Source organism: Hyaena hyaena, unplaced genomic scaffold (assembly GCF_003009895.1).
Source record: "Hyaena hyaena isolate Hyena2069 unplaced genomic scaffold, ASM300989v1 scaffold_325, whole genome shotgun sequence".
NCBI classification, from domain to species: Eukaryota; Metazoa; Chordata; class Mammalia; order Carnivora; family Hyaenidae; genus Hyaena; species Hyaena hyaena.
Genome location: NW_024080957.1, coordinates 19,633 through 251,415, shown reverse-complemented (window position 1 = coordinate 251,415; position 231,783 = coordinate 19,633). Strand labels below are relative to the sequence as shown.

Here is a 231,783-nt window from a genome sequence, read left to right as displayed (position 1 = left end):
ATCAGATTTCCTTAACTGCATTGTAATTTTGGTTTGTAAACTCATCCTTAGCACAAATTATATACTTCAGGGTCCTGTACGTCTCCTAGGTTGTGGAGATATTTTCCTGTGGCTGGGCCCACTTATATTAGTTTATTGGCCTTTTTTTTTTTTTTTAGTTTCTGCATAATAAAAGCAGTATGAATAATTGGAATCATCTTGGAATCACCTCAACAAATTATGTGGTCTGGGATGCTGTTTTTTATTCTAGTCAATTATCACTATGAGCTACAGAGATTCCATACTGTTATGGATTTCTCTCTATGGTACTTAAAGATTTTCATTTCTTTCTATAGCATTCACTAATGAAGTAAAAAAAAAATCTAGAAGTTCTGTGTGTTTAGAATTAGAGCAGATAAAGGATATGGGTGACAAGTTTCTTTTAAGTCATTTTTTTGAGGGGGGCGCTGCTGGGTGGCTCAGTCGGCTGAGCATCTGACTCTTGATTTCAGCTTAGGTCATGATCTCATAGTTGGTGCATTCAAACCTCACATTGGAGAGGCTTGAGATTCTGCCCCTCTCTCCCCCTCCCCCTCTCAAAAATAAATAACATTTAAAAAATAAATTAGTTTTGGGGATAATATTATCTCACACTTCTTGTACAAAATTTAAATCATAAAGGAAAAGTCATTTTGAGGATGTTATTTCAGGAGCACCTGTGTGGCTCAGTTGGTTGAGCATGTGACTCTTGATTTTGGCTCAAGTCATGATCCCAAGGTCATAGGACTGAGCCCTGCGTTGGGCTCTGCACTGACTGTGGATCCTGCTTAAGATTCTCTGTCTCCCCCTAAGCATCTCTCCCCGTTTTGCACACACTCTCTCTAAGATAATAATAATAATGGAGCACCTGGGTGGCTCAGTAGGTTAAGCATCCAACTTTGGCTCAGGTCATGATCTCACAGCTTGTGAGTTCAAGCCCTGTGTCAGGTTCTGTGCTCACAGCTCAGAGCCTGGAGCCTGCTTCGGATTCTGTGTTTCCCTCTCTCTCTACCTCTCCCCCACTCATGCTTTGTCTTTCTCTGTCTCTTAAAAATAAACATTAAAAAAAAATTTAATAATAAAAAGAATGTTATTTCACTTGAGTAGTGAGGAGAAAAGGCAGATTACAGTGTTTTATGAAATAAATGTATAATGGAAGCTGTAAATATAGGCAACTCTACCCTCCTTTTCATATGAAAGTAGTTTAAGTAGTAGTCTCACTAAACTTTTTTTAGGCTAAAAGTTCACCAAAATACATTTTTAAGTAGATAAATAGGAGCTAGTAAAGAACAATCTTAAATGAAGAGGATAAGGAGGAGAAATATATCTTTTTCAGAAACCTGAGAAGAAAGGAGATATTGAGATGGAGAAGATTAAGATGAGGAAAATTTCACTGGAGCATCTTAATCCTTATGTAGGAATAAAACCCATTGGATGGGAATAAGGGATTGAAGGAAGGGTTAATGCTCGATGAAAGTGGAAATACTTGGGAATTACTATTTTAAGAAATGAACTTGGCAGTCAGCAAGAGGTGATCAATAGTGAGGACCTAGTCAACAGTGTTCTACTCTTGCTCTCCAGTTTTCCTGGTCTCAGCTAACAGAGATCTCTTGCTTTCCCGTACTTCTCTCATCAAGGGAAAGCCTAAAATAGATATTATGTAGTGATGAGAATTTAATTGACTATTATGTGTCAAGCTCCATAACAGAGATTCTAAAAAAGAGAAATGAGACCACTGAGTCTGATTTATAAGAGATAAATGAATCACTGATGTCAAGGAATCTAAGGCAAGTACATAACATAACTACACTATAGCATGGTAAGTGTTAGAATAGAGATATGAACAAGGGGTTTTGGAGCACAAGAGAGGGAGTATTTAACTGTTTAGAGGGAAAGGGATCCCAGAGAAAAATGATTTATATACATAATATAATAGGGGTTCAAAGAGTGCTCCTTGAATTACTGAGTGATTGAATTAATAGATAGATGTTGCAATTGGAACAATTAAGGTGAGCTTTCCACAATTCAAAGTAGTAAAAGCCTTTTTGATCATTCTGACAAGGTTTACTTCTGACACTTTCTGAAAAGCATACAGCTTCATAGTTCATTCAGAACTTAAATGTGGCTATTAAAGTCATATTTGTTGGTTCTTTCATTTGGATACATGTTCATAAAGTTTTTATTTCTTTTGGTGCATATCTTGTTTTTAAACAATAGAAGAGTTGCTAAGAATTCTGTAAACTTAAAACATTTGCAAAATGAAACCTCAATGAACTTCATTACTACCAGCGCTCTAAAGAACACTGGTAATCAAGAAATCTCGGTTCTAGCACTTCTAGTTCTGCCACCCACGTATGATTTAGGGCAGGTGTCTCCATCTCCTTAGACTTCAGTTTTTTCATATGTAAAATGAAGATATTTGACAAATGATTTCTGAAAGTTTATGATATTCTAATTGAATTAAGTCTTTTAAAACTTAATGCAAGTTTTCATAAAGGAAAAGATTATATTACAATCATATGACAGTCACTCCTCAACTGAAAATATTTAGCATTTTCTTTAATGTATCAGTTTTTCAGAAAACATTTAGGTTTAATTTAAACTCAATTTAGTTTTTGTTTTATTTCTGGGAAGCAAAAACTGTTTCCTCAACACGTAGTAATGACCTTCATATTCCCCAGTTTTTGTACACAGGAAGACGGAATCATGCTGTCTGGTGTAGGAATCTAGTTGTTTTCTAAAATTAATTTCACTAAGCTACACTAGTTTCAATGTACTATGCTCATATTATAGGTTTTATTTTTTTCTTTTTAAATAGGGCCTATTTCCTCCCTCTTTTTCTTAACAAAACAAAACCCAAATATATAATACATTGGCTCTTAGAAACTAAAATTTATTCCACTCAGTTGGTTTAAAGCTCTCTTTCAAACTTGTTAATTTTACCTCCTAGTACCTTATATGTAAAAAGCATTCAATACTTGTTTTTCATTTGTTCGAAAATAAGTCACATTCTACAGATTATAGCCCTAAAACCTTGCCTTCCCTTGGATGCTTCAAAGCTTAAAAAGAAAAGAAAACATAATGCCAGCAATTCTGTGACTGCCAGCTCTGTTTCCAAGGAAACAGAGAGTAGATCATCAAAAACAAAATAAGGATTTTCAACCTGATTACCCTTCTTTCACCACTTCATTCTCCATTGCTGCAAAACGAAAGACAACATAACCTCAGCCCTGCAATCCAGATTTTTAATTCCATTTGTGCTGTCTCTCACTATTAAAATCAATCAAAAAATTTAATATTTGGGGTTATATTGGTTTTCTTTTAGGGAGAATTTAAAAAATTCACTCACAAGAATAAAGAAAATCTTTTGAATATAAAGTACTATGTACATTTGCTGAATAATCTAGTATATTTTAATCTTAAAACTGTCAAATGTTTAAATTATTGAATCTCAGATTTAACATTTCTTATGAATAATGTAAGAGAGTAGTGGGAATTTATAAGAAAAGGATAAACACTTCTAGAACTAAATATTTTAGGGGAGCCTGGGTGGCTCAGTCGGTTAAGCATCCAACTTTAGCTCACGTCATGATCTCACAGTTCATGAGTTTGAGCCCCACGTCGAGCTCTGTGCTGACAGCTCAGAGCCTGGAATCTGCTTCAGATTCTGTGTCTCCCTCTGTCTGTGCCCCTCCCCTGCTCATGTTCTGTCTCTCTCAAAAATAAACATTGAAAATTTTTAAAAAACATTTTAGCATGAAATGTTTTATTTAAGAAATAGAGAGGGAACAGCGTAAAAGAAAATAGGAATCAAGGGGAAAATAATTGGATTTCTATTCAATAGAGCAAAATTCCATTTTTAAAATTGTTGTTTTTTCCCACAGATTATTGTCTAAAATAAATAAGATCATGATCCTGATAATAACTACAGGTAACAAAAGCTTGCTTTAGCATTATTATATTATCTAGTGATGCTATGTCTTTTATAAAAGCAGTATTTATCTCAAATCAACACAGTGTATACCATAAACTTAAAAATGTTATCAATTATATTTCAATAAAGCTGGGGGAAAAACACCAGTATTCCTATATTTTAAAAATGTAGTTAAAGCCAGAGGAGTCTCTACAGGGTGAAGTGCACAATAGAAATTCGCTTTAATGGAAGTGCAGTTTAAGAAGCTTTAGATGGCATATTAATACGTTCGGTTAATGAATACTGAAATTCAGATAACTCTAATGGGAAAGAATGATTAATGTAATCATTATTTGGGATCTTCCTTATATCAGTTTTCTGCTTGTATGTCTATTTTTCTCCAAAGGATTCTAGCTTCTCAAAGGCACAAACCATAAGAGGGTCTCGGTCATTTTTAGTTCCGGGGCTCAGTACGGGATGTTGTAATTAGAGGTATTTGATAAGTGTTTTTAAGTACATATTTATTTATTTATTTAGTACAGGCATACATGTTTTATTATGCTTCACTTTATCTCACTTCACATACACTGTGTTCTTTGCAAATTCAAAATTTATGGCAACCGTGCATCGTGCATGGCTATCAGCACCATTTTTCCAAACATTTGCTCACTTCATGTCTCTGTGCCACATTTTGGTAATTCTTGCAATATTTCAAACTTTTTCATTATTATTATATTTGTTATAGTGATCTGTGATTAGTGATCTTTGATGTTACTATTGTAATTGTTTTGGGGCACCACAAATGACACCCATATAATATAGTGAACCTAATCGATAAATGTGCCTGTTCTGACTGCTTAACCGACCAGTCATTCCGGTCCACTTCCCCTCAGGCATTCCTATTCACTGAGACAAACAATATTGAAATTAGGCCCGTTAATAACCCTTACAATGGCCTCTAAGTGTGCAAGTGAAAGGAAAAGTCATATGTCTTTTGTCTTTCACTTTAAGTCAAAAGCTAGAAATGATTAAGCTTAGGAAAAAGAAGGCATGTCTAAAGCTGAGGTAGGCTAAAAGCTAAGCCTCTTGTGCTGGTTAGCCAGATTGTGAACCCAAAGGAAAAGTTCTTGAAGGAAATTAAAAGTACTACTCCAGTGAACACACAAATGATAAGAAAGCAAAATAGACTTACTGATGATACGGACAAAGTTTTATTGGTCTGGCCAGAAGATCAAACCAGCTACAACATTCCTTTAAGCCAAAGGCTAATCTAGAACAAGGCCCTAACTCTCTTCAATTCTATGAAGTCTGAGAGAGGTGAGGAAACTGAACAAGAAGTTTGAAGCTAGCGGAGTTTACTTCACGAGGTTTTAGGGAAAAAGTTATCTCTAATACTAAAAAATGCAAGGTGAAGCAGCAAGAGCTGATGTAGAAACTGTGCAAATTATCCAGAAGATCTAGCTAAGATAATTGATCAAGGTGGCTACACTAAACAACAGATCTTCAATGTAGACCAAATAGCATTCTATAGGAAGACGACGACATCTGGGACTTTCAAAGCTACTTAGTAGAAGTCAATGCTTGGCTTTAATCCTCGAAGGACAGGCTAACTCTCTTATTGAGAGGCTAATGCAATTGGTGACTTTAAGTTAAAGCAATGCTCACTGAACATTTTGAAAATCTGAGGGTCTATAAGAATTACATCAGATATACTCTGCCTGTGCTCCATAAATGGAACAAAAAGGCCTGGATGACAGCACATCTGTTTACACATGGCCTACTGAATATTTTAAGCCCACTGCTGAAATCTACTGCTCAGAAAAAAAGATTCCTTTCAAAATATTACTGCTCACTGATAATGCACTTGGTCTCCCAAGAGCTCTGGTAGAGATGTACAGTAAGATTAATGTTTTCATGCCTGCTAACACATCCATTCTGCAGCCCACGGGTCAAGGAAATATGTTTCATATGGCTATAGTGGCCATAGATAGTGATTTCTCTGATGGATCTGGGCAAAGTAAATTGAAAATCTCCTGGAAAGGATGCACCATTCTAGATGTCATTAAGAATATTCATGATTCATGGGAGCAAGTCAAAATATCAGCATTCATAGGAATTTGGAAGAAGTTGATTCCATCCCTTATGGACGACGTTTAGGAGTTCAAGACTTCAGCAGAGGAAGTTACTGCTGATGTGGTCGAAAGAGCAAGAGAACTAGAATTAGAACTGGAGACTGAAGATGTGACTGAGTTGCTGCAATCTCATGATAAAACTTGAGAGGTGGGTAAAATGCTATCAATTAGTGTCACATGCTGTAGAGAAATTGTTCATGAAATGAAGAGTCCATTGATGTGATAAAGTTCATTTTTGTCTTATTTTAAGGAACTGCCACAGCCACCCAACCTTCAGCAACTACCACCCTGATCAGTCAGTAGCCATCAACATCAGGGCAAGACCTTACACCAGCAAAAACATTATGACTCAATGAAAGCTCAGATGATGTGAAGCATATTTAAGCAATATTTTAAAATTAGGTTATGGACATATTTTAGATGTAATCCTATTGCACACTTAATATGCCACAGTATGGTGTAAAAACATAACTTTTATATTCAAGGGAAGCCAAAAAATTCATGTGACTTGCTTAACTGCAATATTTGCCTTATTGTGGTGGTCTAGAACTGAACTCTCAATAGGTGTCTGAGGTATGTTTGTAATACCCTATACTGTAATTAAAGGTTTTAACTATCTTTTGGGCCTTTTTACTATGAAATGCAAAATTTGTGATATTTAAGCATATTTTCACTGTAAACACTAATAGCCAAGGTAGACTTTTTATTGTAAAATAGCTCTTAATATTTGAAAAAGTTTTTGAAAAATTGTGAGGATAAAATACTGATTCAGAAAATTATGTATCACAAAAGACTATCTGTTAAAAAGGAATACAATAATATGTGAGACAAATATGTACTTGTCTTGAGAATGGTAAGACATGTAGGAAAAGATAGTGAGTTTTGGCTAAAGAACATGTTAATATAGTTAAGCAAAGGATGAAGTTTATTAAGATCTATGAAAATATTATCAAAGGATCTGGAAATATGTCCTTATTTACATATTGGGAAGATTGAACTAAATGAGGAGTTAGCAAGCTTTCTGTAAAGGACCAGATAATAAATATTTCAGCATTGTGGAGCATAAGGTCTCTGTTACAACTACTCAACCCTGCTGTTGTAATATGAAAGGCACTGTACTCAATAGGTAAACAAGTGTGGTTATGTTCCAATAAAACATTATTTATGAAAATAGACAGCAAGCCACATTTGATCTGTTATCCATTGTTTGCTTACCCCTGGACTAGGAGATCCCTTATTCAATATTCCACATTCAAAGTCTGTATCAGTGAATGCTAACATTAGCCAACATAGATTTTCTGATTTTCCAAACTCATTAGACATCAGTCAAGAAGTGTGATCAATGGTGAGATAGCAGAAAACTTGGGCTTTTAGTGTAATACAAACTTAAACTAAAGGTGTGTCAATTTAACTAGAATTCTGTCACTGTACCTACATATGAAATATTGTGACATTGTCTGATGTAGTATTATGACTAATTTTATTAATAAATCCATTTTAAATAACTAATATATTTTATTAAGCATAGTCAAACATACAGAGATACAGGAAATATCTCTAAGAACTTTAAGGCAAAATAAATTTTGTTAATTTTTGTTTGTTTGTGGGAATTTTGTTAATTTTTAAGAATCTTTAGTTTCTTCTTGGGGCACCTAGGTGGCTCAGTCGGTTTAGCATCTGACGTCAGCTCAGGTCATGATCTTGCGGTTCGTGGGTTCAAGCTCCGCATCAGGCTCTGTGCTGACAGCTAGCTCAGAGCCTGGAGCTTGTTTCGGATTATGTGTCTCCCTCTCTCTGTGACCCTCTTCTGCTCATGCTCTCTCTCTCTCTCAGAAATAAATAAAACATTAAAAAAAATTAAAAAAGAATCTCTAGTTTCCTCTTAAAGGACTACGGACCAAAGTAATAGTTACTCATATGTTAGGACATTTCTAGAATGGTACCAGAAAGCCAAGTCTGTTAGGACATTTCTAGAATGGTACCAGAAAGCCAAGTTTGCACAATATTCTACTATTCTATTCTATTCTAATAAAGCAAATAGTTGCTTTATTATCATATGAATGTCTCATCTATAATTATCAATGTATATCTTCCCTAATCCTGATGCTAGTCCACTAAAGAAAAACAAATTAGATTTAAACTTTTTTAATGCTAAAAACAGGGTTAGCAGAAGGTTTTTACCCTATTTGAGGGACAAATGTCTATTTGAGACACAATCTCAGTAAAAGGGGGATGATGGTAGAAGCAAACTGACATATCTAAAAAGAATTGTAGACATCTTGTTTCCATTGATTAATTAACTTTTTAGTGTTGAATTACTTATGATTTGGTAAAAAGCAGAGTTTCCAAGGAGTCCCAACTCCAAAATGAACTTTTCTCAATTAATACCGTAATATAAGAAGATCAGTTTCAGTTTTACCTCTGACTCACTATTTTTATAATTTGTGAAATTATTTAATATCTTTGAGTATCTGTTTCCTTAAGTTCAAAATAGGAAGAATAATTCCACCCTGGGGATTGCTGAGAAGATTACAGATATCTGTAGAAGTTGCCTGGTATGTAAGAGGCACTCAAAAAAAAAAAAAAAAAGCTACTATTACTATGAGCTTGACTATTTAGAAAAACTAGTAATTGCTCCCAGTAAAGTTAAAGAGGATTTTCTGGTACTAGAAGGAAAAGAAAAAGGAAAGACTAACAGTTTATTGAACAAAGAGACCATCATCTTTCTATCTGTCAAAGAGGATAACATGATTTATGACATAAAACTGACATTCCGAAAAACTGACTTAGTAAAAGAAGGTGGGAAGTTCTTAAAAGGAGACATTAGTGCACTTACAGTCAGTAGAATGATGGTGGAATTTTTTTGTTTTGTTTTTGTTTTTAGGGGATAGGAATCCCTCCAAGGAAAGCACATTTCAGTGAAGGCAGAGTTTCCGCAGACAGTTGATTTTGAACCTCTGTCACACCTATGTTCTGATGCAGCTGTTCAGCATGTTCAGTGGCTCTTCCTAAAGCCATGTGACCCATTTTTCCCTCTGCTACTACAGGGCCTACTGCAAACATACACCCACTGTCCAGTGTCTCCAGGCCTCTCTTCTGGACAATTACCTGCTGCCAAAGCCCTGCTTCAAAGCCCCTAAGAAATGAAACACATGGGAAGGTTTCAGGCTCATTTACTGGATGTTGTAGAGGCCGACGCCAACATGGGTACATTGAAAAGTCCCTGGCTCTGTCTCAAAACCCTCAATCCAATTAGTCACATTATAAAGGCTGGAGAAACTCTTCACTGAGAGTATCTGCATGACAATACTCACTGGGTTCTTTGAGAGAAACAGATCCCGCAGAGTCTGTCGCGAGGGGTTAGCCTGATTTTCAACATGTTATTTCTTTTCCAGTGTCTTGTTGGTGGGTCACATGCCGTGGGAATATGCTGGTGCCCAGGTCTGTTCAGTCTAATCCAATAGCTCCCACTCCAGTTCCCCTGACTTACTCTGATGCCTAGCGGAATGGAGGATGATGGATGCTCCTTCTTTCTCATAACTGGCGCTGAGATGGGTCTCTTCAAACTGTCAGTGAAAAGAATCCCAAATATAGTCACTAGATTGAGGTCAGAAACTGAGGAGATGGCAAGTTGCCAAAATTTAGTCAACAAAAGCAGAGTGAGGAATATAAAAGTGGGAACTAAGACAACAACCAGAGACTCTAAGTCTGAACAGAAGAAAATGAGAACAAAAGTCCAAGTAACAAAATGAAAATGATGGTGGGTGCTGGCAGAGAGACAAGAACAAGGACACTGAAATATACTTGTAGTTAAGTCAGCTATAGAGCGTTCCACTGTGTTAGATGCCAGCATGTCTCAGAGGCCCTACATATGCTCCTACAGGCCCACCCGTTACTCTTCCTCCTCCATATATACCTCCCTGTCCTAAATATGGGAAGCACTTATGAGTTAATAGTGGTGATACGTTTAAGTGGGTGATGGTCCTCAGATATGTGTACACCGATGTTCACAGCGGCATTATTCACCACAGCTAAAAGGCAGAAACAACCCAAGTATTGAACATTATTTGGACTTAAAAAGAAATTCTGACACATGCTACAGCATAGGTGAAACCTGAGGACATTAAGTGAAATAACCCAGTCACAGAAAGATAAATGTTGTATGATTCCATTTATATGAGGTACCTAGAGTAGTCAAATTCATAGAGACAGAAAGTAGAATGGTGGGTGCCGGGGGCTGAAGGGAGGGAAGGGTAGGGGGTTATTTTTTAGTGAGTACTGAGTTTCAATTTTCCAAGATAAAGAGTTCTGGAGATGGATGGTCACAATGGTTACACAACAATATGAAGGTACCGAGTACCACTGAACTGTACACCAAAAAAAAAAAAAAAAAAGGTTAAAATGGTAAATTTTATGTTACATATTTTACCACAGTTGTTTTTTAAGGAGGTGATTGTAGGGGTGCCTGGGTGGCTCAGTCGGTTGAGTATCCGACTTCAGCTCAAGTCATGATATCATGGCTCATGGGTTGAAGCCCCACCTCAGGCTCTGTGCTGACAGCTCGGAGCTGGAGCCTGCTTTGGACTCTGTGTCTCCCCATCTCTGCCTCTCCCCAGCTCTCTCTCTCTCCCAAATAAATAAACATTAAAAAAAAAAAAAAAAGAGGTGATTGCCTTGGAGGATTGTTCTTTTTCATAGCACAGGTCCTGTCCTCAAAACATTTTCAGTTTAGTGAGAAATCCAGTGATTCTTCTCAGGAAAGAAATATCACAAAGATATTTTTAGGGAATTGCTTACAAATAGAAGTGTCTTCCTTTTGGCACCACCAAGAAGCCAGTACTCTTGTGCCAAAATCATAGTTTCCTGAAGAGTAATTAGCAGTCCATCCTGCTAAGAGAGGAAAAGGAGGTAGGTTAGGGCAGTGTGTCATGCAGAGCACAGTATGCTCAGGAAAAATCTGGAAAGAAAAATAGACAAAAGGAGGAAATGGAGATAACAAGTGAAAAGTAGAAAGCAACTCAAAACCAGAGGAAAAAGAAGAAAATGTAGCAACAGCTCTCTGCAAAAGTCTGCGAACCCCCAGCAGTGAGCATAGCAATTAGGACTATGAGACTTTAAGGCACAATAATATGCCAGCTAAACAACTCAGTGAAGACACAGTGGAACAAAACAGGAGTAGAGAAAAAAACTGAGCATGGATCTCAGTCACCTTTGACTTAGGAGTTTATGTAATTCTCTGTAGGAGAAAGGAAGCCTAACCAACATGTATTCATTCTTTCTAGAACAGTGCTCCTTCAGCTTGGGTATGCATCAGAATCCTCTGAAAAGGTTGTGAGAGATTATGTACTCATACCAGAGATTCTTCCTCAGTAGATCTCCACTGGGGACTGAACATTTGCATTTCTAACAAGTTCACAGCTGATGCCAGATGCTATTGGTTTGGGGACCACACTATGAGAAACAGAGCTCTAAAATTAAAGAGGTATAAGATATTAGTAATTGGCTGCATTTTTTTTAATTGCTTAAAAAGGAAGGTCTAAATCAAGTACTGTAGTAAGGGACTGTATTGAAAATATTTAAACCCAGGTAGACCTGTCTACCATTCGGTCTCTCAGTGAAGTGGTTAATAGTATGAACTCTTGACTTAGACAGACTTGACTGTGTCACTTTATAGTAGTATGCCTTCTGGTAAGCTACTTGACCTTTCCATACCCTATTTTCTTCATCTGTAAAACTAGGATAATATAGTACCAACCCAGTGGGGTTGTGGGAAGATTAAATGATTGATGCATGGGTGGCTCAGTCAGTTAACGTCCGACTTCGGCTCAGGTCATAATCTCACGGTTCATGGGTTCGAGCCCCGCGTAGGGCTTTGTACTGATAGCTAGCTCAGAGCCTGGAGCCTGCTTCAGATTCTTTGTCTCCCTCTCTCTCTGCCTCTCCCCCACTCACACTGTCTCTCTTTCTCTCTCAGAAATAAATAAAAACATAAGAAAATTTAAATAATTGATGTGTGTACAAAGACAGCACAGTACCATCATATACAGTAAATGTAGCAGCACCCAACATTCATCTCTGCTACTTTTGTACCAGTCCCATACCTTTCCACCAATGTTAACAATCTTTTGAAACCTGAATCATAGGAACAAAGCCAAGATAATAATCTTCTGAACTGATTCTCCCAATTTACCATGGAAACCACTTTATCCTGTGGCAGGTAATTACAGGCAAAAGCATAAAAATATATACCGCCTTTATAGAAACGTTTAATCCTGGAATATTCTTTTCAGTGGTTGCTAGAGAAGGAGATAGTTCCAGAGGTTTCTTGGGAAAATTAATTAGTTTGCAACTGTAATATTATTCAGCATCTTATATTCATAGGCCTGTGCAAAAAATGTTGCAAAGAAAGCAAAGGGTTTATGTCCTTTAATTTGTGATATAAATCTGGAGGTAGCTGATAGGATGAAATGCAATTTTTTGTTAACTATAAACTCAATAAAAATTATTAATTTGGGAAGAGAATTTTAATTTCAGTAAAGCAAATAAATGGCCAATTTCAGTTCTCTTCTGTTAGAGGATATACTTAGGATAGTTGAGAAATGACTGGATTAATTATTTCTCTTAAATCTATCACAAAGGATCATTCGGGGTCTGGCCTCCAGACTAGTTTATATGTTATAACCTTTTAGAGGAACACAAGCTTTGCTCCCTGTATCTGCCCCTTAATCTAAGAAGATAAGCTCTTATATGGCTCCATCGTATATTAGGACATAGTTCTCATAAGTCCACTCTCCAGAGACATACAAGTGTCTCTGAAGACTGGAATTTACGTTGTTGTTGTTTATAGGGGAGAGTGAGAATGCTGTCTCCCACAACCACAAATTATATAGCTGAGTTTTCCACATTTGGGGAAATCATGGGGGTCAGCATATCTGGAGTGCAATGGATAAGCGTCTCCCTGGGAAAGCCACCTTTATGATTATTGTATCTTCCCTGCCAGGTAAGTATGGAATTTACTGTTTTTTAAATGGATCTTTTTATTGTGTCTTTTGGATAGGTTCATGGAGCAGGCACCTTTAGCTGCTACCTTTAATCCTTTCCTTTTCTTCTTGTGAATTGTCCTTTCTCTTGCACATAGCCGTATGTGTCAGGGAGGCCAGTCCAGTTTCAGCTCTGTGAAGCATGGGGCGGGGGTGGTATTTATCCTAGATTGGCATATGACAAGAGCTGATGACAAAATTCTGGCTATGATGAAGTGAGGGGGAAGTCTGCTGGCGACATACAGGAAACCCTCACTTTTAAAAGGGCACACAAGAGGGGTGCCTTGGTGGCTCAGTTGGTTAAGCCTCCAATTCTTAGTTTTGGCTCAGGTCATGATCTTATGGCTTTGTGGTTTGGCCCTGCATGGGGCTCTGCTCCAACAGTGCTGAGCCTGCTTGGGATTCTCTCTCTCTCTCTTTCTCTCTCTCTCTCCCTTCCCATCTCTGTCTCTCCCAAAATAAACTTAAAAAAAAGGCACACAAGAATGAGGTGAGCTCATTTATGTCTGCATCTTGTTTATGTTTGCCTCTGATTTGGGATAAGGGGCAGCCATCTTGTAACTAGGAAGGGAGCTATCCTAAAAGATGGCGGGATAGAAGGTGGAAGGTAAAAAACCTGAGAGCTTGGTGATATCACTGAGCTTCTGAATTCAGTAACCCAAGAGGTACCCTTCCTCTAGAATAGTAAATAAGATAGTGAAAGATGTTAAATAAGTTAGTAAAATTTCCGTATTGTTTTACATATCTTAAATTAGATTTTCTGTTACTTGCCAACAACATTATTCTAGCAGTCATTTATATGAAACCAGTCCTTGACCTGGTGACGTACTCAGAGACTAGTGTTCTCAGACCCAGCAGGTAGGCATCTTGGCTCCGGTCAGTGCCACCACTGAAGTAAAGTCTGTTGAAATGCACCATAAAGCTTTGAGTGAAACTCTTCCTGGGGACAACAGTGGACTTCAATATCAAGAATGTGCCTGTCAAAAACGTTTGTTGTAGCAGTGTGGCTGACAGCAAAAATGACCAACCAAAGGAAGCAGCTGGTTTCATGGCTCAAGTGATTATCCTGGCCAGGGCAAATCAGTGTGAGATGTGCACCTGTTGTGGACGATCACACAGTTCACGTTGCTTGCAAGTTTGCCGAGCTGAAGGAGAAAATTAATTGTCATTCTGGGAACCAGCTGGAAGATAGCCCCCAAATGCTTGAAATCTGGTAGTTCTGCCGTCATTAATATGACTCCTGGCAAGCCATGTGAGTTAAAAGCTTTTCTGATAATTCTCCTCTGGGTCATTTTGCTGCTTGTGACATGAGACAGAGGGTTGCTGTGGGTATCATCAAAAAACTGGACAAGAAGGCTCCTGAAGCTGGCAAGGTCACCACCTCTACCCAGAAGGCTAAACGAGTAGTATTTGCCTCTCCAGTCTTAATCAGTGGTGGAAGAATGGTCTTAGGACTGTCTGTCTCAATTGGGCATTTAAATTTACTGGTAAAAGACTGGTTTGATGATGCAATGCACTGTAAAACCTTCAGAAGGAAAGGAGAATGTTTTGTGGGCCATTTGTTTTTGTGTATGTGTGGCAATTTAAAAGCTATCAGTATTTTGTAATGGAAACATCTTTATTTTTATTATTTTTAGCAATCTTTACACCCAATGTGGGGCTCACACACACAACCCCGAGATCAAGAGTCACACGGTCTTCTGACTGAGCCAGCCGGGCACCCCTTTAAAGGAAACAACCTGACTAAAAATCTTTTACAGAATTGTTTGATTCATCAAAACAGAGTTTTATAAGAAAAAATTCTGTAATTCAGCCTGATCTATTTGAACCCTGATTAAAGGACTATGAATGAACATCAAGAATCTTCTAGTGATGAATAACCTAATTGTGGTAATGGTATCATGGGTGTTTACATATGCTACAACTTGCCAAATTATACACTTGATTTTTTAAAGAAAGTTTGTTTGTTTATTTATTTTGAGAGAAAGAAAGCACACACACGTGAGTGGGGGAAGGGCAGAGAGATAGGGAGAAAGAGAATACCAGTGCAGAATCTGATGTGGGGCTTGAACCCATGGTCAGATCTGTGCCACTCAAGCACCTCTCAAATTATGCACTTTTTTTTAAATATTTTTATTTATTTCTAGGAGAGAGAGAGAGAGAGAGACAGCGTGAGCACGGGAGGGTCAGAGAGAGAGGGAGACACAGACTCCGAAATAGGCTCCAGGCTCTGAGCTGGCAGTCAGCACAGAGCCTGACGCGGGGCTCGAACCCACGAACCGCGAGATCATGACCTAAGCGAAAGTCGGCCGCTTAACCGACTAAGCCACCCAGGCGCCCCTCAAATTATGCACTTTAAATACGCACAGCATATTGTCTAGCAACGATATCTCAAAGACAAATTTCTCTGACTACAATGCAATTAAGTTAGAAACTAATAATAAGAAAGGAAAAATCAATTAAAATACTTCTAAAAATTCATGCCTCTAAGAAAAAATCATAATAGAATCATGAAATTCTTTAGAATTGAACAATGAAAACAGTGTAGAACAAACTTTGAGATGCAGCTAAAGTGTTACCAAGTTGTAAATTTATTGTTTTAAGTGCTTACAAAAAAACCCGAGGACCTGATATTATAATCTAAGTTAGACAGGGACGCCTGGGTGGCTCAGTCAGTTAAATATCCAACTTTGGCTCAGGTCATGATTTCGCAGTTCGTGAGTTCGAGCCCTGCCTAGAGCTCTGTGCTCACAGCTCCGAGCTAAGAGCTGCCTTGGGAATCTGTGATTTCCTCTCTCTCTGCCCTCCCCTGCTCATGCTCTGTCGCTGTCTCTCAAAAAATAAACGTTATAATCTAAGTTAGACAAAACAGAATGAAGAAGAAGAAAGTGAAAACAAGAATTGAATGAAATTGAAAAAAATATATTTATATAAAAGGAACGATCAGGAAGCAAGAGTTGTTTCCTTAAAACGACTAATTAAACAAACCTCTGACAAGTTTAATCAAGGAGAAAAAGAAGAGAAATAAAAGAACTGAAAAATGAAAAAAGATGCTGTAGGTATTAAAAACATAATAGGGTATTATGATCCACTCTTCGCCAAGATGGAGTAACAGAAACCAGATTTGTTTCCTAAAACAAGCAAAAAACCCCACACAAAATACATGAAAAAAATCAGAGAACAAAAAGGAGTGGTCTCTAAGAGACAGAAAACAGTAGAGAGAACAAAGATGACAAACGACAGAAATCAGAGTCCCGTGAGAATCCCAACTTACTATTTTTAGTGTTTCCAGGCTGGGGTACAGGGTGGGGGGAGTCATGGTGGAGTCTGGCGGATTCCCTAAGGTGCTGAGGAGTTGATTCTTAAAGAATACGGAGCTGAAAGTGCAGAGAGATCAAAGAAGCTAGGGTTTGCAGGACACTGTCTGAGTCGAGATAGAGCTTCACAGAGAGCGAACCTAGAACATCAGCACTTGTGTGTGAGGAAACCACCTGAGGCCAGAGAAAGGAACATCTGAAGGCATTTAAAGGAAAGAATGCCTGGAACTCACAAAGGAGCAGTGTCTGCTACTACCAGCTAGCTTGGAAATAGTCTCGTAAATCACAGGCACTGGGTGGAGTACTCTGTAAGGATTACAAAAGAACAGGAGAAAACTTTTGGGGGACAATGGATAACATTCACCATCTTGATTGTGGTGATGGTCTCCAGGATATTGGCAAATGTTAAAACTTATCAAATTGAAAAAAAAACTTATCAAATCATATACTTTTATATGTGCCGTTTATTGTCTATTAACTATATCACAAAAAGGCTGTTAAAAAATAGACTCTAGAACACAAAAGTACAGTACATATAATAGTGCATAAGACATCCTCAATAAACACCAGTTTTTTTCATATAAATAACTTTATACAATAGACTTGAAAACTTCTTTTTTTAATTTCTTTTTTTTTTAATGTTCTATTTATTTCTAGGAGAGAGAGAGAGAGACAGCGTGCGCAGGGGAGGGTCAGAGAGAGAGGGAGTCACAGACTCCGAAACAGGCTCCAGGCTCTGAGCTGGCAGTTAGCACAGAGCCCGACGCGGGGCTCGAACTCACGAACCGTGAGATCATGACCTAAGCGAAAGTCGGACGCTTAACCGACTAAGCCACCCAAGCGCGCCAACAATAGACTTGAAAACTTACATGAAGTAGATGAATTCCTAGAGAAATGTAAATTACAAAATTGACTCAAGAAAAAAGGAGGAAGACTGAATTCCCTATATCGTTTAAAGAAATTAAAACAATTTAAGAAGTGTTTCAAAAAGAAAAGCACTGTGCCCGCCAAATTTTTATAGGCATATTTAAGCAAATATTCAAGTGGAATAAATAAAAAACAGAATATAACAAGCTACGAGTAGAGCCACATGTTCAATACTCACTATATATATAAAACACGTTAAACTCAACAGTTCAGAGAAAAAAATCCAACCCTTGGGAAAGAGTATCATAATTACCTCAACAATTGATAGATAAAGCAGAAAAAAGTCAAGAAGGGTAATGCTAACTTAGGATAATTTCAATCCTTAGACATCTATTTCCAGGGAATAGAAATAAAACTCCTTAGTTTATCTTATGATGTTAAAATACCTTGGTATGAAATCCAGCACACACAAAAAAATTCCAGATCAATCTCGTCCATGAACATAGATGCAAAAATCTTGAACAATAACCACAAACCTATCAATGTATAAAAAGATAAGTTATTAGGGTTTTTTTCAGAAATAAAATATTGATTTAACATCATGTTATATGTATAATAATATATTGTTCAGAGATCCATACATATGCTATAATTAATGCCAAAATGTTGAACATATTCCCTGTAGGATCAGGAACAAGGACATCCAGTACCACAACTTTTATTATATTCTCTATTTTATGACAAAGATATTTACTATCATGACTATTCAATATTGAACCAGAGATCTTAGCCAGTGTGGTAAGATGAAAAAAAAAAAAAAAAGACACTTGCAACAATACGGTTGAAGCTACGGAGTATTATGCAAAGCAAAATAAGTCAGTCAGAGAAAGACAGATTTCACTCACATGTGGAATTTAAGAAATAAAACAAATCAACATGGGGGAGGAGGAAGAGAGGAAAACCAAGAGACAGCCTCTTAACCACAGAGAACAAACAGGTGGTTACTAGAGAGGAGGTGTGGGGGGGAAGATTGGCTAAATAGGTGACGGGGATTAAGGAGGGCACTTGTGATAAGTACCAGGTGTTGTGTATATAAGTGTTGATTCACTAAATTCTAAACCTGAAACTCGTATTACACTGTATGTTAACTAACTGGATTTTAATAAAAAACTTGGTATGTCTGGGTTGTTCAATAAGTTAAGGGTCCGACCCTTAGTTTCTGCTCAGGTCATGATCTCGAGGTTTATGGGAGTGAGTCTGCATCAGGCTCTGCGCTGAAGTGCAGAGCCTTCCCTCTCTCCACCCCCTATCTGCTCCTCCCCCATTTGTACATGCATGCTCTCTCAAAATAAATAAAGACTTAGAGGAAAAAATATACACACACACCTGAAAAATAAGCAAATAGAAAAAAAAAACAGAAAGAAATGGCATAAGAGTCAAAAAGGAGCAAATAAAACTCTCATTTGTAGATAATAAAATATCTTATATGGAAAAACAGAAGATTTCTAGATAAACAATTGGACTTAATAAGTTTTATGGTTTAAAAATCAATAAATGAGTATGAATTACAATTCTAAATAACAGAAACAAATTAGAAAAAAAATTTTTAAGTACCATTTACAATAGCAACAAGACAAAATACCTAAATACCTAGGAGTAATCTTGACAACAGATGTGCAAGTCCTTTATGGAAAAATTAAGAAATTTTATTGAAAGACCTTAAATAACATCTAAAGATAATGAAATGATATATCTGATGCTCATGGATTAAGAAAAAACCTCAATATAAGAAGTGAGAATAGAATGCAAATATATCTAAAAATACTCAATTTTTTAGTAACTTGGGAAATGTAAGATAAAATCACAATGAAATACCATTTAACGTCTACCATATTGACAAACATGTGGCTTAGGTCTGTGAGCAACGTTGAACTTGAGAATTAGGCTGACATACCCACTCAGGCATGGGCCACCACTGGTGGCCTATGTGGGAATTAGTTATGCCCCGTGGCTTGGAGATATGGGTGCTTCCTGTGGCCAGCTGGCCCCTAACAGGAAGAAAGGAGGAAGTTGGGGCTCTGATTGCCCAGTTTCTGCTCCTAAAATCATGTTCAGCTATGTCATTTTTCCTTCCTAGGGTAGAGTAAGAGGATAGAGAGGAGTTAGGAGGATTGTGTTAATTGACCTCCCTTCAACTAGAAGGAAACTTCAGGAGAGGGAATAAACATTCCTACTAAAGATAGCTATTTTTTAGTTAAGGCAAACAGGTTACTCTCACAATAGTATAGTTATTTTTACAGGGATGGGTAGTCAGCATATAGAGTAATTTTACAGCAATGGTAGATTACTTAAGTTTATCAGTACCATAACCAAGTACCATTAAGTTCAATAGAACAAAGACACCAGAATTTAAAGAAACAGTATATGTTCACTTGCACTTATAGAAATGTTCTAATATATGTTCTAATGTTCTAAATATATTATTTGGTAGTTACTTGTAACAATTTTTAAATTAAAAAATTTACTGGGGGGATAATTATCACAATACATATGGTATAAAATTCAGAAGATATAAAGTATGTAAGGTGAAGTCTTTCCCTTGCCCTGGCAATTATTTTTAAGAGTTGTTTTTCTAATTATATCATCAGAAGTGTGTTTTATTTCACTTGCTCTTCCTCTTGATTTGATGAACACAAAGTCATCAATTTACTTTTGTTGCATAATTAGCAACAAATTTTTGAGCATAATTTGCTTTCAAGCTTTTGGAATTCAGACCACATAGTAAATTTCTGTTTCCAGTTTCTTTAAGGACGCTCACTAGCTTTAAATTAGTGACATGTCACTAATAGACATGAAATAATGTACCTAAATGTACATTTATTAATTAATTGTACATTTATAAATTAATTAAATGTACATGAAATAATGTACACCTAATGCATTTAATCACATAGTTTCTATACTCAACTACATTCCAAGTTCTAACTGAGACTATCAGAAATATATCTAATATCTGCCATTTTACCTTACTTCAGAATCCCAGCAGAAACCATCCCTCTTCTCCTCCAATATCTATACTGGAACTTTCAAACTAATTCTCAGGGAAGAGGGAGGCAAAACATGTGTCTATGGTGGTGGCCAGGGTAGTAATGGAACTTCTGGGAGAGTAACAACACATACTATGGGAATCCACTGCCAGTTGGGGATTGGGTAATTGGACCACAATGTCACTGAGAGAACCCCAAGCACTGGAAGACACAGCACTCATTACACAAGCTGTAATTTGGCTCTGGAGTATACAGTCACAAGTAGCAATGACTGTTGTACATATGAGTTTCTTTAACTTGTAGAGGCCATAAAAGATATTGACAATCTGTTAATCATATATGAATGGTTCCTTTCCTGGTTCTTAATTCTAACAGACACAACTTGAAAAGGAAGTATTTTTATAGTCATTTTTTTTTACTTTACTTCAAAGAAGAATGAACATTTCTTTTAGAGTATGTTTCAAAACCAACTCACTATCATGATATTAAGACAACTGTTTTGGCTAGGAAATCCAGAGTAGAGATATTTATAATTTATAGTCTCTTACTCCAGAAATTGAGATAGCAACTGTCAAGTAATTAAGTCAAACATTTTCTTTTCTCACCCACTCAATGTATTGGCCAGTACATTAGGGCAGGGGGTATGCTTAGAGAGCAGTCAGATAGTCTGGTGGGATGAAACAGACATGAAAATGAGCAAGACTCCCAGAATACTACAAAGAAGGAAGTAGCAAATTCTATCTGGAGCTAAGAGTGGAGGTTGGAAAGAGGAGAGCACTCAAGAGACTTCAGTGAATGTGACACTTGAAAAGAAACAATCCTCTAAGTCCTACAAAGAATATGTCATGCACAGAGGTTGGCCAGGGATCTACAATTAGGTGGGGCTGAACAGGCATAAGGGACGTGGGAGGGGATGTGGCTCCAGACCATCTAGGATATACAAGGTAATGCTTTCCATTTTATCCTGTCCATCACAGTCCTCTGGAAATCTTAAAACAAAACAAAACAAACAAAACAACTATTAGATATTCTTATTCCTATTACTAGCTAGTTTTTTAAAAGCTTTATAAATATTGCTAATAAATCAAACAGGTTATATAAGATTAAAAGTCAAAAGTTGCTCTCTCCACTTTCATACCTTAACTTAGCTCTGCTCACTGTGGAATATTTTTTTCATTGGTAGAATATATTTTAAGATCTTAGCAACACCAAAATACATAGGTGTCAACAATTTTTAAAAATTTATTGGAGATTTGGAAAATCAGAGATGTGTCTTACCTATCTTTAGGAATCTGGTAATTTTTTTCTGTATACATATAATACAAATAGGTCACTTATCAATTATGGAAGGTGGCATCTATTTTATGGAATCTTATTTTATGGAATTTTTTCAATCCTATAGAAAAATAGAGATAATAATACAGTGAACTTCTATAGTCTAATCATCCAGATATAATGACTAGTAATATTTTCCTTTCTTAATTCTACATTCTATACCTCCTTTTTTTGCTGGAGTTTTGTTTTTTTTTTCTGGAGTTTTAAACACTGATTTCAATTTATATCTTCAGTTTACATCTTTCACAGATGAATAAAAAGTACTAATAAGTACTTCAATTTATAACTTTCACAGATAAATATTTTAAATATGTTTACAATACCCTATCATATCAAACAAAATTAACACTTTAATATCATATAGTATGTATTCTGTATGTATTATTCTTTTTTAAAGATTTATATTTATTTTTGAGAGAGTGTGAGTGGGGAAACAGAAGAGGAGAGGGGCAGAGAATCCAAAGTCAGCTCTGCGCTTACAACAGCAAGCCAAGTTCAGGGCTGGAACTCACGAGGTCATGACTTGAGAGGAAGTTCAATGCTCAACTGACTGAGCCCCCAGGCACCCCCTGTGTTCATTATTCTTACCATTGACTCAAAAATGTCTTTTATCTTAATTTGTTTGGATTAGGATTCAAATAAGATACACATATTGCATTGATTTGAGACACAACTTGTATCATTTATTAGTTTTCTATTTTCACTTGCATCTATTTCTGTATTTGCTTCTATTTCCATAGTCTTTTTGTCTAATCATATACCAATATAACATTGTTTTGATTAAGCAGATTTACAATGTTTTAATATTTGCTAGTACTTTTTCCACCCTCAATTCTTTTCTTGAGGCTTTTCTTTTTACTTGTACTTTCAGATAAACTTTGTAATCAACTCGTCTAGAGTCAGAAAAAGATCTGATGGTAATTTCATTAAATTTATAAGTTAACCTAGGGAAAATTTACATGTTTATGATGTAAGTCTTCCTGTCCATAAATATAATGTATCTTTATATTTTTTCAAATCTATTTTTGTGTCATCAGGGGTGTGTCATCATTGTTCTTTAATAAATATATTTTTTAATTTTTTTAACATTTATTTTTGAGAATGAGAGAGAGAGAGAGCGAGCACGTGGGGAAGGGGCAGAGAGAAAATGAGACAACAGAACCTGAACTAGGCTCCAGACTCCAAACTGTCAATGCAGAGTCCGATATGGGGCTTGAACTCATGAACCAGGAGATCATGACCTGAGCTGAAATTGGATGCTCAACTGACTGAGCCACCAAGGCACCTCTCATCATTTTTCTTATATAGATTTTACCTATTTCTTATTAAATCTATGCCTCAGTATTACATATTTGCTCTCTGAAATAGCATGGTTCTTCCATTATTTCTTCTATCTGCTTACTGTTTGTTTACATGAAGCTATTGACTTACTTACATTAATTTTACATACTACTTCTTTACTATAATTCTCTTACAATTTCTATTAATTTTTCCATTCATTTTTTATGTCTAGCAGATATATAATCAAGTTATCTGTAAAGAGAGGTAGATTATTTTGTCTTTCTAATTCTTGTATGATTAAATGCTTTCTCTTGTCTAATTGTATTGGCTAATACCTCTGTCTCCACCGATAAGTAGTAATGGATATGGTGGTCATCTATGTCTTCTTTCTACTTTCAGTAATGTTTTCCCATTAAGTAAGAATCTGGTTTATGGTCTGAAGTATCCCTCAACTCCTATTTTAATAAACAATATGAATGAATATTAAATTTTATTAAATGCCTTTTTTGGCATTTAGGAAGGCAATGAGCTGATTTTTCTCCCTAGCTTTATTAATATGATGAGTCATAGTTAACTGATGACCTATTATGGAAAAACTCTTATATCCTTGGAAATATACTTCGTAAACATACATTATTTTTAAATATGTTGTTGGTTCTCTGTGTGAACATTTAAGATTTTTTTTATCTTTCATAAGTGGGATTGGTTTTCTTTCTTTTCCTGTGCTCTTGACTGGATTAAATAGCATTGGGATGATCTTGCCTTATATGGTTTGATAGAATTCAAACCATTTTTTTTTTTTTGGTATGAGATTCTTCAGCTCTACTCAGGTTCCACAGAGTGTAAGACACAGAAAAAAAAAATGTTTAAGCCCTTTTCTTGTCCAACTATGCCAGTGATACTCACCCATGGGTTTTGCATTTTGGAGCCACCATAGGATATGGGGATACTAAATCTTCCAAGAAAGGAGTATAATATTAATACCAAACCTGACAAAGTTCATACAAAAAGAAAATTATAGACCGATCTCATTTATTCTGTGAATATACTAAAAAACCACTGCATTATACACTTTGAATAGATACATTTTATTATGTGAATTATATCTCAGTAAAGTTTATTTTTTTTTAAGGAAAAGAATTACTATAGCCTGATTCCTAGATATTTCACTTAGGGAATTGAGTGGTTAGTGGTGCCAGTAACTAATACTAGGAGTAGAGAAAGATGAATAGACTTGGAAGGAAAGCTATTGAATTCAGCTTCAGACAGGCTGTAAATTGTAACTGAAGCTATGGAAGGGGATTAAAATCGAGACAAACCCATAAAATTGTAGAATCAAGGACATATTCACTCTCTCACATATAATCCTGAAATACTACATAGAAATAAATTGAGTTTCCAAGTTGTTTAAAACTAGCTGAAATTCTCCTTTACTTTCCATTTTATTGTTAAAAAGATACATGATTAGTTTATCACAATCCATATTTGATGGAATGTTAATTTAACTCAATATAATGGTCATTACCAGACACTAAGAGAATAACAAAGTTTAACTATTTTTAACCTTTACCTGGAAATTAATATTAAGAGTTACCTTCTGACATCAGGGAGAGAAAAAAACGTCTCCTCTATGACTGGCTTCCCTCTGAAGGCTTATGAAGGTTTGACTTGTTTGTAGAAGAATGGTAGTGATTGAATAAGGTGTACATTAATTAAGATGAATGAGTTTAAAATTAAATCAGTTTAAAATTTCAACCTCACAATGAGTTTGGCAAACAATGGAATATAACTTGTTTCATGGGGATGGAGGTTTTGTTGTTTTTTTTGGCTAAGGCTTTAAATTGACTTCTCACAAGGAGGCTACAAACATTTCTCTAGCAAATTGGCATCCTGGGGAGAGCCAGGTACTCTGAACATTTCTAATTAGAAGTTAAAGGTTATATAAGCCCAGCTGCCAAATTGACTGCCTAACCTTAACGGCCAAACAGATTTACCTTTCTTTCCTTCCTTCTCCTTATCTTGAGACGTGGTCTAGAAAAAGAACTCAAAATGCAAACACGAAGTTCTGTGATAAACCAGGTCTGACAACGAGAAGGGAGCTTGTTATGGTTTAACAGATGCTGTAGCTCATCCAAGACTTTATATCTAAGCACTCATAATCGAATAGTCCCACATGTGGCTTCGGTGTAAAATAATCCAAGGAGAGGGCAAAAACATGCAGTACGCTCTACTGTGTCCACAGAACTTTCGTCTGTTAAGCTTATTTACATTTCTGAAAGTAGGATAATTTCAATCTGGAGTTATAGACCCTATTGCCTATATAAAATCTAATCAGGACCACTGCCATGGATACTGAACAATTTTAGAAATGATGTTATTCCTGGAAAAAAAAAAAGCCTAGAATCATCTATTTAATAAGAGTATTTCTGGGGCATCTGGATGGCTCAGTTGGTTAAGGGTCTGACTTTGGCTCAGGTTGTGATCATACGGTTCGTAGGTTCGAGCTCTGTGTCAGGCTCTGTGCTGACAGCTCAGAGCCTGGAGCCTGCATCAGATTCTGTGTCTCACTCGCTCCTGCCCCTCCCCCACTCATGTTCTGTCTCTCTGTCTCTCTCTCTCAAAAATAAGTAAACATTTAAAAAAACCAGTTATTTCAGCATTTGTGGTTCAGAAAATATTCCTAATCAATTTTCACCTATCTTTACCAGCCTGTCGATCATACTATAGCTATTCATAAATCACAAAGGATCCAAATTCTATCGTTTTTAAACAGGAGCTATTTTTTCCCCAAAATGATCCTGGTTATTTCTAGGAGTCCCCAAACAAGTTCCTTCCCCATATTTACAAACCAATCTTTCAGCTTTTATCACTATATGGCACCATTCATTCATTCATTCATTCATTTGGTTAATCTGTACTGAGTGCTTTCTGTGTGAGGGGACATTGCAGAGTCTTACAGACATGTTTGTCATGGCCTTCTTGGGGATTCCAAAGTATTTTTCCTGGAAAGTTCCAATTATCATTTGTCAACATTCATTGTTGGGAAGCAGCTGGTTAAAATTTTTATCACTGTCTCTGCTGAGGAAGTCCACTGTGAAACACTTAAACAAGGACATACCAAGAATGCTGTCTCTCAGTGTTCCCAAAGCCTTCAATCTTATGTGCCAGAACAATGCTGGATTCCATGAGGAGATGGAGAAAATGGCCCTTCTCAATTCTGTGCTATTCTTTGACATCTGGGCTCTAAATCAGGGCTGCTTCTTGAAAAAAAAAAATTTCCATAGTTCTTGGGGCTCAAACCCAGTTCTAGAGGCTGTATGTCATGTTTTCATCTTCATGGTTCATCATCCCTCTTGCCCACCCCAAACCTAGTTATTGAGCTGAGGCACCCCGGCATGCCAATGACAGCAAATACTTCCTAGGTGTTGGTGGTTGTGCTTATATTAGGAGTGTTTGGATCCCAGCTGAAATGGCTTGCTACATTATGTAGCATAATTCAAATGCTTGGCCAGCAATCTAGCAATCACTTAAAAATTTTGCCCAGAGCGACAGCAAAAAAAGAACATGGCAGTTTAGTGAACTTTGTCCATTCTTCAGCATGCCCAAAGTGCAGCAAAATATGGCCAAATGTTGGTATGGATTGCTTTAATTATTTGGAGGTAGATATGAATTGTACGGATCTACTAGTCTAAAAGTGGGTGTCCAGACCTAGACATGTTACTAGGTTGAGAGTGGCAACAAATTCTTGTGGGAATGGATAAGAGTTTGATATTGTTATCACTAGAAGATCCAAAGTAAAGTGGGAAATGTGGTCAGGGAAAGGATTCAGCCCTGAAATATCGAGAAATAATGCTGTCAGGGAGAATGCATGCATGGCAATCTATAGGAACAAAAAAAGCAAAATAAACAAAACCAACCAACCAACCAACCAACCAACCAACCAAAAAACAGACGCCAATCAGAACTGTTACTGATGGGTTTGCTCTGGGAAACAAAGTATAAATTCGAATAAAATTCAATCAATACCAAGTCTGATGTGTTTTGTGGGTAAGTACCCACTGTTATCTTGCATGTGTTAAGATTGGTCTTATTCAAAAGTTTCTAAACTACTCTAAAGAATAATCCAACATGGGGCTATGATGTAGCATGTATAACACCTTATACCAGATGTTATTTGTTACTGGAGTGTGGGTCAGGTAGCTCAGATTTTGAAATTTCTAGTATTTTTTGGTGGTGTTTCCTCCACCATTTAATTATATCAAAAGGAAATATTGATAATTATTAAAGTTTTCTATGACTCAAGAACAGGAAAATTTTCAGCCTAGTACTTGAAAAAGCAACAAGTAATTATTGTTTTTACTTTGGGGCATCTGGTGGCTCAGTCAGTTGAGTGTCCAATTTTGGTCAGGTTGTGATCTCATGGTTTGTGGATTTGAGCCCCATATCAGGCTCTCTGCTCTCTTTCAAAAAGGAATAAATATTTTAAAAGCTTAATTATTGTGTTTACTTAAAAGTAACACATATTTTTAGAAATAATTTTTTAAAAATAGAAATATGCAAAAAAAAAAAGGTACCTTCCTTTCCTACCCCAATTTCCACTTACCAGAAGTAGGCATTGATAAATTTGCACTATATCCTTCTTATCTTTCCCCATGCACATATATCATTTTTCTAGTCTATGGAATCATACTACATAAGCTGTTCTACAGTTTGCCTTTCATCACTAAATAATTGAAATTGGATATCTTTGCATGTCAGTAAGTAAAGGGCTATATCCATGTTTAAAAGATAAAAATATATCATATTCCACCATACTGATATAACATTATTTATTTATCCAATCCCCACTGATGGACATTTGGATTATTTCCAATCTTTGATTATTCCAAATAGTGCTATAGTTAACATCCTTATACATTCTATGTACTTACACAAGCTTTTTAGGAGATAAATTCCTGGAAATGGAATTGCTTGGTCAGATGGTATATGCATTTAAATGTTTGATAAATATCTCCCCAATTACCTCTAAAATGTTTACATCAATTTACACTCCCACCAATGAAGACTCAGAGTGCCTGTTTCACTGCCTGCTCTCCAAATTGTATTCAGGCATTGCCTGGTGAAACTAGATAATGTGTCTCTTGCTTCAAAAAGCCGTGGTGATAAAGCCTTTCCTTGTGCTCTTATTTTCTTTTATTTTCTCTTTACTTTTCATAACTGAGGTTTAGTCCTAAGACAGGAGAAAAAGAATATGCCTGTTTGGTTTTCAGAATGCTCCCCAAAGCTCCAGGCATTCTCCAAGTTATGAACACCTATCTTATAAGCACCCACCAACATCTTACAGATAAACCACTCATCAAAAGGTAAACACCCTGAGGCGGGAAGATGCTCCCTTTCAGATCCTAGAGATGGAAAAATATATTTCCCATGTCTCCTTATGAACTTCTCATTCACCCAGGCAGGCATGTTTCTATGCATTAGTTGTTATTTGTATGCATGCATTCACCCAATATTTACTCTAAGTCTGCTCAGTTCTGGGTACCATGCTAATCACTGTAGCTATGGGAATGAAATAATCTGCCTTCGAGAAGACCTGCAGTCCCGCCTAATCACAAGACAGAAAAGGAAACTATCAGCTGTAATTGAGTGGGAAAGTGCTGCTTTCAGGTTAGTGCAGGGCGCGGCAGGAGTGATGAGTGGGGGTGGGGAGTACACAACGGAAGGTGAGGATTGCAGAGAAGACCAGGAATATGGTTCTGGGAGGGCCCAGGTAACTATCACATCTAACCCAGTTAGGGAGGAAGTGAGGAAAATGCTGGGCACTGGGCACCCTGATGGGTAATCTTTGACTAGCAGTTTCATTCACAGCAGAAAGTTACCTTTTGTAAACACAGTCTTGCTTTACTCTTAGTTTTTTTCGTGAATACTCTTGAGTGAAAAAAAAATCTCAACCTTGTCTTTGCTGAACAGAGGGAAGCTGGAAAAGATAAGAAGACTATGATCTCATCTATCAAAACTGGCAAGAGAGGCAGTGCCTCTGTCCCTGTGGGTTGGCAGCTGAACTGTTTCACCTTGTTGACCTATATGAACCCTGTGGAGACGGGATAGATAGAGGAAGGAAGGAGGGTGAGAGTCAGAGTCAGCTCTGGAATGAACAGTAATCCTGTTTTGAAGTATTTATCCTAATTAGGTATGACATTTATTGTAGGTCAGAGGTGTGGACAAAGACATTTATTGATAATTTACAAGAACCAAATTTGGAAACAACATAAATGTCCAGACATAGGAGATAATTAAATCATACATGATGGTAAGTCTGTGAAATGGACTAATACAGAGCCATTACTGTATTAAATCATAATGTATCATCTTCCATTAAAATCTTATTTCCAAAAACTGGTCAGGTGGGAAAATATTTATAATACTGTACATTAAGTCAAAAAAGGAATATACAAAATAGACATACAGCATAAATTCACCTTCGTAGTGACAATGAATTTTATATATTTGTGTATGTTTTTCTCTTTGTGGGCACACACACACATACATGCAGTGGCATTTACATACACATACACACAGATATGTGTTTATCTTTCTTGTCAGTCAGGGTAAGCTAATTTATGCTTCATTATAAACGTGAAAATCTCCAGAGCCTACAACAACAAAGTTTATTTCTCTCTCATGCTGCCTGTCCATCCCAGGTCACCAAAGAACCCTTAAGGATGACAGAGGCTCCATCTTGAGATAAGCTTCTATGACTGCAGAAGCATGAGTGAACTTTTAAACCTTCTGCCCAGAAGTGACTCATGTCATTTCTATTCCTGTTTCATTGGCTGAAGGAATATGGCCTCACTGGACTTTAACCAGACAGGGAAGGGCACCAAGTATTTTTGAATAATATGATAGCATGCCTCATCCATATACCTAAGCATTAAGAGGAAGGAGTAGGGATGGGAAAGAAATTCACCTAAAGAAATGGTTATCACGGTGTGATGAGAATATAATTTAAAATAGTTTCATATGCTTTTCAGCATATCCTAATTTTATAAACAAACATATATTACTTCTACTTTTTGTTTCTTTATTTACCTACATAATACATTGCTATATTTTGTAAATAACTGAAACATTATGGAACTGTAGAGTCAGTGAAATTCCACTATCATATCACGTCACTCTAATCCCCAGTCCTTCCAGAAGTAATTATTCCCAGAAGTAAACACTATTTACAGTTTGGTGTATATCCTCCAGACTATCTTTGTTTTTTTTTTTCTTAAATAGTTTATTGTCAAATTTCTTTCCATATAACAGCCAGTGCTCATCCCCACAAGTGCCCTCCTCCATGCCCATCACCACCCTCCCCCTCTCCCCCACCCCCATCAGGCCTCAGTTTGTTCTCAGCATTCAAGAGTCTCTCATGGTTTGCCTCCCTCCCTCTCCCCAACTATTTTTCTCCTTCTCCTTCCCCATGGTCTTCCATTAAGTTCCTCCTATTCCACTTATACTTGCAAACATATGGTACCTGTCCTTCTCTGCCTGACTTATTTTGCTCAGCATAACACCCTTAGGTTTCATCCATGTTGCTACACATGGCCAGATTTCATTCTTTCTCATTGCCATGTAGTATTCCATTGTATAGATAAACCACATCTTCTTGATCCATTGTCAGTTGATGGACACTTAGGCTCTTTTCATGTTTAAGCTATTGTTGAGAGTGCTGCTATGAACATCAGGGTACATGGGCCTCTATGCATCAGCATCCCTGATTCCCTTGGGTAAATTCCTTGCAGTGCTATTGCTGGGTCATAGGAGAGTTCTACTGTTAATTTTTTGAGGAACCACCACACTGTTTTCCAGAGAGGCTGCACCAGTTTACATTCCCACCAACAGTGTAGGAGGGTGCCCATTTCTCCACATCCTCGCCAGCATCTATAAGTCTCCTGGTTTGTTCATTTTAGCCATCTGATCGGCGTGAGGTGGTAACTCAGTGTGGTTTTGATTTGTATTTCCCTGATGAGGAGGGATGCTGAGCATCGTTTCATGTGTGTGTTGGCCATCTGGATGTCCTCTTTGGAGAAGTGTCTGTTCATATCTTCTGCCCATTTCTTCACTGGGTTGTTTGGTTTTTGGGTGTGGAGTTTGGTGAGTTCCTTATAGATTTTGGATATTAGCCCTTTATCTGATATGTCATTTGCAACTATCTTTTCCCATTCTGTCCGTTGCCTATTAGTTTTATGGATTGTTTCCTTTGCTGTGCAGAAGCTTTTTATCTTGATTAGGTCCCAGTCGTTCATTTTTACTCTTGATTCCCTTACGTTTGGGGATGTATCAAGTAAGAAATTGCTGCGGTGGAGGTCAAGGAGGTTGTTTCTGCTTTCTCCTCTAGGGTTTTGATGGTTTCCTGTCTCACATTCAGGTCCTTTATCCACTTTGAGTTTATTTTTGTGTATGGTGTGAGAAAATGATCTAGTTTCATTCTTTTGCATGTTGCTGTCCAGTTCTCCCAACACCATCTGTTAAAGAAGCTGTCTTTTTTCCATTGGATACTCTTTCCTGCTTTGTCAAAAATTAGTTGGCCATACATCTCTGAGTCCAATTCTGGGCTCTCTATTCTATTCCATTGGTCTATGTGTCTGTTTTTGTGCCAATACCATACTGTCTTGATGATGACAGCTTTGTAGTAGAGGCTAAAGTCTGGGATAGTGATGCCTCCCATTTTGGTTTTCTTCTTCAGTATTACTTTGGCTATTCGGGGTCTTTTGTGGTTCCATACAAATTTTAGGATTGTTCTAGTTTTGAGAAGAATGCTGGTGCACTTTTGATTGAGATTGCATTGAATGCATAGATTGCTTTGGGTAGTAATGACATTTTAACAATATTTATTCTTCCAACCCATGAGCATGGAATGTTTTTCCATTTCTTTGTGTCTTCTTCAATTTCCTTCATATGTTTTCTATAGTTGTCATCATACAGATCTCTTATATCTTTAGTTACGTTTATTCCTAGGTATTTTATGGTTTTTAGTGCAATTGTGAATGGGATCAGTTTTTGATTTCTCTTTCTGTTGCTTCATTGTTGGTGTATAAAAATGCAACTGATTTCTGTACATTGATTTCGTATCCTGCAACTTTGCTGAATTCATGGATTAGTTCCAGTAGGCTTCCGGTGGAGTATGTTGAGTTTTCTATGTAGGGTATCATGTCGTCTGCAAAAAGTGAAAGTTTGACTTCTTCTTTGCCACTTCTGATGCCTTTGATTTCCTTTTGTTATCTGATGGCTGATGCTAGGACTTCCAGCACTGTGTTAAACAACAGTGGTGAGAGTGGACATCCCTGTCGTGTTTCTGATCTCAGGGGAAAAGCTCTCCGTTTTTCCCCATTGAGGATGGTGTTAGCTGAGGGCTTCTCACAGATATCTTATATGATGTTTAAGTAAGTTCCTTCTATTCCGACTTTCTCGAGGGTCTTTATTAAGAAGCGATGCTGTATTTTGTCAAATGCTTTTTCTGCATCTATCGACAGGATCATATAGTTTTTATCTTTTCTTTTGTTAATGTGATATCACATTGATTGATTTGTGAATATTGAACCAGCCCTGTAACCCAGGAATGAATCCCACTTGATCATTGGATAATTCTTTTTATGTGCTGTTGAATTCGATTTGCAAGTATCTTGTTGAGGACTTTTGCATCCCTATTCATCAAGGATACTGGCCTGTAGTTCTCCTTTTTTGCTAGGTCTCTGTCTGGCTTGGGAATCAAAGTGATGCTGGCTTTGTAGAATGAGTCCGGAAATTTTCCTTCGATTTCTATGACTTGGAATAGGTTGAGAAGAATGGGTATTAACTCTGATTTAAATATCTGGTAGAATTCCCCAGGGAAGCTATCTGGCCCAGGGCTCTTATTTGTTGGGAGATTTTTTACAACCGATTCAATTTCTTCACTAGTTATGGGTCTGTTCAGATTTTCTATCTTTTCCTGTGTGAATTTTGGTAGTGCGTGTGTGTTAAGGAATTTGTCCATTTCTTCTTAGTTGTCCAGTTTGTTGGCACATAATTTTTCATAGTATTCCCTGACAATTGCTTGTATTTCTGAGGGATTGGTTGCATAAGTCCATTTTCATTCATGATTTTGTCTATTTGGATGCTCTCTCTTTTCTTTTTGAAAAGCCCTGACTAGAGGTTTGTCAATTTTGTTTATTTTTTCAAAAAACCGACTCTTGGTTTCATTCATCTGTTCAACTGTTTTTTTTTGGATTCTATGTTGTTTATTTGTGCCCTGATTTTTATTATTTTTCTTCTTCTGGGTTTGGGGTGCTCTTGTTGCTCTCCCTCTAGTTCCTTTAGGTGCGCTGTTAGATTTTGTACTTGCGCTTTTTCTAATATCTTGTAGTAGGCCTGGAGTACAATGTACTTTCCTCTTAGGACTGCCTTTGCCGCATCCCATAAAGTTTGGGTTGTTGTATTTTCATTTTCTTTGTTTCCATATATTTTTAAATTTCTTCTCTATTTGCCTGATTGGTCCATTCGTTCTTTAGTAGGGTGTTCTTTAACTTCCATGTTTTTGGAAGTTTTCCAGACATTTTCTTGTGGTTGATTTCAAGTTTCATAGCATTGTGATCTGAAAGTGTGCATGGTATGATCTCAATTCTTTTATATTTATTGAGGGCTGCTCTATGTACCAGTATGTGATCTATCTTGGAGAATGTGCCATGTGCACTTGAGAAGAAAGTGATTTCCATGGCCTCAGGATGTAGGGTTCTAAATATATCTGACAATCCATCTGGTCCAATGTGTCATTCTGGTACATTGTTTCTTTAGTAATTTTCTATCTAGTTGATCTATCCATTGCTGTAAGTGGAGTATTAAAGTCCCCTGCTATTAGCACAATCTTATCCATAAGATTGTTTCTGTTTGTGATTGTTTCATGTATTTAGGTGCTTCCATGTTCAGTGCGTAGACATTTATAATTGTTAGCTCTTCCTGATGGATCGACCCTGTAATTATTATATAATGCCTTCTTCATCCTTTGTTACTGCCTTTACTTTAAAGTCCACTTTGTCTGATATAAGTGTAGCTCCTCCAGATTTCTTTTGACTTCCACTAGCATGATATGTATTTCTCCATCCCCTTACTTTAAATCTGAAAGTGTCCTCAGGTCTAAAATGAGTTTCTTGTAGACAACATATAGATGGATTTTGTTTTTTTATCCTGTTTTGTTTATTCTGCTATCCTGTCTTTTGATTGGGACATTTAGTCCGTTTACATTCAGTGTTACTATTGAAAAATATGGGTTTAGAGTCATTGTGTTCTTTGTGGGATTCATGCTTGTGGTGGTGTCACTGGTACCTCGTATTCCTTGCAACATTTCCCTCATACAGCCCCCCTCAGGATTTCTTGTAGGGCTGGTTTAGTGGTGATGAATTCTTTCCATTTCTGTTTATTTGGGAAGACTTTTATCTCTCCTTCTGTTTTGAATGACAGGCTTGCTGGATAGAGGTTTCTTGGCTGCCTATTTTTTTCTGTTCATCGCATTGAAGATTTTCTGCCATTCCTTTCTGGCCTGCCAAGTTTCAGTAGATAGGTCTGTCACCACTCTGATAGGTTTCCCTTTGTATGTGAGGGCCCTTTTCTCCCTAGCTGCTTTCAGAATTCTCTTTTGTGCTTATATTTTTCCAGCTTCACTATGATATGTCATGCAGAAGATCAATTCAAGTTACATCTGAGGGGAGTTCTCTGTGCCTCTTGTATTTTATTTTTTTTTTTCTTTTCCAGTTTGGGGAATTTTTTTGCTTTAATTTGTTTTAGGACTCCTTCAGCACCTTTCCCTCTCTCTTCCTCTTCTGGAATTCCTATGATATGGATATTGTTCTATTTGATTGTATCACTCAGCTCTCAAACTCTCCTTTCATGTTCCTGGATCAGTTTATCTCTCTTTTTCTCAGCCCCCTCTTTTTCTATAATTTTGTCTTCTAATTCACCTATCTCCTCTCTGATTCTTCAATCTGTGCATTGGATGGATTTGATTTTATTATACATGTATAGCATTTTTATTATATACCTCATTTATAGCATTTTTTAATTCATCACAACTATTTTTAAGCTCCATAGTCTTTGTAGCAATAGTTTCTCTGATGTCTTCCATGCCTTTTTCAAGCCAAGCAATTAATTTTATGACTATTGCTCTCAATTCTTGTTCAGTTATGTTGATTATATCTGTTTTGAGCAGTTCTTTAGCTGTCATTTCTTCCTGGAATTTCTTTAGAGGAGAGTTCTTCCGTTTCATCAATTTGGCTAGCTTTCTGTCTCTTGTTAGTTTTAAAAGCTTCTTATGCACTCTGAACCTGCAAGTACTGCTGTATTAAAGAAGGCTCTTTGACTGTCCAGGGCCTGTCCATTCAGGAAGTGTTCTTTGAATGGTGTCTCTTGGTCTCTCTTGTTGAGACTCTGGTTATTTTATTTCCCTACTCATAGTTGTATTTGGGACTCTCCACCATGTGTGCTTTGGCCTATTTCTTGAGGTAGTGCTGGAAAAGAAGACAGACAAACACACAAGGAACAAAGGCATGCAAATGCACAGATAAATCCAACAAACAAGGAACCCGAAAGGAGAAAAGAAAAAGAAAAAGAAAAGATGGAGAAAAAGGAAGAGAAACAAATAATAAAAAGAAGAAAGAAGAAAAGGAAACAAAGAAGAAAAAAACCCAAAAAACAACGGACAGTCTAAAAACATAAAACCAAAATTCCCAGCTACAAATAAAGAGCAGGGTGTATGCAGTGCTGATGGAAGAGCATATACAAGAGAGAAATGACAGGGTAGAGAGAAAGCAAAATTGGACAATGACCAGGCATAGAGTCCAAGAGGCTTAATTCAGAGAGAGAAAGAGGAGAATAGGGTAAGAGGCGAGGAGAAAGAAACGAAGATAATGTTACTCAGAGAAACTATATAGTCTGATTACTCCAGAGAGAGAGAGAGATAGAAAGGTAGCGGTGGAGGTGTAGAATATACATCTAAAAAATGGATTAAATGTGACTGTTTAAGCAAACCAATGACCAGATTGCCCAGTCTAGCAGAGAGGAGGGATACGAATGAGACAAGGGAAAATATATCTGAATAGAAAGAATTGATCTAGAATTAATCACGGCAGTGCATCCATATTGGTCTTGCACTGGATCTGGTTAAAAAAAAAAAAAAAGGCAATTCTCTACCAGGGATGGGCATGGTTTCGTGTAGGCAGGTCTTAGTCTCCACTGCCTCCAGAGGGCTGCTCCCTGAGGTATTTCTTTGGTGGTTGTGGGGAGAAGGGTACCCGAGTCCCTTCTTGAACCAAGCATTGCAAATCATTCTTTTGGGTCCGATCTCCCTGTGCCACGGGTGTAGCCAAGGTGGGCCATGTTCTATGTCCCAAGGCATGCCTTCTTTCCAGATCTTAGTCCACGCACTTTATTGATACTGCCCAAAATATAAACCTGCTGGCAGAGTCCTTCAGAGCAGTTTCAGGCTTTGCTGCTTCCCCTCTGGATTGAGCTGGAGAGCAGAGGAGCAGTTTCTCCTGGCACCGCCTGGGACCACGTCACCCAGCTCAATGTCAGCACCACAGCTGGAAACCGGATCGCTCTCTGAGGTTTTTCTCTTCTCCAGGAACAGTTCTCTGAGCAGTTTCAGCCGCTCTTTCTTTTCCCCTCGACTCTATGCGGCTCCCTGCAAAGGGGGCTCCTTCCTTTTCCCAATGACTCCGGTCCTGGCTCATTTTTATCTTCCCCAGTTCTCACTCACGCACCTATAAGGTTGTTTTCTCAGCTGACTCTGTCTCCTTTTCCTCCCAAACTCCTGCGGTTCCGTAAGGGTTCCTATGGCTTCAGGCCTTCTCTGTTTGAGAGATGGGGGCGAGTGAATGTACGGAGCTCCTTCCTTCTCCGCCATCTTGCCCCAGACTGTCTTTGTATATGCGTTCACAAACATAAATATACATGATTTGATTTTATGAGAGAAAAAAATTAAAACAGCATGTAAATTGATCAATATGCATATTATTTTAATAAATTACTTTCTTATACGAAATGCAATAATTCAACTATACCAGTTCTGGGTCCTTAATAGCTCCATCCCAACTCATGAATTCATCTATAGGCAATCCATGCTCTGCTCTTCTCTGTATTTCTGACCTTCTGGTAGTTTTTTCAGTTGTCTCTGTCCTCTACTGCTGACTTCACTTTGGAACTTCTGTGCATTCCACATTACTTCCTAATGTGGAATTCCTTACTTCCTAACCCTGTCTAGGCAAAGTTCTCATTGTGCCTATTTTCTTGAGACCCTACTGCTGCTCGCCAGCACTGCCTGCTCACAGCACCAGGGTCCAGCGTCACCAGCCCAGCTGCTCCCCTACTGGGAGAAGTATGTGGGGAGATGTGCGACTTAACTGCTAAGATCATGAACCTCAGCTAGCTATGCTCAAGACAATGTGGAGTAATGACTCTCATGGTGGGGTATTAGAGTTTGGTGGTTATCAAAACCACCATCCTGATTTTAATTTGGAAAATAATAAGCAAACCTGTTGTTTTTACATTAGAAACTTTATTTTTTTTTAAACTTTTTAAATGTTTTATTTATTTCTAGGAGAGAGAGAGACACAGCGTGAGCAGGGGAGGGTCAGAGAGAGAGGGAGTCACAGACCGAAACAGGCTCCAGGCTCTGAGCTGGCAGTCAGCACAGAGCCCGATGCGGGGCTCGAACCCACGAACTGGGAGATCATGACCTAAGTGAAAGTCGGCCGCTTAACCGACTAAGCCACCCAGGCGCCCCTACATTAGAAACTTTAAAAGTAAAGCTTGCAAAGGGCGCCTGGGTGACTCAGTTGGCTCAGAGGGGCGTCCAACTTCAGCTCAGGTCATGATCTCATGGTTTGTGAGTTTGAGTCCCGCGTCAAGCTCTGTACTGACACCTCAGAGCTTGGAGACTGTTTCACATTCTGTGTCTCCTTCTCTCTCTGCCCCTCCCTCACTCATTCTCTGTCACTCTCTGTCTCAAAAATAAGTAAAACATTTAAAAAATTATAAAAAAAGTAAAGCTTGCGGATGAGAGTACTATAGTAATGTCAAAAATAAGGAGCAATAGTCAATAATAGTCAATAACAGGGAAAATTTGGTGTATGGTATATAGTAATGCTTTGTAACTCTTGCAATTTTTCTGTAAATTTAAAACTATTCTAAAACTTAAAGTTTTTTAAGACCAAAAACTAAAGCTTACAAAATCTTATTGACTGGTGGAGAGATTCAGAAGTCACAGAGAATCTCAGCCAGGTATAGTCTCTGACATTCTGTAGGAAAACCAGTGTATAACCTCAATGCAAATATTACTTAGACTAAAAATTCAGAAATAATCAGAAAAGTAATCTGCACTGGAATACACCCCCAAAGATGAAAATCCAGTTGTGAACTAGCAAAGGAGTGGAATTTAGATTTAGAAGATATGTTTTATAATTTATTATTTATATCCACTTACTTTAAAAGAAGTATAAAAATACTTATAATGAAACCTCGTATCAGCAGAAGAGTTAAAATAAAAATATCAGAGAAAGGCAGAACAGAATTTTTCAAAGTGTGTTTTATAGAATGGGAATAGATGTCATGTGAAAAATAAAGTCTGTGTTGAAATTAGCTTGAGACATGTTTTACCAAAATGAAACAATAGTTCTTCTCTTCAAAACTTTGCAGAGCCCTTGATGCTAATGAACCTGGTGAATGAACAAGGGGAGTAAGGTATATGCGAGTCTCCTGATTAGAGCATGCTTTCTGTGATAATGAAAATGTTCTATAATCTGCTACCCACATTTGACTGTTGAGTACTTAAAAGGTAGCTAATACAGCTGAGGAGCTACATTTTTTATTTTATTTAATGTAAATTTAAATAAATGCAAGTGGCTACTGGCTACCATGTTGGATAAAGCAGAGAGTTAGAACATCTCAAAGGTCAACCGTCCAAATAATGCACTCTGCGTTGGTGGTATAGTGGTGAGCATAGCTGCCTTCCAAATAATGCACTCTGGGAAGCATATATAAAAAGCAACCGTTTTCAAACTTCTTTTGGTCTCAGGATCTCTTGACACTCTTTTTTTTTTTAAGATTTTATTTTTAAGTAATCTCTACACTCAACGTGGGGCTCAAATTTACAACCCGAGATCAAGAATCGCATGTTCCTCTGACTGAGCCAGCCAGGTGGTGCAGGGTCTTTAGGCGCTCTTAAAATCAATGAGGAGCCCATGGAGGTTTTGTTCATGGGAATGAACACTGAAAGATTTAAAATATATATATTCAGTCATTCACTGAAAAATACCATCAGTTGTTTTCCTTGAAGTGACATTCATCTTCAAGAAAATCACTGCCAAATACCCAAGTCTGAGTAATCACAGTCCTCTCATCATCTGTGTATTTGAGTAAAAATGGTATTCCATGCAAACCCTGCTGATGCAGCTAGCAGATCAATGCAACAGTGCTCCAACTGTACTTGAGCATGCAGCACAAGTGTTCTCTGACTATTTTCATACCTTTAAGGACTGAGGTTCAATAAAATTGATAACTTTTACTTTATCTTTTTTTTTCTTTACTGCAAGTGTGTGTACAGCGACAGCCAGTATAGTTCCAGCACATTGACACTGGTGCCAAGGCAATGGCAACTTTACCTGCTTTAAAAGTTGCTTTGCACCATTAGTGAAACAGGCAGATAATCTTAGAATTATTATTAAAAAGTGTTTTACTCATGAAATATTCCAAAGGGTCACTGGGATGCCGAGGGTCTGCAAACCATGTTTTGAGAAAAGCTGGTATAGGAAAAGAATAAGGTGGGGGAAGGATGGGTGGGAGATGATATAATCCAGGAACCTGAGCCTTTCGTTGACATTGATGATGATACGGAAATGTTGTAGTTCAAAGACAACAGTCAAGAAAGTATTCTTGAGATACCTTGGGTGCAAAAGTGGTTTTATTAAAGCATGGGGACAGGACCCACAGGCAGAAAGAATTGCACTGGGGTTGTGATGGGTGACTGATTATATACTTTAAGTTGGGAGGGGGGGTAGGCCTAGTGTAAGTCTCTATGGAATTTGGAAGCAAGATTTCCAGGACCTTGAGGGGCTACTTGTTGTTAGGAAAAGGTCATTTATTACTGTCCAGTAAACTTTAGTCATGAGACCCTTCAGATGTATATCAGGGGGCCATATGCTTGGAAGTTGGAGGATGATTGTTAACATGTATCTTTTGAAGTTAGAGATAAAGAAAGTTTCTAAACTAATTTTTATATGTTAAAAGAGACTTACAGGAGTTTGGAGGTCAGGATCATGTTAAGCTAAGATTGCTTTTTGCCCTCAGCAAAGTATTAACATGGAGGCAGTTGAGTTCCTAGAGTTCCTCTGCCTGTCTCAAGAACTTGTCAGTGGGATGTAAGTTGTAAGGAAGTTTAATTGAATTTTGTCTTTTGTCTTTGTTTTCCAAATCAATGAGAAAACTGGTGAGAGTCCAAACTTTATTATGCATACTTAGGTTAGAGAGACATGGAGATGTCCAAACAGAATCCATCTTTGGAAGCAGGTAGTTGCAGCAAATGAAAGGAGGTACCAATCATTATATCCCCACAACTGGGATTGTTGTTAGATATTCATTAAGGACGACTAAATAGTATAAATTAGTCAACATAGGGTTCCTAGAGCTAATTCTTCACAGATGACATAAACTGGATAATGAAACAAGTTAGAACACTATTTCCTTAGTACTAGTCTGCAAAGCAGGGTACTTTACTTTTGTACAGCCCAGGGCTCACTTCAAAATATGACCAAATTCTTTTTACATTCATTCCCAAGTTTCCACTTCTTGACTTCTCCTCTGCCTTATAACTCAGAACAGGATTTATTTTTCCTTGCCACATTAGTAGACTTCGCTTCCATCAGGCGTTTCTCTTTGTCTCCATACCACACATGGTTTCTCCCTTCCCTTTCAATGAGAACTTTGGGGCTTACATTTTGAATTATTTATCCTACTTTTCCATCCACTCTGTCCCCTCTCACTTTTGTCCAACAGGCAGTAGACCATAATATGTGATGGGAATAGGAGACAGAGGTAATTTAATCAGAGGCTGAGTTTGCATGCTTTTGACTCTTCCCTCTTTGCACAGCAATGCTGTCTTGTTACTTAATTATTCACAGCATTGTTACTTTCAATTAAAAAAAAGCTCTTCTTGGAGAGTTACTGATGAATTTAACAATAAAAGAAATAATTTGTGTTCTTACGACATTTTTTCCTGAAAGACTTCCAAAGAGCTCTGGAAATACTACCTAGTTCTAATTCCCACAGCAAGCACCCTAGTCTTCTATTTTTAGGTGGAAGGGGAGTTTCCAATACCTTGCTCCCAGTAAGAAGATAGAGTGAAACTTCCAAGCACTTAGGGCGAAGAAAACCTCTCCCATCCTCTACTTCAGTGCTTGCAGCCTCGCAGAGTAAAACTCTTTGCATTGGGTGGCTGTACAAAGCACATTCTGATTCCTAATTGCTCCTTCAGGGCTCCTGTTTTGCAGCTGACCCATGTTCTTGGATCTTGAAGGGTTAACAGCCTGGGTTGCTGTTTAAAAAAAGACAAAGACAAGACAAAGAAAATGTGCAATTATGTTAATTTTTTCAAAGTGGGGAATGGAGAGTGTTCAAGAATAAAAAATATTTGCTGAAACGTGATACCAGTGCCTGATTTAAATTGTTAAAAATCAGATCTTTCAAAACTATCCAAGTAATGGGGCGCTTAGGTGGCTCAGCTGGCTAAGTGTCCGACTTCAGCTCAGGTCATGATCTCACGGTTCGTGGGTTTGAGCTCCGCGTTGGGCTCTGTGCTGACAGCTAGCTCAGAGCCTGGAGCCTGCTTCACGTTCTGTATCTCCCTCTCTCTCTGACCATCCCCTGTTCACGCTGTCTCTCTGTCTCTCTCAGAAATAAATTGAAAAAACAACATTTAAAGAAAACCAGCCAAATAATTATAAGCAATAGACAACCTAGGACCCAACATTATACAATAGCAATAAAAGCTGATCCCACAACAGAATTATCTGTTAAAAAATTTAATAGTTAAAAAGTGCTGCGATTAAGAATCTGGAAAATAATTCTCACAGTTTTATGTTGCTTCCTATATCAAGTCAATGGTAACTTAAAAGACTTATCTCAAGAGGAAAAGTAACTATGGAAGAATAGGAAAGACCAAGTACAGAAATGGAGTTCATTGACTGAGAACATTTAATTTTCTTCAAGGTTCCTACTGATTGTTCCAGGAACTGGTTCCACAAAAGGCCATTGACTGTGTCATCAACACACTATGAAGGCCCACAAATGAGTTGTGTCTTCACAATGTCAGCTTTATCCAACCATAAAGCAAAGGTGATCACAATTATAAAGCAGGTTCAGGATTCCAAACCCAATGACGTTTCACCATGTGATTAAACGTGGCTTCTTACACAGCACCCAGAGTGAACATAAGGCAAACCACATAACAAACAAGATAACAGAAGTGTGTAGGAAGTTAATGAACCAAAAGCAAAATCACTTTGTGGGTTTGCAGCTGAGATAAGACCTCAGTCTGGTCCCGGTCAGCTCTCGACACCTACTGCTTATTACGTTCCAGCAGTGGAGGATCTCAGTTCTGTCTGGGGATCAATCAGGCAGAGCCTTTGGTCATGTCTGAAGAGTTTGACAGTTTGCTGCAAAGATCCTCCCCTTTTTAAAGGGATTTCATTGGTCTTGGATCCCTGGAGACCTCCCCTGCTTCTGCTTGTTATCAGTTCTGGGGTGTCAGCTGATGCTGGTCCTGGTGGTATCTCCTAGTCTTTAACTACTTGTGGCATTGCTTGACACAGGCTCCTGCTTGACACGAAAGACTCCGTTTTGCTCTCTACAGGCTGGAAAAGTGGGAAACCAGGGAGATTGTGTCTTACTTCAGAGACAACTTTTACTGCATCATTATTTTTTCTTGCAAGTGTGTCAGTGTAGAATACAGTGACTACCGGTACAGCACCAGGATATAAACGTGATTTATGGTAGGGCACCAGCAGTTTTAGCTACTATAAAGCTTGCCTTGGGTGCTCTGGACTGGACTGTTTAGTGGGGGAGAAAGAGAATGAAGCAGGGTGATGCACAGTGTGTTCCAGTGTCTTTAAAAAGCTGCACCTGCCCCATTCAAAGACACGTCCTGATGACTATCCCCTTCTCAAATATCTCCTTCATCTGGCACCTTGAGCTGGAACATCGTCCTTGGATCTCTCCTGGCCACTGATCTCACAGCTTGTGTTACTCTTAAGCCTTTGTCTTGCCTTTCTCTTGGCATCACATTAATAACTATTCTCTTGACCATTGCCACGCTTTCCTCACTTTGATTTGGTCTTCCTTCCAGAGCACCGGTGCCTCTGCTTATGTTTCAGCCTGTGGGCATTCCTCTCAGCTGTTGGCCTGGCCTCGAAGACCTCTAGTGTTTGAGCATAAGCAAAGTGACTCCATCTGGAAGTGTTCTTTAATGCTAATTTGGAACACTGGGACATTTTGTTGGAAGGGCCCAAATACAACATACTCATGCACATTCATTCATTCACTTCTTAAATCATTCAGGCACTGTCTTAGGTACTGGAGAAATAGACATAAAGTAGAAAAGGGAGCAACAGATATATGTGTGATCTAAATAAATCCCAGGGCTCAATGTGGCTTATCTCTGTGTGAGAGGCACAATTTAGTTTCCAAGAAGTAATTATACATCTATTCTGATATTTATTTATGTTTCTCAAAGAATATTAAAGGAGTCCCAATCAACTCCCCATATTTAGAGATTTTGATTACCTAGAGTCTCTCATATGCTAATCCCCCCAAACCCTTTCCATGCCTGCTTTTAAATCACCCAGGAAAGATCCAAAATTGGGCCAACCCAAACTGTTCTTTGGCATGTGGCAGAGAGGAGATGGGGAGTGAGGAGCATCAACACAAGAATATTTCCTCTTCATTAAACATATAATCAAATCATTACAACAGTAAGCGATATGATCAACCATTGCTATTGGCATATGCACAGTGCCTCGGAAACATAGGGGAGGAAACAATTACTTCTGACTTTTGTTTTTTAGGTAAAACTTTTGGAAACATTTGAGAAGTGACATTTGACATAGGTTTGGAAAGGTGAGTCCAACAGGCATAAAAGGGGAAGTGTATTCTAGGTAGGAGGAATAACACACATGAAGGCAGCAAAATATGTGAGGGGGGGACTTCAGTCCTTTCCAAAATGTCTATAGCGTGGAGTGGATGAGTGGTACAAGTGACAGAAAATGAAGATGAAGAGATGGGCAGGTGACTTTTAAAAAGTATAGGTTTTGGCAGCAATTTTGAAAAAAAAGATTGAAGAAGGCAAGACTGCAGGCAAGGAGATTGTTAGGATGTTATTTCAGTAATCTAAGAGTCCTCTGATGAGAGTCTGAAACAGGAGTGGATAAGGAAATGAGGTAATTGATTCAAAAGACATTTAAGAGGGACAGAAGTATTTTAAAAAATTAAAATTTGTTTTAAAGGCACAGAAGGAATAGAACTTTCTAACCCAGTGGATAATTATAGCAAAGGAGAGGGAAGGGTCTAGGATGTCTGTCTGGTTTTCAGCCTGGGGACACAGGATGAATTTTGATGCTATTGAATATAATAGGTACGATAGGCTGTTCACGGGTGAGAGGAAATGTGTTTGAGCATCCATGAAACAACTAGCTGGTGGAGATGGCTGCATATGTAGTGCTTGAAAGACTTCTGAGCTATGGAGCACATTGACCAACTGACATCTCTCTAACACCATCCTGTCATGATGAGTGACAGCCTTAATTCTGAAAGTTTACAATCCGTCTTGTATCAACACTTCTATATTACCTCTACATTTTTTCCAGTAATTCTTCATGATCCTAAATTTGTCATGCCGAAGTTAAATCCCATTTGTTTTCTTGCTCAGAAGAGGAAGAGTACATCTTAATCTCTTCTATCTGGAAGAAATCCTTTTGGTGGAACGACTAATGGTGCAGGCAGCCTCCAATCATGTTTACTTCCCAGCATATGCAAATGTCTTGTTCTCTGCTTCAGATGCTGCAGGCAGTTGGGGGTTACTCTGTTGGCCAACAGGTCTTGTCTAAGAAAAAAAATTGTTAGACCTGGAAGGATATGAGAAATTACTGACTCAAATTTCCATATTTTACAGTTCAAGGCACCTTAAGCTATTTAGGTTTAGTTTCTTTTACTCTTACAACAAAGATGTGTTTCTCAATTCGTAATGTATCTGCCGTGTTTACTGGAGCAAGTTTTCTTCATTCCTTTCTAACTATGGAGCTTGGAGCTAGTTCTAATGAACACTATTAACCTTCCAGAAAATAGAATGACTAAAATTTGCCTCCCAGTTCTTCTTATGCATTCAAGCCTCTTTTCTTTATAAAACCTTTATTGCAAAAACAATAAACCTAAATGTAAACATAAATTCAGAGTAGAAGTTGCCCACAATTCTGGCACATAATTAAATCGATGTTTAAGTTTGTCTATATTACATTTCAGTTATTATTCATACACATGTTAAAATTTTATCTATTTTTGATATAAAACAATTTTATATTTTCACTTAACATTATGCCATACACATTTTGTACATGCCATGCATGTTTAACCACAATTTCACCACTACCTTATACCCTCTTCCTCTAACATTATAGGGTAAGTCCTGCCATATCTTTGTCCGTGATCATGCAGCAGATAGACACCAATAAACATATATATGGATTTTTTGGTTGATGCTGGGATTGTAGCTATAAACATTTCACTGAAACTTTCTTGTTTTAAGCCACATTAAAAACTGCTTAGCCACATTATTATTTTTAATAGCTTCATATCATTCCATAGTAGGGATATAACAGAACGACATTCAATTTGTCTCCGGTTTTTAATTTTCCCACTAATAATAAATGCAGCAAACAGGGGTACCTGGCTGGCTCAGTTGGTGGAGCATGGGACTATTGATCTCTGGGTTGTTAAGTTTGAGCTCCACACTGGGTGTAGTGATTACTTAAAAATAAAACTTTTAAAAAATGCAGTAAACATTTTGGCATGTTAAAGCTGCTTTTCTGATGGACTAATATTCAACTTGTAGTTACCAGAAAAGTATACTGGCCAGCAGTATTGGCCTGAGACCGGTGCTCCATACTAGAAGGCAATGCTCCCGGTCCTTCTCCAGTTGTGTTCCTCCCTGTATGGCAAGGAGTCTGTGGCTGAAAGATGTGCCCGACTGTAATCTGTGACCTTCTATCAGACTATTTTGATATCTAAGATGCTGCAATTCCCTACTCCAAAGCATGGCTCATTTTCCGACATCCATCCTCTTGAGGGTAACTTATGCCCCCATTGCAAACACCCATAAGCCTGAGGGGAACCAGGGGGCTGAAGGTATAAACGGAGCTTGGTCGTGCCAGCAAGGTATCCATACGTGTATGTAAGATTCCTCTTGGTGAAGGATCAGGCTGTAGGTAGGAAGAAAATGGGGTGAATCACGAGCCACAGGTTGAAGGTAGGAGGCTACCTCCCCTGTGCTGCAATGGTCTGACTTAGAACTCCAAAGAAGGCAACATTTTTACCAGTTCTTCTAGGCTGCAGTTCTAGGTTTGCATGAAGGCATATTTGTCAAAGTATGGTGATAGAACATATTTTATTTAGTGATTTTTTAACTTGATTTCCCCCCACTTTTAAGTATCTAAATATCTGGTATAAAAGCTTTAATTTATACTGTGGCTCAAGACCTGACAATGTTAGAGGCAGGCCTATTAGTTGGTGTCTATTTTGATTACTGTCTGTTCTGATTGGTAGACATCTGTACCATATTGGCAATTAAATATTTTAAATATCGTCCTTGCTTACCTGTAATTCTATTTCCGCAGCATAGATTCCACAGGGTAGGACTGCTTGGTGAAAGGGTATGTGTAATTCTAATTTTAAGGAATATTATCATATGCCATGTTTTATCATTCACATTTAATGTCTTTAAGATTAGGATGCATCTTATAATCAAAGAGAAGAAAGTATTGTATCATTGTTCAATTGGCAGGGTTTTTTTCCTTTGACAAAATAATGGTACATCTTTGCTATAGACTGAATGTTTGTGTCCGTCCAAAATTATTAAGTTGAAATCTAATTTCCAACGTGATGGTATTAGGAAGTGGGGCCTTTGGGAGGTTATTAGGTCATGAGGGTGGAACCCTTGTAAAAGAGAGGTGGTGCCCTTGTAAAAGAGACCCCAGAGAGCTCTCCTACCCCTCCCATCATGTGAGGGTACAGAAATAGGGAGCAGGCTCTTACCAGACACCTAATCTACAGCACCTTGTCTTGGAATTCCTAGTTCCCAAGCTGAGAAATGAATGTTGCTCAGGCCACCCAGTCTATGAGATTTTTGTTATAGCAGCCTAAATCGACTAGACAATCTTATAGTTGCTATCTTAGATTTGATGAAATACAGTATTGTTCTACTGTAGCAGTTCCCATACCCACTATCACTGGAGGAGAGTTCCTGTTTTTTTTTGGCCTGCACCATGTGGTATCACTCTTTAAAAAATTTTTTTTGTCAATATTAAGAATAAAAAATAATATACCGCTTCCTTTAACTTGGATTTCCCTAATTACTAGTGATGTTGAGATTTTTAAAAATATACTTATTAGATACTTGACTGATCTTTTTGTAAACTATTAATATAGTTTTCCTATTTTTAAATTGTGTTCTCTGTGTTTTATTATCAATTTTTAGATATTATATTATAGACACTAAACTTTTATCTGTCATTTTATTATAAACAGAAACTATATAGGTGAGAAATGAGGTATAAGCAAATGCTTGGTGAGTCACCCCAAGATTTCCTACAGTGTGGGAGCCTTGATGTTCATACCAGTCATTCTTTGACATCTTCCCTCCTGGCTTCCCATGGAAAATCAGGACTCCTCCATGCATTGTGGTGGATATGATCTGGGAAGCCCCAGTGACCAATGAAACCAGAGGCCTTGGTTCCCCACCCCTCTTTGCCCCTGCTGAGGTTAGATGGGGAGAAACAAAATCCAACAGTATATAAAATGGATTATACACCATTACTAAGCGGGATTTATCCCATGTATACAAGCTGATTCAACATAAAAAATTAATGTAATACTCATATTAATAAAGGACAAAACCATGTGATCAGTTATCTCAAAAGATGCAGTGAAGCATTTGGCAAAATCCAAACTCCTTTCATAATTTAAAAAGCTAAACAAACTAGAAATAGAAGAAAACATCCACAAACTGTTAAGGGGCATCTGTGAAAAACCCGCAACCAACATCATATGTGATAATGAAAGATAGGATTCTTTCCCCTTAAGATCAAGAACAAAATAATGATGTCCATTCTCACCACTTCTATTCAACATTATACCCGAGCTTCTTGCCAGGCAATTAGGCAAGAAAGAGTAATAAAAAGTGTCCAGATTGAAAATGAGGAAGTGGAACTATCTCCATTTTCAGACGACATGATGTTATCTACAGAAAATCCCAAGGAAGCCACTAAAAAACTATTAGAAATAATAAACAAGTTTAGCAAGTTTGCAAGAGACAAGATAAATTGTTTATAAATCAATTGTATTTCTATACATTCACAATGAAAAATCTGAAAACGAAATTAAGAAAACAATTCCCTTAACAGTTGCGTCAAAAGGAATAAAATACTTCAGAATAAATTTAACAAAAGTAGTGTAAAACTTGCATGATGAAAGCTACCAAACACTGTCAAAAGAAAGACCTAAATAAATGGAAAGACATTCCATGTTCATGGGCCAGAAAACTTAGTATAGTAAATTGGGCAGTACTCCTCAAATTGACTTACAGATTCTAAATGTTAAGAGCTATACCTATAAAACCCTTCAAAGAAAACATAAGAGTAAATTTTTAAAAAAATTTTAATGTTTTTTAAAAATTTATTTCTGAGAGAGAGAGAGAGAGAGACAGACAGACAGCGTGAGCAGGGGAGGGTCAGAGAGAGAGGGAGACACAGAATCCAAAATAGGCTCCAGGCTCTGAGCTAGCTGTCAGCACAGAGCCCAACACGGGGCTCAAACCCATGAACCGTGAGATCATGACCTTAGCCCAAGTCAGATGCTCAACTGACTGAGCCACCCAGGCGTCCCAAGAGTAAATCTTTATAACTTTGAATTAGGCAGTGGTTTTCTACATATGACACTAAATATACAACTTTTGTGCCTCAAAGGACACAATCAAGAAAGTAAAAGAAACAAACAAAAAACACCTAATCAATAAAATGGGAGGAAATATGTGCAAATCCTATACCTGACAAGGGACTTGTATCTAAGATATATAAAGAATTTTTACAACTCAACAGTATAAAAATAAATAACCCAACTTTAAAACGAGCAAAGGATTGAGGGGCGCCTGGGTGGCTCAGCCAGTTAAGCATCTGACTCTTGAGTTTGGCTCGGGTCATGATATCACAATTCATGAGATTAAGCCCTGCATTGGGCTCTGTGCTGATAGTGAAGAGTCTGCTTAGGATTCTCTCTCTCCTTCTCTCTCTGCCCATCCCACACTGAGGCATGTGAGCTCTCTCTCTCTCTCTCTCTCTCAAAATAAATAAATAAACATTAAAAGAGAACATTAAAAAATAAAATGGGCAAAGGACTGAATAAACATTTCTCCACGGAGCACACGAAACAATGCTCTACCTCATTAGCCATGAATCAGAAATGCAAACCAAAACCACAATAAGATATCACTTCACACCACTTGGGTGGCTATAATAAAAATAAATGGGAAGTAAGATAAGGGTGTGGAGAAATTGAAACTCATATATTGCTGATGGAATGTTTGGCAGTTCCTCAAAAAATAAATCTAGAGTTACCCCAGAAATCTCAGCAATTCCACTTGTAGGTATATACATAAGAAAACTGAAACACAAGTTCATACAAAAATCTGCACACAAGTGTTCACACATAGCACCATTATTCATAATAGCTCAAAAGTAGGAACAACTCAAATGTCATCAACTGATGAATGGATAAACAAAATGTGGCATATCATACAATCAAGTATTATTTGGCTATAAAATGGAATGAAGTAATGACACATGAAAAAACATGGAAAAACCTTGAAAACTTTATGCTGAGAAGCCTGTCACAAAGAACACACTCTGTATTTCTTCATTTATATGGAATGTCCAAAGTAGACAAGTTCATAATGATAGGAAGTAGGTAAGTGGTTGCCAGGGAAGGTGAGAAGGAGGGGAATAGAGAATGACTATTAATGTATATGGGGTTTCTTGTTTGGATGATACCAATTTACCAGAATTAGATAGTGGTGCTGGTTACAGAATTTCTTAAAATCACTAAAAATGACTGAATTTTATGGTATATCAATTATATTTCAATAAAGCTGTTATTGAAAAAAAATGTGGCTGCTGGTTTTGGACCACAGACCATAGTTTATCAACTCCCTGTTGCATACCAATATTTACTGTCACAGAAAGAAGACCATAGAGTATTTTTTAAAAGGCTACGGAAAAGAAAAGAAAAACTGACCTCAAGCAGTTTATTTTCCTTCCAATATATATAGCATGGTAATTAAGATTATGAACTCTAGAGTCACCTGACTAGGTTTGAATCCCAGATCTGCCACTAGTTATCGTGTATTTTGGGGGGGTAATAATAACATTTACCTTCGAGGTAGGGTGAAATGGGTTGATGCATGTAAGCACTCCCAGCAGTGCCTGGCACAGAATAAGCATTCAGTGGATATAGGCTATTTTTATTATTCAGCCATATTGGAAAAGTAGCTCGACTAATGCGGTAAGATGATTTTTATTCAGTGTTCTGGTCACAACCAGCAGCTTACTAAGAATGGCCTCTGTTCCCCATCCAGGTCACTATCAGATCATGAGGTTGGATGCAGGAAAAATGAGGATGGATCATTAATATACACTAGAAAATACGTTCTCATCTCCAGGAAATATTGTTAGCACCCTGAAAGGCTTTTCTTTTTCTATATCTAAAATATATTGTGGGACATTAATTAGTTTCTTCAATCTAATTTCTAGTGTCAGCTGTGACATCACAAAGCAAACTCCCAGATGGTACCAACTGAACCCTTTATCAGCTTTGTTAGCACTGATGCCAAAATGAAACTGGCCCAGCAGCTTAATCAAAATTTACATGCTAATGGGTGGACCCTTGTGAAGAAGTTAAGCAGAAAATCAATCATTAGGTAACATTCCTCTAGTAAAGTTGTCATAGATTTTAAGTAATAATGAAATAGCAAGGAGTAAACTCAAGACCGAAAAAGAATGTAAAACAGAAACACGGCATGTACTTAGAAACGGAGAAATCATTTCTTAAAAAAAAAAGAAAATTATAAACAGAAATTAGTTTTCTTTCCTATTAGTTAAAAGTTGAGATTTTCAGGAAAAGTTAATATTTTAAGGCAAATTTAGTTTTCACTTAAAGAGCAAGACAGAATTCCAATGATTTTAGTCCTTTCTCTTCTGTAGAGAGCCTACTGCTAAGTATTCAGTTTGCCATTGTTATTACTAAGACGTTTGTCTGATCCACACACTCCTTTTGTTCATTCTGCAGCTCTTAACCATCTGTCGTGTTTTCTGGAGAGTATTATAAACACATTTAGGTTAAACCATATGGTCATGAAACCTGTCTTCGTATTATAATCAAGGTGTGGTTGGTTCTTTTTCTTGTGTTTGTTTGTTTGTTTGTTTTGAACAGAAATGCACTTGACCATTCTTTAAAAGCATCATCCTAATCCTGGAACCAAACTTCAGTCTGATAATAAATCAACTCTGAGTCTACATCTACTCAAAGCAAATGGCCTGAATAAGAGATGTTTTGAAATGGCCAAATTTCGTCATAAATTTTGCCCAAACACTATGTGAAATGGCTTTTGGGCCTTCATTATATTGGCCACTTCAGTTTTTACTTCCATACCTCTAATGCTTTTTCCTTCAGTCATCCTAAATCACTCACCACTTGGTCATCAGCAAAACTGTACCACCTCTGAAAGACCTACCTCAAGCATCCCATGTTTAATTCATCAACTCTGATACTACAACTCAGCAATTCTTCCATCTTGCCAACACCTTCAGTTCAGTGACTCTACTACTTTTTCACTCTCCATAACCTCCCTCATGTCTTTACTTCCTTCCTTACCCAGTTTAGAATTCATGATCCATATAATCATGTCTATTGAAAGCACCATAGTTCCATAGCTCCCCTTGACCCACCTGGCAAAGCTCTATCCCTGTTTAAATCCTGCTATGTACTTATTCTATAACTGTACCCAAACATCTGATGAAAAACCCATCAGGACGACTGATATCATTTAAACTAATGGTCATAAATCTCAAATATACTAAGCCCTCATCAGCAATCCTCCTTTGCTGCTCTAAAATGTTCCTTCCAAAATTACTTTCCATCACTTCTCAGACCTTCTTCCTGCTCTCTTCCAGACACTCCCTCAGCATCAGTATGATAAAGCATGTCCTATCTTAAAAAACAATCCTCTCTCTGGACTCCATAGCTTCCTTCAACTATTGCCTTGTTTCTCTTTTTCCCTTAAGTTTCTTTGCTTTCTTTCTCTCTTCATCCTATCCTCGGGATTGTTGCCCTCACCACTGTGATGCATCTGCTCTTACAAAGCTCACTAATAAATTTTATGTTGCCAAATCCAACGTCACTCTGTCATGTTTTGTTTGACCTCCCAGAAGTGACTGAGACCATAGATACAACTGACACTCCTTTCTCCATGACATTCTTTTCTAGGTTTTAGAGATACCTTGTTCTCTTGCATTTCCTCTTTCCTCACTGGCCACTCCTTTTTGATGTTCTCTGCTAGGTCCCCTCCTCTTTCTGAACTCTAAATGTTGGTGTGCCCATGGTTCAGTGCCCTTCTCACTCCCTATGACTCCCAAAGCAATCTCCCATGGTCATCTATAATTTCATATGACCCAAGCCCCAGCCTCTCTGCCAAACTCCAGACTGTTTACTTGACATCAAACCATTAGCAAGTTCAGCCAACTATACTTTCAAAGATCCTCCAAATTTGCCACATTCTCTCCATTTCCTTTGTTGCCACACCAATCCAAGCCACCATATTTACTTGTCTATCCTATTGCAGTGGCCACTGAACTGATCAGTAGGATTCCTCTCTTGCTTCCTTACAGCAGTCAGAATAATCCTTTAAAAACAAAATAGAACCACAGCCATTTTTCTCCTTACATTTCATTAGTGGATTTTTATCACATTCAGAATAAACTAGAAACTTGGCACAAAAACAGACACATAGACCAATGGAATAGAATAGAGAACCCAGAATTGGACCCACCGATGTATAGCCAACTAATCTTTGACAAAGCAGGAAAGAGTATCCAATGGAAAAACGACAGCTTCTTTAACAGATGGTGTTGGGAGAACTGGAGAGCAACATGCAAAAGAATGAAACTAGGTCATTTTCTCACACCATACACAAAAATAAACTCAAAATGGATAAAGGACCTGAATGTGAGACAGGAAACCATCAAAACCCCAGAGGAGAAAGCAGGAAACAACCTCCTTGACCTCCACCGCAGCAACTTCTTACTTGATACATCCCCAAACGTAAGGGAATCAAGAGTAAAATGAACGATTGGGACCTAATCAAGACAAAAAGCTTCTGCACGGCAAAGGAAACAATCCAGAAAACTAATAGGCAACGGACAGAATGGGAAAAGATAGTTGCAAATGACATATCAGATAAAGGGCTAGTATCCAAAATCTATAAGGAACTCACCAAACTCCACACTCGGAAAACAAACAATCCAGTGAAGAAATGGGCAGAAGACAGGGACAGACACTCCTCTAAAGAGAACATCCAGATGGCCAAGAGACACATGAAATGATGCTCAGCATCCCTCCTCATCAGGGAAATACAAATCAAAACCACACCGAGATACCACCTCACGCCGATCAGATGGCTAAAATGAACAAACCAGGAGACTTATAGATGCTGGCGAGGATGTGGAGAAATGGGCACCCTCCTACACTGTTGTTGGGAATGTAAAGTGATACAGTCCCTCTGGAAAAAAGTGTGGAGGTTCCTCAAAAAATTAACAATACAACTGCCCTTATGACCCAGCAATAGCACTGCTAGGAATTTACCCAGGGATACAGGAGTGCTGATGCATAGGGGCACAGGTACCCCAGTGTTCATAGCAGCACTCTCAACAATAGCCAAATCATAGAAACAGCCTAAATGTCCATCAGCTGATGAGTGGATCAAGAAGATGTGGTTTATCTATACAATGGAATACTATATGGCAATGAAAAAGAATGAAATCTAGCCATTTGTAGCAAGGTGGATAGAACTCAAGGGTTCTATGTTATGTGAAAGAAGTCAGGCAGAGGACAGATACCATATGTTTTCACTCATATGTGGAACAGGAGAAACTTAACAGAGGACCATGGGGAAAGGGAAGAGGAAAAAAATAGTTAAGGAGAGGGAGGGAGGCAAACCATAAGAGATTCTTCAATACTGAGAACAAACTGAGGGTTGATGGGGGTAGGGAGGGGGAAAGGGGTATGGGCATGGAGGAGGGCACTTGTTGGGATGAGCACTGGGTGTTATATGGAAACCAACTTGACAATAAACTATAAAAGAAAAAAAAACAAAAAAATTAAAAAAAAAACCAGAATAAAATAGAAACTACTTCTTCTGGCTCATAAAATTTAATAAGATCTGGCCCCAGATTGCTGTTGATCTCATGTCCTTCCCTACAAATCTGTAGCCCTACTGGCCCTGTTTCTGTTTCTGGAACATGCCATACTCACTCTTGCCTTTGGGTGTTGGTAGCGACTGTTCCCTTTCCTCTGATCTTTATATGGTTGGCAATTTCTTGTCATTAAGATCTGAGCTTAGAGGTTTGTAAATCTTAGGAAACCCAACTATAATAAATATGAGTTATTCAAGTTCTCAAACTTGCTGGGTATTTTCAACTGAATATAAACATGGGTAAGTTTTTTGTACTCCAAATACTGCTTCACTTTACTATTTTTTTTCTTGAAAATTATAAAATTCTTCTAGACTTTAAGTTTGCTTAATTAAATCGTCACTTATCATTGTGGTGGTAGCCACAAAGATTGAAAAAAAAAAAGTCTCCTAGAAATTGTGTCTACCAAAGCCTAGACTAGAACCACGTGAGACAATAGTGCTTTGCTGCCAGATCTTGCCATGTAACTGTGCACCAAGTGCCCTCGCTTTGTGAACAGGATCCCCCCACCTTGATGTAGATACAATCATACCCCGGTGAAGACAAGGAATATGCATCTGCATGCATGTATTCATGTGTTTAATAACAAAAGAATTAACTGTCTCAATTCTGCACAGTACTTTTCTCTACTCACTTCCATGTGTTCTTTTCTGGAAAAACACACAATCAGGGACCCTGTTCTCAACATTGCTTCTGAATTTTTTTCTTTTTTAAAATTTATTTTATTATTTTATTTATTTTTGAGAGAGAGAGTGAGTATGAGCAGGAGAGGGGCATAGAGAGAGAGAAAGAGCCAGAATTTGAAGCAGGCTCCAGGTTCTGAACTGCTAGCACAGAGCCCGATGCAGGGCTTGAACCCATGAACTGTGAGATCACGACCAGAGCTGAAGTTGGATGCTTAACCAACTGAGCTACCCAGGCACCCCTGAAATTCTTTTCCTTAAGCTTGTAAGTGCTTTTTAACAGGGATACATATTAAAGCCTGTTTATGCAATTGTGAAAATAGATTTGAAAATATGACTGGCTTCACAGATAATAAAATTGATGAAGAAATGATTCAGCAACAAGTGGTGTGGAGGCAGATGAGCTGTGAGGTGGGGGAATACTGGCACTGAGGACAGGGAAGTCACCCACTGGTCTTGGTGGGACATTTGGTCTCCCTGGCCTACTAAATGTTAATACAGTAAAGGCTGGTAGCAAACCGTCCCACCCACAGTTACTGTGCCAGTCACAAATGCTCACATTTCCAGTCACCCCCTGAAGTGCTTGAACATTAATGAATGGCACGGTCATTATCTTTGCTGCTTTATATTTTATAGCAAATGTATTTTCCATAAGAAATTTGCTAGAGACTATTCATACAGCACTTTCACCCACAATATTTTTTATGTTATGTTAATAGCCTTTTAGCTGAATGCCTTTGTGCCTTGCAAGCTAATTCTGGAACACATTAAATGTGTTAAGTGAGGGTAGATGTACAGGGATCTAAACCTGCTGAATGGAATTAGAAGGGTCCTTTGACAAGCACTTTGGAGACAAAGTGCTGCAGCAGTGTTCAACAATACAGCTACTGCTGCAGAGGCCATCGGCCCTTTCTGCTTCCTTATGAGAGGACAGGTGAAATTAGGGGATCCCTATGTTTTCCTTGAATTTAGGAGATCAAGTGAACAATTTCCCCAGCAAGCCTGGGAAGAAGTTATCCTAGGAGGATGCTCTGTTGCAGAAGGACATTGTGATAGATCCAGTGAGATAAATAGTTTCCCAAAGAGTTCCCAGTGATTCCTGCCTCCCTGTAGTCAGACCCTTTGGTAATAACCCTTCCCTTGAATATGGAACAAACCTAGTGACTTGCTTCTTGTGAATAAAATATTATGGGAAAAATGATGGAATTTCACTTCAGTATTCAGTGCAAAAGCTGTCACTTCTGGGGCACGTGGGTGGCTCAGTCAGTTAAGCGTCTGACTGGGGTCATGATCTCACAGTTTGTGAATCTGAGCGCCAACCGTGCAGAACCTGCTTGGGATTCTCTCTCTCTGTCCCTTCCCAGCTTGTTCTCTCTCTCTCTCTAAAAAAACAAAAAAAAACAAAAAACAACCCACAAACTTAAAAAAGAAAGACATCACTTCTGTCTTGCACTTTCTCTTTCTGGCTTTTCTCAGCTTGCTAGCTCTCGTAAGGCAAGGTGCCATGTTGGGAACTGGCCCTTTTTGGAATGGCTCATTTGGCACGGAATTGAAGGCAGCAAACAGCCATCAAGAAACGAAAGCCTTCAGTCCAACAACCCATGAGGAATCTACCAACAACCATATGAGTGAGTTAGAAATGGATCTCTCCTGCTTTCGCCTCAGTCTCGAGCTCTAGCTGGCAGCCAAGCGTAGGTGCTCCGGGATATTCTGTACCAGCGGCCACCATCGCCGTCGCTTGGGTTCCTCTGGACTCGTCTGCGCCACTCGCCCGCCACACTCCACCGGCATAAGCCGCCATCATGGTGAAGCTCGCAAAGGCTGGTAAAAATCAAAGTGACCCCAAGAAAATGGCTCCGCCCCCCAAGGAGGTAGAAGAAGACAGTGAAGGTGAAGAAACGTCAGAAGATGAAGATGATGATAGCAGTGGAGAAGAGGTTATCATTCCTCAGAAAAAAGGCAAGAAGGCTGCAGCAACTCCAGCAAAGAAGGTGATGGTTTCCCCAACAAAAAAGGTGGCAGTTGCCACACCAGCCAAGAAAGCAGTCGTCACCCCTGGCAAAAAGGCAGCANAATAAGGTATTATAGCTATGACTGAATTTGGGAACCATTGTTTCAAAGTCTTCATTTGTTTTTGTTTTTTTTTTCCTTTGTAGGTGAATCAAAAACTCTGGTTTTAAGCAACCTCTCCTACAATGCAACAGAAGAAACTCTTCAAGAAGTATTTGAGAAGGCAACTTTTATTAAAGTGCCCCAGAACCAAAATGGCAAATCTAAAGGGTAAGATAATTAGTATGTTTAGGATATTAATTATGGGCTTTAAGAATGCCTTGTGTATATCTAAAAAAAAAAAAGTCAAATTAGGTTTTCCTGGCTGTTACTGGAGGCTGAATCCTTTTCGCTCACAAATTGGGCATAAAGAGCATCATTTAAGTATCTCCTTGAGGTAAAAGTATCTCCTTGGTGGCATTAGATGGCAGCATAGCAACCATGTGCTTGGTAACTGACTCTAAATATTGTTTGTTTTCAGATATGCGTTTATAGAATTTGCTTCATTTGAAGATGCTAAAGAAGCTTTAAATTCCTGTAATAAAAGGGAAATTGAAGGCAGAGCAATCAGGCTGGAGTTGCAGGGACCCAGGGGATCACCTAACGCAAGAAGCCGTAAGTTACGTTTAACAAGGTGTTGAGGGTCGGCACTCCTGAGTGCTATGCCACATTACTTCTTTGGTCCAGTTTAGAGATGAAAGTTTGTTTTCCTGTTGCTGCTGAGTGAAGGATCCTGGATATGATGATTGATTATCTGAGAACATAACTGATGAAATCTCAAGAAAATTCCTCTAGATAGTCAAGTTCTGATCCAGCGAGGTCTCCTAGCAGCACATTTGTCCCTGGTTACTGCCCTGTGTGATGATTGTAACAGCTGCCTGCTTGTTTAGGGATTGCGGTCTTATTTGCGTTGCAAAGCAGGAGACGGGCTCTCTGTTGCTCTGGTCACCAGTGTAAACTAAGATGATTGATCTATGCCTTTTCCTTTAATGGGCACTAGTTTGCTACATTACTTTTATGTGCCTTTCTTCCGGAGATATTTAAGTGAAAGGCTAACATCTGCTAGGCCAAGCATTCTCCAAAAGTAGTCTCATACTGGATGTTGGTAAAAGCTACCATCGGTGGTTGTTATTATGGCTTTAGGTAAAATGTGCAATCTTTCTTCCATAGAGCCGTCCAAGACTTTGTTTGTCAAAGGTCTGTCTGAGGATACCACAGAAGAGACATTAAAGGAGTCGTTTGATGGCTCTGTTCGGGCAAGGATAGTCACTGACCGGGAGACTGGGTCCTCCAAAGGGTAAGATGAAAGGAAATGCTCGTCCATGCAGCGGAGACCTCCTTTCTAGTGTATCTTCTCATTGAGCTCCTTTCTGTCGATTGGTGGCAGTTTATGGATTCGCACGAGAAGAAGAGACAATTCACAGTTAGCATTATTTTATCTTCTGTTTTCACAGAGGTATATTCTGCTGATGTGTGAGACATTGCTGAGGGTCGATAAAATGAGTTTCAGCCTTCCATAGGGAGCTCCTCCGTCCCTTGGGTCTTTCCTCAGCGAAGCACATCTGCTTCTGTGGAGTCCCTGTCTGACGTGTGAGGTTTATCTTGCCGCTTGGAGTATGTGTTCTGTAATGGGGAATTTCATTTCGCCTCTTCCAGGTTCGGTTTTGTAGACTTCAACAGTGAGGAAGATGCCAAAGCCGCCAAGGAGGCCATGGAGGATGGTGAAATTGACGGAAACAAAGTTACTTTGGACTGGGCCAAGCCGAAGGGTGAAGGTGGCTTTGGAGGTCGCGGTGGAGGCAGAGGTGGCTTTGGAGGCCGAGGTGGCGGCAGAGGAGGCCGAGGGGGATTTGGTGGCAGAGGCCGAGGAGGCTTTGGAGGGCGAGGAGGCTTCCGAGGCGGCAGAGGAGGAGGGGGAGACCACAAGCCACAAGGAAAGAAGACGAAGTTTGAATAGTTTCTTCCATCCCTCTGTCTTTTCCCTCTTCTGTTTGAAAGAAAAGGACTCTGGGGTTTTTACTCTGTTACCTGATCAATGACAGAGCCTTCTGAGGACATTCCAAGACAGTATACAGTCCTGTGGTCTACTTGGAAGTTCGTATAGATAACATTTCGAAGGAGATACCCTGTTGGTTTTGACTGGATATTCATATAAACTTTTTAAAGAGATGAGTGATAGAGCTAATCCTTATCTGTAAGTTTTGAATTTATATTGTTTCTTCCCATGTACAAAACCATTTTTTTCCTACAAAAAAAAAAAAAAAAAAAGAAATGGATCCCTCCCTAGCTAACACCAAGATTACAACCTGTGAGGAGCCCTGCGGCAGAAGACCCAACTAAAGCGTACCTGGACTCCTGACTCTCAGAAACTGTGAGAGAATACACATTTGTTGTTTTAAGTACTATGAAGTACCCACCTGTGGTATGACTCATGCTTCACAGTCTTCCAGAATGAAAAGTACTCACATCTGTATATCTGAATAAGGAGACATTGCAAAGTACAATAGCTCCCTACACATCTCTAGCAGGAAAAAAAAACCCCCAACAATCACAAAGCATTACTGCTAGGATGGCAGAAAAGAAAGAACATCTACAGGCGCAGGTTGTGTATTCAGATCATCAATTCTACAAATTTGAGCAAATTATATAACTTCTCTGAGATTCGGTTTCTTCACGATGGGATTGGGGTAGCAGTAAGAACTGCTAGCAATCTGGGACACTGTGCTTTGAGGAGGAACTCGGGTGGGCCCTACCCCGAAGTCTCTTTCTCTTCAGATGGAAATGGCATCACTAGGAATTTGTTCCTTAATGCTTCTAGGGACTGTCCCTGAAATTGTTACCTAAGGAGAGGTAACGTGAGAAAGAGAGGAAATTCTATAGATACCTCTAAGAATAGTGCAGCAAGGTGGGGCCTTGGATTGCTGTGAAGCAGTTGAAGGGTAATGGTGGCAGCCACAGAGATAAGTGTGGTTGATTTCACGATTTTGAAGACCTAGTAGACTTCCTCCTTTCTAGTATATGTGACCTACACAATCAATCACATTTCCCCTCTCACCATGAGTGCAAGGAAGCTACAGCAATCTCACATTCAGTCAGAGCCACTGTATTCAATTTTATGGTTCCCATATTTGTATTCTTTTTCTGTCCTGATTCATCTACTTCCAGTTTATACATGTCCTTTGTTGCAGGCCCAGATCCTTTACAAAAAAGATTGGAGGCACAAATGAATATAAAAAACACAAAAATACATATTTGACCTTTCCTCCTCTAAGTGTGTTGATATGAACAAACACGGCAAATCTGGACATACTCTTCTATCTTGATTGTTAATTTTCTCTTCTTTTTTTACATTTTTTTTTTTTATATTTGGGAGACAGAGCACAAGTGGGGAAGGGCCAGAGAGATAGGGAGCAGAATCTGAAGAAGGCCCTAGGCTCTGAGCTGTCAGCACAAAGCCAGATTCGGGGTTTGAACTCGTAAACCATGAGATCATGATCTGAGCCTAAGACAGACGCCTAACCAACTGAGCCACTCAGGTGTCCCTTGATTGTTAACTTTCAAAATTTAAGGTTAATTTGGCTTTGGTGGCCACAGTGATTTAAATTAGCAGAATAATTGGTGCAATTAGCATAAGTTGGAAGAATTAAAGACAAACACAGATTGCAACAATATTTGTACCGTTTTTATTTGTAAAAATAACCATCTGAATGCATTTCCATAGTATATTACAGTTAAGTACTTCATTACATTATTAGCATTCAGTAGTTGAAAAAGTATTAAACTGTGCTTGAAAAGATTCAGATTGGTTCAAAGTCATTCACTGAACTAAAAGTCATTTTCCTCATTTTTACAGTCATGACATTTACCAGAGTCCTTCAACTCCAATTTACATAAGAAAACATTACAGACAAAATCCCACTGAAATCATCAAACAGTATTTTATGCGATTACAAATATGTTATGCAAAATATAACACTGGCACCAGATTTGTATCATCGTGCTTTGCAAAGATATATTGCACATGCTAAAGCATAAAATATATAGACAAAACTACCGAACAAAAGATATTTGCATTGAATTTTTAGATCACTGCATAAGAAACGCATAAAATTACATTTTTACACACACTCAGATTGTCACTATCTTCAAACGCTTTTCCCCTAGAACACTGACCTATGGTTTACAGTTTTGTAAGAAGAAAGCATTTTAGCACTGCAAAATTCAACGTGGTTCCTATAGAAAACTTCGGCATTTTCATTTCAAAGCAGGTAAAGGGGAAATAGGAAAAAAGACACTTTATACATTCAAAGAAAGGCTGAAATGGAAACTCACTGGTATCATATTGCTCTGATAACACTCAAACGAAAAAAATACAAAACATTTCACAGACCATTTTCAGAATATACAAATATAAAAAGGCACTCTAACTTCATATTACGAGACAAAAAAGGGGTGAGTTCTTCAACCAACGCAACAGATAAGCAAACCAAGTTGCTCAACAGTACAGAGAATAACGAGTGCAGCAAATCCATTTGATGTTCTTGTTCTAATTCAATAATAAAATAAAAACTCAAGCAGCTGTTTACTGCCTAAAGTACCAAAACATACTATGGTGCCCTTTTCGTAGTGATAAATAGAAATCCCCTGAGCTTTTTACTGTAGAATCAGAGCAGATTTTAGGCAATTCGGGATAGTAATGTATTTACCAAGGACAGGCAGACACGGCGAATAGGTAAGTGCAATGAAACATGATCCCTGTGGCTGTGGTTAAAATACAGTCCAAAAGTAACACATTTAGGTAAAAGCACTAACAGCCAAGACTCAGTTAAAAGCACAATGGTTTTTTTTTCTTAGAAAGCTATGCTGCAAATCTAGTTTTCTTTCTATGAGATGTACTTAAAACACACAGAACTCATAGTTTTAAAAGTCATTTCCTAAAGAAAAAAAATTGGTCTTGGGGAATGGAGAAATAGAGTGCGAGGGAGATCTGATTCAATGAACAATTCAGAGCGTGCATGATTTCATTTGGTTCCTTTGTCCTCCTTTCTATCAGTGAGAGAGGGGAAGAGCCAAAATGCAGCTACATGGAGAGGAATGGCCGGGGCCGGCACTGCTTTGCTGGAACCCTCCTTGTCTCTAGGCTACTCTGCAGGAAAAATGTGAACGCTGCTTCACCATTAAAAGCAGGTATTTCCTTTCCTGCTTTAAACGCCAATGGAGCAAGATTTCCATTCACTTCTAGAAAAGACACCACAGTATATCCTGCCTTTTTTAGCATTGGATCTCCCTTACTTTCAGTGTTTTGGTAAAGATAAGGTCATTATTGCTCATTAGCAATTTACCTACTTTTAAAAAATTCATCTTTCCTAAACAAACAAAAAGGACAGAGGAAGGAGGGAACACAACACCAAGAATTTGAAAAACAGTGAGGGTGGGGTTGAAAATTTTCAGCTGAATTAATACCAATTCTAGAAGTCCTTTGAACAAGTTCTCATTTGTGAAGAACCCAACGTGAGTTTTTAATTGAATCCAGGATATTAAAAGAGTAAGAGTAAAGCCTTTTACAGTTAGATGAAAAATATAATACAGTATGTATATTTGATCCAGATATGACAGAACACTGTTTTAAAAATACCTCACATACACTATAAAAGAGAAATTCCCAGGCTGAAATGGAACTGATGATAAAATGTCAGAGTCCCGTCCTAATGCAACACATTTCTCTTCTGTTTCTTCCTTGGAAAATAGCTCTTGAGCTGGTGATTTGAATGTCTTCTCTTGGTACATAGACTCACACACTGCTATCATTGGCCATTCCGCTTTTGGGACCACGTGAGATTTTCAGCGTGTTCACAATAGCTTGTGCATCTTTCTTTGGGCCACCTTTGTGCATTTGATCCACCACCCACCTCAGTTTTCATCTCGCAGAAGAGCTTTAAGGACGGCAGTGTCTCCTAGGCTCTTGAGGCTGGTACAGATTGGGGCTGAGCACTGGATGTCACACCCCACTCCAACCGAAGTGTAAGAACCTGAGGGTCGGCTGGAAACCTTAGCAGGCGAAATGCTGGGCTTGGCCCCACCACTGCTGGCTAGCCCAGGGAGGGTCCAGAGGGTTTTTCTGCTTTTTGTTATTCTAAGTCACACACATAGCAATTAAAACAGAGAACAATGGATGTTCCTCGACATTTGTTTCATTTCAAATAAATACAAATACATTTACATCAAAAGTATATGAACCTTTTCTCTAGTTTGGCAAAAAAAAAAAAAAAAAAATAAGCCTTGGTCAACGCATCCTCAGTTACAAATGTTAAGCCACCAACTAGAAATCTGTGTCATAAGAAATATAAAATACGACAAAGACTGTTACACAAAAAGATTACATTTGAACTCCATAGAAAAGCTACTTCAGTTCTCATTTCCCCTTTGAAGGAAAACAATTAAATTCTTCCACTTTAGACTGAAGCATTTTGGTCCTCCCGTATAGCTGGTTGATGAATTACAGACATATATATACACATATATATATATATATATATACATATATGTGTGCGTGTGTGTGTGCATAATGTTTAAAGAGTCTCATTCTTCTTTTTGTACGGCTATTCCAGGTGCAGAACGGGGTCCATTTGACCTAGAAGCTTTGGCAGAGGGAGCAGACACAGTATTCACTATGTTGATTTGATCATCAAGTAACTACCAATTGGCTTTAATTTCCAAATCACCCATTTCTACCTTCTGCTTTCACCTTCTTTGTTTCCTTTTGCAGTCACACGTCCACTCACTTGGCATGACCTTGACTGAGAAGCTCATTTAACATTTTACTATTGATAAACAACTTCGATGGTTCTGATGTTTTTTAAAAAGTTAGCATTCTGACTTAAGGATGAGTTAACAAATAAATAAGGGGTAGTTTTGTATTAAATTTGCATATGTCTCAAAGTTTTGGTGCAATACAACTTTTCACCTGAACTTTTATTAGATAGATAGATTGGATTCAATCAGTCGGGTGAAAACTAGTCACGGACTTGTTACAGGGAGTATTCGGTGCCATATTTGTGTTAAATGAAAAAAGCAACTTCAATTTTCAGTGAGTTTTTCCATTCATCTGGCAACTTTAACAAAATTCTTGGAAAGAAGTCCTGGATATTTAAGTGCATATTATAGAGAGGATATATGAATAATCGGACTCCCTTAAGATTGTTACAGGCATCATTTCTGAAGATGAACACCTTTACCTTTGGCTTCTAGTAAGGAAGTAAACATCAAAGTGAGAAGAGATTTGAGGCAATTCCTACCCACACCTTCCCTCCTCTTTTGGGGGACATGAATGTCTCACTGATATATTTCTTAGAACTCACTGCTGGGTGAGTATATGAAAAAAAATTCTTTATAGAGAACCGCTCCCTCTCAATTGCATTATGCCAAAAGAAAAAGAATTATATGCATTTTGTACTTCTTATTTAAAATGAGAGGTAGACTTTCACAGAAATATTTTAGATCTAAGGAAAACATAAAAGCAAATAAAAGTTGGGGCACATCTGTGTGAGTGCTTTGTCCTACAGTCTAGCTGCCCTCTCTGGCTTTGATTAATTCCTTCTCTACAGGCTTCTGGAAGCCCAGGCCCACAATAATACTTGAACACAATATATAAACCTGGAAGTCAAGTTTCTTTCCCTTCTTCCAATATGGGTGATGAGGGAAAAGCTTCTATAGTCCAAAGTCAAAACGTTTCTGAATCAGAATCATTTTCATTGTACCCGTCCTCTGAGCCTACGTTGTTACTGCACAGGCTAACCATGCTACCCAGATTGGAGAGGGTCGTCCTGCTCAAATTGTCTTTTTTAAAACAAACGAAGTTGACAGCCGTCATTGTACTGGAAGGAGAAAAAGGCATCATGGTAGCCAAAATGAGGGCCAGGCAGTCAGCCACGTCTTTGTTAGGAGCGCAAGCCAGGGCCGGGGTATGACCTGGGCGTAAATGCAGACAAGGCAGTGGTTAGTCCAGGAAATCCAAAGGTGCTGTGAGCATTCCACAGTACATCTCAAACGACCTCACACGCGGAGATGTATGTTGAGTTAGAAATCATGCCAGGCAAAAAGAGGAATTACTTCCCACGAGTCATGCTAGGGGTGAGGCTAGAGGGAACTGGAAGGGGGAGACATTTCATGAAGGATTTTGGGGTTTGTTTTTGTTTTTTCAGTTTACATGACAGCAAGCACTATGTTATCCAAAGTTAGGCAGAATTCTAGTCTTCATCTAGTGAACAGAAACACAAGGGGGCAGGGATGGGACACAATTCCACACACAAATAAAACAGCAACAGGACAGCCACAAAGGTGTTTCCACTTGAGAGCACATGCCACCATGCGCCTCAGGCCTGGGCCGGGGCACTCTCATTCTGAGAACAATGACTTTCCATTGTAGGTAATCGTGTGTCAGGTTAGGAGAGAAACTGAAAATCAGATGTCCGTAAAAGTGACTACTGCAGTTTGGTTGCTTTGTATATATTTATATAAAGTCTATACCAATTAACTAGTTCCAGGAAAATGGAATCATTTGAGCGGATCAGACACAGGAAAGCACTGGTCATTTGTGATTTGAAATTTACTATTGATCAGGGGAAATCTGATAGAATTTTAAAAAACAGCAACACCACCAACCAAAGTCCCAAATCCCAATTGTGGAAAAATGGCCGTCAAGCCATGTCATTTTCTACCATTTAGACTTGATGGGTCCTATCCAGAAGAGAAAACTACCTCAACACGTGCAGCAAGTGCATGGGGAAGTAGACCAATTCTTTGATTCAATTACTACCCCTGCCCACCCTTCATTCTACTGACTTGGAAGGGCTAGCCTCTCTCTGTTGGTGAAGTTCCTATCACCTCTCCCTCATTCATTCAGAGGAACTGGCTCAACAAAACGCAACCTTTTTTTGTTTTATCAACACTTGACCTAATTTCTGCCCCTCTTCTCCCTCCCCCAACAGGTTATTCCTCTCTCTAGTATGAAAACAAATAAGAATAGACAGGTATGATTTATGATTGTAGTGCTGTCCAAAACTGCCCCAAATTGTTCCCAGGCCTTTGCGATACAGCTGAGCTCTGAGAAAAGCCTCGGTTCCACTGACCCAGGGCTCTCATTCCCAAGGTTACCATTGGCAGGACAAGCCTCAGATGCAGCAGGCTTATCCTGGAGAATGGCAAAACCAATTTATTTTGGTCTCTTTGGGTCACTTTGGAGAAAAACTGCATGCCGACCCTAAGATACATAATAAGAGGGTGAGGGAAAGGGGGTGGGACAGCCAAGGAGATGGAGTTATAGAAAACTTTCTGTGCCTCCTAGATGAGTCAGGTTGGGGACAGAGAGGGGTACATGCTAGGATAAATGGGGCTGCAAAACAAAAACTAATAAGAATTAGCTAGTGACGTCATATGGCTAATGCTTACTTCTGAGAAATAGGCATGGGCTGCTAGTTCCAATACCTGTAATAAGCAGTTAATTGAGTTACATTCATTATAATACTTTATAAATAAAGATGCCACAATTAATGCCACATTAAAAATTACATCATTCATAAATATCCAGAAGTTCGTCTTTTGCTCCCCCTGGCTAATAGGCATTGTGCTTAAAATGGCAGCTTAACACAAATCTGGTATTCATTAGGTTTCCAAATTTCTTAGGAAGCAGAATAGAAAGCTTCTGCTAAGAGTTAATTCATTTAGAAAAGGAATGTTACATAGATCAGGAGAAGCTTTCAAGCCAAGAAATGAATTAAAACACTATACCCCAAATATCCATACTGAGGATACGGGTTTTGATCTGTTCCTTAAAAAGAAAAAAAAAAGTCTGATCTCAGAATGAACTGAAATACAAAGACCTGGGTTTTCCTTTGAGCCCCTGAGCATGCACTAATGATATGTGTAGTCTCTAACTCTTTAGCGTATGCAGTTAGAAGTTTTAATGCCTATTTGAAAGCTTTTCAGTGTGTCTAAAATGGTTTAACCACCACGCTGAGGAGTCAGAGACCAGCTGCTGGTATGACATGCAAAATGGAAGGCACTGGTGGGCTACAGGTAGACGATGTGTTTTACAGACAGACAGGACAAATTATCCTTGTTTGATTTCTCACACACAGAAACTTCTAAGAGGTAGAGAATTCTTACTGCCTTTTTAATGAACTCCTATCTTTCTCATTTTCCTCTGGCTTCACAGCGTAGGGGAGGTACCTGTGGTGATTGCTTACTTTTTCCACTTACCGTTTTCATCTACAGCAAGTACACAGGCCCCTTTGGCCAACAACTCCTCAACTACCACCTTCAAGCCATTTCGTGCAGCAACGTGGAGGGGTCTGAAAAAAGACAGCACCTAACATCACCCATGATGCATATTTGTACGAGAATGTGTCATTTGGGGTAGCTGCATTGTGAAAAGGAAAAAAATACTTAAGAAGCTATAAATAGTACATGAATATTTTTACTTTTTTAAATAAAAGTATTCGCTGACTAATTCTATTCCAGTTACTAATGATCCAATTGTTCTTCCATGTTGTCCAGATTTCTCTGCAGATATTACAAATATTCTGCATCTTAAACAACCCTAATGACAGTAGATAGAAAGTCAGAAAAAGAACGCAAGCTCTGGCATGTTAGAAGGTTTTTACCCCTTGCCTTCTACTCTAGCATTTGAATGACTGTTTCACACTGTCCATCAACATGATTGGTATTAATATCATCCATATATATTAATCTCGAATCTCTTCGTTATTAGTAGATGCATTAAACAATATTTTGTTGAATTGGGAATACCTTAATGAATAATGTCAAACCCAGTATATTCATCTCTGCTATATACTTCTTAAGAAACTTAATGGAAAAAAATTTCTCATACTCTTTTTTCCCTAAAATGCAGAAGTAATTTCCTAAAATGGGAAATGAATCAGCCTTCAAGCCTTTCACACTGAGGAGTACACTGAATTATATTAAAATATAATTAAACCGAATTGCTTAGAAACTCTTCAAATGTATGCTGGGAACCTGATTTATAAAACTGTCATTTTCCAGTAAGAATACATAATGTTAGTGCATTTTATTATAAAATTCTCTGAAGGCTTCTCAAAATAAAGATTCTAACTAAAAATGTCTGGCTTGATCAGCAGTTGTAGGTATGTGACTGTCAGCTTCCTGAAGGAGAAGCCAGGTCTATATCTTTCGCCACCGTGTTCCCCAGTGCTAGACTGGCACATAGCACACTCTTAGTATCCATTGAATAAACGACTACGTAGTGATGATGAATAAATGACAATGTCCAAATCCAACTGTAGTAGTCACACTTACGTCTGCAGTGCGTTATTTTTTGCATTAATAAGGCTCTCGTCCTGTATCTTGTCAAGTATTAACAAGGCACATTTTTCATGACCCTAATAAGGAAAAAAAGAAAATAAGAAACACAAGACAGAAACACAGAAAACTTCCTGCAAAGTTACTTGATTTTGCTTTAAATTTAAAATGAATGTCCTCTGCCTAAAAGCATTTTATTAAGGCTATGTTCTGAGTAATTCCTTTTTTTTTCTAAAAAGCAAATGGTTAAAGGACCCTAGATTCTCACAGATTCTGGAAAAGGTCTATTAGGACTTGATTAATCGAAGTCTGATCTAAATATTAATACTTCTAACGTAACTGAAGAATTAATGTTTAGAGAGCTGAAGGAGACGCTAGTTCAGCAAGGTCAGCTGGTAAACATGAGGAACATTCTTTAAGTCTGTCAATGTTGCTTTAAAAAAAAAAAAAAAGTCAAGTCCCATCTCCTTCCTCAAGCCCTCAGTGACCATGTCAGTGATCCATCTACTCCTGAAATTTCCATCACATCTATTATCAGTATCACTTATCATTATGTGACACCTTATGTTGGGAAGGGTCTCTTTCAGGGAAGCTCATCCTTTTCCTTCTCAACCAGGGGAAGATATCTTTATACCTTGTAAGAGATGGTTGATAATTTTTAAAAATCAGTTGATAAGTCAGAGACCCTTTCATCCTTTCAAGGCCTATGCCTTGTTAAGAGGTCATAGTTTCCTAAACCCTTGCTATTCTAAGTGTGTCCCAAAGACCAGTAACATCAGCTTAACGTGGGAGTTAGAAATGTTGCATCTCAGGCCTCACTTCAGACCTGCATTTTTTTAAAACACCTATGTATTTTTGACAGAGAGACAGAGAGAGAGAATGAGCTGGGGTGGGGCAGAGACAGAGAGGGGGAGAGAGAGAATCCCAAGAAGGCTCTGCACTGTCAGCGCAGAGCCCAATGCGGAGCTTGTCTCCCAAAACGTGACCTGCATTTTAACAAGATCCTCTAGTGATTCATTTGCACAATAAAGTTTGAAGATCACTGTACTTCTATTCATGAAAACGCTACACACTGAAATAAACTTCGTGAAACTATGGTTTTTTATGGTTGCCATGGGCTTTCCAGAGCATGAAGTGAGAAAATGCAATCACTGAAATGAAAAACCAAGTCTTCTGGTACCAATGGGTATAGACAACACCTTTAAAACTGTCACTATATTGAAATAAACCACCATCACTGGTGTCAGTTGGCATCACACTATAAAGCCTTATAAGAGAGCCCCTGAAATGCAATTTCAGAAGTGTCTCTGGAGTTTTCATTCTGATGTACTGCTGGGATAGTGTAAATGGCTGTGATCTTTTTAGAGGCCCATCTGGGCTTAAAAATGTTCATAGCCTTAGGCTTAATAAGTTCACATTTGGAATACATCTTAAAGGAATGAGTAAGAATTCTTTTAAAAAATTTCTCTCGGGGCACCTGGGTGGCTCAGTCAGTTAAACGTCCAGCTTCGGTCCAGGTCATGATCTCACTGTTCCGTGGGTTTGAGCCCCAACTCGGGCTCTGTGCTGACTGCCAGCTCAGAGCCTGGAGCCTGTTTCTGATTCTCTGTCTCCCTCTCTCTCTGACCCTCCCCTGCTCACGCTCTCTCTCTCTCTCTCTCTCTCAGAAATAAATAAAACATTAAAAAAAATTTTCTCTCAATGACATCTATAGTAGCGCATTTTAGAAAACAAGCAAATGTCTAACAGTTGGGGATGGGTTGAATAAAGGATGGCACATTCCTAAGGTAGAATACCACGCATCTTCTAAATCACTACAAAAATTTCATATCTAAAAGAAAGATATTCGTTAAGAGATGATTCAGTAACAAAAGCAGGTTTTAAAATAGTATGATCTCCCTTTTGTAACATTGTATATTTATTTATATATCGTTTATCTTTTACAGAAGCAGGAATCTTGAGCTACATGTGAACATAATACTATTAATAAAAACAAAAAACTCGAACACATTCCTTGCTCTGAACTATGCAACAGAAAAAAGGGCAAAGGGGAGAAATGCACACGAATGCACTAACTTGCCTCATAGGAGAGTATTAGGCTGTGTTATTACAATGCTTTCAAATGGAACAAAATGAAAATAAGTGGACCTTGTTATACTTCAGAAGCCATGTAACCATGGTCCCAGCCTATGTTTAAAAGCAAAATGACATAGTACTAGAACCACAGAGACAGACACAGTCCAGCATGAAGACAGGCAACGTAAGAATGCAAGGTCAACATTCCATGAAAGTCATATCCTCATCAATCCCTATGTGGGTCTGCTCTTAGCGTCTTCCCCTTCCATTCTGCTTACAGTTGACAACACCCTGGGGACATGTACATCTTAACTAAAAGACATGATACACACTTCTGAGATAGCTAGTATTCCAGTGGTATTATTATTATTATTACAACGCTAAGTAACACTGTTTCAAATTCATTTACATACTTTGCTACTAGCCAAATGTAAGGATGTGTTCAAGTCTTTATCCTTTACAGTCAGATCAGCCTGGGCAATGTTCACCAAGATATCTATGGAAAAAGCCAAGAGAGAATTACTCAGACTACATGCCAATTATAATCACACATTCAAATTAGTATGGTCACATAATCATATTTAATGCTTTTAAAGAAAAAAATGGAAAAATTTATTGCCATACTTGGTCTCTCCAAACCCAAGGTCTATAGGCAGTAAGTTTAACTGTCTGTACATAGTTTTGTTATTTCCAAGTAAAATAAACCCGTTGCTATATTTTGTCTCTAAATGATGAGATTTTTTCACTGCAGAGATGGGTTCACTTTGAAAAGGTCCACCAAGAATCAAATAACAGAGGACTGAAGACGATTAGCAAGCAGGGTCAAATGGCTTAAATAAAATGTTCGCCTTTTTTACACGCATATACCAAGAGAATAACTGATTTCTTGGTTTCATGCGACTCCGGTTCTGGTTGGGCATGGATGTGAAGCGCGCCAGTCCGCACATACCCACAGCGCCCGCCTGCCCGTTCTCAGCAGCCATCATCAGTGCTGTTTTCCCTGAATGGTCAGCTGCGTTCACCTCGGCGCTGTGTCTCAGAAGCAGCTGCAAGCACTCCACGTGATCCGCAAATGCCGCCGCATGAAGTGGTGTCCTAGTGATTTAAAACACACATGATGTAGTTCCTTTTAATTTTTTTTTTTTTACCTTTTATTCATTTTTGAGAGAGAGAGAGAGAGAGAGAGCGCGGATGAGCAGGGGAGGGGCAGAGAGAGAGGGAGACACAGAATGGGAAGCAGGCTCCAGGCTCCAATCTGTCAGCACAGAGCCCGATGAGGGGCTCTAACTCACAAATCGTGAGATCATGACCTGAGCCAAAGTCAGATGCTTAACTAACTGAGCCACTCAGGCGCCCCAATTTTAGTTTCCTTTAACCTTAACACACTCTATTTCTGTATATGCCGGAGAAACATGTGCACAGTGTCACCTTAGGGATTTAAAACTTCTCAGTTTACAGAGATAACATTCAGGGCCTCTCCAAAGTCCATTCAGGGTGGACACTGAACAGTCACCTATGTGAATGGCACCCCCTAGATTTAGAGTGACCCCTAGATTTTAGTGGTGACCTCGATAATAAAATTAGCATCTTCATCGACCCTTTGATGTTGAGGTCCAGTCACTTTGTTCTTATCTTTGATAAAGATACTTTCAAAATTAGGCCTTAAATTTGAAGATAATTGGCTATATAAATAATAAAAAAGCCCATATTATCTAATGTGGATAGTTGATTTCTCTAGGAGCACAATTTGGCATCATTTGTAAAAATTAAAAACCATTGACCTTCTGGCCAAGTAAGTCTATGTTTAAAATGGTATCTCTTAGATGTACTTGGTCATGTGAATACACACATATACGAGACTGCTCACTGTACCACTCTGCAAAACAGAAAAATATTGGGAACAACTTAAATGTTCTTCAGTAAAAGACAGGTTGATTAAGTGACTATATCCACTCAATGAAGTAATATGTGGCTTTAAAAAGAATATGGTAGGGATACCTGGGTGGCTCAGTCGGTTGAGCGACCGACTTCAGCTCAGGTCATGATTTCACATTTTGTGGGTTCGAACTCCACATCGGGCTCTGTGCTGGCAGCTCAGAGCCTAGAGCTTGCTTCATATTCTGTGTCTTCCTCTTTCTCTGCCCCTCCCCCTGCTTGCAGACTGCTTTTCTCTCTCTCTCTCTCAAAAATAAATAAACATTAAAAAATTTTTAAAAAATAAAAAAGAATATGGTAAATCCATATGTTCTGGTATGAAAAGATCTCCAAGATACCCTAAAAGCAGAGCACTGCAATAGAATTCTCCCATTTGCATAAAAAGAACATAAATATATATATACATATTTACATATGTTTGTAGTTATATATAGAAAATACTTGGGAGAATGTAAAAATTTGAAAAGAACAGTTTAAGGTGATGGAAGAAGCTGGGGCTTCCGGGCTAAGAGAGGAATTTCTTCAATTATATACTCTTTATTATATTTAATTTTTAAAAATGATGCTTTTATATTATTTTTTGTGGTTTTTATGGTTTGTTCTTTTTTCTTTTTTTCCTTTTTTTTTTTTTTTTTTTAGAAAAAGTGTGTGCGTGGGGACAAGGGGTAGAGGGAAAGAGAGAGAGAGACAGGGAGGAGAATCCCAAGTAGGCTCCACACTCAGCACTGAGTCTGATGCGGGGCTCAATCCCATGATCCTGGGATCATGACCTGAGCCAAAATCAAGAGTCATATGCTCAACCAGGAACCCCTATATTACTTTTTAAATTAAAAAAAAAAAATGTTTGGGTACTTTGCAACCACAAAGCAGAGACTACTATCGATCAAGACAAGAGGCATGCCATCTCAGGACCACTTACCTGCCTTTGTCATCTCTGCAGTTGACAATACTGGAATCTATGGCTCCAAGTAGCAATGATGCACAATTCTCATGATCATTTATTCTAAAATGAAAATAAATTTTACATTTTAAAATATCGCTCTTTAAAAAATTACATATTTCCTCCTACTCCATCTTCCTATGCACTATTTAACTACCTGACAGATTTAAAAAAAATCTGATGTAAATATCTGTGGTTTATGGTCTGTTCAAATGATTGCAGAAGTCAATTGAGGTCACACAAATAAACTTTAATACTTCATGAAGCAGGCAGTGTTCATTCTCAAGAGTTTGGAGAACTGCTTACTTCAGGAAGCGTTAAATAAGATTTATGCCACCTAAATTGTCTTCTTTAATCATTTTAACAGGTGATGAGGGTGGGATTTGAAGCTGACTATTAACAGCCTGCAAGAGGAAAGACAGGCAAGGCACCTGCCTAACGCTGAGTTCACTGTCCTCTGGTTACCAAGGGCTGAGGGTGAGTCACTCTTGGATTTGAGGTCTGCTCCCTCATCTGCAACTGTCCAAGTCAAACATACTTTATCCAAAACCTTTTAAGGTACAAGAGTTTATTAAAGTTCCCAGAGAAGTTCTACGATTCAGGAAATGCTCAGGGACGGGTAGATGACAGCAACTGTGGGACTAACAGGGACCATGAAGTAAGTCTACAGCATAAACCACTGGTAGACTTGGGGAAATAAATTAAGAGTCTGCACAAATACAGACTGTTTTGACCAATGGCACATCAAAATCTAAGTAGACACAAGTCGGACTATTAAAAGCCCTCAGGGCATCCACCACCGTATATAACGGTTGTGAAGAGTAATAGATCTTTTGTTAATGCGAGTCTCAGAAGCCAAAGCCACAAAATTGATGGGCACAGATTGAGCACTTAAAAGCTGTTAGAGTGCTCACCACATAAACCTAAGACTCTTGTGATAAGTTGGTCATGGAACAGGTTAGATTCATACTAGGTCACCCAACAGCTTCAAGAAAATTTCCATGCAACAAGCGACACCGTAAAACACCACACAAACTCCAAACTCAAGGGCACATCTCTCTTAGGTATGAATTTGGTTCCAAGAGACTCTAGGCTTAGCTAAAGAAAGAGATCCTCAAGTGTCAAAGAACTGAGCACTCTGCCTTCCAGCACAGTTGCTTTTTTTATGTCTAAGAAGTGCGGTCCCAGATGCAATAGGTACCTACAAAAATGGCAAACTCTTACTGAGACAACTCAAGATTGAACGGCCTTCATGGGGAATGTTCCAATTAGAGAAGATTGTTCCTTCCAGAAGTGCACTTGAAAGCAAGGGTTCCCAAACCAACAAAGAGAATGGGATACCTATTTTAAGTGGTTTGCAGAAGCTTCCAAAAGATTTCAAGATTCCAAGATAGCTTAATTGCAAAAAGTTAATGAAAAATTAGACACAAGAGCTACCTAAAACAAAGACTGTAAGACTGATATGACTGCTACTACTGCCCTCTATCCTCCTTTACCTGAGTACTCACAGTCTACTAATTCTCTTCTGAATTGCCTTTCTACTGTGAAGATCATAAACAAGTCTTTTCAGAGTTAATGGTCCTATAGCTCCTACTGCTCTAAGGCCAGAAACTTAAATTAACACCTGGGTGTCCCTCAGTGCACCATCATCAAAACACTGGCTCAGAAATTGGTGTCTCATTTGAAACCCACGAGGACACTGGAGAAAAGGCTTACCTATAATATTTTGTGCAAATCCTCTGCCACCAACTCAAATGGCCCCATATATACCCTCAAAGGAGGGTCCCTATACGAGCCCCTTGCAGTGTGGATGGGATGCCAAGGAATTCTCCGATAAACGGTTACCAGTTATTCCTTTTAACGGCCAAGGGGAAATAAAGTTAAAATTAATGGAAAAATCTTGCCAAATTCTGGTAGCCACATACCAAAGCAATATTCTCTACTTTAAGCTCTGCTCACTCTGGAGCCTACAGATGGGATCCTGGGAAAATTGGCAGGAGCAGGCAAAGGGTGAGAATTCTTACCAGATTCAGCTTTCCTGGTCTCTGTGGTGCCTGTTCAAGAGGGGAAGGTGTAATACGTGTTGTCCCTTCCTTTCCAAATTCACTCTTATGAATTTGGTTTTGAGGCAGCTATTGGTTACTGATCCTTTTCTTTCCCAGGGACTGCTGGTGCCTTCTTGTGTGTCCTAAATCCTTCTTTCCTTTGGCAATCTTTAGGAGGTGGCTGTGGATCTTGGGAAAGTGGATTCTTTTGCACCATCTTTGGGGGCACCTCTTGCATTCATGGATTGTTCAGTATTGCCAGGGATATTTACTGTTTGTCCAGGCTGAAACTCGACAAGATATTGGAAAGGCTTTTCTTTCTTTTTATTGTTTTTAAAGTTGCTTTATGGTCAGAAGTTGGCCACATAGGAAGTTGGTATTCAGAGCCTGATAGTAACTTTCCTTAGGCCTTCTCACTAAGTAAAATTAAACTATGTACCTGGGGTTGTGAGTGGAAGATCAGGGGCATTCCAAAGGCAAACGACTCTAAATTTAGAACAAAGGAATCCTGTGATGTCTACATTAGTTGAAGGAAGATCTCCTCCTTGATATAAAAAAGCAAATTAAAGATAATGTAGTTGGATGAGTAGGTCAGCCCTCTTTTTGGAGGAATGAAAATCAACTTCTCTTGCCTTACAAATTCAGCTTTTAAAGAACAGAAAAAGCTCACCTATCCTTTTTACCAATCCCCAATCATCCCTTATTCATCTCAAAAGGCTTGTAGGTATTGTAAAATCCTAGATTTAGGAAACAGAAGTCCTTCTTAGAGGATCTCGCATTCTTTCTCTGTGCCTTTGAGATGTAAATGTTCTAAAGGTCTTCTCTAGGAACTTGTATCTAGGCCATCTCTTTGAAATGCACATTTCAGGGAGATAATTCTTGTCAGAAAGAAGAAGAAAAAAAGAAAGGCCGTTTGGAAACTAGGAACTAAAAAATAGTAAGTGTTGATGAACACTGGGTGATGTACAGACTTGCTGAATCTCTATATTGTACACCTGAAATTAATATAACACTGTATATTAATTATACTGTAATTAAAAATAACACTGTATATTAATTATACTGTAATCATGGCTCAGGTCATGATCTCATGGTTGGTGAGTCTGAGCCCTGCATTGGTCTCTGCACTGACAGTACAGAGCCTACTTGGGATTCTCTCTTCTTCTTTCTCTGCACCTAGGCTACTTGTGTTCACTCTCTCTCAAATAAATAATCTTACAAATTTTTTTAAAGTCTTAAATTTTCTCCTCAAATATTAGTAAAAAGTTTAAGCCATCTGAGCAGATAATCTTAATTTATTTCATTTGCCAGAAACACAATTTAGATCTGTGTGTTTGTCTTGTTTTGTTTAAAAAAAGGTGTTTTTTTAAATGTTTATTTATTTTTGAGAGAGACTGACAGAGCTTGAGCCAGTGAGGGGCAGAGAGAGAGGAGGACAGAATCAGAAGCAGGCTCCAGGTCATGATCTCGCGGTTCGTGGGTTCGAGCCCCGCGTCAGGCTCTGTGCTGACTGCCAGCTCAGAGCCTGGAGCCTGTTTCAGAGTCTGTATCTCCCTCTCTCTCTGACCCTCCCCTGCTCACGCTGTCTCTCTCTCTCTCTCCTAGAAATAAATAAAACATTAAAAAAAAAATTTAAAAAAAAAAAAAAAAAAAGAAGCAGGCTCCAGGCTCCAAGCTGTCAGCTCGAACTCACGAACCATGAAATCATGACCTGAGCTGAAGTCAGATGCTTAACCAATTGAGCCACCCATGTGCCTCTGTTTTTTTGTTTTTTTAATAAACTAGTGAGTTTTGAATTATCATACCTGCTTAAAGGTTAAAATTTAAAAACAAAAGCTATAAGATTTCTGTTTGTGTCCATCTATATGTATGTCTATGTATGTATGTATGTTAGGCTTTTTTTCTACCTCCTGATGGTATTGCCAAAATTAATTTGTAAAGGGCTCTATTTAATAGGCTTAAAGAATATTATTAAGCACTTATAGAAGTCAAGTATACTCTCTGAAACATAGAAACAAAACCAAATGTTTTTCAGGTTCACATGATCTAGGTTATCTTTGGTAGGCAAAGAATAATTTTAGGATGGTTGGTTTAACTAAAACAGGCATGTCTTCAGAATTATCAGCATTTATCATGTAGACATAAAACTCTTATTCTACTTACATGTACTAAAAATCACATAAGCTCCTGTCATCACTGTTACAGAATTTGTCAGCAAGAAGGGAAACCTGAGATGATGGTTAGCTGTTTACTATCTCATGAAATTTTCATGAGTGATCTAAACAATTGTTAAGAACAAATAAATTAAATAGATGTAAGTAAGAAAAAAATAGATATAAGATAAAAGTTTATAAATAAACTTTTCAACAATAATTATGCTTTATGATGTGTATACTTAAGAATAGTTTCCAAAATGTTTTTGGTAATCTGAAACTTTAAAGTTACACTGAGATAAATTAAATGATGGATAGTCATTGACTACATAGATCATTTCCAATTAACATAAAATTACGAAACATTAATTACTAAACATAGAATTATCTACTTTTGGTTTCCTTTGACAGAGGAACTAGAGATATTTGGCTCCATGTGTAAACATGTTTTGTACTACATTGAAAAACATACTATGAGGAAGAGATATACTTCTTGAAATTATGAAATTTATTTATAAATTTGCCAATCCACTGAATGCTAATGTAGCAGACAACCCATTATTGCTTGCTTCTTAGTTTTCACTAGGAGTTAGGGCTCTAGAGGTTAAGAAGTTTAATCAATTAAAATTATTGAGAAATAATAAGGGTGAAAGAAAACACTGTGTAAGAAAAGTAGGTAATAAAAGTAAATGCATTTTTTTGGATAAGGAAAGGTATGAAAGACATGCGGTTTTGTGTTTCTTCAAGTTTTTTTGGTAAGAAAAAAGAGAAAGTAACTTTTTCCTAAAGTAAAATGAATATTTTTTTCTGATAAAAGAAAGGAAAAATTAGTATAAAATCTGAATGGATATAAAAAGTTATAAAAGGTCTACAGAAAAGGAATCTTGGAAAAGGAATTCTATGGGTCAAGCTGGCTAGATTGGAATGGATTTAAATTAAAAAAATGAGTTTTTCTATTTAAAAAAAATTTTCTAATGTTTATTTTTGAGACAGAGAGAAACAGAACATGAGCAGGGGAGGGGCAGAAAGAGAGGAAGACACAGATTCCGAAGCAGACTCCAGGCTCCGAGCTGTCCACACAGAACCCTACCCGGGGCTTGAACCCACAGACTGAGAGATGATGACCTGCACCAAAGTTGGACGCTTAACCGACTGAACCACCCAGGTGCCACCAAAAAATGAGTTTTAATATCAAAAGTACACTACTGCAAGATTAGAATTTGGTTTTCTGTCTGTTAAATAAGAGAACAAAAGTTTTTTTTTGTTTTTTTAGATTTCTGGTCTGCTCTTAATAAGAAATTGTAAGCGAAGTTTTTGTTTTTTGTTTTTTTAATATAACCTTTTAAGTAGTTCTTGTGGAGAGTAAAGATTTTGTTTGTTACAAGAGTAGTTTAATGTGCTTTATGCTATCTTTATCAGGTCTTTATTTTATTTTACAATTTGTTTTTAAGTTTATTTATTTGAGAGAGAGTGTGTATACAGGCATGCACAGAAGCCCAGGAGAAGGGCAGAGAGAGAGGGTGAGAGAGAATCCTAAGCAGGGTCCGTGCTGTCAGCACAGAGCCTGATGTGGGGCTTGAACTCATGAACCATGAGATCATGACCTTAGCTGAAATCAAGAGTCAGACACTTAATTGACTGAACCACTCGGGTGCCCCCAGTGGGTCTTTAATTACTTAAGAAAAAGAACTACAGAGTTTGTTTGTTTGTTGTTTAGCCATGAAACTTGAAACTTGCTGTATTTGTCTTTTAAAGTCTTTAACTATTATTTTGGTTAGTTTTGGATAACTAAGTATTGTTGCACAGTGACCTATGATCCTATTTGACCAAGTGCTTTAAAATTTTTTGATATTTTTGGTAAACTTCCCCCATATCAAATTCTTCTTCTATTTTTTTTTTTTTTTAATGTTTATTGTGCTGTCAGAGCACAGCCTGATGTGGGGTGTGAACTCATGAACTGTGAGTTTATGACCTGAGCCAAAGTCAGACACTTAACCGACTGAGCCATCCAGGCACACCTGGATATAAATAAAATAAATATCCACCTCCAAATAAAATTATAAATGAAATCTTTTTGACTTTGAACAAAGTTTGGGATTTTTCAGAGGTACCTGAAACATCTCAAAAGATTCTTTCTCTTTCCTTATAAAAAGATAAATATTAAGCTAATCAGGTTCATTTGGTATGTTAAATTATATAAGAAGCATTGTCAAATAAGAAATGATGTTCTTAGGTTATACTGTATAGGTGTATGTTATCATCAGTGTTCCAGAAATTGTATAAAATTCCCAAGATTCTGATACGTCTGGTATAATGTTACCTGTCATAATTCCATTTATCATCTTAAATGTTATGCTTAACAACAATAAAAAAAAAAAACCAATTTCCCTGTCAATTCCTTATAATTACTTATCAAGTAATTACCTGTCAAGACAGAAGATCTGTCTTTCACGATAGGCATATTTAAGTCTTTTGTCATTTCCAGACAGTTATTGGTTTACTTTGATGCTTTTGCAGAAGTGAGATTCCTGGAAAGGACCCTAGGAGGTACCCTTGACCACTGACACTGCTGCCAAATTACATGATGTTGAACCTGGGTGCATATTTCATGACTGTAGAAGGCTCATCTGATACCTGGTCCTGGCTCAATGCCAGAGACCTCAAAATCAAATTGACTGTGCAGATTAGTAGCTGACATTGAAGTACACTGTTTCCTCCTAAGATGTTGGATAAAGAACCTTTCTCTCCATTCTTCTTTCTCCCTCTGACCATTCTTTTCCTAATTATTATACCATGAAGGTCTTTATGATTCTTTTGTCTACCTTTCACCTTGCGCCGGCCTAGAAAGAGAATGCTATCACTCACATATGTCAGGCCACTGCAAAGGAGGGTAATCAAACTCTCAATTTACTGTTGGGTTTGCTCTAATACTGGTGACCCTGTGGTTCTGTCCATCACAAACTTTCTCCTGATTTCTAATGCCTAGATTTCTCTAGAACAAGCTTGCTGGATAAACACTTCTGGGGGAACTGGAAACACAGTTACACAAGATACATTAACAGGCCAACGGGCTTAAAGAAGTATCCCCTCTTTAGGATCATCTCTTGATTTATTTGATTCTAGTTGGTTTGGTTCATGGGGACCCTGGTTCAGAAATGTCCTGCAAACCTTAGGAATACTTTTACTATTAATAATTATCTCCCTGGTTTATTGCTTCCTGGTATGTTATTCTCTCAAGGTTTTTAGATGACTGTGTGCAGCCATAAGCCAGCCAACAAATGGTCTCCCTCCAACTTGATTGTAAACCTGACATCATCTCCTCCTGTGAAATATATACTGACACCCAAGGAGACAACAGTAACTGAGAATAGCTTGCAACATCACCTTTGCTCACACCTCTTGGTTGGCCAGAGGTTGATCAAAGGGATGAGGAAGAGCTGCCAAATTGATCCCACATTAACCCTTCCTTGGTAGGCCAGGCATCACTGATCCTGGGAAACAACATCACCAAAAAAGAAACTTTTAGGTTCCATGTTCTTAAAAATGTTCCATCTCCCCAGAGGTAAGACCATCTAGTTAACCAATTAATAATCATCGAGTTATATGGGTGATTGCCCCATTCCTATGATACCTCAAATAAGGCCAGATTTGTAACCCTAGCTAAGCAGGTGGTTTTTTTTTTTTTTAAATATTTATTTTTGAGAGAGAGAGAGAGTGTGAACAAGAGAGGAGCAGAGAGTCAGAGGGACAGAGGATCTAAGGTAGGCTCTGTGTTGACAGCAGTGAGCCCTATGTGGGGCTCGAACCCACAAACCGTGAGATCATGACTTGAGCCAAAGTTGGATGCTCAACTGACTGAGTCACTCAGGTGCCCCGCTAATCAGGTATTTTTATTCCTTCTCTTCCTTGTTCCCTATTTATTATTCTGTAAAAGCTTCCTGCTTTCTGCCCCATTTTGCAATTCTCTGAACTCTTCCAAGTGCAGAGTGTCTGCTTTATGAAGTGCAAAATAAAGACAGCTTGTATCACCTCAAATGTCTTCTTTAATCATTTTAACCATTCAAATGGCACACATTCTGTACTCCCAGCACTTCTTCAGAACCCCTACATCCAGGAAGGAGTTTACTGAGTACCTCTTATAAAAGACACTATGTTAGGTTTGTTGGGGATACCAAAGTGACAAAGAAATACTTCCTTCAGATTTGAAATCACTCCTACTCTTTATTCCTTGCTCTTTCTTTATGGAGCCACTTTATGCCTCCAATATCTTTCAATCAAATGACCCAGCTGCATGTGAAGCCCACAGACAATGCACACAAGGCACTCTCAAGTCTCGGGTCCAGAGGCTGGCCATCATTGCCCAGGTGAACATGGACCCCTGGGTGAACATGTTCCTCCAGCCTGACTGTGGAAGTTGGACTTACGGTCACTGTATTCTCTAAACATTCATACTATGAGACGGCAGAAACAATTACATTTATCAAAAAAGGACTTACAACATATGACAAATGGAGAATTACAATATATAAAAAGTCTTCCTGTTATAAAATGTCTTTCCAGTTATCCATAGGCACACTGTTTCTAATCCCAACTTAGTTTTAGAGTTTGGTACACAAATGTGAGGTGCGTCTGAAGAGCTCTTCACCTGGTGTGTAACATGCTTGTTAACATCACCTGTTACTCTTCATGTCATTTCTGTCAGGTGATATGCAAGCCACCTGGGAACCTGGGCTCTTTACAAAAAGCTCCTGGGAAATCATTAACACTAGGGACCACACTTGGCTATCAGACCTATTTGCCATTAGCAGCAAAATGGAATATATTGGTCTTATCTCTGGTCTGAAAGCCTATCCCTTCCCTAAAAGGCAATTTCTCTGCATTTAGTTAAAAGGATTAAAGCAACACCATTAGCTTCCAGCAGTTCTACTTACATTGCACAGTGCAGTGGAGTAAAGGGATTACCGATAAATTTTCGAAAACATTTCTGCTCCAAAAGTACCTCTATACAGTTTTCATTACCTGCAAGGAACCAAAAGAATTTAGGGAGTTTCTAAGAAAGAAATTTTGTTCAACGCAACCTAATTTTTTCATTAAGTATTGAATTTGGCTTATGAATTCTCCTGAATTGGCTACATGTTCATTCTCCATGGAATAAAATTCACAAAATGCCAAAATGTTATTAACTATGCTCACAGGTGTTCTGAGACTTAATGAAACAGTGACTGCCATATGTTCTGGTGGAGAGAAACAGGTAAAGAAGAGACCTCATTTGCAAGTGGAATAGATTCTATGTCATCCTCGGCTCTTGATGGAAAGATGCCAGACATAGATATATATGCCTCAGTTTGCCTATATTTACAACAGGAAATTCTCCTTTCACCCATAGGAATAGGTTCACTACAATTATGCAGCCCAAATCAGGAAAGAAGATATGATTGATAGAATTTAGTATCTGAGATAATACAGGTGAAAAAGCTTTGACTATAAAATACTATATACGCATTTAAAATGGCACCAAGATTGGTTCCCAGCTAATAGTATGCACCCAATAAGTATTTTTTTTATAATAAGTAGAGGAATGAATGTAAGGAATGATTGTCAGCAAAATGACAAGTAGTTTCTAAATCAACTGACTTTGAGTTGAGTAAGGCCCTAGTTTTGTTGGCTTGTTACCTGACTTAGGCAACTCACTTGGAATCTGTGAGCCTCAGTTTCCTATATATAAAATATCAGACTAGTAATGCCTGTTCTCGCTACGTCACAGGATGATGGCTTTTTCAGTTGATAAAGGACCTATATGTGGTTTGCGAGGTGATGTACAATTGCTGGAGCAAGAAGGCAACATTATTTGGCTGTGGAATATAGATTGTTGTCCTGAAACTCTTTTTGGTTAAATTTAGTGCTAAATTCAAGTTCTTTTATGATCTACCTCCGAATTATGTAGATTTGTCTAATTTTATGTGTGAAAATACAAGTCAGACCTTTCTTGCACCTGTAGAGAGAAAAGGTGAAACGGTTTTTACGATGAAGAAGCAGATGAATGAATATAAAATCCCCTAACTCTATTCAGGTTATACTGTTTAGCTTTCCAACCATATCCAACCCTCACTCGAATGGTCCCAGACACGGTTGCAGTGCTGGGAAGAGGGGCTGCCCTCTATCAGTCTGACTCCCCACAAAGGACCTAGCTTAGGGCATCATCAACACCTACCATTCCTTGGAGACCATGCGAATCCCAAATTGAGATCTGTGTGGAGAGGACTGAGGACTGTCCAACTTTCAATATTCTAAGTGCTCAGTGGAGGGGATTCTGGGAAAATGGGAGCTTGAACCTTAGATTTGGAAGGCTGCACTGGCAAGGTGATTGCTCAGGAGAGGGCTGCCCCCCCTCCCCTGCTTGCACCTGGAGAGGCCCAAGAGCAGAGGCACCTGCCATCCCCGCCCCGTCCCACTCCAGGGGAGAGGCTGCGGTCTATAATCAGCACTCTTATGTCCTCCCCCTTCCTGTAGGCTTTCCAGTGCCAGAGAGATCTCACAGCTTGACTCAGACGGGGGATAGGGAGCTCTCATCCATTAGGAAGGAAGAAAAAATAATCACAATCCACCAATGGCAGGGAAGGAGTAAAACCAAGTCAAACAAGCAGCAAAATCTGGCTCTCACTGAAGTTAGAACCACTGAAAAAAGGAGAACTCTAATGAGACCATGATGAAAAGGTCTTAACACTGATATATCAGAGCACTCAAAAACATTTCTGGACCTAATAATCATAGTTTCTGAGTGGAAATTTCAATAGAAGAATTAAAAATGGAAAAATAGAATTATAGAAGCTGAGTAAGAAATATATAGGAAAATATCCACATATACTTAGGGGTGTAAGACCTGCTTAAGCAAGGCTGGAGACCTAGATGCAATAAAAGAAAAAGTTTGATAAGTTCAACCATTCAAAATTCAAAATACCTGCATGGAAAAAGATGTCATAAACAAGGAACAGACACAAATGGTAGACGGAGAGAAGTCATATGCACACATAACAAATGGAGAATTCGTATTTCTAACACAGGGTGCTTCTACAAACATTATGAGAAATGACAACTCAGTAGAGAAAGAGCAACAGATGAAAAAGGTAATGTCCAGAAGAGGAAAAGGAAATGCAATTACATAAATAAATACACTATCAGAGAAACACAAACTGAAATAATGAGATATCTGTTTCTTGCCCTTCAAACTGACAAAAATTAAAAAAAAAAAAAAGATGATACTGTCCTGAGCCGGCAAAAGCTTAAGAAAACAGTAAGTTTTCTATACACGTGTTCATGGAGTAATAAATCTTTATACTCTTTGTGCAAAGTATTATGGTATAATTTACTAAAATTAAAAGACATACATGCCCTCTTATCAACAATTTCACTTTTGGGAACATCTGATAGAACTCAAGTTACCATAATATGAACACACACACTGCAGCATTGTTTGTAATAGGAAAAAACCTGAAGGTGATCTGAATGTTCATCAATGAGGATCTGGTACCAATAAATAATAGATTCTGGTATATACACTCACACATGCCTGTATCTATCCAGCTATGTGCTATAAAATACACAACAATTAAAAAGATCAACTGTATATTGATACACATTGACTTGTAAGAGGATCTGCAATGGAAAGTTATGTAAATAGTAACCAAAAAAGTTATATAATGTTTGCGCCATGATTTTAGTTTTTAAAAATAGATGCATATACATTTGTATTCATTTACTATTATCAAGGGAAAATTATGAAATATACACCAAATTACATCAGAAAGTAAGTTCAGAAATGGAGACAATTTTACTTTAGGCACTTCAGTATTTTTGATATGTTACAATTAGTACGCATTTTCTTTTTTACTCGAATAAATGAAATGCAAATGTTAAAATCTCCCAAATAAGAAGTGCTACTAAATAAATAGGGGATAGAAGACAAAAAAAGAAATGTCCAAAAAATAAATCATGCATCTACTAGTAGTCAACTGTGACAGGTTATTATATATTTTTTTGTTTGGTTTTAGCTTTCTTGTTTTAATTCCTTGTAGGATTTTTGGTTATCTCATGTAAACCAGAATCCCTGATTAAAACTAGTTATTTCAGTTCATCAGAAGTTCTGAATAGAAAATACATGTTGGTGGTTAACAAAAAGGAGGAAAGTGGGGGTGCCTAGGTGTCTCATTCAGTTAAACATCTGATTTTGGCTCAGATCGTGATCTCATAGTTCATGAGTTCAAGCCCCGTGTCAGGCTCTGGGCTGACAGCTCAGAGCCTGGAGGCTGCTTCAGGTTCTGTGTCTCCCTCTCTCTCTGCCTCTCCCCCACTTGTGCTCTGTCTCTCTCAAAAGTAAAAAATAAACATTAAGCAATTTTTTTAATTAAAAAAAAAGGAGGAAAGTGAACTTTTACTGCATTAGGGCATCACGTAGCCACAAAGGGAAAAAAGGTTATCTTAGATACAGAAAGATCAGAAACCATGGTTTATAATGTTACGCTATGTTCTCACCTCCACTGAGACCACAGTGGTCCCAGGCAGGAAATCTACTGGAATCAGTCAAACAAAAATCAACTCACCATTGTAACAAGCCCAGTGCAGTGGCGTGTATCCTTGGTTATCTTTGAAAGAACAGTCCTCCTCGGAAAGTGCCATCTGGAGCAGCTCACTCAGCCACGTGGCATGGCCACGAGCAGCTGCATAGTGCAGGGGTGTCCTCCCTCTGGAATCTTTACAGAGAATCGACACTTCTTGTTCCAGCAGCATTTGCACACATTCCTCATGGCCTGTCATAATCTGATGCATTGCAATCAAAAACACAAAACACGTCTCAGAAGGGCAGAGATGCAGGGAGCAAAGCAGTGCTTGGTGAGGCAAGGCTCCGAGCAAGGGGACGTACACTTGGGCCTTCGGGCAAGCAGGCTCTGCCCTACTGCGGAGGAGGGAGACAGTGCAAGCCCAGCTAGACTCCTCACAGAAAAGTCTGTGGACACCAGTGTTTTAGAAACACCTCTGGCTCTCCAAACATAACCTGTTAGGGTATCATGCTATAGTGGGAAATATCAGCTTCAGATTCAGAGGGGTGCGAGTTAAATCTTGGCTCCCACTTATGAAACTTGGACAAATTAATCTGCCTTTCTGTGCCTCACTTTTCTGTGCCTCACCTGTAAGCAGGAACGGTAATCATGCCTCCGAGGTTGTTGTGAGGCCTCATGAGCTACATAAAGGCTCCCAGCCTGTTACGAGGCCCCCAGGAAGTATTAAAAAGATAAGCACTACGATTATGATATTAACCACTTCGAGTTCTTCTTCTTTCCATTTATCAGAATGTTCAGCACCGTTCCCAAATAGCAATTTTATAGTTTATTTTTGTGTCATTTAGTTTCTGTGACATGCTTTAAAAAAATTTCAGCAGATGTGTATGAAGAATTGTCTAAGGATACATATTTCAGCAGGACACATATTTCAGGTGGCACACTGTCACAGGATACATATTTTAGGTGCTGAATGGGCCAACATTTTTAATAAAGAACAATTAGACATAGCATGACTACTGAAAACTAGGTCATCACTAGAATAAATTATACCTCCTGCACAAAATGGCTCAGTCAGTTAAGTGTCCGACTCTTGATTTCAGCTCAGGTCATCGTCTCATGGGCCCTGTGTCACTCAGCATGTAGCCTACGTAAGATTCTCTCTCTCCCACCCTCTGTCCCTCTCCCTAAATAAAACCATTTAAACAAAGAAAAAGAAAAATATTTAGTGACATGGAAAAAAGTCCTTGATCTACGTAGAGAAAAAAAAAGCAGTTTCCAAATAATATCCTCAGTATTCTCTCTTTTTAAAATTCAAAACCACTTCACATTACAGCAAAAAAGACTGGGGATATATTTACCAAAAAGTGGTTATCTCCAGGAGGTAGAATTGCTGGTGATTGTGATTTTCTTCTTTAAGCTTTGCTTTTTTTTTTGCAAATTTTGTATGATGTGCATATAATCACAAAGTAGAACCAATTCTATCAACAGCAGGTGTTCATGTATCTATTATCACAATCTAACATGAAATCTGAAGAGCAGGATCTAAGAATACCTGCCACTATTTTACCTTTGCAAAAGATATTGTAATTTCTTTTCTTTTTGTTTTATAATCTCTACGCTCGATGTGGGGTTCCAATTCATGACCCTGAGATCAAGAGTTCCATCCTCTACTGACCGAGCCAGCCAAGTGCCCCTGTAATTTCGTTTTGACTGACTGAGGTTTATTAGTTATCTTAGAAAATAATCTTTTTACTAAAAATTCATATGGGGGAACAAAGAGGAAACAAGCTCACCACAAAATTGCTTTACTAAAGCCGAGGGAGATGTACATACCCCTCTGTGTAAAGCTGTGCAGCCCATGATGTCAACAGCATCCACATTTGCTTCCTTTTCAAGTAACAATGAAACAGCATCAATGTGTCCATACGCTACTGCAAGCATCAGTGGGGTTCTAGGGAGAGAAATAAATTAGGCTTTTAAAAAGAAGATGGGGGGGGAACCCCAAACTACATCACTTATAGAAGGAAGACCTCTCTCTTCCTTCTCTCTTTCTCCCTCTCCCCATAACCCGCTCTCAATCTCCATCTCTCTCTCTCTCCTTAACAATTGCTTAATATTTTCCGAGTGTCCCTAGTTTGCCGTATGCTCCATGGAACAAGCTATATGCTCCTCCTCTGGTCTCTATAAACCATGTGGAATGGTGTCAGCGGAATGATCAGTACAGGATTCCTTCGCATCATTTTCAACACTGTGTAGCCTTCACCAAATACTGAGTAGGGAGTGTGCGTACGGGGGAAACCATCTTGCTTCTAGCATTGCAGCTCTACTTTCACAGATTCCTATGTTGGACTTCTGCTCAAGATCAAAGTTTCATTGCCTTGAAGAAAAGTCTGACAAGTCTAGAGGAAAAAACAAAGTGCTGGGGTCCAGGAAGTGAGGTTCTAATTCGAACTCTGACACGGATTCATTTATCTGGGGTGAGCCACCAGTGCTTTGTTTTTTGCTCTGCATTTCCTATTTGTAAGAGAAGATAAGGTGGGGAAATAGGCTAACAGATGGAAAATACTTTGGAAAAATAAACTCAGAAAGGATAAAAATATGAAGAATTTTTTAATGATAGATATAACCCCTTGAGGTCTGTCCTATTGTCATTATTAATATAAAAAGTGAGAACGCAGCAGCTTCAGAGGAGTGTAAAAATGGATACAAAGAAGAAATAAATTAAAGAAAGGGCAGGACACCTGGCCACAAAAGTTAGCCCTTTTTCATGAAGATACACATCTCCCGGCCCCATACTTTTCTTGGATACATACTTTAGCACAAAGACCTTTCATTATTCTAGGACTCTCAACTATTAATTTCACCCACATATATAACCCAAACAAGAAGTCAGCAGTCAGCCCTCCTAGCTCTTTAAAGAATTAACCAATGACCTGTTGTGACTGAACTGTCAACCCCAGGCCAAGTTTAAGAACACTTACTGTCCTTTGGCGTCCTTCACGTCAATCGCTTCTGGGTTGTCTGCAATTTCTAGTAAGAGCCGCAAACACAGTGTGTGACCATTAATTACTGAAAAAGAAAATAATGGACATTCTTTTAACAGACCAGCACTACATGTATCCTTCCAAAGTGAAATTTGTCAAGACTTCAAATCAGTGGTTTTCAATTGCTGCTGACAGATGCCCCAGGTTTCCAGCTCATGCTAGCTGTTGGGCACATCCCGCTCCAATGTTTGTGTTACTAATCAATTCATCTTCCCTTTCTTTCCATTAGGGCACTTTGGTCCTCACCTAACTTTTCCCTGCATTGAGAGTGTACGCCTTATAAATGACAACTTTTCTTACCTCCTTGTATGGGAGAGACAACCTCTCTCCAATTTTCAGCCAGCTATCCTTTGCGTTCCTCTAAGAGAGCCACCCAATTCTATATAATCCTGTGTCCAACCTGCTTCTAGCCCTTTTGAAAAATAAGGAAGAAGGGAGAAGAGGGAGAACAGGGGAGAAGAATAGGATGAGAGGGGAGGAGGGAAAAGGGGAGCAGAGGAAGGGAGGAAGGGAGATGCAAACAGGTCCTGCCTCTTTTTCTCCCAGACTTCACATTTAGAGGTAGAAAAGAACAACCATTCTAATTGATTAGTAGTCACTTAAAACCTCAAACCAGAAAGGTGTACCCAGCCCTGGGGTCACTGCTCCTTGATTGACTAGAGGCTCCCAGGAGACTCAAGGATGTGCTCCCTGTGGCTGGAGGACAGCTCTGTCCCCGAGTTCCTTAAACTACAGCCCTAGGTTTATCCGCCTTCCAGGGTCTCCTTCACAGGCTCCCATGGCTGCCACCTGCCTGTCCCCTCGGCCCCTCTGTTCCAACTCTGGCTGATCTGCGGCTCCAGCGCCTGCCTTGCCCCTCCCTCTTCTCACCGCTGCCGACCAAATGTGGGCTGCCCATGGGGCCTTGACCTGCTGGGGGGAAATAACAAGATGGCTACTTTGGGGAGTGGTGGTGCCCCGGGGGTTGGGAAGCAAGCCTCCTGGGATGATAATCTGCTGGGCGAAGGTACTTTCCTCCAGTTTGTTGAATGGAATCCATGGCCTTACAAAAGATGTGGCTTTCCACTGAGGGAGTAGGATGAGAACAAATATGTTTAAAATTCTGAATGTGACCTCCTCTCCCCTCTGAACAATGAGAACACCATAAAACACATTGCCTTTACCGCGTTATGGCTGTGGAGAGAGAAGGGAATAGATGCAGCTTCGTTAGGTTGATAAAGGTTCTTCTAAGAGCTGCATTTTATAGTTCTTTTCATTGCATGCCAGTTGTGAGAGAATGCTAATTTAACAACGACATATTTTTCAGAGACAATGCATATTAGAATTAGCTTACGTTCATTGACACAACTCAAATTAACTACAGGAATAATGCCCACATTTTGCAGACCTCTGCATTCAGCTCATTCAGCAATATTCCATTTATGTATCTCAGGAGGAAATTTTGTGGACCGGAATACAGGCGAAATACTGCCATTGCTGTTGTTTTGGTTTTTTTGTTTTAAAAATTATATTAAATCTATTACTACTGGTAAAATACGCAAGAATTTAATATATAGCTTAGAAGGAAATGATCAGCAGAGAAATGATGACTACAGACAATGGGTTCTTGAAGGTGCAGGTACAGAATATTTTGATTGATTCCTCTTTCTATATCAATTTGCTATTCATTAAATACTCATAATCATAATAGTTTCAAAGATGTCTGATTTTTGGCTACACAGTAAAAGGCAATAAAATCGTCTAAGTTCACATCACTCACCCAGTATCCTGGAGAACAAACCAACTTCTACAGTGGTGCTTTTTTCTGGCAGGTGTAGGGTGGCATAGAAGGAGCCTTTTGAACTTAGCTAATAGCCCTCAGGTAATTATAATTCCCCTCTATTGTAAAAGTGTCGCCAAACTGGAAATCTCATTGGCTTCCCACACACTACATTTTCCCCAGTTGCCTTCGAGGAAAAAGATGCTAATATCTCCTTCAGCTGTGCCTGCCAACCCCAGCTTTGTCTCAGACTAGCTCAGTCTCTCCCTGGCTGTGAGTGACAGCCATTTTTCATACTGCTCAAAGGCCACAACTGTCAATGCAACGATCTGTGCCAAAACTCTAATATCCATCCTGGCTCCTGCCCCTCACAGTACTCCCAGGATTTGAAACAAAAACCAATTGGCCTCTCAAATGAGTTGGAAAAGATTCTGGAAGCACAAGCTAAAGCTTCTGCACAGCAGACATTTTGTGGAGAACAGAGTCAAATGACAGCCTGCATCTTTTTAGTGAATGACATGGGGGAAATCCAAAAGGAGTGAGTCATCTCGACCACAAGGGGGCTCCATTGGACCACAAGCTATATCACAGTGGCAAATGAGTGACAACGATTATCCTTCACTGTTTACCTGGTAACAAGGACAATTTTCCACAATCAAAATAGACCTTTTGTAATTGTCAGGAAGTACTGTAACATGGTAACTAAAGCAGGATGCTTGCTGTAATAATAGACAACTAATCTCTAAAAAGGAGAACTAAATTTGAATTTTGTAATAATACCAAGAATGCCTAGAATACCAAACTTTGCAATACTTTACAATATTACCAAGAATACCAAAAAGACTAAATGTGATGGGAAATTAGAATTTATAATTCATAACCATACTATCCATTACTAACGTCATGGCTAAAGATTTTTTCAGGAACAATCATTTCCAGAGAATTAAGTAACACCATGATTTTTCAATGTCCATGTTGCTTTTCTTCGGTGGTTTGGAAATTCAGGGATATACATAGAAATAGTGCCACAAGATCTAACATTTTTCCAAATAACAAGAATTAGAAAGTCTTTTGAAAAGCTGTCTCTACTCTTGATTTCTCAATCCACCCATTATTTCATGGTCTGAGTACGATAGTTATTTCTCTTTATAAGACAGTATCAGGGTACCTGGGTGGCTCAGTTTGTTAAGCATCTGATTCTTGATTTCAGCTCAGGTCATGATCTCATGGTTTGTGAAGTTAAGCCCTGTGTCAGTCTCTGTGTTCACACTGTAGAGCCTGCTTGGGATTCTCTCTCCTCCTCTCTCTGTTCCTCCACTGCTTGTTCTTGTGCGCGTGCATGTGGATGCATGTGCATTCTTTCTCTCTCCCTCTCTCTCTCAAAATAAATTAACAAACTTAAAAAATGACAATATCTACTAACCTGATCAAAGGCTGGTATCATTGAATTCCTGACCCCAAGGTCAGGAATTTGTCTTAGCTGAGCTAGAGATTCTTCCACATTACCTTCCTGTGTATATATCCAGAAATGTCTTGACAGAGTTTTATTTTATGTATATTGGAGAAAAAACTCAGAAAAGGCAAATTACTTACTTTTTTTGTATATATGCATATACATTTTAAGAGTCTCTTTTTTTATACCTGATGCATCAAGAATCAGAGCAAAAGCTAAGAAGCATCATTTAGACAGGCAGAATGATGTCTAAATTTTATGAAAAAGCCCTGAAATATTCATTTTGCACTTTAGAATGCTGTGTGATTTTGTCTATGTGACTCATTTGAAGATCACATTACACCTTGCCTCCTTTTTAGAAATTTTTGTGATAGCCATTGGCCAAAGTTCTGAACTCTCTTCTGAGAGTTCCAGAAAGAGTGCAGAGAGTGTTTAGGGCAGTATTTTTTAATATCATACTTTGTATGATACTATAATGCTGGATGTATGTCATCATGCATTTGTCCATACTCATAGAACATATAATGAGGGGACCCTATTGTTAACTATGGACTTGGATGATTATGATGGGTCAATGTAGGTAATCAATTGTAATAAGTGTACCACTCTGGTGAGGGATACTGATAATGGGGAAGGCTATGTGGGGAGAGACAGGAAGTACACAGAAAATCTCTGTATCTTCCTCTCAATTTTGCTGGGCACCTAAAACTGTTCTCTGAAAAAAGGGCATAAAACACTAGTCATCCTAGCCATAAAACACTAGTCATCTCCGAGTGGATAGTAGGTCAAAAGCATTTTGGAAGACTGTAGGCATATTTGATGTAGAAAGAAAACGGATACTTTACAAGTTAGGATGAAAGAAGATGCTGCCATCCTCTACTTGAATTCTTAAGTGGGCCATGAAACTAGGGAAACCAGACTCTTGACAAGACTCACCTGAGGCATGAAGTGGGGTTCTTTTGGTTACACTGTCTTTCACAAAGATGGATGCGCCCTGATTGATAAGTGCTTCCACACATTCTGTGTGTCCCTTAAAGGCAGCCAGGTCCAGCGCGGTGCGGCCTTTCTCATCCCTGATGTCCAGGTCCACCAGTGACTGCAGAAGGACTTCCAGGGCTTGGTGGTGCCCGTTGTAGGCCTGCAGAGAAGAAACCAATGACTCAAATCTTCACTCACCTCAAATCCCACAACGACCCACACGAGGGGCTAAGCCTCCCAGGTCACTGTTGGAGACCCCTCCAAAGAGCACAACGGAAAGATGCTTGGGATAATTATTGAAACAGGTACACCAGAGAGTCAGACTGAAAGATGATAATGCAAAACCCTCACTGGTACATATGAATTTCTTCATGTTCTTTCTTGTTTGTCAGATAATTTGCTCCAAAGGTACTAAATGTATTAATATAGTCTTATATTTATAGCTATCAATCTAATAATCTAATACAGACAAACAGCTGAATGAATTAGTATAATCTTCTATCAGTTGAGTCTTAAACATACTGACACAATCAGAATATTTTTTCAGGATATTTTTCTATTAAACCTGGAGGAAAAAGAAATCACGGACAACAGACTTGGTAATTCAACAGAAGCATACTGACCTGTTACAGTTCAAACTTTTAATTTCTTTTTTTTCTTTAATGTTTATTTTTGAGAAGGAGAGACAGAGTGCAAGAGGGGGAGGGGCAGAGAGAAGGAGACACAGAATCTGAGCAGGCTCCAGGCTCTAAGCTGTCAGCAGAGCTGGACACGGGGCTCAAACTCGTGAGCTGTGATAATCATGACCTGATCCAAAGTCGGACGCTTACTCAACTGAGTCACCCAGGCACCCCACCAACATTTTAATTTCTAAGTATGGGACCCTGGGCAAGTTTCTGAATTTCACTTAGAGTTTGCTTTTTCATCTATAAAATGAGAGCAATAAAAGCTGCCTCCTATGGAAAATGAAAGAGATAAAATCACACAGGCTTCCCTTCATATCTTGTACACAGTCGATGCTCCCTCCTTTCTCCTTTACTTCTCCCATTGATTATAATGAAAACCTAGACACAATTATGGAAATATATTTCACATACCAGCACCAAGTTCAGACCTATTATGAGGTCCTATGCCATGTTAGGTTAAGAAGCTTCACATTATTAAACCACAAAATTAAAAGACTGGGAGATAATTTTCATTAAGTCTAAAAGGTATAAAATTGTGTATGCACATACAAGGCAGAGGACATTGGAAATAAAAGAGAGAAGAGAGATAAGGATAGGAGGGAGGAAGATGGGGGACAAAGAAGTGAAGGAGATACAGGAACAATTTGCCTCCAAGGTCTTCAGCAGCCAGAGTCCCCTCTTATGTCAGCTGCACTTTATGTTTTCCCACTGCAGCAATGACCCAAGGCACAATGTATTTGAAAAAAGGCTTAGCTCAGACAAAAGATCAATATCTCTAATACACAAAAAGCTCTTACAAACCATTTTAAAACTTAGCAAGGTGTACAAAGGCCATGAAGAGACAGCTCCCAGAAAAAGAAACATGAAAAGCCAGTGAACATATGGAGAAAATATGTAAATTTTTTATGTTATTATCTTTTGACTACCAGCCTGACAATGATTAAGTTTGGTCATGTCCAGAGGCATCTGGGTGGCTTAGTCGGTTAAGCATCAGTCTCTTGATTGTGGCTCAGATTATGATCTCACCACCTGTGAGATCAAGCCCTATGCTAGGCTCTGTGCTGACAGTGTGGTGGCTTGGAATTCACTCTCTCCCTCTCTCTCTGCCCTTCCTTTGCTCTCTCTCTCTCCCAAAATAAATAAACTTAAAAAAAAGTTTGGTCATGTCCAGCATTCATTAAGACATGGTGAAAAAAGCAATCTATGCTCTGTTGCTGTACATATATATTTATAGACACACACACACACACACACACACACACACACACATCTATACACCAATCAAGGGGAAAACTTTATCCTGGCAATTTTACAGTCCAAAGTTTTGTTGAAATAGCTATCATGCCCTTTTCAGCTTGTTTTTCTGTACAAAAGATATATTTTTGCTTTCTTCATTCCTGATGAGATTTTTCTGTGATAACTTTACATTCATACATTGCCAGTTGTCGACCAGTGTTTCCCATTGTTATGCCTCCAGCAAAAAATAAACACGGTAACCAAGAGTCTGACATTTGTGGAGATTTGACAAAATCTATCAAACAATTTTTGAAAAACTGTAAGCTGCAGACAGTACATATAATATGACCTCACTTATATAAAAGGCTAATATATCCAGATATACACATATCTGTATCTATGTATACTTCTATATTTATAGAAAATCTTAGAAAAATACAAAAGAAACTGTTAATGCTGGCTACCTCTAGAAATGGGAAGTAATGAGCATATGGACTGATTTCATCTTACCTTTTTAAGGTAAGTCACTTGAATTGTGTTCCTAAGTATATATTCATAACAACACCACCAAAAACTCAATTTAAAAGGATAGAATTTAAGAGTACTTATAGGAATTGTCTTACTACTTTCTTTTTACATTATTTTTGTGAATGATTATGGCTATTATATGTTATGTATTAAACATATATATTACCTGTAATATGCAGTATAATAATTTATATGCTGATGAATCTCAAACTTATATCCCATTTCTAACTTCTTTTACTTCTAAACTTGTTTTTTAAGTTCACGTATGCATTTTTGAGAAAGAGAGAGAGAGCATGAGCAGGTCAAAGGTAAAGAGAGAGGAATAAAGAGAGAATCCCAAACAGGCTTTGCACTATAGGCACAGAGCCCCATGCGGGGCTTGAACTTATGAACCATGAGATCATGACCTATGCCTAAATCAAGATCAGAGACCGAATGAGCCAAACAGGCACCTCTTACTTCTAAACTTGTATATTCAACTGCCTATTGTTTTTTCCACTTGAATATATGCATCTCAAGCTTAACACACTGCAAACTAAATTCTTACTATCCATCCCCACGCTCGCTCCATCTGCAGCCTCCTCCATCTCAGCAAATGGCAACTCTCTGCTTCTAATTGCTCAGGTCCAAAACTTTGTAGCCATCTTTATCTTCCCTCTTAAGACCAGGGTTGTAGCCCTATACAAGGGCCCTGGGACACTGGCCCAAGTGTGTGTTGAAAAATCCTCTCCCTCCCTATCCCAGCTTTGCCATGCCCGGGAATGGGGATGTGTCTGCTGAGAAGAAGGGACACCTTTTGCTCAACACAGAGGTGTCATCAGGTTCTCAGGCACCTGGCAGGAAAACACCTACCCCCAACCCCCACACCCCTGTTCTAATTCACACAGAGGTGTCATGTGGCAACCCTAAATGCACGATTGTTTCTAAAGATCTATCCAGAATCTACCCAGTTCTCACTATAGGGCCATCCTCTTTGGCCAGGATTATGACAAATACTTTTTTGCCATCTTTGCCCCACTGCAATCTATTACTGACCCGGTCTCCAGATGAACTCTCTTAAAACCCAAGTTGGACATATTACTCCTTGATAAAAACTAGTCAATGGCTTCTTCCTTCCTTGATAATAAAATCCAAAACCTTCCATGACCATTCAGGCCCTTAGCATTAGTCCACCTTCTTCTTCTTTTTAAAAAATCTTTATTTATTTTTGAGAGAGAGAGAGAAGGAGAGAGAACAAGCATACTCATGTACAGGTATGGGAGGGCAAAAGAGGGAGACACAGAATCTGAAGCATATTCCAGGCTCTGAGCTGTCAGCACAGAGTCCAACGTGGGGCTCGAACCTAATCATGGTATCATGAGCTGAAGTTGAAATCTGACACTTAACCCACTGAGCTACCCAGGCACCCCAGGATTAGGCCTCCTTCTACCCTGATCTTCAGCATGCCCCCTCACTCACTCTGTTCAACCACACTAACCCCTCCCTCTCCCCCATGTTTAAATACAGCATTTCCTCCTCTGGGCTACCGCATTTGTACTCTTAAAAAAAATTTTTATGTGTTTATTATTTTTTAAGTATACTTATTTGAGAGAGAGACAGCATGTCCATAAGTGGGGGAGGAGCAGATAGAGGGAGAGAGAGGATCCCATGCAGGCTCTGCACTGACAGCAGCAGGGCCTGAGGCAGGGCTTGAACCCACAAAACATGAGATCACACCTTGAGTCAAAACCAAGAGTCAGACGCTCAACCCACTGAGACACCCAGATGCCCTTGTGCTTTTTTTTTTTTTAAGTTTATTTTTTTTTCTAGGAATCTCTGTACACAATGTGGGGCTCAAACTCATGACCTGGAGATCAAGAATTGCATGCTCCTCTGACTGAGCCAGCCAGGCACCCCGTATCTGTACTTTCTATTTCCTCTGTCTGGAAAGCTCCTCCCCCAAGGGTCACATGGTTCTCTTGGTAGTTCTGCTTCACATATCACCTTATCTGGACACTTTCCAGAGCCAAAACACAGCCCTCCACCCTCCACCTCAGCATACTATCAGAGGCTCTCCACCCCACTTATCCTGCTTTATTTATCTTTATAGCGCTTATTACCACTTGATATCTGATACTTATCCATTGATTTGTTTATTATCTGTGATTGAAGGCACTTTGTGTGTATTGCTCACTGCTGTATCCTAAATCATGCCTAGTGCATAGTACACACTCAACAATTATTTGATGAATAAATGAATTAATTTAATAGATGCCAATTTCATGTATTAGTATTAGTGGTAGGAATATATTTTTAGAATAGCAGCTATTTGCCTATGCAAACATTCTTTTTGCTGATGAAAAAACAGAACAGGCAATGTAAATTAATTTGTTCAAGATCACTTAGCTATTAAGTGACAAAGTTAGAATTTGAAACCCAAAGCCTATGACCACTCAAATCTATGCCTCTACCTGTAACGACACAAAGAGGTAAAGAACAAATATTAGATCAGAAATGCAGACCCCTTCTGTAGAAGGCTTAACACAGAGGTGAAGTGACTTGCACGGAACTCTGAGGCAAGAAGGTACACACTGGGGCTAACTTCTAGACTATTGTTCTTTTACTACACATACTGCCTTTCTTGAGACAGGGGAATAATCTCCTGTAGGTCCATGTTTGTGATCTGTGCTTGCTGTGCAAACCATAACTGCATAGGATTGTAAGCCTTTTAGTCTAATCTAAATTATGAAGCAATAGCTAACTTCTACTGAGCCCCTGCTGTGTGTCAGGCAGGGTTGGACAGGTAGCACCTCATTTAATTGTCAAAACAACTCCTGATTTGGATACTACTGTTACCCCCATTTTACTGACCGGGACAGTAAACAGAAAATAACAACCCAGTCTTTCCATGGCCACTCAGCTTTATGTGGTGGAGCTGAGATTCAAAGACAGACCAGTAAGACCCCAGAACCTGAGCTGTGGGCTTTTCATGAGCTCCTATGGAAAGGTTGCAACAAGGCCAAAAGGTGTATGTTTCTTTACTTCCTTATTACAGGAAGTTTGAAACTTGTACAAAGAGGGGATAGCATTATGAATTCCTATATACCCACAACCCTGTTTCAACTCAGCCATTATCAACTCAGGCCATATTTTAAGCCAACTTGGGAAGACCTCTCCTATAAAAAGCTGTGGTACTAGCAGCATCTACATCAGGGTGTACATCAGTCTATCTCACTTTACTGTAGGCTCAACTGTGACTTATTTGAAAATTAATTTTGCATAACACTTCTCACTTCAATCTGTAATGGTAGCAACTGATTCAGCTTTTGTGGAAATCCTGACTTCACACCAAAGGGAAATGAATCCCTGTAGATAGATAACAGCAGGGCCTAGATTTCATTTGCAAATGCTGTTTCCTTCAGTGCCAACTATTATTATGACAAAGACAATTATGCCAATTATTATTATGACAAAGACAAAATTAAGACAAATTATTATTATTAATTTCCATCAACATGACTTAGCCTAGGAAATAGAATTGGCAACTTATAAATTGCATGCATATCTACAAAACATGATGGCTAACGTATCTAGATTTAATAAATAGAAGACGCAGGGGAAAGAGAAAAGTAGGTAGGAAGGAAGCCGGTGTGAAGGGACTGGTGCTGTTCAGTACCGTAGAGTCACACTGCAAGGCACCTGAGCTAGGTGCTAAACTTATCCCCACACTTTCTTCTTTAATTCTTACGACAAAAAATAAATCCATCAGCCTTTGTTAAATTTAGAGGCTCGATATTTCAAAAAGAAAATACAGTGGCCCTGCTGGTAATTAGGAAAGCTTCCGAATCCCAAGCCATACTCTCCTATATCAGGTGTTTCAAATTCTCTTAAAGACAGGATGGTTGAAAGGCCAGGTTTACCTATAAAATTCCCTTCATTGTCCCCCCCCAGTCTAGCTAGCAGTTTTTGAATTTTAGCATGCAAAAACATGACCCCACAGAATTGAAGACATAAAACTATGTATACTAAACTTCAGGGACAATTTAAGAGGAATAATAAACTGACTTTGGTTGTACAAGAACTTTCACTTACTTCCACACTCTAGAGCTTAACCCTAGAAAAAAACTACCATGTAGCATGGGGTTCTATTTTATGGTTAAATGTATGATTCTGTCTTTGGGCAGGTACATAGTTCTTGGAGTACACACACACAAAAGTATATAATAGAGCTTGAAATCTTTGAAGGAGGCTCAAGTAGGCAGGAAAGGAGACCTTTCTCATGTCAGCAGTACAGGATGAAAATTGTCCTATTTCTATTTCCATCTTAATCCAGGTATTTAGAAGGTAGTTTCACCAACCATTTCTGAAATAACTAAATGAGGAAGGAATCACATAAAAGAACAAATAGTTGGTTCAAAAAGCATGTAATGTTTTGATTTCCAATAGACAACGCAGTTAAAGCCTTCACTAGAGGTAGCAATCAAACATTTTAAATTTGCTTTATGAAATGTCTTTATTTAAAAAAAAATTAGGTAACTTTAAATATGTCCTAAACATGATTAATTTCTTTGAACTTTTTAGACAGGAACTGAGGGCAACGAAGAGAAAGAATTTGGGATCTCAACAGAATCCACGAAACAATGGGCCCATCTGGAAATCTTGACAGCTGGAGGCTTTCATTTGCATAGCCTTGTTTCTTGATTTAATTTTTTCAAGTGGATGAAATGTTTATGATATTCACTGAGTTGATAACCCTGGAGACTTGAATCATTCAGCCAGGAAATAGTAACTCAAGGCAGGTCAGGTTTCTTGCGGCAGTCAAGGCTTGGGGGCATCTGGTTTGATTTCATTGCTAGAATGCATCCCCGGAAGAAATAATGTGCCTTGGGTTTTTATCAAGTTAATTGCCACTGAGGCCCCTGGAGAGGGTGATGGGTATACTTGTAGGGTTCTTGAAGCATAGGATAATTTTTAAAAAGGTGTTAGCAGGCAAGAATAATACAGTTTCAGAACCAATCCACCGCTATCACCCTGGTCAAAGTCATTGTCATCATTACTTACTGGTTGTCTAGCTTCTATTTTTCTTCCCTTACAATGTATACCCCACACAGAAGCTAAAGTAATCCTTTTCAAACAAAAGTCATACCATATTATCTGTCCCTTCAAATCCTTCCAGATGGTTTTCTAATTTGCTCAGAGTAAGAGCTGAAGTTCTTACAGGGGAGTGCATCCTCTGTGCTCCTCACCCCCTCTATGACATGTCGGACACCATCTCCTCCACCACTCCTTTTCCATCTGCCCCAGCCTTGCTGCCTCCCTGATGTTCTGGGACCATGCCAACCATGCCCTTACCCAGGGACTCTGCATTTCTGCCCAGAACACTCTTCTGTCTCATGATATCAACATGGGTAGCTCTTAAGGTCTCTTGTTAAATGTGAGATTCTATGCTATGTAAAGTGGAGCCTCATCTGCCACCTCAGCGTTGTCTCACTGATCCCATTGGTAGCACAGGGAGCACTTCACACCATGTGTCATGTTAAATATTTACTTGCTTTTCTCCGTCCTGGACTAGAACCTCTACAAGGAGAGAGGCTGAGTTCTATTTATTGCAACCTCTCCGGCTCCCAGAACAGGTGCTTAGCACACACACAGTCAAATGAAAGAACAATATGTTAGCATTAGTGAGGATGAAGCTTAGCTGACGGCATATATGTGCCAGGCACTGTTCTAACCACTTGAATGCACTGACACACGTCATCCCCACAACGGCCCTATGACAGAGGTACTGCTATTCTCTGCATATTATGGGTGAGGAAATTGAAACACAAGAGGTTAGGTGCTTGGCCAATATCATACGACAAACAATTAAATAGATCTACAAATGAGAAAGGGTGTGGAGGTCCTTAACCTACTCCTTTGAATTTACAGGTGGGAAAACCATGACCAGGCGAGTTACTAATGGGAGGACTGGTGGCTGGGCCCTCCTCTCTGGGTGTACTTCCAAGCCTCTTGCCAAGTGCAGAGCTGCCAGATACCCCGCTCTCTCCAAGGATAACAGAGCACCTGTATTTACAGGACCCAGAAACTCACAGATCCTAGCAGAGCAACTGGCACACAAAGCACTCAACAATAATATTTTTTTGGGGGGGGGGGGAAAGAGAATGACAGCTAGCAGAATTTGGCGAAGCTAAGAAAGTCTCTTCTCCGGTTACAAGCAGGTGTGGCAAGGCAACCAGCCCCACTTAAAAAGGTGTGAGAATTCTATCTGAGATAACCTCAGAGAGTCTTCTCGAGGGGCAGCTAATGCTGTTGTGAACCCTCAGCTTTGGGGTAACTTCTCTAGGAGCACCAGAGGGTTGGGCAGGTAGGGAGAAATCTTTAGGGCAACCTGTACTTTAGGGCATAAAGTTTTATACAAATATCCCACTGTCCATTCACCGTTCCCACTCTAAGTCCACCTTCAGAAAAAGACTGATGCACATTTTAGCCTGATTTCAGGACTCAAAATGTGTGTGGGTGTGGGTGTGTAGTGGATGCGTTGGTGGGTGTAGCAGAGGGCGGTGAGTGGGATCAATAGATGTGCTGGTGAATATGTGGGGAGACTAGCAAGGAAGCGGGGGCTCCCTGCAGTGTGATGTGGTCAGTTCATCCTAAGCCTCATGGGATGGCCTCAGCCCCTCACCTTGCCTGATTACTTATGTATGCCCATCAACAAAACCAATCCCCTCTGCTCTCCAAAACCTCCATCTAAATTTTTCATCCGAATGACATCGAGGAAGTGCTTGTACATGGATGGTGCTAAGTGAATGTCATAACAGTTAACCCCAGAGACCCACCCCCTTCTCTCTCTTCTCAGCGCTCAGCTTCCAGGTGCCTCCAGCCATCATCATTGCCATCATCATCATGGCCATGGACTGAGGGCTCACAATATGGCAGCACATTCTGTAGCTGAACCGACTCTTGGTTGGAGAGTCTCCTAGGGAATAGCTGTTGATTACCACCTGCTGGCAGGACACTAACCGGGGTACGGTGGTGGGTGAGTTTCCTGACTCCGTCATCCCTATGGCGAATTTGGGGATCCTCAGTCTGGGCTGCTGCTTTTCCCTTCAATTGTTGGGATGTGGAGAGGAAGTTTTATGGATGACAGCACGGCTCTTCCTCCCTGCTTGCAGATCTCAGCCACTACAAGAATCAGAGTCTCACACCTCCTCTGAGACCCTGAGGTCAAGCCCAGACAGAAAGAGCAGAGCTGCAATAATGCACATGCTTACCTTGCTCTTATGATTGTGTTTAAATATCTCACATGTTTTAAATTGTGGTATTTGGTTTATTTTCTGGTAGGCTGTATACTCACTCATTGTTGCCTATAATCAAACCTTTAAACCATGATGTTTTCATATTTCCTCACTTTTTTGATTTTAACTACTATAGACAGTAATAATAATTTTAAAGACTTTAGGGGTACCTGGGTGGCTCAGTTGGTTAAGCATCTGACTTTGGCTCAGGTCATGATCTTGCAGTTCATGAGTTCAAGACCTGCACTGAGCTCTGTGTTGACAGCTCAGAGCCCAGAACTTTCTTTAGATTCTGTATCTCCCTCTCCCTCTTCCCGCCTCTTGCTCACATTCTGTCTCTCTCTCCTTCAAAATAAATAAACACTAAAAATTTTAAAAAAAGATTTTAAAATATATAACACTCATTTATTAAGTATACTGTGGTAGAGGCTTTATATAAATTATCTTTTCCTTTGCCTTCATTTTACAGATGGGGAAACTGCGGCCCAGACAGGGTGAGCAATATGTCTGACGTCACCAGTGGGTGAAGCTGAGATTGAAATTTGAAGCGGTCTTTCTCTCTGCACCCTGGGCCTTTACCCATGTACTGTTTTCATTATTTGTTATTATTGTGTTACTAAGCTTTCATTTTAAACACAGCCTAGTTCTAGGACACTTAGGGTTTTTTTTTTTTTTTTTTTTTTGTAACAGCAGAAGCCACCCACGGCATTTCACTTACAGCTAAGTGGAGCGGACTCTTAGTAGCACCAGAGTCAGATTCTTCAAAACCATTGTTGGTTCTTTCCAAAAGCTGTGGAGACAAAAAGAAAACAATAGTACATGAGTGAAATGTGCAGAAGGAATCCTCCCATACAGATATTAACGTTGACATAAATGCAAAAGAAGTTTCAGAAATGTAAAAAAGCATACAACTTAGCAATATAAGAAACCTGGTGCAGCATATCTGAAACAAATAAGAAATGAGATGTAGCATATCTAAAACAGATACTCTAAATATTTCAACTTATAGATCATCTCAACATTTGTTAATGAAAAAAGGCTTTCATACTTGAAAGATGTTCAGCCTCACAAATCCAGGAAAAAAATTCATGTTTAATCCCCTTTTTACCCAGCAGATGGTAACAATGAAAAATTATAATACCTGGTGTTCCACTATCAAACACACATTTACTGGAGATAAGTGTTGGAAAAGACATATAAAGTTCCTGTTCTCATGGAGCTTACATTCTAAAGAGGGAAAGCATAGACAAACAAATAAATATAGAAGTAAGAAATGTCTGGTGATGACATATGCTATAATGAAAATGAAATAGAGTGATGTGATACGGAACTGGGCAGTTACTTAGCAGCTGATGATCAGGGAAGCCCTCTCCAAGGAAGTGACAATTAAAGGAAGATCTGAATAATAAGGGGAATTAAACCAAGTAAAGGTGTGGCAGGAGAGTATTCTGGAGGAGGAAGTCATGGAGGAGGAAATGCAAATGCGTCAAGGGGGGGATGAACATGTTGAGTTGAAGGAACAGAAAGGATACTGTGATCAGGGTATCATGTTGGCGAGAGTATCAGGAAAAAGACATTCTCATGGATTCTTGGTGGGAACGAATTGTTAAAACCTTTCTGGGCAACTTGTATATGCTTTTGACCATAGGAATTAATTCCCAATAAATAATTAGACAAGTGCATACTGATGCATTTACGAGGAAAATTATTCAACAAATATTTGATGAATGATTCCCAGTATGCCTAGACACTGAAGATTCAATAATAAGTAATGTCAATAATATATTAAAATACCCATTTCCTTAGGGTGAGGGGGTAGGGCAGATAACAATAGAAAGAAGTTATATAGTTAATAAGAAAATGGTATGTGCTATGGAGAAAAAAAAACAGAGAAGGAGCATTCAAAGAGCTGGAAGGAGGATCAGACTGCAACTTAAATTGCAAGACTGGCTGAGCAAAGTCTTGAGGGTGATGAGAGAGCCTATCTAGGGGAGGAGTGTTCCAAGCAGAGGGGGAGCAACTGCCATGCCCCTCAGGGACAGGCATGCGTTAGAACATCCAGGATGCGGAAGCAGAGTGACCAAGGGTGAATGTCACAGGAAAGGAAATCAGAGAGATAGTGGCAGTGGAGGTGGGAGTGTCATCAAGAACCTTCCGGGTTGTTGTAAGAAATTTTAACTTTTCATCCTGAGGTGGAATTTCACTGGAGTGTTTTGAGCAGAGTGACGACATGTTCTAACTTTTCAATTCTAGGAAAGGCACAGAGAGAAAGCAGGGCAATAGTTCAAGAGAGAAATAAGTGGCTTAAACTAGTGGAGAGCAGTGGTGATGGAGAGAACTGGCTGGGGTCAAGGATGACCCCCAGGATTTTGTCCTATTCAAATAGAAGGATGGCAGTTGCATGAACTGCGATGGAAGAGACATTGGTGGAATATACATGGTGGGAAAGAACAGAAGTTTGTTTTCAAAAAAATTTTTTAAAATATTTTTAAAAAAATGTATTTCTGAGAGAGAGAAACAGCATGAGCAGGGGAGAGTAAAAGAGAGAAGGAGACACAGAATCCGAAACAGGCTCCAGGCTCTGAGCTAGTTGTCAGCACAGAGCCTGATGTGGGGCTTGAACCCACGAACCATGAGATCATGACCTGAGCCAAAGTTGGACGCTTAACCGACTGAGCCACCCAGGCGCCCCTAGAAGTTTGTTTTTGTAAATGTTAAGTTTGAGATGTTTTTAAAGCATCCAAAACTACATGCTAACAAAGCAGCTGTTAGGTACATGGGTATGGAGTTCAGGTATTTAAAGCCATTAGATTGGATGAGATGAGAAAAACAGTAAAGTAAACAGAGATGACAGATAAGGATAGAGTTAGGAGAGATCGGAGGGGGGGGGGGGTTCGGTCTGAGCAGATGATCTAGAAGGAACACCAGGAAGTGTGAGGTCTGGGAACTGAGTGAAGGAAAAATTTCAACAAGAGAATGAGTAACCATGTCAGAAGTCCTCATAGGTAAAGTAAAATGAATTGTGAGAATTGACCACTGGGTTTGGCAACACAAGGCTATGAGTGACTCTGTGAAGAGCAGTTTAGCAAAACATAGTTTATATGAAAAAACTAGAAAAACAGATAGCAACAGAGATGGGTTAAATAAATTGAAGTGTTACAAGGACTTCTGGGGAAAAACGGCAGAGTAGGAAATTCCAAAGCTCACCTCATCCCATGAATACAACTAGATAATACTGACATCAATGTAAAAAACCCAGAAAATGACCCAAAGATTGGCAGAACAGACTCTGCCCAGCTAAAGGTAGACAAAAGGACACATCAACGGGTGTAGGAAGGGCAGAGATGTGGTCAGGATCTAAACAGACCCATGCAACTGTCTAAGGAGGGACACCTAGGGCACAGAGAGGGGGGGAAAGGAAACAGACCCTCAGACCAAGCATTCCAGGCATGGGGAACCCAAATTCCTATAACATTTGGCTTTGAAAATTGGAGGGGCCTAATTTTGTGAGTTCTTAAAATCAGCAGGGCTAAATACCTGGAACTTTCTTATTTTTTTAAATGTTTATTTTGAGAGAGAGAGAGAGAGAGAGAAAGAGAGAGAACATGTGCATATGAGCAGGGAAGAGGCAGAGAGAGAGAGAATTCCAAGCAGGCTCTGTGTTGTCAGCATAGAGTCTTAAGTGGAGCTTGATCTCACAAACTGTGAGACCATGACCTGAGTCAAAATCAAGAGTCAGATGCTCAAACGACTGAGCCACCCAGGTGCCCCAACACCTGGAACTTTAAAAATCAGTGGGCTCCATTCTGGGAGAGCCAGGAGGGTGATAGAAAATTGAGTCTCTGCCCTTAAGGAGACAGTACAAGAAACAGCCCAGCAGAGATACAGCATAGAACCAGCAGTTTGAAAAATGCCTGGGGTATATAGGAAGAAGATCAAAGTGTGCATTGAAGGGGCAAGGATTTTTAGGAGACTTTTCAAGAACAAAGGAGTTGGCAGGTACTGTTTCCCTCCCCTGTCCCCTAGTTTAGACACATTGACCAACACTGTGACAACATTTTCCACCTAACTTGCTAACAGTGCCTCTGTCCCCTCATTCTTCTGTGGACTTTCCCCCTTGAATACATCCTTAGCCAGAGTCCATCCAAAGTGGTGTCACAAGCCTGGCAGTGTGCAAGGATTCCTGATAGGAGGCAGCACCACCCCAAAGTGACTCGTAGCCTGCAGAAAGGGGAGGATAACCACCCACACCAGTCTGATTGTGGCTCCAGCAATGGGCCGGGAGCAGACATCAGGTCTGACTGCCCTGCCAACAAAAGGTGTCTTCTCAGGGCACAAAGAGGGGAAAGTACACTGCCATTTGGTGCTATTGTATCTCTGACAAATGCCTAGTCTGATTCAACTCAAGCCCAAGGCAGTCCCAGACTGGCCCACTAACAACACAAAGACCAAACCCTGCCCTAAACAGACAATAGAGCAATTGGAGACTATTGGACTGAAGGCAAAAGTGGTCCAACCACAACAGTAGGGTACACACGACATACACAGGAAGTACCCTAAAGCGCCAGGTTCTGGTGAATAGGGGACACTGCATTGCAGGGCACTTGAGGATCTCTTCTTCATAAGGCCACTAATTTCAAGAGCAGAAGATGTAGCTGACTTTCCTAACACAGAAACATACACAGAGAGTTAGACAAAATGAGGAGATAGAGGAATATGTCCTGAATGAAGGAACAGGACCAAATCAGAGCAAGAGAGCTAAATGAAAAGGAGATAAATAATATGCCTGCTAGAAAATTTAAACTAATAATTATAAAGACACTCACTGGACTTGAGAAAAGATGGAGGACCTCATTAAGGCCCTCAACAAAGAGAAGGAAAACATAAAAAAGAATGAATCAGAGATAAACTTAATAACTGAAATAAAAAATACATTAGATGAAATAAAAACTAGACAAAAGGAAGCATAAGAATGAATCAGTGACCTGGAGGACAGAGTAATGGAAAGCAATCATGCTGAACAGGAGAGAGAAAAAATAGTAAAAAATGAAAACAGACGTAGGGAATTCAGTGACACCATGAAACATAACAGCATTCACATTATAGGGATCCCAGGTGAAAAGACAGGAAAGGAGGATGAAAATTTATTTGAAGAAATAGTAGCTGAAAACTTCCCTAATCTGGGGGAGGGAAACAAAAATCTAGATGCAGGAGGCACAGACACTCCCCCAACAAAACCTACCCAAGAAGGCCCATGGCAAAATACATAGTAATTAAAACAGAAAAGGAGCATCTGGGTGGTTCAGTCGGTTAAGCATCTGACTTCATCAGGTTATGATCTCACAGTTTGTGAGTTCAAGCCCCACGTTGGACTCTGTGCTGACAGGTCTGAGCCTGGAGCCTGCTTCAGATTCTGTCTCCCTCTCTCTCTGCCCTTCCCCTGCTCACACCCTGTTTCTCTCTCTGTCTCTCAAAAATAAACATTAAAAATTTTTAAAAAACAACAATCGTAAAAAGTAGTGATAAAGAGAGAATTTTAAAAGCAACAAGAGAAAAGAAAACAGTTACATAAAAGGGAAGCCCCATTAGGCTATCAGTGGATTTTTCGGTAGAAACTGCAGGCCAGAAGTGAATATCAAGATATATGAAAAATGCTGAAAAAATCTGCAACCAAGAATCTATCCCGCAAGGCTACCATTCAGAATAGAAGGACAAATAAAGAATTTCCCAGACAAAAGTTAAAGAAATTCATCACCACTAAACTGGCCCTACAAGAAATGTTAAAGGGGACTTTTTCAATGGAAAGGAAAGACCATAGGTAGAAGTAAGAAAAGTAGGAAAGCACAAAGGCAGTTAAATTAACTATATTTAGTCCAGGGATTCACAAAATAAAAGGATGTAAAGTATGATGCCATATACCTAAACTGTGCAGTTGGGAAGAGGAGTAAAGAATGTGTTCAAGCTTAAGCAAGCATCAACTTAATAAAGAGGGTGGAGTAGTCAGACACAGGGACAGAGGGCATCCACGGTTTGGCAGTGTGGATCAAGCTGATGTTGTGGGGCCTCTAGGGCCAACAGAGGTGCCACTGACAAGTGTGCCAGGGTGTCAGCCAGGGTGATGTGTCTGGGAGCAACCGTTCTGGTGGCTACTTTCCCGATTCCCTGTCACCCTGACCATGGGGAAGAAGCAGCCGCCCTGGCAGTCCAAGTTCATAGTTTGGCTTATTTCTCTTCTTCTAGACAGCCCCACAGTCTTGTAAATACCTACTTTCAAAAGCCAAATTCCTTTCTGCTTAAAATAGCTAGCATTGTTTCTATTTCCTTCATATGAACCTTGATCAATTCAAAGCCTAATAGAGTTTATGATAGAAGTTGTCTTAATAAGCGAAGCGAAGGGGAAATTATAACATTCAACATACCAGAAAGCAAAGCTTCCTAAAATCCACTTTATCTATTTTTCTCCCTAAAAGTCCCAAACTTCTTAAGTGGAAAACACATTTTAAAGCCATATATGTGGAATAGTACTATTTCATTAAAAAAATCTGTATTGACATGATGATATATGCAGAAAAAAAGCCTAGAAATACATACTCTATTTATACAATAACCTAAAAGTGGGATTTTGGATGATTTTTATTTTCTTCTTTCTCTTTCCAGATTTTTTTTCCTGGAAGTTTTTTCAATAACTGTGTATTGTTTTTGTAATCAGCAAAAACATAGAAGCTATATCTACTTGGGAAAAAAGCTATTAACCTTCTTTTTCATTCAATAGAATGATGTGCACAGACCTCACCAGAGAGGTCTTGAACTCCTTTCTGACCAATGCATATGGAACAAAATGCTTGGATTCACTGGTAGATCAAATAACAGCATAAAAGTTATCATCTAAGAGCACACAATTTTAAGTTTGTGAAGAATACAATACAAATAATTATGTCAGAAGGAGTTTTATGTTTGTTTTTATTAGTATGAGAATAGAATTTGGAACTTAATCTAGGATACATTAGACTAATGAGACAAAATTTAATTTGAACTTCAAAGCAAATAACTTTAAAACCAATCTGCCTTGCATAGTTGAAATACAAGTAGCCTTAACTGCTTGAAAAGGCTAGAAAACAGCTGTTCTTTGCTTTGTTTTGCAACATTATCACCTGCAAGACTTCCTGGAATTGACAGTGTGTACCAACGCCAAATCCTGTCCTAGAATGAACTTTTAATCAAAGGAACACAGAATCATTTCCACCATTACCACAAACATGATGAACAGAGACAAGAAGACAATATACTGCCTATAGCCACAAAGTAGGCATGTTCCCAGATTTGTCATGGAGTAAGATTTTTCCACACACATTCTTTCTTTGATTTTTCTAATAGCATGTGATATTTTACTTCTATCATTTACCAAATATTAGTGGAGTGTTATTTCTGTACCAGATCCTGGGTAAGGCACCAGGATTCAACCTTGCAGTGAGCAGATGCTGCTCCTGACCTGAGTGAGCATGGAGGCTAATAGGGAACCCACAGAAATTAACAGCATTGAAAACAATGAGAGCTAGGATGCAAGATGCGATGGGAACATGAAGAGGTGCCTGACATAACCTGGGGGGCCAGAGAAGACTCCTCTGTAAAGGAAGGTCTAGCCTGAGACCTGGATGGTAGGAGTCAGCTGGGCACAGAGAGAAGAACTTCCAGGCAGAGGGAAGAGTATGAGAGAGCCGTGAGTACAACTAATTTGAAAAACTTTCAGTTCAATAAGGCTGGAGTAGTAGGCAGGGGTGAGGAAAGGATTAGGAGCAGAATGGGAGGCTGGAAACACAAGCAGGAAACAGATTAGATGCATAGTGATTATATCCTTATTGTTCAATCCAGGGTACTTTTAAGAATAATAATTGTACCAGGACAATAACTGTAAAGCAGGACATCTAATCAGGGTGATTATTCTGAGTCACTGAAGTGCTAAGCAGAGAAGAGGCACAATCATGGTAAGATTCTTGGGGATCATAAAAATCACTCTGGCTGCAGTGTGGTGAATGAACTGCTGTGGTATTGGGGTGGGGGTTACAATCTTAGAAGCAGGGAGATAAGTTAAAATATTTCACCTCTGGGGTTTTTAAATTGTGAATTATTAAACTGGTGAGACCTAATGGTGGCCCGAACTGCAGAAATGGAAGGAAGTGAGTTTTATTCACTCCTGTATTCATTCATTCCATAATTATTTTTCTGGTGCTGTCCCTACTCATATGAAACTCAGAGTTTAGAAGGTGTAGGGGACACCATCCATTGACTGAACAGTGGAGGAAGGGGAAAGGGTGGAGTCACGAGTGACCCCCAGTTTTCTAGCTTTGGTAACAGGATGAATGGTGATGCCTTCTTTAAGAAACAAAGAGAATATGCAAAATCTGGGGAGAGAAAGCTATGTTGAGTTTTGGTTTCAAGAGCTGCTGGAGCATTCAAGGGCAGATGGGGATCAGGTTTGAAGCTTAGAAGAGAGATCTGGGTTAGAGCAATGGATTTCGGAATCACTAGCAAAGGATGATACATGAAGCCCCCTGTGGTGAGGTTGCCGAGGGAGAGCATGTAATGAGAGAAGGGAAAAGAGAACAGGGCATAAGCCTCAGGAACCCCAGGGTTAAAGGTTTGGAAGAGGAACAGAGTCTGCAATGGAGGCTAAGGAATGGGCAGAGGTAGGAAAAAAAAAAAAAGCCAGGAGAGTGAGATGATGATGATGGTGGTGGTGGTAGTGGTGGTAGTGATGGCAATGATTACCAGGTATGAAGGTGGTTGTGATGATAAATGATGATGAAGATTCTCACAGACAACAGCCAAAAGTTGTAAGGCATTTACTATGGGCCAAGCATTCTACTAAGGGCCTTACATGGATCATCTCAATTTATCCTCAAGTAATCCCTTATGACCTTCTCAAGTTCACAGCCTGTAAAGGATAGATCACAGAACTAATCCTGGTCTAACTCAAAATCCATGTTATTTATCCCACACAACAATGCCTTCCCCATCAACTGAAAAGCTGAATGTCTCCCGTAATATTTCACAAAGGAAAAAAAAAAAAGGCAGCAGGGATGAGTGTAGGAGACAAGGAAAGGTTGTTCTGTGTGGTTTTTTTTTTTCCCTTCAAGTATCTGAGTCTTCAGAAGTCTCTAACTTCACATATAGATTTTTTTTTCTGATTTAGAATTTGGTCCTGAGTATATTAAGTCCACAGGATTAGACGGGTACACAGCACTGCTCAGACTGTTTTCCGTGCATAAATGTCTCAGGGGAGGAACACGGAGACCAGAGAGAGACAGAGAGCTCATACCATGACTCATTATACAAACTCGTAAGTCAGGCCCTGGTCTGCAATATTCCTGGAGAATAACATTGCTCTGCAGAGATCAACCTCAACGAACCCTGTCAAAATCAGAAAAGGGATGGCTCTTTTGAAGCACAGTTATAGCTAAGAATGCATACCAAGGAAGCAGCATCATAAAAAACAATGAGTTCTTTACCTAAAGCTTGTAGTTATAAATCAATCTTAGAATACAATCCTACATGTAAAATATAAAAGTGAACTAGTTATAACTTTCTCCCCTTTAAGACCATTTCCAATTAATGTAGCCTCATGCTTGTCGTCAACATTTACACAATCTATGCATTTATGTGCTAGTTTTCACATTGAATCACCTGCATAAATTCAGCATACATATGCAATACGTTGCCATAGGCTTCTGTTGGAAAAATAAACATTTTGCAGACATTCCAAGGATCGACATGGTTCTCTGCCTAAATAATATTAAAATGGCTGCTTTAATAAAGCCTTTATCTGGACTACTTAATTTTATTCTTGTCATCTCTAAAATCCCAGAAAGACTTCTTTTCTCAATTAGTAATTTATGAAGCCTATAGGTAGAGGCTAGCACTACTTGATCTCATTTCTTTCTCCAGTCTCCTCCTGTTACCTTGTATTTGCTATGACTCTCTTGGCTGAAAACAAAACAAAACAAAACAAAACAAAACAAAACAAAACAGAAGGTTTGGGATTAAAGCTACTTCAAATCCCCACTGACAAGTAAAGATAGGTGCCTAAAGTGGGAATTGAGAGAAAGAACCTAGGATGAGAGCAAGCAAACTTTTCAACTGTCTAAACTGTGAAAGAAAACTCCTTGTTTCAAGTGTAGGGGCAGGTAGGATGTTCTACAATTTTGTGGGACCCAAGAAGATTATTGTATTTGACATTATGGCAACTTATAGGACATTTTCCGAATCTGGAGGGTGTTTGCATAGGATTGGAAGGCTCGCATAAAAAGCAGCTTCATGCCTTGGAGTTAAAAGCAGCAAAGGTAATAGAAGGCCCAGTTTTAGCCTCTTTCTCTACAAAGTGAATTTGTGATAACAAAGTCAAGAATAAATATGAACTTAATGGTAAGCCAACTGGCCACTGGGTTAACAAAACAGTAATCTTATCGTTCAAAATTGTGAGGACACACATAAATATTACACTTGAGCTGGAAACCCAAGCTTATAAATAGTTTACGTTGTCACTGGCTATTTGAAAACATGGCAGGGAAAACTTCAGGGATCCCAAGAGACCTCAAGCTAATCTAAACCAGTTTTTAAAAGTGCTTTTTGAGAAAGCAGAAAGCAAATATGGCTCAGACTATAAAAACAGAAATGTGTGGCCAGTGGGTCTGTGGGACATGGTTAGATTCCGACTATACAACTAGTTTCCAAAAGTTAGGAGGGATAGGAGGAGCTAGAAAATCAATCAGAAAATATCTGTGGAGGGTGGCGCCTGGATAGCTCACTTGGTTAAGTGTCTGACTCCTGATTTCAGCTCAGGTCATGGTCTCATGGTTCGTGGGTTTGAACTCCACACTGGGTTCCTCCACACACAAAGCACAGAGCCTGCGTGAGATTCTCTTTCCTCTCTCTCTGCCCCTCTCCTGCTTGCTCTCTCTCACTCAAAATAAACAAACAAACAAACTTAAAAAAAAAAATCCATGGGGATCATATAAAGGAGATGCTCTGAGGCAAAGTTAAAAATGGATTTATTTTTCTTTCAGCATTGAGGGCTGAGAGGACATTATGAGTCTTCAAGTCTGTGAAGGGTTGGAAACAGGCCAAGGGCCCAGGAAAGTTGGCACCTCTGTCAGAAATTCTATTTCATATTCCACTCGTCTGTGCTTGAGATTGAAATGCTTTTTGGGCAACCTCAGGGCCACTCCTGAGTCAGCTGTGCTGGGATCTGGCTCTGGCTCAGTCCACAAAGAGGGAGGGGTCTGCAGCAGTTCCAGACCACCAGCCTGTGTCAATACGCTCTATTCAGAGGATCCCAGGGGCCCAGGATAGAGCTCAGGGATCCCACAGGTCTTTAGGTCTCAGAATAAATATGATGTTTCAGGCCACACTGGACCTCAGTGAGCCCCTTGTCTTTGGGCCTCGCCCAAAATAAGCTGGCTTCCCCATGATGGCACATCAGTAATGGCCGTGACTATCTGTTTCTTGTGATTCTGCTCACACCCCTTCACAGCTGTTAGATAAAGCTGTGTTGCTTGAAATTGTTATTAACAACAATTATCAGAAACTCAGCAGTTTCTAGAAATGTATAAATCTAATCTAATTTCTGCCTTCTCCCTCGATTCCACAAGTAAGGAACCATTAACCTTCTACACTTGTGTAAGCCAAAGTCTATGCAACTTTAAAAGGAGATAACATGAATTAGGGAGGGTGCTACTGGAGGCTTAGCTAGATTAAGTTTCCATTTTTTCTTTGGAGCCGATTTTGATTACTCTGCTTATCTTCTCCCTCCAGTGTGTATTCAGTTCCTGGTGATTTCCTTGCCAATTAAAAGGCAGAAGAGTCTGCAGTATGTGTAAGGAAGGCTAATGAAACCTGCTGTGAAGATAACGTCAAATGCAAGATATAAAAGGCATGGTGTTCAAAATCATCTTGCAAGAACCTTACAAATGTTCGTATACATTGACCCATAAACCTACTTGAGAGATTTTACCCTGAGAAAATTTTAAGCCCAAAGCCATTCAATAGTGAATAGTGTAAGCAACCTAAATAGTAGAAGAATGTCAAAGTTATGGTTTATCCAATAATTATTATTTAGATTAAAATACAGTTACTGAGTTCTTAATAGTATTGAGAAAGGGTTATATCATTGTGTTTCATGGGAAATAAATCAATGTACAAAGTTGTATATTTAATATTATCTCATATATGTAAAAAATAAAATATGTGCAGAGACTAAAATGAAATACAAGTGATCCTTGAACAAATGGGTTTGAACTGCATGGGTCCACTTATGAGCAGATCTTTTACAATACTGTAAATATGTTTTCTCATCCTTATGATTTTCTTCATAACGTTTCCTTTTCTCTTACTTTATTGTAAGAATACAATGTATATTACATATAATCCACAAAATATGTGTTGATTGACTATTTGTGTTATTGGTAAGTCTTCCAGTCAGCAGTAGTAGTCAAGTTTGGGGGGAGTCAAAAGTTATGCTCAGATTTTCACAAAACAAATGAGCAAAGGAAAAAAAATAAGAGAGAATGACACAAGTCAAGAAACAGACTCTTAGCATCTTAACAACCTGATGGTTCAGAGGGGAGGTGGGTAGAAGGATGGGTGAAATAGGTGTGGGAATTAAGAAATGCACTTATGATGAGCACCAGATAATGTATGTTGAATTACTATATAGTACACTCAAAACTAATATAATACTGTATGTTAACTAACTGGGGTTAAAATTAAAGCTTAAAAAAAGTTATACTCAGATTTTCAACTGTGCAGAGGAGAGGGTTGGTGTTCCAACCCTTACATAGCTCAAGGGTCAATTGTGTACCCAAAAGGTTAATAATGATTGTTGTGGGGTGGTGGAACTTTGGGTGTTTGATTTCTCGTTTCCACTTTTCTACATATTCTCAAATTTCCACAGCAAATATATATTACTCTAATAAAAGGATAATTGTATTTAAGAGTAAGATGGTTGAGTCCGATGATTTCCAAGGCCCCTTTAGCTACCCGCTGCATGGTATCTGGTTAAAATTTAAGGAGTCAATGTTTTCATGACCATAACAATATATCTGCATGTTAAAGAAATAGCACCATTCTGGTCAGTATCAATGTTGGTTGAATGCATTACTTTCTGGCCATTAAAAACTGCAAATTCCTTAGAGGCAGGGACCCTCAGTACTATGTAGTAGGTATTAAACAAGTGTTGGATTTCATTTAAATCTGGTAAGTGAATGAAAGCATTTTTGGAATTAATTACAGGGTGATAACACATTTCCTTGCCTGTTTGGATATTGCAGAGCTCTCAAAAATGATACTGGTATCTTAAATTTTGGATGGATTTTTGCCTTGACAGAAACAAGTTAAATGACATATTCGTTGCTGCATTTATAAAACCAATGAACGAATCAGCAAAACAACCTAACAGATTTGACCTTTCACAGAATATGGTCTTGTAAATGAAAACTGCTCCAGGATAAGTGTTTCTTTCTACACCACATCACAGCTTACTGTTAGCAGGCGGTGGTATAATTCATCATGAGGTGACCCTCTGTTCTTCTGTCATAAGGAACTGGAGAAAACTAATAGCAAACGAGATTTAGATATGATGGATGGACCAATATTATGAAGAAGATGAGATACCAGGGAAAGAATTCCAAACACATTTCCTGGTTCTAAATATCTAAATCGGTCCAGAAAAAACCAATTAATATTTGTTGAAGTAGCAAACCAGTATGATCCTTCAATCTTGCCATAGGCATTCCAGATGAAGAAAAGTATTGAGATTAAGTCATAAAAAAAAGTCAGTATCTTTAGGGATAAGGCACCCTGGTTACTGAAACCATAAGGACTGATCCAAGGCTAGAAGAAGCCAAAGCCGATTATGGATGGCACACGGGTTTTAACTAACTGAAGGAGTTGCAAAGAATCACTGCAGCAGCCATCCCGAAGGTAAAAGACAAAAACAAAAACAAAGTGCTCTGGTATTATTTTGATGTTTTATGGCAGCTTTGGTTTTAAATTGTTTAACTAATTCTCAGAAATCTTAAATTCAGTTTTTCCCAAGCAGAATAAAAAAAATATAATTACTATATCTAGGTTAAATAGAATCAGAAGACATAATTCAACTTAATAAGGAAATTATTCTCTTTGGCGCCATAGTTTCCTATAACTGAATTTGGTCTGATTCTTTGTGTGTAGCGTGTGAGCCAAAAGAGGGAAGGAATGTTTATGTCCTGGAGACAGAAAAGAGAACTGAAAACTGTCTCTATAAAAACCTCTGAGGGAATACAAAGAGGCTGCAGGCACCAGCCAATTTCAAAAGCACCAACCTCAGATACAAAGTCAATGCCTTGGTTGTGGCTGCCTTGGGAACACCCTTAATATATCTACTAGGGCTGTGGTTGTAAGTCCTGAAAGTCCTCTTGGATCTAACAATAGTTGCTGCAAGGAAATTTCTATACAACAAAAAACTTTGGCTCTTCCCTTGGTATTCATGATAAAGGAAAATCTGGACAACATCTATTCACCTCCTGAGTTTTGTAAAGTAATTCAAAAGTTACTATATTACTAATGTGGAACACATTGGTATATTGTATCAGTGGGAGAAATAAACTATTTCTCCTTTATTTTCTTTTTCTTTTTGGATCCCCGTATCACATGTGTGTGTTGCAGTGATGGCGGCGGCGGCGGCGGCGGTGGTGGTGGTGGTGGTGGTGATGGTGGTGGGGTGTGTGTGTATGTGTGTGTGTGTGTGTGTGTGTGTAAGGGGGCAGGGGAGAGAAAGACAAAAGCAAAAGGTCTGTGTTAATCAAACATGGATGTTATCATATGTGAGTAACATGAGTTTAGAAAAGAGTAAGAGGGGTAAATATCAAGAGGTACTTGATAGATCCCCTATTGTTAAGAAAAATGATCCAAAACTTATGAATAAGGCAAAGAGGATAATAATTCCATTTCTTTTTAAAATCATACTGAGGCACTGTTTTAACGAGCCAACACAATGATTAATTTTTTAGTATAATGTTAATTAAGTGCCCATTCTTTATGAAGTCACATGTTAACTCATAGAGCTTCCAGCTTCCAGGAGAAATATACATTATCTCTGTGTGGTAGAAAAGATAACTCCAGAGGTCATCACCTATTGCCCTTTACAACATAAACCAGTTTTGTATCTAACCTAGTAAACTTATTCTAGTATTATTTTATTAAACTGCCTATAAATGCTCTGTTCCTCAAATGACCCTTGAGTAAACTCTAGCATCTTTATGTAATGAGATTTTAAAAAATCTTTTAACACATATCCCACCTCTTTTTTTATGAGAGTCTCGTTTTAAGTTTATTGAGAAGTAGACTTTGACACCACTCATCATCTTCAGTCTTAATGCAAGACCTCAAAAATCTTAATATGCTTTGGAAATGCCTGTAACAGTCTCCCCTACTCAGTGCTGTTCCACAACAGACTATTCAGGCGAACCCTGAGAGAATGGGAGAAGGTGCCTTCCTCTCTTTCCAAAGGAACCTGTGGGCAGACAGAGCTATGTTGTCCCAGAATCAGAAAATTGGTTCTACTGGATTTCCAATGAACTCTCCTCAGGATCTAAGACTGAGGAATCATGTGCTCCTCTCCTCTTTTCAAGTGTCTACTGTATCCAGAGAATCATGGTAAAGGGCAAGCACTTTTCACATGGGCCGAGGGCCTTACGGCCTACACTTGCTCATTTTTCTCCCAGGAACCAAAAGGAGTTGCCGGATACCAACATAGCCCTTTTTATTGTTCCCGTTCTAAGAAAGGAGGTCTACCTTAGTGTACTAAGCTCATTCAGCACACTTTGGTGGATAGTGGGGGGCCTCACAGTGCACCACCTTTTCTCTTCCTGGCCTTCTTCCCTGCTTAGAATCCTCAGTAGAACTGCACGGAACCTCACAATGGTCAGATGCCTATGGGACTTAAATCTCAGATCAGCTACTGCCCAAGAAGCAGGCCTCTCTTTCCTCTTCCACCTCACCTCTCTTCAGAAATAAATCTCACTGCAGAAGAAAATCAAATACAAAAGAAAGCACAGAGCATTTATGACTGAAAGCAAGAGCATGCTAATTTCACATTAAGCTAAATAAGATAATTTAAAGAATTAATGTCTCTCAAAGCTCAGTTGCATTTTATAAAATCATCTTTTCATTTATGTAAAATGACTGTTATGCCATAGTTATTTTGGTGGTATAGAAATTAAGAAAATATGGTTGTAGATTTATATAAGATAAAACATAATAAAAATCATAACAGAGTTCTAATGAAACCATGATGTTCCAAAGCTTGATTTGTTTGGGTCAGTTTAAAAAATGGTTTCTTCTATGGGTCTTTCCACTGTGGACCCACCTTAGCCACACACCCTATTTTGGATACTTAGCTTCTCCTTAAATGAAGGGCTTGCTGGGAGCCAGCTTGCAGGCAGCATTTAGGCAAATATAGCCCTCCTAGATTCTCTTTCTGTGGGATGTTAGGCCATCTACCCGCCCGAGTCTGACTCCTGTTATCCTGTCCTTTGGCAATTAGTGACCACAAAATATGGCCCCTATTCCCTTCAGGGTTGCCAGTATTCTGGGGAGAGAAGGAAGGTCACTGTCTATAGAACCCAATTAATTCCTGGTCCTCCAACCTCATCCTCCCACCCCAAGGCTTCCTCCTTCAACACCCACACTCAAATTGAAACCCAAAACCTTTCCCAGCCACCCAGGACACATATGTAAATAACTACCAGTTCTTGGGGAAAACATGCACCTTGCTTCCTACTTACCGCTGCAATACAAACTATAATCTGTTGTCACAAACCCAGACAGTCCATGGATAACTCATGAATTTTAATGAGTTCTCAATTCAGCCCCTAAACTATTTTATCTCCCATTAAGTTTCACAAACCCAGCAATTCTAAAAGTTAGTTATGTTCAGCCGATGGCAAGAATGAAGCATCTTCAGCAATGGTGTCCATCATTTAATGGGGCATGTGGGTGGCTCAGTCAGTTGAGCATCACTTCGGCTCAGGTCATGATCTCACAGCTTGTGAGTTCAAGTCCTGCATCGGGCTCGGTGCTGACAGCTCTGGAGCCTGGAGCCTACGTCAGATTCTGTGTCCCCCTCTCTTCTGCTCCTCCCCTGCTCACATTCTGTCTGTCTCTCTCTCTCAAATATAAATAAACATTAAAAAAATTTTACAGCACACTAAAGGGGTGCCTAGGTGGCTCAGCTGGTTGAGTATCCAGCTCTTGATTTCAGCTCAGGTCATGACCTTATGGTTCATAAGGTAGAGCCCCACATCAGGCTCTGCACTGACAGCGCAGAGCCTACCTGGGATTCTTCCTCTCTCTGTGCCCCTTCCTCTCTCTCTCAGAATAAATAAATAAACTAAAAAAACAAACAAACAAACAAACAAACAACAACCCTATACTACATTGTGTGAATCTGGGCCACTGAATAGGATGCAAATGGAGCGATTTCACTCAAGGAATTCAGAGACTCTTACCAATTTGGGAGTGTTCATGCTTCATTTCCCATCTGTTATCTTTTCCTTTTAGCTGTTAATTAGCTCTTTGAACAGAAGGTGCAAGAGTATTTAATGTGGTAAAGTATATCACAAAGGTTCCCCCAATTTTCAGAGTGAACAGTCTCATGGCCTGTTAATACTTTCAGTAAAGAATGTAAGAAGACAAGTGAAATTATTGACTAAAATTGGGCTTTTACATTACCCATGCACTTATCCTACTACCTTGTCACTACTAAATGAAGAAAACCTTAAAAAGTTGTGTAACTTTGTGTTACTCAAAAGAAAAACTTAAAAGAATTCTATACTCTTGTAAAGTTCTTTTCCTTGTTGCTCCTGTTGCTATTGATCAGAATGACTTTACTCTGATTTTAAGGCTTTATTCAGAAAGAGTCACATTTATTTTATATATATTTTTTAATGTTTATTTTATTTTGAGAGAGAGAGCGAGCAGGGGACGGGCAGAGAGGAGACAGAGGATCCAAAGTAAGCTCTGTGTGCTGACAGCTGACAGCCCGATGTGGGGCTCGAACTCATGAACCACGAGATCATGACCTGAGCTTAAGCTGGACACTTAACCGAGCCACCCAGGTGCTCCCAAGAGTCACATTTAAAAGGTACTTTATATGTAGTCTCAAAAAAGTATGGGAAACTCTAATTTGGATGCAGCCCTGTTTTAATATTGTAATTACTTTGTATGGTAACAGATGGTAACTAAACATCATGGCAATCATTTTGTAATGTATATAAATGCTGAATTACTATGTTGTATACACGAAACTAATACAATATTGTACACTAACTATACTTTAATTAAAAAATTGAAAAATAAGATAAAATGTTGAACATCAAACACGTTGACATGCAGCTGAAAAGGACCTGAAAAAAATTCAGAGTTCCATTTTAAAAATGGGTACTGACACTTTCAGCTCGACACATTTGAAATGAAGCTGTGTTTATTTGTTGTACAATAGCACAGTTGTCAAATCTGGACCCTGTATTTTTCCCCTCGAGGACACACATGGTTCCATGAATTCTTTAACTTAGTGTGTGGGCTAATTAGGAACACATTTGAAACTAAAAGCACTAACTTCGCTTCTTGTTAGAAGTTCATAAGTCCATAAATTTCAGGTCCAAATTCATAAATTAGACTGCTGAAAATTAGATAACAATGATCCATGTATAAAATCTAGTGCCAAAAATAAAAGAAATTGTAATATTAGTGTGATTTCAGTGTTTGTTTTAACAGTCGAGATTGGTGATCACAAGATAAAAATCATGAAAACATCTTAAAAGAAAAAAGCCCACAACTTATAGGGTATTTTTCTTTTTTCTTTACTCACTATATCTCTTGGAATTTTACTTACCAACTAATAAAAATGGCAATGAACATAACTGCATAAAAAGTCTTGGGAGACTCTATGTTATCACAGTAGAAAGATGTTTTTTCCCCCAAATTTCTCTTAACTACCAAATTATTCTGAAATTGCCTGAATGGTTAATAAATACTCTAAGCGCTAAATTGCATACCAACTCCTGCAGATTCCAATTGCATATTCCAGTTTTAAAGTCGGGCTCATAATGAATGTGTTCCTCAGGAGGGTGCTTTGTATTTATTTATGATGATCAATTTTTAAGTATATGCCAGAAAAGTGACATGATCTTGAGAAATGCCCAAACATACCAAAACACAGACTGTGCTTTCACCTGGTTCTAAAATATTAAAGTAAGCCATCAATCCATAAATAGTTTATACAAATTCCTAGCTATGCCATAAAGGGGGTATAAAAAGGAAGTTTTACATCTAAGCAAAAAAATTTAAATATAGCTTAATTTCAGCATTTATTTGCTGAAACAGCTTTTGAAAAAAGTTTCCAAGATTGTGCTCAGGGAGAATGCTGGATTGGAAAGACTACCACAAAATTATTAAAATTAAATATTAATGGTGAATTTTATTAAAATGCCAAAAGAGTTATCAAAGGTTCTGATAATTTCATAAATAATCACACAACTTGAACCATAACTTGGATTTTTCTTTTTCTTTTCTGCTTTTCCATGTAGGCAGCAGGGAGTCTGAGCTATCTTTTTTTTTTTTAATATTTTTATTTATTTCTAGGACAGAGAGAGACAGCGTGAGCAGGGGAGGGTCAGAGAGAGAGGGAGACACAGGGAGTCTGAGCAATCTTGTCAGTGGGCTGTACAAATTTGTCTTACGTTGCTTGCATACTCATCTTCTCTTAGCTGAATAGACAGGAGCTCTTCTTTTTTTCCTTTCTAAATGCTGATAATTCTGTCTTCATTTTACTTTCGTCCCTCAGTTTCAGTAAAGAAGTTGTTCAGATGTGCTTTCTCTGCTATCATAATGAGGTGAGCTTCCTGCAATCTAAACTACTCTGAAGGCACTTTATTTTTAATGGGACCGAACCACTAACAGAGCCTTTAAAGTCTCTCCATCACTCTGAGCTATGCCCACCTGCCGCGCAGTGTTGATCCCCACCCCTGTGTCGGTTTTCCCCCCAAAAGCATTATTAGTAGGAGGCCGCAGAGCCGGACCTCCAGATCCTTGTCTTTCTCATCTAAGGGTAGGATTGGAAGCTCACTCTTCTCAACACTACTGGTCACTCTGAGAAGCTTAATTTTCCTTTAAAAACAAACTTTGATGACTTTTCTTCTCATTGACTTTTAAAATTATATTTTTTAAAAAATGGAAGGCTATTTGACATCCACTGACTTTTAACGTATGATTTTTCAATAAGATACATCCAGGAAAGCATGTTATCTAACATGGTGCCTGACTCTAGGACAGTATTTAGCCCAGAGAAGATATTCAATACATTTGCTTTAATCCATGAATTAAAAAAAAAAAAAGAAAGAAAAAGAAAAAACTGTAAACTAATCTTTAAATCTAGGCAAAAAAAAAAAAAAGAATGAAAAGAAAAGAAAGAAAGAAAAAGAAAAAGAAATTAAAGAAAAAAAAAGAATGTAATAATGTGGTCCCTAATCCATAATGGCAACGGCCAGAGGTAACCAGTGAACATTTTACTATGTGCCCTTCTAGTCACGTAACAGCAACATATCACACATAAATCATGATGTATTATTTCTTAACTTTTCTTTTTGTATGATTTAATATGTAGTGAGGATTTTTATATACATTAAATTTTCTTTTGCAATGTCATTTTAATGGCCATACTGCATGCCAATAATCAGTGCAATACTGTCTCAATAATTTAACTTTCTTCTCTATTGTTGAACTTTTACGTTGTTCCCTACTTGGCTTTATTATTTTGATATTAACAGCTATGGACACTTGTGTGGCTAAACCTTTATGAATATTCATGAGGATTTCCTGATGATAAATTGCAAAATGCAGAATACTAATATTTTGATATGCAATTGGCAAAATATTTTTGGAAGTTTATTATTAAAAAATTTTTCAATATATTTATTTTTGAGAGAGAGAGAGAGAGCACGAGTGAAGGAGGGGCAGAGAGAGAGGGAGATGCCAGGCTCTGAGCTGTCAGCACAAAGCGCAACATGGGGCTTGAACTCATGAACACAGGGGATCATGACTTGAGCTGAAGTCAGATGCTTAACCAACTGAACTACCCAGGTGCCCCTCTGGTAATTTAAATCAGTATCTGGGGTAGCTTGAGTTACAGTGCCTGCAGATACAGTGCCTGGATCTTTTTCTTTTTTTAACATATTCTTTTTAAAAAATTTTTTAATGTTTATTTTTGAGAGAAAGAGAGAGACACACACACAGAGCATGAGCAGAGGAGGAGCAGAGAGAGGGGGAGGAGACACAGAATCTGAAGCAGGCTCTGGGTTCTGAGCTGTCAGCACAGAGCCCAACACAGGGCTGGAGCTCACGGACCGCAAGATCATGACCTAAGCTGAAGTTGGAAGCTTAAGCAAGTGAACCACTTGGATCAGTTCACTGTTTCCAACTCCATTCACCCTTATCTTTGACTTTTTATTTTCAAGGCTCAACAAAGCACTTATTCTGTAAGAAGCTAGTGACTGAACCCTCAAAGAGAGCAGGAAACTTGTTTCTCCTTTATTAAAAATAGTTCCATGGGTATTTCCAGCTGTTCTTTCGTGCTCAGCTGGAGTAGTTTATATATCTTTCAATTCTTTTTCTAGTAGCAAGCACATTTTCTAAAATGAATCTTGTACTCTTACAACTTCTTAAATCTTTACTGTGCTCACTCTTAATAAGTAAAATATGAATTGATTCATATTTAAACTAAATTAAGAAAAAAAATCTGATTTTTTCCACTAGTTAAAAAAAAAAAGGAATTTCAGGGGTGCCTGGATGGCTCAGTCAGTTAAGCATCTGACTTCAGCTCAGGTCATGATCTCACGGTTCATGGGTTCAAGGTCTGTGTCAGGCTCTGTGATAACAGCTCAGAACCTGGAGCCTGTTTCAGATTCTGTATCTCCCTCTCTCTCTGACCCTCCCCCGCTCACACTGTCTCTCCCTCCCTCTCTCTCTCAGAAATAAATAAAACATTAAAAAAATTTTTTTAAAGGAATTTCAAGTTGCAAGAAGGAAATAAAAGAAATGAATAAAAGACAGCCTTTATTTATGATTTTAAAAAGTATTTATAGCTGTCTATGGATAACTATCTCTTGAAGCCTTAAATTTTTCTTTAAATATTTATCTCCAGTTGATAAAGTATCTAGAATTGCTATTTTAAGATGATAACCGAAATGCAATCCTTTACAAAAATGAGTGGACACAAAATAATATGGCATTTATCTACTTGGATTTTAAAAGTTATCCTTAATTATCCTAGGAAAATATACACATTGAACTCTGAGTGATCACTTGAATAATTAAATGGCTTGTTCATTTTACTTATAACCACTACAAATTAATGAAGAAAAAATTTCTCTTCTTATAGGACTAGTGCCATAATGTTTCTAGTAATGACAAGATACTCAGCATGTTTTATAGTAACTTAGTAGAGAAGGATTTGCAACCTTTTCCAAAAGGGACCCTCAGGGTAGGCTAAGAGGATAAGAGGTAAAAATTTGAGAATGACTTCAGTGGATTTTTTGAATGCTTATAACATATGCCTTCTGGAACTAAAAAATAACCAATTCCAAGAGAATACACACACACACAATTTCTTTGTTAAGATGCTTTTTGCTATTCTTTAAAAAATTCAAATCTTAAATCTTACTTGTATCTGTATGAATATTTCATATGGGTTTCCTGCAAATTATGAAATAATTTATTTTGTATATTGTGCTTTTCTTTTTATTTTTTTTTTAAAAATTTTTTAATGTTTTATTTATTTCTAGGAGAGAGAGAGAGAGAGAGAGACAGCGTGAGCAGGGGAGGGTCAGAGAGAGAGGGAGTCACAGACTGAAATAGGCTCCAGGCTCTGAGCTGGCAGTCAGCACAGAGCCCAACGTGGGCCCCGAACCCATGAACCGCGAGATCATGACCTAAGCGAAAGTCGGACGCTTAACCGACTAAGCCACCCAGGCGCCCCATATATTGTGCTTTTCTAAATATACCTTTTCTCATGTATCCAATTATTAAAGATTTTTCATCTTCTAAAAATTTATGTGCAAAGGATTTTTCCATAACATTCACAAGTTCACAGGATACCACTATGGAGGGTAACTGAGGACTTCTAAATAAGTGCACGAGTGCAAGAATCCCTTGCTTAACTCTCCTCTAATAGTCACATAACCACATGCTAATATTTAGTTCTACGCTATTAAGGGAACATTCTCATTGTTTATTTAACTTTTTAATTTTCTTTCAAATAAGCCTCAAATTTTCATGCTTTACATGCACCTTAGGATAACCAGATGCTCTTCTCTAAACCAGATTCTCACCTTAAGATTTTAATCTTAATTGATTTAATCAAAGAAAGAAAGAAGATTCCTGGGGTGCTTTTTCTATTTTAACAAATAAACTACTCTTCTTCCTAATCTAATCCAGAAGCCTCTCTCTATATCTTAACCAGGACACTCCTTGACCACCAATAATAAAGCATTATACTTCTCCCTCATTCCAAATTCACAATATTATTTGTTGCAATTAAAACTTTTCTCCCCAAAACTTTGGGCTAATTAAATCTGAGCCATTTTCTGTTGGCAAGCCACCAAGTTAGTTTTTGAAATTTCTTTCCTATGGAAAGTCGTATAAATAAACCTTAGTTACTCCTAGTTGTGTTCGGGCTCTGTGAGAACACAGCACTCTCAGAGGCAGAGCTGAGCCCAGCAATGAGCACCTCCATGTGTGAAAGTATTCAAATGCCTCCCTTTCTTATCTTTGAAGTACTGATGACTCATAAACAGTAGGACTCAACCTGTTCAAAACCACAAGCTTCTACCAAATCAAGCTACTAGGAGGTACCAGTTGGTTAAATCAGAATATCTGGTCAACTTATTGTGCCCCACATGTGCCTTCTGAATTATTTAATAGCAACTTTGTTGAAGAGATGAATGAACAGTACTAACTTCGACAAATCTCACCAATAAACAAACATCTACTTTATCTTACTGTCACCACTGAGGTATGAATACTATTCTGTAGGCCAGAGGTTCTCGACAAGGATGACTGTAACCTCCAGGGGACATTTGGAAATGACTGGAGATATATTTGATTGTCAAAACGTAGAGGGGATGTTGGTTGCTATTAGCACCTACTGCATAGAGGCCAAGTATGCTACTAAACACCCTACAATGCACAGGACAGCCCCCAACAACAAAAAATTATCTTGTTCAAAATGGTAATAGAGACGAGGTTGAGAAATCCTGCTTTAAGAAAATGAAATAAAAGTAGATAGAAGAAAATTATTCCCTTCGAACTTTTGGAAAGGGTTACCACCCAGGTAATACAGAGCTCTTAGAGCTTTATGATAGGAAGACAAATTGCCAAACATAAGCCCCATGATGGCAGCACCTCAATATATTCTTATAAAGGAGTTTAGTAAACATGAATCCATGGTATACAGACCAAATTCTAGAAAAAATATAATCATCAACTTGATAGTTGTTGGTAGCTAGTGAGAAATCCATCCTTTACATTTAATTTGACTGTACAGAAAATTTATGAATTGAAAGAAGAATAAAATAGCAAATAGATGTTAATCAAGCCATTTAAATTAGGTATAGCTTTTTTTGATCCATTTAAAATCTTCTCTTGTTTTGGGAAGTGTTGAGCTTGGGGGATGGGGCACTAATAAATATCTTCAGTGTTCTGTCAGTGTTGTGACACATGAGAAAGCCTCCAGCCATTTTCAGATTTTAATCATCTTACCCACATTACAGATGCAGGCTATCTGGCAGATGCTCAGAGGAAAGAGCCTTATCAGTCCTCAGCATCTAATTACTTATCTTAGAGAAAATTAGGCAAGATTCCAAGTCTACAGAAGACTCATGTTCTGTTGGGAGTTATTAATTACAAGCAGTCTTAAGAAGCATTAATTTGTTTTAGTAACCATGCCAGGGTGTGTACAACTCTGCCAAAAAGCACAGGAAGGAGACTGGAAAGAAGGTGAGCTGCTCGGCTCAGCTGGTAAAGGGGGGACTAAAACCAGATGGCCCCAATTTGTCTCTTTTAGCCAAGTTCCAAATAAAATATTCCTTGTGCTGAAGTTTAAATGAAATTGATGCCTGATTGTCTCACTCCTGAGTAAGAATCTAAATTAATTCCTTCTTTGTGATTTCCAGCTTTGTTGTTACTGTTGTTTTGAAGACCTTAAGATAGTTAAAACATACTCTGACATACAAATACACATCTACATATATTTGCGTACATGTAGGAAGAAAGACTGGAAGAAAATATACCAAACTTTAAACAATTATTATATCTGGATGGTGGAATTATCCAGGATTTCAATTTTCTTTCCTTTTTAAAAAAATTTTATTTTAGAGAGAGCATGTGAGCAGGGGACTGGGGCAGGTTTCACGCTCAGTGCAGACCCCAGTGTGGGGCTTGATCCCATGACCCTGGGATCATGACCTGAGCTGAAATCAAGCATCAGCCCCTCAGAGGTCCTTGGATGGCTCAGTTGGGTAAGCACCTAACTTCAGCTCAGGTCATGATCTTGTAGTTTATGAGTTCAAGCCCCACACTGGGCTCTGTGCTGACAGCTCAGAGCCTGGGGACTGTTTTGGATTTTATGTCTCCCTCTCTCTGCCCCTCCCCTGCTCATCATGCTCTGTCTTTGTCTCTCTCAAAAATAAATAAACATTAAAAATTTTTTTAAAAAGGGTCAGCCGCTCAACCAACCGAACCACTCAGGTGACCCTCCATTTTCTTTTTATATTTCTATGATGTTTCCAAAATTTCTACAATTAAGTGCATATTACTTTTATAATCAGAAAACCTGAAATAGGGTAGTTAATTATACTTCTCCCATTTTTCTATTCCATTCCCTAATTATAATCTGGTTCTACTGACAGTGTTACACTTCAAAGGTTGACATGAGTACTTATACTGAAAAAAGGTGAATAACTAGTCAAAGATGCTAATCAGATCAAAATCTCACCCAGTATTACCTACTAACATAGCTGTCTGTATAAAATATTGCTAATGGGTAACATGTCACTTAAGAACTAATTTAGCAAGGACTTCTCAAATTCTATCATTCACAATTTACATATCTTTATATTCCAGTGATGTATAGTTAGAGGGAAAGCAAAAATGGAGAATGGATACATCAGGTCACAACCAGGTCAGTTGTGGGGCACACTGAAGAGATAATGCTCAAACCTTGGAACGTATTTGAAATACAATTATGTTTAACCTCAAGGTCTAGAGTTACATGCAATCTACACATTTAGTGAAATCCCTTGACAAGTTGATAATATAAGGTACCTGATGCTGGCCTAACTGAAACAGAAAAAAATTCCAACATACATGAAGTATCATAGGTTTACCTCAATTTCATGGTCAACAAAGAATTAAGAGAAAGTGTTTGTCCTGCTATGATGCTAAGAAAACTCAGATGATTGAAATTATATGTATCAAAGCAAGGGCTAACAACTCTACCTCAAAAAAAATCAACATCAAACATTAATAGCTATTAGTATTGAAAAGAAACATCCATTTTTTGAGAGAAAGAGAGAGAGAGAGAGAGAAGCAGAGCTCACCCAAAGTGGCACTCATGTTTTACCCAAAGCAGGGCTTGTGCTCACCCAAAGTGAAGGCTAAAGCTCATCTGAAGTGGGGCTCAAGCTCACCCAAAGTAGGGCTCCAGCTCACCCAATGTGGGACTTGAACTCACAAATTGTGAAATTATGACTTGAGATGAAGACAGATGCCTAATGACTGAGCCACTCAGGTACCTGAAACATATCCTTTTAAAATTAAAGTCTAGATAGTTAAGCAAAAAAGATAATGAAAGACTTTTTTAGTACAAAATGAAGAAAATCCTTTTACCTACCACTCAGGTAGGTAATGAGACTGTTTTGATATAAGTCAATAAATGAGAAATAAAGTATGACCATAATGATCCTGGAAGCAGGTAAGGGATCTCTCGTCCACTAGCTATTTCCAGTTCCTCATTGTTAACCACTGGGGAATTTCTGTTTGGCTCATGGCAGTTTCCTGATGAGTACGGGATCATATAGATATTCTCAAGGCTCTTTTAAAATAATAGTTCTAGTAACTCTATGGCTAAAACCCCAAGTACAGAATACCTTCTGTATGGATGATATAGTGGTAGATATTTTGAGGCCACAGAATATGGAAAAGATACAGTCCCAGGTGGCATCAACCTGGGGTAAACTTGAGAAAACAGACAGTTCTTTGGACCAAGAATCTTTCATCCATTCAATACTCTTATGCTGGACTTTGGCAGCTCAAGTCTTTCTCACAAAGTAGAATTTATCTGTCCTATTTCTCATTCTTTCAAGCTTTTGCTCTCTCTAAGCTAAGATGCCAGCAGATGTGTTTCCTTCTTGGAAAGTGATTTTCAGTTTAACAGAAACACAATACCTAGAGCCAGAGGAATCACTTAGCAGCAAGAATTTTATGTGACCAGCACACAAGTCAAGAAATACAACATTAGAGGTGCCTGAGTGGCTCAATCAGTTAAATGTCTGACTTCAGCTCAGATCATGATCTCGCAGTCTGTGAGTTCGAGCCCTGCATAAGGCTCTGTGCTGACAGCTCAGAGCCTGGAGCCTGTTTTGGATTCTGTCTCCCTCTCTCTCTGCCCCTCTTCTGCTCTCACTCTCTCTCTCTCTCTTAAAAAAAAAAAAAATAGAAAATTTAAAAAAAGAAATGCAACATTACTAGGAATTCAAAAGTTCTTCTCATGCCCCCTAAACATTAACCCCTTCCAAGAGTAACCACTATTCCAACTTCTAACACCAGAGATTAAATTTGCTTACTTCTGAGCTCTTTTTAAGTGGTATAATAAAGAATGTATTTTTTTGTATCTGGTCTCATCTGATCAATATTATATATGTGAGATTAAACCATGTTCATATGTATAGCTGTAAATCACTCATTCTCTGCTTGCTTTATAGTATGTCACTGTAAATACGCCATGATATATTTTACTGTTCTACTGTGTAAGAACATTTGGTAATTGCCAGTTTGAGGTTGTTAAAAACAGCCCTTTGTGAACATTCTTGTATATCTTTTGATATGCAGATATACATATTTCTGTTGGATGTATACGTAGGTATAAAACTTTTGGGACATGGGAATGCATAGCTTTAGCTTTAACAGATACTGCCAAACAGTTTTACAAAATGATTTTATTACTTTGCTTCTACCTAGGATGTTGAAAGCTGCAAGAACACGTTGCTTCTACTCTAACAGTAATAAAAAAGATAGTTTACAAAATCATAACTTGAGCTCACCAGAGAGCTGAGGTTGCAAGGCAACTCAGTAGATTGAATTACAAAAAGGAATAAAATTATCCAAGGAGAGATGGGGCACGTGTACTGTCTCATTTATGGCAGAGCATGGGTGACAGTTGTGACCTCCATGAAAAATCAGACAAGAAATCAACTCAAATTTTTAATGAATTCTTAAAAGCCAAGCCATCTTTTAGAATAGTTGGGTACTTGAGACACAAAGAGGGTTTGCACTTGGCTTTAAAGTCTTTATCATGAGTCTCCAGTGGGTGGTCGTGAACAAGATTGGGAACAGGGTGGCAACCTCAGGAGACCTCCCCTCCGTGGAACAGGTATGGAGGACATGATTGGCTATTGCTCTAAGACAAGCATGAAACAGTGCCTGTTTCCTTGGATCTTTCTCTCATAAAAAGGAAAAGCCTTAAGCCGTTGGGATAGGAGCAGCAACCCTTTCATACCCAGGGCCCAGGAAATATAGCATTACTTCTGGTGAAGAAGCAGAAATAAAACCAGTCTCCTTGTAAGGGAAGAGCAGAAGCAAAAATCCTCTGTTCCTGGGGATGGCAGAGAATCATTTTAGGCCTCCATCTTATACTTACAGAAAGCAGCGTTCTGTTACCACACTAAGCAGTGCAGGCTCTCCATAGATACAAGGCAGAGTTTGTCACAGATTAGAGGAACAGGAATGCTGAGAAAGTCCACCCCTTGAGACCCAGGTGCATAGGGGTTGCTTAACACTGAGGCTGAACCTGGACAACAGAGAGCTCCTCCTGTGCCCCCACAGTAAGTCTAGTACCAAGTAACAAGCAATAGCAGTGTAGTGCTGGGAAAGACGCAAGAGCATGGGAAAGGACCACATCCACGGCACTAACATGCAGGGACACTGAAAGGTGAGAATGAAGCAAAAACACTTAGCAAAACCTTTTGTCACCTCAAGTCAATGTATGAAGAGCCCATTCCACCCATTCCAGAGGAATGTGAAGCCCCTGCTGGACTGAAGCCATGGCAACACAAAACTCAAACCCCCCTCAGCTCTGAGACAATCCCACACTAACACTGAGAAGAAAAGGGCTACTCATTTCCAGCTGTGAATATTATTTACTTCAGTCTCCACTGTTTGTCCACACATAACTCCAATTATTTATTCCAAAATTATGAGAGACATAAAAAAAGCAAGAAAAAAACCTGTAACCTATTTTTAAGAGATAAAGTAGTATAGTATGATTCAAAGATGGGTGAGCCAGATAGTGGAACTAGAGGCATAGACTATAAAATACTTAACATACATGTGAAATGATTCAGTAAAGAAAGTAAAAAAATAAGTCTGAACAAATGGGGAAAGCAGCAAAGAGATAAAAACTATAAAAAGAGTTAAATGGAAATATGAGGGAAAAATCATGTCAGAGATAAATTCCTTTGAAGGATTCACCCTCAGGCTGGATACCATGGAAGCAAAACCCAGTGAACTTGAAAATAGGTCAACAGAAATGATAAATGGAAACACAGAGGATAAAAAAAATAGTGAAAGAAAAAATAACAAAGTATCAAGAACCACAGGACTATATCAACTAGTGTCATATATATAATTGGAGTCCCAGAAGATGAAGAAAGACTAGCAAAATATCTGAACTTTCCAAATTAAAAAGAAAAAAGTATCAAGTCACATGTTCAAGAAATTCAGGAACTTCAAGGAGGATAAATACCAAAGGGGAAATGCAACTATATACATGCTAGTCAAACAGCTGAAAGCCAGAGATAAAGAGAAAATCTTTAAGATAGAGAATAAAAAGAAACTTTATATTCAGAGAAACGAAGAATTATAGCAGATTTCTCATTAGAAATTATACAAAACAGAAGACCATGGAATGACATTATTAAAGTAATGATATTCTATAACCAGTGAAAAACCTCTTTCAAAATGAAGGCCAAAATAATAATAATTATAATAATAATAAATACTAATGAAGAGGAGAAGAAGAAGACATTGAAGGCAACAGTGACAAAGTGGTTCTACTTTCAGCAGCAGTGTAGGAGAGTTATACTTGCTCCACGTCCTTACCAATACTTGGTATTTTCTTTTTCACTGGCAATTTTGGTTGGTGTGAAGTTGAGACATAATGTGGTAGAAGAATAGCTTCTCTATGTTTTAATTCCCAGAACCTGTGAATATATTACTTTATATGGCAGAAGAGAATTTACAGATGTGACCTTAAAATGGGGGAATTACTGTGGATTATCTGGGTAGAAGTAATCTAATCATGAGTCATTAAAGTAGAGAACTTTTCCCAGTGGTGGTCCCAGATATACACAATGGAAGAAGTGTCAGGGAGATGCAACATTGTTGGCTTTGAAAACAGAGGAAGAGGAGAAAATCAAGGAATGAGGGTGGTGCCTAGAAGCTAAAAAAGAAAGGAAAATAGATTGTTACCTAGAGCTTCCAGAAAGTAATGCATGCTATCAACATCTTCATTTCAGAGCAATGAGACCTTTGTTGGACTTTTAACCTACAGAACTGTAAAATAATAAATTTGTTTTGGCTTAAGCCACCAAATTTGTAGTAATTTGTTATAGCAGCAATAGAATATGAATACATACATTGTGGTTCTAATCTGCAATTCCTTGATGGCTAAAAGAGTTAAACAACTTTTCATGTTTATTGGATAATATTTTTTATGAAGTGCCTGTTCAGATTTTTTTATCCATTTTTCTATTGATTGCTTATCTTGTTCTTATTGGTTTTTAAGGCTTATTTATATATTCTTTAAGAGTTATTTATATATCTGCTTTTTAATATGAATATATTGCATGCTGAAACTTGTCTTTACATTCTTTATTAAAAATTTATTTTATTTTTTTATTTTAGACAGAAAGAGCATAAGCAGGGGAGAGGGACAGAACAAAAGAGAGAGAATCCCAAGCAGGCTCCACACTAAGCTCAGAGCCCAATGCAGGGCTCAGTCCCACGACCCTGTGATCATGACCTGAGCTGAAATCCAGTGTCAGCCACTCAACCAACTGAGCCACCCAGGTGCACCCCCACCCCCTGTCCCTGTATATTCTCTTAATGGTGTCTTTTAATGAAGAAAAATTTTAATGTTAATATATTCCAGTATATCCAATTTTTTTCTTTTTGGTTTATTATTTTTACTTCTTATTTAAGAAATCTTTTCCTCTAAGTCATGAAGATGTTCTCCAATGCTTTCTTCTAAAAGCTTTATTGTTGTAACTTTCGTGTATAGATCTACAGTCTATCTTGAATTATATCTTGTATATGATTAAAAAAAAAAAAAGGTTTATTTTTACCATGTGCACATCCAGTTAACCTTTAGTGAAAAGATCTTCCCTCCCCTCACTGAACTGCTCTGCCAGCTTTATCATGAGCCAGGATACCATATACGTGTGGTATTTTTTCCAACTCTCCATTCTGTTACATTGGCTAGTTCATCTGCCTTTGCTCCAATATCATATTGTTTTCATTACTAAGATTTTGATATATGGAAATCTAAGACCCCAAATTGTTCTTTTTCAAGACTGCCTTGTATATTCTTTGCCCTTTGCATTTCCATATAAAATTGTAAATCAGCTTTCCAGTTTACACACATAAATAAAGCCCCACAGGGATTTAGATAAGTTCTAGAGAGTTATTACCTTTACAGTATTGAGTCTTTTAACTAGTGGAAATAATATGTTTTTCTGTGTATTGAAGCAGAGTTAACTGTTCTCCATAATACACTGTAGTTTTACGGTAGTGGCACTTAATATTTTTATGTTATTGAAAATTATAACTTTTTAAGTGTTATCGTTTTGAAATTTCATTTCCTAGTTGTTGTTAATGGGATATAGAAAAACAACTGATTTTTAAAATATTAACCTTGTATATGGTAAGAGTAAGGGTGTTTATTAGGTCATCTCTAATTTTTCTCAATATTCTTGCAGTTTTTATGGAAAGAACATTTTATATAATATTTTAGATGCTAATAGAAATAAAAATATCTTTTATAAATGGTATATTTAAAAGTTTTTATTTCTTATTTGTTTTTGTTAGTGATATACAGAAATATAATTGCTTTTTGTATGTCAGCCTTATACTCTTACCAATCCATCCATGGTATGAGGTAGAAAAAAATTCATTTCTCCCTATATGCATATTCAATTAGCCCACCACCTATCTTATTGTCTGTAGCTTATTAACACCTGCAAAGTGTCTTTTGCCATATAAAGTAACATATTCAGTTTCCAGGAATTAAGGGTGTGAACATCATTGGAGGGCCATTTGTCTACTACACTTTTATTTCCTTTTCTTCCCTTACTATACCAACTCCCAGTCCAGTGTTGTACAGAAGGGGAGACAACAGGTATATTTGTCTTGTTCTCACTGTAAGGAAAAAAGGTGTCAATATTTCACTATCAAGTATGGTATTTGCCATAGATATTTTGCAGATAATCTTTATCAGATCAATGGAGTTATCTATTCCTATGCCTCTAGGATTTTTTTTTTTTTTACAAATAGGCATTGAGTTTTATCACATACTTTTACTATATTGACTGAGATGTTTATCTGACATTTTTCTGCTTTTTCTGTTAATGTGGTAAATTACTCTCGTTAATTTCCTAGTGTTAAACTATTTTGTACTTCTAGAATACTCCCACTCATTGTGATATATTATCTTTTTTAGCATATTGTTACACATAACTTGCCAATACTTTATTTAGAATCATCACATTTTGCATGGACACTGTCAGTCTAAGAACTATTGGTTTTTGTTGTTGTTGTTGTTGTTGTTGTTCTACCTTGAGCAAAAGAAGACCTGTAGATAATACTGAAATAAGAGTAAATCCTTATACTCAAGCATTTTATAATCTACTGAAATTGTCCACATCGGTCCAACCACATAACATTTCTTTTTGCTCCAGTAAAACATTTTTTGTGATTTCTTTAAATTAAATGAAACATGTCTGGGAGTTGGGATAAGAAAAAGAATCTTAAAGGAACCACATGTTTCCAACAGAGCAGTCCATTCATTTATTTTCAGCATTTTTGCGAGTTGGCAATATATGCTGAGTCCATGAAGAGGAAGCTGGGCCCACTTTATAGAGTGCATACCTGGCACATTATATATTCTTAATAAATATGCAGTGACATTAACAACGAAACCACCAGATGGTGCCACTGTAGGTAACAGCCAGTTTTTTCATTCCAATGGTAAAGAAGGCTTTCCTTCTAAATACTACCTGGAAAGATCTCTTGGGATTGCAGTTACTACACATACTAATAATCATCTACTCCGTCATCCCACTCCTGACATTGCAGGTCACCAAAGTCACCAAATATTTAAATCAGTTTTGGCTCAAAGTTATCAGAAAAAAGCACTAGAGTTTAATTGGGGGATTCAGAGAGGTGTTCTCTCTATATTTAGCCTGTGAATCTTTAGAGCATTTTTCAGTATGGAATTGTTATTGCCCTGTGTTCTGCAAATTAAAGCCTTATAAACAGATGAAAGATACCACAGAAGATGAGAAGAAATAGTGAATAATTTTAATGAAAGTCAGAAGCCTAGATTTGATGTCAGTTGTTTAATTTTTCACTTCCTGGGCAGTATTAATTCATTGATAAAATGTGAATGATATCTACAAAGACTTTTATTATAAGAGAGTATTCATATCAGTCTGAGGCCTAATCACCACTCTAAGTGGACATCTACAACAAAAAGGCAGCAGGTGTCCTGGATTTCATACTATGTAAAATGCATTCAAGCCCCCTGTCCATTATCCACATATCTATCAACAAAAGTATTCAACTGAGAGCTAATTCAGTTGAAGTTCTGCACTGCAAAACACTTGACTGCATTAAGTGACAGACATATTGAAATGATGACAAGTGGTCAACCCTGAAAAATATTCAGGGTCATGGGTGTTATATTTGCTCAATTCCACTTGCTGAGCATATACAGTTCTTTGTGTATTACCAGGAAAAACCATAATACTAGCTTCATGTTTCCATGGTTACTTCTGAGAGCAATTCTTAAATTTAAAAGTTACCTCTTTTAACCAATGATAATTTTCATCTAGATAATATTCCCAGGTTACCTTGACTTATATTAGCGTGTTAATTTACTTTCTGCCTCAGTGCAAGGTGAAATTTATTTGCCTAGGGCAAGAGACATTTTATTTACGGGGTAGGTAGGTTGTAGAGGCCTGTGGAAGCTAAGGGACATGGTAATTATGTGGTAATATGATTAAAAATTGCAGGAAAAAGAGAACAAAGAACAATAGATTTTAATACAAAAAAATTATTAATTTTTTAATAATTAAAAAATTGTGCAATGGAAAGGGTGTTCTGCTTCAGAAAGGCATTTTGCTTACCTCAAAGCTGTGCAAACCAATGTAATGCCCCTTTGTACACCATTTTTATGTTAAATTACAATATAAATTCCCCACTCTAAGCATCAATGAACATTGTTGGGATTCTAGCCCAGTCAATAAAATAGATACCTTTACAGAAAATTTCTAATAATTCAATTAAAACTAATCTTGGTAGGATTCTGAAACACTAGCTAACCACCACAGACTACTTCTAGCTAATGAACATTAAAAGAATTAGCACAGAGTCAAATAAATGGGTAAAGAAAGCTGTTATTATTTTAAGCAAAATTAAAACAGATGGGAGAGACTGACACACATGTATTCAGATATGTGCCTGCCTCACATTTAATCTTTTATGAATGGCTGATCCCAGATGGTGGTGGGATTCAGGAGCACAATTTGAGATACAGTATCCAGTTTCCTACTCCAATGTATATGTCATTTATATCTTTTCTATCTAGCGGATGATGCAAATACCATCAAAAGCAAAGAGACTTTTTGAAAGCAGGTTCTCTGATATTTTGATAATGAGCTGTTGGTCAGTTTATCAAGCTAAGTCCTAACATCTGCCCACACTCTTCATCATTCAATTCATTTCAGGTTTGGTCTGCTATTCCACATTCACACAAATGGTGGGATGATGAAACAAGAAATCTAGGGACAAACACAACAAACACATTATGCTGACAAGTGTCAGGGAATCTCTCATTAACAACTGAACCCAGAAAGGGATGTGCCCTCCTCTGAACTCTCACAATATGTCACTAGTACTTCTTCTGGGACATCATATTTTATCTTGGATAATGATAAGAATAACAGAAACAGGATTCTAAAAGAGCAATTATAGTACTTTATCACATTAATTTACATGCTGATTTCCATTACTGGACAGTAAACTCCCAAATACAGTCGCTTCTTCATCTTTTAGAACTGGCAACACAACACAATGCCTGGCAGACAGGGGAAGTGATTAGGATACATTACACGAAGATACACTAATAGCTGCTACTGACATCCATCATACGCCAGGCACTGTGCTAGGCACTTCGCTTACATTATTCCATTGAATCCTCAGAGCAACCTAATCCCTATTTGACAGATTAGGCAAGATCTAGAGAGTCACAGAAGTGAAGTAAAATGCGTAATGGCAGAGCTGGCATTCCAACTCAGGCGTGTGTGATGCAGAAGTCCTTAAACTTTCAACTATACCAATGCCCCTTCCTCTGGCCCAGCTCCCATGGGCTCAGGCCCAAATTGTAGAGTGGGAGGTCTAAGGAAGTGATCAGTGGCACCGCAGGAAGTGGCTGAGTGAAGACCCCACACACTGGGCACAGCACTGGCAGCCTCTGCATTGACACTGGTGGATGGCGACGGGAGCAGTGTCTTTCCTGGACATCTGTGACCAAATGGCTTTTTGGATGCTAATGGCAGATATCACCACAGCAGGCATGAACAGGAGAGAAGGAAACTAGTAGGTGTCCTGTAGTAGCCAAGAGAAATGCATAGAGCACATGCCAAAAGCTTTTTAGAGTGAATTGGAGCCAAAGCTTGGGCAGAATGAGAGGGGCCAGGGCCAGGGAAATACTTTGGGGATAGTTATTTTAATCCTATTATTACCATATGGGGAGCTAGGAAATGTGAGTGACATTTTGAGCCAATATCTATATAGTATATATTTTACCTCCCATATTCCATACTCCCATAGATTACAATCTCCTTGAAAGTAATATTCATGCCTAGCATACATCTATGTCATATAAATGTATGTATACCTACATATAAATGTATGTGTCATTCATATCTTTTCTGTCTAGTGGATGATGCAAATTTACTCTCTACCTCCAGAAAGCAATCATCCTAAAGGTAGCTAATGTAAAAGAAGCCACCCCTTAGAAGTTGTCCCAGTGGACTGCTAGATCTGTTTCCCTGGAATCTAGAAAAAATAGTAGCAGTGGTAAGGGCTTCATTAACTCTTGGACAGGTTACCGAGGGTATTCTGATTGACAAGGCACTGGGTCTCAAGTACAGAATACAGAAGATCACCAGAGTTTGAGCTCATTTTACTCAGCTCCTTGATTTTAATTTTATAGACAGGATAAAGACTTCTGATCTTTATTCAGGTTATAAAACTGGATCCCCTCTTTGGAAGGGAATGTAGTTATAGCAAATGACATGAGTATCTTGGTCCTCTTAGCAGTTGGACTTTTCACTGTAAATTAATAAAGAATGTTCTTGCTTGTAAGTCTCATATGACTGATAAGGAGGACTAATAACATTTATGGACTTGTAAAAGCTGATATGTTGACCCTGATCTCCAACCTCACCGACTGCTAGTACTAATAGAGCCTTAAAAAGACCAGTACACAGGAAATACTGACTAATTAGGTATCATCTTTATTGTAATATTCCTTACACCTTAAACAATATTTTTAGAGAGAGAAGGACACTGAAAATATGCTCCTTGTCTGAAAGGATAGCTTTGGATTATTTCTTCTTTATGCGCTGCTGGAGTGAGCACTAGATTATTTCTTATACAGTTTGTCTCACATCAGTGTGGGAATTTGAGATGCAAAGAAGATTGCTATTAACTGAAAAATCTTTATGGAGTAAAAAGCAAATTATGTGAAATAAATCATGTGTTTGGAAAACTACAAAATTTTTCTAGAAAAAAATTCTATGAAGTTCTGGCTTATATTAAATTGCCTTCCCAGTGACCCAGCGAACTTTATCATTTAATATTAACAAAATGACTTTCCAAGTCTGAATGGCACAGAATTTAAATCCAGCGATGTCACCTCTTAGCTTATAGGCATCTGCCCATACGAAAAAATAAATCTCAGTTATTGCTCAGCGACTTGGTTTTTCCAAATATCCTTTTCAGGTGTTAGAGATGGTGAGCCTCTACCCTCCTTTGGAATCTGAGAGAGGTTGTTTGTCCTTTTGACTATCATAACCCTATGACCTGAAGGCACAGGTGTCTCTGTCAGCTCTTATTCTGATAATGCTCAAGCTTCTACATTTTCTGTTACTGAATGAGGATCAAGGAGGAGATGTGATTATTATAGGGACCTAATCTAGACTTCAAAAACGACAAGTCCTTGGCAGCTGTTAAGGATAAGGCATCTTTGGAGAAACCATCTTGCTGGGAAGTCACTCCTCCTCTGGCCCCCCACCCCGCCTCCCAGGCTGGAAGGGGTCATCCCTGGCAGCTGTTCTTACAAGGAGAGTGAGGCCAGGCTGACAGCAGCTGTTACACCGATACTGAACACAGATTCCAGGAGGAGGGCTGGATCTGAGTAAGAGTACTTTTCTAAAAATATGTGCTATAGTCCAGAGGTCAGCACTGCAGTGGGATGCACTTGAGAGCTGTAGTGGGGGTCATTTTACTTCTCACTAAGTGGATAACGCTGTAAGGCCATTCTGCTCTCCTGATAGAAAAAGAAGATGCAGACCTCTAGTGAGGACAAAGCTGTCCAAAGATGACACAGACGTAACCGTTATTGACATTGTCCAAGGATGTCCCGCTTTCCTTTGACAAAGCCTAATGACTGTACGTCTTGGTGATATCTTGGTTGGGTGTCACTGTCTTGGTTGATACGGAATTTACATGTTCTGAGACGGGTGTCACTGTCTTGGTTGATACGGAATTTACATGTTCCGAGACAGCTTTCTCTTTCAGAGTGTAGAATTTGCCAGTCTTCCAGACAGTACCACATAATGGTTAAAAGCCTGGAACACCAAATCCGATTTACATGGGTTTGTGCCCTGGTTCTACATTATTACACCAGCTGTATGACCCACGGCAAGTTAATTTTTTTTTTGTACTTTAGGGTACCCACATGTGAAACACATATAAAAATAGGAGCTGCTTCAGTGTTGTTGTGAGAATCAAATGAGATGACGCAAGCACAGAGCCCAGCCCAACATGCTTGCAATAAATGCTCATTATTGTGACTTTACTAAAAATAGGCAGAGCTGTTAAACTTCTCCTCTGTGAGAAGAGGCTTTCAAAGAGAAGCAGAGTTTTGTTTTGTTTGAGGGATTGATTCTTTCAAGGAATGAAGGTCTGACAACTTTTTATTGATCAACGTTCCATGAACTCTAGTGCCCTAAAGTTCAGAACATCTCTCCTTTTTTAGATCTTCCTTGACTTCTTTCATCAGATTTAGTACTTTTCAGCATACGAGTTCCATACAAGTTTCATTTTTGTGGCAGTCATAAATGACACTGTATTTTTAATTTGATGTCTACATGTTCATTCTTAGTATGTAATAGTGCAACTAATTTTTATATGTTTATTTTATATCCTGTAACCCTGCTACACTTGCCTACGAGTTTGTTTGTTGGCTCATGTTATTTGCAAATAGGGGGTTTTACTTTTCCCTTTTATTTCCTTTTCTTGCTTTTTTGCTCTGGCTAGAGCTTTCAGCACAATGCTGCAGAAGAATGGTGAAAGCAGACATCCTTGCCTCGTTCCAGATTTTAGGGGAAAGTGTTTGGTCCTTTGCACAATGTTAGCTATTCCTTACAAAGTTGTTAGGTGCTTAGGTGCTTTTTTTTTTTTTTTTATCAAGTTGAGAAATTTCCTCTCTATTCCTATCTTTTCTGAGACTTTTTCAAAAAGCTATTCAAGATGTTGAGTCTATTCAAGGTGTTGAGTTCTGTCATAATTTTTTTCTGTGTTGTTTGACATAATCATGTGATGTTTTTTCTTTAGCTTATTAATATGGTGAATTACACTGATTTTCAATTATTAAAATAGGCTTTCCCTATACTAATGCCACTTGGTCATGATATATAATTTCTTGTATATGTTACTTTTACTTTTTAATATTCTAAGGATTTTTGCTTCTATACTCTTGAGATATATTGGTCTATATTTCTCTGTTTTTGTTTGGTTTTGGTGTCAAGATACTAGCTTCATAAATGAATTGGATGGTATTCCTTCCACTTCCATTTTTCAGAAGCTATTGTACAAAATTGTTAATTCTTTAAGTATTTGACATAATTCTCCAGTGAAATCATCTGAATCCGGATATTTCTTTGGGGAGAATTTTAAAATCCAATTTTCTAAACAGTTACAGGGCTATTCAAATGATCCACTTTACATTGGGTAAGTTGTGGTCATTTATGTTTTATGATTAATTAATCCATTTCACCTAAACTGTCAAATTTATGTGTGTGGATTTATTCACAATATTCCCTTATTATCCTTCTGATGTCTGAAAGATTTGTAGTAATACCTCATTTCATTCTTGATACTGGGAATTTGTGTCTCCATTCTCTCCCCACTCCTTGTGGGTAAGTCTCAGTAGAGGTTTGTCAATTTATTAATCTTTTCAAAGAATCATATATTTAAAAATTTACTTTCCCTGTTATTTTTCTGTTTTCAATTTTATTTATGTTTGCTCCCGTTTCTATTATTTCCTTTTTCTGCTTATTTGGGGTTTATTCTGTTCTTTTTTTTTTTTTTTTTTTGATTCTTACAGTGGAAACAGATTATTGACTTGAGATTTCTCCTCTTTTCTAATGTAAGCATTCAGTCCTATAATTTTTTTCTGCATTAATTTAACTGTGTTCCCAAATTTGGATCTGTTATATTTTCCTTTTGATTTAATTCAGTGTATTTTTTTTTGGCATTCCCTTGAGGTGACCTTCTTTGAACAGATAACATTTAGATGTCTGTTATTTGATCACCGAGTCCTGGAGATTCTTCCTGGTACCTCTCTGCTACTGATTTTTAGTTTTATTCTATTGTAGAAGGAGAATAGACTCTACGATGTCAATTCTTTTACATTTGTTGAGATTTGTTCTATGGTTCAGGATATCCTGGTGAATGTTCCATGGGCACTTAAAAAGTATGCATTCTATTTTGGTTGGGTGGAGTGTTGTATAAATGTGGATTAGATCCTCTTGTTGATGGTATTATTGAGCTTTTCTATATGTTTGATGATTTTCTGTATAGTTGTTCTGTCAACTGTTGAGAGAGAAGCGTTAAAGTCTCCAATCATAATTGTGGACTTCTCGATCTTTTTGGTTCAATGGTTTTGGGTTCACATATATTGCAGTTCTATTGTTTGATGCACACACAAAAAAACATTCAAAAAAAATAGGACACTCCCCTTCAGTGGGTTCTAATCTTTACTGGGCTGCATTCTGCCATTTCTTCCTTAGGCTCCAGCCCAAACTGGACTACTTTCCTGCTCTAAGGGTTTTTAAATGAGTAGGAAGGAAGGAAAGAAGGAAGGGAAAAATAAGAGGGAGGGAAGAAAGGCCAGATTATTAATATTATTTGTTTGCTTTTAAACTAGATTCTCTTGTGGTGCCTGGGTGGCTCAGTTAGTTAAGCGTCTGAGGCCCATGTCGGGCTCTGTGCTGATAGCTTAGAGCCCAGAACCTGCTTCAGATTCTGTCTCCCTCTCTCTCTGCCCATCCCCCACTCATGCTTTGTCTCTACTCTCCCAAAAATAAACAAACATTTAGAAAAATAAACTATATTCTCTTTAAGAAATCTTCCTTTCTCCTACATCACTGAGTCCTTAGAAGCTCCCATATGAGGAGCAATAATTCCCCTTCTTTGAGTCCCTTAGTGCTCATGATCCATCTGGAAGAAATGGCAAAAAGTGTGTTTGTGGGCACGTGTGTGTGTGAGAGTGGGTGTGTGTAACTTTAATTTGGTGGATGTTTTCATATCAGTTTGACACATTAGTACAGGTTTTCAGATCTTGAGGAAGAAAAAAAATTGGGAGGAGATATTGTAATAAAATGAGTTGGTGCTGGGAAGTAATCAAATCTAAAGAAAAGGCCAAACCATAGGAAAGTAAATTTTCATTTCTTCTCTCACCTGTGTCTCTTCTATGAAATACCTTCCTGACTAACAGGATAGTTATCATAATAGTTATAAACTAGCATTTAAGTTTTATCACTAAGTCAAGTTAATCATTCATAAGTATATTTCATTGGTTCCCCAATTTTGGGCACCTGATAAGTGCATGGCATTACTAGAACCTCTGTCTTACACGGTTGGTATTTAAATCCACATATATTTAAAGAATAATTGTTTATTCTACTTTACAGAGGGGCATTCATCTTTCCTAAAATGATTCTGAGTGTGAGACTTTGTAATGAACCAGCAAGTCATGGGGTATAATCAAACATGAATTTTATTCTCCTTTCCCCCACACCAGGTCTCATCTTTATAAGGCTACTTCTTTTCCTGCTACGTCAGATAAAAATCTCTAGCTAATAATAAAAAGTTCATTGGGCACTTCAGTTACAACTATAACTTTGCATCAGTAAGCAGTACGCCTACTTTGGTATAATAATCACAAACTCTGAATGCTGTTTAATGCTGAAGCTTCCCTATGCCTCCTGCACAGGCAATGGTGGGGAAGGAAGGAGACGTGGCTGACTTCTCTGTTCCCCACCCCCGGGCTCCTCCTCCTCCTTTCCCCTCGATGTCTGCCTCTGCTTCCTCCAGGACTGGAAGAGTTGGGGAAAGGAAGACACAGAAGGGGATGCAGACCATGGTCTGACCAACTGACACCCTCTGGCACTGACATTCTCTGTCCAGGTCAGATGTTTGAAACCGTCTCTCTGGGATGCTTATGTAAGTTCTCCAGCAACACCCCTGTCCCCGGGACCTCTGGCCTGTGGTTCTCTCTCCCCATGTCAATGCACCGCTCTGCTGATAGCTCACATTCCCTTTCCTCACCCTCGAATAGGATCTAGGAGAATGCCAACCTGTCTCTGGCCCTTGGCTCACATTTGGACACTGGGAAAGGTACACTTTTGACCCATCATTGCTGGGGATGGAGTATTTCTCAAACATAGACCTCTTTTTATTTAATTTCTGGCAAGCAAGCTCTGGTCGGAGCTATCTAGTCTTCAGATTTAGTGTATGCCAGTCCACCTGGCCCCTAAATTGCATGGGACACATAGGTATCCAAGCAAATTCCTTGAAGCCTCTGTCTCTGGGCTTCAGGGAAGGAGAAATCATCCTTAGCCCCTGCTATGGTGGGAGGGAGAAGCAATGGGATTCAAAGCAGACCTGTCTCCAAAGCAATCTGCTCTCAGATCACCACCTTCTCAAATTGGGAAGGGGGCCATGGGTTGAAACACTCATATTTTACTTTGAAATGTGAAATTTCATGTGAAATGAAATGAAATACCCCTCTTTCCTGAGCCATCAACAAAAGGTGAAACTGAAATTGTTTAACATACCCGGTTGAATGATTCCTTTACTGATGGCCAAATCCATTCACAGTAAAGACCAAAAAAATCTGCTATATTACAAAGAAAAAAATGAAACATTGTGTCATAAAATATTGTCTTTTCTACTCTTCTGAATATAGATTTGTGTCACATTCTGATTCAAATTTTGTGGGGTTTTTATGCATATTCCTAGCCTAGTAGGCTGCCATGGCATCAAAAGATCTGTGCCCACCCCTCTACTCCCTCCCTGAGAGTTCTTATAGGATTTTATGTTTCTTTTCGACTAAATTAGGAGGAAAGAACAAGACCAGCATTGTTGAGATTTCCTCTGCCCCTTGAAGTCTTCCTGCTGGGAGGTCACATACACCTCCAGATCCAACCCTGAGAAGCACCTCAGGGGACAGAAAAAAGTCATTAATGGGGCACCTGGGTGGCTCAGTCGGTTAATCATCTGGCTTCAGCTCAGGTCATGATCTCACAGTTTGTGAGTTCAAGCCCCACATTGGGCTCTGTGCTGACAGCTCAAAGCCTGGAGCCTGTTTCAGATTCTGTGTCTCCCTCTCTCTCTGCCCCTCCCCCACTCACGCTCTCTCTTTCTCTCTCTCAAAAATAAATAAATGTTAAAAAAGTCATCAGGGACTTGTTTGGGGCTGGGGTTTACATTTTCTGTTTTTTTCATCTTCTCATACTTAGATGGCTGCTTAGCAACCCTCTTCTTTTTAACTCTTCTACACCCTGCCTTCTCAGTCTTCAGAAGCTTAATCAGACATTGCCAATGTAAGTACATCTTATACAGAGCCGTGTGGTAATGGTTTCCTAAAGTTCTGTGATAAATACAAGAAACAAACAAAACACTTAGTAGTTTATCTCAAGGCAGCATAATTTCAGAGTTCAGTTGCCCAAGACATAGCTATCTTCGAAGAGTCCCAGAAACTCCTTAGATAGACATGTAGGGGGCATTTGCCACCCCCACACACTCTCACAGTTGACATTCAAGTTAGCTTCTAACAGTGAAAGGAGGTGAAGGTCCCAGGGAAGGAGCCACATTCCAAGTAATTTGGCACGGTATAATCTCGGACTGAATTTAATCACAGGCCTGGAGTTTTCAAACAATCTTTCTAAATTTCTGCAGGCAATTTACGTAATTATATTGGCATATCTATTTTTCCATTTCAATAACAAAGCCACAAAGATCTTTATGTTCGCAGACAAATCTTTAATACTGTAAAAGAAAAGCAGTACGCCAATATAAACTCACAAATTCCAAATAGGGGCATGATTCTGTAATTTTTCCCTTCAGAGCTAGTAAGATGCATTCCAGGAAAGGGGAGGTACAGGGCTCTCCTCTGCCAGCTCCCTTCCTCCACTCAGACATAAGTTTTATTCAGACCTGAGATGCTTTATTAGCCAAGTCTCTTCCATTCTGCTTTGATATTGTGAGCTCAATTGATTATGACTTATCACAGCTCTCAGCATATATTTGTGGGGAGAGTTTTGCTTGCACCCATAGTACATATGTTTTTGATCACAACCAGCTGAGAACACTGGCCTCAGTAAGCAAACTTGGCAGAATCCTGAGCCTTCGCTATTCTACCAAGGCTAAGGAGTTCATATGACTTTCTAGAAGCTGTTTGCTCAAGGAATGAATTCTATATAACTTTCTACAAGGGAAGTAAAATGAAAACGATTGAAATACTTTCCGTTCCCTTTTGATCACAGCAAAATAGACTGAACACAAAATATGGTTTATAAATTCTAAGCTTATGATCACAGACAGGAACCACAAACCATGAATGCCACGTAAGCCCATACAAAGTTAAATGTCAGAGTCAAATAAAATCTGCATCAAAATTAATGATACATATTTAATGATATGTGTAATCACAATAATTGTTCAACTGGATGTGGGAAGAGGTGAAAGACAAATGTTACCAACCTTACTAATCAGCCGGCTCTGAAGGCCACCCACCCTCTTCAATGCTACACCAGCTCCCAAAGGACTAAGGCCCTGGTCTCACAGGAGAGGTCTGGGGGCTACAAGTACTCAATGCCCTATTTTTTCCACAGGCCAGAAACACAGGCCAGGGACTGAGAATGACTCCCTGCATAGTTCTTGCTGTGAGGCTCAAGTAAGTCATTCAGGACTACCAGAACATGTCTCTTGCTGGCATAATTCTACCACCTGGCACAGAGTCAAGGATCAATCTGTGAAAAGAATACTCCCCTGGAGGACAGGGGTGTGGTGAGATGAGGGAGCAGACTCCCATGGCAGTGGTGAGTCTGAGGAATGCACCGCTTTGTGCATCCTGGCTAGTTGGTTTACCTTCCTAATATCTAGCACCCAAAGAAATGGGACTTTTAAGGAGTTTGAGGGTATTGTGGTCCAAGAGAAAGAGACAGGGAATATAAATTAGAAAAGGTGCCCCTCAAGAGCCCTACTTCTTGTATGAAGAACAAGTCTGGGTGTCTGGGTGGCCTAGTTGGTTGAGCATCTGACTTCGACTCATGTCATGATCTCACGGTGTGTGAGTTCGAGCCCTGCGTCAGGCTTACTGCTGTCACTGCAGAGCCTGCTTTGGATCCTCTGTCCCCCATCTCTCTGACCCTCCCCCACTCTCTCTTTCTTTCAAAAATAAATAAACATTATTTATTTTCAACATTTAAAAAAACATTTATTTTATTAACTTTTTTTTAAAAAAGAACAAGTCTTATTCTCATCACAAAGGAAAAAAAACACTTCTCTTTCTTCTCTTTCTTCCTTTTTTTTTTTTTTTGGGGGGGTGTGTGTGTGTCTATATGAGGTAATGGATGTTAACTAAGTTACTGTGGTAATCATATCATGATACTTGTAAGTCAGGTCGTTATGCTGTACACCTTAAGCTGATATGGTGTACGTCAACTATATCTCAATAAAGCTGAAAGAAAATATAATTAAACGGCATTCCTGGCATGTGACGAATATGTAGTAGATGCCATTAGTGGTGGTCTCAGCCACTCCCAAATCTGTTCACAGTGCTGCGATTCAGCAGTACAGCTAACATGCGTGCAGTGGTCTGGCTCTATGATGCTGGTCCCAGGGGAAAGCCCAGGATTGTGTTTTGTTTTGAGTGCGAGGGGGCAGGTTTAAGAATGCTGATAGCTTGCTGAGGATCTCCGCTTAGCTGAGCCACACCCAAGGGGGATTTGAGGATGCATTCCAAAATGGAAATGTACAGAACTTTCCATCCAACCACAATCATTTAGGGTTATGAGGAGAATTTTTATCCCATCTGTGTTATAAATAACCCACTGAGGTCCTTTCCTGAAAGCAAACAATGATGACCTTTCTACCAATTTATATTGATAGTGCGGCTTTTTCAGCTGACAGTACAAATTAAGATCACTGACTACTTCCCCTACCCACTTTTGAATGTCTTAAAATTGCCAAGAATAATCATCTCTTTGTAAATCACACAGGGAAAGCTTTGATATAATCAAGGGGTAATTTCCTTATTAGACAGAACTTGCAAAACCTTCTTATGGACAGAAAACCTTTTTGTTGGATAACAGAAACAATGGCCCTGAAATGGCTTTCCTGAAAAATGAAAATAATATGCAATATATTATTTACATAGAATGAAAATGTTACAGAACAATCATTCTCAGAGTTACTCATGCTATGAGATTAAAGATAACTCCTCAAAGTACTTTAAAACAGCAAAGTTATTAAGACTATCATAACTTTGTAATAAAAGTTTGTATGTCCAATTATGACATGTGTTTTTCATAGAGAAAACCAATTAAAGACAGCTGTGTCTTAAGTGCATTTTGGAATGGAGGCTTATAATGGTTGTAACAATAGTAAGTCTTCACCTTGCCACTGATTACTAAACACACATACACATGCAGGCACAAATTTTGTGAGGAGCCTTTCTTATGTGGGACCTAAACAGAGACTCCTATTTGGTGACAGGTCTAGATCAACTTCCACAGCAATGCTGGTGTTAGGAGACAGAAGTGACACTGTCTTATATCTTAACCAAGTCCTTCCAAGCTTTGGCTCTATGTTGAAAAGGCTTGGGTGGTGGTGGAGCTTTGCCCTGCAATGGAAGGCAGCATGGTATGGAAAATATTTCTTGTTTTTTAAATCAGGAATCCTGATTCATGATACTGCTTCTTCCACTGACCAGGGCTATGTCTTTGGGACAAACCAGTTAATGCCCTGTGGTTTGGTTTGCTCTTCTATAAGATAAAGGACTGCCCCTTGGCCACTTGTGGTTCTCCATTAAAGTCCATCTTATAGAAGGCTTTGAAATCACTGGCTTTCTACATCTTATTAGGAAACGGGATGGTTTTAAAACATGTCTATAAATCCTTTGACACTCTTCCTTTTGAAAGCTGGAGTCCTCTTCTCCTCTCTGGAGTGACCCTGTGTGACCTTCAAGGCTAGTATCAGTAAGACTGATACTGTCTTTCTCTCACTCATTCTCACACTGGCTTTTTCCCACTCTCTTCTGGAGCAGATGCCTTTGGATCCCTGGGCCACCATGTGAGATATCCAGCTACTCTGAAACCACCATGCTAGAGAAAACCACAGAAAGAAGCCCCCCAGAAACTATTTAAATCTTACAATCCAGGCGAATGACATGAATGAAGATGTTTTTGAGATTATGCCAGCCCCAGACATTGTCTGCAATCTCATAGGATAACTTTAACAATAACTACTCAGCTCAACCACTCCTGAATTCCTGATCAATAAGAGATATTAAATAATTACTGTTGTTTTAAGTCATTAAATTTGGGGGTAATTCATTTGCAGCCACAGTAACTAGAAGGGGAACTTTGATGGAATCAAAACTAGAGGGGAAAAATGACACCCCCAAGGTCAGACAAGGAAATCTTTAGTATCCACAGGAACCTCAGGAAAGGAGACTTAGAAGCCATGAAGAATGATGAAGGTGGGTACAGTTCACCAATAAATGCCACACCTAGCAACACCAGAATAATCACCTCTCTATTTCCAAATGCTTACGAACATCTTCCCACATTCATGGTTAAGAGAAATACAGTGAGAATGACCCTAAGTGGAACCACTTAAGTCTGGCAGCAAGGTCAAAAGTAAAGGAACGAGCTAGAGCAGCACTGGCCATTTCTGTGGAGGCACTGGTACAACTGCTTGCTGGCTTTCCCCTTCATGCCTCCTAAATAGACTGTGCAGTTGATAAAGTGCAAGTGTTTTCCCAAGCACATCTCCCAATACTCTGGAAAGTAGGACTAGTCCTTTTATTTATTTAAAAAAATGTTTTAAATGCTTATTTGTTTCTGAAGGACACAGATACAGAGCATGAGCAGAGTAGGGGGGAGAGAGGGAGGGAGACACAGAATCCAAAGTAGCCTCCAGGCTCTGAGCGGTGAGCACAGGGCCCAACACAGGGCTTGAACTCATAAAGTACAAGATCATGACCTGATCTAAAGTCCAATGCTTAACCGACTGACCCACCCAGGCGCCCTAGGACTATTCCTTTTAAAAAACAAGGAAAAGAGTTGGAGTCCAGTGAGGAAGGTGGCACTTACCAATGGACCAAAGATAGTGAGTGTGGGATGCCCCAGGCATCCTAGTGAAGCTGACTCAAGAGCGATGCTCAGGAGATGACAAATGGTGGCCTGCAGCCAGGATTTAACCACAAACCTGTAGTTTTCTTCCTGGTCCACCCAATGTTTTCGAAATAGGATATTTCACATAAAAAGTCTACATTTCTAGCTTTTCTTGAAATGCTGGAGTTCACCCCTGAGTATGAATTACCAGCTGATCTCAATCACTGGAGGTGACTGGCTGTTTCTCCCTTTAGACATAACGTGTCCTACTGGCCACAGTCCCTGCTGCTCCCTGCTGCTCTATACTTGGGGTCACTTCACTGGCTTACTTTCCATTTCTGTCCCTGTGGTCATTTAAGTTTGTGTCTGGTGACCCATACCAGTAGAAGAGTTTCTGACTCCAAATCCCCAGATGTTTTTCAATAGCTGCAGGTTTGAAATTTTTGGTAGTTTGGAAATTTGAATAAATTCTGCTATTGTTCCCTTACCAGTTTCTCTCCCTAGAATACAAATGTGGGACCATGACAAACCCATATGCCTAGCAGCTATGTAAGTCATCTTACAACACTATTATTGAATATTAGAGTGATAAGTGTGACTGGAAATATATACTCAGCTTATTTGATACATCCAAATTATCTTTAAAATACCAACTGTCCAAACAGGAGTCTAACATTCCTAGTCCAAGTTAATATGGAAAAGCAGCAGCTGTCAGTCTGCTGTGAGATTAGGATGGATATAAGTGAAACAATGATATCTACATATTGTAAGCAATTTAATCACTTACCACAAAATATCTTCAAGGTGATTTCTAGTGCGGACTTAGTTAGGCAGTGAAGGCATTTGTGAGAGATTAAGACCAGCATCTGCAGGGTTGGGTCTGTGTGGTGTGTGGTGTGTGGTGTGTGTGTGTGTGTGTGTGTGTGTGTGTGTGTGTGTGTTAGTGGAAACAAAACAAGACAGAACAACTTACCAATTCCAGACACTGTCTGTGGCCATAGGCTGCAGCATAATGTATGCTATTGTATCCTTCTTTGTCCCGGATAGATGGATTTGCATCATTTTGAAGCAGAAACTCTAGACATCTGTAAGTATAAAAATGAGGTGTTATTTTAGAAAACAGCTCTAGACTAAAAGTGATAATTAAATATTCTCCTATTGTAAATGTTCCACAAAGCACTTGGTGAATTTAAGTGTTTCTTTAAAACTCCTACAGCAATGGGGCTCCTGGGCGGCTCAGTCGACTGATTAAGCTTCCAACTCTTGATCTTGGCTCAGGTCATGATCTTGACTCAGGTCATGATCTCACGGTTTGTGAATCTGAGCCCTGCACTGTCAGCGCAGAGCCTGCTTGCGATTCTGTCTCTCCCTCTCTTTGTTCCCCCAACTCTCTCTCAAAATAAATACATAAACTTTAAAAAAGATCCTGTAGCAATGAAGGTTTATGTATTGAACGTTTTATGTGTGTGTGTTTTCTGTATCCATCTTTATTTCAGCTTAAAATAGCCATTCCAGAATTCAGGGAAAGCTTTAGGAACAAGAGGGTAGTTAAGTACCCCTTGCCCCATCACCCCCTCAATTTATTGAAAGTACTATCCCCTCCCCACTGAGTTGTTTCAATGTCATTATCAACTACTGAATATGTATCCACACATGGGATCATTTCTGGACTCTGTTCTGTTACAAGAATCAATTTGTCTCTTCCTGCATGGATACCAGAATGTTTTGTTTGGTTTTGTTTTTATAGTTGGCATACAATATTATATTAGTTTCAGGTGTACAACATAGTGACTCAGCAGTTCTAGACATTATGCTGTGCTCACCACAGCGAGTGGGGCTGCCATCTGTCACCAAAGTTCTTACAATATTATTGACTCCCTATGCCGCACTTTTCATCTCCATGACTTATTTATTTTACAACTGGAAATCTGTATCTCTAATCCCCTTCACCTATTTTGCCCATTCTTTGGCCCCTGTCCTCTGGCAAGCACCAGTTTGTTCTCTGTACGTATGAGTCTGTGTCTGGTTGGTTGTTCACCTGTTTTGTTGATTAGATTCCACACAGAAGTGAAATTATGATATTTGTCTTTCTCTGTCTGACTTATTTCATTTAGCATAATAAAGAATAATTACGTCTTTTTCTTTCCTTTTCGCCTTAAAGTTGTCAGGATTACTGAATAATGAGTTTTCGAGCTCCATGTTCAAAAGATGAGCTCTCAAATGTAATAGAGAAGTGGTCAGGCCATTGCAGCAAGAGGGGCAGGGGTTTACTTTTACCCTTGCTGTTGGAGGCTCTACGATGAATCCAAAAGTTAGGAAATGAAAGTTAGAAAGAATAGAAAATAACAACAGGAAGAGAACTTAAGAATAGCCCAAACAATAAAAAGATTAAAGGACTGGGCAAACATTTAAAAAATATAAAAGATTAATTCAGTAACCGCATCTGAAGAAAGAGGCCTAACTTGCATCAGTATGTATAGACTAGAACAAACTAATAAATAATAAGCTTAGAAAGCCTTTTCGAACGGAGTTGTAATTTTTCTAAAAAAAAGCCACAATCTTTACAATAGGTTGGAGGTAGGGGTGTGGCTTCAACTTTGCTGAAATGCCCTAAACCCCAGGACACAAGTGCTTGGGGATGTAGGAATTCTGTTCAAGGTCTGTTACAAATGGTACAATCCTGCTAGTCAAAGAGGGAATAAGTAGTCAGGAAGCACCACTCCATAATTTCAGTTTTACATCCGCAGCAGTGGGACAAACGTGTCCTCTACAAGGTCAAGCTGATTCAATTTCATACTCAAATCAAATTCTCAAATGCTCACATCATACTTACATCAAAATATGCAATGGAAGCATGTATATTAAATAAGGCCTTCCAAGGGGAAATGCCTATCATTTCCTCAAACACTTTATTTTTGGTTCTGTTTTTATTGTTTTTAAGTTTTATTTTAATTCCAGTTAGTTCCCATACAGTGTTATATTAGTTTCAGGTGTACAATGCAGTAATTCAACACTTCCATAAATCATCCTGTGACTCAAACACCTACCTATCCTTTGATATAAGGCAAAAGGATTAAATAAGTCACACATAGAGACAATTAACACAGATATTTTAATTCCTAGAAAAGCTGATAAAAGACATAAATTTTTTACACCAAATATCTACATGCCACATGATTTTTCCATGAAATATTCCATAATAAATCAAACTATTATTGGAGTTCTGATATCATGCTGTTTTGGGTGATTTGTACCTTAAAAGGAAGTCCTTTTTTTTTTATTTTGGTAATTAAATGTTCATGGACACAATCCCAGGTATGACTCATTTTAAACAGAATTTGGCTCTTGAAATAAAATCATTCAATAGGAATAGCGTTCTAGTGGACTCACAACCCCCAGCTTCTGAAAGAGTTTCACTGTAAAAAACCAGTTGGCGGATTTAATAGGTAATCTGGAAAACACTTGGAGTTGCTCCCAAAGTGTTATTTACCCCAGGATATAGCTGAACTATACTAACGGCAGTGCGTTTTGAAAAAACAACAGCGCTATAGAATTTGCATACTCCCCATATCATTTCCAAGGGAAAATAAATTCCACTTTTAACTGGGGATGCTTATCTCTTCTCCTCCTAGGGTAGTGGCTAGCAATCTGGGCACCTACGCTGCAAAATCAAGACATGCACATTAAGTCAGGTATATTTGGATGAGAGGTGTAGCCTTTCTGCTCGGAAGAGCTCTCAGGAAGCCTGGTTCCCTGCCTTCCCCTGCCTGTACTGCTTTTTCCTTCTCCATCAGCTATAACAGGGCTGCTTTGGCACAATCTCACCAGAGAAGGGGGCGCTGGCTGACATGGCTTAAAATTCTATAGTCTTTTGGGCACCTGGGTGGCTCAGTTGGTTGGGTGGCTGACTTTGGCTCAGGTCATGATCTCGCAGTTCATAGGTTCGAGCCCTGCATTGGGCTCACTACTGTCAGTGCAGAGCCTGCTTCGGATCCTCTGTCTGTCTCTCTCTCTCTCTCTCTCTGCCCTTCCCCTGCTCTCTCTCTTTCTCTCAAGAATAAATAAACATTAACATTAAAAAAAAAATTCTACAGTCACTGAATATCATCAAGTTTGGATTATTAGGGCAAAACCTTGGCCATTCTGCCTTACTCATGGCTGTTTCCTGTCCCCACCCCAGTAACAGCCCAAGTTACGTCCCACAACTTGTATCAGGACCACACTCTCTAACTTCTCTCCCACAATGGTCTGGACCTGGAAGGAGAGGGGTCACAAACCTTTAGGTCATAGAGAAATTGGTTCCTCTGACAGGTGAAGAAGAGAATTAAACAGGTTAGGAACTGTGTGGGTGCAGACTCTTAGAGCACTGGATCCACTAGGTCTCAAGGAAGCAGGACAGCAAGTGTGAGCAGCACTCATTCCTTTGTTCATTTGTTTAACACACAGTGACTGAACACCAGCGACATGCTGGCTGCTGCACTGGGCAGAGCACAACCTTCACACTGTGCTTTGTTGTATAAGAAGGACTCTCGGAGGACGAGGCATTAGAGCTTCCTGTGCAGCAACGCTGCTGGGTGATGGCAGGGACTCCGGCCCTTGTCATGGTACTAGCTAAGTCTCTGTCAGAAGCCAGAGAGAGACAGGTGGGATGAGGTGGGGCAGGGGCAGTTGTGGGAACAAGTGGGAAGCTGTTTGTGAGCTGATGTTTGTGTGCCGGGGAGGGAGGGAAGGGAGAGCACAACCAGTGTATTGCACACTGAAATTTCAAAACACTTATTTATAGAATCTGCTAAATAGTTACCCTCAGGTCATTGAAGGAGAGCTGAAGGCCCCAGGGGAGGCTTAAAGTATCCCCTGTGGCATATGATGCATGGCAGAGTCACAAATGGCATTTAAGACACCTGTTCCTAAAAACTGCTGACCAGGGGCGCCTGGGTGGTTTAAGCTTAGTCGGTTTAAGCGTCCGACTTTCGCTTAGGTCATGATCTCGCGGTTTGTGGGTTCGAGCCCCGCGTCGGGCTCTGTGCTGGCTGCCAGCTCGGAGCCTGGAGCCTGTTTTCAGTCCGTGACTCCCTCTCTCTCTGACCCTCCCCTGCTCATGCTGTCTCTCTCTCTCTCTCTCTCCTAGAAATAAATAAAACCTAAAAAAGAAAATTAAAAAAAAACAACTGCTGACCAATCACAGGGACACTATTGGTAAAGGTTTCAATTTTAGGAAGAGTTCCTTGTGTAAAAATAGCATAACTGAAGGATATATTAAAAGAATCATTTCTTCTTCACTGAAGGCAAGCCCATATTGCTTTCTCCATATCCTGAATCAAACCCCAGATTAGCAAGGCTCCCCTATGTGACAACTGAGAAAAGCAGACAAGCGTCAATAACCACATCTTGTACTTTAAGCTGAGAAGAAACTTACAATGCGGCTTCCTTTTCCTTCAGCTCTCTGGCTCTTTCAAGTTCTTCTGAATTTTCATGGGCATTTCCCAAGATAGTCTTACTTCTCAGCATAAGGGAAGAAAAAAAAGTACAATTATTTGTTTTAATGGCAAAGTTGCTAATGATTTTGGTACAGCTTCTAACTCAACGACTTTTCCCCCAACCCAAAAGAAATAAGCCCTGGTTTTCATTGAGGATATAAGTGATTTTCCTAAAGGCCATCCAGTAAATCTATTCTCTCCCAAGGAACCCAATCGAGAACATGACTTTCCTAGAACTTCCACCCAGGTTTCAGTGAGTAAGACAACAATCAAGTCATCCACCCTTCCAAAAATATCCGAAATCCCCCAAGTAAATAGGAGGCACTTTAGGTTAGACCTCCCTGACTCCAACCACATTTCTGTTGCCTCCTTGTCAGTTTGGCATCTCATTTATCCAGGAATGAGGTTCTAGTCACCCCTCAACTGCCAGAGAAATTCTTCATCATGTAGGGTTCCTTTCTCACCTTTAACATTGAGGTATACTTGTTCCCCCATTCTTTTCTAAGTGAGCAGCATAGAGCCTGCTGCATAGTGGGTGCTCAATAAATTGTTTGTTGCACTAATAACTTATGGGGCTACGGGGTCCTGAGTGTAGTGACATCAGACTTGCCAATATTATATAAACAGCATTTTCCAAACTGGAAATATGGACCATAATCCATAACGGAATTATAAAATTAATTTAGTAGGTTGTAGTAATTACGGTTTTTTTTAAACCAAAAGAGAAAATATCAGAATCATCACACATTGTAAAAGTAAATATAGTTTTATGAAATTCTGCTTCCTTTTTACATACACATATCAATATATATAGATATTTAAAACCTACATATTTGAGTACACATATTGGGTCATTAGGTAAAATGTATTTCCTGTCATGGATCACTGTGTAAAACATTTAAAAGCCATTGTTGTATAAGAAAAGAATTTAGCACTGACCTAGAATCAATTCTATAGCACAGAGTAGCAAGTAAGGCAATAGTTTTCCAGTGTCACCAAAAAGCATTCCTATAAGGGAGGCTCTGGTCCTCAAGTTTTTGAGAATGATTGCATAAGCTATGGGCGCCTCTCACATCATTTCCACCTGATCTGGTTCACTTATTTCTCCTTTTCATTCCTGGACACCTAGAATCCAAACATGTCCAGGGCATCCAACTTCCTCTACTCCAGTTCCTGAGAGAGCATTCGTGCCCAGGTTTGGAACAAGACTGTCAGTTTTACGCATACTGACATTGCATTTGAAGGCTATTGGGATTATGCATGGATGGATATTTTAGACATGTGACATATTTACAGCAAATGTAAGTTTGAGAGCCAATAAAGCATTTAAGCGGTGATGATGGCAACTGCAGTATATGACAAAATAAATCACAGCCGATCTTGAATGAACTGAAAACCTGGGCTTGACAGCTCCACTTGGCATTCAACCCGAAGACCAGAGAAGAGAGATAATTGGGCAGTGACACGTAATAATCAAACATAGAGATCAGTATGGCAAAACCGGGGTTAGGGATGAGGCAATTCTAACTCCTCTGGTCCTGGATAAGAGGGATTCTTCATTCACAGTTTCCATGAGGCAGCATGAAGAACACTTAGCAAACCCTTCCCCTCCCTAACCATAGCCCCAAAGTAAATTTAAGCAAGGCTGTTTTTACTTTCTATCCATGTCTGACGCAGCAGCGTAGTGCAAAGCTGTCCGTCCCCAGTCATCCGTCTCATTAACATTGGCCCCTGTGGTCACTAATGTCTCAATACAGTGGAAATGACAATTTGCAGCTGCATAGTGCAAAGGCGTCCTGAAAAACAAAGAGCAATTTCCTACTTCATTCAGTCTGAAAAACAGACCCCCACCCCCACCCCCCATCATCAGCATTAGCACTGGCAGCCGTATTCCTGGGAGTGGGGAAAGCTCTTCAGCTCTCAGAGTGTGGACACCAACGGACACGCCTTTCTTTGAATTTATACGTTGGAGCTGAAGATACAAAGACAGTGGCTTAAGACACGGCCACCTACCCAAGGCTCTATCTTTTCTTTCCATTGCTAGTGCCTATCCTGGTTCAGATCTACATTACTGCTCTTTCAGGCTATTGCAATACCATCCCTATTGGCCTCCTTAGCTCTAATCAAATTTCCATCAATTTCTAATTGGTATGAATGAAGAACTGGATTTTCTAAGGCCCAATATCCACATACAACATCCTATTGTCAGGCAATCAGTCCTCTCCACTGAACAAAGCCTTGATTCCTTAGTCTGGAATGGAAGACCTGTCCACGCTGGGCCCAAACTACCTTTATAAAGTGTCTCTCTCTCTCCCCTGGATGCACCCATTACTATAAGCCCCTTGGGGGTAGGGATGTAGGTTAATGGGAAGAGCGATGCCCATGAGCTTTATCAAATCACATCCCCTCTCTGGGCCTCGGCTTCCTCATCCTTCCTTCAAAAAGCCCCCTAACATCTATTCTAGGTCTAAAATTTCTAGAATTTTACATGCACATGTTAACTTATTACATGTATAACTCATTTAGTTTCTCCAAGTCATTTTTCTTCATCTATTAAAAAAGGATAATAAGCATCCCCATATACTTCATAGAGAAACTGTGAAAAACCAAGTGGGTAATATATAGGAACCATATGCATCTTATAAAGCGTAAGGCATTGCAGAAACATGAAGTGATTTATTTTATATTACCTATTTTTAGTCCTCAATTTTTTAATAGTTTATCTGATGTGCCTAGCCAACATTTAGGGTATAATAATCAAGTGAATTACTTTATATCAAAGTAAATAACTTTACTTCAAGAACTACTGATTAATTTTCAAGTACCACTCTTTTAAATTTTGCAGTCAATGTATGGACTCTTTTATTAGTTGACTAGGTAAATTGTATTTTAGAAGACCCAGTCCTGTTCCTCAGGAGACCCATGGACAGGTGAGAGGAGAGACAGGAAACGGAGGGTCGGCTAGAACTGTGTGATATGTGCTGCAGTTGTGAAGTAAGGAGGGCATCTGGGGAAGGGGAGGGAGGTGTTACTTGACCTAAGTCTGGAAGGGTGAGTAGGAGTTATTCTGGGTAGGTTTGTAAGAGAAGAAATCGGTAGGCATCCAAGAGCCAGGGTGCACGTGGAGAGGACAGGTAGAGAGATGCATGGGGGAAAAAACAACTGGAAGAAGACACAACTGACATTTCTAAACAGCTGTGAGAGCTGTGAGAGGAGATGCTTTCCTTGGGGTTTGTGCCTGCTTTGTTGTGTTGCACTACACAAAGGGATTTCCTTCTGAGGATAGACTCTCCCCAACAAGCTTCCCTGTTTACCATTTCAATAGAACATGATTTCCAGATGGACTGCTCCCCACTCCTTTTACTTAGGCACTTGAAGCAGACAGAGTTCCCTGTTTACATACCTCCCACACTTGTCCTTTTTATGGAAATCTGCTCCGCTGCTCTGCAAGAGTTTTATACATTCCACATTACTAGAAAGACAGGGAAAACATCATTAAGATGGTAGAGGTCAATGGCTGGGCTATCTTCAGAAAGCTGTTTCTGGCAAAGCACAGGCCAAGATGAAATGATAGCTCCAGTTTTAAATTCTGCTAACCCCAAAACAACCTGAATATATTGAGGAATATATATTGCAAGGATCTAAAGTTCCTGGAATGCCTTTTTCCAAGCCAATAAATCAATGCATTGAGCCTGACGGCACATTTTCAATTCCACGACCAAAGTATTTGATGATTATTATGTGGTTATTGTTACATGGTTAAACCTTTTAATGATGGTTTCATCGTTTATCCTAAAATTCTCTTTCAAAACCATCAAGGGTTTGGGAAACAACCCCTTAAACCTATGATGATTTCACAGCACCTTTAAACAATGAGCCAGGAGGGAGAAGCATTACCTTTTATCACAGGAGAATGAATTCACTGTGATAATCATTTTCAACCCAGACTTTCCATAATGGAAAATAAAACAGCTGCATTTCCCTGTCTTTGTAATATAGGAAAATAAAATGTGTAAAAAATAAAAGGCCAAAGTGATGTAATGGAGCACAGGGATCTTCCAAACCTTCTTTGTCATTTCAGAAGCAATAAATCATGTTGAGTAAAGAAAAAAGAACCCCCTGAAGTGAATTTTCCTATTGAAGGGCATGTAGCTAAATAACAATTCTATTAGGAGTTTCAGATACGAATCCAGGATGGTATGTTGTCACTCTCCATGTAGGTCTGATATTTTTTTCAAATGTCAGCATAAAAAGAGACAATCATTCATTATGGTTTTAAACTTGGAATGCTGAGTGGTCTCAGATTTATTGTTTTATTATCATTTAAATAAGAAAAATGATCTCATTAATGATGAACCTGAGCAGGGTCCCCTCAACTCCCCATCCACCCTTTGTCGTCAACTCTCTCGAGAACTGTTTCAGTCATAAGAAATAAGAACTTTCTGAGACCATGATGTGTCGATGTAGCATGCCAGTTGATATAAAGCACCTATCTCTTACTGAATGGAGCCAAAGGATCAAAGGCCGAGGCAGCTCTAGTTGTGTGGCTCATGAAGCTCATATGATTTGGGGAGCGGGATAGGGGAGAAGGAAATTCATTTTAAAAATAATAAGTGATTACGAATACAAAACTAAATACAATATTTTGGAAGGACCCCATGCAAATAAAGGCCCTGAAACTTCATAGTCAGCCCACCTCTGATAAAGAGGTAATGCCTTTGATAATGTACAGATGGCAAATGTAGAAGCATTGCTATTCCTTAAGGACTAGAAAACTGATTAAGAACTAACACCTTACCCAAACAAGGTCATCTGAGAGAGGCCATGTTTGGTCAATGTATGGTCATGTATCGACAACATTATTGATCAGAGCCTGAATCTCACCACTGATATGAAAAAGAGTACCTGATGAAAAATGCTTTTTTAAAATATAACTTAAAAAAAGGCAAGGATTAAATCATTTCTTGCCTATCCCTTTAGTTTTCTTGACCTTTGTTCACATTTAATTGTTTAAGTACTTAAAAAGCAGTTTTGAAATAAGGACAAAAATATCTGTAAATAAACACAAACTAATTCAATCTTGGATTCCTGGCTCATCATCCACCTACCAGCAACAACAACAACAACAATAACAAAAAAAGAAAAGAAAAGAAAAGAAAACCTTAAGAACAAATCTCAAATTATTTTCTTTTGGTAGAATATCAACTAGATACATATCATATAGGCTTCAAGACCTATAATTTTAAAAAAAATAAGGAAAATGAAGGGAAGAGAAAAGAAAAATGATTTTCTATATGAGATGGATTAACACTTTTTCTTTGGAAGAACAAATGTACAATTAATTTGGAAATGCAAAAGTGATAGTGATATTGGGTATTGGTAGAAATGATTCTTACCCATCTTACTACAGGATTTGACTTTGATTCACAGATAAGTTGAGTCAATGAAGATATATGAGAGGAGTTAAGTCATGAAATAACAAGTGAAATTGCTAACTACTCACCCTCCTGCAGCAGCAGCATGAAGGCACGTTCTTCCAAATTTATCTGGGGTGTCTATTTCAAAGCCTGCAGACAGCACGTGCTCATTACTAAACAAGGATACTATGCTATACTTTTGTCCTAGTTAAACCACAAGAAACATTGCAGAGACAGAAAAATCAGTTAGTAGAAAAACCAGAATGCAAGCAATTGTAGTCAGAAAGAGGTTGTCATGGAAACGAATGGTAACTGCTCAAGCTTGGCAATTTTATAGGAAGAACCGTGAAGTCTAGAAGAATTTATTTTCACATTCAGCCCTGGGTGAACCACAGCCCCATATTTCAATCCCAGGGTAGAAATTTATGAAACCAATTTGAGACAAGTAAGGCACTAGACAGGCAGACAGAACACATGGAGAAAACATGGACAGCAAAGGAGTAATCTTAACATGCTGGAGTAGATATTTTCTCACGTGTATTATTAGCTTTCAGTTGGTTTCAGATCTGGGAAACATGCTTTCATGCAGGGATTATTTTTAAACATGCCAAAAGCAGTGAAAGCAGAATCAATCATAGGTAAAGCACTTAAAAGGAAGAAAAAAATCCCTCTGGGATGTCTGTTGAATTAATTCATAAACAATCTTTGCCTTGCAGACCTCTATCACCTTTGAAAGCCAGGAACTTCTTAATACATGGAGGTTGGCAGAAGCAGTGATAAGAAAGATTAGCAAAGCTCCAAACCAGAAAGAATTTCTTGGTTCCAAATAGGCCCATATTTAAAAAAATAAAAATTAAACCTAGTTGGAGGGGATCAGACTGCAGCAATTTTTCAGAGGCCACAGAATGGGGAGGTAACATGACATTTCTACTGTCAAACTGCAGGGGATTTGGCCTTTTTCCTTTGTTGAAAAGATTAACTGTTAAATCCACCATTTTCAGCCTCTAAGATGTTTTCTCTGATTATGACAAACTTCCGGTAAGCTAAGGCCATCCCTTCCTGCCTCTCCCTTTGAATCACCCAAGCTTGACCTTGAAAAGCAGACAAGGCTCTCACTCTGGGGCAGGAATATGGACGGTCAAACAGTAACAATACCAAGTACTGCTGGAAGCTGTCCCCAGACCAGGTCAGGAATACTATGAAGCACAGGCAGCCACTTACTCTGACCAGACACCTAGAGCCATCTGGCTCATTTACAGGACACATTAAGCCTCATCTGTGGCAATGGAGTTACTTACCCGATGATAGCAGCTTTCTGCAGCAGTCGGAGTGAGCATTTAGAGCAGCTAAATGTAAGGGGAACATGCTATGGATTCCACACCTGAGGAGAAAAAGAACAGAGCAGCTCAACGGTAGCAGATCTCAAGATATATGCAGAACAACAATAACCTTTCTAGAAGTTCTCTGATGAAAATGAAATCCAGAACACCTTGCTAGGGACTCCTGCCTGAAATAATTTTATATTCTTTCACTCACACAGGAATTATCAACCATTTTCTACCTTAAAATAATACAATCCTAAAACTAGACCAGAATTAAAAACCTCTAACAAGGAATGTAGATCTTTTTTTTTTTAATTAAAAAAAATTTTTAAAAACGTTTATTTATTTTTAAGAGTGAGAGAGAAACAAAGTGCAAGCAGGGGAGGGGAAGAGAGAGGGAGACACAGAATCCGAAGCAGGTCCAGGCTCTGAGCTGTCAGCACAGACCCAGATGCGGGGGTCAAACCCACAAACTGTGAGATCATGAGCTGAACCAGTCGGACCCTTAACCTACTGAGCCACCCAGGAGCCCCGAGGAAAGTAGATCTTCAAGAAAATATTTCCTATAAATGGTGATTCTACATTGGGAACTAATTTACCTTTCTTTTCCAGCTTAGCAATTTTATGTCAGCAACCTGTTTTACTCCTTGAATTAATAAATAAAGACTATTGACTTATTATGTGCTAAGCACTTGGCTAAGAATAATGGCTGCATTATCGAAAATAAAATTTTGGATGGCAATAAAAACTAATGTTTACCTTTTGCAGGTGCAATTTCATCTTCCTAATAGACTTTTATATTGCCTATTAACCCACATCAGGACACCAGTCATGAGAATGCGCTGAAGCAGTAAACATTCTCTTGCATACATTTCATAAATCTAGCATATTTTCCCTAACAGTATCACAGAAAGAATCTTGAAAAGGACGTTGTAGACTGACACCCCAGCATAAAACAGTCCCCAAGATGATCCCCTAAGGCATCAGCAGCCTTCTGGCAGTGCTTTTTGTTTTCAGAATCCTCCTCTTGCTCATCACCTCTCCTCAAACAAGGACCCAAAGCCGTGTGCGGAACTATAGTTGCTAACAAACAGCATCATCAGGAGTTTCCTGTGTACTTGCAAGCATTTATAATATTAGCGTTCATTTCTCAGAACATCTCATTATATTCAAATACTGTATTTCAGATTTTGCAAAGTCTCTGCATAACACGTGTATATATTTACACCTGCAGCATGAATAACCTAAGTTTCTTCTCTGCCACACAAAGTTAAAATTTTCAGATTCTACACTGCATTAAAAAACACATATGGTCTGAACGTGTTAGGTTTCAGATATGTGAATTTTATTTGTTGTCTCAAAAGCTATTATGATGTGTGTGAATGTGTGAAAGTATCTACATATTCGCAGAGATTTCATAGTATGCAGTTTGCCAAATCTGAGTCTGCCAGCAATTAACCACCTCTCTCTTTCCATCAAAACTTCTCTCTGCGTGTTGGTGTTTTTGTTCAGTCTTCCCTCCCTTCGTTTTCCTTTCCCTATATGGAGATTTCCAACCCAGTGTATATAATAGCTGGCATCCATCAAGAGATGCAATTTGCTGGTCTTCCAGGCAGTGTCATGCAGAGGAGAACTGCTTGTAATTACCTCTCTCATCATTTACAAAAAAAAATTCTGAGAAGCAATTGCACCAGTGACAACCTTGATGCTCATGGAAAGGAAGAGTGAGTTGGGGGATGGGAGAGAAGCCTTTCTATCTATGCTGCTACTTATATTGTTCCTTCTTGATTCCAGTGAAACACAGTAATTTTTTAAAATGTATAATATGCTTTTAAAACACCTTACTAAATGGAATTTTAAGCCAATGAGACTTTACCTAACCATTTTGTTTGTTTAGGGCAAGTAAGGCAAAAGTGTATGATCATATTAATATCTCTGGATATTTTCAAGAGAAAAACAGTATTTTCTAGGATGGTTTTAAGTTCCTGAAAGAATGTGTTGAAATTGGATTGGCTCTCTCAAGATTTCTTTGATCATTCCTCGTTCATTAAAAGTGATTTTAATAAAAACATATAAATATGTGTACAAATATATGTAAAATAGAAATACATTAAAATTTTATACATTACACACATATATAACATACATATGCACACATGTATGTATACATGCAATACAGTATACATTTTATAAGGATACAAAAATATATATCTTTACATACAATAATACAAGCAAATGAATTAGATTTTTTTAAAATGTTTTACTTATTTCTGAGAGAGAGAGAGCATGAGCAGGAGATGGTCAGAGAGAGAGGGAGACACAGAATCCAAAGCAGGCTCCAGGCTCTGAGCTAGCTGTCAGCACAGAGACCAACACGGGGCTTGAACCCATGAACCACGAGATCATGACCTGAGCCAAAGTCAGATACTTAACCAACTGAGCCACCCAGGTGCCCCCAAGCAAATGAATTAGAGAAAATAGCATCAGGACACCTGGGTAGCTCAGTTGGTTGAGCATCTGACTTCGGCTCAGGTCATAATCACACAGTTCATGGGTTCGAGTCCCACTTCCGGCTCTGTGCTGACAGCTCAGAGCCTGGAGGCTGTCTTTAGATTCTGTGTCTCCCCTCTTTCTCTGACCCTCCCCTGCTCATGCTGTCTCTCTCTCTCAAAAAGAAATAAAACATTTTAAAAAATTTTTAAAAAAACAAAGAAAATAGCATCAACATCTGTAAGAAACCAATTAGGAAAAATATAAAAATTGTAAGTGATAGTATAACGGCAACAGTTTTGTAACATATTCTATAAACTTCATCGTCTTCACATAATTCATCATACTCTACATTAGCTAATTCTTTCTTTTCTTCCTGCTACTTATAAACTTGAGAAGACAAGGGAGGTAGAACCATTCTAAAAGATCTAGCAAAAATTCTCTTTGGTATACATTTTTTATTCCACAGCTAATAAAAAAATCACTACCTCAATTAGGTTTTAAAAACATATTAATTTAGACTCAAGTATAATTGGCAAATATCAGGCCAAGATTGGAAAGAGAATAAAAATTGAATTCAGAATCTCTGAATCACTTTAAAAATGATTCACACATTTCAAAATAAAATTATTCCCTTATTGTTATAAAATAAGGCTCTTTATAAGGAAAGGTCATAATTCCTTTGGCAGGAAAACTAGAGTTTGGTTGTCTTAGTCAAATAAGAAGCGTCATCTTACTTCATCAGGTATACATCCAAGAAGATCAAGAAATAAAGATGTCAGATAACCCTAAACTTGACAATGCATAAATTACAGGAGAGGGGAGACCAATTCCACCTAAAATGCTACATTTATTTGACCAGTCATAAAATTAATGAGACACATTTGTATTAGCTCTAATTAATTTAGCTTTTACTGCGTCTCCTACCCAGTTATTTCAGAATAAATGATAAAGAGTAGGGAGCTATCAGAAGTATGGAAAGGACTCGTGCAGGATTAGAATAATAGTTCTTTTAAGCTTTTCCCTTGGCATCAGAGAGCTATGGATGTCCCTTCTCACCTCCAGTGCTTTCCAGAGCCTTCCCTTAGGCTGTATGCTAAAAAACACTGTGGTTAAGGTGATGGGATCAGAAACCTTGGGTCTGAGTCCTAGTTTTGACACTTGCTAGCTATTTGATCTTTAGGAAGTACACAATGGTTCCCTCATGCCAAAAATAAATATGATTCCTTCATCCATAAAATAAAGATAATTAATAGTGTCAAGCTCACAGAGCAATTGTAAGGATTAATTAATAATACACTCCAAGTTACAAGAGATCTGTATGATGAAAACTATAGAAAACTTATGAAGGAAATTGAAGAAGACACAAAGAAATGGAGAAACATTCCATGCTCATGGATGGGAAGAATAAATATAGTTAAGATGTCATTACTACCTAAAGCACTCTACACATTCAATGCAATTCCAATCAAAATTGTACCATCATGCTTCTCAAAACTAGAACAAACTATCCAAAAATTTGTATGGAACCACAAAAGACCCCGAATAGCCAAAGTAATCCTGAAAAATAAAACCAAAACGGGAGCTATCACCATCCCAGACTTTAGCCTCTACTACAAAGCTGTCATCATCAAGACAGTATGGTATTGGCACAAAAACAGACACATAGGCCAAGGGAACAGAATTGAGAACTCAGAAGTGGACCCAAAAGTATACAGCCAACTGATCTTTGACAAAGCAGGAAAGAATATCCAATGGAAAAAAGACAGCCTTTTTAACAGATGGTGTTGGGAGAACTGGACAGCAACATGCAGAAGAATGAAACTAGATCATTTTCTCACACCATACACAAAAATAAACTCAAAATGGATAAAGGACCTGAACGTGAGACAGGAAACTATCAACACCCTAGAGGAGAAAGCAGGAAACAACCTCCTTGACCTCCACCGCAGCAACTTCTTACTTGACACATCCCCAAAAGCAAGGGAATCAAGAGCAAAAATAAATTTTTGGGACCTCATCAAGATTAAAAGCTTCTGCACAGCCAAGGAAACAACCCAGAAAATTAATAGGCAACCAACGGAATGGGAAAAGATAGTTGCAAATGACATATCAGATAACGGGTTAATATCCAGAATCTATAAGGAACTCACCAAACTACATGCCCGAAAAACAAACAACCCAGTGAAGAAATGGGCAGAAGATATGAACAGACACTTCTCCAAAGAGGACATCCAGATGGCCAACAGACACATGAAACGATGCTCAGCATCCCTCCTCATCAGGGAAATACAAATCAAAACCACATTGAGATACCACCTCACGCCAGTCAGAGTGGCTAAAATGAGCAAATCAGAGAACTCGAGATGCTGGCGAGGATGAGGAGAAACGGGCACCCTCCTACACTCTTGGTGGGAATGTAAACTGGTACAGCCCCTCTGGAAAACAGTGTGGAGGTTCCTCAGGAAACTAACAATAGAACTCCCCTAGGACCCAGCAATAGCACTGCTAGGAATTTACCCAAGGGATACAGAAATGCTGAGGCATAGGAGCACATGTACCCCAATGTTCATAGCAGCACTCTCCACAATAGCTAAAACATGGAAAGAGCCTAAGTGTCCATCAACAGATGAATGGATCAAGAAGATGTGGTTTATCTATACCATGGAATAGTACATAGCAATGAGAAAGAATGAAATCTGGCCATGTGTAGCAACATGGATGGACCTTGAGGGTGTTATGCTGAGCGAAGTAAGTCAGGCAGAGAAGGACAAATATCATATGTTTGCACGTATAGGAGGATTAGGAGGAACTTGACGGAGGACCAAGGGGGAGAAGAAGGTGGGAAATGGTGGGGGAAAGGGAGAGAGGCAAACCATGAGAGACTCTTGAATGCTGACAAAAACTGAGGACTGGATGTGGGGGGGAGGGGGGATGGGCATAGAGGAGGACACTTATGGGGATGAGCACTGAGTGTTATGTGGAAACTAATTTGACAATAAACTATTTGTAAAAAAAATAATAATAATAATACACTCCAAGTGCTCAGTAAGGGGTCTGGGCCATGATAAGCCTCTACCATACAAGTTAGTATTGCTATTGCTCTTGAAATTATTATTAGCTTAGTTGGAAAGTGGGTAGTGTATGAGGTTTGAAGTTGTAATCAGGCAATGATTCCTTAAAATCAGGTTTGTGATCTTCCTTCCTTCCTTCCTTCCTTCCTTCCTTCCTTCCTTCCTTCCTTCCTTCCTTCTTTCCTTCCTTCCTTCCTTTCTTTTTTCAGGTTTCTGATTTTTCAAAAGCCAAGAATAAATTGGTCTGCTAGCATTTCTGTTACCTTTCTACATTTTGAAATTCTTGACAATAATTATCTCACAAGTCTTCTATCTAGAGAAGGTAGATTGATTTAGTTTTGCCCAATAAGCCGGTGAGATAAAATGTGGTTTTTGATCCTGAAATGATTTTATGATTCTTACTTGGCTGACCAACCCAAACCAAAAAATCAGTTTCCTATTATAATTTTATCTATGTCATTCCAAGTTTTATCATGCACCCCTAAGTTACAGGCATTTGGGTATAACTGAGAACCATGAGGCCTGGTCCTTGCTGTTTGCAACCTATTGACATTCTTAGTTTCTTTTGAATCAAGACCAAACATGCTAATGTGCCTTACAAGGTCCCTTCAGGTTCAAGGTGTTGCTTAACCGACCAGTATCCTAAAATCTCAGTGGACTTCTATCCCTTCCTCCTGGAGAAGCCAAGGCTCATTCCTGCCCAGGCTGTTTGGTAGATGCAGGCCCCTCTTAAAACTCACCCTTCTGCCTGGCTTCTTATAGCCTTTCTCAAACTAGTTAGTGCATCTCTGGGGGCCACTGGAAATACCTTTGCCCTTTCAAGAGTTCTCTGTGGGAATTTTTAAACTGTCTTTTCCTTTTGATGATAACCTAAAGCAAATGGTATGAAAGCATATTTTGGCTCATCTTAACACCCACCTTCTTACTACAGAGCCCAAGTCTGTATTTAGGGTCACACTGCTGCCATGTGGAACTACTGTGATTGGCAGCAGCCAATAAGAACAGAAGGAAGGTGGACTTAGTAGACAAATGATGTCTGGACCTGGGAAGGGTGAGTGATAATGCAGTATGCTGAGCCTTTTCTATGCACAGAATTTGGCAGCAGTTGGCCTTTGCGTTGTGTAATGAGCCCACAATTCCTCTGGTGCATTTGAAGCCACTGCAAAATCCTACTCCCACGGCACGTACCGACTTCAAAGGAGTCAGCACCTCGGCCACCAGGACAATTCCGTGAAAATTGTGATTGAATTTTGGTAAACGGTGCACTATCACATCGTCCACTACACAGACAGGCAGCAAGCCTCTTGCTGAGGAGACTCACCTCCAGATCCAGATGGACAGAGTCTCATTTCAACCCTCTCACAAGCTCTGGGACCTCGGGCAAGTAACTGAACCTCTCTGTGCCTCATTTACTTCACATATAAGATGGCGATAATCATATCACTTACTCCATAGAGTAAATTAAATGTAATTCCTCAGAGTGGCGCCTTGCATGAGTAAGCACTCATGAATGTTTGCTACTACTGTAAGCTTGTTAAAGTTGAGTGCTGCTTGCATGTATTTTGTATTTGGGGGGGGGGGGATTTATTGATAAAATAGAGTTAAAAGCCTAAGGAGTTTCTATCTAGCCTAACATTTATACATATTCAAGTAACACTATAATAAAAATAATCTGTCTACATTTAGGATCTGTAAGACTTCCATGACCCAACTCACTGCTACTCAGCCTGCAGTCTCCAGTCACCGTCACTCCTCCCACCAGCCCCACCCCCACCCTGCCATGTTCCACACATGTTCTGTATCCAGTGGCACCCAGTGAATGTTCTGGCATCACAGTTTTCAGGCATGATTGTAACAGCTTGTTTAATTCTTGCCCCCAAAGAATTATAAATTCCTTGAGGGCACGGATTTCTGTAACCCAGGAACCTGACACAGGGGGTAATAATTCACAGACCTTCAACAGACATTTAGTGAATGAACAGATGTCAGAACCAGTTACCTATCCTATATAACTATAAGACCCCTAATTTTGCAGCCATTGAGGCAGAAAAACAAATGAGAGCATAATCAGTAAGGTGAAAGACAAATTAAAATCCCAGAGAAAAGTGTCCCAAATGTAAAAAAAAGTTAAAGAAGAGAAACCAAAGGGCTCTGACACCACATAAAGTTGTGTGAGCACTGAGTCAAGTTGCAGAAAGTGCTCAGACTTAAAGTTCAGAGGAAGAAAATAAATATCAAAAACATTCATTTGGCCTTAGAATGAGATTCAAATAAATTCATAAGAAAGCAATGACCATAACATGTGTCATATGGAGATCTTTTAAAATACATTTGTTCAAAAAAAAATACATTTAGTCTATTGTTTATGAATGAGGATAAGTTAATTTTCATAAATACAATTTGTTTTCTTATTTATAGAAGGAAAGTCCTACTTTCCTCCTCTTTAATGAGCTACTTGACATAGATCTACATGGAGCCCAGGGAACACTGATATTCTGGGGCCTTTAGCAAAGTTGATCTTCTCCAAAGTCCATCCCCCCCCCCACCCCTACACCTCATTTTGATATTTTCCCTCAGGTGACTTCCCACCCCATGTACTACACACACACACACACACACACACACAAAGTACACATGATTGTAGCCTAATGAACCACAGTTTGCTGCAGGAGGCAGTTTTTATTCATTTACTTTTTTAGTTTATTTCTTTTGAGAGGGTCAGAGACAGCCCAAGTGGGGTTGGGGCAGAGAGAGAGGGAGAGTGAGAGCAAATTCCAAGCGCTCTGCACTGACAGTGCAGAGCCCAATGTGGGGCTTGAACTCATGAACCATGAGATCATGACCTGAGTTGAAACCAAGAGTCAGATGCTTAACTGACTGAGCCACCAGGTACCCCACTGCAGGGAGCATTCTTATCCCCAGATAAGCTGTGACAAAAGCAGATGTGGCTCTTTGAGGCTGGGACAATGTTTGCCTCAGTGGCATCCCCAGGACACAGCACAGTCAATGGGAGGAAAGGGCACTTGAACAGCAGTGCCACCTCTAAGGCACTTTAGCCACATGGTGTGTGTTTGCATAAACTGAAGGCAAAATCATTACCGAGAAATGAACTTTGTGCTTATTGAGTAAATGTGTTTGGGGAAATTTTAAGTAAGTAGTGAGCCCCGTTTACCCTCATATGGATCCAACCCTGAAAGAAAATCAGAAATTCATGGTTGTTTGGTTAAAACTCTGCAAGTAGGGGCGCCTGGGTGGCTCAGTCAAGTAAGCATCTGACTTCGGCTCAAGTCATGATCACATGGTTCGTGGATTCAAGTCCTGCATCAGGCTCTGTGCTGACGGCTAGCTCAGAGCCTGGAGCCTGCTTCAGACTCTGTGTCTCCCTCTCTCTCTGACCCTCCCCTGCTCACACTCTCTCTCTCTCTCAGAAATAAATAAAACATTAAAAAAAAAACTCTGCAAGTAACCCTAAGTTCAAAGAAAAGTACCACTGAAAACATTAACATATCACAGGTGAAGTGTGTGTGCCTAGATAGTCTCCTTCTGACTAATGAACACCAAGCATTTGCAGTCTCTGGCTTTGGGGAGCCATGATCTAGTTCGGAACTCTGAATCTGTAAAAGCCTGCTGAACCCTAGGAGAGTGCTCCTTCCACAAGACTGAACTGCTTCTTTTAACTGCGATAGCCTAGTCAGAAAGGTCCTTTATTCTGAAAGGAGACAGCCCACTACTCTTCCTATTTGTCAGTATGTCTCTCTCTTTCCACCCCCGCAGCCTCGTCCTGAGCCCAAGCCCTCATCTTTTCCTCCCTGGACATTTGCAGGAGACTGCCACGCGTTTCTGGTCTGGACCACCTCCCACACGTCTGGGCTATTGTCAGAGTGATCTTTCTCACATACGAATGGGATCATTAGACATAGAGTTCCCTACATCCACTTAGAATTCTTTAACAGTTTCTGAATGCCTCAGAATAGAATCCAAATCCTTAGCGGGACATGCAAGGTCCTTCAAGATGTGGCTCTCCTGCCTTCGTACCTCATTTCTTTCCCTTCCTCCACACACATCAGAGAAGCCAGGCTTGGGAATCTGCTTTCAACACATGTGCTTGTTTGTGCTTTTGTAAATACAGTTCCCTCTTCCTGGAATGGCCCTCCTTGCTTTCCCTCTATCTTTTTACCTCACTCAATTTTGCTCTCCTGGCAAACACCTATCCATCCTTCCTTTTGCTGAAATGCCCCCTCTTTTTTTTTTTTTAATATTTTTATTTATTTCTAGGAGAGAGAGAGAGAGAGACAGCGTGAGCAGGGGAGGGTCAGAGAGAGAGGGAGTCACAGACTGAAACAGAATCCAGGCTCCGAGCTGGCAGTCAGCACAGAGCCCGACGCGGGGCCCGAACCCACAAACTGCGAGATCAGGACCTAAGCAAAAGTCGGACGCTTAACCGACTAAGTCACCCAGGCGCCCCTGAAATGCCCCCTCTTTTGTGAAACCCGCAGAGTCTGTGTCTCCCTGCCTGATCACATAGCGTGGTACACACCTCACAGTACCGCAGGCATCTGCTCTGACCTTATTCCCACCACTGGACGGGTACCCCAGAAGGTCGCTGGAACCCACTGATGCCTTCCATGGATTATTTAAATTCCAGTTTATTCTCAAGCAAGATTTTCAATCCTGTTGCACAACACTTGGCAAATAAAATAGAATTCCTTGTGTTACACTGTCCTTATATCGTTCTACTGAACATTTGGTTTTTCTTTCCCAGTCTCTGTGATCAAAACTACACTCTTTATTCAGTCATTTAAAGCTCTCTTTAATTTGGTGCTACTACATATCATTAAGTAATAAAAAAAAACAGTTATTGATAGCTTCCTATGTGCTAGGCACTCTTCAAAGAGCTTTTAACATAGATTATCTTGCTTGATAATATTAGCAGATATATTTACGTAACTCATATAGATCTTAACCAATAGCAGAGAGATCTGCTAATAATTATGTCGTTTAATCCTCATAACAAACCCATGGGCAAGTACTATTATTACTCCCATTTTTGAAATGAGGAAACCAAAGCACAGAGACCTTAAGCAATGGCTGAAGGTCCCACAGTTCACAGGCAAGGTGGCTTGGATTGGAGCCCAGGTAGTGCCCTTGAAAACCTGTGCAACACGATATGACCTCAGGGCAGAGTACTGTGGAATAGGACTCTTTCAACCTTTGTTCCTGCTTTCCTCCCTGCCCAGGAGGCCGCCATCTGCTCTACCCACATCACTGTCATCCTTCAAAGCCTACCTAAAACTCACCTTCCGCTTAAAGGCTTTTGCCACCTTTGAGCTCTCTCCTTCCTGTCTACACCCTGTGGTATATGCTGTCTACACTGAACATTTTGCCACTTAAATCCTGCTTCATTTAGAACTTTGTGATATACTATCTTGCATGGTTCTTTGTCTTAAGAGGGCCTCCAACAAAATTATGAGCTCCTTGAAGGTATCAACCAGGTGACTTATTTCTGAAACTTCCCATAGCACCCCACATTGTGACAGATTTGTACAGCTGCTTTATATTTTCTTCTTGAAGTGTAAAATGAAGTCAGGTCCTCCTTCCCAATGTAGATGATTTACTCAATTGTACCCCATAATCATATCATTAAAACTAAGGAAGCACCCTGAATAAATTCTGAATTTGCCCAATTATGTTGTGGTTTCCCTGCTTTCTAACATTAAATATTGGAAAGAACAGAATATTAGAAAGTAGAGTTAGGAATAGAGTTCAAGTATCCTTGGTTAAAGTCACTGGAATAGGCCTCTTTCTGCTGTAGCTGAAAATAAAATGGACTCTTCCTTGCATCCATCATTTAAAGTCAGTTAATTTAGTTTAAATTTCATTTGTATTTAGCACAATGGTACAGAACCACCCCAACCTAGATAAGCAGAAACAATCTACTGCATGGCAGAATCCCTTCTGCTGTAACCTACTTGGCTGTGTCAGCTCCGCTGGTTATTAAGGTGTTAATCAAAAGCTCGTGACCATATCTTGCAGCCACGTGGAGAGGAGTGTTGCCATCCTTATCCACACAGTCAATTTCACCTCCTGAAAGAGATGTTTTAAAATGGAATAACATAAGGATTCAGGTTGATTCAGATACTACATTTTGTGCTAGTCACTCCTGTTGTCCAAATGTTGATTACTTTTCCCCTCTGTGTACATCTCTATTCTGAAGTACAAGAATGGGAATGTCTTTCCAGGGGACAGGTCACCATCTAAACTAGTAGTATTATTAAATCGACACAGAGAGAAGTTTGTTAGAAATGCTTTGAAAAGTCATTCCATATTGTCTTATTTAAATATCTAAAATCCAGGGGCACCTGGGTGGTTCAGTAGGTTGAGCATCTGACTTTGGCTCAGGTCATGATCTAACAGTTTATGGGTTTAAGCCATGCCTCGGGCTCTGTGCTGACAGCTTGGAGCCTGGAGCCTGCTTTAGATTTTGTGTCTCCCTCTTTCTCTGTCTCATCCTCACTCATGCTCTGTCTCACCCACTCTCAAAAATAAACAAAAAATTTTTTAAAGATTTAAAAACTTAACAACTGAATTCCTTCTCTGAAGGAACAATGTAATCAAATTCCATAAAATGTAATTCTGAAGATACATTTAATTTTAATTTACCTGCTGGATTAAAAACTTTATATTAAAACTTTATAAAACTTTTATAAAAACTTTATATTAAAGGATATGAACCAAGAGAATAGGAAGTTCAGGAAAACATTTTATGTAGTTTGAGTATTTGGTTTAAATTATGATGAGTAAAATGAATAAATGCATAGACTACGAAATGAAAATGTCTATATTTACCACATGAATCATCAACAGTCCCTTTAATAATATAGTATTTTCATGTACTTTGTTTTGTCTTCTTTTCCCCCAGCTTTTTGTTTTACTACATTTCTTTCTTTCTCTCCCTTTTCCCTAAATATATATGTACATATAGTCTGTCTATCTATTCATTTATTTGAGGAACCATTTTTAAAATAAGTTAGATATCATAACATTTCACCCCTGAGAACAAAGACATCCTCCTACGTAACTATAATTCTGTTAGTATACTTAAGAAATTTAATGTTGCTATCATAATTTTATTAACATAAAAGCATATTCCAACTTCTCCAATTATCCATCAAATGAGCATTATAGCTGTTACTTTTTTAAAATCCAGGATCCAATAAAAGATTCTGCTACCATTTGATTGTCATGTCCCGTTAGTTTCTTTTAATCTAAAACAACCCTCCTGCCATTCATTCATTCATTCATTTATTCATCTCCTATGTCATTTATATCTTTGGAGAGTGTCCTGCATTCTAGAGCTGTCTGATTATTTCCTTGATTAGATTCAGGCGGAACATTTTGTCAAGAACACCCCAGAGTTGATGTGCACTTCCCACTGCATCTCCACAGTGCACATAGGTCAGGTTATTTCACTAGATGATGCAAATTTTGATGATGCAATGTGTAAAGTTTCAGTATGGAAAGATGAAAAAGTTCTAGAAATGGACAGTGGTGTTGGTTACACAAAATGCGAATGTAGTTAGTACCACTGAACTGTACACTTAAAAAGAGTTAAAATGGTAAATTTTTATGTTATATATATTTTACCACAATAAAACAAAAAAAAGGAGCTTGATTACTTGGTTAAGGTGATGCCCACCAGTACTCTCCATTGCAAAATGTCTTTTCCCCTTTGTACTTAACAATTTGTGGGGGGTACTTCGAGACCGTGCGAATATCTTATATCCCAACAAAGTTTCCTGCAAGGATTTTAACATAAACAGGGAGTACTTTATTCAAAAGTTACCTAAATTCTTTATTCTGTATGCTATCAACTTGCTACATAGTTAGGTTCATTGGATTCTGTCTGTTTCCAAAATTTTACCAGCTTTTGATTTAATTTTACCAATATGTAAAACATTCAAAAGTCAAAATTATATTTTTTAAAAGCTTCACTCTGATTTCCATCCCTTCCCCTTCATTCTCAACCACATCCTGCAGTAATCATTTCCATTAGTTTTGGTTCATGCTTTCTTTGTTTCTCTTTGCAAAAATAAACACACCTTGGTTTTTTTTTTTTTAACTTAACAATATATCCTGAAAATCTCCTAAATATACTTTTACAAATCACTTCTTTCAGGTATTCCTCATTTTAGTACAGCTTTATTATTTTCCATTGCATGGATATACGAGTTATCTGGTAGGGTGAGCATTTAGGTAGTAAATGTCATTTTGCTATTATCAGGAAAGCTGCAGTGAATAACTTCATGCATATGTTTTTTTTCTTATTTGTGGGATGAATCTTCAGGGTAAATTCCTAGAAAGGGGATTTCTCAGTCAAAGAAAGAAATATGTAGTTTTGTTCAATTTTGCCACATTTTTTTCTTTAGATGCTGTGCCATTTTCCCATTCACATGAGCTATGTATGAGAATGTCTTTTCCCCCATAGCTTAATCAAGTCTTTGAATACCTGATATGTGATGGGTGAGAAGTACTATCTCAGTCTAGTCTCCATTTGCATTTCTTGTATTAAGGAATTCGAGCATCTTTGCCTATATTGAAGGACTATTTGTTTATCTTTTTCCATGAACTATTTATTCATGGCTTTTGACTATTTTTTCTCTCTCTCTCTCTTTCTTTGTGTGTGTGTGTGTTTGTGCGCGTGTGTGTGTAGCTTTTTATTCCTTGATTTTCGAGGATTCTCAAAATATGTAGGAGATTCACCATTTATCAGTAATATACATTACAAATATTTTCCCTCTATATTTTCATTTTTCTTCATTTTTTTACTCTGAAAAAAGCCCTTATTTTTTGGAATTCGTGTATTTTCTATTATAGTATTTAGATTTTGCAATGAAGTTAGATAGGCTTTCCCCACATCCTGACAATAAAGAAAGTGACACATGTGAAACTATTTGCAATACTGTCTCCACAGATACATCAGAGCAATCCAGGGCCCATGTATCTAAGAGCTTCCAGCAGTAGTTGGCCTGAAAGGTCCATCCCTAGAGCTGATCCAGGGAGATGCAAGACGCAGATCCCCAGACTTCAGAGAAACCTTTTTCCTGGACAAATACTGCATCACTTCATGTCCTTTCCAGTCAAGAGGCACCAAACCTTTCTTAAGAAGTGTTAGGTTAGAGCCTCCGTGTTTATCAGCCCGAAATATGCCCAATATTGGGTAGGGAAAGAAGAGAGTGAAAAATACTGGAAAATGTAAAGGGCTGAGTTGATAAATTTCTTATTGTTGTTACTACCATTTCATAAATCAATGTAAAATTATAAAATTATATTTAATTACCTTCCACATATGCATTTGTTGTCATTTAAAAAAGATTTAAGAAAAACATCGTAACTAGTAGAAAAATAAAAGACAGATTGTATTTGTTATTCAGAAATATGTTTGATATTAAAGTAGGACCTCTAGATGAATCAATTTCTATTTTGTAGTTATTTCCCAAACCTCTCCATTTTCACTTAAAAATCTTTAAGATTTGCCTGAAATGTAAATTAAATATCTTTACAATATATTTGAAGGTTGCAAGTGAAATGCTAGTAATTGATTACTGATAATTAGTGAGGAAAATAAACATTCGTGAGTTTAGAAGTACAGCAAGCATGTCAGAAGGGATAATTTATGCAGCATTATCTAAATATTCCTCTGAAGTTAGTTTTTCCTGCATAAATAAGGTCATCTTATTAAACTGCCTCAGAAGTATTGTGAGCCAAAAGGTCAAAAATCTCACAATGAATCATCTTAACCTATCACTTGACTCTTCCTTTTCAAACTCTACTTTTAAAGCTTCCATGAAGCAGACATCATTTTTGAAACCTTGTGACCTGCCACACAGCATTTGAGTCAGCCACCTAGTGCCAATGGCTGGATCACATACATGCCTCTTGATGTCACACAGTGTCACACGGTGGTTGGGACAACATAGCTTCAGACAACAAACAATGTGATTGAACAGTAGAGGTAGTCCACTACCACCTATAAAAATAAAAGAGGTGTGTGTGTGTGTGTGTGTGTGTGTGTGTGTGTGTTTGGGTTTTCTGTTTGTTTCTCTTTTAGTTCTTATTTAACAACTGTCGTATTGATGCTGAATGATCCCGGAAAAACAAAGTTATGAAGAACTAATAACTCTTGACTAGAGAACAGTCAGGGAAGTAGAGAAAGGCCATACAAAGTCCAAACACCAGGGTGATGTAACAAAACAAATAAATAAACACAAAGAATTTTCCTCAGAAGCATGCTCAGTTGTTGTAAGGGAGCCAACTGGTGTCCCCACGTGGGACCAGCATTCCAAATCCTGTTGTGCAGTGACCCATTCTGGGGGACAGATACCAGATCCTGGGGTGTGAGCCTCTGGATTTTTCCCAGAAGGAAGCTAGAAAAACAGGAGGAAAGAAAAGAGCTTCCTATTCTTCTCCCTGAGGGCATTTTTGAAAATGTCAAATGGAAGAACTCACAGCTCTCAGATGTGTAATGAATGCAAAGAATTGTCAGCTGACAGAAGAGAATGCCAAATCATCCTTCCACAGGGACAACTCTATTCCAGATATGTGACTCTTAAAGTAAATAAAATTCAAGGTAAAAAAATTTTTTAAATATGCCACTGTGCATCCAGAAAATGCATTTGTAAGTGTAGTGCTTGAGAGTTCAGTCTCTGATGTTAGACTGGCTGTGTTCCAATCGCTGTCCTCAACAAACCTGCCATGTATCCTGACAGAAGTGACAACCTCCATGCCTCAGTTTCCCCCTCTTTGAAATGGGGATGACGACAACAACTCTTCCTCATGGGGTGGTTGAAAGGATTTATGTGGAGTGCTTACCCAAGCACCTGGCAGTGTGAACACTCACTGAACATGAGCTGTATCATTATATATAATGGGCGATGTATTACTGCCACTTTATCCTTATCATTTCAGGCCCCTGGACTCCACCCAACCCACAAGCAAGATGCCAGGCCAGCAAGAATGAGGCTCTGAAACAGGCTCCTTGATCACAGAGAACGAGAGATGGGTTCTCTTTCAGGTCTCATCCCAACTCAAAAAATTAGCAACCGTGCCCAGACAGGAAATGGAAGTCTTTCAAGTCCACAGGAACGGCTTCTGGAGAGGTCAAAGGAGCCAGCAACACCCCCAGACAGCCGTCAGCACACCAACATTCCAGGGGGAGATGTGTCACGGCCTGATTCAAAGGAGATGGCCAGTGCTGTCTGGCCACAGGGGGGGAGCTGTGTGAAGGCTATACTCACAAAGGGAAAACTTGCTCTCTCTCTGACCTGACCACTGGTGCCTGAATATGCTTTAAGAAGCAAAGCTTTTTATACCAAAGAAGGCCTATTGATTATATTCAGACTCAATTTTATTTTAACTTATTTATTTAGTTTGAGAGGTGGGGTCAGAGAGAGAGAGAGGGAGAGAGAGAATCCTAAACAGGCTCCACGCTGTCAGCACAGAGCTCGACGTGGGGCTCGATCTCATGAACTGCAAGATCATGACCTGAGCCAAAATCAAGAGTTGGACACTTAACCGATTGAGCCACTCAGGCACCCCAAATTCACACTAAATTTTTTTTTATGTTTTTATTTATTTCTAGGAGAGAGAGAGAGAGACAGTGTGAGCAGGGGAGGGTCAGAGAGAGAGGGAGTCACAGACTGAAACAGGCTCCAGGCTCTGAGCTGGCAGTCAGCACAGAGCCCGACACGGGGCTCGAACCCACGAACAGCGAGATCATGACCTAAGCGAAAGTCAGACGCTTAACCGACTAAGCCACCCAGGCGCCCCTCACACTAAATTTTTTAAAATGGATCCAAAAGTCTCCCTAGTTTTATTTATTTTTAAGGCAGGGGACACTGTTTCTGGGAAAAAAAAAAAGTTGAGAAATATGTGAGATGAGGAAAGTGTGAGGAAAATTTCTAGGGTCATTCCCCACCTCCCCTTGTTTACTTAAGGCAAAACAAAACAACTAATGTGGCCCTTTCAATAAAGTGGATTCAAAGACATACCACATATTTCAAATTAGAATTAATGATTGTTATGCAGCTAATTTTCATTTTATCTTCCTTTGCTCACTGGAAACTTGTCAGGGTTTATTTTTCCCTATAGTTACATTGAAATGCTTATAAATTTCCTTCACTTTGCTGCAGATATTTTGCTTCCTAAGCTTAATTTCCCTGGCTGATCTGCCATCCAAATGTCAAGTAACTTTTTGGTTTTATGACTTGAGTACCTAAGATATAACATAGTACCACTAACAATTCGTCCAAAATTCTTAAAGATGAGAAAAAGACAGGTCTAAGAAACTGACTAATGCCAGAACTTTAAAAAGTACAAATGTGGGTCAACTAAAAATAGTTTAGGAACTGCCAAATTTACCTGGAATGTCAGCATGAATTTTAGACTAAACCTGTTTCTTTTTTTATTGTCTCTAAGATTTGCTAAGGAAGCAGTAGTTCTGTGGTCAAGGTCAATCTACTCACAGATGCTGGCCACAACCCATACTAGTATTATAAACCATAATGTGAAGTGACACTCCCTAGTACTTTGGCTACAGAGACAACCCAGTGGTTCAAGTATACTTTTCCAAGTGAGCCTGGAAAATTACTAGATTATGTGACTTTCCAAGGTTTCTTTCAAGCCCATGACTTTATCATCCTTTATATCAGGCACTTAACTGTTTTTCCTCTGAGTCATCTCATTTTTCCTACCTTTGTCCAAGTAGCTTAAAGAGTTTTAACTTAGGAAACTATGGTGAATTCTAAAACTTAAAAATAATTCAGATTTGCTGCTAGAAAATGTATGATAGTTATTTTTATTAGATTCAGAGTGAAGAATGCAGGACCTTAAGCCCATATAAGGACATCATTTACAGTTTTGAAACTCATATGTTCTTTGACTGACTGGGAATTAACTGAGAAATGGAGGCTTTATGTTCTTGCCCCTAAGCTGGATGGTGATGATATGTCTGGTAAAGAACTTTTAGCAAAGTGCATCAAAGGATGGTGTAAATCTAAGCTAAATAAAACAGACCATTATCTAAAACAGAGCATCATCTTTCATATTCAGATAACTGACAGCCACGCTCAGATCAGGACACCGTTCAAATAACGACACTGGGGAAGAATCTCTTACCATTCTGAATAAGGGTTTGTGACCGTGTGAACCTTCCATGGACAGCTGTCATGTGCAGTGGACTTTTGCCATCTTTACTCTAAAAAATGAAGGGAGAGAAACAATGGATTAGTGACATCAATCTGAAATATCCCTATGAAACAGGGATGCCCTAAAAATACCAATTTAAATTTTTAAAAAGTATAATAAAAAAATTATAAGAAGCAAAAGATAATTTTGAAAGCAAAAGGTAAAATATATATGAAGTCTCAAGTAACTGCATAACATCACATCATATCTATTTTTTAAAAGTTTTTATTTATTTATTTTTGAGAGAGAGAGTGGGCACATGTTCACACGCGAGCTCACACGCATCCCCCCCCACACCCCCCCCCACACAAGTGGGGGAGGGGCAGAGAGAGATGGGGACACAGAATCTGAAGCAGGCTCTGCGTGCACAGCCCAATGTGGGGCTTGAACTCACAAATCGTGAGATAACGACCTGAGCCAAAGGCAGACATTTAATGGACTGAGCCACCCAGCTGCCCCAAGAAGTGAAAACTATCTTAGAGAGGAAATGTGAAATGTCTAGTTACACTGATCATTTTAAACTATCCTGTTTCAAACTGAAGCAATCATCCAAAATATTTTTTCCTCTACTGATCTACTGATGAAGATGGTTTCCTTAAAGGTGTTTTATTTCTTTTCCAACTTTTGTCAAAAGTACACGAGAAAAGACAAATGATGTATTAACTGGCTTGGCCCTGTTTGACCTAATGTTAACTATGCTGCTATAAATGACTGTAACTCTCAAAACAGACGTGGAATCCTCCACCATTTCCTATATTCTAATTCCATAGCGCAACGACATTTTTTATTGTTCCAAAACAGAAATGCCTGCTTCATTTAACTCATTAGAAATCATAGGATTATGACATGCAATGGTTTAGCAAATTGCCATTTTAATGATCACCTGGAAAGGTGCTGAATTTATACATCTCTTCATTATTCAAGATATAAATGATGGAACTCTCTGGCGCAGATTAAGCCAAAACATGAAAAATGTACAAAATCTATATAATGATCATCATTATGCCAAATACCAAAGTCCTATATATTTATTAAGAAATAGTCATTTACAGAATTTCATATGAAAATAATAATACCAAAAAGAAAATATTAATTATCCCCAATAAACAGAATGTATCCTTTAATTCAGGTATTGTTAACAAAAGAAAAGAGAGGAGAAAGAAATTCAGGTACCTTATTTTTCTAAGTCTCAGGAACATTTTCCAAAGTCTGAAGTTAAATATGAGATGTCAAAAATGCAAATTCACTTTTGAAATGAAACCCATATACCTGTGCTTTAAAATGCACTCTTGGCAGGAATGTAAATTGGTACAGCCACTGTGGAAAACAGTACGGAGGTTCCTCAAAAACTTAAAAACAGAAATACCATGTGATCTAGCAATTCCACTTACAGGGTATCTACCTAAAGAAAATTAAAACACTAATTCAAAAGATATATGCACCCCCTACTTTTATTACAGCATTATTTACAATAGCCAAGATATGGAAACAACCTAGTTGTCCCTCAATAGGTGAATGGATCAGGAAGATGTGATACGTACACACACACACACACACACACACACACACACACACACATATTATGCAGCCATAAAAAGGCTTTAGACTGTGGGCTAGAATAGCTTATAAAAACCACAGAGGTTTAACAGAAGAATTTTTATTATATCCTAAAAGCCCATTCCTTAGAAAGGAAGAAAAGAGTTACGTACAATCTGTGCCAAGGAAAGAGTTAATCAGAGCAGTAAGAGCATCAATTGAAAATAATCTTTATAGTGAAAAGTCATCAGGCCGATGGAAGAAAAAAAGGATATTTTCTCCATCTTATATGATTATAACCTGAGTCAGAAAAGATTAAGAAAGGAAGATGGAAGTAAGCTTGAAGCTTTACTGAAATGATATATTTAGAGGCAAAGGATCAGCAACCAAGAGAATAAGGATACAATTCCAGAAATTGCAGAGTTGACATGAACTTGTCCCTAGGTGGTGCTATTTCTTTAAATTTTGCTCCAATATTTTCTCTTAAATTTAATTGAAAACATAACTAGGATTAGTTAAATATATATAAAGCCATAAATATTTCATTGTTTAGATAATATCTTTACAAATACTTAGCTAAGAACTTTTCCTGTCTAGAAAACAGCTTAAAGGTTTTACAGGGAATAACTACCAACTTGGTAGTTAACTACCTAAGTTGTAGCCAGAGAACCAAAGCAGAAATAACCGGTTTCTGTGTTGTGCAGTTGACCATGATGGTTCCATTTCAGGGACAGAAAACACCGCACCATTTTCTCCCATGGACTGGTTGTGCCTTTGGTAAAGGGGCAAATAAACAGGATGACCAAATTTTGGTAAAATACAAAGGACAGCTAGATCAGATCTATCTTTGCCTGGATTCATCAACCACTGAGTCCAGTTCTTAGCTGATATCTTACCCTTTTTGGGATATGGTGGGAGGAGATGGGGATGGGAAGCATTGAGAGTATCATGGTAGCCATTTTGGAACAGTTGTATTTATATGGTATGGATGTAAAGGGAACTTGCTACTTCAAAAAGCCATTGGAAACTAATGGAAGTCCAAAGGATAATACTTTTTATTTAGTCTTTACAAGTTAGAACTCAGGATATTCAGGTTGAGACTAGGTATCCTACTGAGTTTCATTATCTGCCTGAGAAATCTGTCACACAGGGGGACTTGTTATTCCACTGTTTTAAGAACGTCAGAGAAGGATAAAACATTCTTTGCATTCTCAAAAGAGAGGATATGTTCAGTTCTTCCACTTATTCAAACCTCTGCCTTTATAAGATTTTTTTCTTAATTTCCAGTCTCTTTCCTATTTCTAGACTCATTTTCCCATTGTAGTTAGTGATTGGAAGATTCTATTATTTTGAGAAATTTTTAAAATTAAGCAAGAAGCCCTTCTGTTGATGTAGGCATGGTTCATCCATGTTCATGAAGAAAAACTAATAAAGATGAAGAATATTTTATAAACATTCTGCCTCCTCCAGGGCAGAATTCAACACCATTCACTAAATGGAGCATCTCAATTTCCTTGACCACCATTCTCCTCAGAAATCCATTCATTTCTTCCACTTTGGATGCCTTTTTCCCTCATCCTTCAACATCTCCCAAACCCTCCCTAAACTCACAGACATTGTTTTTACCCAGGAACTTGTGTCTGTGGCACATGCCTCCTGTAGTCACACAGCTCAATGGTCCTACCGGAGGGCTATAGAGCATTTATAAGATAACATTAAGGCCAGCCAGCAAGGGTTAGGGGGAATGTGTCAGATGCCCAATAGGGCTTCCTAATTCAACGGAAGAGCAATCTAAAACACTAATCTGCAAAAAGCCATATGTATTCCAATTTTTTAATGGTTCTAAAAGCCACGGTTGGTTCTCATTCATTCCTCTCTTTTTTCCTCACATCCTCTCCAAAGTTCCAAGTGTCATGTCATGTCCCTATCACTGCTTTCTTTCTCTTGCCTGTGCCAGTTTTCACCTTCAGCCTCTGCTGAACAACTCATTCTATAATTCAGACCTGGTACATAATAAAGAAGAGAGCTAGTTCACTTCAGTAGATGTGTGATGGGCTTCCGCTCCAGTGTCTGAGGGCTAAATAGACTAAAGACCTAGGGATGGAAAAGAATTCAGACCATAGGCAGGCTGAACGCTAGTGACCTGGAGGAAGGCAACCTGGCAATGGTAATTTGTGAATCTATCTAAGTAGTATTTGGAATAACTATGTATTGAGTGCTTTCTTTAACATTTTGAATGCTTCCAAAAAGAGCTTTGAGATGCCACAGGAATTACAATGTAATGTTTAATAGAGAAGAAAAATTATTTCATATCTTGTCATGCTCTTCCTATTTGCAAAATACAAGTGAACCTTCAGTGCATTATTGTATAAAGTATTGTGTCTTTATTATTTTATCATAATTAAACCAACACTACAAAGAGACATGGCCGTGGTCAATCTAAGCAAAATGAGGGATTGTAAAATGTGTACAGGACACATGTTCTCCCTCCCCTCTCCATCATCTTGTAATTGCTCATGAAGATATCACTCTTAGTACTTTGTAAGGATAGAGGAAAACAAAGTGAACACGTGCATGGGTTTTGGCCACATTTCAATATGCTATTTCTGTCAAACTTTGGAAAATATAAACAAATACAAATTGTCTTGCAATCTACAAACACTTTCAAAATCCAAGGAGCATTGTGGGTACACAGAGATAACAACTTCAATTAGAAAACTATCTCCAGAGTCAGACAAAATGGCTCTACGGAAATGGTAGACAGTCTATGGCTCCAGAGTGCATCCGGAATCATGAAGGAGGATTCAAGAGAAGGAAATCGGATATAAACAGAGTAGACTGAAAGAGGCTGAAGCAAAAGGCTAGATTTAAACCAAAGTCCCATTTACACAGATCAGATATTACATAAACCTAAGTCTCAGATTTAAAAAAAAAAAAAAAAAGGTATTTTTTTCAATACTCATGTTGAGTATTGAATGATTAGCAGTGAATGTGAAAAATTAATTATTTAAATTATGTGGCCATGCTTTCTAGGTCCATTTATGGGGGAGAAGGCTGCCATAAACTGACACATCGCAGTTAACTGGGGGGAAGTAGGGAGGTGTGCCAGAAAGTGGCCTTCTAGCCTTGCTCTCAGGCAAGAGGGAATGGAGAACATCAGATAACTCCTTGAGTTAATTAATTAAAAGTTCATGAAAAGAGCTACTTTGTTTAACTTCAATAACTTTCCTTTATTTGGAGAATTCAAGGATTTCCCTTCAGATACCAGTATGGTAATACAAGTGTCACAAGTTTTGGGAACAACAAGTTTGGCCGCCTGTTAACCTCCTGCCTTCCTTCCATCCTCGGTGACTTCTATGCCATATGATGACTCTTTCCACCTTGGGTTACAGGTCCTAGGTCTCTGATGCCCCATAGTCTCTTACCCCCGACTTGGGACCCTGGATCGACTCCACTGAACACTCTCTTCTGTTTTACTTCTTCATTTCTGCCTGTTTTCCACCTTCAGGAAGACATTATACTCCCCTCCACTCCCTTTCTATCTTCTCTAACCTTTCTTTTTTTATCCCTTTCTCTGGCTCTTTCTCCTCTTCCTGATCCTAAGACTAAAGAGTTACTGGCATCCTCCATCCTTTCTCTCCTCATGCTCTGAGGTACTCTCTCCTTGCATGACCTCATCCTTTTCTTCTAGCCTCTACTATCGATCATCTCTGTGTGACTGAGGCAGCCTAATTGTTTTCTTCCATTCTCTACTGCTTTCCCATGATGGAGGATCACATTTTCCATTGTTGGTTTTCTCAGACTGTCTGTACCAAAGGCTCAAAATCACCTTCTCAAAAAATAACTTGTCAGTTTTACCTTCTAAGTCTATTCTTTCTCCTGACATCCCCCCTAATGATGGTAATTGTTTATCGAGTGCTTGCCATGTGAGGGATACCGTTCTAAGTAATTTATGTGAAATAACTTGTTTCATCCTCACAGCAGTTCCATGAAGAAGACGTTATTGTTTCCCTAACTTTACAGATATACAGATACACGGAGAGGTTGTTTATGATTACATAATTACTGAAAGCCAAGGCTAGGATTGGAATGTAGGCAGTCTAGACTCAGAACTGAACACTTAACCACTATGCTGTATTATCTCTTAACCAGATCTCACTTCTTACACTTGTCTTCAATTCCTCTATCTCCTATCCATCCAAATTTCATTGATTTTCTTTCTGCAAAGCCTCTCTCTTCTGTTGGTTGTGCCAACTCCCCTGGACTCATTACCTCTTATCTAGACCAGTTTTATTGACTTTTAGTTATTCTCTAATTGTCCTCTCTCTAGGTCCACTATACTTGAATTTTCTTTTTATAAAAATAAAAATAGTTTTTTCTCACCTGGTTATAAAAATAACAAATGCCCATGTATCACAATCAGAAGATTAAAACAAGTACATAAAAAATAAACTAAAAATCCAAATCATAATTTTGCCTCTCTGCAATGATATTATATTGGTACATATTCCAAATATTTTTCTCTTTTTATTCATATACACAGACACATACAGTTTTAAATTAAAAAATTAGATATTGTCTTACTACATATTAATTTTTTCACTGATAACACTAGGTATTAAGTCTTGTTCATATTTGCCAATCTTTTTTTTCTTTTTTTTTTTTCTTTTTTTTTTTTATGTTTTATTTATTTCTAGGAGAGAGACAGCGTGAGCAGGGGAGGGTCAGAGAGAGAGGGAGTCACAGACTGAAACAGGCTCCAGGCTCCAAGCTGGCAGTCAGCACAGAGCCCGACGCGGGGCCCGAACCCACAAACCGCGAGATCATGACCTAAGCAAAAGTCGGAAAGTTGGACGCTTAACCGACTAAGCCACCCAGGCACCCCTCTTTTTTTTTCTTTTTTTTTCTATTTGCCAATCTTAAAGGCAAATATACCTATGTATTAGTTTGCACTTTTCTAATTACTAATGATACTGAATATTTTTCATAGGTTTAGTGGGTATTATATTATCTCTCTTGCGATCTGTCTTTGCCCAGAATTTAAACAAGGTTATCAGACTTTTTCTTATTGATGTTTATGAGCTCTTTATATATTAAATGTATTAACTTTTTGCTTATCATGTATATTCCAGAAAAATTTTTCTGAGTTGTTCCTCTTTCAATTTAGTTTCTGGTTTTTTTCTTTGGGGCGGGGGGGGTTCTTTTGTTTTGTCTTGCCATATAAACATTTAAAAATTTTATGTAGTCATACGTACAATTTTTTCTCTTATGTTCTGTGGCAAGATTACTATTTCTAATGGTCAGTTTGGATCACATAATCTCTATAATGAGTATTGATCTCAACAGCTTATAGAAATCCAAACTCCTGAGCTAGTTGATAAGCCCTCTCCTTGGTCAGGTCACTTGTTAGCTTGTTCCTGGGTACTTTCTTTCACACAATTCATTCAAGCACAATAAATGACTATTCTGAAAATTTGTCTTATATTTCCTCACTATTAAAAATCATAAGAAAACAACATAAAAAGATTTTAATAGTGAATGGGAAAGGTCATTAAAATAGATTGATCCAGGGGCACCTGGCCAGCTCAGTTGGTATAGCATATGGCTCTTGATCTTGGGGTTGTGAGTTTGGGCTCCAAGTTGGGTAGAGGGATCACTTAAGTAAATAAATAAATCTTAAAAAATAAAACAGATTGATCCACTATTCTTAAAATCAAATCTCAGGAATGGTAGATTTTCAAAAGCAGAAGCAGAATACCCTGGGACCTTGCTTTAGGATTCCTATGTGCTTGGGCTAAGGGAAGTTGAGGATGAGTACAGGTGAGTGACCTCATCTCAATGCATTCAAATGATGTAACCTGGATGGTGAGGGCTGCACGCATAAGCTCCTCTTGGCTATCTGTTACAGTGAGCTAACTACTAACCTAGAGTCTACCCAGAATTTTTCCTATCCAGAACTCCCAAGCCCTTTCACATGATTCTCTTTACCTGGAATGCCCTCTCTCAGATTCTCTCTATCCCTTCTCATCTCAACTGATATCAATCTTCTGAGTCTCAGCTCAGAAGCAAGCTCCAATTTTGATTCTCAAGAAAGAAGTAGGTGTTGGCTTGCTTCTTATAGTTTGCAGTACTCTATTATTGTCTCATTCCACTCAGCACATTCTCTCCTGCTTCACGAACATCCGAGCACACTATCTCCTTACCGTACTGGAAATTCCTTGAAGGCAGAGCTCATATCTCATCTTGGAGTACTCCTTCTGAACTAAACAGAGGGCACTAGATAATCCTCAGTAAGTTTGCCGAATAAAGACTACTAGAGCCAGGTCAGTGTTACAATACTAAAGCCACTATCTAGGGTTTGCTATTGGACGATGCCTGAGAAACTTTTTGGTGGGCTATGCCAGGTTAGGAACAGAGCTGCGATCACTGCCTTAGGCTTTCCTTTTGATTCTCAAGCAGTTCTGCCATATTAGCTCAACATTCACCTCAGTGTTAGAAACTAAGCCAAGTCAATATCCTGGAGACCAGTATTTGCTCTAGATCATTCACTAAGCTACCAAAAGCACGTGGCTAGACCCTCAGTGCCTTCCAGCTGTCTGACCACTTCTGCGGTAACGACATGGCTAAGCTTCTGGAGCACGCCAACACAGGACAAGGCTGCGGGAGGCAAGGTACTCAGAGTTCTGATTTACTAAAACCGGGCATAATTTACAACAGTTGATTTTGCTTAAGCAGAGGCTCATTTAGTCCAGAAAGAGACTGAGAATGTCATACCTGGATGTTAACATCCGCCCCGTTGTTTACTAACAGTTCAAGACACAAAGCACCGTGTGTGGAGGCAGCAGCGAAATGCAAAGGGGTGAACCCGCTGTTGTTGGGCTGGTTCACGTTAGCACCGTAGTCAGTCAGCTCGTTAACTACAGTATCCTGCCCGTTGTAGCAGGCCAGGTGAAGGGCTGTGTTTCCATAGATGTTGATTTCATCGATCTGCAAATGAGTCCAAGACAGGGTGGGTAAAATCACCAGAGCCACTTTATTGCATTTTACACAAAAAAGCCTAATGGCTGCACCAAGGAAAGTAAACATCCATCTGTCAACATAATGATTCAGAGCTTTCTCTCGCCCTGGTGTGGTCATCCTGGGAATGCCTGTCATCCCAAGGGAAAGACAGCAAAAAGTGAATGTGACAAAAAGTGAACTGGGAGGAGTTGGAGGTTTCAACTCCTAGGGAGAGAGTTTTTGGCTAGGGAAGGGATAAAGAATGAAAGGCAAAGCTGCCTCAAATTGCCAGAGGAGAACTGAATCAGGAAAGATAGTTTTCCTTTCCTCTAGGGACAGGGCTGTTCCAAAGCCCCACATTGCCCCTGTTCTGCTAGTTGAGGGAGACTGGGATGGAGCTGACTTCTCCGGCTCAGCACTGGACATTTCTGCTGTTTGTCCCTGTCATTGACTCATTTATTTCTGCATGTACACCTAACTTAGGAGGCTGAATTCTGAAGGTGGGATGAAGAACCCTAGCCTACTTAAAAAACAACAGGCTAATATGTATTACATGCAATATATATGTTTAAATATTTCTCTATGTTTACACAGAAAGTTAGCCACTTTCTGGTTTTTCATTACTTGCTGTATGCTCCCATTGCCCTTTGATTGCCCCTATAAACTCAGAAAGATAGGATGCTAGAAATAAAGGTGATTTTTTTTACCCTGTTGAATTAAAGTGCAAACAGGATTCAGAACAACGGAAGACCCACAAATACACGACGGGTTATTTTTTGATGCATTAATCATAGCTCACCTCCACCCCCAGATTCAGGAGATGTTTGACCACACTGATCTGTCCATTGGAGGCTGCAGCGTGCAGGGGGGTATAACCCTTCTTATCCTTACAAGTCACTTCTGCGCCGTGGTTAATGAGCAATGCCACAACGTCCAGGTGGCCTTTACAAACAAAGCAACAGAAGACATGGTGAACCTTTTTAGGATAATTTGACAATTTATACCACCTAAATTATCTCTATTAGCTTCTACTGTCACCAATATTGTAAATCCTGCTAAACATGTTAGTACCACAACCTAAAATATATTATGTTAAAATAAAAGCAATGCTTTTGAAAGCAATTGCCATTCCTCACTGAAAAGTCCAACAAGGAAAATTTGGTTTGGAGAAACTAGTGGAAGAAAAAAAAACCAATCAGAATAACTACAGATTATTGTTAAATCATATGAAATTGCTGCTGCTTGACCATAGTTTTGGACCACAAAAATGCCAATTTCATGTGGTTCAACTTAAAAGTGTTCTTGTGAATTTCTGGTTAAATAGAAACCCTTTTAGATTCAACTCCTGTTGGCATATTTCCTAGAATATTTTCCTTTACACCCTACCTTACTATAAACAGTATGATAAATGTTTGCCCTTTATATTGTGACTGAAGATAGTTGATGCTTTGGGTCATTGCTCTGAACATGGTTCATAATAGAGGGGTAGAAGATAAGTACTAACTCCAAAGGCCTAAGATATATGTGGAGGTGTGTGTGCATCTGTGTGATAAAGAGAGATATGGAGAGAGGAGTCTATTGGGGGGGGGGGGAGGGAGAGAAATTGTGTGTGTGTGTGTGTGTGTGTGTGAGAGAGAGAGAGAGAGACAGAGAGACAGAGAGTGCTTAATCATGGCTTGTTTTATTAAAATTTTACTCTTTTCCAAGACTTGTATATAGAAAAATTATGTTCAATTATTAGTGGTGTTATCTTAAGCTTAAGTGGTATTATCTTTTGTCCTAGTTTTGTCCTTTATTCCCTAAAGATAGCCATCTATATATTTTTTCCTATTTGTATCCTGGTGACACACAAAAAAGCAATTCTACACAAATATTTTAACTGTACATCAGCAAAGAACAAACTTGAACCCCCAGGATCTCTAAGTCCCATCTCACGCTAGTCTAGTGTGTGCTCTGCACAAACATTAGTGGGGTAAGTGTCCCCTAACTTACCAGTTCTGCAGGTATTATGCAGACATCCAATCTGCTTCAGTCAGCGTGAAAGTTTGTGCTGTCTTTAAATAAAATGATACGCTTGCAAAATCTTAAGCTTTTGATGGTTTAAGCTGAAATACCCATCCAGACTGATCTACAGCCACATAATCCCTACCCAATCCACTCTTTTTTCTCCCCACAATTAATTAATGTTATTGTTTTAATGATAATAAAAGGCCTGTGTGCTTACTAAAAAGAATTCAGAAAAGGCAAAATGGTGTTAAGAGGAAACCAAAATCACTCATCATCACCAATCCCTTGAGGTAATCAGCTAACATTTCAGTATATAACACTGAATAGACATTTCAGTGTACACTGAATAGACACCTGAATAGAAAGTTTATATTGCATATTTTTTCACAAAAATGAGGATCATAATATCCATACCGTGAATTGATCTGTTTTTACTTAACATATCACAAATTCTTTGTATGTTAATAAATACTAATGACATCATCACAAAAGTTACAGGATAGCTCCCCATTGTGCAGATCTTTTTTTAAATTTTTATTTAAAAAATATTTTTTAATGCTTTATTTTTTTCTGAGAGAGAGAGAGAGAGTGAGCAGGGAAGAGTCAGAGAGAGAGGGAAGTACAGAATCTGATGCAGGCTCCAGGCTCTGAGCTAGCTGTCAGCATAGAGCCCGACGCGGGGCTCAAACCCACAAACTGTGAGATCATGATCTGAGCTGAAGTCGGACACTTAACCAACTGAGCCACCCAGGCGCTCCTCCATTGTGCAGATCTTTATAGTTCACCAACACAGTCTCCTGTGGGTGGGCATTCAGGTTGTTTACAACTTGGGGCTGATAGAATCTCATCAGCTTTTCAAATTGCAGGACGTTCTCCAGTTAGAAACACAAAGGAAAGATCTTAGCTCTTCATTTCCCACAAGTATACACTGAGAATAAACTCCATGAGGTCTATCTTTGTGAGCGGTATTTGTGCCAACAGAAGTGAAAAGGAAAAACGCGGACGTGTCATGGGTTCCTTCATCCCTCCCCCTCGAGCCGGAAGAAGCAGGAACAGTAAGCCCCAGCCTCGGCGGAGGTACAGAGGCAGGATACTCCATGGTTCCTCTGGTCACTTTAACCTCCACAACAGCCAGGGGGCTGCCCTTCCTTCCTTTCTGTTTCTTTCAAAAATATTTATAAATAAAAGCACACATGGAATTTACGTGTCCTTGCTTTGCTAGCTAGCCCTCTTTCTTTTTGAACACTTCACTTTGCTGCCATAACAAGCCCAAAAGCAGCAGCATTCATGCCGCTCTCCATCCCAGATCGAAACCCCGTCAGTGAGGGCTGGACCACGATTCATCCTTCCTCTTCTCTGTGGGTAAAATGAATCTCCGAGAAAGCAACTGTCTAATAGGAGTGCTCTATGTAGGCCAATAAAATGGACCAAATCTTAACAAAGGTGAATCCCAACCTTGGAAAGAAGTCAGGCCTTCCCAAGAGAAGGCCTACATGGTTAACACCGGGCTCATGGCTTCTTTAGGCTCAGGTATCTGCACTCTCCTTTCCATTCATGGAATCCTTACCCATATATGCTGCCCAGTGCAGAGCACGCCGGTCCTTTTTGTCAAATGCATTGATGTTTGCTCCTCTGGCCAAGAGTAAGTTGACCATCTGAAAGGAAACCAACATGCAGACACTCTGAGTCAAATTAACATTGAATCTCAAGGTGGGTCAGAGACCTGGAGTTCACACAAAGTACGAAAATGATGTCACAGGCAACCATGCAGCATGTATGTCGGAGGAAAAGACTGAGGTGATGGCTAATTTTTCAACCCAATAGCTGTGAATTTAAAAATAGCTACGGTTGCCTAAGGTTTGGTGTACAGAAATATGCATCACACTCTCTAAAAACCCTCAGCATTAAGATTAGGTCCCACGTGGGGCTAAGAGAGCCCGTAGGAAGAATTCTTGTTCCCAATGATGATGGCACTCACCTCCACGTGGCCATTCAGGGCAGCATGGTGCAAGGCTGTGCGCCCCCCTCGGTCAGAGACGTTGACGCTACTCAGCAGGGGAATGATCACTTCTGCACACTTGACAGCCTTATTGGCAGCTGCCACGTGGAGGGGGGTCTGCCAGTTCTTGTCCCTCGCGTTGACATCAGCAGAGTGCTTAATCAATACTTGCACTGCTTCCTACAAACAAAGTAGAGTGTGCAAGGGTCACTGACAAATGCTCAGTCAATACTTATTGAACAGAAGATGCTTCACCAGACCCCAGAACTACAGGAAGGGAACGCTCCGTGCCCTCACAGGCTGGCTCATGATGTATATAATCTTCTGAGAAAAGCTAGGTAATATGTGATACAGATCAAAAGAGTGGCACCGATTAAAACAGATCCACTTTATCTTTGTTAGGTCAGGAGCCCTGGCACATCTTCAAAACCAAATAAACCTTCCAAGCACAAGGTTTCTTAATAAGGTATAAGTATCCTTAGGTTAGATGTGAGCACGCGTGTGTAGGTGTATGCACCAGGGTAAAATATCCACAGCTCAAAAAGCCCCTAAAGATCACCTAAAGTTGGAAGTGTTGGTCCATAAGCCTCCATCTTCCAAAGCCAAAGACCTCAAAGTCCTTCAGACATTCTTGGATCAATTTATAAATCTTTGGTTTTCTCAGCCAATATCTTAACCTTCACTATGTGATCAACAGTGATCAAGAGAAGATGTCTATGGCTACCTCAACTAGAAACTACAAAATTGTCCCATTTTTTCCCAACTTTTTACATATTTTTGTGGGGTAACTTTTTTCCACTGTTGAGTTCCTTAAGCTGTACTGAGACTTACACTTTTTATTTTCCTTCTATTGACCTAATCAGCTTACTAGCCTCTTGAATCCTCAACCTTGGCTGCTATGCAATGGAATCGCCTGGGGAACTCTCAAAACTACAGCTGGCTGGACCCACACCAGAGATTCTAATTGGCCTAAGAATTTCTGTAAAGCCATGTGGGAACTTTGTTGTACAGCTAGGATTTAAGGCACTTTTCTGTTCCATCAGGAAAATGATATAGTTTCTCTCAAGATGGGAATGACTGTTGGCTTTTCCTCTTTACTTCCAGAAACTTCTAGAACCAGTTAGTGGGACTCCTTTATGAACATCTTGTCAATGTGGCATCAACAAAACAATGAAACTCAATGAAAGGTACCATGCTCCTGTCGCCCTTCATGGGCCAAGAACTTACCCCTGTCCACCTTACTCCTCACAGGCCTGGACTGTCTGATCTACTTTATCGTGCAGGTACATAAAAGTGCCCAGATAGTAGATTATTTGAACTCTTAAAATTAACATTTTTATCAGGGACATAAATAATGAAATAAGAAGATGTTCTAGGAAACAGTAGTAGCTACACATTGAGATGAATGGCTAATCTGGACAGTAGAATGAAAGCAAAAAAAAAATTTAATTTTGCAAATCAGAGAATACAGTTTAAACATACAGTGTGACTCCATTCAGATGCTATAAACAATAAATTGACAGGGCCCAAGCAAACAAAAATTACCAAAAAGGGAAAAAAAAGGATATGTGCCACCCTTCCTCAGAAAGGAATAAAGTCCCCTTAACATTTCTGGAGCTCATGTTAGAGTAAAACATGTATACATGTATTCTTTTTTTTTTTTCTGTAAAGCTTATTATTTGAGAGAGAGAGAGCATAAGTGGGGGAGGGTCAGAGAGAGAGAGAGTGAGAAAGAGAGAGGATTCCAAGCAGGCCCCACATTGTCAGTGCAGACAGAGCTTGATGTGGGGCTTGAACTCGAAAACCACGAGATCACGACCTGAGCTGAAGTCGGACGCTTAACCGACTGATCCACCCAGGGCCCCCTCTGTATGTGTATTCTTTTTTGTTGTTTTTTAACATTTATTTTTGAGAGACAGATCATGAGCAGGGGAGGGGCAGGGAGAGAGGAACACATAGAATCGGAAGCAGGCTCCAGGCTCTGAGCTGTCAGCATAGAGCGTGACGCGGGGCTTAAACCCATGAACTGTGAGATCATGACCTGAGCCGAAGTCACACACTCAACTGACTGAGCCACCCAGGCGCCCCTGTATATGTGTATTTCTTAACACTCAACCATGGTGTGGAGTGAAAGAAACATTAGTCACATTCTTTTTTTTTTTTTTAGAGAGAGTGCATGTGCAAGAGGGGGGAGGGCGCAGAAGGAGAGGGAGAGGAGAGAAAGAATCCCAAGCAGAGTCCACACTGTCAGCACAGAGATCCACATGGGATTCGATCCCACCAACCATGAGATTATGGCCTGAGCCGAAATCACGAGTCAGATGCTCAACCAACTGAGCCACCCAGATGCCCCCAGATTGCTTTAAAAGCTAGCTGGATGAAAAAGAAATAAACAAGAGAAAAGCTATGCCACAGTATAAGGATTAAGATTTAATAAGAAAATAATGATATTTTTATTAACTTTGGTCTCAAAATTTGTGAGATTTATGGAGATGTACATACAATCTACTGTGGTGTGGAAAGAAAATACTGGAACCTCCATTTATGTTTGTTTTCTTTAAAAAGGAAAGCAGTTTAGGGGCACCTGGGTGGCTCAGTTGGTTGAGCGTTTAGCGTCCGACTTCGGCTTAAGTCATGATCTCATGGTTTGTGGGTTTGAGCCCCGCGTTGGGCTCTGTGCTGACAGCTCAGAGCCTGGAGCCTGCTTCGGATTCTGTGTCTCCCTCTCTCTCTCTCTCTGCCCCTCCCCCACTCATGCTTGCTCATTCTCTCTCTCTGAAAAATAAATGAACATTAAAAACAAAAGAAAGCATTTTAGCTGGTATTTAACTTCTGGGTTGGGACTGTGCCTTCATTCAGCTCCACAGATGATCTCACCTCGCACTATATGAGATGCACTCCAGGAACAATGGGACCTCCACATGCGGAGGGCATGAGGCTTGCCCTCTCCTTTCATTTGCTCCGAGTGCACTGAAATGCACAATGATAGGCCTGCCAAATCAATCTACGGATTGTAATATTAAACTAAAACTAAACTTAAAATATTAAACTTAAACTAACCTTAAACTAAAAACATTCTAACACGGGCAAGATTTATGCAAGGAACCTGCAGATTTAAAGATGATAATACAAATGCAAGTGTAAATAATGTGCAGTCACAGAGCTGACAGTTCTGCTCTGAGTAAAAGGTTTCTATCACCCACATTACAAGGTAAAAATAATGACGAATTTAATCAGATCTGACAAGAGCTTGGGCAAAACAGAGGAAAATCATCAAAAGTCTATGAGCTACATGGTTATGCATGACGATGATAAATGAAAAGTCTCACCCTAAGTATATTGTGATATACTTGAAATATTAGCTAATGATAGTCATTCCTATATATAATTTATAAATAAATAAGATGCATAACTTGAAGATGCATGCTGAAAAAGTTTTGCAGAGATATAGCCAAAAAACTTAGAGATAACCATCATAAAGCAATAATAAAAAAAGTGGTATTGCACATATTCACAGCCAATAATAATATAGACTATATTTTTAATTCCTTTGTCTTGTGTGTTATTTTACTGTACTTATACAGATTCTTGCTTTGCACTAAATATTGTGTAAATTCAGAATAGACTAACAAAACAGCAACTATACATGAACATTTGACAAATTAATACTATTTGGACATAAGAAAAATGAATTCATGAAAAAATTTTATTTTATTTTTTATTTTGAGAGAGGAGGAAGTGGAGGGAGGGAAGGAGGGAGAGGGAGAGGGAGAGGGGGAGAGAGGGGGAGAGAGGGGGAGAGAGGGGGAGAGAGGGGGAGAGAGAGAGAGAGAGAGAGAGAGAGAGAGAGAGAGAGAATCCCCCATATTTACTATATGGCCCTTGATGGAAAAAATTTGCAGATGCCCTGGTCCATCTAGCTCCTTGTTTGAATTACCCCAAATTGCAAATGATCAAATTTGGTTAAAATAAAATTTTGTTATTTACCAGCATGAAAAAAATACTGTTTTGAGTCCAAATAGTCTTCTAAGGAGGGCAGAGGCCTCTGTGTTCAGTCCTTGCTATACAGGGGTGGGTCTACAGTGAATTTGGTGGGGGGGGGGGGATGTACCAAGCTGCATTTTGGGGCATAATAGAGCAAGCAGCATTTGGAGCTCGGTAGGAAGGAAGGGGTGAGGGCAGAGAGAGAGGAGAGAGGACTCGGGCCCTGGTACCCTCAGGGCAGAGATATATGTTTGGGCAGGAAGAGAGTCAGCAGGCCATGAAGAAGAGAAAGCTGATACATAAACCAAACAAACATCAGGAGCAGGCTTGTGGACCCAGGCAACCAAACAGTCAGGTCTCCAGGAATTCTTGGGAATCTGGAAGAACGTCAGACTTTGCACAAGACATGGTACACAGTTTCCAGTCAGTTACATCTGTTTAGAAGGCAAGTGCCCCAACCAACATCCAAGTTATACCCCCTCAATTAGACAAGTTAAAGGCTCAAGTTCATTGATTGGATGGGGAAAAAAAAGAGTTGGGTAGGGTCTCTATTAAGTGTCCTTTCATGTGAACTTTAAGCAAGTCCCGTGTGAGTGCCAACTTCATCTAATTTGTCTCTCATACCAACACTCAATGGCTATAGTTCAAGGATGCCTAGAATAACCATTACCTTTATTTACCTACTTTTATATAATGTTTTAGCTTTGCCATTCTTCATTTTTATTTCTCTATCTGCAGTGGATTGCATTGTTTTCATCTTACTTGACAAGAAAAGACTATATCAAGAAATACTTAGCATATACAAAGTAGAGTATCTTATTTTCCAAAAATTAACTTTTTAAAAAAAATGTTTATTTACTTATTTTGGAAGAGAGTGAGGAGGGGAGGGGCAGGAAGAGAGGGAGAGAGAGAATCTCAAGCAGGCTCTAGGCTATCAGTGCAGAGTCTGTCATGGGGCTCAATCCCATGACCCATGAGACCATGACCTAAGCCAAAATCAAGAGGCTTAACTGACTGAGCCACCTAGGCACCCCCCAAAATTAACCATTTTTTAGTGAAAATACAACTATTCTAAAATGATCATGGAATTAACTTCATAGACATGGGATATTAGAAGGAGAGAGGCCTCAGGGGTCATCTGGCCTGGCCTGTTCATTTGAAAGGCAGCTTCATGTAATAGGCAAGGTGACAGTCAAGGGGAGTGATCTGGCGGTCTGGCTGAGTAAGAGCCTGGCTCATGTGTTTTCTACCAGGCCAGAGCTTACTCACTGGACAGTTCCAGCCAAACATGCTGACGTAAGTTCTTTTAAATGTTAATTCTCTTTAGTTATTTAAAATTTTTAACTCCATTTAGCCTGCCAAACCTGCTTAAACATTAATAGAAATGTAATATAATATTTCAGTAAAAACAAAGCTTTGATTTAAAAAGAAAATATAATTTCCTTCTTTAAAATTGCATTTCTCTTTCAAAAATTTTAATCTTGGAAGCGCTTTACCCTAGTTTTAAGAGAGAGCAATTTTATGGCGATTTAGGAAGGGAATAATTTTTGTAATCAAAAGAAGTCTCTCTTTCCTAGTATCACACACTAGCTAAAAACTTGGTATCTAGGAGCCTGCTCTGACAGACACTTACAACATAAAAAGAAAACTAGGGGCGTCTGGGTGGCTTAGTCGGTTAAGCACCTGACTTCACTCAGGTCATGATTTCATGGTTCCTGAGTTTGAGCTCCTTCTTGAGCTCTCTGCCACCAGCACAGAGCCCACTTCGGATCCTCTGGCCCCCACTCTCTCTGCCCCTGCCCTGCTCACATGTGTGCACTTTCTCTCTTTCTCTCTCAAAAAGATAAAAAAATCAGCATTAAAAAAAGAAAATTAATGTGCGGCAAGGGATGCTGAACACTTTCTGAATCAAGAAAAGATACTTAAAACAGCACTTCTTAAACCATCTGTGGTGAAGAGCCAGTTTTTAAAAAAACATGATTTCAAATCAATCATGAGTCAATGTTTGTAAAATACAATACACAGTATTTAGTAGGATAATAAAATGTAAAAAGACAAAGACAAATTTTGAACTCGATTCCTTTATTATTAATTAAATTTAGCAGGCGTGAAATGACTGACTTACTCTTATTTTGTCTTAAGACAAAAGCCCATGGGCTTAGATAGGTACATAAGCCACACTGTGGGTAGGGCTACCAAAAAGACTGTTTCTTTTTTAATGAACAAGCACATGGGAGTCCAGCATTTCTCTCGAATGGAGGCATCAGCCCTGTTAGCCTTCAGTCTTAGGACTGTAGACCTAGTCGGATTACCCTCCTATCAATCATGTGCTCCATCAATCATGGAAATAATAGGTGAGGAACTGTCATGGGATGTCACACAGAAGGGAGTTGGAGATGGCATTTGCAGTCACTCTATTTCTACTTTTTATGACTTTCTCTTTTTACGAAAGGCCACCCCAACCCTGTAATAAGAAGTAGAAACTTACACAGCACACATGGAAAAGATGAGAAGAAATAGGAAGCATGTGTCTTAAAAACTGTTGCCCTTAATGTTTGTTCTTTCACTTCCAAATGTGCATTGCATTTAATTGGTCATAAATTACTCATGGAAAAGTAATTGTTTGTGACTATACGGAGTCCTTGCAGGCATAAGCAATGTCAAATGTTATAAACTATAAATTGCTTTAGACGGGGTCTGAGTCTTACCAAATTTTCTGTGCTCTCCCCAAAGCCTGGCAGGTACCTTGTGCATACTGTATACTCAGTAAATGTGGGTAGAATAAATGCATTGGTATAACCGTAAGTAAACTCTCTAAGTAAAAATATGCAAGTATTAACAAGACATTTACCACAGGCTGATGTCCCTGAGGCTGCCCTCAAGTCCTGATGGCATTTACTCTATTACTGGAATCATTTGGGGGCTTTCATCCTCTATTAATTACAGCAATTTCATATTCTGAAAGAATTGCAAAAATCGGTACCCAACTAATTTGTTCAATGAATTGAAAATTTCTCCAAAAGCACTCATTATTAAATTAAACTTGCCCCTTATTATTATAATAATTATTAGAGTTCAATTATTCTAAGAACTAGCAGTACAAAGGGGGCTCACTGGGGACTCTGGGCTATGAAAGAACTCAAAGGCAACTGCTGAAGAAGTGCTGGCTTTCAACATAGCGAAGGCCATGGGGCACCTGAGTGGCTCAGTCAGTTAAAGCATCCAACTTCAGCTCAAGTCATGATCTAATGGTTTGTGAGTTCAAGCCCTGCATCAGGCTCTGTGCTGACAGCTCAGAGCCTGGAGTCTGCTCCAGATTCTGTGTCTCCTTCTCTCTCTGCCCCTTCTCTGCTCACACTCTGTCTCTCTCTATTCTCAAAAGTGAATAAATGTTGAAGAAGAAGAAGAAGAAGTAGTAGTAGTAGTAGTAGTAGTAGTAGTAGTCGTCATCGTCATCGTTGTCAACACAGGGAAGGCCAGATGCTATTCCTGGTGTTCGACCTTAGTTCCCAGTGCACTGTGGAGACCACATGCATCACAATCTTTTCAAAATGCAGATTTTTGGGCACAACCACAGGCTTTATCAGAATCTCTAGAGATGAGGTTCTAAAACAGGTACTTGTGACAAGCACCCCAGATAGTATGAATGCACAGTAAATCTGAGTTATCACTCATCTACATTCTAATAGGCCATAAAGTGCTTACTTTCTTCCCATTCCAGGTACTATGTCCCATATGTGATCATCTTTTTATAATCAGACACATAATTTAAGGAAAGCAGTAACATTCTAGTCTCCCATATAATTCTTCCAATCCTCCTGTCTACTAGCATTTAGCTCACAATAATGACAATGCTATTTAGAGAAAGGGAGAAAGTATTAAAATTTGAGCTATAAGATAAACTGCTTATCCTGCTCGGTTCTGGGAAACATTTTTACACTTATTGGGACTTCTGTCTGCACAGACACAAAGGTAGACCCATTTTTTTTGGAGGAGCAGGATCCATGAGGGTGCTCATGTGATCTGAGGGAAGTAGCAGAGCATGGTGGTTAAGACAGCAGATTCTCAAGTTACAGGTTCCCCCGCTTACTGGTTGTGTTAGGCTCGTTCCTAACTTCTCTGAGATTTCCTTTCCTAAATTAGGATTAATAGCAATATCAGTCTGAAACAGTGGCTCAGAGGTTGAAATGGGATCATGCATAGAAAGTGCTTAGCATACTGCCTAGCACACACTAAGTTTTCAATAAATGTTCATGCTGAAAATATCTATTTGGACCCAACATCCTTGTTTTGACAGCCTAAAGACAGGATACGATCATTTTTAACGGTGTTAACCAAATGAACAGGAAAGTGCAAAGTTCAGCCATTCTCCTTTGGTGCTACCTTCAGTTCATTCTAGAAGAAAAGGCATGTGTGAAAGGCCGGCTGCATTTGGACGTAGGCCACAGCAGGCTGTGTGCCCGGGTGTCTGCCCTAAATACCATGTCCTGGAAGACACACTCTGTAAGCCTTCAAGGTCTCTGTAGCACACTTAACAGTGTCTTCCGCTGGGTAAGCTCCAATGAACATTGTATTAAACTGTCCAGGTTCATATGCATTTAATTCCTGTCCTGTGTAGCTGTTAATTTTCTAAGACAGAAAAAAGCAGTAAGAATAAGCTCAACAGGAGGAACAATCAGAAGTAATTCACACTTCAGAAAACTCTCCCTAGAAGCCCCAAATCTTGCTCATCTATGTTATCTAGAATCTCAAAATATGTTTCCCTAATATTTTGGCAAGAGACTATCTTCACTTCTCCTCAGCAGGGAAAGTATGGGGGGTGGGGGGCGGTGGAGAGTGGTGGTGAAGGACGCCTCCGAGGAGTCCCTCAGGAGACAATGCTATGGCTCCAATGATTTGTTTGGCTGCCTCCTCCCTGGGAATCCCAGGCGTGAGGAGGGGAGGAGGAAGAGGGGAATTGCATCAGAAGGAAGCACATAACACAGCCCAATCGGCAGCAAGAAAAGTCTTGAAGGTTCACCTCCAGAGCCCGGTCTATGCTGCGTGATCTTCAGCAGGTATGACCACATCTTGACCTACTTTCCTGTCTGTGTAGGAGATGCTGTCAGGCACGGGTGGATGTTTAATGAATATTATGATCTGATACTTCTATTGCTATTACAGGCTCAGGAAATATATTTAGCAACGGATATTATTTTCCCAGGCATAGAAATCTGAACATAAAACTTGCCTGGATGGAAAGAAAGCTCAGAAAATTTGACTCATACCAGTATATTTGACTTCTACTGATACCTGGGCTGCGTACAATTTTGAAACTCACCCTGACCTTGCAGGTTCTGGTGGCCTACACAGCTTCCTGTGCCCCACTTCCATAAACAAGCTTCAAGTCCGTTTACCTTGCATGCATGACGGATGATTACCATCAGCGTCCTCTGTGGTGCACAACAGTTCTATGTTAACTAGACAGAATCACGTTAACACGGCTTAAGTTAGAAATCCAGTCTTAGGGGCGCCTGGGCGGCTCAGTCATTTAAGCGTCCAACCTCGACTCAGGTCACGATCTCATGGTTCATGGGTTCAAGCCCCACGTCAGGCTCTGTGCTAACAGCTAGCTCAGAGCCTGGAGCCTGCTTCAGATTCTGTGTCTCCCTCTCTCTCTCTGACCCTCCCCTGCTCACGCTGTCTGTCTCTCTCTCTCTCAGAAATAAATAAAACATTTAAAAAATTTTTTTAAAAAAAGAAATCCAGCCTTAAATGAATCACTCAAAAAACAATTGTTTACTGAGCAGGCTAGATGCTGGAAATATAATGACAAGCAATAGGTGTGACACTCATTTCAAGAAACTATCTAGAATGTCTTTCTTTTTTTAAATATTTATTTACTTTTGAGAGAGAGAGAGAGAGATACAGAGGTATGCGCGGGGGAGGGGCAGAGAAAGAGACACACACACACACAGAATCTGAAGCAGGCTCCAGGCTCTGAGCTGTCAGCACAGAGCCTGATGTGGGGCTCGAACTCATGGACTATGAGATCATGACCTGAGCTGAAGTCAGATGCTTAGCCAACTCAGCCACCCAGGTGCCCCCAGAACATCTTTTAAATTAGAACAGAACAACAATTTCAGTGATAGTTTTATATTGTGCCAACATAGCCAAGCTGAACTACATTTCCCAGAGTCCCCTTCCCAGTCCTGTTTGCCACAAGAGAAATCTGCCTGGATTTTGGAGGGCACAGATGAAACCACAGCCTGATGGGTGTGTTGGGTGCCGCTGCAGCTTGCACACACCATCACTGGCCAGCTGGATCCCTGTGTTGGCACAGGGCATGGCTGGTGCTTCTTCAGAACTTGCAGTATCTCCCTCAGATTCTCCCGTCCTTGGGCCAGGTGCCCATAAGCTCTAAGGAGAAGCACACAGCTCCTTCTGCAAGTCTCCCAAGTCCAATGTGCAATGCTGAGGCAGTGAAAGCCAGGGGTTCCAGTGGGTTCTTGTTCTCCCCCATTTCACATCCAGCTTATCTTTGCAACTGCAGACCCTGCCTGCCAGTAGTGACTTCAGTCCTGAAGTCACCTGCACAGAAACCAAGGTGACAGCCCTACACAAACTTCTCCAGCAGCTCCCACAATTGTACGAGGTCTAATTACTGCAATAAATATCTTATTCTTTATCTCTCATGGTAGATCTGGTTCCCTGATTGAACCCTGAACCCTGAGACATCAATTCTCTACATTTTAGAGGCAAAGGGCTTTGAGGACAGTAGAGAGTTTACAAACCTTTCAATGAAGAAACGGGTTTTAATTCATATGCATGTAAGTCACTGGGTCCCTGATTGAACTCTGAATCCCAAAACATCAATTCCCTACATTTTAGAGGCAAAGGGCTTTGAGGACAGTAGAGGGTTTACAAACCTTTCAATGAAGAAATGGGTTTTAATTCATATGCATGTAAGTCATACCAGTGCTTGCCAATCTGAGCAATGGACCAATGTGCCAACTGTCAAGCTGAGCACACATATCCCCTTTGGCAAATGCTAACAGCCAAGTTCCAAAATACTGATCCAAACCTTCTCTGTTGTTTCCCCCTTGAGCCTGCATCTCTTCCCTCAGCTATTATTGAGGGGAGATATAATGGAATGTAAAAATCATGTAACTGGATCCAATTCAGAGGAAGAAGAAAATCTGAATTTAGGACTTCCACAGCAAAATGTGCTGGAGTTCAGATGGCCACGGTCTGTTCCAATTACGGTCACAGAGACTTCAATTTTCATAAGACACTTTTCAATTTGTTGTGACAGATATTAATATGAAGATATGACCCTGACTACAACTCAGGGTCAGCTTGCATTTAAGTCCTTCCTAACGAGAGACACCTACAAGGGATATTTTTCCCTCAGCAAACCTGCAGAGGGAGCTGGTTCCTTAGAGAAGCAACAAATGCCTTTTCTGAGACATAAAGGATTCATCATTGGGTTGACTAAACTCAATCAAATACACTAAAGGCATGTAGGTAAGGTAAGCTGATGGTTGCTGGCAAATGTATGTTTTGAGGATTTAAAGCAAGAAGCTGAGCTAACAAAGGGGAGATCACTTGGAGAAGACCACATAGTTTTGAAATCATCTGGTTTTATATCTTTCTGTCCCACTAGACTACATGCATCCTAAGCACAGTGCCTGGCATATAGGAAGTGCTAGGTGATTTTTTTTTTTTTAACTAAAAAAACCTGGCTCATGTTAAAAGAGGAATCAAATCCATAGTTTTCAGAAAAATACTTAAAAAAGAAATTTACTGAGGATCAAGTAGTCTTAAAAGACCAAGGAATACTCTGGAAGGAACTGGTCTCATGACACTGGTCACACAAACTTAAGCAGCCCATCCATTGTCCCTGCTTTCCCAGGTAAAACAGAAATGAAACGTGGGACCATGGGATTCTCCAGGATCTGAGTCAGGCAACTTAGGATCATTTGTCTCCTTCATTCCATGTGGGCTATTGGAAACGAGAATAGACTGGCATCTTAAAAAAAAAAAAAAAAAAAAAAACTCAGATCACACAGCACAGCAAGGAAAATTATGAGCATTGAGTTAATTGTCATCTTCTAAGTATACTGTGAAATTTCCAGGTAGTTGCCAAACAGCACCTTCTCCAGTAGCAGAGAAGCCTTATTTGGTAAAAATCAGTTACAAAGACTAGTCATCCAGTGACAAGTGCCTCCTAGGTTAGAGCCTCCTCCTGTATCCCTGGAAGGTGGGCATCCCCTCTGACCAGGTTGCAAGGTTTATGTTCACCAGCGTTCCCCGCCACACCTCCCCCACACTGGTTTCTCTTCTCATCTCTTATACTTTCCCTGAACCAGCTGATCCATTTGCTATAGTTTCAACAACCATCCTCACAGTTCCTAAGTGCGAGACCAATATAAATAATGAGCATCTGTTAACCATCTTTGCCTGTACGTCCAGAATTTAAAACAAATTCTTTCATGAGCACCTACAACGTCCCAGGCTTGGGATACATCAAGGAACAAAAAAACAGGTCTGTGCCCTTATGGAGCTTACATTCTGGTAATATGTTTGCCAAACGTGACATGTTCAGACAGACGGATTAGCCTCCCTTCCCTGCTCGTCTGCCTCGGCCTTCTCAGTCAATGGCATCACCGTTCATCCACTGACCTCCCTTCTACCTCATTCCACAAGGTCCCAAGTCCTGTCAAGTTCATGATTATCTCTGCCTGACCGCACCCCACTGCTCAGAGGACCCCCAGCCTCTGCCATCAGACTTGGCTTCCACTGCATCCCTGGCTCCATCTATAGCCACCTGAACCCGCCATCTGTCCATGTCCACGGCCCTTGTCCTCTAGCATGTTGTCCTGCTTCCACCCTCCCCCCTTCTACTGGCCTGGTAAGCCCCTACTCATCCTTTAAGGACCAGCTCAATTGACACATCTTCTTGGAAGACTTCTCTTTTAAACAGTTATTTGGTTCTTCCTCCAATTAAGTTATGATATTGTACTGATCTGCTTACATGTTTGCCACTCGCTCCAGACCGAGGACTTGCTGAAGTCAGGGACCACGCTGTCCACCTGGGACTACTCCAGTTACCACCCCCCACCCCACACTATGCCTGGCATGAAGGAGGTGCTCAAAAGAACCAACTGTTCAATTTTGGTAAATCCTCTTGTATTAGAAGTAAAAGCCTTTTGTTCATAAGCAACAATCCCGAATTCAGCAGAAAGCATTTTTCTCTTTCTGTGGCCTTGAGGTGCTAGATTATATAAGATAATCACTCACTTCGCTTCTGGAGGCAACAGCCCGGTGCAGTGGGGTCAGCCACATGTTGTCCTTGGCATTTACGCGAGCTCCTAGAACCAAAAGCACAAGTTAGAGGCGTCATGCAGTCAGGGAAATTCTATTGATGTTAAGTCAGATGTGATTATCTTGTCCTCTCGTTTGCCTGGTGCAACGACCATATTTTGTTTTGTTTTCTCTTTGTATCACTCATGCACTTGCTGGCCACAAGACAGAAGGAGAGACCCAGTGTAGTCGAAAAAGTGAAACCAGGAGCTGAAAATGTCACCAGAATTGCATAAAGACCGGATGAGAAGGACAGTGCCTCCTTGGATAGGAGACACAGATGTAAGAAGGTGGAGATTTGCCGGGAGCAGGGAAATGTAGATTATGAAGAATGAAGAACTTTGCAGGTATGTGTGTATGTATATAAATATGCATATAAATATAAAATATTTTATGGATAATATACAATATATAATCACATATATTACTTTTATTCATTAAGTATCCTTATCACATAGGACACACAATACCCTTCTTGGCAAACTGCCTAGGATGAGCAACCTTCCAATAAAGGTATATCAGAAGCCAGCTGGATTTCAAATAAATCTTGTCAAGTTGAGTTCTCATGAGACTTGATCTGGGCTGAGGGGATTAGCAGAAATCTGTTCTATACAAGAATCCCAATTATTTCTCTGGGACTAGCCAGGTATCTTGGTAGGAAGAAGCCAGCTTCCAAAGCATTTGGACAGACACAACATGAAGTCTATGCAGGCTGCTCACAGCCCTCCTATCCCTCACTATGGGGTCGGCAGACAGGCTCACACACGGGCCAGAAGGAGTACACACTCAGGGATGAGCCCCACACACTCAACTTTCTGGGAGCCATGTCACGATCATCGAAAGGAAGCTCTATGTGAATAGATTCCCAGAAAGAAGAGCATGCCCTCCCTCCACGATACCCTCACAATATCCATGAGTGCAAGCTCACCAAGTCTACAACTGAACTGTGGAAACACCCAATATGAGCTTCCCTTTTTTGGGTCCAGGGTTTTGATCAGTGTTTTGCTAGCTGGAAAATTTCTTAAAAGGGCTATAAAAGAGGAGGGCAAGATAAATATGTGTGATATCTTTGTAGATGCAATGTGAGGAGACTATGTTAGCTTGAGGACAACGAGGAAGGAAGCTCATGAGGAAAAGGAGTGGAGAGATGAATCAAAGAAACTAGAAAGTAAGGCAGAGGAGGGGAAGCATGGAGGGGGTGCTTCTGGGAAAAGGGCCGAGAAAGTGAGTCAATTGGAAGCAGGGAGTGACTAATCTCAGTGAGGCCAAGGCCAGCTGAGAGCTGAAACATAGAAACCATGTTTTAAAAAGAAAAAAAAAGGGCAACAGGAGACTTTATGGGTAAAAGTGAGCTAGCAATTTAGTTTAAGACACCAGCTAAAAGGAAGTAACAAATCATAGAAGTGACCCTATTTTTTCTCTTTCACTGAAGAACAAATACCATCAACAATATTGATTATAGAGAGCAAGAACATAATAATCCCTAAAACAAAGAGAGAGAGAGAGAAGGTCTCCCCACCCCTCCCCTCATTCTGACTTCATTGGTTTGAGATGGAGCCAAGCGCAGGTATTTTTTAAAAGCTCCCCAAGACCCAAGGTTATTTTAATATGCTGTCAAGGCTGAAAGCCACTGATAAAATGTTGCTTAGTTCATCAAGCTTAAAATTATTTGAATCCTAACTCTACTACCTCTGTCCAGGCAGCTTACCCAAAAAGGCTTGAGCCCCTTACATCAAGAAGGATGAAATAAAATCAGTTTGGGCATGCTAAGAATCACCAGCAGCAGGTAATCTCTTTGCCCTGTAGAAAGAAGTCCTGGGCTAAATGCTCTGGAGTGAACGTGCTACAGGGCTGGGTGCCTGGTGGGGATGCCTGCATCAAGATATCCCTTTCGTTTGCCCTGTCTAGTTTTAAGGAACTTCATGTCACAAAGTCAAACCAGTCATCTGAGAGGGATAATGGCTGGTCGCATCACAGTCTGTGTCTGAGTCTGAGGTGTCACCAAACTGTCTGCATGTCATCCCGTTAACCACTGTAGTCACCCTTTCCTGTAGTACGTTCGTAGGAAGGAACGCTATGTGTGTCCGATGCGGTACCTGCTAAGGATACCGCATCCATTCAGACTCAGAGCCTGACTCAAAGTCAGCGTGGTCCAGTAGAAATGTCATGTGAGCCAAGGATGCAATCTTAAATTTTCTAGTAGCCACATTAAAAGGGGGAATAAAAAACAAGCAAAATTAATGTTAGTAATGTATCTTATTTAACTAGAAGTATCCAAAATATTGTCACATAACCGAGTTTAAAAATTATTCAGGTAATTTATTCTTTTTCTCATGCAAACGCCTCAAAATCCAATGTGTATTTTACCCTTACAGCACATCCACACTGAAACTGGCCATCCTTCAAGTGCTCAGTAGCCACTGCGGGTTTGTGACTCCGTATTAGATGGTGCAGGTCTAAATGCTAAGTGGTAGAGCCCAGCTTGGCTACTCATTTGCTTAAGAGCTCCCTTTAGTTTGAAAGGGCTACAATTCTCCTATTGCAGATGTGCAATTACTAAAGAGCCTTGTTAAAAATTGCTAACATAATCTGAGCTCTCCCTCGATACACTAACCTACTTGTAGTTCATTTAATAGGGAGACGCTATTATGATGCTGATTTTTTAGATGAAGGAACTAAGGCCATGAGAAGTAAATTGCTCCAGGTACCCAGCTAGGAAATGGCAGATTTGAACCCAGGCAGTCTGACTTCAAAGTGCAAGCTCTTCAAACAGTGCCTCACTTCATAACCAACCATCAACTAAACACTGATTAAGTTTCCCTTCCACTTTCCCCATCTTTCTCTGCCTTCCTTAGATTCATTCCTCTCTCCCTCTGTCTCTCCATCTTTCACTCTTTTTCCATTTTCATAAACATTTTCAAATATTTATACATATATATTCCCCCTTGATTTCATTTCCTATCCCCCTACCTTTCTCCTTTTAGCTCCAAACACTGATTACAATAATATGAAACAGAAATACATACTTCATTATTCATAGTCTTTGACAGAGCAAATTTTGCACTGCCTGGGTGTGATCTTAAAAAGCTAATGCAAGAAGAACCCCAAATGGCAAGACACATATGAAAATATACTTCTCAAAATTTATCAGGGAGAAGCAAATGAAAGCAACATTAACCTACCATTTCACACCCATCAAGTTGGTGAAAATTATAAAGGATGATAAGCGCAAGAGTTAGTAAGGGTAGGGAGTAACAGTAAGACTTCCATACAGCTGGTGGGAGTGTGAACTGATACAACCACCCTTGGGAAGCAATTTCTGGCTACCTAGTAAAAGTAACACAGCATGTGTCCTCCTACCTAGCGACATACTCTCACACTGTGGAAGAATGTTCACTGCAGCATGTTTGTAACAACAAGAAATTGGAATCCTAAATGCTGGTCAAGAGGAAAATGGATAAATACATTGTGGTGTATGTGTACAAGGGAATGCCACACTGTCCTGGAAATGAATGGACTGAAGTTTTTGATATATATAAACAGATGCACTTCAGAAACATAACGCGAATGAACAAATGAGGTTGCACATATACCTATGACATAATATCAGTCATATAAAGTTTTTAAATTTATAGAAACAATGTTGCATGCTGTTTGTGGATGCATAGGTGTGAAACAAAAGTAACAAATATGGCTAAAGAAAACACATAGCCAATTTTGGATAGTGGTTGCTTATAGGAAGGAACAGTAGAGAAAAAAGGATGAAGTAAGAGCATCTTCAATATTTTCTTTAGAAAAAAGATATGATACAAACATGGGAAAATGTTAAGATTTCTTAAAGCGGGGTACACATGGGTATTACTTATATTTTTCTCCATATCTTCTGCATGTTTGAAATATTTACTGTTAAACATTTTTACAAAAGCAAGTATATTTGGAGTCTTATGTTTCTTCATAAAAACGGGGAGGCTTGGGATACCTGGGTGGCTCGGACTCTTGATTTCAGCTCAGGTCATGATCTCGTGGTTTGTGAGTTCAAGCCCTGTGTTGGGCTCTGTGCTGACAGCTCAGAGCCTGGAGCCCACTTCAGATTCTGTGTCTCCCCCTCTCCCTGCCCCTCCCTGCTCATGTTCTATTTCTCGCTCTTAATAATAAATAAATAAATAAATAAATAAATGTTAAAACATCTTTACATGAATTATTAAAGATTTGATTAAGTCCTCTGGAGTATCATTCTCAATGTTGGACTCTCCCCACTTAATGAAAAACAAAAACAAAAATTAAAAAAACACTGCTATGAGCCTTGTATATAAGCTTCTGGTTTCCTTTACCCCTACACAGGCCGATATGTGTACCATGGAAAATTGAGAGAAATAAGCTAATGCGTGGTCAGTACAACACTCTTTTTTGCATATTTAAAACATTACACAGTAATTTTTAAAAATCTATAGTGTTTTATAAGTATGCTTTTACAGAGATAATATCATATTGTAATAACCCTCTGAATATTATATCCTGTTATAACACTGAGTTTCTGAATTATTTCTGAATTGACACTTTGCATTGTTTCACTCAACAGTATATTTTTCATATCTATCTCTGTTGAGATACTTATGACCATTCTTCTTGATTACCACATTATTCCAACATATAAACACACTACATTTTTTAGACCTTCTGTCCACTGATGGTATTTCGGTTATTTCCAATATTTCATTATTCAAGCAATGCTGCTGTGAACCCATAAAATGATTCCTTCTTCAAATGTGCAAGCATTTGTCTAAGATAATTAGAAATGGACTTTTCTGTATCACGGGTCATGCACACTTTTGGTTTTAATCCTTAGTCTCCACCGTCCAAAGAGTGCTAATGTATGAGATTGCCTACTTCCCCACATCCTCATCAATACTTGATATTATCACCCAGTTAAAATACTGAAAATCTGATTGGAAGGAAACAGCATCCCATTTTTCTGTTTTCCTGTTTAATAGTGAGGTTGGGCGTCTTCTAATATGTTTATTTACTGGACATTTGCAATTTATTCTCTGAGAACTATGTGTTCATATTCTTTGCCTATTTCCTCTTTTTCTATTATTGTTTTTTCTTATTATTTATATGTATGCATTTACATTATATTGTTATTACTATTATTATTTATAGATTCTTAAAACTTTCAGTTTAATGTAGCACTCAAGGTGGCTTTTCAGATTAACATTCCTTCAAGGAGAAAAATGACCCCAAGCTTGCTGGTATCAGAAAACAACCCATACCCTGCATGTAATAACCAACCAATGCCAGTATTGCTTCGTTGCAGCTTTAGAGTCATTTGAGGAATTGAAAAATAATTAGAAATCTAGGAAGTAGCTTCCTTCAGTTTCTATCCTTCAACTCATCCTCCTCCAGAAGGTTAAACGGGCAGCTGCCGGGAAAATCTCCTCTCCCTGGACAACACAATTATTATGACAAAAGCAGAGTTCTCTGAATGGGGACGAAGCAGTATTTCATCAGTGTCACCCCCTGCCACCAGCTTCCTCATCCTCTTCCGCTGAACACGTCCAAGAGTCTTGTTTACATGTCAGAGGGAGACTCAGATGGTTCTGAGTTGAATATTTATAACTGATTTTTCTAAAGGAAGCTTCATGTTATTTACCTGCCTGTCAGGCGCCATTGTGCACTGAAGGACACAGAGTCTGCATGTCTAATGATTTAAGGGCAAATGCTTTTTACCCAAGGACATTTTTAACCTTAAACATAAAAAAAAAAAAAAGTGCTAAGCTATCCTGATTCTTCAGAAACAAAGACCCAACTAAAAGTTGTCAGCCATAAACTCCAATTATAAATTAACTATGTTTTCATCTTATCCCTATTACTGCTTGATTTTTTTTATATATATATCGAGATCAAGAGTAAAGGAAATTAAGTATCTTTCCCAGAGGCAATATTCCTGTTCTATAAGCCTTGCCATCTAGGAAGAAGTAAAACAAAGGAAAAAGGTAGACTAAGTGACTGAAAAACCTTACAGGCCCAGCGAGGATAATTGATTCTTAAGTCTGGTGTATCCAAAGTTTGACTTTAATTGTAGAAATAAATATACACAAAAGAAAGATCATATGAAATATGATTATAATGTAACAGGATCAGCTTGCTATGGATTCTGCTTTTAAACAAGCAGACCAAATGTTATTATAGCCCAGGAGCACTGTCCTTCAAAGCAACGACCTTGGAAGAGTGTATGATAAGTCAGGGTATGTGGCAATTGCTTAAACTATTTTTCAGACTCCCTTTGGACTTGCCTTTAGAACCAGTTTAGACACCCACCAGAAAATGTCTCATTACTTTGTAATCACACCACACTGAGGGTGCCAGTGTCAGCATTGCCTGGTTTAATCACCCCTCTCTCACCAGACCAAAACAAAAACAAAACAAAAAAACCTAATCAACTCCAACCTCAAAGGATGAATACTGAAGATTTGTTATACATAAAAGAATCAAAAGTGTGACCCACACTGGCGCTCATGACAATTTGCATTGAGCATGGTAATCACATTTTGACAAATCACAGGAAATCATTTTTATAAGAATATATTTGTTTGGTGGCCTATGTCTAACAAACGTATCATTTTCAGTTAGTAGTTGCACCTCACCAACACTCCCATGTTAGAAGGTAGGTACCTCGGTTTTCTTCCTTCAGCCTGGGACTCAAACCTGAGTTTGTACATCCTGAGTTTCTCTACAAGGTATTGTGACAGTGCTTGTTTTCCTGTGTGCTCTGCTTCCTATAGCTCAACCCTAATCTCTTAACCCTTAGTAACTGATTGGCTCACACTGATCTCATTCATGCATCTCCAGCAAATGAATTAGCATGCTCTTCACCTTCTCTTTGCCTTAATTCTGACTCAGCTCATTCCCAAACAGAAGCCAAAGAGGCAGGGGGGAAATAAAGCCAGAATCTGAACTGGCAGTTATAAGAAGAGGAAAGTTTCAAGGCCTGAATTCCTCCCTTTCTACTCAGAGGCATTCAGGGTTCCATCCGCCTGGCTAATAGGAGATAATGTCAGTGGGAATTTAGTGGGCTTGGGTTACACTATGCTCTGTAAGTTAATACAACAATGGAGTACACAGCTGTAATGGGCTATTCTGGCAAAGCCAAATCATTTTCCAACATGGGAATCATTAACACCTCATTCATTATTAAGCTGGAAAACAGTTTGGTTGGATTCCCTAAAGGGTCAGCTGCCAGATGTAAGCTCAGAAATGAAACCATCATGCTATTGCAATGATATTTCTTCAGGAATTTAATATACAAATTGAATAAAAGACCTTTCAAGGAAATTGAAGCCATGTGAATTCCAAGAGTTTGTCCAAGCTTCCACAGTTGAGTAAAATTTCTAAAGAACTTTCCCAATACTCTCCTGTACACTAAATCTTCCTAATTGGATATGAGGAGGAGGAAAAATTCCATTGCATGTGCCATCCAAAATTATACCAGAAACCAAACAGGTGTGCAGATCAGGATCTATGGGAAATTTCTCAAGGCTCTCCTAGAGGAGCCCCATGTAAGTGATGTTGATGGACTCCATCCCACATGAAGGTAATGTGAACCAAGTTTCTCAAACAGTCACCAGCCCACAGATGTCCGAGGAAAAGAGATGGGTCAACTTCATGCTGCAGAATTAAAATCTCACTTCAGACGTGGAAAAACAAACACACAAAAAAACCAAAGTTGGGGATCCAAGACAAAGTTCTGAATTTGCACATTCATGAACTAAACATTCCTCTGAGACGTCTTTTTTTAAAAATTTTTTTATTTATTTCTGAGAGGGAGAGAGAGACAGCATGAGCAGGGGAGAATCAGAGAGAGAGGGAGACACAGAATCTGAAACAGCCTCCAGGCTCTGAGTTGTGCTGTCAGCACAGAGCCCGATGCGGGGCTCAAACCCATGAACTGCGAGATCATGACCTGAGCCAAAGCCGGACGCTTAGCCGACTGAGCCACCCAGGAGCCCCTGAGACTCTGAGATGTCTCTTAATACATTGGGACCACTCAGTTGTCATACCACAAAATTATTTCATTTACACTCCCACTGATTCTGCCTACAATTTTCCATGGACCAAGTTTCTAGAGCTAGGGCACCCAGCCAGGTGTGTACTGGCTCTCAGCCATAGTCTGTGCCAGCACCAAACAATACATGTTTGTCTGGAACGCAGACCTGGAACATCTTTAACACCGTCAGAAGGAAGGCCTGTTCTTCAAAGCACAAGGAATGCCACACAAAATCTAACGTAATCTCCATGCAATTGTTAGGAGCATAAAGCACACACACGTCGTAAGGCAGAGAATACTCGTTTCCTGGGAAAATCCACCTCACAACACGAACACAACAAAGGTAAAGGCAATGTGAATCTTCCTTGTGTATCAAAACACAATTCTCGTTTGTGTTTTCTACAGTGTTCCCCACGTCTGTTTGAATGCATGCATTAGCTCCTACCTTTTCATAGCTTACTTTGGAATTCTACAGTTTCCCTTTACTACTGCAAACAAAGGCGAAACCTTAATATAGGCCGTTTGCATAGTCTGTGGGCAGAGGTATTTCCTCCAGATTTTAATCTCCCCAAACAAAAAGTAGGAGGGAAAAAGCCAGCCCATCTGCAACCCACACCGAGACACGTGCATGCGCTCAGATTCATTCTAGGGGTTTGTCCAGTAAATACTTAAGGGAGAAAGTACATATTGGTTTTGGAAACCTGTTTGGTGAGACGTACCAAGCATACAGATTTCCAAAAATGAAAGCATTGGCATTTCTAGATCCAACGAGATCTTTAAAATAGATAAAATATAAAATATAAGGAGAATAATAGCCAAAAACCATGTTTTCCATATTTGCTTCCAATTTTTTTTTTAAATAAAATATTTCACAGAGTTGTAGTCTCTTCTTTACCCTTCTCTGAAAATATCTCTCAGTCAACTAGCCTCCTCAGAGGTAACCACTATCTGGAAATATAATGGCAACTTTCCTTCCATTTTTTATTACATAGTCATAGTCATGTATCCATAAACAAAACATAGTGTTGTTTTGCCACACAATTTAAATGTATGTGAATACACACATACATTTGTGGTTTTTGTGCAGACTTTAAGGAATCAGTTTCGTTTGTTCATTTTTTTAATGACAAAAAAAATGAAAAGATATCCAAATTTATTGAATTCATCTATAATACTGAGCCTAATTAGTCAAAACAGACTTCCAAATCAGTATAAATGTTTTACTGAGTATGCCATGTTTCATGTAAGAACAGCTTCTTGCATTGTTTTTTTGTCTACTGATAAAGTCACGGATCAAATAAACTTCCATGAGCACAATCAAGAAATTGTTTGGGTTCATTGTCATAAGTCAGTCTAGTGAGTTGGTCATTTAAATTTTTATCTGCAATTGACTTTTTAGTACATCTGGTATTTACCTGACAGAATCAGGAGTTCAATGATCTCTGCATCCCCCAGAAACGCAGCCACATGAAGAGGGGTTCGCTTCTCGGAATCCTGAAACAATGGCAAAGATAAACAACAAGTCAGTGGAGGGTGGAGGTGCCTTTTGTAGGCATAGTCAGACATGTCACTCACTCTAAGGTTAATGTCTGTGGGAGAGAGTGAAGGCTAAAACCTACTCAGGTGAGCTATGGTTACACATTTCTCTCCGCATCTCCTGCAGTCACGTGTACAGAAGATCCCATTCCATTCCGGGTCTGTGTGTTGCATTTGTGGCCCTGCTCCTTTTACTAGAGTCCAGCTCAAGTCAGGGATGGAGCATCGTGCAATGGATGATGAAATTCAATTTATTTTCAGACTTTCGTGATGGTAAAAGAGAAAAAGCTCAAACCTTTCTACGTACTCTAATAGCAGTGTTGAAAGCGTGCAATGACTTCTTTCTAAGCGAACAGAGTGGAATTGCTCACAAGGACATTAAATGTTAGGTACAGTCACTTTCTCTTCTTTATATCTATTAACTGTTGCCTGGTCACTACCCATTCATGTAACATGTATTGAATGCCTACTGTGTGCCAGGAACCAGATTTTAGGTTCAGTCACTGCCCTCATGAAATTTACATTCAAAAGTGGGGGCTGCCAATAGTCATGGAATCCAGTCACGTGACATCCTTTCTGATGGTGATAAAGGCTATAACAAAACTAAAACAGGGTAATGGGATCCAGTGACTGGGGAGATGGGAACAAGATTCTTCAGAATGGTGGTAGAATAAGGCCTTTCTGAGAATACTGACATTGAAGCTGAGAGCTGAGTTAGATATCACTATCTCTGTTTTACAGATGAGAAAACTATGGCTCAAATAAGTTAAGACATTTCCTCCAGACCCCACAGGTATATAGCAGAGCCAAGATTGGACTTTTGCCTGTCAGACTCCATTCTAAGTCTGTGGCAAAGCATTTAACATATTGTGTTGTTAAGATGATAAAATGCAGGGGAATAAAATATTGCTTCTCCATCTGTAAACTGGAGAATCTGATGAGAGAATTCAAGACAATGTAAGTAAATAAAGCCCTAGGCAGGCGCGAAGGTTGACCTATGCATACCATGAGTTTCAGGCAAAGCTGTCTTGTCATGAGCATAGATGACTGTGTGATATCTTCCCTCCAAGACCAAGAATTCCATAAGGTAAAGAACTTGCTCTGTTTTATCCCCACAGCAGCGGCCAAGTAGATGCTCAGCGTACATTGGTCAAACTGAACAGGTCTATGTGCGTTGCCTCTTCTACAAACTTCTGTTGATTGCTCCAGGACAGTAATCAAAGCTTGTATGCTATGCATTTGAGGCTTTCCCTAAATGAGCATGCAATTTAGTTTCAAGATTTGTGGAAGTTGCTGTTGATTTTAATCATCGTTCCTGTTGTCACTTGATGATACAACCTATCCAATCACCCTTGGATTCACCCAAGGACACAATTCTGTTTTCTGACGGCTCAGGCTCTCTGCGCTTTCTCAGGCTCTTTCAGACGACTGCTTTTAGGCATGTGACTCACTAGTATCTAAAACAGATGGCATGCAAGGGACATGACAAGAACTGATCTTCAAACCAGTCTATTTGTTAGGAAGTCTGGGAAATACGTTTTATGAAGGGTTGGGTGGACTCTTTTTTTTTTTTTAATTTTTTAATGTTTTATTTTTGGGAGAGAGAGAGATCACGAGTGGGAGAAGAGCAGAGAGAGAGAGGGAGACACAGAATCGAAAAGAGGCTCCAGGCTCTGAGCTGTCAGCACAGAGCCCGATGCGGGGCTCGAACCCACAAACGGTGAGATCATGATCTGAGCTGAAGTCAGACGCTTAACTGACTCAGCCACTCAGGCGCCCCTGGACTAACTCTTAAGTGGATTAAAAAAAAAAAGGGGGGGGTCTGAATTAGCTGGGAATTTATGTCTCCTATGTATGCTGCAGGCAATTATAACTGATAAGTGGAAATAGGACAGTCATGTAACTATTCCATATAATGTAAAGGTATGCTGTAGAAAATTCAGAAAGTTATACAACCATGGTTAACCCCCTTATAGTTATATTACACTTTCCATGAAAATAGAGATTCAGTATTTGAAAACCTGAAAAATACTTCAAGTGTATTACTTTGTGCAAAGAGACTAGACTTTCATAAATATTTTCTGCTTCTTTTTCTTCTACTGCTATCTCTACAAGCACTTTCCATCTTAGCCTCATCTTCTCACTGAATCCCTGCTATGTCTATAAAACATTTTTCTTGAGTCTTGTGACAAAAGTTACATAATTATATGCTCTTCTGTGAACCGAACTGGTTCCAGGGATTGGTTCAACAAATTAAACCTTATCTAAGTGACTTAAATAAGGACTAACCTGGCCTAAAGTATGACTTCATTTGACCGGAAGCAAAGTCAATGCTCTGTGTGAGAGCTTGGTCTCAAATTTAAAAATCAAGAAAACCTCAGTATCTAAAACTGCTTGGCCTGTCATTATAAGACTGCTTTGTTGATCCTGTGGCCCCTTTTATGACAGGGCTTGTTCAAATTGAAGTTTTTATAATATAAAATGGGTGTGTTACATGAGATCGTGTTTTAAAAATTCTTAATTGCAAATACCAGTCTTCCTGTTGAAATGTATTTAAAGGTTTCCTGTAGCTTCTGAAATAACTATGACAATTGATATTCCCCTTCAGTGACATGTCATAGACAGGTAACTGCAAAGAAGACCTGTATTCAGGCAGCAGGTCTTTGGTTCTCTCAAGCATCAGAACTAGATAAACAATTTCATGTGCTATTAAGACCTTAACTAAAATAACAAGGCATGTCCACTATTGACCAAGGGCCACCAACAGCAGCTCTCTGGCCAGGAACCTGAATGATATATAGGGTCATGAGCTGAGAGGTGAATAAAAGAGCCACAGTACTCACCAAACTCAATCAGGTAAAATCAGTTCGGAGGCTGCAGTTCATCCTAAGTATAAGGCCACTCGATTTTTCCAGAAACTAGACTAATGGACAAGAAGATGTAATGGTAGAAGAAGGAAGGAAAAGAGTCTGGGGAAGAGTATGCTAGCAGTAACATTAGAAAAATATGTTCTAGACCAATGATACTCCTAGAGTATCCAGAAGAAGAAGCAAAACCTAATTATAGAATGCTTTAATTTTTTTTCAGGGTAGCTTTTAATCTATTCCACTACTTGAATCTGAATAACATCCCTATCAGGGGAAACACACCTTTCAGAATCGTGTTGTTAAGTCTTACTATCATCTTACTTTTCATTACTGAAAAGCTAAGGAATCTGAGCATTTTGTATGACTTGCTGAACACTCAGGGATGGGTGATGAGGTGAAGAATTAGAACTGACCTTCACATAGACAGAAACACTTGCAGTGGTCTTGAAGAAAGATTCTTGAAATAAATTGATGTTGAAAAAAAAGGCCACTCTAGCAGGTAGATGGAAAAGCAATGCTTTGGCCTAGATTCCTGGTGGGGGAATAAAAGTGTCTCCACTGCGCATTCCCACAGTCTGCCCTGATGTGGTTTGGGGTTTTGAATTCACAACACCTGCATATTCCAGGAACTTTGAAGCTGAAAAACAGGCATAAAACTGGTTCTCGGCTAAAGACACCTCTTAGGGTGTCAAGAGGAAGAAACAAGACCTATCTGGAGCGATGTGTCCTCAATAAAAGCAACTTCAGACACTCACAGTTAAGCCACCACTGAAGATGAGCTCACAAGCCTAAGCCACAAGACTCATGTAGAAGCAATTAACTATAAGCAAGAATCAGCAGGCATAACACCCAGAAAGAACTTGAGATAGCCCAAGAATCAAATAGAGATATAAATAATGTTTAAAATCATTTAAGATGTAAAAGATAAAGCCCAAGAAGAAAAAAACATTATTTTTTAAATGAAAAAAAATTGGGGGAATAAGTGTGTAGGGAGAGTTTCAGGAAGTAGTATAAACACATGATGCTGCCCAATCATCTAAAGCTTTGGACTGAAAACAGATGAAAACAAGAAGAGTAAACAAGAAGGAAAGGAGAAGAAAAAATAAGGACAGTGACTTTAGGGTATGTTTTACGAGCCATTTTTCAGCCATATTTTCTAGACATAGACATTTAATTGATAAGTTATTATACCCTAGGTATTGTGGTGAATGTTAAAAACGTAAATTAAAAATATCCAGTCCTTGCCCTAAAGAAACTTACAATCCAGTTACCAGTTTCCAAATCTAAGACATTAGAATATTCTAAGATACTAGAATAAAAGCAAGTGGCAATTAGTGATATTTGTGATGTTAAATGATTTGTGAAAATTACCATTGGTGAATACTGCCCTGAAACCCACCCAGTTCTGAACTGCTCTGGGCAGGAAATCTAAACTGACAAGAAAACAATCACCCTTTATTGGGAAATAAGCACATCTTGCCCAGGGCCACCTAGACCCCATACTGGCTCCAGCTTACCTGGGAACTTTGGAAACCCAGGGCGAGACTCTCTAGTCACAAAGGCCAGCCTATATTTTACAGGGTTGACTTCGAGATTGTTTCTGGGTCAACATTAGAATTGAGGACCAGTCAGGACCAGAGAGTAGTGTTCAGACATAGCAGCGGAGCTAAGTGTTCTGCTCCATTTGTGTTCACTGCCACCTGGTCCTCAAGTAGATATTCCATGACGACCGCGAGCTGAGGCATGGCCATGGTGGTCTTTCCAACACCCATGAATACAGAAGGAGAAATAATTCAAAAGCAAGCACAGTACGTTCAACACACATTAGAAATGACTCATCAGTGACTCATCCACATGGACAGAGCCCAATGTGGGGCTCCAACTCACAAACTGTGAGATCACAACCTGAGCCAAAGTTGGACACTTAACCAACTGAGCCACCCAGGCGCCCCACATCAGTATGTTTTTTAAGAGACTGTCCAAGTAACAGAAAAAGACCTTTTCCCATTACCCAGTAACTCCGATTCCAAACAGCCCTTCGAAAACAGATTCGGACCCATGAAAAGATGGTTTCTCCAGAAGGAAGGAAGGTAAACCCTTCCATTCTATGAATAGCCAGAGACACACACAGCCAGCTGGCGTCTGAGCTAAATTTGCAGTATGTCATAGAGAGATCAGGCAGAGGAAGTTTCTGTCGTCTGTTTACCAAAGAGGCAGATGAAAGAAAATAGGGAACTTGAAGTACGTACACATAAAGTGAGCTTGACATGGGCAGAGAAGCCATTCTCACAGACAAAAATACTGCATAGGCAGGCAGACAGAGGGGGCACCCCAAGTCTCTGCTCTGAAGATTAAGAATTGTTTATTATATGCTTTAGAAACTTTCAGCTAGAAGTGCATGATCTAATCTTCATTATAAGGATCTATCATACACTAAAACAAATATCCCTCCCTACATATAAATATCTTACATACCAAGAGAGGCAGAAGAAGCACTATTAAGAAAAGAAGCCCTGCAAAGCCTTGCTGTCATGAAACAAAGCAGTTAAGTTTCGACGGTCAATACAAACTCCCACAAATAGTAAAGAAGCAAGGAAATAACTGACAAGCTTATTGGGCCCAATAAGCTTAATACGATGTTGAACAGAGATCACTAGAAGCAAGGAGATGTCTTTAAAAAACTCTGAACATAGGGGTGCCTGGATGGCTCAGCTGGTTAAGCGTCCAACTTTGGCTCAGGTCATGATCTCACAGTCCGTGGGTTTGAGCCCCGCATCAGGCCCTGTGCTGACAGCTCAAAGCTTAGAGCCTGCTTTGGATTCTGTGTGTCTCTCTCTCTGCCCCTCCCCCGCTCTCTGTCTCTGTCTCTCAAAATAAAATAAAGACATAACAGAATTTTTTAAAAAACCCTCTGAACACAAAATAGTTACCTTGGAGATATTTCAAATCATGGGAAGAGAAGAGCTGAAGACATGTGATGTAGGTTGCCATCAAACAAGAAGCAAAATGGGAAACATGGGTCTTAGATGAGGAATTAAAAGAAATTTGTAAAGAATCAAAAAAAGAAAGCAGAGAAACAAATGTCATGTTTCTCTTTTAAATTTTTATGTTTACTTTCAGGTTTTTACATCTCACAAATACAGAGAGGTACAGAAAATAACAGATCTGTATGTTGCCACCAGCAAAATCAAACATGTTGACATTTTTTTATATTTGCTTCAGAACTCTGTTTTAAAAAAATAGCTTTAGGCGTGAAGTGCCAGGAGTATTGTGACTTGCAACGGTTTCAAAAATAACCTGAAGTGTGTGGCAGTGGGAGAGACAGAAAGGGAGGAGGGGGTTGAGAGAGGAGAATATTTTGAATTCTTCACTATTACAAATGGTACTGCAATGCCACTGCATCTTTGTACATGTCCCTCTGTGCATATGGGTGAAAATTTCTCTAGAGCAGATACCAAGAAAAAGAAGTGCTGGATCTCAACTTTATTAGGTATTTTCAAATAGCTTTCAAAAGTAGTGTTACAATTCATACTCCCTAGCCATAAATTTGTTCCTTTCTCCAATATCCTTGCCATTATTTGATATTATCGACCATATTACCTTTTGCCAATATGATGTGCCTGACACGATATTTCATTGTTGCTTTGATTTACATTTTACTACATACAAGTGAAATTAAGATTCTTTTCATATGTTTTATTTTTAAGTTTTGGCTTCTTCAACTGTAGATTGCCTGTACGTATCCTTTATCCACTTCTAAGTTCAGTTGTCAGTCTTCTTCTTATGATGTGTAGAGTTTTTAATATATTGTCTAGTTCAACTTTCAATGAAAAGTCAAGTTATGCCTTCCCCTGGACCCAGCAGACATGGATCAGTATCTACCCCAAGTTACTGTAAGAGAAAAATTTAGATTGATATTCAGTATTCATCTATCCTATGGAGGTGGACTATCCTTAGCTGGAATTCTCTACATCTCAAATGTGACAGCAAATATCTGCTCCTACATACCTCCAGCATCAAACACCTTTATTGAATCATCACTCTGTTGGCATTTTAACCCATCCATTTGAATGTAACATGAGTGTATGAGAAACACCAGTACATTTTAAGATATCTAAACATGTTCAAATGATAAGCCCAAACCTCAAAATGATATCTAATTCTTAAAACGCAACAAGAATCACTCAAAAATCACTTGAAATGAAGTTTGTAAAATAAGAGAAATAAGAATGCCAAAGATGTTCTGATTTTATCTGCCTTAGGTAACTAAATATTGGATATTTTTATTAAAATAATTTTTTAAACTAAGATGCATGTTAAATTATATCAGAGATTATGTATTTTCTAATTTGATCCTTGAAACACTGTGGTAAGGTACATATTATCGTTCTCATTTTACAGTAGAAGAGCCTGAGATTTTGAGATGATGAGTAATGTGGCCAGGGTCACACAGCTCGTAACGGCAGAACCAGGATTCAGAACCAGATCTGATTCCATTGTTCATGCTCCTGCTGCCTCTGAATGGTTAACAAGCCTGGGTAAACAAAATGAAAGTTATTTTTCGTTACAATTAACACTCTTGACCTAGTACTCTAGACCTCAGGACAAAATTCTCATAAGTAAAATGTACAAGCAGGCAAGTAGAATAAAGTTGGAGAATTAACACTACCTGATTTTTAGTATTTATCATAAAGCTACACTACTCAAAACAACTGGGAACTGGTGCAAAGACGCATATTTGGACAACATACAGGATTTTCAGGAAAGGGAAAAAGGCAACACACTGGGGCAAGGACAGTCTTGTCAACAAACAGCATTGACACAATCAGATATTCGTATGCAAATAAAATGAACTTTGATCTGTACCTTGAACCCTAGACAAAAATTAAATCAAGATGGATCACAGAACTAAATGTAAAACATAAAATTATAAAATGTCTGAAGGAAACAAAAAAGAAACCCCTTCTGACCTTGGGTTAGTGCAAATTTCTTAGATATGACACCAAAACATAAGCCAGAAAAGAACAGATTTGATAAACTGTATTCCATCAGCAGTAATAACTTCTGCTCTTTGAAATCACTGTTAGGGGAATGCAAAGATAAGCCACAGACTGGAAGAAAATATGTTTAAAGCACATAGACACATATATTGAATAAAAGATTTCTATCTAGACTATTCAAAAACTCTCAAAATTCGCTAACATGAAAGCAAACAATCCATGTAAAAACTAGAGACAATAGTTGAACAGATATTTCACCAAGGAAAATATAAAGAAAGCAAATGAGCATATGAAATAAAGCTTAATATCATTAATCATTAGGGAAATGTAAATTAAAATTATATACTCATTAAATTAGCTAACATTAAAAGGGCTGGTGATATCAAGTGTTGAGGCTGTGGAAAAACCGGAACATGGATACACTGCTGGTAAGAACATAAAATGGTACAACCACTTGAGAAAACAGTTTGACAATTTTTTAAAAAGTCAAACACAGATATGCTTTATGATCCAGATTCTTAGCAATTTACCCTAGAGAAATGGAAGTATATGTCCATACAAGGATCTGGACATAAATGTTCACAAGTGTTATGTGTAATAGCCAAAAACTGGAAACAATCCAAAATCTCCATCAACAGATTAATGAACAGTGTTATTTGCATATAATGGAAGACTATTCAGTAATTAAAAAGAATGAACTATTGCTGTATGTCACAACATGGATGAATCAAAATAATTACGTTGAGTGAAAGAGCTAGCAAAAAAGAGTATATACTGTATGCATTCATTTACACAAAATTCTAGGAAATGCAAACCAATGTACAGCAACAGAAAGCAGATCAGTGGTTGCCTGATGCGGCTGGAGGAGAGACTGGAAGAAATGGGGGTTCAGGATCACCAAGAGGCACAAGGAAGCTTTTGGGGATGACAGATATATTCATTATCTTGATTGTGGTAATGGTTTCTTGGGTGTAAATATGTCAAAACTTTGCAAATTGTACGCCTTACATATGTCTGGTATATCATATGCCAATTATACCTCAAGAAAGCTGTTGTGAAAATACATAAGCTGGCAAATAAAATTTTCTGTCGCTTGTGTAACATAAAGAAAGGAATATTTATGAGTTAAAAAATACACCTAGGCAACAAGATAAATTTAGTTAAGAAGAGAAAAGAAATAGTAGAATCTCATCAACGAACAACGCATTGATTTTAGAGGCAACTCATGTCATGTCCCACTCATGTATAGACATAAAAGTGAAGCACTTGCAAAAGAATAGGGTGTTGGATTAAAGAGGCTTTAAAAAGAGGCACAGGCAAGAGTTCTCTTCAAAATCCCTTGGAACATTTACATTTCTTAAATGAAACCTTTGACAACTGTGTGTTGAGTAAGGATGTAGAAAATAAATCCAGAAAGTCAAGTACAAAGGGGAAGATGGATGGCCTGTGCCTAACCTGTGGGCACATTGCAGCATGTCAGCAGATTACCAAGGGATCTCACCACAGTGCCCAGAGAGTCCCAAATGACAGAAGCCCTTTTAGATTGATTTCTGCCTGGGAAAGTTGATGGAGTGCCAACTATTTGTTCTGTTGCTCTGATATCATTTGGCCAGGAACATTTCTTGACAGTGCAAACAGGATATAGAAAAGGATTCTAGTCCTCAGGTGCTACAGAATGGAAACCTGGCCAAGATGCCTATGCTTTGTTGCCAGTGAAACAATACTATACATCCAGCCACTGCAGAAACATCATCAGGAGTTTCTGATGAAAACCAAGACAGGTCTTCAAAGCACTACCTCCCCTCACCTCCTAAAAACTAATAAAGTTCTCAGATGTTCTGTTCAGTATCCCAAGCATATTAAGGAGCAGTATCTTTTAATGCATTTGTTAAATAGTTTGTTTTTAATGAAGAAACCATAACTGTTGACCATGTGGGAATGTTTTACTGGAAGGGTATTTAAGGAAACTGATAGATTGGAACTGCTCTTGGTTCCAATGAACTAACCAATGAGGTGAGAAGTCTAGTTTCAGTTAAGGGCTCCACTCCCGATTCATTGTCTCTTTTAATTACTTCATTAACCAGCTTATTCAACAAAACATAGATGCCTAATAGGAAAGGCACATAACTAAGAAAATGACTTAATTGGAAAATTATCTCCTATTGATGAAAGAGTAAAGAGAAAGCAGTTGCTAGCCTTTCACACCTATCAGGGGCTAGCAATGGTGAAAATTTGACATCAGGTAAATGACCACACAGTGTCAGAATCAAAATCTCAGAAGAGGAAACCTAAATATATAAAATATTAGAACTGGAAAGCATTAGAGACATCCAGAGAGCTTAATTGATTAGCCTGAGATCACACAGCTATTAATGGCAGTGGTGGAACCCTTCATTCATACAAATGACAAAATATTTACTAGGGTCTTCTACGTGTCAGGCACCATGCTCAGTTCTAGGATGCAGCTGCGTTCAAGATACAAGTACCACCTCTCACAGGAGCCTCAAAGAATCTCACTCTCTTGATCATGGTGATGGACTCTTTACTACAGTAGACTGATATTAGACTAATCACACCAGTCAGCAAAGAGCAGACACACACATAACACAGTGTAGAAAATGCCAAACAGAGAAAGAAAGAGTGTGGTATAAAAAGAGACAATGCTCAAAGGCATCTACTCTAGATATAACAATAACTTAGTTATTGGGTCTGTTTCTCTCTCACACACATGCATTTGGGTGGGAGGAGGGGAATTAAAACTAAAAGCTTAGAAAAACTGTTTCTGTTGTCATAGGAAATCATCTTAACTGAAAAGACTTAGTAGCTCCTTACAAGTTGTTGGTTTTTTTCCCAGCCTCCAAGTGGATATTTTAGAAACAGAGTTTATATGTAATACTAACAATAAAAATCACCAATGCAGTTGTGGACATATCAGATCGGCTCAATGTACCAAGATGTTTACAATGATTACCTCTGGGTGAACAATTTTATGAGCGTTCTTTACTTTCTTCTTTCTTTGCTTGTCTTTCAAGACTTTGTACATAATGCAGTTTAGAAACAAGAAAACACAATTCCTTTTGTAAGTAAGAAAAGACTTTCCTATTAAAGAAAATAACAAGAGTCAGTTTTAACTAACTACATATAAATGTAATGCACTGTACATTATTTATTGTCCAAAGCCTTCATTATCTTGTAATAGGTTATAATATGCAAATGGGTTTCTTTGCAAATGACAAAACATTATGTTTATGACTAAACATGGGAAGACTGTAATTTGTATAATGCTCCACAGAGTTTCCAGAGCATTGTCCTACACAATGCATCATCTAATTCTTGAGAAAACTCAAGGGAACTAATAAAGTGATATTGTTATCCCCATTTTGCAGGATAGGAATCAAGGCTGATTCTGAGAGTTAAATGACTTGCCCAGAGTGCTCTGTGTCTTCTCGCAATACCATATAAAGCCTTCATAATCAGTAGCATTCTTCTCCAAAGAAAAACCTGCTTCCACCTTTTTCATGTCCTTTGGAGGTCTTTGGTCCTAATGTGATCTTTTCTGTCAAGTGACCTGCAGGATAGGGATGGACACACACACACACACACACACACACACACACACACACACACACCCCTTCATTAGAGGCACCTTCCTGTGGCCAAAAGAGCATAGACTCTGGGGTGAAGGTGACCTAACTTTGAACTCCTCCTCTACCACTTACAAGCTGTGTGACCTTGGGCAAATAAATCAACCTCTGAAACTCATTTTCCTTTTCTGTAAGATGAAAATGGATCATCTCTCTTACAGGTACAAAGTAGATAGCCGATAAATATTAGCTATCCTATTATCATTATTATTGCAGACATCTTTGCGGCTTATCCTGATTTTTTCAGTTCCTCTTGGGCTTAGACAAAACAAGAAGGAGATTCAGAGCAATTTCTGGAGAAACAATTTTACTGTCAAGAAATGATTTTTGTTGGGGTGACTAGCTGGCTCAGTGAGTAGAGCATGTGACTCTTGATCTTGGGGTTGTAAGTTTGGACCCTACATTGGTTGTAGAGGTTACCTAAAAAAATAAAATCTTAAAAAAAGAGAAAGGAATGATATTTGTTTACCAGTAGAAGGGCTGAGGCTGCCTACTCAAAGCTGGCCAATAGCAGTGCTTTGCCTGCCTCCCTTCCTGCCTGAAGCAGTCACCTCCCCCTGCAAAGGTTTAGCCATTGTATCCTGTCCAGCCTCAACCAAAGATAACCAAAGCCTTTCCCAGACTCTAGAGTGGGCCCTGCACGATTCATCTTTTATCTCATGTAACTCACAGTGGAGTCTTTTCCCTTCACAGAACCACCTAAACCACCCACACCTCAGCAGTCCTAAATCCTTGCTCAGAAAATATCTCTGCTTCCCTGAAGGCTTTATTTTCATCTATTCCAGTTAGTTCAGCAGAGTCAGACCTGGCTGCAACCTGGACAGATGGGAACTTCCCTGAGGGATTGGATGCTGTGTTCATTCTTTTCTTCCCCAAAGCTGAAGACCTTTGAACCAGGCATCCCCAAGCTAGAACACCCTTGCCAAACTTTTCTGACACTTAATAAGACAGTTTTGCCACCCAAGACACCTATGCTATCAATAAAAGCTCCCCTCATTAACTTATTAGAAATCTACCACAGACTTGTTAAAGGTCCTCAGGAAGATAACCTGACAGTCACTTTCCATATAAACAAGGAAGGAAATATTCATTTATGCCCTTTCCCAATTCAAACAATTGGATAGAAAGCTAACCACACTGTAAAGATTCCATATAGAACAGTCAGCTTAGAGAAGGTAGACTGCAAAATGGCAGTATTTGCAAGTCCCTCAATTACAGACTGATAGTATTGGTCCCAGAACCTGAAGAAGGTTACACAACAGTGCTTCTTGGAGATCAGGGATATGGGAGATGTACTCTCGACCTCCAGGCAATCTCTAATAAACCTATAGCACTTGAGAAAACCATCAGAGAAAATGGTCTCTGGGATTCACTTGGCCATCATAAACTTGGGCTGTGAGGGAAATTTTTCCTCACACCAACTTTAAATTACTGCATTTCCCAACTAACTAGACTTTTTCACGTGGTTTAAGAACCCCTTAAGATCCTCATTCAACAATCTGGAAGCATAGAGAAGACAAGAATGAGGTCTTCTCTTAGAAGACATCAAATACCCATGTACTCAACACCAGAGAGATAGTCTTATTCATCTCAGTATCAGCCCAGGACTACATCTGGCATATGCTCAACATATGTATCTTGAAGGAATTAAAAGGAGTTATGTCTTGATTTATCTTAGATTCTTTATCAAAACCTACACCCCCTTTAAGAACAGC

At 39.0% G+C, this 231,783-nt stretch overlaps 2 protein-coding genes and 3 non-coding genes across 6 annotated transcripts; 3 read left to right on the top strand and 2 right to left on the bottom strand.

Annotated features, from left to right (window-relative positions):
* Positions 1–12,907: 12,907 nt before the first annotated feature.
* LOC120242982 lies at positions 12,908–13,071 on the bottom strand. Its single transcript, XR_005531193.1, has one exon. It is a non-coding gene; the product is annotated as a U1 spliceosomal RNA (small nuclear RNA).
* Positions 13,072–57,216: 44,145 nt separating this feature from the next.
* LOC120242968 (nucleolin-like) lies at positions 57,217–59,778 on the top strand. The gene is made up of 5 exons (XM_039248950.1): positions 57,217–57,549; positions 57,594–57,763; positions 58,014–58,147; positions 58,703–58,829; positions 59,189–59,778. The coding sequence occupies exons 1-5, from the start codon at positions 57,286–57,288 to the stop codon at positions 59,487–59,489; spliced, it is 996 nt and encodes a 331-aa protein (XP_039104881.1). The 5' UTR covers positions 57,217–57,285; the 3' UTR covers positions 59,490–59,778.
* On the top strand, positions 58,267–58,347 carry LOC120242988. Its single transcript, XR_005531197.1, has one exon. It is a non-coding gene; the product is annotated as a small nucleolar RNA SNORD20 (small nucleolar RNA).
* On the top strand, positions 58,882–59,016 carry LOC120242986. Its single transcript, XR_005531196.1, has one exon. It is a non-coding gene; the product is annotated as a small nucleolar RNA SNORA75 (small nucleolar RNA).
* Positions 59,779–63,789: 4,011 nt separating the features above from the next.
* On the bottom strand, positions 63,790–218,515 carry ANKRD44 (ankyrin repeat domain 44). Of its 2 annotated transcripts, none has more exons than XM_039248951.1 (26): positions 218,437–218,515; positions 208,915–208,985; positions 195,628–195,828; positions 195,217–195,304; positions 192,442–192,584; positions 191,418–191,630; positions 183,039–183,117; positions 175,835–175,949; positions 164,278–164,360; positions 163,066–163,129; positions 160,966–161,034; positions 159,218–159,358; positions 157,502–157,582; positions 153,059–153,170; positions 104,250–104,321; positions 93,766–93,967; positions 89,555–89,642; positions 88,407–88,524; positions 86,616–86,832; positions 82,950–83,037; positions 73,800–73,883; positions 71,895–72,040; positions 71,359–71,441; positions 68,867–68,949; positions 67,790–67,881; positions 63,790–65,500 (listed from the first exon to the last, which is right to left on the bottom strand). In XM_039248951.1, exons 2-26 carry the CDS (start codon positions 208,957–208,959, stop codon positions 65,253–65,255), a joined length of 2,955 nt encoding a protein of 984 aa, XP_039104882.1. In that variant the 5' UTR covers positions 208,960–208,985; positions 218,437–218,515; the 3' UTR covers positions 63,790–65,252. The 2 variants fall into 2 exon arrangements, with proteins under 2 accessions (XP_039104882.1, XP_039104883.1); XM_039248952.1 differs by having other exon boundaries at positions 63,790–64,170.
* Between the last annotated feature and the right edge of the window lie 13,268 nt (positions 218,516–231,783).

Bases quoted from the DNA above. Each gene is read 5' to 3' on its own strand.
- ANKRD44 (XM_039248951.1), bottom strand. From the start codon at position 208,959: ATGTGGCTGACCCCACTGCACCGGGCTGTTGCCTCCAGAAGCGAA. The intron at 88,525-89,554 runs GTAAGTGTTCTT...TTCTCTCCCTAG, and splicing joins GTGAAGGACGCCAAAGGACA to AACCCCACTGATGCTTGCAG. The intron at 72,041-73,799 runs GTAAGTGGTCCT...TTAAATCACTAG, and splicing joins TGCAGAGATGACAAAGGCAG to GACACCACTTCATGCGGCGG.
- LOC120242968 (XM_039248950.1), top strand. From the start codon at position 57,286: ATGGTGAAGCTCGCAAAGGCTGGTAAAAATCAAAGTGACCCCAAGAAA. The intron at 57,764-58,013 runs GTAAGATAATTA...GTTTGTTTTCAG, and splicing joins CAAAATGGCAAATCTAAAGG to ATATGCGTTTATAGAATTTG. The intron at 58,148-58,702 runs GTAAGTTACGTT...TTTCTTCCATAG, and splicing joins ATCACCTAACGCAAGAAGCC to AGCCGTCCAAGACTTTGTTT.